The sequence below is a fragment of the Amphiura filiformis genome, chromosome 4, assembly GCF_039555335.1.
Source record: "Amphiura filiformis chromosome 4, Afil_fr2py, whole genome shotgun sequence".
NCBI classification, from domain to species: domain Eukaryota; kingdom Metazoa; phylum Echinodermata; class Ophiuroidea; order Amphilepidida; family Amphiuridae; genus Amphiura; species Amphiura filiformis.
Window position 1 is genome coordinate 21898773 of NC_092631.1, and position 288358 is coordinate 22187130.

The 288358-nt window shown below is 35.3% G+C and overlaps 4 protein-coding genes across 4 annotated transcripts; all 4 read left to right on the forward strand.

The window, feature by feature from the left end:
* The first annotated feature begins 275 nt into the window (after positions 1–275).
* On the forward strand, positions 276–70708 carry LOC140150696 (E3 ubiquitin-protein ligase RNF213-like). The gene is made up of 72 exons (XM_072172779.1): positions 276–375; positions 672–811; positions 2165–2268; positions 2502–2687; positions 2847–3610; positions 3768–3901; positions 4017–4466; positions 4927–5043; positions 5396–5493; positions 5794–5932; positions 6267–6465; positions 6625–6930; positions 13788–14028; positions 14495–14626; positions 16023–16137; positions 16812–16992; positions 17344–17521; positions 17959–18245; positions 19215–19442; positions 20777–20923; positions 21302–21485; positions 21639–21874; positions 22277–22359; positions 23090–23223; positions 23325–23417; positions 23551–23655; positions 23925–24023; positions 24352–24462; positions 25552–25671; positions 31083–31255; positions 32070–32292; positions 32917–33087; positions 34189–34352; positions 35349–35477; positions 35576–35741; positions 36706–36779; positions 39204–39354; positions 40041–40234; positions 40677–40862; positions 41549–41663; positions 42155–42361; positions 42739–42875; positions 43318–43520; positions 44046–44312; positions 44454–44586; positions 44814–45229; positions 45461–45645; positions 45828–46040; positions 47085–47290; positions 47665–47776; positions 47884–47984; positions 48421–48600; positions 49061–49306; positions 49423–49537; positions 50132–50359; positions 50882–51055; positions 51189–51305; positions 52511–52615; positions 53437–53493; positions 53969–54169; positions 54789–54926; positions 55097–55271; positions 55543–55613; positions 55800–56054; positions 56643–56757; positions 59661–59807; positions 60528–60690; positions 63645–63918; positions 64389–64592; positions 64853–64942; positions 65250–65428; positions 66558–70708. Exons 1-72 carry the CDS (start codon positions 365–367, stop codon positions 66733–66735), a joined length of 12660 nt encoding a protein of 4219 aa, XP_072028880.1. The 5' UTR covers positions 276–364; the 3' UTR covers positions 66736–70708.
* Positions 70709–78042: 7334 nt separating this feature from the next.
* On the forward strand, positions 78043–90960 carry LOC140150058 (uncharacterized). Its single transcript, XM_072172062.1, has 9 exons — positions 78043–78371; positions 85717–85848; positions 86468–86638; positions 86850–87034; positions 87309–87640; positions 87961–88199; positions 88690–88887; positions 89962–90099; positions 90882–90960. Exons 2-9 carry the CDS (start codon positions 85751–85753, stop codon positions 90958–90960), a joined length of 1440 nt encoding a protein of 479 aa, XP_072028163.1. The 5' UTR covers positions 78043–78371; positions 85717–85750.
* Positions 90961–91456: 496 nt separating this feature from the next.
* LOC140150059 (E3 ubiquitin-protein ligase rnf213-alpha-like) lies at positions 91457–123702 on the forward strand. The gene is made up of 28 exons (XM_072172063.1): positions 91457–92352; positions 93461–93698; positions 94867–94910; positions 95200–95485; positions 96229–96330; positions 96508–96633; positions 100519–100666; positions 103086–103382; positions 103631–104052; positions 105271–105444; positions 107839–108007; positions 109033–109241; positions 111019–111150; positions 111615–111788; positions 111966–112720; positions 112873–113006; positions 114479–114553; positions 114644–114747; positions 116410–116548; positions 116701–116893; positions 117121–117367; positions 118224–118370; positions 118710–118893; positions 120106–120280; positions 120490–120673; positions 121549–121910; positions 122919–123119; positions 123558–123702. Exons 1-28 carry the CDS (start codon positions 91457–91459, stop codon positions 123700–123702), a joined length of 6462 nt encoding a protein of 2153 aa, XP_072028164.1.
* A 564-nt stretch (positions 123703–124266) lies between these two features.
* LOC140150698 (E3 ubiquitin-protein ligase rnf213-alpha-like) lies at positions 124267–223847 on the forward strand. The gene is made up of 46 exons (XM_072172780.1): positions 124267–124449; positions 124784–125108; positions 125277–125410; positions 126063–126155; positions 129679–129780; positions 130543–130713; positions 135040–135255; positions 135431–135588; positions 136303–136525; positions 136732–136902; positions 137556–137725; positions 138864–138995; positions 139366–139549; positions 190039–190115; positions 190232–190385; positions 190626–190819; positions 191425–191631; positions 192074–192197; positions 193370–193570; positions 193808–193944; positions 194991–195208; positions 196873–197142; positions 198002–198178; positions 200581–200997; positions 201573–201729; positions 201900–202279; positions 202521–202708; positions 204460–204678; positions 205324–205529; positions 206345–206441; positions 206968–207068; positions 208520–208717; positions 209076–209318; positions 210199–210316; positions 212079–212309; positions 214473–214646; positions 217359–217484; positions 217731–217841; positions 218268–218318; positions 218799–218996; positions 219212–219322; positions 219826–220015; positions 221526–221629; positions 222317–222574; positions 223112–223226; positions 223758–223847. Exons 1-45 carry the CDS (start codon positions 124336–124338, stop codon positions 223205–223207), a joined length of 7926 nt encoding a protein of 2641 aa, XP_072028881.1. The 5' UTR covers positions 124267–124335; the 3' UTR covers positions 223208–223226; positions 223758–223847.
* The last annotated feature ends 64511 nt before the right edge of the window (positions 223848–288358 follow it).

A 288358-nucleotide genomic window follows, 5' to 3' on the forward strand; every position in this document is an offset into this window, starting at 1 on the left:
TCTCTATTGTCCTGCACCAGACGTACGCTGTAACTCTGTATCACATCATTGAATTGACTATCAAAGAATAGACACACATTCTAGGGAAATTTCACATTATGCAGAGCTGAGTCCATGTAAATGTCGGCGTTTTCACTTTTTGAGATATTGAACAGGCACAGTTTTGTCAAAGGCGTTAATGCCTAAGCATTTTAGAGATTGTGATAGTGAAAAAGAATGTGTCTGAAATGTACCATTTTATTGTCTTATAGAGAAGTAGGTTGAATTTTTCCGAAGGCGAAATAAAGAAACTTATAGAGTTTGTCGCACATCATACCACTCAACTTTTTGGATCCAGAGAAAGACAGTCGAAAAGAGAAACAAGATGAGAGAAAGGTTTGAACCATCTTATGATTTCTGTTTTTTTAATGATATAGGCCTATCATGTTTTTTATGATTTCAATACAGATTATAAACAGATTATAATGTGTTTATCTTGAGCATTGCCCATGTTTATTTTTCAACCATATTTATTGTATGTATGTTATCATTGGCTGAAAAGGCTACGGAACGTCGGTTTGAAAACTGAAGTAACGGAGGTTCTATCATGAAATGAAAGGACACATTATGCCTCTTTTATTTTATTAAGTATTCATATAGTTAACCTTAAGTTAATTTATTATTTTTGATAGAATAACAAAACGACGAGAGTGGAGGAAGGCAGCAGCAGTTTTGCATTTAGCTGGTGGACCGGAAAGAGAGTGGCTGATAGTTGAGAAAAAGTGGAGGGATTTGTGTTCGAAGGCAAAAGATTACAAGAACCAAAAGAATGGTAGTAGCCACCATATTTTCTTTTCAGACTATTTTACACAGTTTATCATCAGCGTGGGTTTTGTAAAGGTTTTGGGGTAATGTTAAGTCCATCCCAGGCGCTCATTTTAGCGAGAACAGAAATATACCTAACCACCTAACGTCAAAGATAGGGGATTGTCGAGGCCCGGTGATTTGCATTTTTGTTCTTACAAACACATTGTTAGTGAAACTTGATATATAGATTAGAATAGTATTTTCCCTTCATATTTATCCAAATATCCAGTCGAAATCGGATGAATTTTACAATATAGTGATGTCATGTGGAGAATGGTATTAAATAATCCAGTCATACCAAACATTTTTGGTATGACCATGATGACTAGATAGTGGAGGCAATAGCTATGAACAGTATATGGCGTAGGTATAGAAATAAATGCCCCCCTAGTAAAATGTGTCACAAAATCCGTTTACAAACTGTAACAAATATTCTTCTCAATCATCCAAGTAGATAAACATATGTGACCATCCACCACAACTGAGCCCGGATGTCTCCAGTGCCACTATTGAGATATGCTCCATTGAACTTAACAATAAACATTAGGAAACAAAGGATTTATTAACTGTTTTATTGATTTTTCACTACTTAAATGTCAAGTACTATAGACATGATTATTGATTTTTCACTACTTAAATGTCAAGTACTATAGACATGATATACATCATTTTAAAGCTAATTTCAAGCAGAATATTTTGGTTGAATATCTCAAAAATGATGATTGGCGACTTCAGGGCTCAGTTGCGCTGGATGGTCACATATAATAAAATGAATTTTTAAATCTGTTCATCTGCACTTCCTATTTTTGATAGATAGGGTACCACGTCTCATCCAAGACGCATCATCAGGTTGACCTGTGACACGGTTCGTATGACGTCACAAGAGAGTCGTCGAGGTATTTTTATGATTGATGCGTCGTTGGGCTTTGAAAGATTATGGCATAGTCCCACTCGATTGAGCGAAGATTCCACCCGCCGAAAATGTATGGCCTCCTTGACCCCTATTTCAAACCAATTATGTTCTCTATCGAGAACATCCACAATCGAGGAGGGGGACTACGACACAACTTGGCAAGGACCTACGACGCAGCAATCAGATAAAATCGACGACTCTCCTATGACGTCATAACAACTGTGTCGCAGCTCAATAGACCCGTGATATTGTAGAAATAAAAAATAGTAAGTCCAGATGAACAGATTTAAACATTCATTTTATTATGTAACAAATTAATATTACGGTCAGTAAGAATGGACAGGTATGCATGGTAATGGGAAAAGAAAGTGTGCGATTGTAGTTGTTCCTGTTTTTTTTTTTTAGACACAGATAATCAACAACCTGTGACTGTGAACCCAGTGTACGAACAGGTGTTGCAGATAATTACAGATGTAGAGGTGGATGGTGATGGATCGTACGAAAACATGGTAAGCTAGTACCATGTCCACGGCTTAGTATTTCTACCTGTAAGAGCTACGTAGCTCTTACAGGTAGTATTTCTATACCTGTAAGAGCTACGTACACCATAACTTCCGAGTTAGTTACTAAAACAGTTTCATTGTGAGCAAAACTGGGAGTAAGTGGCAAGTAAAATGACATACCTGATATACAATTTTACGCAATATTTTGTATAAAAGTATTTTTCCATTGATTTTCATAGAAACCTCAAATTAAGATAGAACCCTCACCATCCTTGATCCTAGAGGTAAACATTGACGGAACAAATAAGGTTTATACCAAAGACGATTTGCAGGATCTACTAAGCAAGTTGTCCCTGGTAGTAGGCAAAGCTCAACAAGAGAGTAAAGATGGCGATGGTAAAAAGCAGATGGAATACTTTGTAGAGGTAAATATAAAAATCCCACTATTTAGACAATTGCATTGAATTTTATCTTAGTTGAATAATTTAATTTATCGATAGTTTAAATGACACAGTTATGCACGGTTATAGGTGACAATAAACGATTATATTCCAAACAAATGTTAATTTCAACCATTTACACAGGTATTCAATGCCATGCAACAGCTTGCAACGACTTATACCAACCTATGCTCTGCCGGAAATACACTGTTTCTGGAGTGGAAGGCAACATTCCGATGTGACTTCAAAAGAGATATACAAGACTTGAATCAAACGGTTTGTATGGACTTCGGGGTAGAAGAAAAACTATATGGCACAAGATCTTTACGGAAAGAACTTCCTGACTTACTGGATTTCATGGACAAGTGTCTGAAAAGATGGAAGAATCATGTCGACGAAAAAAGAAATAAGTACTACTATTTGAACTACTTCACGACAGAGCAGCTGCTTCGACTATGTCATGATCTAGCTTGTCAAAGTCGGTATCCAGATAAAATTCACGACTACACGCAAGTATTCACACTTCTGTCTTCTGTAACACATGAATCCAGCTGGAAGGTCATCCAGGCATCCTTGAAGGCAGCAATGTCGGCAGCTACGAAGGACATCCTGCAGGAGTCGCAGGTCACAGATGACACAGATGAAACTAAGAAAGATAAACAGGCAGCAAGAAGACAACAGGAGCAGGAATTGGCTACTAGGCTAGCGTTTGAAAACTTGATGGAAGACGACACGTTAGTTCTGGCTGCCATCCACGCGCTTGGTACTGATAAAGAAGATGAAGAATACATTACGTGGTGCTATGTAAACCCTGCCGGAAGTAAAGGGGAAAAACCAATCCATAGCCTGACGAAAAGTTGGAAAGAAATTGTCTCAGAGTTACTCTCAAAATTAACAACGAGAGAAAGGTAACCTTTAAAGTGTAACTTAAGTCATCCACGATAGTCACTAGGAGACGAGAATAATGAATTGATCTTAAGTGACATGTTACATTAATGATAGCCTATTAATATAATTTCTAACAATCATTCTTATACAAATTGTCTCCCGAAATTGATCAAGTAGTTCCTTGGATGTCTTGCTTTCTGAACTGTGGGACAACTACCTGCAGAGTGTCAAGTGCGTAGATTCAGAAGAGTACCTAAGTCTGGACTATGTCGGTCTCATCTTGAAGCATTTAGCTGTTAATGCAAGGAAAGGTAAATTTGATTTTGCTTACTTCGTGACAAATAATACTTAACATGAAACAGTGGTCTTTTGATGTCTCTATGTTGCCTAAAAGTACTTTAATATGTTCATGGTTTCTTTTTAAAGCAACTTCTTCCGTAATCGGGTGGGCCATACGTAATCGCAGTGATACTGACACCGATGGCATGACAATGGTTTCACCAGAGCAGAAATTCCTCTGCCAAGGCCAAATAACATCATGGCGATACCAGTGCAATGCTTCTCATTCATTCTGTGCCATTGTTTGGAGACAGGTCACGGGCTCTGAAACAAAATTCAAAGTGGTAGGGATAAACGACATACCAGCAGCTGATGTGGGTGTACCGGTCACATACCAAGTACCAGAAGATGAGCGTATATCAGTACAGCCCGGGGACGTGATTGGCTGGTCTTCTGGGGCACCCGTATTAGCATGCAACACAGGAGGTGGTTATTTAGTTCGTTGGCTTAGTGGAGGTCTCCACAGCGGTTCAACTCACGACATCAACTCTGGTTGTCAGGAACGTGAATACTCTATTCAAGCTACCATTGAGAGGGGTAAGAGGTGTAAGGAGTGGGATGAAGGGAACATCATAAACATGCTGTGGCGCCACGGGAGGGTGGCTGAAAATCCCAAAAAGTTGAGATTTGCTTCAACCTTCTGTCAATATTTTGGCAATTTTCAAACATTCTTAAACAAATCAATGCGTATTTATAAATAACGTATTCATAAATATAGTCGAAGCATGAAGATTCACTGGAAATTATGCGCGAACATCGCGATTGGCCCTATTTAGTCCGTATTACTTTGTAAAATGGAATAATCGCATGTGAAGAAAGGTGTCTCAATAAAAACACTATCCAACCCAGTATCCAACTGAGCATTTCTTCTCAGGTCAAAATTGTTACATATTGTATTATGTGCGCCCGATCCTGACTGATATTGACAAATGTTCTACATGGAAGTGCCCAGAATTTAGTTTCCGTCACATGTGAAAATTACCGTCATATTTTGCAGATGAGAACTGGGTAGATAGCAATGTGTTCGTGTATCTCAAAAACCGTCACCGGTTGGCTAGTGAATTCCACACCTATTTCAAGGAAAACCAACCAAACCTAGTCATTTGCAAAGAACGTAAGCGTATTTTATTGGTTTCAAATCACAACATTATGCCTTTGTGTTAGGAAAAATAATTATCAAGTACGAATCACAAACAACTCATATTGAGCATAAACAATAACAAAAACAACCGTCTCTCAAGACGCGATATTCAGAATTCTCGGGTGCCGAAATTGTTTAGCGCAATGACGTCATGGTTAATTGTGCTCAATTGTCGTCAACCTTCATTGTATTACTAGGACGTCAATGACTGCTCTCGTTCGTATGCTAACTATGTTTTCCGAATTGTAAAGCCTCAATTGCACTAGAATAGTGGCAGATAAATAATACTCTCAAACCTTACCATATCATCTCTGGCCATTATTAGGGGATGTTTACACAACTGTTTTGTCATTGTACCGTGGAAGTGTTCTACCAACCCAAGAAGAAATTCTAGTATGTTCAAAGGACACGACATTTGAAGAGGTAGGCTAAAGCACTACTTATCTGATGATTTATAATAGATAGATTGCTTGATTAATGTATTGGATTCGGTACTCGCGAACAAAATATACTTATATAAGAGACTTTTGAATGTACAATTTAATGGAATTACAATTTTAAAATAAAACATAAAAATCGTGAAATATAACCTATATCGTTTAGCAAAAGAACACAGCAAAAGCCTTTAATAGATAATACTACAAAGTTCTAAATGTTATACAATCAATTGTTTGCTTGGAATTAAATAAATGTTTTGCTTTGCTATACTTAATTAATACGCAGGTTTCACTTTTATGGCGACGTTCTATTGCTGATAGCAGTAGCCAGCGGATATTTTGGCTTGTGCATGCAGAACGTTTAGAATATAACGTTAGTGTTGAGTGTGCAAATCTTTTGCATGAACTAACACAGAAACCAACAGGTACGTATACAAATAGTCTGAAAAAAACCCGATAGGATTTTTTTTTATTCTCTTCAGTCGTAATGCCGGGCATTACGACAAAATATTATATAGCATGATTAGACCTGCCTATATCCTCTATGATACGTTAAATGTAGAGGAGAGTAAAAGTAAAAATATTTCTGTAATTTATTATCATTTTCAGTAATACTGAACTACTGCACCAAATTACAAATTATTTTACTATAATATGAGGGTAACAACAGAGGCTGACTGATATATGCGTCATTAAAATTCTCCTCATATTATCTGCCACGCATTCTGATAAAATAGTGAAGCTTTATCTTTCTAAAAGGTTGTCGTTTAGTGGTAGTATGCAGCCTAGAGGAAGAGCATCGTGCTCACATGGTTACCATACTCGACCAGTTTCGCGTTGAGCTGCCGTTAAACATTCTGAGCACCAAAGGCATCATGCAATACCTGCAGAAACAGTTTCAACAAAGAGCTACTATTGCAGAGACACTGGAGCAACATGTTCCAGAAATGGATTTCACGTGAGTATCAGAGTTAACCTTTTGGCTGAATGCTAAAAAAACCCCAAAACACACCCACCCCCACCCCCACACACCCCAACCCCACACACACACATTCGTAAGGGGTCTATGCATACAGTTATTTTAGTATAATACATTAATACACTTCGTTTTTAATAGAGCACCTGCGTTGCAAGAGCTTTCAAGTTTGACACAGACACAGCCAGAGGTCAAAGGAGAGAATGATCAAAGGAAAACCGTATGGTATGAGGAAGAAGTACATGTGTCATCATTAGAAACCGATCACAAGCCTCTATCCGGGTCATCATCTGTGTTATCTTTTCAAAGCTATGCTGAGTCATCGATTTTAACAGTGCCTTTTAGACATCATCAACAGACATCAAGAGAAGATATACCGATATCCACATCTCCGAATCATGACAGTGTAGCTACTGGAGAATCGCAACAAGTGCGGCCGATTCAAAGGTACGAATGGAAATTTGAATGACATTGTATATGGTACTTTGATACTAAAATAGTTGCAATAAATAGACTTACAGGTAACAGTTAATCATCCAATTAAACGACCATGTCAGACAATTTGTCGGCTTTGTGCCGTATTGGCGTATTGACTTTTCCCCTCTATCCCACAATGCAATATTCCAGGGGGTATGACGTAGTCAATTAAACTCATAGATCGTGTGCATCCGATGGTCTTTGCAATTATTTTGTCTTAATATGGGCATACTGATTCCATATATGCGGATTATCGTAAAGGCCATCGATGTTACTAATTATGCAATTATTGAATACACAAGTGATGCAGAACATCTGTGTAAGAGATTATTGTTTACGTTTTATTTTCATCTCCGAAAAAAAGTGAAACGGACGCCGACCATATATCACTGCGTGTCCCGTCAAGGTATTGTATGTATGTATGTTTGTATGTATAAAGGTATTTATAAAGCGCCTTTAAAATTGATCAAAGCGCTGAACAAGGAGAGGTAGGATGGGGAAAAAAAAAAGAAACACAGCGGAACAAGAAAGAAGCTAACTGAAAAGGTGAGTTTTCAGTTTCTTCCTGAAAACTGGAATTGATGGAGACTCCCTGATGGCTTTAGGGAGTTTGTTCCATTCCCTTGGGCCAGAGATAGAGAAGGTATTTAAACCAGATCCTCTATGTGCCCTAGGCTGACTAAGCAGAGTCTTATCGGAAGAAGATCTCAATTCTCTTCCGGGAGCATAGGCTGAAAGAAGCTCACAAAGATAATTGGGGGCACGGCCCTGAGAGCACTTGAAAACATAAAGCAGTTTAAAAAGATGTTTAAAACCCAATGCAAGGGACAGAGAAAATCAAACGCACAGCACGATTTTGCAGCTTCTGCAGTCTTTCACCTTGAGTGATACCATAGAGGATTGCATTGCCATAATCAAGTCGGGACAGTATGAGAGAGCGAACAGCATGGTGACAGGTATCCTGGTCAATGAATTTACGGATGCGGTAAAGATTACGAAGATGGAAATTGACAGACTTTGTGAGGGTGGTAATGTGGTCACGCATAGACAACATGGTGGGATCAAATATGATTCCCAGATTCCGGATGGAATTGGAGGGCTCGATGATGACTGAGCTGCTCAAATGAAGCGTAACATTGGAAATGGAGTTAATGGCACGAGGGGATGCAGCAGCAAAGAATTCGGTTTTTTGATCATTCAACTTGAGTTTATTGATTGTCATCCACTTCTTGATATCTGAGATACATGCAGACAATCTGGATAAAGCTAGATCAGAACTCCCAGGATCAAAGGCAGTATAAAGCTGTGTATCATCTGCATATACGTGGTATCTCAAATGATGATGAGTTATGATATCAGCGACAGGTTTAGTGTAAAAAGTAAATATGAGAGGACCCACAACTGAGCCCTGAGGAACCCCAAAATCCACAGATTGCTCATCCGAAAGGGTGCCAGAGATACTGACACGATTTGTGCGGCTCTTGAGGTAGCTATCAAACCAGTTCAACACGAGACCACGCAGCTCATAAGATGTAGCAAGGCGAGAGGTTAATAATTCATGGTAAATCATGTCGAACGCCGCCAACAAATCCAACAAGACAAGATAAACAGCCCTGTTATTGTCAATATCATGTATAATGTCATTTTTGACACGTAGAATGGCAATTTCAGTGCTATGGTTGCCTCTATAAGCTGACTGAATAGGTTGTTCCAGAGAAGTTTCCATGATATATGAATCAAGACGACGAGAAACAACCTTTTCAATGACTTTGGATAGGAAGGGGATATTGGAGACAGGCATATAGTTACTCAAGTTATTTTGATCCAAATTTGATTTCTTAAGGATCGGAGTAACTATGGCCCGACGTAAGGAGTCTGGGAAAACACCAGTACTGATGGAAGTATTCACAATATGTGAGACAAACTGAACCATATCATGGACATAGGTCTTAAGAAGCCATGTAGGCATGGAATCCAGAGAAGAAGTCTTTTTTGGTGCACGAACAATAATTTCAGAGATTTCATCATGATCAGCCGAAGCAAATGAAGATAACTCACATTTACAGGAACATCATGAAACCCGAAAGCAGTCAAGTCACCAATTCCAGATGTTGCATCGAGTTCATTTCTTATATTAACAATTTTACCTTTGAATGAAAGAGCAAACTTGTCACCCAGTGGTTTACCAGATTCACCAACAGGAAGATTGTTGCGGGTTGTGTTGAGAAGAGTATTAATGGTTTTGAAAGTACCTTTAACATTGCCGCTAGATAACTTATCAGTAAAATAAGATGCATTGGCACTGTGGATAAGTTCAGAAAGCACACCCAACTGAACAACATATGCTTCGCGGTCAGCATCCAATTTGCTCTTACGCCAGCAACGTTCAAGTCTACGCTTAACCCTTCTAGCAAGATGAATATCATCATTATACCAAGGCACTCTTGGGCGAATAGTTCTTTTGCGAGATTGTATAGGGCAATACCTATCGAGAACATCACAAACAGTGGCATCATAGAATTGCACCTGCTCATCGACATTCATGATGCTCATTAAAGGAGCTAACTCAGTTGTCAAATCCATCATGTGTTGATCAATGTCAACAGTCCTAAAATCACGGCAACTAGTATATGTTCTAGGCATATCTGTTTTTTTACGATTTAGTTTGAAAAACACAGAATAGTGATCATCAGACATTAGATTTTGATGGGTTTTGCAATTCATCACAAGATTATCATCAACATTACCAATGACTAAGTCTAACTGGTTTCCAGATTTATGAGTAGGACCAGTCACATAGTTTTGTAAGTTATTGCAGGAGAGAATGTTAATAAATTTGGCAACATGAGATTTTGTGGGCTCATTCATATGAATATTGAAATCCCCCAGGTAAATATGTTTACCCGGTAACTGGGCTGTTTCCCCTATAAAGCTGTCGATTTCAACAAGATAGTCACTTAGTTTGAGTTTGTTAACTTTTGATGGTGGGGGCCTGTATATGACAATGAAAAGGATTGATCTAAATTGATCAGTTACTACAATATGCTCAAATGTCGTTGTTACAATACCACTACTAATTGACACCAAATTCAATTCGGTTTTATATAAAACACCAATACCACCTCCTCGTGTACCACTTCTTCCATCGTGTGGAGGGTGGTTTAGGAACAGATAACCTGGAGGTTTGAATTCCCCAATAATGACATTTTCGTCGTCATACAGCCATGTCTCTGTCAGAAAAAAGACGTCAATGTCATTTTCAGTTGTGTAATCAGATAGAAGAGCCGTCTTGTTCTTGACAGACCAGGCGTTCCACAAACATATATCAAGAGTAGTTTCATTGAAATTTGAGACACACTTAATTGTACGCAAGTTATTAAAGTTAGGTTTAGAGTTAATCTGCAGTGATAGTTTAGAATTGTTCCTCCTAGGCCGGAAGATGACAGGTATAGGTTGTATTACTTCAGTCCCATTATTGCGTACTACACCCATATATTGGTTTGATTGGTCTAAAAAAATATTTTTTCATTTATAGCGAGGCGATATATGCACGGATCATGTGAAATTAAAAAAAAAAAAAAAAAAAATAAAAAAGGTGCTTTTAAACCATTGTATAGTAAGTCATTTTAGCCCTATATATTTTTTGTTTACCGTATCCTGGTAACTCAGATGCGTGTTTCATAACAAACCATAATTTATTCTTTTCAACATGTTCAAGTAGGGTACATGAATAGAATACATTAAATCCTTTGTTATACTCTCTATAGAAAATCTAGTGGTGCTTGCAAAATATATAACACTGAATAAATTAAATAAACACTTACACAATAGATGCATAGTCATTAGTCAATTTGATATTGATGTTGTTATTGATGTGTTGTTAGGAGAAGAAAAGGCTATTAGGTCACCGTATGTCAGGTTATAGGTCAATTGGTTCAGGTCAAATTTAAGCATCAATTTTGAATACACATGTGAGAGTCTGTGATACATAAAATGTATCATAATGAGGAATAATTTTGATATTCTGTCTTTAACTGGATATATATCGAGAAGTGCAAGGTGGATATACTAATATACCTTGGGATGTAAATGGTGAGTACAATTAAGAATGCCTAGTTGAGATGGATTTCACAAATAAATATAGAATAGTTACCAAAATCACAAAAGTTAAGCTTTACGGAAAACTACCCAATATGGTGGTATAGGTGACAAGAAATACAATTTTTTCAACATTGCTGTAGTATGGTTGTGGTAACCTGTTACCTATGGCTTAATTAAGTGTAAGTGAAATAATGTCGCAAGTTAAAAATACAAAATATAGCTCAACATTGAAAATAGAAGCATTTTAACCAGTTCCTTTTTTGATAGTTGTGGAGCACCAAGTTCATGAAGTCATAAAATAAATCAGGAACCACTTATTCCCATTTTACATATCAACTTTATTTTCCTAACGTGTTAGCAACACATATCCAAAATTGTAACGAAATCCGTTGATATTAAGCTTTCCAAAATGAAGTGAATTTAAATCATCAGTGATGTACCACCTTTTGGCTTCTACTTTTAAAAGCATGTAAGCTACGTTGATACCGATGCCACCAATAAAACGAGAAGATTTGCCCATTCAATTTGCATACCACTTTGTCCAATTTTTTTTTTTTTGTAATTTCTTCACAAAATGCAAAAAATGCAAAAAAACAATGGGTGTAGTACCCCCTTAAAGAACCCAATATGATGTTGGTTGGCTATCTGCAATCGTCCACGTTGTTTCTTCACGCCGGCTCTACATCCACGATGGGTAGACGGTTTCCGATTTATGTTCAGAGTCTTTATGGTATTCCAAACAGAAACAGGCAGGGAAAGGTTCTGATGGTTCATGTCCAGCAGTTGCTCATTGGTATAACATATCTTACTGGGATCATATGGGGAAGCAGTGTCTCTATGTTTGCTAGGATTTACTGAGATTTCATTTGTAGGGCCAGGGTTCGGGTTAATATCGCCTGAGCGAAGCAGTTCGGCTTGAAACGTTGATGATGAGTTACTGTACAAGGGGATCATACGTGCAAGGTATCGGCAATGCACAAGTCCATATCTCCCATTACAAGGTGTTGAGGATTCAATAGAACAAATATAACCTTCCTGGTCACTAACGCATGGGCCTAGGCCCAACAACCAAATGAGGCAAGCAGATAGAATCAATGATACCATTTTGCAGCACTATTGTGGTGTAACTAGACGTTCGCCTTTCGTATCTCTTTCCTTGTTGGAAAGGTATAACGTTGAGGAGATAGGAACATGTACCGTCATCCGGGACCTACTCTGCCATGTTTGGCTGAGTAACGGTACATGAACACGGTCTTTTGTGCCTATGTAAATTAGTCATTGTGTAAGGCTGTGTTTATACCCATGGGTTGCTCATCATCAGACTGAATCCTTGACCAACAGAGGGTGTCAATATAGGCCTACGTGTCGCTTTTGAAAAACAGCGATTCATGCGCATGCTCAGCAGGCAAATACGACGGCGATTTAGTACACTGATCATGCGTGCGATTCAGATTTCTGCAAAAGCGATTGAGTATAAATGAGTCTTTAGAAATGACTGGCGATTGTGTGTTCTCAAGTGGGTTTTATCATGTTAATTAGTGACCTGACACACATTTGTATTGGTTCGATCAAGCATTGATTTTTTGTACTGGATCGTTCAAGCATCTCCAACAAATTTTTCAATGTAAGTGCCTCTGGCCCTAGTGGAAGTAAAAACGGATACTATGGCCAGAGTTCTAGGGCTAGGTGTAACTATCATTGATCCAATAGTCCATTTAAGCTGTGTAATTATCAATAGGGATGATGGTAGCTGGTGATGTAATCCACTATAATCCATTGTAATCCACTGTCCATACTTGTTGAGTATAGTGAACAAGAGTGTAGTGAACAAGATTGGCCTTCCGGCAAAATTCTGCAGTTTTGCACTATAGGCATACAAAAGCTTAAGTGCACAAAATATTTTTTCAATCAAAATGTCATAAAATGGGTGAAAATAGATCCAATCCAGATTCAGGAAGGTGTTCCAAAACAGATATAGAAATAGTCTTTAGTCCACGGCAGCCATAAAATAGGCGCACAAGGTAAAAAGACAGCACAGCTAGGAGTACAGCTGAAGCACAGCTCACTCAGCTAGCAGCCTGATTAGTGATCGTGCGCCATTATCATGATTATCGGTGATTCATTTCTTGTGATGAAGGCACCAGGTGATATGTCCGTATTCCAGAATGTAATGAACATAACTCTGTACTCCCCCGGGGAGGTGATGTATTTTGCAACACTCATACCCCCCTGGCATAGTGCGTGATGGGAAGAAGGGAAAAAGGTCTATAGGGGCACCGCGAATAAAAACTTTTCGAGAAAATCGGGTTTGAAGAAATACCAATTTAAAATCGGGTTGTGTAAATCAGACAGTCAGAATATTTTAGTGCAATATTTTGCCGATATCTCTTAGTTTGTTTACAATGTACTGCTATAAAATGTGTATAGAAAGTGGCCTAAGGTGGATACGCTACTATGGAAAACACAACATTTCACTAGTGTAACTAAACGCCAAATTTAATCAATTAATTATTTATTAATTAGTTAAGATAAAATCGTTGAAATACATGTGCAAATTAAAAACACTTTAAACGACACTAATCCGACGAAATATATGATGTAGAAAATGCGTGATAACGTCACTCACTAAAATTTGCATGAGCAGAATTGGTTTTATTAGGCTTACGTATCATACTGTTATTGTTTAACCGAAATAATGAGACAAATTGACATGCCAAATCTTTTAGATGCACAGTTCAAGCTGTAATATCTCGACGTTCAGGAGTTGGCAAGTCAACCGTCGTGGAAGGCTATGTCAGACATTTAAGGGCGAAACATCGTGTAGACCCTGACGTTGAAATGTGTGTCACTGTACCTCTACATGATAAACAGGTCAACAATGACGCAGTTGTTGACATGCTGTTACCATATCTGAAAGTGGACAACTCTTCTATTCCACGTGTTCTTCATTTCGACGTTGCTCCCGTGGTAAGATACTGTTCACTGTTTATTACTAATATGTACTAATTACGCACATTAAGCCAACAAATTATCCCATTTGCAACCATTCAGATGTGGCAACGGGTTAGCGTAGCGGATCTGTCATCGCTTACACCACTGAGGTCCCAGATTCGAGCTCCGGTCGTTCCCGACAGCTTTATGCGCATTTGGTTTTCAGTCCATGCTCGCTGCCGCAGGTTTCTCTAGGCCTTCCGTTTCCGCCTGTTTCGAAACCTGGTACAGAGAATGTCGCAAATAGCCAATAGTAGTTGAAAACGCCAACAAAATCTTAAAAACAATTGCACAAACCCTCTCAAAGAAGTGTTTGCTGCCACATTATTTGAATACTTTTAACCTGTTATACAATTTCATCGTTTTTACTTTATTATTCATTTAAATGACCTAGTTTCCTTCACATTAAATGTATATATATTATAATTATTCATTTTGGCAGGTTCAAGATGGATTGGATGATCTTTTATTCAATATCTTAATTCTTGGAGGGCTTGTTAACAAGCATGGCTACGCCTGGAAATGTCGACCAACCGACCTTTTCATAATCGAAATCACCGAGCTATCATCAGGGGTAAGGATTTTACCCGGGCTTTACCATCGTGCTGATATTTCGTGGAGACCCTTTGCTAGAAAGTGACAACTATGGCTAAAACATATCTATTTATATCTCATAATGGCAAAGAGAAACCTTTCTCGAGTGTGAATTCACCAGGCATAACTCCTGCAAAATAAAATTAAGATTTTTGTATACAGCAATCGCGTAATAACATCCCGGAGTGACATTTATATAAAACCCAAAGATATTAAAAATTAAATTAATGGTAACAATTTTTGGAAACATTTACGAGCATTCACCCAGCAAACACTTTAAATAAGTTATATTCTGGGTTTTGGTTTAGGTAAAAACGTTTTAGTAACATTAAAATGTCGGGTTATATAAAGGTCATGAAATCGTTTTAAAAACGTTTTGTATGAAAACACACTATAACAATATTGTTAGAATGTTTTCGAAATGTCATTGTAAACTGTTTTTGCAAACATTTTTGGCCAAATATTTTGTCAACACTTAAATAACATTATGTTAAAATATTTGCACCCAGCAAACACAGAAACGTTCTTAAAATGTTTTTTACAAAACGTTTTAATAACATTTAAATGTCGGGTTATATAAAGGTCGTGAAAACATTTTAAAAACGTTATTGTAAATATTTTGGGCAAACCTTTTTTTCAAAATATTTTTTCAACCCCAAAATAACATTCTGTTTAGAATGATTTGTACCAAGTTTTCAAAAATGTTTTTGGAATGTTATTAAAGCGTTTTTATAATCTTTATATAACCCGGCATTTAAATGTTTTCTGTAAAACATTTGTGTTTGCTGTGCAGTAAATTACCAACAAATGTTATTTAATGTTATGAAAACGTTTTATACCATTAATGTACCCTTTATATAACCCGACATTTAAACGTTTTCTGACAACCTTTTATAACCATGTGCGAATGATGTCGAAAACGTTTTGTGTTTGCTGGGTAATTTGATCACATCCACATCCATGTTGCCCAAATTCAGAAATGTTACTTCCCACAAAACTAAATCTCCTTAAATCCCCCATTTTAGGCTAGTTCACTACATTATGAACACCATAATGTAAACTCATGAAAAGCATATTTTCTATCAAAAATTATTTGACACCATCTCCCGATACACCCCAATAAATATTTTGCCCGTGTGGTTTATGCAGGCCCCTTTCAGACTAGTCTTGGTACTTCGTAAAGATAATTATATTCCATATTTAATAAAAAGTCTGTATATATACTAATGTATTTACTTTTGAGCCCCTCCGTTGATCATAATGTTTCTTAGCAATATTAGTATATGAACTATTGAATGAAAAATACTATATTAAATACAAGGTAATTGCATTTCTCATTAAATTTATTTTATTAAGTTATGTACTTTTCTTTCTAGAATGATAATGGGCCGTGGCTTCATACGCTACTACCAAGTGTAGAATGCTTTGGTCCGAAAGATGTTTTGAATACTCTACAGATGCATCGAAGTCAATCAGGTGATTCCGCATCAGGTATGTTTACATTATTTTACCAAATATAAAAACCTCGGCTCTTTGGTTTAAGGGGGTACTACACCCCTCGATAAATTTGTGTATATTTTTGCATTTTTCTCAAAAACTAAAAACACAGTGGTAATAAAAGTTATGTATAAGGGGCAAGGAATCCAATTACTTCACTGGAATTTCAGTGACCCAAGACAAGCGGTTCGTTATTTATGATAAGAAATAAGGTACCGCTAGGATGTACCTCATTTCCTATCATACATACTGAACCGCTTGTCTTGAGTCACTGAAATTTCAGTGTAGTAATTGGATTCCTTTCCCCAATAATATACATAACTTTTGTTACCAGTGTGTTATTGTTTTTTGAGAAAAATGCAAAAATAGTCACAAATTTACCACAAGGGTGCAGTACCCCCTTAACATCATAAACTACTGTTAGAAATAAACACTGTATCTTACAAACATACACCAATTTGTTCTCTAAAGGTACATGAGCCTACCGTGATTATTCGCACCGGGTGCGGAAAATGAAATTCTGATTCTTACTCGCACTGCCGCTACTATCTTTATTATACGCATCGCGCCAATTAAAGCTTTTTGCCGACATGACAGTGTTTTTGACAACTGTTACTTTGAGCTACGATGCGTATAACCTCTTCCATTTTTTATTGTTTACCTTCTAGTCTCAGAGCTTGACCTGTATGGCGAAACACTGAATGTAGATCCAAAATTGTTTGAGCGTACAATACAATGTGCTTACCAATACCTGGACCGATACTCAACGAAACAAGATATTGGCAAATTTAACTACAATGAAGATCAGCCAGAATGCTCTAATCTGAAAATTCTGAGCACACTACTTCAGTACGTATGGTATAGCTGTAATGAGAAAATATACAAAACATTGATAATTAATATATTAATAAATAATATAAATTATATTATATTACTTCTTGAATATTCCTTGTCCATGGGAATTTCAAGACTTTTTAATTAATTGACAATCTAATTAAAAGCATGCAAACTGATGTCGAAACTTATATGGGTATCCATTCGATGCAGTGTGATTTATTTTTAAATCTAAACTGCAGGCATTGGGAATTTCAAGACTTTTTAATTAATTGACAATCTAATTAAAAGCATGCAAACTGATGTCGAAACTTATATGGGTATCCATTCGATGCAGTGTGATTTATTTTTAAATCTAAACTGCAGGCATTGTGGCGTATCGGACCCATCTTGGGCAGAGTTACAGAACTTTGCATATTTCTTGAGTGCACAACTGTTAGACTGTGAACGCAGTGCATTTTGTCAACCGTATATGTTGGATGTCGATAGAAGATTGTCTGTTTTCAAGAGCTTTGTTGTTGAGCTAATGATGATGATGGCTAGGGTAAGTTTGAAAATGAAAATGTGATCATTTGCTTACATCTTCATAATTGTGTTTATTCTTATATTTTTTGTACTATTATTATTAGTAGTAGTAGTAATATTAGTATTATTATTATTATTATTATCATCAATATCATTATTATTATCAATATCATTATTATTATTATTAGTGTTATTATTATTATTATTATTATTATCATTATTATTATTATTAGTAGTAGTAGTAGTAGTAGTAGTAGTAGTAGTAGTAGTAGTAGTAGTAGTAGTAGTAGTAGTAGTTGTAGTAGTAGTAGTAGTAGTAGTAGTAGTAGTAGTAGTAGTAGTAGTAGTAGTAGTAGAAGTTCTGATTATTATATTATGTACAAGGTGGTAATTATGAGTAAATATGAATACTAATTTATACTTGTTAGATAAAAATGTACATTTATTTTTATGTAGGATTTTTCTACCCCATCTTTGACGATATCTGATATCAATCCATTATCAAAATCTGAACGGAGAAAGAAGTTGAGTTCAAGTAGTCATGGTAGTGTAGACTCAAAAGCTGCGTCGAGTTTACCATCTTTGAGCTCCTATGTGGCAAATATGGAAAACAGTCCATCAAATGAGAATTTTGGTGACATATCTTTGACAACAAAACGTGATGCCGAGATAGATACAGATTCCGAAGATTCTCTCGATAAAGAGCTTGAACACTTTCAGCTAAAACGTCGATGGGAAAAAAGGTATTTGTCACCCATTTGTCTAATTTTGTTTCATTTCATACTGGAGTTTTACCAGTGCTTACAACTAGTATTTATAACAACACTTAGCAAGTCTATACATGTGTTGAATAAAACTTGCATTTTGCATCATCTATCTTTATACCCTCTATTATGTGGTGCACCGCTCAGTCCATCTATATCATGATATGGGTAGTTGTACTACTCTCTGCAGGTGTTTTCCGCCATTTCTATTGTCTTGTTGGAAAAGCATTGTTGTGTTTTTGGCATCGCATTTCATTGGTTTTGCTTTGTTTTATTTTTTTTATTGTTTTATTCAATTCAATTTTATTTGTTTTCATCTCATATAACAAGGTATTAATACAAAGTTAAGCAAGTACATTTTAAAATACATAAGATTTGGATGTCATCAAAACGTTAAGCGTGTGGCTGATGGCACCCATTGAATTATGAGGGTCATTATCCTCTCTACGACTACAACGAACTACAACTACGAACTGCTGATACTACTCCACTTCTTGATCAACCACACTGTCATACATTCAAAACTTTAAAAAATGTAGTACATTGATGCGTGCCTAAAATAAGATCGCGGCCTGTGCCACTTTGAAATTTCCATCATCTAGAAAACGAGCTGAGGATAGACCTTTCTCCAATGCTGCTGCACAATTACGGAATAAGCTTCTTGCCACAATCAGAAATGCTCCAAACATAAAGAGTATTAAAACTGAGGACAAATCGCACCTTTATCCGTAGTAAATTTTGATTTTGTTTTTCATAACACTTTATACTTCACATGTTATGTCACCATTGTATATATGCCGTATTTTTTTTTATCATAGCCTGTTAATATTTTTTTAATCTTTTAGCTTTTTTAGCTTACGGACCCTTTTGTGTGTTAGTGGTGTGGGGTGTGCTATGTATGTATGTAAACCACAATCGCTCCGTATTGTTGGAATGAATTTCTTTCAGCTTGCACCCATATTTGTTTTTCAACGACGACCACGATTCATTTACCTTCATGGGATTCATATTGGATGAATCTGGTACGCTAATACCTACAAGACACGCACAGCAAGACCCAAATATTGAGTATCAAGACTTGTTTGCCACATGTTATGGGGGATCACTACAGTACTTGTTGCAAGCCCTGGAGGATAACCTGGTGAATCTCTCGATAGATTTTGATGAGTTGGAAAGGTACATAATATATCTCTACACTTGTTAGCGACCCTTGATTAGCATAGATAAGTTGACATCAATGTTTATCAACATAGGCAAGGGTCTGGCCTATCGATATGCTTGAGCGATTTGCTACACTGTTCAATGACCTTATTCGTCGTAGAGCATGTAGAAGTAGTGATTTTACAGGATTAATTTACATGACGATAGCTTTAGATTATTTTTGAATTTAGTCCTCTGCACTAGATTGTTAAGGACTCGGTGACCCACCTTTGCACTGCATTTTCGTGGGACCTTAGAGCACATAAGACACACCATTATATTCTAAATTCGAGGTCCTTCTGATATCAAATACAATTTTTAAAATCCGCAAATACAAATTTTATGTCAAAATATTAAAAAATTGACATTTTTGATATTTAACAGTCCTCGAAATAAACTTTATAAATTTAATGATATGTACTTTGGGAGGAAAAGCCGACCATGAAAATTTTGATATTTCGTATTGAAGATATACATGAATTTGGTCATGTATATCTTCAATAGAAAAGGTAAAGACTTACAGCTACATACACATTGCATTACGTGTATAATTATATCGTGAATTTCAAACAAATCCAAATTATTTGATATCGGAAGGACATTCCTTGTATTCAGAAGAAGCAACCGGATGTGTCTAATGTGCTCTCATGTTTCACAAGAAGAACTGTGCAAAGATGGATCACGAGCCCTTTTAACTGTTTACCTGCATTGCACCACAGAGTATTAATGAAGAAGGATAGAGACCTGGATTGTAATTCTATAGAAATTTCACATTATGTTGAGTCCACTCGTTCACTTGTCCATGTAAGGAAAATGTCTTCGAAAAGAGCGGTAGGATTGCAAACATACACAGAACAAAATGGTAAAAAACAAAACCTTAACCATTGATTCAATGGATCCCTACTTGACTATCTACTTTATATAATTAAACATTTTGCTAGGCAAATCCAATAAAAAGTAACTCACTACTTGTTTTTGTTTTGAGCAGTGGATCGTAAACAAAGCAATCAACCGCGACGAAGGTGTCGTCTCTCTCGATCACGTATACGATCCACTGCTCAAAACAAAAACAACATCACTTCCGGGAAATGTCAACAAGCCGTTTCGCGGGAAAAGCAGTGGACCAAGACACTTGTGATCAAGCCATCAGCCCAGATGGCGAAAGCTAAAGTAGTGAGTTACTTTTTATTGGATTTGCCTAGCAAAATGTTTAATTATTTAATCTACAATCCTACAAAATGCATCTATTTACTGATCTACTTTATAACATTTCATTTTCAGTAAACAATTATATTTATTTTCTTGTACAGAAACCAAAAGTTACTAGCACTATATCGGGTGCTAGGAATTGCTGTACCACCTGAAGGTCTAGCTAGCGCCATAGCAGATCCCGATACAACGTACAAATTAACTGCAGACAATGTTATGAAAATGTTGGCCATCTACATGAGATTTCGGTAAGAATGTTGTATAAGACCAGCATCATACCATATAAACCAGCATTGAGAGAAACGTCATATTTTGATATTTTCTAAGCAAAAAAAGTTCAATTATATCATTGTGATTTCCGCATACCGACTAATCGCAGCTTACTATAAACTATCCCCTATAACATTTAGCAAACATGACAAAAACGGCTTAACGCCGCAAAGAAGTCGATAACGTCACCATCAATAATCATTATGATTTAGTTATCTGAAATTTGTCAGTATGTACTGACGTGTGTAAGTGTGTTTCAATCTAGCGCCACCATTGCGCCCTCCCCCCAAATGATTACCGGTGGGTATATCGGAAGAGTAAAGAAACACTTGGATAAAATTGTTCTCATATTCCAGATGCAAAATACCGGTTGTCATCATGGGAGAGACAGGTTGCGGTAAAACAAGGTTGATACAATACTTGTGCCAACTACTTGCAAAGAAAGGCTCAATGGAAACCCCAGCTTCGAGGTTAGAAAACCCATCGATGAATGTGCAAAGAACGTCAGTGACAAAGGTTGAAAATCTCGTCATGATGAAGGTTCGTGTAATACTAAAGGACGTTTATTACTTCAGTCCAATCTGTAGAACCTTGATTGACAATGTAGTTGTTTTTGAAATACAACTTACATATCTTATCAGGATTTATTATGAGAGCGTATTTGAAACAAGATATTTGCTTACCTTAATACAGATACATGGAGGTACAACCATGGATGACATCATCAAGGAAGTCGAAAAAGCTGAAGAAATTGCATTGTCAAATCAGGAGAAGAAAATTAACACAGTGTTATTTTTAGACGAAGCCAATACGACTGAAGCTGTCGGCTTGATCAAAGAGATCATGTGTGATGAAAGAATCCAAGGTAGACCAATCGAAACTGCTGGTGGTTACCTGAATATTATAGCGGCATGTAATCCCTACAGAAGGTACATGTTATACCCTAATTTACTGAATAATAACGAATCAACCCTGTATTACATGTAAGTTTATTCTGATACACCTTTAGACGTCAGTGCAATATCAGCACAACTTCAAGGGCGTAGCCAGGGGAAGCTAGGTGGTGGGGAACTTCCCCCAGAACATTTTCCGGAAAACAAATGGTGACGGCAAAGAGTAACTGTCCTTAAAATGACTAAAATGTGACGAAAATTGACAAATTGCATAAAAAATCCGGAATATAAATCACTGATGTAATATTTTGCTTCTCAAAGATAGTATTTGATATGAAAGTTTATTGCAATTACTCGAAGAAGAATTAAGACAATTAGGGGTTATGTTTTCATGTCTTTTTAAATATTTTTACTATTGTCCTCTTGATATTTCTATAGGCATCCGCAAGCAATGATCGATAAAATGAAACAGAGTGGTCTAGGATATCGTGTTGCTGCTGACAAAACGAAAGAACGCTTTGGTAGGAATATAGGCTATATCTTCTTGTTGTTGCTTTTCTTGCATAATTTTATTAGTTATAACTAAATTATATACAGGGTGATCCAAATAAATTCACCCTTTGGATCATCCTCCGCGCAAGCATGTTAAGGGAGAGTCGCAGCCCATACGCCACTGGGTGAATTGTTGTCAGCCTCTTGTTATCGGCCTCTCCATGTGAATATACCTTCGAGATCATCGAAATTTGTACATAACATTCTATGGTGTGTTTGGGTCAAATTATGACGGTCACTTTTTGACCATATGTGGCACTATTACTCTAACGCCCCGATTCGCCCTACGGGTTGACTGTTTTTGCTATCTGAAGGGATCGAGACAGGTTTTGTAGGATTCAGTGATTTAGTGTAACATTAAGTCATTGAAAGTTTATTCAAAAGCATGATTGCATCCATCCCCACAGCATACTGAGGTGGTCTGAATAGCACAATGTTTTAAGTGTTTCAGTGGTTCACCTCAATTTCAACTTCTTCAAGATACTAGTGATGGTTTTCTTCTTGGAAGGATTTCTAGATTTATAATAAGTATGACAGAGATTCATCGATGTTGCTGAATATCTCTGGAAATCACGCTGAACCATACCGTGGCATCTGCAATAAAGTGGTGCAATCACGTAAAGAGGAGTTGGTTGTGAGGAGGCCATATCTAACTTCTTTGTCTTCTCTTTCGTGTGTTGGTGTGTTATTTTATTTCAGGCTCCATCCCACTTCGGGAATTAGTGTATCGTGTGCAGCCGATACCACCAAGTATCCGGCCACTTGTCTGGGATTTTGGCACTCTCACTGCGGTTGTCGAAAAGGAGTATATCAAGCAACTTGTGGATGATTACGTAAGTGAATAAAGAAAAACAATTATCTTTGTATTCTGCATGGATACTTTAGGAAATAAATTCCTGTGAAATTATTTTTTGTCTTGTTCCTTTTATTATAGAATGCTTCCGGTAGAATCCCAACCACTCCGTCCGAACGACGTGTCATGGTATCCATATTGGCGAATGCGCAGGAATTCATGAAAAATGAGAAGGTTTGGTTTCATTTTAGTATAACGTTGGAAATGTACTTTTAAAATGAAGTTTTGAAACGTGGTCACTTAAAGTAATTGTGTTTCATCGTGTCACTAGCATCACAGGCAATTTTCTTTCTTTCTTATATTGCAGTTGCAGAGCGAATGCAGCTTTGTTAGTTTGCGAGATGTGACCCGTTGCATGGACATTATGGAGTGGTTTCTCAACCATGATAATCTTATTTCGACAATGGGAGAAGTGAGTAACCTATTATTCGCACACATTTTTGGTATGTCGGAAGAGTACTATAAGGGACATGCAACATGTTTTTTTTTACTTGGTAAGGTAAAATTTTAACGTAATGCTCTATTGGGAACTCAACATCTTTATAAATGTCTTTAATTTACGACTTTATTGCTTGTTGTGTAGCATTTATCTACATGGATGTGTTAGCAAAACCGTCAGACAGTGTGTTACCCATAGCAAATGACATGTAAGGCATGTAAGCAAATGTTGATACCTTTCAGGAAATGGAACATCATCAAAGAGGCCGCTTGGGAAGTGAAGCACAAAGATTGCATGATGTCGCGAATGACCTTTCTGATGACCGGCGCTCTTCAAAACATGTGAGTTGTTAATTAAACAAAGGTCTAAACAAGTTGATTTGTCATGCAGACATTAAGGTATCTAATAATCAATTAATATTAAAAATAGATAGATAAATCCATAAATAAATAATAATAATAATAATAATAACACTAATAATAATAATAATAATAATAATAATAATAATAATAATAATAATAATAAATAATAATAATAATAATATAATATTTTATTGTGTTTTTATTGCTATTATTAATGATACGAAGCAAGAGGGATGTACTATAAAAAACCGTAACAATAATGATATCGGAGAAATTGATCGACGTATTCATTATTCTGTAATTACAGGATACTTTAGTTGAGCCAATGGGAGTTTTTGTAAGTTCGCTACATACCAACCCAACCTCCAATGATGAGACGGTTACCATGGTTACCGACCCATTGCAATTTGACTTCGATGTATGTTTATATCAAAATTGTATATAAAACTTATAAACTTAACAGAAAGATTAAAGTTAACTTGCTTACTGTTTCAATACAGCCATAATACAGGGATGCCAGATTTCAGGTAATTGCATGATTTCAGGCTTTTTGTTCCCACAAAGTAGCCCAATTTGTTAAGCTTAATTTGTTAAGCAAATTTGTATTTTCAATCGATATTCCTTGCCAAAATTATGTAATAATATTAGTAAAAAATATTATAAATGGTTTCTGGTCACTATTAGCCGAAATATAATCAGGTTTAAATGAAAGAACCCCGCGTACTATATTGGCCATCTAACTGTGAGCTATGTGGAGAATTTAATGCCTTTATAAGGTAGCAGGAAGAGTCACTCTAATGGAAATGTTGGACATCGTATTTGAGAGAAGTACCAAATTTGATTTTCCATGCCAATTTTATTTTTCGTCCACCATAACTTGATAATACCTTAAATTTCCGAATCGATAAAACGGCATATGTTGGTTCTAAAAACACAAAACTAGTTACTACTTGCTCACATTTGTGAATTAGGATCTTCTATTTATTGTTATACCTTAAAATATCCAAAATTTGGTCAAATTGAACATTTTTTAAAGTCATATTTTGATCCTTTTTGACCCATATTTATAAAAGGAAGAAATATTCTAAAATTTAAAAAAAAGGAATAAGTTTTGTGTCTTTATAACATGAATATGCCGTGTTTGTTGATTTGGAATTTTAGGGTAAGTTTGTTATTGTGGACCAAAAATTGGTATGAAAAATCAAACTTCAAATCGCTTTTCTCAAAAATTACTTGTTTTGTAAGGACTCTGCTATGCTAGTTGGATTTCTTGCTACAATTCCTTTCTGAAAATGTATACTATGACTTTTATGTACTTATTATCATGACGTTGCAATAAAAACAATGTCCACATTAAAGACATTAACCAAACATTAGGTTGGGGCAAGTGTAAACTAAAATATGTCAAACAATCAGGGTTTGGAAAATATTAACCAAATTCATTTAAAAACATCGTATATCAATGATTTTATTGATAAGTACAACAAACGTTTCTTCATTTTTGTAGCACTTCTCCACAGAGTCACCACAAAGTTTTGACTCATCTTCCACGCTGATGTCTAGCAGTGATACTTTGCTTGAGAGCTCAGACAATACGTCTGTCAGTGCAACTAGCGACAATACATCCGTAAGATAACTCACAAAATCTATAATTTTTACGAGGTTACGAAAGCATGGAGAAAGTTGTGGCAACTAGTATCTCAAATTAACCATTAATATTGGTTCTAGAGCCGCAACCTTATGAGTTGCCACTTTTCAAAATCGAATGTGCTGCCCTATAGCGATATTTACTGCATATTTCTTTATTCGGTATATTGCGTCTGACGTCACTGCCAATCAAACTTTTTACGGCCCGATTAGCGAGGTAACGTAACGAGGTACTCACCTGGTGCCTTCACTCGGAGAAAAGTTATCGCCGTACAAGTTAAAAAGCAACTTTTCTAAGCATTGTTGACATGATGTCTTCAGAAAAGCTTTTCTATTATTTTGATCCCTAAAACAACGAAGGGAGGGGTTGCACCATCCCATGATTTTTTATCCGTCGTAAAAAAACTTTTACGCCCAAACGATCTAAGCAAATTGTAGATCCATCCTTTGCGCTCATTTTAGTGATACATTTTTTACCCCAGCACCTTACCCGGGGTAGGACCGGCCATCAAAGATGACCATGGAGGGGGTTGGTGAGGCGCTAATGATTTTCATTTCACTTTTGTGAAATAATTCCAAGAGCTACTGACTTTTTACTTGTTATTTAGGTGAAAGTAGTCATTTCCTTTCATATTTAGGAGAACATTTGGTGAAAATAGCATTATTGTAGAATTTTTAGCCGAAAATTAATTTTGCCTATACTTTTTTTTACATAGCCAGAATTTCTCAATTTTCATGGGCGCCCTCACATTATGACGTCATAGCGATATTATGTGTGGAATGTTTGTACTTATTTTGGTATCACTGGATAGGAGAGACCCATAGCCATACATTGGTATCAAATATTTTGGTAAATGACGTTTATAATTGAAAATTTAGGGGGAGGGTCGCAACAACCCTCCCCTCTTCGTAGTCCGTGTTACAAAATATGGCTCAGTAGTTCTAGGGTTAAGACGGTTTGTATGTATCAATAACTAACCGTAGGGCATGCTGGTTTTCACTGCATTCTGAAATTTCAATTATTGCAAGAAATCGTAAATAACCCGTCTCTGAAAGAAGTGACGTCAGATACAAGAGTTTTACTTGCACACATAGGGCCTGCACTTTGGCTCGACATTTGAAAGGGGCGTGAATTCATTTTTGGATACGCCCCTATTATAATTAGGTAATACTCGACTCACACACATTCCCTATATGTATATACATGTACCACATGTAGTAAATCTGCCTGCTTTATCTGTATTGTGCCGTTCTTAAGAAAATACGGTAGTTAAACACGATTTCATCAAACATTATAACAATAGCTCTTTTACAGTGTGCAATCATCCCGGGAAATAATTGGGCAATAATAGAGGATGTGCGTGAAATTATTGATTGGCTCCATACAAAGGAATTGAACCGGTGTCCTTCACCGTAATCATGGCGCAATGCAGTGCATTCAATCAAACGTTGTCGTCAACCTATTTGATCGTATAGTGCATTTGTTATGTGTGTGAGACGAGCTGTCGCGGTAGATTGCAATAGCTTGTAATCATGCTTTTGTTGAATGAATTTGAGTATTCCGCCATATTTACGGTATGATACGTCAATAGCCTAATCTAGGTGATTATTTGCATTGGATGTCTTGAATACGCTGGCGAGGTTGTGTAATAATCGGATTAATGCTATAACAGTAGGTGAATACAAGTTTTGAATATATCGCGTTGCAAAGCCCCATTCAGTGATCCCAGCGAAAGTGAAAAAAAATCAAATTGTTACTTTTATAAAAAAATTTTAATGAAAACAATTGGCAAAAAACCCAAGAAAACGGCAGTATTGACGAAGTTGAAGCCCCATTCAAATACATGTAGCTAATTTATATATACTGTCAGTATATAAATTACAGATTCACGTAAATGCATTATTTTTGTCTTAAATAGGCCTACACGGCTTAGGGCTGAACCACTAGCAGAAGACACCAAGTTGATGTTTTATGACCTTTGACATTCTTTTGTGGCGAGTGACATGGTCAGTTCAATTCACGCCGAGTGTCCTTGACAGGTTTAACTCTGCTTCAGTGGTCATGAAAGAATTCAAAAGATAACCACTGCCCCAACAATCCCAAGCAATTGTCTGAAACTGCTCTTCGGATGATGTATCATAAGAACTCAGTCGTCAAATGATGATAGTCATATAATGACCAAAAGATTATTACTGACTATATCATTGAAGACTGAGTTCCGCAGTCTTGTACAAAATCTGAATTTTGATGATTTTTACGATCGTCCGGATGAAAAAAAATCACTGAATAGGTCGTTAGTTCCTTCATGTCCTTACACTGGCAATATGAATCAAAGAAAAAAAAAGAAAAAAATAAATAAAACAAGAAAAAAAAAAAAGACAAAGAAAAGAAACAATAAAAGAAAAACAAATATGAAAAGTTCGAACAATATTTGATTTATAAAATTAATGTGACCGTGATGAGGCTCGAACTCACCACCTTCCGATTTAAAGTTCGAAGCGCTAGTGTACCAAATTCTGATGCCTTACCAAGTGAGCTGTGCTCCTGAGATACGAAATAAAAATAAAATAATACACTGTATACCTGCTTGTGTCGGTAATTGATTTACTCAAATTCCATAATGGTACAGTGCAACAGAGCAAAAATGCCCAAAATTTAAAAGCTAGGCCTATATAATTTATGACCACTATACACTACACATAAAAATACTAATACAAGGGAATTTCAACGTAAGAATCCAAACAATTAAGTACCAACATGCACAGCATTGTCCTTATATTACATTTGGGTTTTTAACAAAATGTTATCAAACCTCTACTGTGATTGGCAGCTGCACAAGGCATCTCTTTGATAGTTGATAATGGCCATCCATTCAGCAAGTGGCTACTAACTGACCTTGACAGGCTTGAATGAGCACTGTCATCTGCTACAAAACCATCACACTCTAGGACCTGATCACTCCATAATGCTACAGGGAGCACAGTACTTTGACAATGGAGTGAAAGACTATTATTATTGATTAGGCGCGGATTTTAAAAGTACAGCTCTTATGCGTGTATAGCAAAAATCATGTAACTAAAGTACTAAATGCATTCTGCAAAATGCGCTCTGACCAATTTATAAAGCATTTCATTAGCTTTCATTTGACATATTGTTTGACATATTTGGAATTATGGTAAATCATTAAATAAAATATTTATTAATTAATCAATTATGTCAATTAATTAAAAATTTAATGCAAATATGCATATTTCTCTGACAGAATTGTAGGATTTGACAAGAGCCATCTTTCTTGTAAGTTTGATTCTTATAACATACCGGTATCGTATTGCGTCCCGTTATAGTTGCAGAAAAAAAATACGTGTGCAGGACACACACACACACACCCCCACACCCCCACCCACACCCAGAGGATCGTACCGTTTTACAATCGTATAACATTCATTGGCGCTAGTAGTAGTAAATTCCAATTTTCTTTGCTTTACCTCACTTGTTCTGCTCAAAATTAAAAGGGGACATATCTGACAGTAAAAGCTTACATTTTATGGAAATTATGTTTAACTATTTGCTTAAACAGCACAAAACAGATAAATCAGACAAATTTACTATACATAGGCCTATACATGTATGGTATGCCAAGGACTGTTTAAGAATATAACATTAGATTTATGATATTTACTTCGAGGACTGTTATATATCAAAAATGTGAAAAATATCAAATTTTAATAATTTGTCATAAAATTTGTATTATATCGTGAATTTCAAACAATGAAATTTATTTGATATCAGAAAGACATTCTTCGTATTCAGAATGCAATTCGATATGTCTGATGTGCTCTCATGTCCCACAGAACATACTATCGAGATCCCTTAATTTGGTTAATTTTCTTTGTCTTTTTTTTTCTTTTCTTGTTTTATTTATTTTTTTCTTTATTTTTCTTTGATTTATATTGCCAGGGTAAGGAGAGGAGGGATTAAAGGCCCATTCAGTGATTTTTTGATTTTTTTCATCCCGGCGATCGTAAAAATCATCAAAATTCAGATTTTGGATACTAGATTGCGGAACTCAGTCTTCAATGATAGTCAGTAATTTTTATATTTTGGACATTATTATGACTATCATTTGAGGACTGAGTTCTTATGATCCGAGGAGCAGTTTCAGACAATTGCTTGGGATTATTGGGGCAGAGGTTATCTTTTGAATTCTTTCATGACCACTGAAGCATAGTCAAACCTGTCAAGGACACTTGGCGTGAATTGAAAGACCATGTCACTCGCCACAAAAGAATGTCAAAGGTCATAAAACACCACTTTGGTGTCTTCTGCTATCTAAAGGCCTATGGCTGATTTTGTACCTTTCGTCATTGTCATAGATGTGCTAACATAGCTTGCTAGTGCAGTGGTTCAGCCGAAAGCCGTGTGTCTAAGACAAAAAATAATGCATTTACGTGAGTCTGTAATTTATATACCGGTACTGACAGTATATAAATTAGCTACATGTATTTGAATGGGGCTACAACTTCGTCAATACTGTCGTTTTCCTGTTTTGTTTTTTTGCCATTTGTTTTTCATTAAAAAATTTATATAAACGTAACAATTTGATTTTTTTTCACTTTCGCTGGGATCACTGAATGGGACTTTATAGCGCGGATTATTCAAAACTAGTTTTTACCTACTGCTATATAGTATTAATCCGATTATTACATAACTTTGCCAGCGTATTCAAGACATAGGTTATGTAGGGATAAACTGTACATGGGTATTCAGTATCGAAGTTACGTAATGTTACTATGCCAACGGGATCACGCGCCAGAGTAATGAACTACGATCGAAACAATCACCACACAAAGTATATGGTACTCGAAGGATATAAAAATAGCGTGATCCGGTAACCAAGAGAATTACGTAACCACTTCGATGCTGAATAGAGGCCCTGCATGCTTTTATCGATTGGCTCCAAACAAAGGATTTGAACCGGTGTCCTTCACCGTAATCACGGCCATCAATTATTCCATGTCACGGCGCAGTAGCCTACAGTCCATTCAATCAAATGTTGTCAGTGTGCGAGACGAACGATGTATAAATCTGGAGGTCACATCATCACTTATCATGCTTATTGTAAAAAGTTTGTCCAATGCATATACTGTGTGTATTGTTCCCGGGTATTGTCAATGCAGTCAAGCAAACAGGTATTATATTTTGAAAAGGCCGCTATAGTATATTCACAGGGTGTCTTGAATGGCCAATCATATGGGACATAATCAAATTGCAGTGACTGCTTCCTTTGTTACCACATGTCAGTCATTATGTGATTATTGGACCATGTAAACCTGCAAAAAAACGAGCCAAAGTGCAGGCCCTATGATCCTAATTGTGTTTTCTCCATTCAGGAAGCATTGGTGATGACAAAGCTAACACGGGCATTAGTGTTGGCTCTTGGAGTATGTTATCATGCACGCCTGCAAAAAGGAAGAGCACAATTTCGTAAACACATTGCAGCCATGTTCAAACCACCTTGCGTTCTCTTGGGCGGTCCAGATCAAATTATTGATGTGATCTGCAGGTGAGTCATGGGTTTTTCTATTCTTGTGTTGTATCGTTATGATACTGCAACAGTTTAAAAGCATTTTGACCGTAACCATGGTGACAGCAACAATTTGCTTTATAAATAGTACGGAGCAGAACTAAAGATTGTAAAATATCTCAAGTTCATGGGTTTGAAACGTGCAATGACATTGTTTTGGAGCTAATAAACCACCTACCAGGGGCGTAACCAGACCTGACCTTCCGGGGGGGGGGGCAAGATCGAAAAATTTCCCAATTTTTGACCAAAAGTTGTATTATTTATGTGCGCATCGCGAGCGGCTTGCCGCGAAGTGATAAACGGGTGGGGTCCAGGGGCCCGCCATAGGGCCACTGGTGGGGTCCAGGGGCCCTATGGTTTTTGGCATATTAGAAGCTAAAAATCCAGTGTTCAGAGTACAAAATTTCACAATGAAAGTAGTATAGATCTTCTTCCCTCTTTCTTTCCCTTTCTCTTCTCCTTCCCTTTTCTCTTCTCCTTCCCTTTTTCTTCCCTCTTTTTCTTTTCTTCTTCCCTTTCTCTTCTTCCTCTTTTCCCCTTTTTCTCTTCTCCTTCCCTTTTTTCTTTCCTCTTTTCTCTCCTTCCCCTTTTCCCCTTCCCAATGTTTTGCTCTTCTTCCCAGTTTTTTTGTGTCCGGAGGGCAGCTTGCCCCCCCCCACCCCCCACTGGTTACGCCACTGCCACCTACACTGAACATTAATTTCGAGCATAGTTTCGAGTACCAAGAGAACAAAGAGCAAGACAGGCAATTTTAAAATGTCTTATACTTCCAAGTTTTATCGACTTATTTCAGCTGCCAAGATGAATTTCTCAAAGATGTAGACTTGGGACCAAATATTGCACCAAATGCTGCTCTGAAGGAGAACGTTTTCTTGATGGTGATATGTATTGAATTACGCATACCATTGTTCCTCGTGGGAAAACCAGGAAGTTCAAAGTCGTTAGCAAAGTCGATTGTATCAAAGGCAATGCAGGGAGCCCATTCAAAGTCGCCTCTGTACAGGTCACTAAAACAGGTACGTTCAGTGTTTTTTTGTTCAATTTTGTACGCAGCAAAGCTTACAACTAGAAGATATTTTTTTAGTCTATCTTCATCAAAATCATGTACAACTGAGATGTTCATCCAACACGGTTGCTTGATGCCATGTAAAACTGTGGTCATTTTTAAGTAAAGTTGAACACTAATGGCGCTATTTACCTTAAATTTTCTTTCATCTTTACAAGGGATAGACGTGTGTATAATGGCATTAAAACATAAAAATGTGTAACATATGGCAAGGAAATTTTCAAACTACTTTTTATCATGAAATGAAAGGAATAACTCATATTATTGGGCTTAATTAGATTTAAAATATATGTAAATAGCGCCCTCAATTTGCACATAAATATACAGTTTACCACAAAGGCAGAAAAAGATGAAAAATTTGTTATAGCTAAAATATATGTGTATGTGGGATAGTTGTTGGTATTGTTAATGGTCTAGAATTGGAAATTATATAATGATTTGTTAGAAACGTTAATAAATGATCAAATCAAATAACAGTGCCAATTGATTGGTTGCTCCTTTTTTATTGATAAATGAAATGTTGTTTCTTTACTCAACCAATTTAATACGTATAAATTGTACTGCATTAAAACAGGTTCATATGCTAGCATGCCAGTGCAGCCCATTGACAACTTCTGCTGATATTCTTCACGCATTTGAACGTTGCACTAAATTCCAAAAGAAGAAAATCACCCAGAACTTCGTGTCCGTAGTTGTCCTTGATGAAGTTGGATTAGCTGAAGATTCTCCAAAATTGCCCCTAAAGGTAGTAAAGTTCATATCAATCAATATATACAAGGCTTTCCCTACTCCCTATTCCTGAAAAATAGCGCACTAATTTTTTAGCATTAATATTGTCCCGTTTTTTTCAAATGACACATAGCTAAATCCTAATCCTTTAGTTAGTTCTAACTAATCATGACAGTCAAATGTTACTATTTGGGCAATTTTGCATGTTTTCTTACAATTGTAGTCTCAGAATTCTAAGACTTGGCACAAGTATTTGAACTTTTAATTTTAAGCTAAAAGTGAGATCAAATCTTTATTCTTTTACGTTATTCTCGATAATTGGTTATGAAAAATATTAGAAAATGAGTATCATAAAAGTTAGAATGCATAACTTGAAATAAGTCTTTGTACGAGTCTTTGGGCTTGATTGTCACAGCATACGCAAAACACCCTAAAAACGCATGTTTTTTGGCCCTTATTTCCAAAAATTGACCAAATATTAAAATTTCATTTCATGACTTTCATTACCAGTTAGACCTAAAGGATTAGGATTTAGCTGTCTCATTTGGCAAAACTTGATACTAGTTTTTAATATAAAAAACAAAACAAAAAACAACAACAAATTAGTGCTGTATTTTTCTGGAATTAGGATTAGGTAAACATACACAAGGCGTACAAGTCCACACCACCCCCGGTATACGCCCTCAACACATCCTTTCATATAAACGCACTCCAGCTCGTATGTTTATTGCAAAGAACTTACACGCTTTCGTTTGGTTAGTCTTTGCCATTTAAAAAAATAATGTTATTATCATTTCTGATCATTTTAAGCCAAACTAATTAGGTAACATGAAAAAAAAACCACTTCTTTTTTTTACCGCTTACCGTGGTGCTATGGGGATTTTTAAGTCATAATAAGTATGACTTCAATTCACACTTGATCTATTGTCCTATTAATATACAACGAATTTGTCTGAATCCAATTAGGTGTAAGTTGGGACGTGTGTAAACATTACAAATATGCCAAAAATCAGGTTTGAACAAAATTGACCAAACTCATTTTAAAAGATCGAACATGAGAAGCATGACATTGCGCGTCTCGACTATTTTTATTGGTCTATTTGAATTTCTGTATCAGACTCTACATCCTCTACTTGAGCCAGTTGTCGATGAAGAAAATAGATTCAAGAGAGTCGGTTTCATTGGATTATCCAACTGGGCGCTTGATCCTGCAAAGATGAATCGCGGTATTATGGTATCGAGAGAGGATGCGACTGAGGAAGAGCTCATAGTAACGGCAAGGTAACGGCTATTATAGATATATACACCAGGCACAAAAGGAAACTCGTCAGATATAGTCATCCTTGCTATTCAACAAATTTTTGATTTAGGGGTTTGACGGTTTGGAGGCGCATATCTTGGTCAATTCTTGTTCGATTTTCACGAACAGGGTGTCAAATGAAAAAGCAAAGTCCAATTAACAAAATGTATATTTCCGAATAATCCAAAATTATCAGGTGGTTGAACAGTAAGGATTATTTCACTGTGAACTATTTTGCTGCGTATGCAATGCAGCAATTTGTGATCCTCAAAGGAAAAGCCGAACGATTTTTTAAAAGGACATATTGTAGTACTTGCCTTTTGAGTTACATTGACGGTATTGTTAGAATCAAACACTTTGGCTAATTAGTGTAATGAATTAATTAAAGTCATCAGTGGAAGTCGCTATGTTTTGATACTTGGGCTGTAGTGACGTCATATTGCACACGATGGGCGGGCCCTTAGGTCGTATGATAAGCGATATTGACAAATCAGCGAAACAACATGCATGTGCAACCATGACTGTTTCAAAATAGCCCGCCAAAGTCATGCAGGTAACTCCGAGGTCATGCATTGAATTGGTTTGAATGACGAATACTACGGGAAACAGCTCCTTTTGTTAGAAGTCACACATGAGTGAAGAAGTGGATAACCTCCATAGGAAAAACTAGCATTGCCCACTCGGCTGTATCGATACTTAGGCTCCCTGGGCTGTAGTGACGTTAAGAAATGATCAAAAATGGCCGCCCCTGATACCGGGAAATGTAAAGATATTTTAATTTTATTTCATTAAGAGGTTTTTGTACTTTAAACGAACCAGGTATATTTATTAATTCATAAACAATGATAACAGGGCAAAACATAACATGACCGTCACTGATATATGATTTAGGAGATTTGGTTAAACATTTAAAAAAAAAGCATTCAGTGACATGAACACAATATTATGACAATACAATATTTGATATAATTTTATAGGGGAATTTGCAGCACTGATCAAGATGTTTTGATGAAAATACAAGATCTCATTCCACCTTTGGCCCAAGGCTACCAGATAGTCTGTGAGAAGCAGTCTAGAGAATTCTTTGGACTCCGTGATTACTACAGGTACTTTTGAAGTAAATGTTGTTTTAGGCATAATTCGAAAAAATGCTTTCTCTTTTGTTCTATATTGTTAACTGCTATTGACATTTTTTCTTTAAAAGTTTGATTAAAATGGTCTACGGGTTTGCAAAACTGTCCAAGACCAGTCCAACTTCCCAAGAAATGGAACATTGCATTAAGCGCAACTTTGATGGTTTCAACGAAAAGATCAAACCATATGAGATATTCCAACAATGCTTAAAGGACCACAATGTAGAGCTGAAACATGTAAGTATTAAATTTAGGGGTGGTGCAATAATTATGTGTACCCCCGGGTGGTGAATTCTCAAAATGGTCTGCCAAAAATCGCTTGCCCCCCTTGGGCGTGCCAAAAATCTTCCCCCCCTTTCGACGTGCCAAAAACCTTTTCCCCCTTTTGACGTGCCAAAAAATCTTTGCCCACCCCCTAACACATGCAAGATTTTGGGGAACCCGAATTTAAAACCTTAAATTGTCTTATCATATAATGCGAGCGCAGCGAGCAGGACATTTTGCATATTTGAACGTTTTCGTACAAAAATCTTTGCCCCCCTAACACATGCAAGATTTTGGGGAACCCGAATTTAAAACCTTAAATTGTCTTATCATATAATGCGAGCGCAGCGAGCAGGAAATTTTGCATATTTGAACGTGTTCCTAACGTTTTCCTACGCCTTTTTAAGGCGTAATATAGAAACGGTACCCAAAATACCTGTGCCAAAATTGCTTGCCCCCCCTTTCGACCTGCCAAAAATCGCTTGACCCCCCTTTCGACGTGCCAAAACATCCTTGCCCCCCCCTTTGGCCTGCCAACAAATCTATGCCCCCCCTATAATTCACCATCCTGGGGTACACATAATTATTGCACCACCCCTTAGTAAGTTTTAAATTTAACATGACCGATCTTTGATTTAACTTAAAAAGACCGATCTTTGATTTAACTTAAAAACGCATGATAAAACCTGAAAATCCTTAGTGCCAGGCTGAAATGGGCAATCTGAACAAAAACGGCGGGAACAAATGAGCGGTGATAGCGTGCTTACTAAAACGGAATTGTACATATAATAGGGTACATCAAAGCACCAAATGTATTCAGAGAAGTTCAAATTTCTTACACTACAATATATTAACTTGCTTCACCTTACAAAGTCAAAATAGTTGAGTGTACTCTTGAAAAATAATAAATCATATTTTTTTGGTTACTTTACAACAGGCGGAAGACCATCCCGATTGTAGCCAGGGTGGCTTGTTGAATGCAAGTATGGAAGGAATTCCACAGGTGTCTGAGTAAGGCTGTTTTGCTTATTTTAATAATAATATACTTTCTCATCGTCAACGCTTGGTGCTCCTAGAGCACAGCAACGATAGTACTCCTGGAGCACTATAACACACTGTGCTCCTGCAAGGATCACAAGAACAACTAGAGGGCCTTATATTTGTGCACACATACGGCTATACCCGCATGTTGTCGGTGTACCCAAACTTACAGTTCTTATTTGCTGAGGACTTAAACTAAAGAAATTGTAAAAAGTCGCCCAATTGGGCGAAAAATGTGTAAAAAGTGAAAGTCTAAGTCACAAGCTTTAATTTAATGTAGGTTGCACTCTCGTAGCATTTAAAATAAAGAAATTGTAAGAAGTCCCCTCACAGGGGAGTCGTCTATCTTACTCTCCATAGGTTTCTGTTGTCAGTCTCTCTTATTCACAGAGAGGCTATGTAATATGATTAGGGGAAAACTATTCCAGAGGGCGTATGTAAATTAAATGGAGCAGCCATTTCAGATGGAGTATGTAAATTAAACGGAACAGCCAATTTTGGGGTCATTTCAGAGGGAGTATGTAAATTAAATGGAACAGCCAATGGGTATGTAATTTAACTGGAACAGCCTTAACGCTTCACGCTGGTATTTCCAATTATTATATTATAATACGGATCTGTCTGTTTAGTCCTACGTGTGTGGGGTGTGTGGGTGTTAGTAACAATATAATTCTCAGGTGCTATCTGTGTACAAAATCTGAGCCCGGAAGCTGCTTTATTTGATGAGAAACGGCCGGTCTTTTGTTTTAACATTTGGGGCCCTGGGGCCCATAATATATGACTTATGAGGCCATGTACATATGTTGAAGTATAATTCTCTAGTGCTATCAGTAGACTTAAGCTGGGCACTGTAGCTTCTTTATTTACTGAGTAACGGCCGGCCCGTGGTATTTTTTAGCGTTTGGGCCCCAGGGGCCATATTATGTGACATATGGGGCTCATTTGTACATATACCAATGTAATTCTCAGGTGCAATCTGTGTACAAACTCTGAGCCCTAAAGCTGCTTTATTTGATGAGAAACGGCCGGCCCTTTGTTTTACCATTTGGGGCCTCGGGGCCCATAATATTTGTCTTATGAGGCTCATGTACGTATGTTGAAGTATAATTCTCTAGTTCTATCAGTTGACTTAAGCTGGGCATTGCAGCTGCTTTATTTACTGAGTAACGGCCCTATGTTTTAGCGTTTGGGGCCTTGGGCCCATATTGTGTGACAAATGGGGCTCATATAAATATATAACAATATAATGCTGAAGACCTATTAGTGTACCAAATCTGAACTCTGTAGCTACTTTATTTGCTGAGAAACGGCAGGCCCTTTGTTTTAACATTTGGGCCTCTGGGGCCCCTAGCCTTGAACATCTAGGGCCAAAATGGGAAAAAGGCACATCTACAATGTAGGGCTCATACATGTGCCACATATGAGCCCTAGTGCCCTTGTAGCCGGCCCGTGGTATTTTTTAGCGTTTGGGCCCTGGGGCCCATAATATATAACATATGGGGCTCATATATACTTGTATTTATAGAGTACCCATGGGGCTATCAGTGTTCCAACTCAGGGCCCTGAGGCTGCTTCATCTGATGAGAAACGGCATGATTTGTGTTTTTACCTTTCGACCCCTGGGGCTCGTGACCTTTGACCTCTGGGGCCGAGATGGGCAAAAGGCACATCTACGGGGTAGGGCCCATAAGTGTACCACATATGGGCCCTATGGCCCTTGTAGTTTTAGCGCTAGCCTTGGCAGAATGATGTGTTTGATGGAAGGAAAACGAGGAGGAGGAGAAGGAAGAGGAGGAGAAGAAACCACAGGATGGGAATATACCCTGCATGCTCTGCATGCGGGTATAACACAAGAGTTATGTTTAGTGCTCTAGGAGCACAAAGGTTAAGGTTAGTGCTCCAGGAGCTTTATGATTAACCGAGTTTTCTGTTAATGCTTCTTCCACACATTAAACAGTACAATGACGTGACTTGCACATACAATACAGGTTGAACATAGAATGTATTTTATTTTTATTTTTTCCGTATGTGACCAAATACCTTGTCCAATTCTTCTAGTTTTGTCCAAATGTTTGTTGCAGATGTAGAGTTATATAGGCAAAATCGAAATCAGTCGGTAATGTAAAGTTAGACAGTTGTCACAACTTGATACAGTTAAGCAAATACCAAGGATGCATAAGGCTCATTAATTTTGCCAATGATTATAGATGAGTAACAGCTTTAACTAATAGATGCTAATGGCAATGACTATTAAAGTTTAAGCACAAAATTAGCTTTAGTTCTGGTTCATTTTAACCAGAGTTGCAATGGTCGCAACTATATCATTACCCATGGCCATGATAATAATAATGATTATGCTATAACTACATACATGTAAATTATTCTAATTAACAGCGATACACGTGGTGGTCTCAACGTTAGTCGCTACTTGTTGGTTTTGACCGAAAACTTTGCGGCTCTGCCGATTGTGGAAAAACAGTTTGCAGAGAAACGGCCTGAAGTTATTTTCGGCAGCAGCTTCCCAAATGACCAGGAGTACACACAAGTAAGTTCTAGAAATGATGTGTGTATCTGCGTCTTTGCTTGTATGTCTATTTAATGTACGATCTTTATTCAGAATATACCTTCATTTTTTTCAAAACCGATTTTTTTTTGGGCATATTTGTAATACCTACACATGTTGCAACTTAAATCTATGAGCAAACTGTCAAATTCGCCCTATTTGTAGTAAAACGGGATGATTTTCTGTTGGTCCAACATATTATCATATATATGTTTGAACGATCGTAAATCGTAGTCTCCTACGAATCCAATTTGGTTACGCTCCCTCCACATGTGGCCAACCAAACTGGCTGCGTAGGAGACTAACTCTGAGGCCGCACTCGCCGTCCTCATCCAGAAAGTGCGAGATATTTCGAGTGATAGCGGTTTATGATGTTGTTTCTTTGCAAATTCACAATGTTTTTCGCGTCCAAATGTATTGGGAACTTTCATAATGATTGAATATTATCATTTTGGAAGAAAAAAAGAAAAATCTAAAAATTTAAAAAGATCGTACATTAAGGCTTTAAAGTGGGACCAATTTTCTCAAATTTTTTTCTATTTTATGTTGTGTTTTATGACACGCAATTTACGAAAATCAATCACGGTGGTAGGCCTTGATCCCCGTTCTTCGTTTGTGTAAAGGTACAGCTGAAAGAACATTGTTTCTGTTAAAATTGAATAATATAGGTGTGCAGAGATATCAACAGTATCAAGATCTGCATGGAAGCAGGAAGAACAGTTATTTTGCTGAACTTTGACCAGCTTTACGAGAGTTTGTACGACGCCTTGAACCAGTACTATGCCCATTACAAGGAAAACTGTTTTGTTGCCCTCGGACTTGGTACACACCGGGTGAAATGCAAGGTGGATCCCAAATTCAGGTATTATTGTTTAATAGTTAATAATTAGTATGTAAGTGACCGCACACGTACGAGGCAATTTCTTGAAATAAGGAAATAGTCTGAAAAGCTTTTAGATAATTAGATAAATTAGATAATTTGTTAGTAATACGTCAATACAGTTAATGAGCAATTGAATGTTGAACGTGCAAAAATAAGTGTATCATTTTTAAACGTGAACAATTGTTGATTATTCACATAAGGGTGACAGCACAATATTACGTGGCTTACTAGAATTGTGTAAAACACGAGAAAATGACACATCTTTGAGTTCTTTTACTCAAGCGAATTTAATTAATGATAATAACAATGGAATACAATGAAACTATGAATCAAAATATCTTAGAAATCGACTTTTGATGATTTGACTCGAATTTCAAATAATTTGTTCAACATTCTTCCCAATTTATTTGTATTTTATTAGATTAATTGTGATTGCGGACAAAACAGACGTTTATGACCACTTTCCAACGCCATTGATAAACCGATTAGAAAAGCATTTCTTGTCATCAGCAACCATGTTGACTCCAACACAACTCAATCTGGTAGCCGAGCTCAATCAATGGGTTCAGGAGTTCTCTTCTATAACCCTCCCAAAAGATGTAGAGCAGTAAGTTTGAGCTTATATTATATAGAGGGCTTTGTCTTGAGTATTGTGCACAAGGCTTAGGCTACCCTATGCATGGTATGTGACCCCAATCAATATCTTCAGTCTTAAGTATTAATTTCCAATAGCTCCTCACTTAGCCAATTAGCGCCCACCCTCACTAAATTTACAATTTGAATTCTTTCAAACCGATGAGAATTGGACAATACTATGAGAATTTAAATTTATTTCATTGCTACCCAATTTTCTCATCCGAATGAATGAGAAATACTAATTAACATACCAACAACCTGTCACATTGTTTTAAATTAGAAAATTGAACACGATAATACAATACGTTAACACATTAATTAGTATTTCTCATTCATTTGGATGAGAAAGTTTCATAGAAATGAGACAATTTTCAATTCTCTTAGTTTTAATAATGTATTATGCAAATCAGTAAGTTTCTCAAGAAGTTTAATAATGATTGGCGTAACTTTGAAATCAATGTGCTAATTAAGAGTATATAAAGGGTCATCATAAAACTCGATAATTCTGTAATGATGTTTATTTTGCTGTTCATTCAGTAGAGCGGTTCATGTATGAAGAGCATGTTTCCGCGCAATTGGCTACATACATTATTTGCTACAGTTAAGGAGACTAACCATATGAGTTGCTATAGAGCGATTTTCTTTTTCTCAAACAAGGTGCATATTCGACGTTGAGGACGCATTTGTTGGTTTTCACAAAGATTTAATTGCCAAACTAGTATTCCGAGCTCTTGATCAGAAAACCAAAGGGGATCAACCGACGGAGAATGAGGTAACTATCGTAGTATATTAGTGGTAAAATACTAGTAGGCATATGTTGTAATTGCTGGCGGTGATGCTGGCGGTGATATTGGTGATGATGGCGTTAGCGCTGGTGGTGGTGGTGGATCTAGTGGTAGTGTACAGTTGATGGCGATATCTATATTGCTTACCGTGATGTTAGAAAAACGTGATAGAAGCGAATCATGTGGGTGAGGTGCATATTTAAAAATGGGTCTTTGCAAGAATTGGCTTCGAGTTTACTAAATATTTTTGGTTTAATTCGCTGACTTTGTGCACGTTAGTAACCATTGGTTACTGGTTTAAGCCTGGGCTCATACACCTGTTGCGAATTATGATATGCTATATGATTTGTGCTGTGATCATTTCGTTCAGTGGTTCGTATCAAAGAAAGCGTGAGCCAGTTGTCCTAACAGTGGTAATATTCTAACGTGCACTACGCCAGCAAATACAACCTACAAATTCACGATTATAATATTACAGACCATGATTCGTAGAAAAGTCAAGATATCACTTCTTCAGTGTGCTACACCAGAAGCGATTATGCGACTCCCGTATTCGAAACTGAAAGATGAGTTTGGGGACCTTTTTGAGATCTACTTTTCAAATCAGAAGCATAGCAGTCTTAAGGAGTATCTGTGTCATCATCTAAAGGACAAAATCAGGCGATCACAGGGGCTTATGCTGCAGGTAGAACCACCTTTAAAATTAATTGTAAAGTATGATCAAGTTAAGTTATTCAATTCTTAAGAAGTTCCCAGAAACACAAAAATGTTTATAAAACGTTATAGACTGAACATTTTACGTAAAACAATGGAACACCAATGTTCTTGCATGCTAGTGATTCTAACATATCAAAAAAGCGGATATAAGGTAAAAATGCTAATTTGCATAAAATGAAATGGCCGTTAATGCTCACGTTGCATTCCTCACCTTGACTTATTTTACGATGTTACCCAGGTAACAAAACACCCTAGATATGGCATACTATTCTTTGTTTAAAACGTTGTTCCAAGCGGAACAATTTGAGACCAGTTTGATAATGTTGTTTGCATTTATCCTGCAAGGTAACAACACATTCCCGGTTGCTGGTAAGCCAAGATCTTGAACAACTCGAACGTGACCTGAAATTGGAGCAGAAGTGTTTGAAACCCCTTTACCTGCATAGTTTTCAAACACAACAGCAATTTCGACAGGAAGTAAGGTAAGTATTATATAAATTGAAAATGAAATAATGTATTTATGTTAAGTAGTTATTGGCCATTATTATTTCATTGCATACCTATGATCACATAAATGCGCGGGCGCGCACCATGTGTACACAATTAGTTATGGTTTTGGAAGAATAGCGATTGTCTCGCATCAATTGTTATAAATTAAAGAGTATGGATCAGACAGGACAACGCCTGTTACTGGGTCAAATTTAATACACGCTGATGGAAACTATATATAACAAATTAAACGAAGGAGCAAAGAATACGAACTGAAGCGAAATCACATGCGCAACATAATTTCAACAAACAGAGGAATCGCTCTTCGGTATTTTGACAAACCATAACGATATCATAACTTTTATTGTGATCTCTTTATTTTCTCACATATGATTGATCATTATCTTGTAATAATTTATGTGTGTGTCTTCTTAGGCATTTTGTAACCACCAATGTAGACTGTGAGCGCATTCTAGTCGTCCAGTGTGAAGACGGGCACAGAAATGGTCAACTGATAGCATGTGCTTCTTACTGCATTGTTGACGAAATAATGCGAAGTGATATACATACGAAGCCGGTACATGTAGTTCTCGTCATCAATCTAGCCCGAATGACGAAGGGATTTGTGAGCTATCATGGTATATATTTAGCAATTTTACAATGCAATATATAATAAAATACGTATAAATATTCAACTTATCCAAAACACCACTAAATAACACATATAATATACACCATTTACCTCAATATAACTGAGATGTGATGATAGAGGTAGAACTGTTTGAATGAGCCTCATATTACCCCGGAGGTTTATAAAATAGGGTTGATGTCACCAAAATGTTCTTCATAGAGGAAAAAAGTTTTCACTGAGATTACGGCGACCAAAGCTCTGGAATCGCCATATAATATACACCATTTACCTCGTATCTTCATCCCTGTGATTGGCTGTGATTTCCCAACAAATCCATGGAAACGGTCCTCATCCAAGAATCCCCATGAATCCAGCTATTTGGCATCTGGTACTGACATGCATGTAGGTGCATGCATGTAGGTACATGCATGGTTCATCATTATACAAGAATGCTGCCCTGATTTTTTAGAAGAGAAATAAATGCAACAATTCCATGTATCAAAACGGTAATTGGCTTGTTTTTTTTGTGAAGGTGGGCCATGGGAAATGGTACACATAGATGATACGAGACCACCTCACGCAAACCGTCCTGAAATTTCCAGCTTGATGAAACTGAAGGGTAACATTCGTTCGGTTTTTGAAGACCAAGGGGAAGTCAGCGCAGAAGGACTTTTGATGGATAGTGTGCACCGTGCTATTGCTAGAATTGACGTTCAGTCGACAGATGAAAGCGACTTGCGGAAACAGATTTCTAGACGCATTTCCACTATTCGAGATCTTTTAGATGATGGCAAGAGCGGTACGTTATAATTATTATCTTGCTTACTCTGAAATTCTTTCTTATAGTACAGGTAGATAATAAATTGAGAGAATTTTAGGAACTAGCCACAATGTTGTGTAAAGTAACGTGGCAGAATATTATCGTAAATGTTTATTTTAGGACCAGTTACTACAAGGATTGCTGATCTTCTAAAGCAACGAGATGAGGAAACTGGACAAAAAGATGTCGGAATGGAATGGCTGATGAAGAAGGCTTTGGAGATATCGAGCATCCACGAAAGTGGGACGTTTAGGTAATAACACAATTTACAGTTATTTGCCGTTCACTCTTCAAGTGGTTTTGCCTTAGGATTAGCATTAGTATTTTAGTCGGTAAATAGTGACAAGCATTAATCATCACCAAAGTAAATGGTTTCATAAGGCTGATAAAATCAATTTACTTTTACACATTTTATAAATTACTACTTTATCTCAACAATAATTCCATTTGACAATGATGCAACCACCCATTTATACGTAGGAGAGCACTGTGGCAGCAGCTTATCAACATTGTATACCCAATCCTAGCTGAAGTGATAGCCTTCTGCGACTACAACGACAATCTACAACTACTTGAGGATACCAAAGAAAATTGGATTCGCAATTTGTGGCTTGCGATTTTGGGTGATTTTGAGCTGGCACCGCTACACTACAAAGATATGATATCACCATCGGATTCACTTTCGCCTCCAGAAAGTCCCACAGCTGCTGATTCCATTTCGTCTCTGGAAACTGCATTTTCTCCAGGTGGCCACCAACAGGAGCAACCATTACGAGAGACAGTTCCTGTAAAAATCTTCAGCAATAGCGGAAAACCGTTCACTGCTAGTTTTCCCTTCTCGTGGCTCATTAAGGAATTCATTGACCAAAGATATGAAATAGCAGGAGAGAAAAACGGTAACAACTTCTTGTATTGTGAGGAACTCACTGTAATAACTCAAAATTAAAATTTTTATGCTGAAATCATTTTATGAAATAATAATTATATTTTAAGGTTTGAGACTTGGGTTTCCAAAAGAATACCGATTTTCGGCTAGCCTTTCGACCATAATATAATTTGCACACAGCCATAAAATGTTAGTTGTAATATTTAATTAATATCCAAGCACCGCATTTTGTCATATATAGCCATTCAGAAAGGACATATATTAGAAAACGTGGTAGTAGCAGTGAAGCAAAACTTGGGCGTACTCTTGGATGCTAACGTCCCTCCCAGTGCATACCAACAATGTGTTGATGCTTATATGAAAGACTTTATACACATGACGTACACTTGTGGACCTAAGAAAGATCTCCAAAATAAGGAATTTGAGGTAAATAGTGCAAATTTTACTACATAGCATAAACACATAAATTTAGTTTTTGAGAAAATTAATTGGAGAATTAAAGAAGATTAGTGTGAATGGGATAAATAGAGGCTGATAGATATTTACTGTGTACATGGTGTAGTAAACACGATAATATTTGTTTTTATTTATTCAATTTCATTTTGAAGTGTGTGACGTGTGCTATGACGGCAGCCATGATTGAGACCAGCGGCAGACTCAAATTTGATGACGAACGAAGCTCATCAAAAGGACTTGTGCTTCTCCACCAGACCTACAGGGAAATTGCTGACCGTCTCAAGCAGTTCTCGAAACTCATCCATGCCTGCCCAGATTTACTGGAGAAACACTTCGATCAACTTGTGAATCAAGAGAGTGAAATGGTATATGAAGATCGGCGATGTAACAGCTATGCTTAGTTCTTAAAAGCTTTCGACATTTATTAGATCTTCATCAGTACTACAATAAAATCATCAAAAGCGATAAAACGAAAGATTTAGAGCCTAAAATGTTTTTGGTATCAAATTTATTAAAAGTGTAATTATGTACCATTCATATCATGATGCGATATATTGTCGACCAAATCACATAGTGACGTATGACAAATCACATAGTGTCGACCAAATCACATAGTCACGTATTTGACATTGATGATATTTTCATTAATTTTGGCAATATGAAGTAGGTAGACAACACTCATCAAAATAACATAATCCTGACTATGGATGTTGCTTAATTAGTGGGGTAATTACTTGACATGGTCTTATAAGCTTCATTTCAAATTTTCCGTTTCACATAACGGCGTATTTGCTAAAACTGTCATTTACATTCATATTTCAAAGTGTTGTATCTTGCCGTTCGTAAGAAATCACCTTTTCACATAGTGACGTATTTGCCGTCTAGTGCCGACTTGTTTGTGTATTTCTGGAACAAAATCGCCCCTTCGCATAACGATATTAATTGTCGCATTGAAATACAACGGTGTTATTTGCAGCGTATTTCACAGCGTGCAATTATTGCCGTTTCTCGTAGCAATGTATTTGTTGCTGTAGTGAATACTAGAATAGAGCAAAGCGTTTGTGACTAAAATATCTTATATTAACTTTATAAATGTCTTCTCCAGACTGGAACGGTTTTCATTGAACTAGATGGTATTTTAAAGAAAATAGAAACAATACATTTCGACAAAAAATTCAATGTCGTTTTCTCAAAATACGCATTTTGCAGATATGTCACTATGTGATACGGTCGACGATTTGGAAGGAGATTAATACATTATTTTGGTATTTTCCTTGTCTTCCAATTTTCACATACCATGTCATTTCCATGAATAAATCACATCATTTGACTACCTCTTGTATACACATATAAGATCGATTTATTAATTTCATTATTTATGTCATCTATATGCATGTATTGCATCCTAGATTCTTGATGTCAGAGCTGTTGAAATCCTTGTGAGCGATTTTCTTGTACCGACAAAAGAAGAGTGTACACAACCTGCGTTACAGAAAGCATGGCTCAATAAGGTGCAGAGAGTGAAGTTGTTGGTTGAAAATGTCATATTCTCAGTCATTCAGGATAGGGCATGCGTATATGGGCCAAATTCAAAAAGGATTATCCAAGACTTAAGGTAGGTATTCTTCACTTTCAGTACGATGTGCAGTGGCGGCGCTACGAGTGGGTGGCATTTGCACCCCAAATATTTTTCTTGCCCCCCCCCCACTTTTGAGGCAACCCCCACCCCCAAATTACATTAATTTCCACTTTTTGCCCCCCTCCCCCCCCCCAAAAAAAAACAAATTCTGGTGCCTCCACTGACGATAGACTGATCAAGTAGGTTACACTGTTGTTACTTTGGGTATGGAATTTTAAAGAAACGCTGCGAGATTACGTTAATTTTTTCATTTATGACATTAATCAGCGTTCAACATATTCAAATTAGCCTACTTTTAAGAACTCAAGGTATCTTTTATTAATGTTGTTCTATTGTTGCATATTTTACAGACCAAAGTGGCATAGAATTCGTATTCTAGAGATATTCTTCATTAACATGTTTACCAATCCTCGATACGAAGTGGACCAAACAGTTTTTCAGATGGGACTACCAGTATGGAATGCAAGTATTGATAATGTTGCGTTTTTAAAATTTCAGTATCGGGTTTGAAACCAATTTTAATCAAAATCTTGTTTTTATTTATTTTATTCTATTTTATTTTCTTCCAGGCGTTTTCAGGAGGAACAGACATGAAGACTATTGATACTATCAAGCGAGTGAAAAAATTGCTTGAAAATATTACAAAACGAGCAGCCAAGATAGACTTCAGGTAAGTTAATCAGAAAGCGTAGGCACAAGCAGGTATCCCACGTGATGCTATTGCATCATCATGCGAACAGTCATATGGCGACGGAAAGCTTGGCCGGGCAAGATACACCCCCGTGGCAAGGTAGGCCCTTGCACGGGCGTGGCACCCGAAGGGTCGGGGGCTCAAAACCGCACCGAGAAAAATAGTCTTCTTCTTCTTTCTTTCTTTCCTTCCCTCTCGCCAAAAAACAACTGGGGCGTTAGGGTTAACATAATAATATAAATTTAATTTTCCTGTGTGCGTGTCCCGGGTGCAATGTTTATGGTAATACGTGGTGCAAATGTTTAAAGCGCACTATTTTTGTTCGGTTTAATAAGTTATATAATAACATATGGAAACATCAAACATGAACCAATATTTTATCCAATATCTATCTTTGTTTTGTTTTCTCATTCAGATATGGCCTGATGTGTGCGATTTGTCTCAACGACGTTACTAACCCTGTGTTTTTGGAATGCCAACATGTATTCTGTGAACATTGCGTCAGTCATTTGCTCGCTGGAGGACAAAATAGGTGTCCTTCTTGTAATAAACTGATACCGCAAACATTCAAACCGGAATTTACAGCGGCCAACATGTTCGTAAACAACGTTTTTAATTCATATCATCGTTACCTTTACAATTTATAAGCGTGTGTTACTTTTTTAAACCTTCCTTTCCACTGTGTTACATTTTGACATCTTATCAAACATTCTCATCAAATTCTGCTGTTAAGAACTTTGTCTTTGACCACAGATCATGGTTTTGTCCATCCCAATATCTGATCTTTTCAAATAAAAACACTGCAATCGATTGGAGAAATCGACATATAATTCACGTGTAAATTGGAGCGATCACTGAAACAGGCAGAATCACTGAATAGGTGACACATAGACTATGCCAAATTGCTATTTAATCGTCATACCCCTCCCCCACACATAATAATATAACATGGATCTTGACCACCAACCACACCGAACTCTTCATCTACAGTGATATACATTTGAATTATTTACTTTTATTTAAAACGATTTTGGTTAAATTCATTTCACACACAGGAATGCCTTCCAGAAATTCCAAGACTTCAAAGAACGTAGAAACGCTTTCTTCTTTGAAATTGTCTCACAACTTTGCTTTGCTGATAACTCACCTCCGGACGAAAAAGTTGTGGAAGGACTGCTGAAGCTTGTGGTTGGTCGGTCGTCAGATGCACCACAAGAAGAAGGCGTTACGTTCAATACTGATTGCCTTGATCACATTCCAGCCATCAGGGTAGTGATACTCAGATTGTTGTTGCAATCAAGGTAAATGTCAAAATGATCATGAAAGCATTTCTGACCTTGAAGGATTCTTTTAAGTTAGAAAGTGTGCCTTCTGGGTTTCACTACCATGACTAACGTATTTTTGTTGTCCTTTGCAGCGCGGACGTCACTACAAAGTATATAGACCGGTACTTGAAAGACATAAAGCCAGCAACAGGAGAAGATTTGGAATTGGCAACTCAAGTTTGCTTGATGTTCTTATATTGTTATGAGGTACGTCTTATGCCAATGAACTGATGTGTCCTGCAATGAGTTATCATATATTTACATTTTACATCGAATTTTGATCAAATGAGTTTATGTTTGTGTATTGTATCCCTACAGTTTATATGCAACTTTACTTGGTTTCTTTTAGGGCCTTTTCCTCCGTCATCAAACACATCATTCTGTCAAGGCTAGCGCTAACACTACAAAGGCCCCAGAGCCCATATGTGGTACACTAACGGGCCCTACCCCGTAGATTTATCCTTTGCCCATCATGGCCCGATATATTAAAGGTCACGGGCCCCAGATTTCGGAATGGAGAACCCTTTTGCCATATTCGGAATAGAGAACCTTTTTCATTTTCGGAGTAGAGAACACGGTGGCTTATATCGGAATAAAGAACCTTCGTTTTCGGAATAGGGAACCCATTTTTTCATATTCGGAATAGAGAAACCTTCTTCATATTCGGAATAGAGAACCTTTTCTGTTTTCGTAATACAGAACCTTCGTAATAGAGAACCTTTTTAATTTTCGGAATAGTGAACCTTCGGAAGTTCGCCCATACTAAGTATACCTTAACAAGGCGTTATTATTTTCTTACAGGATTTCTGGTTTCGTGAAGCCACTCTTGCTTTAGACCCAAAATTGACCCTCATCGAGGAAGCTACAAAGCGTCTGACAAGCGCAAAGGATGGGCTCTTGAATCAGCCGGAGGTTCCAAGTGTCAAAGCGCTGGAATCAATAGCAGAGGCTCGATTTGGACTGGTAGTTACAGCACAGTTTGTGCACGAAATATCAGTCGATGAGGACATTCTAAAGAAGTACAAAAGTGTAAGTAATTACTTTAATTTTTCTTGCAATTTGCTGACATGAATACATTGAAACACTGAAATTATGTGAGTATTGCATGATCTCATTAGGGTAATTCGCATTAAAACGTCTATATATATTCTCATGGCTTGATTATTTCTATTACAATGGATTAAAAGTGAAACATCATGATGAAGATTTTGATGTTACTCTTAAAGATACATTATTTGAAATATCCGCATGTTAAGTAAGATATATTCACCCCGATATTCACTGTATTGGCATATTTTCCAGCACTGCTGGAACTGCTTTCTTATCAAAATATTGGCTGACAGATTTAATAGCTGACAATGGAATTAAACCACACATGCCCCCAGAGCGAAGCTGGGTTTGACTTTACACCCTGTTTATGTTAGTAAAAACGGTAATACGCCCAGGACATGAGGGTTGAAAATAATTGATCAAAATCTTTGAGCTATTCATTTGCGAACCTATTTTGTTTAAATGTTTAATACAATTCATTATAATATCCTTTCAACGTAGATCGAATACCTTTTCGAAGCAGCTCAGACTTTCTGTTTACACGCAGTTTGCAAACAAGAAGCACACATGTTTCTTTTGAAAAACCTTTGCAAGTCCTTCGGTACCGACGCTTTACAGCTTGTTTGCAAACACGATCTGTTGAAGTGGATATTGGATGAAACAATGAGAGAATGGGTAAGTTTCACCCAGTATCACCGTAAAATACACACACTCACCAACGTCGCTATTACCACAGACACCACCGCCACCACCGATAACTATTTAAACGCTTTCTCTTCTTATCTTCATTTCCCCGTGATGTATTTAGGTTTCCAAAAGCAAAGACGTGTTCGTTGTGCTTGGCGATGCATATGTGGAACTGAGAGAGGGATTATGCCAGTCCTTAACACATGGGTCTCTCGACACACTTGCACAGATTTGGCAGGTATTCTACCTTATATATGGAAGTCTAGTACTTACATGCTTATATCGACAACAATATTTTAAGTTTGATCGTAACAACATGACGCTGAAACCATGCGTTTTATCAAAATAATTTCACATCTTTAACGGCGTCATGTGTTTTCATCTTTAAAAAAGTTCCTTAAGGGTGGTCTGAACCCTGGAATTATGTAAACTTTTGGACCTCATAACTGCAAAATCATTGGTCTAAAGTATATATGTTTAGAATGGCAAAGACTTGATGAATTTATCTACAAAATGGGTTTTTGGCCCAAATTTTTTGAGTCAAACTATTTTTTATTAATTTTTAAAAACTAGATAATATCTAGGACCAGTTTTATTTTTTTAATTTTGATCATCTTCAAATATTCATCAAGTCTTTGCCATTCTAAATATGTATACCTTTATATACTTTAGACCAAACAATTTGGCAGTTATGAGGCCTAAAAGTTTCCGTAATTCCAGAATTAAGACCACCCAAATAAAAAGCAAGTACTAAATCTGTGATACATAGGAAACGGGGACTATAACCCTGCTTCTTAAGGTTGAATACAACTAATTATGTATTACACGGGTTTCAATGGGAAAATGGCTAATTTCGGGTAGAATTTTCTCATATTCAGAACTCTCACAGTTCAATGCTACTAATATCAGGTGAAACTATATGATTTAGATGCCAAATGATCAAAAATTCAACATAGGGTGACCTGAGACTTTTCTTGTTTTAACGCACTGAACCGTAAACACCTTAAAATGACAGTGCGCCCTCGAAGCTGAAAGTTACAATATGGTAGGGCGAATATTTACTAAAAACCGAAGCCGTGCGTATGAATTTTGGTACTATTACAACAAAACTGTCATATAATGAGAGAAAATGTACCATTTTGAAGCATCAACCCCTGAAAAGTACTTTTTTGGCTATATAACTTGATAAATTTCAGCAATTTTAATGCAGTCTTTTTCAGTCGCCCAGGCCTATTAGTGGTATTTAACCTTAAGCGTTCTTGCGTCGTCTTATTGTGTTGCATCAGTCGTCTTATTGTGCTTTTTTACCATAATTACGGTACACAATTACACCTTATAAGTATATGTTTCATGTTTGATACCTGTACTTATAAGGTGTAAATTTTGACTTTAGAATATTATCCAAAAGCAATCTGCTATTTTTCATTATTACTATTTCACCAGTCCGTGGTATGTTCATCAAGTGTAAGAGATACTGCGGTCCTCCTTGCAATATTTCGTCAAGTCACAATGGAATATGGATCAGATGCCCATCAAGCTTCGCTACAGGTATATTTAAATATGATATATACCCAGCAAACACAAAAACGTTTTTAAAACGTTTTAAATAAGTTATATTTTGGGTTTTGGTTTAGGTAAAAACGTTTTAATAACATTAAAATGTCGGGTTATATAAAGGTCATGAAATCGTTTTAAAACATTTTGTATGAAAACACACTACAACAATATTTTTAAAATGTTTTCGAAATGTCATTGTAAACTATTTTTGCAAACATTTTTGGCCAAATATTTTGTCAACATTTAAATAACATTATGTTAAAATATTTGCACCCAGCAAACACAGAAATGTTCTTAAAATGTTTTTTACAAAACGTTTTAATAACATTTAAATGTCGGGTTATATAAAGGTCGTGAAAACATTTTAAAAACGTTATTGTAAATATTTTGGGCAAACATTTTTTGCAAAATATTTTTCAACCCCAAAATAACATTCTGTTTAGAATGATTTGTTCCAAGTTTTCAAAAATGTTTTTGGAATGTTATTAAAACGTTTTTATACCCTTTATATAACCCGACATTTAAATGTTTTCTGTAAAACATTTGTGTTTGCTGTGCAATAGATTATGTTATGAAAACGTTTTATATCATTAATGTACCCTTTATATAACCCGACATTTAAACGTTTTCTGACAACCTTTTATAACCTTTTGTGAATGATGTCGAAAACGTTTTGTGTTTGCTGGGTACTAAAGGGAATAAAAGAATATTCTTGTTCATTACAAAGATATTAATGTAATGTAACATATTTTAACTCGTATTTGGGCCAAAGGAACACCATATCACTGCATATTTTTGTAATATTTTAACAGAATAAAGAAGATATGTTAGACTTCATTGGAGCTGAAACTGGAAATGTAAGACTGCAAGTAAGTAGATGTAAATAATGATCTTATAGATGGAACCAATGAAGAATTCTATAATATAGGGATGGCTCTAGGATGTTTTTAATGCAGGTCAAGAATTACCGAAGGCGATATACTAATGGTATATTAATTATTATTATTATTTACTATTTATTATTACTATTATTATTATTATTATTATTATTATTATTATTATTATTATTATTATTATTATTATTATTATTGTTATTATTGCTATTGCTATTATTATTGCTATTATTATCATTATTATTATTTTTGTTATTATTTTAATTATTTTTTTTATCATTATTATCATCATATTCGTTAGTTTTACTTTAATAAAAAAAAACAGTTATTAATTATGAATAATATAAAACCGATTCCGTGGATCATCTTTTTTTTCGCCAACTTTCAATATTTTCCCCAAGTAAAATCTTGATTTAAGCTAACACTTCCACTCACATAACCATAATTCCAGGATCTGATGCTGCGTCTTTTGGAAAATAACCTGTGTAGCCCCGGATGCAACCAGCTGGTTGTGAAACCCCAGGACAGTGAAGATGGTTTGCGAGTTGTAGCACTTGCAATTCACACCTTGGTAACAGTGATGTGCGCCGAAGATAGCAACCTGTGTTGCCCGTTGAAAATTCTAATCAAGGAGGGGAAGTTGACGTCAAAGGTGATATTTTTATGTTGGTTCTCAAAGTTATCTAATTGAAACCTTATGAAGTCGCTCTCTCTATCTCTCTCGTGCTCTACCTCCCTCGCCCATCTCTCCCCCCCCTCGCCCATCTCCCCCTCTCTCTCTCTCTCTCATCTCTGTCCCTCTCTTTTCTCGCCTATCTCATTCACTTTTTTAACATTACCATAGGTCATATTTTTATCAGCGTATCACCTCAGCAAACATAAAACGTATATAATTACATTAAATGTGGGGTTGTATGAAGGAAGATGTCATTAAAATGTTTTAAAACGTTTTATAGAAAAAAAGTAATACAACATTGTTAAAATGTGTCAAAATGTTATTGAAAAATATATTTTTGCAAACCTTTTTATATTGTCGACACTAAAATAACATGTTTGAATGTTTTGCAGCAACGTTTTAACAAATGTTTTTGAATGTTATTACAACTTTTTATGTTCTATATACCCTTCATATAATATTTGAACTATTCTGGCAACCTTTCGCGATTTTTTGGAAAATATTTTGTGTTTTCTGGACTATAATCACTAAATCAAGGCAGTCAGATGATGCAGCTGTTAAAGCATATCTACTGTATTGTCACTTTACACTTCAGGAGATGACATTTGTTACTGCGATCATAAAGAAACAAAAGCTACAACGAGATGCCAGCTCAGCGACAGAGCTACAGCCGCTGATATTCAATATCATCTTGGGTGTTTTGATGCTTGGAGTTGCTGTTCTCAATCCGAAAGTAATTTCTTTTATATTACATCACTTGCACGTTATGATTATTAGGGTATAAGAGAAAAATAAGAAGAATGAGAAACAAAAATGATGTTGATGATAATCAGTGATAATGAGGAAAAAGAATACTGTAATTTAACCAAAGTAACTACTGTTATAATGAATTTTATTTTGAAGATGGCACAGAAGATTACGAAGATCTCGCGCGAAGTAGGAGAACAGCTCATGAAAACCCTCGAAAAAGATATCAAGCAGCTTGAAATGGCTGCTAAGACAAGAGCCAGTTTCTATCTTATACATGCCGTTCTTGCTAGAGTTACTGCCTATCAACAAGCTGAAGGTGATATATTAGGTAAAGTATAAAATACTGATATTTACATAATGTTTAATGGCTTTGATATTAAACATTATAATTACACATGGATGTCCATAAAAATATTTCAGTGAAATATATGAAATATTCCTCAAGGTTCGAGTTTCTGTTGTAAAGTTCATGTATAATAGTTTGATGATCAAAATTGTTTTAAATCATTTTCAAGTAAAGCGCGATATGTAAAGGTGATGCGATAAAGCTAAATCAGTCATTTTCAAAATTCAGATTTAACGCTATTGTTTTTCTTCAGAAACTGTTGCTCAGAGTTACGAAGACTGGGAGTCTAGATTCATCGCTGAATTAATAGATCCCGTCGTACAGGTATGTAAAAATGAAAACGATGAAAACGCCATTTTGTATGTGATTTGAAGAAGAAGAATACGACGACGACGAAGAAGAAGAAGCGAATTATGAATAACAGAAAATTACGGAGGCAATAAACAAAAGTAAACATTTACTTCTAATGACAAAAGAATGACACATTTTAACCTTGTTTCTATTTTCCAGAATCAAGAAATTGAGATCAACTGTGTCAACGAAGCTGTCGAGAATGACAGAACCAACATTGTAATGAAACATCTTCAAACACCAGAACCGATGTTGTCCCTCGTCGATCACCGGCGTTTCAGTGAACGATTTGCATGTCTTTCTGAAGTGTGGCGGTACAAAATGCGTATATCTGTTGATAGTGTGACAACTTTCATTCAGAAAAGTGAAACAAGTCCAAACAAATACAGACTTCTCAAAGAATTCTTCAAAATGGTAAAGCCATTGAATTTTGTTCTTAAAACTACTTTTTAGTGTATCGAGAAGGGACGTTATCTTTTTTCAAGATCTATGAATCGTCTTCTTGATTAACAAACAACCCGCGAACTTGCTTACTATAATTTTAAGGCGGATGGTCCGACTTCATTACATGCATGATATGGGCTTTCCATTTTGATGGTCAAAATGTGAGTTGATGTGCGGATGAGACAGTGTCTTTCATGTAGGGTCAATATTTCGGGGATGGGGAATGGTTTCAAGGAAATGTATGACTAAATTAAATCATTTACATAACTGTTTTGCCTCAGGACTTAATATGGTAATATGTGATCACAAGAAGTAATTGGTATTTTTCTCCAATCCAAGGCCCAAGAGAACCATATCATAATCTGGAAAGAAGCCAAGATTATGTAGCTGTACAAGCACTCAAAAGATAACTGAAGAGTTGGGGGAGCAGATCAAATCGTGTGGTCAAGCCTTCGTCATGTCAAACAGTCGAAAACTAGAGGTGCGAGTAATTTGCTTCGTCACACCAAGTTTGCATATTTTGGTATTATGTTGCTAATGACTATGTTTAATTACCAGGAACCAGTATTGCGGGTAATGAAAGATGTCCCCAAGATATTGTTGCTACAGAGGCGTCTCATTGAGCGATTCCACCGATGTATCGATGCCAAAGAAGCCGAACTACTCAGACCTGGTAGGCAATTCAGCTTGAAATTGTAACGCTAGTCTATTGAAATGACTTTTTGATATTTGGTAACTTTTATTTCATTGACAATCATGATGAACTTATTTGTGGGTATCCTCCCAGCTAACACACTACGTATTCACGACATTCGCTGACGTAACACTTAGGTCGTCATCTACGTTGTAAATACGTAAATCTGTGAACTCGTATTCGTGTTGTGACTACGTAATTTTCGACGTTGATTTTTGGCCGTTGATATAACGTAATTATGACGTTGTAATGACGTTGTTTCGACGTGAAGTTGCGAACGTATTATTCAAACGTCCCTTTTAAGTCCGGTCGAACGTTGTAACAACGTATAATAAAACGTTCACGTGAGGAGATAAGGTCTTTTTCCAGATGTTAATGTTTAATCAGACCGGGTAACAACGTTTTAATGGTACGTTCAGAAAACGTGACACAAATACGTTTCTGAAGCGTTTTCTTCACGTGAGTAGATGATGTTTTAATCCAGATGTTGATTCAATGTTTGACCAGACTTGGTAACAACGTTTGAATAATACGTTGTAAATACGTAAATCTGTGAACTCGTATTCGTGTTTTGAATACGTTATTTTCGACGTTGATTTTTGTGTGTTAATATTACGTCATTATGACGTTGTAATGACGTTGTTTCGATGTGAAGTTGGGAACGTATTATTCAAACGCCCCTATAAATTCCGTTAGAACGTTGTAATACCGTATAATTATAGGTTCACGTGAGGAGATAAGGTTTTATACCAGACGTTGATGCAATGTTTCACCATACCGGATAACAACGTTTGAATAATACGTTGTAAATACGTAAATCTGTGAACTCGTATTCGTGTTTTGAATACGTTATTTTCGACGTTGATTTTTGTGTGTTAATATTACGTCATTATGACGTTGTAATGACGTTGTTTCGATGTGAAGTTGGGAACGTATTATTCAAACGCCCCTATAAATTCCGTTAGAACGTTGTAATACCGTATAATTATAGGTTCACGTGAGGAGATAAGGTTTTATTCCAGACGTTGATGCAATGTTTCACCATACCGGATAACAACGTTTGAATAATACGTTGTAAATACGTAAGTCTGTGAACTCGTATTCTTGTTGTGACTACGTTATTTTCGACGTTGATTTTGGACGTTGATATAACGTCATTATGACGTTGTAATGACGTTGTTTCGACGTTGATGTGTTTGACCAGACCTGGTGACAACGTTTGAATAATACGTTCAGAAAAACGTTAACAGTACACAGTAAAACGTTACACAAATACGTATCTGAAACGACATGGAATAGTTTGGATGTTGACACCATGGAATGTAAATTCTTCCATTCCAAGGGATGGTTGTCCAGCCAAAATGTCTCCATCGTGTCGTCTGACGATCGCCTTTAGGTGTGAAACTCAGAGTAAATACTTCTATTCCTGAAGTTCTAAACCAGAGCCCTGACACTGAAAAATTTGCATGGCAAAATGACCCGTCTCCTCCACAGCCAATTTGGTTTCGCTCCATCGAAATCAAGCTGGTCACGGAGGAGACTACCCTCCTTGTGTTTGTTCATTTGTGTATGGAGAGCCCTTTTGGAGTCTATAATGACTTAGGCTACGCTCTCAGCTAGAGTCCGACGCTGCATTGTACTAGAAATACCTTTTTTGTGAAATCGCTATGAAGCCAATCGGGAACACGTATTCGTTTTGAAAATATAGCATTAAAATTAATATCACCCTTGTGGCCCCCGTGCAGTGGAAAACCTTAATTCTTTCATTAAAAGGAAATGAACATTTAAAAAAAACACGGATCTACCTGTGCACCAATAAATTGGCACAGCAATTTGTCTCAAATCTGAATGAATTTTAAGAAACATACGGGGTATGATGAACATTGACCTGACGCCATGATAGTAGGATCTATTAGTCGTTTTATATACAATGTATATACCGTATTGTCATAATACCAATATTTGTCATTATGTATAATGAGTAATATTTAGCAACGCAAACGTGCAGCAGTTCATATGCACAAACGAATACTGATCTTTATGATATTCAGGTTTTTGTACATCACATATAACATGTCACATAGGAGGTCATACGTGTTGACCTTCATCTATTGTATTTGTTCATCTGTGTATGGAGAGGATTAGCGCCATTAAACGCCATTAAAACTCCATCAGTATTAGGGCGTATAGTTCAGTGAACTCACCGGATTGCTATTCCAAGTACTTTGATAATACAGATAATATGTATTAATGGGTCGAGGCGATTGCATTGAAAAACCTAATAAATTATTCATAACAGTTACGTAATCAATCGATAGTGCGGACACTTTTCATTTGCAAACCACCAAAATTCGTGATCTTTTAGCGTTGGAAAAGAAACCACGTGAATAGAGTGCCCTCTCAAGAATATCAACTCTCTGTTCTAAACTTTGAATTTTCATACGCTCTCCCTTTTTGGGATTGAGCATCATTGTTGCCGGATGTTAATATAATGTCGTAATCAAGTTGTCTCGACGTATAAAGCACGTTATTACAACGTCGTATAAATGGCATGGTATGACCTCAATACAACGCAATCTGCGGACGTTGCAGTAACGTAAATCTGTGAACTCGTATTAATGCAGTGACAACGTTATTCCCGGACGTAGATGTAACGTCGTAGTGACGTTGTTTCGAAGTTTACAACTTGACGTCGAAACAACGTCAAAATGACGTTACATTAACGTCCATGAATAACGTTGTCACTACATGCATACGAGTTCACAGATTTACGTACTTACAACGTCCATATGTTACGTTTATTCCACTTTATATAACTTTAAGACGACGTTTTAACAACGTAAAATTATTAGCTGGGCTATTGAATGTTTATTTATTCAAAGGTGACATAGCTAGAGGAGAAAACAGAGATGACGCAGCTCTTGACCACAGTGAAGGTGAAGCAGCCAACGGAGACCAAAAAGATGATAACGAAATGCATCAGCTGATGTTATGCTTTGTGTCTGCGTGGAATCAAGTATGGCCTAAAAGTAAGACATGTTATGTGATGTTCCGGTTTGGCCTTCATATAAGCATAATCACGAATTCTAAGATTTGGTATTAGGGTTAGGTTAGTGTAAGGATTAGGGTTACGGATATAAACATTTCGTGATCCTTACATGAAGGTGAGACCAATGTTCCCTAGTACATAAGATCGCAGTTGCATCAGATCGATGTCTTAGACAGAGTATTGACCTTTCGGTAAATCCCATAAGCCTTTGCAGGTAGACATGTCATGTCATCACGCCAATGCACACATCGTTACTGCGAACTTCTCGGCTTTGAAATGTGCATTCGCGATGTTCGCTAAACAATGTGTGAACATCGACGTGACGTCAAATGACGACATCTCAGGTATACCCGCATAGGATATGAGTATGGGATTTACCAAAAAAGGCAATTCCAGACTTAAGTAAGTCTGACCTAAGTCAGACCCAAAACTACATCTGCACTAATATCACCGTACTCTAGGAATTGCCATGTTTGCGCACACCAAAGTATGAGTTGAAACAAGTCCGTAAGAATATAACGCAGAAAATAGTATTTCACCCACCAATTATTGGATCGATTCGCGTTCAGGGATTATTTGTACTTTTCTCCTATGAGTGTTGAGGATAGCAATGCCGTTTTCGTTAGATCTGACTCATCCTCCATATAAGGTATTCTTAAAATCATTGCGTCTGTTCCCAATGTTTCCTTAATTATTTCAGTGACATTAGCGGAGCATCAACAACCCCTTGATATTGACTGTTGCAACCTGGCAACGTTTCTTCCAACGGCCTCGGGTATTTCAACACAGTTGGTTGACTTCCTGATTCAAACACACAACAAATTTGTTGCCACCTACTGTAAAATTAGAAACCTGGAAAATGAGTGAGTTTTGTATAATATTTGAAGTTGATAAATAACTTCCAAGACTATACTAAAAGATAATAATTATTGACAATTGAAATTTACGAACAATTACAATGTAGAAAACGCTTTTAAAAGTAACACCTTTATACAAGGTGTCCTATAAAAAGATTACATGTAGAAAATGAATCGCATTTTGTGATGGTACAACGAAACAATGTCATTTTAAAGATATTATTTATTCATCATTCTTGTAACTAATTTTGAAGTTTCAATTCCGTATCTTAAAAGCAACTTAACTTGTGAGCGCAAGATGACAGGGGAGTCAAGAGTAGGTAACCATCAAAATATCGCACAACGAAAGTTGAACATAAGCACACCTTTATTTTGAGATTTTTTGTTATTACTTTTTATGCATCTCTTTTTTTTCATTGTTGAACTTATTGCACAAAAGAAACATATTGAAAAATTAAATATTGTACACTGAAAATAAATCAGTTTTAGAGCTTCTTGACTCTTGGTGGTAACAAATAAAGGAAGATGGTCAATAGAGAAGAACAGGTTTTGGTGAAAGCAGTTCTGCACGCTGTATCTCGTGTCATCAACATAGTGAAATGAATAACACTCTGTTGCATTATTAGGCCTTGCTTGGATTTTGTTGACTTGAAATCGCCGCTGTTTGTTTTTACATTTCTGACTGAACTCTTGAAATAAAACTGAACAAGTTTCATTCTTTGTTTGTTTATCAGAATAAAATACATCTGCCATGCTATGGCTGGGCCTACTCAAGTGCCCCGCCAAATGCACGGTGGTTGTAACGGTGATATAATGAACCTCGTGTTGCATTATGTCACGTAAAGAGCTTGGTCAGAAATGCCTGGAATGCGGGTTTGTGAACTTGACATTCACAGAGGAACTAGTAGAGGGTACATAGATTATGTCATGATAAGGATATTTGTGACGTGTCATGTCAAAAGGAGACACGTTTGGGCAGGTTATCAATTTTGAGGTTTTTACATATCTTAAATTAACGGCTTTTTCCCCATTGAAATCGGGCATTCCTAAGCGAAAATATTGAGTTCGTAAGTTATGGTATTATAAAATTAGAAATTGAGATAGCGGCCTTTAAAAATATTATTGACAATGTTGAGGATAGGAATTACCTTGAAAAATGTCTTAAAACTACAAGATGCCAGTAATATTCCGGTTTGAAACTATCATACAATATTGTTAACATTAAGGGAACTGGAATGAGCGTTTTGAGCGTTTCGACAGCATTTTTTGTGGGACATGAGAGCACATCAGACCTATCGAATTGCATTCTGAATACGAAGAATGTCTTTCTGATATCAAATAATTTTCATTTTATGAAATTCACGATATAATACAAATTTTATGACAAATTATTAAAATTTAATATTTTTCACATTTTGGAGATATAAAAGTCCTCGAAGTAAATTTTATAAATATAATGACATAGTCTTAAAGTGTATGTAGCTGGGACGAAAAGCCGACGATCAATTGAAAATTTTGACCTTTCATATTGAAGATATGGATTTTTTTCCCCAAAAGACCTAATTTTTGTTGGTGTTTTGGGAAAAAAAATCCATATCTTCAATACGACAGGTCAAAATTTTCAATTGATCGTCGGCTTTTTATCCCACCTACATACACTTTAGGTAGAAATCATCAGATTTATAAAGTTTACTTCGAGTACTGTTAAATATCAAAATATCAATTTTTAATGATTTGCCATAAAATGTGTATTACATTGCGAATTTCAAAAAATCAAAATTATTTGATATCAGAAGGCCATTCTTCGTATTTAGAAAACAATTCGATATGTCTGATGTGCTCTAATGTCCCACAATAAATACTGTCCAAACGTTCATACCCCTTCCCTTAATAACATCACAAATTTGCAACAAACCCAAATTTTGAAAATATCAACCCCGGCCAGATTTTTGGCTATTTCTCCATTTATGATTCTGCCCAAAAGTGTCTCCATTTGACATGACACGTCACGTTTATATATGTTAACATTTACTTTTTTTTCAATTTTTAAAAAAATCTACATTGTTGGCTCATTTGCAGACAACAAACATATATAAATTAAGCATACTCATCAAATCTTGTTTGCACAACCCCAGACAACTCAAGCCACTTTGATTTTTTTTTGTTGCAATTTGACCACTACAAAAGCAGAATCAGCCTTGTAACTTTGATTTTTGTAATCACCAAAATATCATCTAAGAAACACTTTTGAATGACTTTTGTGAATGGCGTTATTTAGTTGTGTTAGCTTAAAATATTTAAATAAAATTGAGACAATTTTTTTTCATTCCAATTTATTGACATATAAATGTTCTTAAATATAACAATTGAAAAGGGAAAACTTCCACAGCCACAATTACATATAATAATCCTTAAATTTACCAAGTACGAAAATACATTATAAAGACATCTAAACCACAGAATAAATTAATATAAAATGTTTAAGTGAAAATTGAACCAGTATTGAAAACTAACACAAGAATACGCCCAGCCCCTAAAGGAGGATCACATGAAGCATCAAAATGTGAAAGAAGTTAAGCTATCATGATTGTATCATGAAGTAAAAAATAGACTATGAACAAACTATTGCACGTTGACTAACAGATTAAATGAACTTTTTGAATACCTGCTTCATAGGTTATTTTTGTTTGAAATCTGGTTTATTTCACCTCGAAGGCATCAATAGTTTTGCAAATATGGGCCATAAATATCATCAATTACGTCATGCATTAGTAGGACTACATCTGGTACCTACTGTATGGCCAGTTTATGCTCTCATTTCCACATTTTTCTAAATGTCGCGTTAAGTAAGTTCAGCAAAGTGGTATTGTGAATGCACCTTGTAAATGCGAACTATATTTCTGTGTTCACAGATTATACTGATGTTCTTTCTTTTTATCATAATATTATTCGGACAATAGGGATAGCATATTCCCGAGTTCCGTGACCCTTACACACCTTATGGCGTACGATCTTGATAAAGATCTTATTCCATTGATAGAAGCACATTGTCATCACATATTTGACGAAGAGGTTACATCCGCCACATTCAATTTAGATAGCCTGGAGAGAGCTTGTGAGGAGATATTTATCAGAGGACGTCCACGTATTGAAGGAACCTTACCAAAATTGATGTTTCGGGAAGGTTCTCGCAGTTTGAGGGTTTTCGAGGAGATCAGGGCTAAAGTGAAGCAGGTAAAGGACAGGGTGGTGTATTTATAAGTAAATATTTATCTATTTGATAACTTAAACGTATTTGCAACATTTCCATAAAATATGTACAATTATTTTTTCTACAAAATGTTAGTTTTCCCTGTCAGATATGCGTCCCTTTTAATTTTGAACCGAACAAAATGGTAGAACAAGGACAATTGCTATCTAATTATAGCGCCTATGTCGCCGATGTGTGTTTCTCCGTCGGTCATGACGGAGGTTGGTAATTTTGATGTATTTTAGCTATCCCGTAAGCCATCAACGTCTTTTTAAGATGTATTATTGTTAATTTACATTATTGTTAATGTACATTACAATCGTATAGAAATAAGAATTTTGAGCAACACTAATGGCATCATCCTTAGCCAATGTTACAATATTGCTTTAATGTGCATAACTGGATTGATAAAGAAAAAATAAACGCATATATTTTATCATGTTTATTTAAAAAGGAACGACTATCGCGTCCCTTCAAGCTAGATATCTTAGTCGATCTCAAATCCATTACTGATCTTTGTGACTGCCTAGCCGTGGTAGACATTGCTATTGGATTCCTGATTTCAACTGGAGGTGACCCGGACACGAACATAATCGAATATCTGGCGGATTCTGGCATCAATTTACCCAAGGAACAAAGATCTCTAATTACTGCAAAGGTATAGTCAATTATACACTTTGCAAATTTCCAAAATAAAAAGATAAAGTTCTTATTTATCCCCGATTTCCTATACGTATTACTATTAACGAATTAGTCGATGTAGTTATAGCATCAATTTGAACAAATACGGTTTAGAGGCATTTAATGCGGACGCTTTACCAAAAATAAAGCTAAAACACAGAGTAGCTTGCGCTTTCAGAAATTTTTATAACGAACTGTACTGTTAATTAAGTATATGTGTTTATCTGATACAATCAGGCTAGACATCGCAGTTTGAAGCACATTTTGGATTTATGGCAATTACTTGGAGTGGAAAGAGCAAAACGAAGACTGGCTTCAGAAAAACAAGTAATTTATATTTTCACAGTTTTACCTCCCCTACTCGCCCCCCCGTCTCTTTGTCTCTCTCTGTCTGTCTGTCTCTCTATTTCTCACCATGAGCCTTTTCCTTTTACTTACTCAAATATGGCCTTAAACATACCAAAATAACAATTGGTAAAGCTCAAACGAATTGATGTTGAAACCAACGATATATTCTCTCTTTTGGATCTGATGAATAGCTCATCAAGGTTATTCTTACAAACAGAAATATGTAGTTTACTATTTTAACCCCGTTAAGCAAAATCACTGATATATTATTCAAATTTCTTTTTAGGATCCGTTTGAAGGTGTTCCAGAAATATTTCAAGCCAACGTAACTGAACAAGAGAGTCGGGTGTTATCCCGAGCTCTGCGGCACGTGGATGTTGAAGAATTTATCTCTGAACTTTACGAGTATATCGAGATTAACTTAAAGACATACAATCCAGATGTTGAAAGCTACGATCCACAAAGGTTAGTAAACATTAGCTTGTGCGTCGTGTTTAGAAAATTATGGATGGTCGACAGCATCAAAAGACGCGCAAGATTATACGCTTAACCTTAAGGTTAAGGTACGAGCTTTAGTAAAGCTAGTGCGGTGTGGGTGCACTATATGTATGTCAGTTATCATGATCTTATACAAGAACTAATTACTCTCTGCGCACGTCATACGTAATAGTGCATCCACCGCGTGCCTTAACCCTTAGTGCACCTACCCCGCACCTTAAAACAGCTAAATCTCGTTGATACATCATAATCATAATCATTTATTTTTCCACCATAAAAACACAACAATATAACAAATAAACACAGCAAAAAACAGATGGGGAAGGCGATTGAAAGCAAACAATCTGCGTGTTTACACTGAGCACTCTGTATTTTTACCCGGTATTACCTGGTAACCCACAACCCGATTCAAGCAACAACCACCACGGTGCTACAGGTGCTTAAGATAAGGGTTGTGGTGTGTACCGGAAGTACTGAAAGTATTTTCCTGACCCCAAGCTGCTTTTAAGGTCACGATGTGATACAGAAAATTGACATAAAAGAAGTTCAACACCCAGCAACCGTTAACCGTTGTGTTTCCACTGGCAGAAATACCGGGTGTCACACCACATGGTCTACCTCATGAGGTGGATCACGGTTGCCGGGTGTCCACACCGCATCACTCTAAACCGATCTGTTTCCACTGGGCACATTAACCGGTAACACTCTAAACTAAACCACATTACCCGCCAACCGTTCCCCAGTAGAAACACGCAGAATGACTGAAAATTGCTGCATCTCCTATACATATACTAAGTTACAAATAAACACAGAGAATAAATAATTCTGTCATGTTGAGAAAAATAACATACCCACAAGCTGAAAGCTACGATCCACAAAGGGCTATTAACAGTATCGATTGTGTCGTGTTGAGAAAATACGACCATATAAATACATTTTACCCGGGCCAAACTTGATATTGAATACCCCCACAAAACAAAATCTTTTACGCCAACGTATTTTGACATCTTTTGCAAATTCACATTTGCTGACATCTGCATCATTCGATCCCGTTGCTTCACTTATTCGATAAACTTGTGTGTATATTTTTACACAGCCTGCTTTTTGAAGAGCTGATGAGATACATGGAGCAGAAGCAGCACCATATTCGTCGACTACAGGAGGCAATAGAGACTATGAAGAAAAAAGACGTTGAACTTGAAGTAAGAAAAGCTGTAGGAGCTTGGAAAGTTGCTGTGAAATACCAGGCCGGAATAGAGCAAGAATCAACTTAGTGGTAGTTTTCTGCCTTTTTGTTTAGTCTAGACAAGAATGCAGTATTCGACTAAACACTGATTTAGACATAAGTGGCCCAATATGTCAGTCTTTTAATAACCCATTTAAGACGAGGCCATACATGTACATATTGCTTGTATAATAAATCCATTGAGGGATTTGTTTTTCAAGTTTACCTTATTTAATCTTAACTTGATTGTTACTTGATTTTTGGCAGTTCAGTTGCAGAACGAAACAAGAAATCTGTGTCACTGCTCATCGCTATATATTATATTAATCTTATAAGCATCATAATATACAGGTTGTAACAAAAAAAATTATACTATTTAGAAAATAGTATTAGGCAAACATGTCACTAAAATATTGTATTTCGTTTTATTTGGTCGTCAAGGTCATTTCTTACGCTAATACATAAGCTTTGTTTCAATGAAATCGGTGTCTACAAGAAAAGATATGACCAATTGTGTAAAGTATAATAGTACTCAAACAGCTTGGGCCACTTTCGTGTCTTTGTGTAGCAAAAGTGACTGAATTGGGTTGAATCATGAACCATCTGGTTGGTGCTCTTAAAATGGGTAATTTTAAACAATAGGGCATTTGAAGCGTATTTTAATTTATAATTTTGAAATAAATATCATATTAAAAGTGAAAGAAAAAACATAAAAATCTTAGCTTTTGTTTTGAGATCTTTGACGATAAGCATGAGAGTCAATTTTACGCGGTACAAACTTGATTATGTGTATAAATGGCAAAAAATGGCACAATTCGGCAATTAAGTAAAATCGGACATAGCGTGTGAACCTGATTTGGGAAACAAACCGAGTAAAGTTTTTATGTTAGCCAAGATGATATTACTACATGTAATTCTACTGCATATTCATATTTACACCATGGCCTATGGCCCATTTTTTTTCTGAAAAGCAATATTGCATTTGCTTACCATGAAGGTCGAAAATGCCAAAAGTGACCCAACTCGTTTAATACGATCTAGTTAATTATCGTGATTATACATAGCGTTTGAGCTCAAACTAGTAAAGAAACCAACTAAAGTTTTTCTGTTAGTCAAGATGTTACTTATTCCACTTCATGTAACATTATTGCCATGATCTCTTTTATTTTTTATTTTTTCTAAAAAGCAAAATTGCAATTGTATATTGATTTCTTCCTCGTATTACATTGTCAATAGGCCTGCTTTTGTAATTTTAGAAACAGCTCGTCTTTTTCAGTTACTTAGCTTCCCTTATGCAGAGAATGAAAATCAGTTGATCTGATATTGCGAAGGCCGACATTTGGAAAGCAACTTCTATAAACATTGTAGATGGCGACTCTAAGGTAATATAATCCATCACAAAAACGGCGAGTACGCACATCGAAGTGCAATGATTGTGCTCGTATAGTAGAGTTTCTTTTCAAAACAGATTTCACTCGTATCGAACGTTGTGCTTATATCACATTTCTTGACATTATAATGCGTCTTTCAGTGATGGTGCCTATTATTATCAACATATATATGACATTGTATTGAGAGTCGTCTTGAGTTTATAAATTAAATTTGGGATACAAACTTATTCAAATATAGTATATAATTATGTCATTTCTTGATAGTTTAATATTTCACTCAATGTTTTTCTCGTAAGTAGAATTTAAAACAAATAAATAACAGGTGTTTTGAAAAATATTATTATTGAGTATATATTTTTTTGACAAACTTAGTCGAATATATTGTACCATATTGTATAATGATTGTATCACATCTGTTTACATTTTAATGTTTCTTTCAATGTCTGTGCCCGTAAGTAGAATTTGTTGCCAATAAAATAGATTTTATGTGTACTTGTTGAAGTATAAATTACATTTTGAAACAAACGAATCATATAATTATGCTTATATTACATTTCGTCATATTTCATTGGGTTTTTTCCAGTTGTTGTTCCTGTAAGCCGAAATTATTATCAAAATTAATTTGATGTTTTGAAAGTTGTCTTTGAATTTACAAATTAAATTTTGATACAAACTTAATCGGATATGTTGTGAAAATTTTATATATGTTTATATCATATTTCGTGACATTTTACTGTTTCTCTTAATGCTTCCGACTGTATTATTACAAGTTTATAAATAAAAGTTTCGACATGTATGTCGAATGATATAAAGGTCACGAGTTTTATATGAAAAACACTACAACAACAGTTTAAAAGTCACGATTTATTGTAAAATATTTTAAGCAAAAATATGTCAACGCTTGAATATCGTTATGTAAGAACGTTTTTTAGTAAATGTTTTTGAATTTGAATGCTTTTAAAACGTTTTATACCCTTTACCCTTTTGACATAACCCGACATTTAAACGTTTCTGTAAAGCGTTTTGTAATTGCTGGGATCATATTTCATACCATTTTGTTGTTTATTTTAATGACTGCAAGTAGAATTTATCGGAAAAATAAATTTAACATGTATTGAATATTATGTCGAAACATAGTGTGCCATTTTATAGATTAGGTCACCTTAATTCAATCCTGAGTCTCAAAGCTTGTAAGAAATTGAAAACCTAATGCGGAATGCGTTTATTATTATTATTATTATTATTATTATTATTATTATCATCATCATCATCATCATCATCATCATCATCATCATCATCATCATCATCATCATCATCATCATTATCATCATTATCATTATTATTATTATTATTATTATTAATATTATTTATGTGTCAGTACAGGCTTTGGTACAAGGATTTTATGCAGAAAGTATCAAATTTCTGCAGTTGCAAATGTTGGAATAGTAGACAAATATAGTCACTGCTACAAAACAATTCTTCTCTGTATTGAAAACTTCAAGGCTTGTTAAAAACTTGATAACAAATAGTAATTTTGAGTTTTATTTTCACTTTTTGTTTTAAGAAAACATCAAAAATAGTTTCTTCAAAGGTTATTTTTCAAAGAGGACTACGCACACGAATTTACTAACGCGCTATATATCGCATTCTTGACAACGTATTGATTTTGTCAATGCTTGTGACTGGAAGTAGAAATTATTAAATAGATTTGAAATGTTTTGAAAGTTGAATTTTGTTCATGAAAATTTGGTCACCAAATTAAATATAGGTCTACTAACGAAAGAGTAAATTGAGGGGAGGGACTAATATGTGCGGGACACTTAATTTCTTTCTGCAACCATGATTGACCGCAACATATCACTAACCGCATAGTCCGAGGGTTAGGGTTAGGGTTAGGGTTTAGGATTATGCTTAGGGTTAGGGTTAGAGTTATGGTTTAGGGTTAAGGTTAGGTTTAATTATATACGTATTCATTTGTTATTATACTAGTCATAGTATATCATATGTATGCACTTTATTCCGTAATCAATACGTATGATAAAGAAACGCCTCTCTGGCAGAATGACTCGTAGCATGGTGGTATAGACCTATGTTATATCAAGCCCCATGTACTTATGTACTATGTTTCATCGTTTCATAATACATCAAACACTGAATTTTGCTACTGTATTACTTTTATTTTATTTTATTTGGCATAGTAATTATCATAAAAAATACGGTATTACATTTTTCGTCTTGTAATTTGCATAATGTCCTGGTTGCTATGCAATAACATTGCTCGAATACATTGCGTATTATTATCTATAAGAGGATCTGAAGAACGTTCCTGTAATAGAGACGAATATGATGTAAATATATCTTGTGGGATAAACAAAGACTTAAAAAGTTCTGTTTGCTTAACCTAGATTACCGTCTTAAAAACTGGATTAACCGTTAAACGTAGCACGAGGTTGACATAAATGAGACAAAAACCAAACGCTCTGTGTTTATTAGTTATTATTTCTCATAAAAATAACCATCATGTTATCGTATCTCTGTATCAAATTACGATATGTTATAGCTGATTCATTGAATTGTTTGAGCATGAGAGCATAGTATAACACTAAGCTGTAGACTATATTATAGACGTCTTTGAATGCAGGTTTTGTTTTCAATAAAATTGTTTTGTAAAAGAGATTTGTCATTTGTCCTAAAAGATAAAACACTTACGGAAACAATTGAAGAACTATAAAAGGCATTGTAAACAGGGTTTCCAAAACCTCTTCATTATCAGTGGACTTCGGTTGTATATATCGTTATGAATACGGCAGAGTGACGAATCCGCAAAATCGCTGTTCTGAGTAAATGGCGTTTGAAAATATTGGTACCATTCCATCGGCCCTTCTAAAAATTGAGAATATTCGTGAGCACTCATTTGAAATGTATATTATAGAAGTCAATGTACACCAATTATTTGCAACACTTGCATGTTCTGAAACAATCGACATATCCCTCAAATTAGGTATTTACAGCTATTCGGCTTTATGCTAAATCCAAAAAGTGTCAACCGCTGCGCAAAGAGTTAGATACGGGGACGAATCCGCATTCAACTACGTGTAAACTATAGCACTCATCCTTGATTTGGGGCTTTTATGTAAAACTTAATGGTTGTCCTAATTTTAAACTTGGCATAAGTTATAATTAGTCATCCCCGTAATATTTAGTGAAAACTCCGGTTGAAATCAAGGACTTTAGAGAAGATATAACAATATTGGCCTATATTTTGTGTATAATTTTCTGTGATTTCCCAATTTTGCGACGTCGCTCTGACATAATTACGCCATAGCGATATCGTATGGGGAATGTTTGTACTTATTTTGGCATCACTGGATAGAAGATACCTATAACTACCAATTGGTATAAAAAATAACAGTATATGACATGTAATATAGACAATTCGGAGTTTCCAGCTATACTACACAATAGATCAACTTGATTTGTACAGCTAAGTATACGATTCGTCTTTTGGTCAAATTCATTAATCGCACTTAGGCGCGATTCGTCCAAATCACAATTTCAATATTTACGTCAGGAAGTAAGATTTATCATTAATTTTTGGTGGAAATGAAAGACCACCTGAAACATAATCACAAGCATACAGTAACTCAATTTGCTCAAAATGCTCGATTCGTCACTCTGCCGAATTCATAACGAAATGCGCATATATAAATGCGCACGTGACCAGATGGCCAGTGCCATGTTCGTGTTACCTCACTGTCAATCACTGAAATTGCGACCACAGTTCCAGGTGGTGGCCGCATTGCATTCTCTAAATTCAGTAAATTTTCATCGTCAACCGTGTAATTGAATGGGATTATTTTGATATTTTAAAACGCTTGAAATATCACAAACAAATAGGCCTATGTTGATAAATAATATAAATACAAGCTAAAACCGTTGGGGTTCGATAATGAACCCCACAAAATTAACCGACTATATTGGACAATGCCATACGGCCGGCCGGTTTCACAAGTTGCCGGCTCGATCATGTCATCCGCCGCCTGCACAGTTCTGACCTTAAAGCCAATCATGTCCCCTTTCATACTTTCATGCCGTTGCGACAAGAGGCATGACTTATCAGCCATTCACACGTCTTGATTGTGTCTGTTTGTCTACAATGCGCGTGTGTCACGCCGCTCGGCGGCAAGCAGCATGATAGTATGAAACCAACACTACGTCATAGATATGGCCAATTGGCACGCCCATTTAGCACGGAAATTATGAAATATAAGTTTGTAAATCAGCTATATCTAGCTTTTCCGTAGTTAATTTTTTTTCCGTGATGGAAAACGTTAATAAAGAGTTTATCTTTCGGGTCAAGTTATTTTAGCCTTTGCAATCAATGCCACTATTTTGCAAAAGCAATTTTCCTTGCGACCTGTCATTTTCCCCTATACTTTTGCACGGGGAGTTTGTGTACATCCGGGTACCTTATATCGTTTAATACGGTATGGCGACTTGTAGATGTCACGTGCGCATTTATATATGCGCATTTATATATACAACCGAAGTCCACTGATTATTAGCCCTAGGGCCTTTTAAACACACTATACCCCGAGAACCGCTAAAAGCGTTTTTTTGCATGTTTCTTTCTTTTTCGTGAAGTATCTAAATGAGTATTTTGTTAAAGACCCGCAATCAATCTTATTCTTTGAGAATATACACAAATATTATACCAACAGAAAACAAACAAAATCCACGGATTTATAGCGCACACCCTTCCAAACCCATCCCACATCCCAGCCCAAGAAAGACATACGCCTCCAACCCACAGTTCATGATAGTAATAGCATGTTAATGTTCATATTATGCTGCACCCCTCCAACATTAAAATTAACATGATTAGGGGCTGGCAGACCCACCTATGCACAGACTTTGGAGGGGTGGGGTGGGAGTCTGAGAGCACACCAGAATACGAGGAAAATCCTTCTGATATTAAATGATTTTGATTTTTCTTTTTTAAATGCTTCATTATTTTATACAAATTTTATGGCAAAATATTAAAAATTTAACATTATTGACATTTAACAGCCCTCGTGTTAAACATCATTGGCAGGCAGTTTAGAATTTCTGTTTGGGCTTTGCTTAAAATTACGACTGCTGTCAGTAAATGTGAATACTTTTATCCGCTTTTAGGAAATTTTTCATCCCAGATAATATACACTGTGAGTACTTATCATTAGCTTTATGAAGACTTTCCTAGTTTTGGTACAATCTGCATTTTCCCAATCACACTAGTGATTTCATCAGACTTCAAGACTATATATATTTCACCATAGTGAATAACTACTCTACTCAATAGGACATTCAATGATTGAAACACTGCGACATACATGTAAATGACTCACATGGAAAGACTCACACGGGAGAGCGAGTTGGCGCAGCGGTAGTTCCCTCGCCTTGCACCACTGAGGTTCCGGGTTCAAGCCCCAGCCGTGCCCATGGACTCTATGCGCATTTGGTTTATCCCTATTCCATGCTCGCTCTCGAAGGTTTTCTCCGGGATCTCCGATGATTAGTTGCTTGGTTATCAAAAACTTCCTTCGCCCAATGGAGTTTGGGGAGCTGCACAGATAATTGGTGGATGTTACAATTTAAGTTCGGCTGCAATAATGGCAGCGACATTACAGCACTTTGAATCCTTCAAGATCTAGCTGGAAAAGGGCGCTATATAAATCTGAAATTTTTTAAACCATATTATAACATTTCCATAAAAACAGATTAGTATTTCTTTTCCATAAAATGTTATCTTTTACTGTCAAATATGCCCCCTTTTTGATTTTGAGTCGAACAACTGAGGTAAAGCAAAGAAAATTGGAAAAGCTAAAAAACTACAGCATCTAAAGTCTTGATTTTTGCAGGGTATCTTAGTTTACTAAAGTACATTACAATCGTGTAAAAACAGAATTAAAAATATATATTGAAGGCGTCCTCCCCAGCAAATATTACAATATGGCTTTAACGTCTCTTCCGAAAGACAGGAGTGCTATGATGGTTTTTACCCAGTGCTAAATGAACAGGTGGTAGGGTAGAAGTGTGAATTTGATCTGCAAATATTGCCGATTAATTTAGATTAAAATCAGCTTTAAACAAACGTGGTTTGGTTTCATCACTTGCTGTAGACCAAACATTGTGATAAACAATTATATCAAACATAAGACTTTTGAAAGGTTCGCCTTCATTGGCTACCGTATTGATTTACTCTACAACCCGTTGTAGATTATAGCAGTATAGCTAGCAACGCGTTATAGTCCTCAAACATCTTGCGTGTCGCGTTATCTTGTAGTTTCAGCAACTTGTTCCGTCTCCAAATACTTCCCATATATCCGCGCTGCCACGCAGCCCTCAGTACAGTGTGCTCAGTACACTGACTATAGCAACAGTTTATAGCCCTCAAACATCTTAGTAGGGCAGCTGAATTGAAAAAGGGCTCTAGTTAAGGTACAGGTATACACGCGTGGTAGAAAAAGGCGACTACCACCAGGTGATAGGACGATTAGAAATGGACGGCAATGTTGTAAACCCTCATTTTGGGCCATTTTAGTCACTAAAATGACCATAAAAAATAATAGCACTTAGTTCTGATGTAAAATTCACACACAATGCTACCTGAGTGAGTACAAACATAATTAAATACATAAATCGGGGCTATAGCACAAACAAAAAAATGTTGTATACCTTAATGGTTATGTAACAAAGGTGTTCTAAGAGTGGACAGCAAGATGACTGATGCCTTGTTTCGATAGATGTCAGGACCTTAAAACCCCAGAAGGTATGAGGCACATCAGTGGACTTGAGTCTTGATGTAGAGACTTGTGTTTAACTGGATGGACGGTCCCTAATACTTCACATGTTGGCAGCAAAGGGCAACAACAACCCTCCCACCTAGTACCTGAGGATCATTGATCACCAGGACTGCAGACTCCTACCGATTGCTCCACACTGGCCAAAGCATAGAGCAGATGTGGCACGCTTTTCTGGTGTGTGTGTGTGTGTGTGTGGGTGGGGGGGGGGGGGTGAGCGGTCCGCCTTCCATGCAAGAAAAACGTTCTCTGGAACCCATATATATCAGCAGTGCCTCTGAAGACTCTCCATCTGACTGCCTGCACTCAGAGAAATATTTACAAAACATTATGTAAGTATAGAACCTCATAATAATTAAGTAAAATTTACCTCAGAACTATGCAATATTTACCGAATTATGTAAAATTTTAATTAATTTGGGTAAAATTAATTAAAATTTTACATAATTTTGGTAATTATTACATTGTTCTGAGGTAAATTTTACTTAATTATTATGAGGTTCTATACTTACATAATGTTTTGTAAATATTTCTCTGAGTGTGGCACCTTTTGTCAGGTAGCAGGATTATACTCAACAGGTGTCAGGGCGCCAGGTCGCCAGATCAACCCATATTCGGCTTCGCTAGCCGTCATCGCAGAGTTCCTTACACCGTTTTGTTTGTCAGCCAGGACTCTTGCACAGCTGTTAGAGCGAATATGGGCTGATCTGATGCCGCTGATACCAGTTAAAGTTCCTCTTGAGTATGTGGTTAAGGGACGCTCTGCCTTTCCATCCAGGGAGACCAGTGGCGTCAAAAGTAGTAATAGAAAGGAATCGAGCATATTTTGTGCCTGTTTTACATTTGCACGGAAAGCCCTCAAATTTTTTTTTTTAAATTCAGGCTATTTTAGCCCGAAAATGAAGGTAAATTTTGGTATTTGATGGATGAGTTCATTCGAATCGCGCAAAATTGGGCAATTTTACCCCCATTTGCGCCCAAAATACAGTGTTTTAGGGCTAAAAGGAAAGATGCACAATTATTTGCTTAAATCTTTCTTCTATTAGGATTCATAGGTGGGACGTCCCCTTTGGACAAATTTGGAGGACACGTCCCCCCCCCCTTCCATGGCCTATGAGGGTGTTTGTTACCAAAGTTACGTGAATTTTTACACATTTTACACTGTGAAAAATATGCACTACCTTACCAAACAAGTGAACAGATAGATATTTAAATCGAATTCATACAACAAATAGTTGTTTAATCCTAAATCCTAACATTGCATAGTATTTTCATTTTTCTGAATATATTCAAAAATTTACGCAAATCAGGCAACATTTAATTTAATCCATAAAACTAATAATTTTGTGAAAATAATATAATATTGCCATCCATTTTCTGACAAATTTACAATTTAGGCCACATTTGGCAATATTTTACACATTTTAGAGTGTAAAAAAATGCAACACTTTGGAATTCTACATCCAGCCTGATGATAATACCTATCATACCTAATACCTATCCATATGGGGTCTTGGCTACCCTACTATCTTGCGTGTTGCGAAACTTATTGTTTCAGCAACTTATTATGTCTCCAAAGGCTTCCCATTATATCCGCGTAGCCACACAGTGCTCAATACACTGACTACTAAATTTATAGTAAGCAGGTGGTATTGCGTCAATAGGGAAAAATCCCAGGGTACCGCAATCGTTCTGCTTTTTATGTACAGTATTGCCAGATATGCGGCAGCATTATTATAAAATAGGCACACCCTGTTTTGTTGTTTGTTTTTAAGGTCGCTCCGTGTGGAGACACAATTGGGACATGATGGGACCAGGCTTAAGGAATCGGATAGCAACGTTTGCACCGTATTTTTGTGGGACCTGGAAGCACATCAGACATTATCGTATTGCATTTTGAATACGATGAAATGTCATTCTGATATAAATTTAATGTCAAATTATTCAACTTTAACATCTTTTTTAATTTTGATATATAACAGTCCTCGAAGTAAACTTTATATATAAATCTAATGATATGTACTTAAAGTGTGTGTAGCTGTGATGAAAAGCCGACCATCATTTGAAAATTTTGACCTTTCGTTTTGAAGATACACATTTTCTCCCAAAAATATCTACATGATTTGCTGTTTTCTATTATCTTCAATACGAAAGGTCAAAATTGTTATATAATGATCAGCTACATAGACTTTAAGTACATATCATTAGATTTATAATTATTTACTTCTAGGAATGTGAAATTTCAAAAATATCAATTTTAAATCATTTGCCTATATATATTGCGAATTATATTTTTTTTTAATTCAATGCAAAATGCAATTCGATATGTATGATGTGCTCTCAGGTCCAACAAAAAATACGTGAAAACATCTCTATCCGAGCCCTTAAGCAACTGAACTAACGCTCAAGTCGGGATAGAAATCCTATATAATTTAGAAGAAAACATGCTGGCATATAAGTGGAAAGAGAAGAAAAGAAAAACAAAAGATAAAAGACTGAAGAGGACTAGCCTATTTCTAACAAATCAAGTGAACAATTGTACTGCTAGCTTTTGGGTCACGACAACTGCCACAGAGGCTTGTGTTTTTCAGGCCGTATGGAATTTCAAAAATCAAACTATATTCCCAAATACATTTCCCTGAAAAGTGGACCGATTGTCAGTTTATTGATAAATAATCCCCCTTTTCATAAAAGTTTGTGTCTTTTGACAAGTTACATGGGTACTAAAAAATTTAATTTCAGATAGTCGGAAACAGTTTACTCAGCAAAGACACAACATTTTAAATAAATCAAATGGTTTAAATGTCGGGTAATATAAAGGGTGTAACAAAAACAATTTACAATAACGTTTTAAAAACGTAAGCATGATCTTTATATAACCTGACATTTAAATGTTATTAAAACGTTGTGAATAAATTAACGTTTTAAAAACATTTTTATGTTTGCTGGGTAAGCCGATAAATGTATTCTGCATGTTCATGTATTGTTACCCCGGGATTGTTGCAGTGTCATGTTGCTACGTGCATGCATTAATTGGGCGACATTCTGTTACTCCAGCAATCTTGGTAAAAGGAAACAATAGAAATACCGATAATATCTGATGTACTGTGTATGTACAATTGTACATGTATCGTGTACTAAAAGTATAACATACTAGAAAAATTGCATGTAGCGGACGAAAATGGACAGTTGCTTCTGCCGTGTTTGAATATGTTCAGGCCCTAGGTTTAGGCCAACTTTGCGTTAATATAGGACACACATCGTGCCTAAAACGATAATATATTATATAATAGTTGCAAAAACACGGTCAAAAATCATGATGGATTGTCGTAAACGAACATGGCGTCCCCTTGAACCTTGGTCACGCAAGCTACTGGTGGTACGGATGTACTGTGACTTTGAATAAGCTGTAGTACACCACCTTTTCTGAACGTTAGACGATCAAAGCTAAGGTGAGCATAGAAGTAAACCGCATTATTTTGGTATGAGCATAAAATCTGTATTTTGTTGTGTATTAATAGATTCCATCGTCGAGAGTTTTGTCATGTTTGTAGGGCGAATTGTGGGGCGAGTTAAAGGCAATATAATATGTAATTTTTGTTTCTGAGTCTTCTGATTGTTCCTTCTGACCATGTCCGTAACTGTCACATGACCCTCAATGGGTTTCAAATGCGGTTCAAATTAACATTCCCTCATTTCAAATATTTAGTTTTGGTTTCTCTTTTGTTCAGAAACCAAAAATCAAGGGATTAAAAAGTAGAGCTGATCTGGTCTGCAATCATAACACTATTATGCTGGGAGGACATAGTATAGGGTATATAACCAGAAGTATACAATAGCCTATTGTGCTAACATAATTATTATCATGATTGATATCGGAAATCTATCCCCCGGACGACAGTTGATGCTCTCTGTCGAAGGTAGGTGGCATATATTTACACTCACGAGTTCTAGGCCTTGAAATCATATACATGCGCGTATGGGGCGGGGTGGGGGATTTGTTTGTTTGTATGAAACATAAACGATGCATGGATATGATTTGATTATTAATTAGTTTATTATCCCCGGGAAGCACAACCAATACCTCTTTAAGAGGGGGCTCCCCTCCCTATATAACCAACTCTTCCCTAAATTACCCCTTTCCCCCTCCTCCTCCCCTACATTCGATATCTTCATCTCGAGCTCTTCTCCCCCTTCTCTTTCACTTCCAATGCTCTCTCTCATCTGTTTCTCTCTCTCCCGGCCCATATCCCGGGCCCCCTTGTCCTCCAACCACCCCACACACACACACACACACCACAATCTCTTCTCCCCTCTATCTTCTACTTTTGCAGTAAAAATTGCTTCAGTAAAAGTCATTAGGTTATTAGAGGTCATATAATGGCCTTCCATCTATTCTGGTACATGGGATTAAGGACATGAATCGATTTTGTTTATAGCACCTATACAATTTAATAGTGGCCCCTTTTGTAATGTCGAATGCAAATATTTCGATGGTCTATATTTTTTCACAGGTGAATTAGCCTAGGCTTATTCGGTTTTGTAAACCACGTCTTTCAATGTAGATTACCATGCTCGATTTCTCTCCTCGCGAATATTGCACTGCGAAATTTAAACATTTCTTTTGTATACATAGAGTAGGTAACTTCAAATCAAATAATTGTACGATTCACACCACTTATAAGAAACTGAAACCAAAACCGAAACTGACTGACACAAATGTTCGGTTTTAAACAAAAGGTAGAAACAATGATTTCGATATCTTATGATTCAAGTGGTTAGGCAGGACAATAGGAAACCACGTGACCAAAACCAAAACTAAAACTAAATATTTGAAATGAGGCATTGAATAAACCGCGCATTGTACCGGCAGGGGCTGTGCAATGATTATGAGCCCCCCGGGGGGGGGGGGTCACATTTCCAAACGGCCCGCCAAAAATCGCTTGCCCCCCTCCCTCTCTGCCTGCCAAAAATCGCTTAGCAATTTCGGTCGCGTACATCGTTTTGATCCCGGGTTTTGATTTGCAACTTTTGAAAATGCACCAACTTTCATATACTGGTATCAATCTTTCTCAATTTTGAGCGTTTGGTAGCAAATTTGGTGTGAAATTGGAGCTAACAAGATTCTGCACACGATCTTATCAATCAAATTGTCATAACAACATCAGGTTTTGGTGTAGGACATAACTGGGGCAAAAATTACATATCAATGAGCTCTCCAGTCATTTTAGCTCTTTAACTTGATTGATTATTGATAAAAACAATAAGATACAAAGAAAATATATATATATTGATATATTTTGAGAACCGTGTGTTCGATTTGCTTCAAACAAAAGGTATATTGATAAGTGTGCTTCAGTACATAGTGCACTTACGTCCACGGCGAATTCACCGTGACCTTTCCAGCCATAAACCCGCTTATTGAAGATTAAACCGATATATGCAGTACTAAACCATAATAGTAATCTATTGTCCAATGCAAATTTATTACCACCTGATAATATTGATCCAATGAGCGACCGAATTGTCCGCTACGGACGAGTATTGACATGTACGAACGCAGCCCCACTGACTGAGTTTTGGGATATTTTTCACTGGTTTGCAGCTGTTTGCTGTCATTTACTCATCAAGGCTAAGTACCGTTATTATAAGGACTATGCCAATTATTTAAAGATTGACATGTAGAGAATAAGCCATAATTGATTGACAGAAAGTACTAAATTTGTACCTATGACGGTTTTATGACGCCAATCTTCAAAATACGATCAACAATGGATGCCCGGGGAAGTAAAATGTGCATTGGAATAACACGGCGAGTTTGGATAGATGAAGGATTTCTTTTTAATAAAAATGTATGTTCCCCCATTATTAAAGCTTGTACCGGGTTGAAGATTCAGATATTTGGAAAAGAATAAGTAATTGAAACAGAGAGAAAGTACTAAAATCATAGCTTTTATACTTTTTGATATATGATACTAACTAGTTCATCCCCAATAGCTACGATACAGCGCTACCAGTAGGGTTCAATTACCTATTGCTATTGTGAGTGCCCCTGTGTTGTGTGCATACATGTAGTTAACAATAACTGCATGATGACAGGGATCTATACGATGATTTTTATTTTTGGGTGGATCATCGCATAGGCAAATGACGTAGAAAATTCATGTCACCCAATGCACCACGCAATTGGATAGCAGACCGGCACTGCACAGTAACGGCTTTGGCTGGTTACCAGTTGTACTCGTCTATGTAATCGGCAATCAGAGGAAACAAAACGTGGCGCATACATCAGGAATTGACGCAAATTTTACGGTACAATCGGTCATACCTAGAAAGGATAAAATTCAAATTGAGAAAATATTATAGGTATGACTTGTACTTGCACAATTAATCTGTTTAAAACATGCTTCGAGCACTTTTATAATGCCACCATACATCATGGGTGTGATATAGGCATAGAATGTCTCAATAGAGACATGTACTGACTTCTGCACACTATGAATAAAGTTCAGTACAAGGCTAAAAATTGTTCCCTGTAGGTAGCTTAAAAACCTAAATGCAAAATGAGGTATTGCAAAATGAGGTATATCTTTGCAAATTATTTTCCAGCGTCAGGATCATTATGCCCCCTAATATCACTTATTTATTGTCAAGTCAGTGCACAGTTAATTAAAACATGAAAGTTGCAACAAATTACTATACACCTGATCCGTGAACTTTGTATTTTTAAAGACTATTCTTGCTTATTCATCGCTACCTATTCCAGCATGTGCACGTTGAATGGAGACATTTTGTGTTTTTGAGGAGAGGGTCATATACACGTTACTTAAATGGTTTGTTCTGTGACAGCCTTTTTTTCTATGTCACAATAATTATTGGTTTTGTATAAATGTGTGTAGGGGTGGAAAAATCAAAATTGGGACAAAAAGGGAAAACGTTCTTCTTTCTCATGAAAATATATTTTGATGAAATTGCGACAAGGGAAATGTTAAAAAAGTGACTTTTTTGACCTCCATCCAACTTCGATAAATTATTCCAAAAGAAGCTCGGATTTAGTGTTTTGTTATGCCAAATTTCGTATGGCAATATCTTAAACCAAAGGTATCGTTGCTAAGGTGACTAGGTATTTACATGTATTTTAGGTGTGCTAAAAGGACTCAAAGTACTCTATAGACTCTGAGCCTATCCCACCTAAAATGTGAAATGATACGGCCTCGGCGGGATTTTTAAACTGCATTCCATCACCCGTGTTACAAGTAGACAAACGAATGATGACAGTTTACAACACAATACAATAATAACATCGATTTTAAGCGGCTTTAATTCACCCAATTGGGCAGTCACAACACCAGTTGGCGCAGGGGGACCCAGTAATGCCGACTGAATTCTGACCATCACTTGGCTCGTTGGATTCGTCTATAAAGGCCTGCATGCTTTTATCGATTGGCTCCAAACAAAGGATTTGAACCGGTGTCCTTCACCGTAATCATGGCGCAGTGCAGGGCTTTTAATCAAATGTTGTCATCAACCTATTTGATGGTAGTGCATCTGTCATGTCTGTGAGACGAACTGTCGCGGTAGATTGCAATCATGCTATTGTTGAATGCATTTGAGAATTTTTTACGGTATGATGCAATATGATGCATATGCACAACCTCTATAACTTGATTTTCTCCATTTCTTTCTGTTTAATGTACCGGTGTTCAAATTGTTACTTGTAACCAAAGGTTGTATTGATTATGTGGAGCTGTGAATATACGCTAAAACTGAAAATTTAAGAATCCCAAAATTATAGTAGAAAAACTTTGGCCATTTTCAAACCAGACATAAACCAGCCATTATGTATGTGTGCGATGGGATGCATATCAGTCAAAATCTGCCGTATTTGAGCTTGAGGTTGAAATTAGCCAATCTAATAACAAGTGTTGCAATAAATTTAATAATTACTACTTTTTACTGACGCAGGTTTAACAAAATGTTTGTTAACCTGCTGGTTACCCGCCATTATGGTTAGATGCACATATCCAGGGCTTCAGGGAGGTATATACGTTGGTTAAAAATAATATTCCGTCAATACCAAAATTGTATCAAACAAAATGTTGTCAGTTTTTGTCACCACAATTCGCTATTTATGGTTTACACAAGACTACCTCCCAGCTAGTTTGTACATTGTGTCTGCTTAATTACACATGAACATATAGTTTGAACATGTAATCATGCATTGACTTTCAACCGTATCAATAATAGATTGCTTCATATTGTCCTTTTGTTAGGGCCAGACAGAGAATTTTCCCATGACTCGTAGTTTACAGTAAACTTGTGACTATTTGTAACAATTAAATACAAATTTGTACTTGCGATGAATTAAGCGGTGTTTTCTTGGAGAGAACGCATTTTGAAATCTCAATTTTGTTTTGTTGTTCTTTCAGTAATGACTGAAAATGATGAAAACCGGTCACCCTTTTATGACTTTTAATCCCCCAGGCCTCACTTGTGAGCATACAGAAGAAACTAGCAATACAACTGTACTAATTTCATTAAGGTCACGCTTTGGTGCATGTATAAGTAAAGCAATTTTTAAAGTTAACAACAACAATGTAAATATACAGGGTGTAACTGTAACATAAAATAATCACAAACATACGGGGTGTTCAGAACGACATTATTTGGCCATTTTCATGTCCCAAATACGCAATGTTTTACAGCTTCTTTTAAAATGAAACAAGTCAGGCCTTATTACAGGTTTAACAGATATTTCAAAGATAAAACAATATAAAAGATCTATCCATATAAAAACTTATATTGCTGCTTCCTGAATCCCCAAACAATTTTATTTGCATGCATAACTGGAAGAATTCACTCTCATGGTAATTAGTTTAGTTTAGTTTAGTTTAGTTTTATTTCACCATTAAATAACTTTTACATAAGAGTAGCAAAATCATATGGTAGGAGACCAAACAGAGCAGGGCTCGAACAATTCTGGCCACCCTTTACAATAAATAATTTAAAATTAGAATTAAAATACACGGTAATTAAAATAGTGAATAAATGATTTTATTATGTAAAAGAAAACATATTTACAATAAATCACATGTATGCAGTTTATTACATTACAGTCTTAGAGTTCTCCTCTTTCCATTCCTCTTTTAAAGATTTAAATCCCATGGATTGCATGACACACATATTCTGCATTCATTGAAACCTTGTAAAATCATGAATTACTAAAGAGTTTTATTAAGATTAACTATTAAGCAATTAAAAAAAAGATTAACACTATTAATGCATTTTTACTTCTACTAGGTACCAAATTGCATAAATGTCAACAAATGCACATCAACTTCCCATTGGAATTAGGGACGCACCATTAGACTTCAGGGGGGGGGGGGGCTAGGAAGTTTTGAAAAAAAATTTCCCCACTACGTGGGTAAAAAAAAAAAAAATTCCCCACCAACACTAAAAAAACTTCCCCCACCTAACTGTGTATAAATACATGAAATAAAAACGAAAAAAGAAAACTTCGCCGCCTTTGGCAAAAAAACAAACATTTCCCCGACCCCAACTTCCTAACCCCCCCAACCCCACCCCTTGATGTCTAATGGTGCGTCCCTTACACAGAGCTATTCCGCTTCCGGTTCCTCCGCTTCCAGCCCCACCCTTGACTAATTAACTTAATTAAGCTGTTGTAATTAGTTAATACATTTGTTCGACTTTATTTGTTATTAATTCATTAAACTATAAATAATTTCTCTTCAAAATATGAAGGATTAGCTAACATAGCAAATGCACTACAAGCAGATTGCACTCATCACCTGTGTATGTCTGCAATCATTGATTGAATACAATACCGCTCTTTTCAAAGATACTAATCTAATACTGGTGCGAGTGATCTATAGAATTACGACCCAGGTCTTTATCCATGCTCTCTGACATCTATGCATCAATGCAGAGGTACCGCGTGAACGTACTAGTGTAGCGCGATATATTAAATAATTGTTTTGACTTAATGCTATGGTTGTTAATCCTGTTACATCATCACTTCCACGGCGAATATTGACGTCTGGGTTGACTATGACCTCGAATGGTCACGTCTCGTGGATATAAAAGCATTGAGTGCTACATAGAGAGCCACAACACAGCTTTGAGAGTTGTTTTTTGTTGGGGGGGGGGGACTGATTCCAAATCTTTCATGTGTACTTTCATAAAAGTTGTCGAAAGTAAATATGATATTATTGCGTTTGGTACAAAAGTATTCCTCTTATCCTAAGAATTTAGAAAACGTATAGTTCTACCTACTTGCGACGTACCTTTCTCAAGTTATAACTTATAAGCAAAACATTTTAACATCAAATCATTCTAGGGTCTGCAGGGGTCGGCAACTGTTTGCACTGCCTAGAATGTTGCGTTACTCATGTGTTACTGTTCAATGTAATATTTCAGGACTTTTATGAAAGTACGTATGAAGGATTCGGAATCAGCACCCCCCAAATTGATCAAAAACCATGCTCAAACCTTTTTGGGCTTTTAGTGAGTGTGCCACCCTTGGGCTCTATCTTGATTGGATCATTGTTTCAAGGCGCAATTGATTACATCGTAGGAAAGATTTTAGTCAATCAAAAGGTGCTCATGAACGTATGATGTCTTGCAAACGGTGAGCAGAATCACTAAACCGGAAATATAGTGTTGATGGGGAAACAAGTGCTATGGGTAAGTGGGATATTTTTCACATGTTAAAGCCATTGCACACTTCTGACATTAAAAGAATGCAATATCCAAGTAAATTGAGTATTTATTTAACAGGATATACGTGACGCCAGAAGGGACAGCAGACATCATGGAGTCTTATCCAGGAGGTGCGAACTTTCACTTATTTGGAAACACGTCCAATGTGAATGCAATGGACTCAATTGAGCCACTTACGGGCCAGCAGGGGTAAATATGATATTTGATACCAAATGATTACTAAATGCTAGAATTAGTTCGGTTAATTATGCTATTCTAACTATTGAAAAAATGCCATTTGCTAGACTATGCGTGATCAGAAAAGATCAAGGAAATAACACATAAACAACAACAAACAAGCATAAAAAATAGACAAGCAAAAAGCCCCCCCCCCCCTCATAAAACCCCAAAAACGCATAAACGTACTTATTTGACCTGCAATGTTGAAAGCTAGAGGTGAAAACCTTTGAAATACACTTTAAACGTTCACATTCTTAAAACTATTGGTAGTTTCTGAGGAGCCCGCACTTCACGCTTTAAAATGCGTGAAAAGACTGCATGTCGGTTATGTTTGCGAGGTGTGCGTGCAATAAAAAATTAAAAAACTTGCGTGCGATACCCTCACGCCCATAGTGAATTTGCACGCATGTACGTGGTAATATTGCAGTCTTTGTTTGCTTCCAGCACGCATTGAACAGCGTACTGCACACTCTTGTAGACATTTTGTGGTGTTTTCATTTCCATAAGGGTTGCATATATTTATGTTACAGATGTCAATGACATTGGCCTGTAATTGGCTTGAACACTACCCATTTTTATTACTTGACAGGGCTCCACATGTGACGCAACCACAACCAATACAGACTGTCACAATTGAGTTCAACGCAATTCTATCATCGAGGTACCAGGAGGCTGAACCAAGGTTTTTGGAAAGCAAACCATCAATATTCGTGCATCTAAAGCTGCATGACAGAAAATTGGACAACATTCTGACAATCCGGTAACCACTGCACCAAATCCATGTAAAACTCTATAGTTCTATGATATAAATGCAATGCTTATTAAGATATAATCATGTGACTAACACTATACCTTAGCGGCTTGTGTAATGATATTTTACTGTTTATAGCATAAACCTTACCAGCTTAATTATATTTAATAATTAATTTTTATGTTTTTAATCCTAACGTATTTGTCAAAAATACATGTAGCCCAATCGAAAGTAAGTATGTACTTCTTAGTGCATACTGTCGTTTGCCAAAAGATTATCTGGACTCCAATGATTACATTTCCTATTCATACCGAGTAGGTGACAACCGAGAGGCAATGCCAAATAGCACCAAAGAAGATCGACAGTTAGATATTCAAAATTGGGAAAGAAAACTGGACAATCACGGTACGTGTCAAAATGGCAACAAAATCGGACATAAACAAAATATCAGTTTTAAAATGAAAGAACACAAATCCCGGTGTAATTGAATAAAGTTATGCCCTACCAGTTAGTAAGCATAACGTTTCTCTTAAAAGTCTTGAACTACAGAATGAGTATCATGTTGTGGGTCTCACATGCTCATATCTCAAACTTTCACCTGTTTGGCAAAGATCTTGTTTGAACAAAAATGACCAGAATATTTCGATTGTCTTCATCACAGATTACCTTTCCTTTGCAGGAATTTTACGACAGTATGATTTTGTCATACACAAAGACAAGGACGAGTACAGCGACGATTTGACGGTGAAGTCCCGGATTAGTAATGACATTATCCCGAAGGTAGTCGTGGATGCTCAATTTGTAATGCTATACTTCTTGCCGCCATGGGAAGGTTTTTCCATATTTCGTGAGGAAGATATGAGCCCCAAAGAAGCTTTACGCAAAGTTCGGTCTATCTGGAGATGTCTGGCTACCGCAAGAACATTTTACCCCAGTAAGATAAACACGATAGGCGTTTCTCAATTCAATAAAACACGTTTCTTGAAGCCAAACGGATTCGAATTACAAGAGGTTTGTATCATTATGTGATTCATCATAGTCTATGTCGTATATTTTTGGTATTAAAGGGGACATCAAAGAATGTGAGAGAAGTTGCCTGTTCTCAGACAGTCCTTCTAGTGTTACAGGGGAGGTATATGAATCTTTTAAGTATTGCATTATTTTGTACTTTCACGTTTACATCTATTTTCCCATTATAAATGGTTTGTCAGAATTTAAACTGAAAAATCTCCAAAAGAAATGGTCAATGCCCATATTCTTGGCAATAAAATCTACATGAAATATTGATTCTGGTAACTGCTGAAAAATCAATTTTGTTTTTAAATTAACAGGTACTTGTGTTCTACCTTTCGGAGAAGATAAACTCCTACAGAAATCCAGATGACATGGATTTGAAAGAAAGTGAAAAGCAGCTGATATCAGCCTTGGCCATAACACAGCTTGTGAATGAATGTAATCTGAAACTATCGACAGCGTTGCAACGTAAACTTTGCTTAGGATTGAAATTTCCAGTGACTAGCCCACAGAGAAGTCTAGAATTGCTACAAATGCTGCGAAATCACATCAACGAGTAATTTAATCTAAATATATTTGTTTTGGTAACCTTATGACAAATGTATCGTAGCCCGTTTTTCATATTTCAGGCAAAGTTTCGTTAATACGTAAAAGATGACGTGATTTGCAGAGGGATTTTCACAAACAAAAACTCACAAAATTCTGAGCAGCTATTTTGCCCAGATTTGGCTTAAAACCGTACCTATATACCTTTGTTCAGCAATAATTCAGCAAAGTGTAGTTTGTCATAATTGCTGCCAGAAAGCATCTCACCTGATTTATGTCGCCTATATCTGCCTCAATATAAATAAATTACTCAAAGATCTTATTGTTACGTTGTAATTATAAATTATATATAATTTCAGGTGTATGCTTGCTATGTTGAAGATCCGAAAGATCACTACATGTCGTACTCTTATAGTTCGATACCAGAGAGTTCGCTAGGTCTAATATGTACAATAATGGCAGTGCTTTTAATATTAATATTGTTTTGATATTGTTTCTAGAAATGTTGGGAATTCCCTTGCTGAACTAATAGGATCTATACCATCGAATATGTATGATTGGATGCTGGTTTTGCCACTCTTCCACTTTTTAAGTGGAATTACTGAACCGTACAAACCTCTTCAGGTATCTGAAAATTCGTCAAGTGCAGAAGCATGGTGGGGTGTACAAACCTTGAAAAGACAAAAAATAGAAACAAGGCAAGTTGAATATTATTATGAATCATCTGTAGAATAATTCAGTAGCAATTCAGTCAAATAATAAGATGTGAATAAAATATAATATTACTTCTTGACTTTAATAAATATCTTTGGTGCGAGTGGGGCCTGGGTTCAACATCTCCGCAGGACCATCAGCTACAAAGAATCAACTATATCAGCAAGAGAATAAGAATAGATACCTTTCATGGCAATCCCCGGCTCCCTTACAGACCATCTGGAAAAGGCAAAGAAGCGTGATAAGCATTTTGTTATTGGTGACTTCAATGCCAGGACAAGTCAGGACAGTCACATATCTCAACCAGTGCGGGATTGGACCCCATTGTTACTATGGTGAAACAAATGAGAATGGGAAGCGTATGGTAAATCTTTGCCAAGGACTTAAGTTTTGATCAGCGCAAACAGGATTTGCACAGCCTAGAAATCGCCTTTGGAACAGGAGGTTCCACACACCACTTAGATCATATTATCAGCGGTAAGTAATTGTAGGCCCTACTCATTACAGAATTGTAGAGCCTACAACTCTGTGGAGCTGGATTCTGATAATCACATACTCGGTGTATTACTTCTCACCAGTCCAAAGGGAGACCATGCAAAAGGCCAAAGTACAACTAGAAGCAGGGCCGGATTTACCTTTTGGGGGGCACTGGGCCAGGCCAAAATTTGGAGGCCCCAAACGCACCATGAGGAAGGCATGTGCACTCAAGTGGCCATGTTTTTAGATTTAGCGGGCATAAAATTACAATTATAGACTATTTTAGCCCAAATTAAAGCTGAATTTTGCTATATAGCAGGCCAGTGCGCGCGAAGCGCACAAATTTGTGCATTTTTTGTAGGCTATTTTGGCCTAAAAAATAGCGTTTTTCGGCTAAAATGGAAGATGCTCATTGCACAGGGCAATTTTGGGGGCCCAAAACATTTGGGGCCCATCTGGCCCTGAGTAGAAGTTTAGTAGAAGTTTCAACATGCTTACAGTAAGACAAACTTTCAGATTGAGCTTTCAAACCGTTTCAAAGCACTCCAGTGCGACAATACCTCAACAACAATCACTGACAGGTATGGTCTGTTTGAGAAGGCTGTCATAGATATGGCATGCAGAGAAGGTGCTTGGGAAGCTAATCCCTGTGGAATGGCCAGTTTGGTGTCAGGCAAGACTCAGAAACTGAGAGGGAACAGAAATATAGTAAAGATGAGGTATATGCTTGTAAGAACCCGGCAATCAAGAGAAACTTGAATTAGTTTTACAGATCTGACGAACTTGCTTCGCTGCAAAAGTAGAAATACCATCTGCAGGAAGTTGATAAAGAGAATGAATATAACACCACCTGGACCATCCATAACATGATGCAAACAGAAGAACTAATCAAATGGTGATAAAGTGTGGTGGATCAGCCCCTTCCAGTGACAAGGAGCTACTTACTGAGCGGAGAGAGTACTTTTCCATCTTACTCAACAATGACTATGGGTCACTAACATTGACATCAGAACCTGCTGATCAGGACATATCCGTTTGTCTATTTGTGATCAACCACCCACCCTTGAGAAAACGAGAGATGCTATTCAGAGCATAAAGAAGAACAAAGCTGCTGGACCGGATTGTGTAATTACCTCTGAAGCACTCCAAGGTGGCGGTGAAGTTTAGCCAACCCGAATGGCCGACAACATCATACACAAATTCTGTGTTGATCCAAAAGAATAACCAGACCGGATTTCGCCCAGGCATAAGTTGCTCACACCAATCCATATTCTTAGAATCATTGAATCCTTCCAGATGAAAAACATCACATTTATCGATTTAAGATTCGATTTTAATAATTCTCCGCCACTACGGCATTCCAGAGCCCTTAGTAAATGCGATATGTGTACTTATAACAACTCCAAGAGTGCTGTTATGATGGATGGAAACATCTTCTGGTGTCCACCGGGGTAAGTGCAAGGGAATGTTCTGGCTCCATTGTTGTTCATTGTTCTCATAGACTACCTGATGAAGAATGCAACCGAGGCTACCGGTGTAGTAGCACACCTTTGTTAGTCAAGTCGATATATCTGGCCTAGATTATAAATGATCTGGATTTTGCAGACGACATTGCTGTGCTTGAATCTTCCATGTTAAGAGCACAGACACAGTTGACAGTTGGCAAAGGACAAGCTATCTTACTTATATATACAGAAAGTTTTGGGGATATCGATATACAACCACAATCTATTCCATTACTAGCTATGGACTGTGGTGCTTTAAGAAAAGGTGTAGTCGCCTACTCCGCAGTTGAATAAAATGAAATCCCTTACCTATAACATAAGCCCTAACCATTGGTCTAAACATAACACTGACTCCAAATGCTAACCATAATCTAACCTATTTCTAACCCTAGCCTAGCCTAAAATGGCCTAACTTTAACCCTTTTTGGACAAATGACCCTTCGTATTAATGGACTTTTCCCTTATCTGGATCAACAATCTGTGCAAGGAGGTAGATCATTGCCACCAAGCTTCTAAAACTAAACAGGTCTACCAAACCATCAAAACCCTAACAGGGAAACAAACTCTCCGGATGAAAAGTGTAAAAGATAAAGCAGGAAATATTCTCACTGACGAGGAAAAAATCAAGGATAGATGGAGAGAAAATTATTCGGACTTATATAACATGCCAGGTCCAACTGACTCAACCATACTACAGACATTATCCAGTACTCAATCCAGTGATCCTGAACCAGGAATACTCAGAGAGGAAGTGGAACTAGCCTTGAAACACCTTAAGGAAGGGGAAGCAGCTGGACATGATGGTATCACAGAAGAGGAATTAAAAGCTGCTGGTGATACAGGAATAGACATGATTCATAAATTATGCCGAAGGATCTGGGAATCCGAATGTGTACCAGAGGACTGGGGCAAAGCAATCATTGTCCCCATTTTCAAAAAGAAGGACAAATTAGACTGTGCCAACTATAGAGGCATAAGCCTACTAAATCTCACAGAGAAAGTCTTCTGCAGCATACTTCACAGCCGGATGAAAAAGCAAACCGAGGAGATACTCTCCGAATCACAAGCATGGTTTAGACCAGTCCGTAGCACTGTTGACCAGCTTTTTACACTAAGACAAATAACAGAAAAATACACTGAAATAGACAAGGCGCTGTATCTCTGCTACATATATTACCACAAGGCCTTTGACACCGTGTGGCAAGATGGACTATGGGCAGCAATGAAGCACCTAGGTTACCCGGACAAGATAGTTCGACTCTTACAGGCTTTGTATGACACATCGAAAAGTGCAGTGAGGGTAGACAAAGATATCACAGAGTGGTTCAGGACTGCCACAGGAGTAAGGCAAGGTTGCATCCTATCGCCACAGTTATTCAACATACTACTGGAATTAGTCATCAGTTTAGCAATCCAGGACCTGGACACTGGCATCAAAATCCAAGGCAAAACCCTCAACAACCTGCGGTTTGCCGATGACATTGTTTTAATGGCAGATTCAGAGGAAGATCTTCAATCACTTGTAACTCTAGTACACACTCAAAGCAAGAAATTTGGCCTCACTATAAACAAGGGAAAACTGAAGTTCAGATCATCAACAAAGTCAGCCACCCAATAACCATCTTCATAGAAAGTGACCAACTGAAGCAAGTCCAAACCTTCACCTACCTGGGAGGAGTTATCACAGAGAATTCAACCAGTACGGAAGACATCAAACGGAGGATTGGACTGGCAATGTGAAGCATGCGGAAGTTAACCACAATATGGAAGTCAAAAGAAATTAGTATCAGCACAAAAATGAAACTCTACCAGGTGCTAATCTTGTCAATAGCAACATATGGGGCAGAAGCTTGGACGCTCAAGAAAAGAGACGAGAAGAGATTGTTGGTGTTCTTGGTGTCTTGTTTAAGGTGGATAATGGGAGTCTCCAGAAGAGATACTAGACAAAATCAAAGTCAAACAACTCTTCTACTTTGGACACATCGTACGGATGCCAAAGGACAGATACCCTAAACATGCCCTTGAAGGTAGAATACCTGGACACAGGCCTAGAGGTAGACCCCCAAAGCGCTGGCTTGACAACATAAAAAGCAGCTGCCAAGAACTTGGGATTACATCAATCTACAATGCAAGGAGTATGGTCACAAACAGAGGCATATGGACTTCCATGGTGAAACGGCTGCTAGCTCCATGGTTCCCAGGATCCGAGGGAGGAAAGCAATAAGTCCAAGTAAGTCCAAGTCCCTTATCTGCGGGGACTCCCTTCACCACTTGGCCTGACTGAAGTTTTGTCACCGGTATCTCCTCGATTTCAGCTGTTTTAACAAGAAATGAAGTTAAATGATCTGGCTGTTTGGACAGTTTAGTAATAGTGTGCAAATAACACATCCCATAGATGGCAAACCGGTATTTTTTAGAAAGTTATCTATTTTTCACATTAAAATAGTGTTGATATAATTTTGAAATTACGATTAAAACAAATTGTAGAAATTAACTTTTCTGTTGTGTACATAATAATTGTTGTCAAACTATCATGTACACTAATCTCTGTTTAATATATACGTTGATATTTCAGCCAAGGTGATGAGAATCGTGAAGGCATCATGAACATCATTGAACAACTCTCATCCCTACTGGAAGCCGATTCAATGCTAACACGAAGTGTGATCTGGATGTTCACCCGAACACCGTGTGATTTCCTGCATGTCTTGAATACAGAGCGCCTCTACCAGCATACTAGCGTGTCGCTACTCTGCCATGGATTGACAGGCTCTATCAGACATATGGATATACAGAACAAAACTCAGATAAAGGTTTGTAGACTAAACAAGAAACTGGAGTATTTTTACTTTATTATAAATTTACTTCATATCCATGTGAATAAAATGTATACTGCGCCCAAAATGTATTCGGACCCTTAAAACAAAAGCTACATCTTACAGACACTAAATCGAAATTGTAGAATAAAGTAGGCGATAGATGGCGAATTTTATTCTGCGTACTTTGATACCTTAATTGGCACGATGCAATTTTATTCCACTAATCTATACTCATTTCAATGACAAATGGTAAAGTTTCAAAAGTGACAAATTTAGATATTTCTTCCTTCAAGGCTATTTCTGATACCTTGTTACATGTTCAATAAAGCCTAAAGGACGAACGATCATTTCGCTGTGATCAATATCTGCGTGCTTTGAAGGAAAAGTCAATGCAATTTTGTCACTTTTGAAAGGTCCCTTTATAAATTCAAATTGCTATTACAAAATCAAGGTGTATTGTACCAAATGAGGTATCAGGATACGCAGAACAAAATGATCTATCCATCGACTTCTTTGTTTTGTCAATTAGTTGTAGTGTCTTCAGGTAATGGCTTTTGAATTACCGGTAATTGTTCGGATAATTTGGGCTCAGTATATAAGCAACGTTAGGTAGAACACGGTACATTTGGGTTTGATGTCGCGGGCCCGTTTCACAAAGACTTACGCAAAGAGCAAAGACTTGCGACTTATATAATTTATTTACGTGTGGTAAATCAATTGTATATCGATCGTAAGGGTATGTTGAACGAGGCTCTGGTATGATTAATATTTTGTTTGAAGTTGACATCTGTTGAAAAGAATAAGCATTTACGAGTATTCAATGCTCACAAATTGGTTAATATTCACACCGAAATAATTATAAAATATTATTAAAGATTCACACTATGTATCGTTTGACCTACACGCGACGTACCGTTGTGTAATTGGACGCAAAAACAAATTGAAAAAAGGGTTCCAAAGACAAGAAAATAATTATTTTTTATCCAATGATGATGAAATAGCATAGAAATGTTGATCTTTTTCTCACAAAAATAACATACAGCGAAGGGCATTGTTTGCATGATTGTATTGAGACCAAAACAATGAACATGAATGTCTTATTTCTTTTAATGTCGCTCTATTATGCCACTTTATACTTATGTTTTTATGGTTCTCCTTCCAGAGTTTGAAAGAAGCCATCGGAGTTTTTACAAGAAAAACACAAGGGTAAGGGTCTGAGAGATCTACACATGTTCCGGTTTTTCGCTCTTTTGTCATGTTAGTCCCGTAAATTTAATTAAACTTCCCTGATCATGCTGATTCCCCCCCCCCCCCCAAATCGTTTACCTCCTTTAAGAATTGTAACTGGGGGGACGGACGTGGGGATAGCTACCTATCACAATTTTGTGGACTTATTTGGATAGTTCTCCCTGATAATTCTTTGGAATGGAAATAATAGTATCAAGCTAACTGGATCATACTATTCTCGTAATGTGCGAATTATCTTATGCTTCAGTACTGATGAATCCGACCTTCTACCTTACAACGGGTTCCTGGAGATGATGAAAGAGAAAATGCAACTTGACCACCATGATATATTTCATGACGGATGCATTTTGTTTGCAAATGCCACCACTGCCTGTCAGGGAAATGTCGACGCTGAGCATGTGTCGTTTAACGCCGGCCAATTCACGGTTGCATGTGATGTCGTGAACTGCTGGTTACAGAAGAATTTGCCCTCGAATATGATAGAAGCAGCTAAAAATGGAGGAATCTATCTAACAGAACCTAAGGAACTAGAGGTAATACAACTTGCACATTGGGTTACATACCACTAATAGGCATGGCCGATACATGGAAATTCGTCGAGTAATTATTTGTTTGCATGGCATCTGAATAGACTGCATTAAATTCGTTGAAATTGATCAAGTTGTATAGCCAAAAAAATACTTTTTATGGTTTGATGCTTCAAAATGTTATATTTTCTCTCATTATATGACATTTTTGTTGAAATATTAACTCTCAGGTCAACCTATGTTGAGTTTTTGATCATTTGGCATCTAAACCATATAGTTTCACCTGATATTAGTGGAATTTAATTGTGAGAGTTCTGAATATGAGAAAATTCCACCCGAAATGAGCCATTTTCCCATTGAAACCCGTGTAATACATAATTAATGGTATCTAAACATTAGTTAAGCTACTTTCACCGTTCATCAAAGTACTTTAAATGAGCTTGGTAAGTAGCTAATTTAAAAAATGAATAGGTCCAGCGATATTACAAGTGCAGAGAACAGAACTGGGTATGTTTCTGACTTTATGCCATAATGGTATTTGGACAATTCAATGGAAAATATACTTTAGTATTATAGTCGTCTCTGATCTAAACAAAAGGTATTCCGTGCATTGAGTTATCCTGGTGGGTCGGGAGGATTATTTGAGTATAGACAAAAAAAATTCCTATCACCAAAAATATGTAGGCCTATAGGCCGGTTTGGTTACACAAACATAATGTTTTTGCCTTATTGTAATTTTGTTCGTACAGATAATGTCAGCGTTGCTCTCCGTGGGGCACTTTCTTCCAAAGCTAAACAGGATAGATTGGGAGAAAAACATACTGAAGTTCTTGGGTGACCGATTCGAACAGGTGGTTGTAAACTTTAACATCATGCAATGATTGAATAGGCATTTTGATATCCAATAGTTTTACAAAATCAATTCAAAAGATCAGTGATGGATTTATAAATATTGAATAAAACATATTATTAGATGTGACCCATATATCGTGTGTATATTATTTATACATTGTATATTTCTATACCAGCTTACAAATGAAGAGAGGGTGTTATTATACTGTAATATAACCATGCCACTACCTGATGTTCAAGCTGAAATACACCAGAAACTGTATGATGAATCGGTGACAGCTATTGACAGCATACTACGCTATGTAAGTACGCTCGTATATTCATAGATATGACCCGCTTGCCTTGTTTTAATATTACAACTTATTCAAATAGGACCACTGAAAAACCCCTCTAATTGACATTACTCGTCTTGTCAAGTATTAAGAATAGTATTCTTATAGTATTAAAAATAGTTGATGAAACTCGAACATCTAAGAATTTTATGTGTTGGCTCGCCTTGACACGATTAAGTCAATTTTAGTCAAAGCAACTCAGTTTTTCTTTTGTAGACATTTAATACCAATATATTATATATATTGTCTTAGTTACAACGAATCTAAGTATTTCCCGCTCCAAAAAATTGGTATTAAAGTTAACAATATAAATTAATGTCTTGAATTTGTCAACATTTGACCACTTTTTCCACAAAATTCAGCTTAATTATTTTTATTTTCCTAATTTTATTTATAGTAATTTAAGGCCACCGACACACATCACATACAAACTATATTAATATATAGACAACATACAGTAGAGACAGTGCAAAATGTGTGCTTTTGATTTTTGTTAGGACTACTTAGTACATATTTTTGCCACACTCAATATTGTGTAAATTTAAAATTTCAAGTAAACAATATAGTTATAATAACCCATTCAATTAAGTACTGCTATCCAATGATCTTGAATGATCTTGAGTCAGCAGTACTTAAAACTATAGTCGTTGGTATAATTTGCAGTTGAAGCAACAGGTAACCTTCTAAGTAAACCCAACAAATAATATCTATAATAATATCATATATATGTCTAGTATAACCTATATCATGTATATGGAAAATGAAAGTAATGTATGCATTACACTCGGGAAGGTAGAAATTATGTTCCAACTCTGCAGGACAGAGCACAAGTATAGCACGACTTCTTTTTCGCTTGAAGAATAATAGATAATGCATTTGCCCGGTGCATTTGTCATTAGACAGTGTACAGCTCGGTATAATGTAGTTGGCAATTACATGTGCTGCAACAAAACGTAAGCAAACATGGAAATACGTCAATCCGAGAATGTCTGTGAAGTCACATACCCCATGTGATTTCACATACTCTTCCACTTGTTCAATTTAGGCAACAAGTGAATATATTCGTGGAGCACGTGTGGCCGAGTGGATAAGGCGCCCGACTCATAATCCATAGGTTGAGAGTTCGAGCCCCGCTAGTGCCAACGTGTTGTATCCTTGGGCAAGGCACTTAATCCTCATTAGTCCTGGCCCTGTCCTACAGACCCGTATACAATTTTTCAGGAAGAAAGTTTGAATGTTGATTCGAGTAGGGTATGCATAGTTCTTTCAAATTCTACTAGGTGGAAAATTCCAAACCCGGGCAAACTCTGTATATGGCCGTTTTTCAAAATGGCCGCCAAAATGTACTTATGAACCAGGTATAATGACAATAACTCTGAAACTATTTGACCTAGAGGGGTGATTGAGGTGTCTATCCCCACTAAATCAAGGCTGTCTGATTGAATGAAGGGGGTTTCATGGTTGTCCGAGGTCTAGGACACCTGAAATCCAAGATGGCCGCCCGTAGTAACCATAATCATCATATTCGCCAGATGAAATGACAATAATTCGGAATCTGCTTGACCTACAAGGGTCATTAAGGTGTCTATCCCCACTAAATCAAGGCTTTCTGATTGAATAAAGGGGGTTTCATGGTTGTCCGAGGTCTTGGACACCTAAAATTCAAGATGGCCGCCCATAGCAACCAGATAATCATCATATTAGCCAGATGAAATGACAATAATTCGGAATCTGCTTGACCTGCAAGGGCCATTTAGGTCTCTATCCCTATGAAATCAAGACTGTCTAATTGAATGAAGAGGGTGTCATGGTTGTCTGAAGTCTAGGACCCCGGGTCTAGGACAACCACAATCTAAGATGGCCGCCCATAGCAACCATATAAATATTCACATTAACCAGGTGAGATGACAATATCTCAATAATTATTTGATCCAGAAGAGCAATTAAGGCGTGTAACTTCGCTAAATCAAGGCTGTTTGATTAAATGATGTGATATCATGGTTGTCTGAAGTCGAAGTCACACCAAACCAGATGGCAGCCATAGCAACCACTATTAACCAAGTAAAATGTCATCAATTAGAACCTCTGTAACATAGAGGCTGGATTAATGCCGCCAAAATACGTTTTTTTCACTATAAAAATGGGTTAGAGTGTCATTGAAACAGCATTATAAGCATTAAATATTCAAAATAATCGATGAAAAATGGCTTTGAGGGTTATAGCAGAAACATTTCTCCCTAAATTATGTTGCTAATATGTTTTTAATCTAAAATGGCGCCGATTATGAGGTCCAAAATGGCCTTCAAAATACATTTTTTTCACTCAAAAAATGGGTTAGAGTGGCATTAAAACAGCATTTAACACATTAAATATTCAAACTTATCAATGGTAAATGGCTTTGAGGGTTACAGCAGAAACATTTCTCCCCAAATTGTGTTGTTAACATGTTTCAAATCCAAAACTCAGCTTTTAAGTTATTGTCATTATACCTGGTTCATAAGTATATTTTGGCGGCCATTTTGAAAAACGGCCATATACAGAGTTTGCCCGGGTTTGGAATTTTCCACCTAGTAGAATTTGAAAGACCTATGCATACCCTACTCGAATCAACATTCAAACTTTCTTCCTGAAAAATTGTATACGGGTCTGTAGGACAGGGCCAGGACTACATTGCCTACTGGGGGTGGGTGGGGGTTGGATTGGATGTTTGTATAGTTGTTTGTTTCAATGTTGCAATATTGGCGCTGATTAAGCTGCTGCCTGCAAATTGCATTGTGTCTGTTTTGGGTGTGTTTAATGTACAATTCTAGCCATTGAGACCTGCGGGTCACCGTTTGAGTTTGAAATAAACCTTCCTTTTATATTCGGCATACATGCAAGTACATTCATTAGGTACGTATGCAGTTTTCAACTGTACAAAATGAACAAATTGAGATTCTATCTGCGCCATTTTTAGCCCAACAAAATAACGCAATTTAGCAGAATTGTTGTTGTAGCAATTTATCAGTTTCTCGGCCGATACAATAACGTTTTAAAACCTAAACCATGATTCTCGGCTGAGAAAAATAAAATATGTGCCATATGAGTTTGTGAATTTACAGTGCCCCCGAACTGACATTATATATTATAAGGATCCTTTCAATACTTTAATCACATCGTCGGCTGTATTCCATAGTGGCGTATAGTGATTTTTGGTCATTTTTTTGAAAATTGGAACATATGTTTTTAATGATGTTCTTTTTCATTTTTCTAAGTCTCATCAGTCAAAACTAGCTAATTAATAAGTAATTAATTAATTAAATGTGTCGTATAGCTACAAAGTGAAATTTTGTGTTTTGCATAGTGGCGTATCGACCATACACATTTTTTATACACATTTTATAATTATGAAATATCGGCAAAAATGAAAAACATTGTATGTCATAGTGGCGTACACGTATCGGACCTATACGCCACTATGGAATACAAACGACGAAAAGTAACGGCATAGGGATTACACGGCAACCGAGGTGGCATAAGGTTAACGTTAGGTTAGGGTATTGCGTTTTGTTTGTTTTCCATAGTGACGTATAGTTTTGTGCTTTTTATTTTCAGTTTGCCAGCAATAGTATGTATTTATTTCTTTTGAAAAATATATAACAATAAAATCTATTTAGTTTACTACAAAAATTTCACATCATTTACAAAATATAATGAATGTCTGATTTACACAACTCGATTTTAAATTGGCATTTCTTCAAACCCGATTTTGTTGAAAAGTTGTTTATTCGCGGCGCCCCACTATACGCCACTATGGAATACAGACGACGACATGAAATGATTTTGTCTCTTTAAACATTTTAAACAATCTCACAGGTTCCATCAGAAGACAGCAGGTCATTACGCAGTTTTCAAACCAGACTGTCCAAGCTCCTGACGACGAAACTGTTTTACAGACAAAAAATGTGGACGATAGCGGACATTTTGAAGACGCAGCTATTTTCGATCTTATTCCGAGTATCACGTAATGTTTACAATAGCTAGCTTATTTATTATCAGTTTTATCTAGTACTTGTTACTGCTGCAAAACTCTCATAACAATTTCAGTTTTAGTATATATACATATTTATTTCAATTCAAAATGGTAAACTGTTAACAAATTTCATATATGAGATCAATGTGTCATTCCTTTTGTATTAAAACATTCTCAATTGGTAAAGCCAACGTAAACGAGCGTCACGCTTCATGAGATGCGTCATAAAAACATAAAATGGACCATTTTGTCATTATGGTAAACTGTTACACTTTGCCGTTTCCACTATACAAGTTTACACTTTCCCCGATACCTGACTTGTTAATTCGATTGCGAAATGGCAGCGTGGCGTAACGGATTAGTCCTCCGACTGATAAACCAATGGTGGTCTATTTTTTTCTTTTAGTGTATTCAATTATTTTTGTTTTGTTTTTCTTCTTCTTCATTTCTTTTCTTTTTTTTCTTTCTCATCGCAAAGCGTATTTTATTATAAATAATATTCAGAAATGAGTTGTTTCAAATTGTTACATAATCTTTCCGATTCGCTCGGATATGCCTATACTCAGCAAACACAAGTTTTACAGAAAAGATTAACATGTTGGGTTATATTAAAAAGGGTACAAAACGTTTGAATAACATTCAAAAACATTATGGAAAACATGCTACAAAACATTGTAATATAACAAAAATTGTATTTGTAGTGTTTTTGAGTTATGAGACAAAAACGAAATTGGACTCAGTATCATACATTAGAGGGCCATAATTACGAAACGTGTGTAATAATAGGGAGTGTTTTCACCGACCACTCCCTAAATAACCCAACATCTTTATCAACAATTTTAGTATGATTCTAAAGAATATTATCTACTCCCAAATTGTATTCAATATGAAGCTCATACAACATTCTGTTTTTTGAGTTTTGGACGAAGTCATTTTAGAGCAGTTTTGAGCCATAATTACGAAACGTGTGTAGTTTAGCATAGGGGTGTGACCACTGCCTAAATAACCAATTTCTTTTACATTATTTTTTATGATTGCAAAGCATATAATGCACTCTCAAATCCTGTGCAATGTGAAGCTCATACGACATACCGTTTTTGAGTTATGAGACAAAAACGAAATTTAGATGAAATATTTTGCATTCGGTAGAGACAATCATCGAAATAAGTCTTGGAACGCTTGCTTGTAAATAACGGAAAACTGTCACCCCTTCTCCCCCGTGCAATGTTGAGAAATGCCAATGTCTTCAGCGGTTTCCCAATGTATTCCAATATTAATTGATGGGGAGAGGGGAAGGGTAAATCATTGGATTCATTGTTGTAGATGTCATGTGTGTTCCTAAGCACAATATACGACAGAGTGTGTCAAGCGTTCCAAGTACTATTTTTGATGATTGTAGGTAACGCAACAAAATAGGTTAACATAATTATGTCAAACAACATGTATACATTTTCTGAATCCTTATGACTACAGATATACGTTGGTATACCAGGGATATATATACTGAACATGATTAAAGCAAGTTTGTGGGTTGACCCCTGTGCATAGTTCATTGACCTCTAGCAGAGTTATTGCCGGGTTACACAAAATTAAACCTCCCTTTTTGGTAAGGTCTCATCGTCTACTCAACGACTGTGAAGTGTATTAAGGGGCATTTCATGCACACGGGATCAGCCTCGGGTAATGGACTAATTAGCGTTATTGTGCTTTTTGGAAGCTGGAATGTCTGCGGAGAAGTTCTCTATGGATCATGGGTGTTGTCCTGCTTCAGTATTATGCTATATATTAAAAGGAAAGATCGGATCTCAAATGTCAGCATATACCGTAGAGTTCCGTCTGCAAGCATATATGCCTCTAAACAAAGTTTTTTTAACGAAAGAGACGAAAGCCAAATACCCTCTCCCAAAACATTACAATAGATTGGTCTTACAATAATACATGTTTGTACAGCCGCCTATAAATAAATATAATAAAATAAACATTCGGATTTATATAGCGTCTTTTTTTCAGATTTTGGAGGATTCAAAGCGCTTTAATTTCGCTGTCATGGTGAATCATCACAATCAGATTGTATTCAACTAGGTAGCGGCCGAACCTGGCGCAAACCTATTCGCACCTAGATTGTAACATCCACCAATTATCTGTGCAGCTCCCAAATTCCATTGGGTGAAGGAAATTTTGATAACCAAACAACTAATCACCGTTTTTTTCATTGTATCAGTAAAATAGTTGTTCAAACTCCAAATAATGTTCAATGCGCCCCTTAAAACATGCTATAATTTAAGATATTGTTAGAATAATTTTATGTATGACTTACTGCTACAATGATGAAAGTCTCAATATCTTTTAACGTCTATGAGAGGCAGTGTATAGTAACATAATGTTGATGTGGATGATGTTCTTTTGATAGGAATTGCATCGTCAAACCTACATCTAGACGAAGGCGTTGATCGTGGTCTTACATCTGCTTTTCAATGCTTCAAAGACATCTGTACAGATTGTTCCACCGGCGCCATAGATATGGATTCTTTGAAGATTATCTTGAAGTACGACAACAATTTCCTCACCTTGTTTGATATAGTCAACCCAGGAATGCATGACAAAATGAGGAAATTACTCGCAAGACGTCAACTTGAGGTGAACACGTATTATACAGAAAATCAAATCAACAAGAATCTGATTATAACATGCAAGTTCTTAAAAAACAGTAAGCTAATTTTTGATATTTCAATTTTTTATTAATATTTCTGATTTCTCTAAGTTGCTACGTAATAATTGGTTAAATTGGTACTTTTTTAATTGATTTATTATTGTATTACGTTTGATAATTGGAGGGCAGCATCATTACGCACGTATTAGAAAAATGCAAATGCGATTATTTTAGGGAATAACGAAATGATAAAACAGCAAAGCGGCGATATAGTCAAAAATGTTTAGCCAACTACATTGATTTAGTTTCAGTGACAGAAATTGAGAAGAAATTTGAACGCCTTTTAAGGGATATTAAACTGAAAGATGTATGCGAGCCTGCCACGTTGGAAACCTACAACAGGCAAGATGCAAAAAAGGTACAATGTACCTACTTCCAGCATCCGGAAGAAGTTCAAGATATGCTGCAACCACTTCACATTGTATTTCGGACGTCGTTGTATCGCCATCATTTGCAAAAACGAGTACGTGCAGTAAGAGCCGAGTGCGGGAAAGATACTCTATCATTGACAGATCTGGCTACATTGGTTTGGAAACCTGTTCATGGGGACTTGTGTCAGCTTGTTGAAGGCATTGTACACGGCAATGTTAGCCTCAGGAAACTTGAAGACTATCTGGGCCACACTAGCGAAAATACATATGATAAGTGTAGGGGTGATATAGCACAGGTAAATATGATGTTATCAAGTGGCTGAAAAACTAATCAACTAACCCTAACCTTTTTAAAACTTAGGCTCTTACACATACACATACACTGATATTTCAGCACAATCAATAGTACGATCTACCCAAGTAAATTCTCTGAAAGTTCCAAGTTGATCCGAAAAAAAAAATCTTTTTCGCCACACCCTAATCGACATCCACGTCGCACTCTGTACAGTACCTCATAACTAAAGGGTTAAAAAGAATTCCCCCCTAAAATTACAAAACATTTCTTTGCATAACTTGACATACATTTCTTTGATTTGAATAATTTAAAAACCTGTGAATAAAGAAATCGTTTTCCTACCCTCCCAAATCTTTTTGTTTTAGCCAAAAATAATCACATTATCTTAAAATGATGCTTTCAGACAAAGATGCACTTTTCAACATCCTATACATGTACAAAAACATTCTCGATATCAATGATTGCTTTGATGGTGTTCCTGTTTGCTTTAAATTTTATGCATTCATTGACATGTACGGGTTTTTTTTTTCTAGAAGGTTTTATTGAGCAGGCGTTTCAAAAATGGTAAAATCAATTTAAGAGTTACAAAACATTTCTTTGCATAACTTGACATTCATTTTGTTGATTTGAAAAAATTAAAAACCTGTGAATAGCATCATTTTTGGAAAATGTAAATATTTTAGACCAAACAAAATGTTTTTTGAAATGGGATAACTTTGGTGGGAGGGTAGCAAAATGATTCTTCTATTCACAGTTCTTTGAATTTTTTAAATCAACAAAATGTACGTCAAGTTATGCAAAGAAATGTTTTGTAATTTAGGGGGATATTTCTTTTCAACCCCTAGTAACCTATACCAAGGGATTCGGGCAGAAAAAGAAGCAGACTATATTAAACATTAGAAGTTTGGAGTTGATATTGTAAAGCTGGTTTCATACTACCCTGCCGCTTGTCACTGAGCGGCGTGGCGCACGCGCATTGCAGACAAACGGACACAATCAAGGCTTGTCATTGGTTGAAACTCCCTGCCGCTTGCCGCAGCGGCAAGCGGCAGGAAAGTATGCTGGGGCATAATACCATATAAATAAACTCTTTATATCAAGTTGATACATAAAAGTGATATTGAAAGTTACGTTTATGACTGTGTTGAAAGAGATTCTGTAGTGGTGAATACATAATGGATAATCTAAATCTTTATCGTTTTTATGCCATCTTTTTCAGCTGTTTAAGTTATACGCCATACCAACAGAAAATCTTGTAAAAGAAAGAACCCAACAAATCATGCGATTTTTTTCGCTAACGCAAATCTCGAAAACGGCGCAGAAGATTCTAGATCTGAAGGAGACTTTCAAACTCACTGGATTTTTCTCACTGCTTGACCGACTGCTTAATCTGGTAATGTAATTAAGAAAACAAAATACTTTCAGTAAATTGATGGCACATTTTATATTCAGGGCGATTCCTGTCGGCTTTTTGTAACGGCTCAATGCAGCGTGACAGAACAACAATCGCTCACTGAGGTCATAAATAGCGTGTTTTGAGAGAAAAGTCTATATAAACTTTGTCACTTTTGAAATGCGCTCTTTTTTTATTCAAATTATCTGAATGAGGTATCGAAATACAAACTTATTCTATTGACTAATTAATTGGGCAATTTAGGTTTAGTGTCTTTGAGACATTGCTTTTTTACTTACAGTGGGACACTTTGTTTTAGAATACCATCATTTTGATAACGTGTTAATCCAACGGCAATGTCAAAAAGTTCGCACCCGACTCCCTGGATCCGACCCCTTCCTTCCGATGTATGTCCCCATAATACGATAATATTCATTGAAATATATACAGAGGTGCATGCAATATCCCAATAACAACAACAAACTAGACATGACAATGTGGTCCTGTGACCACGAAGACAGTCGTTTGAAGTCAACTGGTAGCGACCCTTAATGACCTTTGACCCCAAGTCTGTAAACATCATATAAACACTGGCTAATGTCAATTCACATGTGCAATTAGCGTCACTCTGCTATGTTGTTTGTGGAAGAAGAAGTATTTTGAAGTCTTTTTTGTCTCGGACCGGAAGTGACCCCAAATTTGTTAACTTATCATATTCATTTACTAAATAACAATGCTTATGTACAAGTGGGGTTACTGTACTGTGTACTTTTTTTAAAATTTGAAGTAGTGACCTGTTTTAAAAGGCAATTAAAATTGCCTTTGACCACATATCTTTGAACACCCCAAAGGCACACCGTAACAACAATGCATGTGTACATGTGGCGTCACTGTACGATTGCTTGTGGGAGAAAAAGCAGATTTACAGAAGAATGAAGAAGAACTAGACTTAGCTGTGGTCTAAGACCACGAACACAGCCGTGTTGTGACCCCTTAATGACCTTTGACCCCAAAATATATGAAACCCCATAGACATTGGCTAATGTCAATGCACATTAGCACGTGGCATCACTATGCCATGTTATTTGTGGCAGAAGGGACATTTTGAAGGGTTTTCGTCTCAGACCGGAAGTGACCCCTTAATGACGTTTGACCCAAAATAAAAAAATACCACATATACACTGAGTAACCACAATTCATATATGAACATACCGTCACTGTCCTTCGTTTTTCTTAGCTAATACATTTTTTGAAGGTATTTCGTTTTATACCAGAAGTGACCCCTTAATGACCTTTGACCCCAAATCTGTGTACACCCCATATACACTGGGTAACACCAATGCATGTGTGCAAGTGGCGTCACTGTCCTACGTAATTTGTGGAAGAAGATGCATTTTATAAGTATAATCTATTTATACCGGAAGTGACCCCTTAATGACCTTTGACCCCAAATTAAAAAATACCACATATACACTGGGTAACCACAATTTATGTGTGCATATACCGTTACTGTTCTACGTTTTCTTAGCTAATAACATTTTTGAAGATATTTTGTTTTATACCGGAAGTGACCCCTTAATGACCTTTGACCCCAAATATGTGTACACCCCATAGACACTAGGTAATTATAATACATGTGTGCAAGTGGCGTCACTGTCCTACGTAATTTGTGGGAGAAGATGCATTTTAAAGGTATTTCGTTTTTATACCGGAAGTGACCCCTTAATGACCTTTGACTCCATATAAAAAATATCACATATACACTGGGTTACTACAACTCATATGTCAACATACCGTTACTGGCCTATGTTTTATTAACTAATAAAAATGTTTGAAGGTATTTCATTTTATACCGGAAGTGACCCCTTAATGACCTTTGACCCCAAATCTGTGTACACCACATAGACACTGGGTAATATCAATGCATGTGTGCTAGTGGCGTCGCTGTCCTACGTAAGTTGTGGGAGAAGATGCATTTTTAGTTGAAATCACGTTTTTGACACCTATGACCTCTGCGTGACCTTTGACCCCATGAGTTTCATGTAACTTGTAGGTGCACGGTGAATGATCATTGTGACCAAGTTAGGTCAAAATCGATGTAAGCATGTGAGTGCTAGAGCAATGTAAAAATTGACAGAAGAAAGAAGAAGAAGAAGATCCTGTAAGAAAAAAGACACAGCCGTGACTAACATCACGGCTGTGTAACTATAGTTCAAAAACGTCAACGACTGTCTTAAAATGGGCATATTTCTGTATCATAGTCTTTAATAGCACACTTACAAGTTGTATATACGATCACCCCTACATGCGTGTATACCTTTTTTAAATCATCTAGTTATGTCCATTGTAATAATTTCTGGTCATTATCAATATACTTATTTCTCACCATATTAGAGCCCTGGCGGTGCGGGGAACGAAACACTTGCGTCAATTGATGAAGACATTATCAATTTGGCACAAATACTTGACAATATTACAAGAGAAGGACAGTTGGACGGGTTGGAAGAATTTTGTGAAGAAGATTCTTTGGAACTCGCCACGTGGATTCGTCAAGAAATAGGAGGTAAACTGACCCCTGAAACTATTGGGTGAATGTAAATATTATGTTTTTGAAATAATTATGAAATATGTTTCATTCCGCAATACAGGATAATTTTTTTATAATCTTGAAAAAAATAGTGCAGTATTTTTCTGTAACTGGGGTAATAGGCTTCATTTTTAAATTAGCACAATCAGCACTGATAGTACTGCAGATTGGCGTATCAATTGAGCCCAATGTGAAACAAACAACAGAATTGGCATAACACTCTCCTAGTGGGTTACTTATTAGGAAAAAAAGCGTTGGCCAACGTTAGCAATTTATGTAATCCCATAATTCTAATCTGCAGTACTATCAGGCGTAAAAAATTTTGATTGGCGTATCCCGACCGACCCTATTACACTGCCGACTTTGAATATTTTTTTTTAAATTTTGAAAGACAAACAAAAAATTATATAAGTTAAATTTTAACAAAAAAGAAAAAAGTATATTTTTTTGCCTAATTCCTATCGCTTTTTACTATTTTTATTTTCCAAAGAAGTGATATATTGTCAAACAAAACAATACATAATGATAATACTTAAACATGCATTGTACAAATTACACTAGGCCTATTATGCTATCGCAACATTCACCTGGCCATGTTTAAATATTTAGATATGGGTAATAACGAATATATCCTACCTACCCTATTTTTTTATGTTACGCCAATCAAACAGTGTTTTAGGCTTCGACGGTGCTGATTAGGCCTATATAAAATTGAAACCAATTACTCCTGATTCCATAAAAAATACTCCGCTATTTTTGGGGGATTGGAGCAATTTTGAAATCTGACCTTTGTTTAAACTTTGGCCTCGGAATTCTGGGATTGCACAAAGGGCTAACGTTGGCTAACGTATTTTTCTAGGACGCACAAGGAGAGTATGCCAATCCTATTGCTTGTATCACCTTGAGCTCAATTGTGACATTAACATGGATTAATCTGCAGTACTATGAGTTTTCTATATTGATTTAATATTCTTTTTTCGTCTTTAAATGTTCCTCTTTAGACATTTTTGAACTAGAGGTATTTGTAGACCTATGCGCTGAAGATACCAGCCCTGAGTTTGAAACTGTTCTGAAATTTCACCACGCGGTTAGAGGACACGCCTCATATATTTGGGATCTTCATAAAGACCAGAGTCTGAAAAACTTTATTACGGTTATCGGAAAGATGTCTGAAGCTAATCGGAAGGATCGACACTTACTGGCTCAATGGGTAAGTTTTAACTTTTATACCTGTGCAGTGGCTTTAAATTTGATGATTATTTTTCTCGTTGGTTTTATTTACAGGCTTGCCGTTATTTTACAAGCTTTAGCTACGCGGTTTATTTTCTTTTTAGGTCCAAGGGAAGGTAAATTACCTGATAGGATTGTTATGCATTGAAATCGTTTCGTTTTCGCATTCCTGATGATGATGATGGTTGAATATGATCCATAGTACAGTCTGTCTACTGTGAAGTACAAAGTACCGACGCGGACGCACACATTGTGCCGACTTTGAAGGTACGCATACCTGCAGCAGAGACGCGCTGTATACGCGCGCGTTGTCACTTTGTACTTCAGAGTGGACAAACTGTAGTTGTCTTATTGTAACTACACAAACCACCAAAAGTATTGGGCACATCTAGAAATGGTGTCAACATCATCCTAGATATCAAAAATATTACTTATATTTAACTGTGCTTTATGTATGTGTATTCAAAACAGACCTTTCTTGTTAATAAATTTACGTTTCTAGCCCTATTTTCTTACCGATAGTAGATGGAAATATGCACCCATCTCAAATTCCTATACAAATTTGTCATGGGGAAAGTTTCACGAATGATTAATTAACGTAGTATACCTAGAACTACGGAGACTTTTTATCCGTCACAACAAAAACCCGCACGCGTTTACGCCCAAACAACCTAAGCTGGATCCATCCATCCATCGTAGATCCATTGCGCTCTTTTTAGTGACAAAATTACCCCCAGAACCTTACCCGGGGTAGGACCGGCCGTCAAAGATAACCATAGAGGGGGCGTTGGTGATGTCCAACATTGGTTTGCTACAGTAAAATCAATGATTTCATTTATTCCAAGAGCTACTGACTTTTTACTTGTTAGGTTGAATTAGTCGTTTACTTTTTATATTGAGGAAAACATTCGGTGAAAATCGCATTTTTGTAGATTTTTTGCCGAAAATCAATTTTGTCTATACTTTTGTACATAGCCAGAATTTCCCAAATGTGCATGGGCGCCATCACATTATGACGTCATAGCGGCATTATGTGGGGCATTTTTGTACTTATTTTGGTATCACTGGATTGAGGAGACCATGACGCAGTAGTTCTAGGGTTATAACCAGCGTAACTGAATGGTTACTTCTTCGCACACAACACTAAAAGTATGAAATCTGGAAATATATACTAAAGTATTCAGTGAAAATGATTCAATTATTTCTTGTGAAATTAGAAGATTTTGACACTATGAAAAACACAGCACTAACGTCTACTTGTATATCTCTGCATGATGGACATTATACTAATCTGAAAGTGTGTGAAAATCGTAAAATTGTGGTCAAATAATAAACACTAATGATATCACACACCATTACCGACTGAGAAAGGAACAAAATATCTGGTAAAAATATCCCGGTGAGTGCAATTTAATGGTTTAATCTTCTTCTTGTTTGTTACCTGCACACATGAACTTACACAAAGTATTCCTTTTTTATATAAATAATCCCACAGAAAACTCCATTAATCCTTTTAAATTGAAGATTTCAGCAAACTTAGACATTAGTTCAGTAAATGCCAAGTAGCTTTTCTTATTTGCTTTTACACAAGTTGTCCCAATACTTCTGGTGGTTAACATGGTTAATGTATTAAAACCACACCCTAGATACTGCAGTTCACTTTGCAATTGTCTAAATAGTGCCTACTTCATTAGTTTTACGTTTCTCCGACACCATATTGTACATTGTTTCGTCATATTCATTTTATATTCAAACAGCAAGAAACCAAGAAGAGTCTTTCCACTTTGAAACAAGTTAAGGAAGCTATGGACAGCTCTCCATTACAACAAGCTGAAATGATCAACCGATGTGGAGTGTATTCCATCGGAAAATTAAACAACATAGAAGAGGTAGTGCAACTTCAAATGGTTTATGAATGAAAACTTATATTTTAAAAATACATTGGATAGGTTTAAATATATGATATGGTTATGTTTTTTAATTGTAAACTAATTAATATCTTTGTTATTCCATTAAAATTGCATGCAAATTAGTATGCCCGTTAAGGCTTCATTACAATGTTACCTTTTCAGGTATATCCACTATCTTAACAATTTACTGATCTATATAAAAGTATACCAACCTACTAAACAATTTGCTTTGGAAAATATTTACATAAACTCTTTAGTTTTGTGGTAACTGTGCTTAAAATATGCGGAGAGCATCACAAAAGAGGAGGTATATCACTGATCCTCTTGTGCTTACTTAAAAGGATACTTATAAACTTTCCACCGCCACCAGCAATCAACGTCATCGATCGTCGTGTTTTGGTATATTGTTTAGAATGTTTACTACATTATATCATTTAATATAGATTCAACATGAAGAAAGTGCAACGCTTGTCCTTCAGATTGAAGACCCTGACTATGGTGATAAGATGTACACATTGCAGGATCTGAAGGATCTGCAGAGCAAATTGTCTCTTGTCGTTGGCAAAACTCAACAGGACGCCAAAGGTGGTAGAGTCCAACTGGAGTATTTTACTCAGGTACAAATCTGCCAATATGACCAATAAAATTAGCAAAATTATGGAAACTTTTCGGTCTCGAGTGATATTCTTCTTATTCTTTTTCACACAACTGTGCGTGCCGTTAAATTCTATTCGTCATAAACATCCACAAAGCGTTATGAAACACGATATCATTGTTACTAACCATATGTTTAGGTTTTCAGTGCGATGCAGATACTAGCAGAAATGTACACTCAACTTTGTGCAGCAGGTAATACCTTGTTCTTGAATTGGAAAGCTACGTTTGTATGTGGTACTCGTGAAGACGTTCAATACACAGTTTGTATGGATTTCGGAGTTGGCGATGAGTGCAACATGTATGGAACAAGGCCACTGAAAGATGAACTTCCTTGTTTGCTTGAATTTATGGAGAAATGTCTTGCAAGATGGCATGACCGTGTAACTGAAAAACGAGGAGAGCATTATTACCTCAACTATTTCACTACAGAGCAGCTTCTTCGTCTATGTCGTGACTTAGCAGGTAGAGGAAATCAAGGGTCAAACCAAACATCAGACCAGCTAGTGCAGCTGTATGCTCTTCTGTCTCATCTATGCCCATCAACTGGCTGGGACAGCATGCAGCAATCTTTACATGCGTCGATGGAATCCGCGACACAGGAAATTCTCGAGTCTCAGATGACTGACAGCTCACAGAATCCAGATATCCAAGCAGCCGAAAAACAGAAATGTTCAATGCTGGCTTCAAGGATTGCAATCGACAATGGACTGAGTGAAGCACTGGTGTTAGCAGCAATACGTGAACTTGGTACAGAAACTGATGATGATGAGTACGTTACATGGTGTATGGATAACCCAGCTGGAGGAAAGAATGAAGCTCCAATCCACAGTGTGACCAAGAGTTGGAAACAGATTGTCACAGATCTATTGAAAGAGATTGTCACAGAAGCCAGGTAAGTAAACTGTTCTCTCAATAACTAAGTGGCTTTCGTGCAAATCCATAAACAATTTTGCATTTGAAAGTCGTTTTTATTTTACGGCATCCCACTCCCGTATAGAAACGTTACGAAAGTAGAGGCATAAATAAGATATTATCCTTTGTTAGTCCACTAGATGTACGGCTGAATATCCTTTGGGAAAAATATCTGGAAAGTACTAAATGCGTTGACTCTGAAGAGTACTTAAGCTTGGATTATCTTGGACGAATACTGAAACATCTGGCTCTCAACGAAGACATCGGTAAGAGATGTTTCTTGTTTTATTAACACTGTTTGAAACACCGGTTTGAATCACGATTAACGAAAACAATCAAACTGAGCAGAGGTTATAAACCACATCATATACCGTTTTTTCTTTTAATTTACAAATATCTGTGTTACAGATATTGTTAATTAAAAAATGAACACGTTTCACAAACTACGGTACCTTAAAAATGCCTGTGCTTATTATCGAATTTTTACGGTAGTACAAAAAGACTACCCAGGAATATGTGGTGTGATCAAGCAAAATCAGTGTGAAGTTGGGAATATTTAATATATTAATCATTTTTTATATGATTGCACCAATCATATGTAAAGCTAAATTTTGCAGAAAACTCCATTGAAATTGATTTCCAAAACAATAGGCAACAAAATTAATTATTTTCTTTGTTTGGCTATACCCGAAAATTATTATTTCCGACTTCCAACTGATTTTGCTTGATCACATTACAAATGATGCAGTATGAGAAATGTCATGATACAATGGCTCTAGTTTGGGTAATATCGGTAATATCATAAAAAGTAGGTAATGGTGAATCCAATGGACGAGGACACAAAACACATCAAGGATCAATAAATGATACAAGAGGATACCTTGAATATATGAACAACTGGAAAGAAAAAAAGCAAGGTACACCAACTTGACGTGGGGAACAATTAAAATACAGACTAGACAGTACGAAGGGGGGACAAAATAGGCATTAGAAGAAAAAGTGTACTAGAACAAGCGATGAAAAAAAATTTCATCGCTTGTTCTACAGTACACTTTTTCTTCTAATGCCTATTTTGTCCCCCCTTCGTACTGTCTAGTCTGTATATTACTTGTTCCCCACGTCAAGTTGGTGTACCTTGTTTTTTTTCTTTCCGGTAATATCATAGTTTTATTCGGCGTATTATTAGAATGGAATCTCCTTCTGCATTAAGGAAAGCTGTTTTGATAATTAAAAAAAAACATCTTATGCAAAGTTACTATTAATACTTATTCTATCTGATTTATATGACCACATTGGATATTTATATTTTTATATTACTTATTTGTATTAGGAATTCCTTATTTACTATTGTTTACTGTTATTTTTTGTATGTATTTAGGTTAATCCATATCAAGATATGACAGCTTACTGTTACTTCTTCATTGAAATGACAATCTGCTGCCATGTCACATGATGAATTAACCAATCAAGGGATCACAGACTTTCAGACCTCGTCTTTGCCTTTTCTATGATTCCTTCACTCTCACTTGTATTTTGATTTAGTTTTTTGCTATTTGATGAGTGAAAAAACAAATGAATGAATGAATGAATGAATGAATGAATGAATGAATGAATGAATGAATGAATGAATGAATGTTATGCTGCCACGCTGCGTAAAATATCGAGCATCAATCCCAAACTTGTGGTAAAAATTAGTTATAGTAGTAACTATTCCTGCAATTCCTGTTTTCTCTGATAGATTCTGTTACTGCTGAGAGAAAGTTACCAACATACCTGAAGGAAAGTCAGCCTAACCTAGTTGTGAGCTCTGCGCGTAAGTATTTGACAATTCTTTATCAGGCTTTAAATTGTTGCTATCACTTTCTTGTATAAATGTAATTGATATTTTTTGAACATTTTGCAGGTGACGTGTTACGTACCGTTTTGGCGATATACATGAATGAGAATCGCCCATTGCCGACACATGAGGAAGTGTTGGTGTGTACAAAAAGCACATCACTTGAAGAGGTAAAATACAAACATTTGTTTTATCCCACTACCAGTCACTGGTTGAACTACTTGTATTAAACTATACGGTTGGGTAATCAGTCGTAAAAGTAATAAAATGCAAAATATTCAGCTAGCTTTCATTCCCTCTAGAGCGATTATTGATTAAATACCACCAAGTCTCTACAGCTGCCAAGTTTAGGGTAATAAGACTATTAAACTGCGAAGTTGTTGGATTAATACATACTCATGATTCAACTACGTGTAACTCGTATTACCACTATACTAAAAATTTTTGATACTTGATCAGACTGTATGGACTTGGGGAGCCCCACAGATGTGAAGAACTTGCTTAAAGCTTTCACTATAGTTACTGCTTGAATGTTCTCAAGGGTATGGCTTTAGGAAAGCGTGTTGACGTGCACATAATAATATTGTCAGAAGGTATTGCTTACCTGACTTAGTTTTTGGTCGGAGGCCTACACAAGCAATAATAACCCTGCTAAATGGTTCATCAAAGGGTGGAATTCGCTTTAATATTGTGGAGCAGGGGGTATTTTCTGATTTGGCTTCCCTACTACTTAGCATGTGTGACACGTTTTGTAACATTCAGAAATATCTTTTCAGAGAGTGACCCACCAGAAATGTCTCAGAATTCTCTCATGAGTTTTCTTAACTCTCAAATTCCCTGCCGTGTGATATATTAATAACAAAAACCCAAATCTATTTATAGACCAGTCCACTAAGATCGAGTAATATGGGAATTCCCCGTGACATTAATAACTCTGAATCTGATTGAGTTTGTTTACTGTAATCAAATATATAGGCTTCCCTACTTTGTCATAACACAAAACCATTGCATGATCACTTAATTACATGAACAGGGAATTTTCAACCTTGAAACCTTATTGATTTCCCTGGACCTTTGCATGCTTTGAAATAGGAATTATTATCTGTTCCAATTCCAATGACACCTCGTGCATATTTTCCTAAGTAGGGAACATTTTCAAAGCAAAATGCTAATACCTATTATCTATTCCAGCGACCGTGACAGCTCATTAATGTCCCTGGACGCATTGAAATATGTAGTTTTCTTTGAAAAACCAATATAGCAGTGCTAGCTGTTATGGCCCGTCAGTGAACTGAACATAGGCCTAATCTTGCCCATGAAAATATGCATGAAGCGTCACTGGAATTGGAACAGATAATAGAATATAGCCAAAGGTCCAGAGAAATTAATGAGGTATCACTGAAACTGGATTAGGTAATAGCATTTTACTTTGAAATATTAATGTACACGTAACAGGGTTATTATGGTCACAGTGCTTTGTATGTTTCCATGCCCCTCTAGTAAACTTAAGCAAAAGAACATATTACCCAGGTCAATATATATGATGTGTCAATGGAGTTGGAAACAATCAGAACCAAATGGGTCATCTAGGGTTTCCGGTCTTTGAGATTTAACCACTTGCCATTTCATTGATTTAGGCAGATAATGATTAGCTTTCCTTCGAATATCTTGGCGTCCATGTTTATATAAATTATTAGAAGTGAGATGGCCTATATGCTTAACTCTGGCAGGGTGTAAGACAATGCTAGACACAATAGCATGGGAGGGTCACAATAAAAATGGGAACCCAATAAAGTGGTTAATACATTTGTGATTAATGTTCTTGGGTATAGGTGTGTTTGTTATGGCGGCGAGCAATTGGAGATAGAGGCAGAAAACGAATATTCTGTCTAGTGAACGCAGAACGTCTAGAGTACCATATCAGCGAGAAAGCTGGTAATCTGCTTCAAGATATATTGCAAAGATGCACAGGTAATTAGAAACTCATTTCGGTGTAATTAAGTAGCCTTGCTCTATATTGATTTGTTCTGTTTAAATTTGGACGTCTTCCTTTTTGTTATCATCATCTTTATCGTCATCATCGTGGTTGCCATCCTCATCAAATCAATTTTCTTTCTTACCAGGTGGCTGTCGATTAGTAGTCATCTGCAGCCGGGAAGAAGAGCACAATTCCCACATGGTTACTAAGCTAGACCAATGCCGAACAGATTTACCTACTGATATTATCAACCAACTCGATGTTCCGAAGTATCTTTTCGAAGAGTTGAAACGAAGAGCTAGTGGTGACAGACCAGCTGCACACGTCACAGATCTAAGGTCGGATTTTATAAATGCTTTATCTCAAGAAAATGGCAGCCTGCAATATTAGCTTTTTAATATGTTAGGCCTATAATGTAATATTTAAATATCCATCTAAGACAAGAAACAAACATAATCCCAACCTGCCCATAACCCAACTGAAATAAGCAAGGGAATGTTCCAGCGTGGGCTATATTTTACTTCATATGTCAATAATCACATTTACTATTACATTGATATCACAGAAGTACCGCAGTTGCAGTTATATCTAAAGGAGCAGGTTCGGGAAAAACAACACTGGTGAGACAGTACTCTGAGGATTTGGGGAGGCAAATTCAAATTGATGATAACATGTCGGCATCATTGTGCATCACAATACCATTACATGATGTATTTGTCAGCAATGAAGAGGTCGTCAAAACTCTCCTGCCTTACTTGACAGGGCCAAGTGACACAGTGCCTCGCATATATCACATAGATGTGGCACCGATGGTATGTGACTAATAAATTTATTCAACAATATTGAACAAGTAGGATAATTAAATCTTTGCAAACATAAAATGTATTCAGTGCTGCTGGACATTAGCCCAGAAGAAGGAGAAGGTTATTACTTTATAAAAGTTGTAAGCATTCGTATCAAACACTACTCGTAGCTAGGATTTTCAGAAGAACGAAAAAGTTACCCTTTTAAAGGTCACTTTGATTTTGCTTGGTAAATCGAACACATAGCAGGGATATTCTGGAAATATATAGGTTGTGTGTGTGTTGGTGTGCATTCGTCTGAGCAAATGAACAGGGATACGCATATACTTTGATCAACTCGTAATCGGCGGGAATTGTTAGGCTTTTGCCACTACGCCGAAAAAGTAGATCCACGTTAAGAGTTATATTTGTTCATCTGGAAGATCTAAAATGTGCATGTTAATGAAAGTAGACAAGTATAGGACTTGAATTAATAATTTGTGATTTTTCTGGCGAGGTGTCACAAGACAATTCTCAAAATAAAATATATTGATATTAATCCGCGATGTTAAAATTCCCGCCGATTACGAGCTGATCAAAGTATACGTATGAAATCAAAGGATTGGGAGGACACACAATATATATATTCTCTTTTCCAGTAGTATAGAGTGGGAGAAACAACACCTAAGGACGGCGCGAAAGCTATTATTATATAGCCTAATGAAATAGAAATAAGATAGCGGGACCACATACACACTGATGTTAAACTGAATCGATTAAGCAGGGAGACCTCTCAGGTCAAGTCACCTTCCTGATTGAAAAGATATACTATTAGTATCATCAACTTTCATACCTTGTGGTAACATTGCTTTACAAACCGTTTTAGGTTCAATATGGATTGGATGACTTGCTTTTTAATCTTTTGGTACTGGGTGGCCTGCAAAACAAACATGGCTATGTTTGGAAATCACGATCGCAAGACTTGTATATCGTTGAAATCACCGACCTGAATCTTGAATATCGCCAAAACAAGGTAACGTTGTTAGTACGCAATTAGCTGGGACTCTCAGTTTGTTGATCAAGACATCAAGTATAAGTTTTTCTTTTTCTTGGAATAGATTCATCAGGCGAGTAGAAAATTAGATTTGTCTACATAATTAACGAACTTTATTAAGTATAAGTTAAATGAATGAAAAAAACTAATCAAGACAAGTCCCCTGTTTATTCCGGATGTCTTCAAACATCAATAATTTAGAAAGTTTAGTAATATAATGGCAATAGCAAATTCTAATTGAATACATCTCTCTCTAAAATGTTCCGATTACTTTATTAGTATAAAGCCATTAAATACCATTAATCATGTTAATCACAGCTTCAAACTACATCCGAAAGTCCCTGGTTCCATACTCTTCTACCACATATTATATGTCGCTCACCGAAGGAAGTTTTGAGAAAGTTACAACCTGATCTTCTGAGTGGATCCGAGTCACTAGACCAAGCGACGCAACAACCAAGTGGCATTGTGCCGCAAAGTCTGGCATCACTAGAGTTGGCTGGTAATTGTAACCTTGTACTTAAAATTTTATCTTTATTATAATCATTGATATCAAATAGCGAAGTTTAAGATTTAGCCCCTAGATGACCGCTGTTTTCCTAATATCAAAGATTCCTCCCAAAAAGTAAAGTATAAGCCTAATCGGGCGAAGTCAAAATTTAGCCTTTAGATGACATGACATTTGATCTCGAATGACCTCAATTATTTGCATGTTCATCTCATATCATGGATTTCACTCACCACGCGCCAATCAAACGAGGATTAAAATTGGACTCAATAATGACCTCGGATATTATTCTATACATGTTCCCCTCATATATCAAGGATTCTACCCACCACATTTAAGCCGAAGCACACATTTAACATTCGAACCCTCCATGACCATTGGCCTCCGGACAGATAGAACTAAGCTGCCATATATAGTGAGTTTACATATAAAAAAGTAGGGCTTTATTTCAAACTCTAATGGTTACATTAAACTCACCTAAACAGAAAAATGCAATTTGAAGGCAGCAGCTAAATCAGCGCCAATATTGCAACATCGAAACAAGCAACTATACAAACATCCATCCCAACCGTACCCCACCCCGGTAGGCAATGAGGATAAAGTGCTTTACCCAAGGACACAACACGTTGACACGGGGGGGGGGGGGGGCGAACTCGCAACCTATTGATTATGAGCCGAGCGGCTATTCCACTCGGCCACACGTGCTCCTCAAACATATGGCTCTAAACAGACTATAGAGCAGTTTAGGATACTTACGCCCTCTGTTGGTCAACGTTACATTAAGGTTACTCTTGTTTTCTTGCCATGCCATTATAATATTGGAACGCCGTTAGTTGCGAGTCCTATGGGCGTTTCCGGGCTTGCGGCCTTGATGTTTTAAAGCACTGACGGTCTGGGACCAGTCTCAGCAAAAAGCATTAAGGCCTCAAGCCCAGGCCCTGCCCTCTTATATCGGAGGCTAATTTATAGTAAGCTTGAACGCTATTATTTTTGAGCGTTAATTGTTTCTCAGTAGCCTTGCAGGTCAACCTTGAACAATTTTTTGAGCGCTATTGTTGTTTAGTGAGATAATATATCTACATTATTAGTATTATAATATTGCTGTTGTTTATTTACATCAATTTATATATATTTACACCATTTATATACATCAATCACTCTTCCCTCCTCTCATTCCCTCATCTTTAACTTTCACTGTCTACCTAGATTATTGGCAGGACTGGGATCCAAGAATCAACGGGATCATGTTCTCTAAACCAGCTATACAACGTGCATTTAGATACCTACATCACTTCAAGGAAAACCACGATCTAAACCGATACAACTTTCGAGACGATAACGAAGTTTACGATAACGTGCAAATTCTGCAAGCGTTACTGAAGTAAGTAAAAAATCCCGTACAATCGTTAATACCCAATCGCATCTTACGTTCTTTAAACTTACAGTTAGTGTCATATATTTGACTGTGAGCATTTCAATACAAATGAAAAGGAAACCATTGACAGATAAACGCTCCGTTTGAATTACTATATTCTTTCAATTAAATTCTGGAGTAAATCTCACTCGATTTGTATGTTTTATTCTAAATAGGAGTTGTGGAGTAGAAAATCAGGATCCGTCTTGGTCAGAGTTGTGTCATTTTGCCAGCTTTTTAAGTGCTCAATTACTTGATTGTGAGAGATCTGACTTCACCAGCCCAGCGACAGTTCAGGCAAATAGTCGACTTTCCTCTTTCAAGAAATTCGTCGTTAGATTCATGATGGTAATGGCAAAGGTAAGACTGAGACTATCAAGCACTAGTCTTGTGAGTCCTATTTTAAACCTACCTATCATGCCTATGATTGGTTGGCGGAGCCCTGGTTGTAAGTAGCTTTGTGTAGCGTTAAAGTTGGTTTTAGGGTCACTCGGTAAAACCTACTGTTCATAATGTCCAGAGGTCTCTCCAATTGTCAATTGACATGCATCCACCCCAAATGTCAACGTCTAGGTCTTTGATCCGTAAATAAATTCATCAGGATTGTTCATAATTCATATTTCGGTGTAAAGATCTTAAACATACCTCAATGACGTTTCGTACTACACCGTAGTACTTTCTCAAATTGACTGATCAACTCTCACACTCCTCGTCCAGCAGGAAACAGACGAGGAGTGTGAGAGTTGATCAGTCAATTTGAGAAAGTACTACGGTGTAGTACGAAACGTCATTGAGGTATGTTTAAGATAATTATACCGAAATACATTTGGATTTGTACATAAGAACATTTGCAAAATATGTCTAGGTCTTTGGCTCAACGAATCGGGATGTTTTGATGCCGTTTCTAGAAACTAGGGTATTTCGGGGGATGATGCTTAAAGCATGAGGTCTGTCGAGGGCATATGAATTGATGAATTTGCATTGCCTTATTAATATTCTATGACTATTGCCATCCCACAAAATCATGACGAAGTACACAATGTTTGGTATCGCGGATTTTTGCGGAAACCTTGGGGAGTTTCTTGGTAGTATTTTGTGTGTGTTATCGTTTGATGTACATTTTCTTTCATAAGGTTATGTTAATAAATCGTTAGGATATGTCTGCTTTGTAAAATCCACGGAAGAGCATTGACAACTTACAAAATGAATATTCATAACTTTTCATTGGTGAATAGGATTTTTCTACGCCTTCTTTGGTTGTGTCAGAGACAAGACCAGCGCGGCGACTGACAAAGGCGAATAGGCGGTATGCTCTAGGATCAACTCGAGACAAAAATAGTCCACCAGAAACTCAATACGCCAAACGTAGCACAACTCCACAAGCCGCCACTCAACCACAAGAACCAACGGAAGACTTTGGTCCGTTATCATTACAAAGCATGCTACAACAAGCAGGTGACGCCTCTTATCAAATACCTCAAGCAAGGCCACATATCTTAGAAGTTTTCCGCAATGACGACGAAAGACCCCAACATAGACGCATACCACATGTCGAGGAACTGTCACCGTTTACATTGAAACGACGATGGGAAGAAAGGTAAAACAACCTGACGAAATAATAATAATAATAATAATAATAATAATAATAATAATAATAATAATAATAATAATAATAATAATAATAATAATAATAAAACATTTTAATACAATAATGTCCTTTATTCGGTTGATATCCTCGTGACTTCGTGTATTTACCTTTGAAATGGATACAGGTGTAAATGTGATGATACCGTGAGGGTAGATAAAAGTATACCCACGAGTATTTGTGCAAATTTGTTGAAATATTGTGAAATTCGAATTTTGTTGGATAATTATCCAGAAGTGTGAGTAGGAGGGCACTGTTCTTGCAATGCATTTCACTTTAGAACGCCTCGTAAATATCACAAATCCATCTTTTACGACATTTCACTTAAGAAAGTTACGATTTAAACACTTCGGAAGGTACGATACGATGAAAAAAACGCATTATTGATTCCAGTAACCCCTTGCGAGGCGCTGTCGGTGGGCTCCAGGGTAGGCAATGGTAGGGATAGATGACGTGCAGATTTGTTAAATGTTCAATTTCCCGACATTGCAACCTGGGAGCTTGATTGGTAGTCTACCAACGGGAAAGTGGTGTGTTGTAATTCCTACAGGGATTAGGGGATTATACTTAATTAGATTTGAAATGCTTGCTAATTAGTACAGAAACTGCAAACTCCGCTCAATGACGATCAGTGAGCTGATACTCATTTGCTCAAACAAATTCACAGGGAACATATTAGATAGTGCAAACTACCATTTTGTGGAAAGCAAACTACACAACTATTTTTAATGGAGTGGCACATTATTGCTTTAACTATTGAAAACTAAAACTATAGCCTACCTCATGTCGCTCCAAGCTTGATAGTGACATCAAAATACGTCTCTGTATGTGAGAGAACATTCTGATTGTGCCGCCTTTATATGTGGCCGTATTGTGCTGTATTTCTGAGAATGGCTTGAAGACAACCCAACCTAAAACACCATTTTTAAATTAAAATTTAAAATCATGTTATTTTAACAGCCTGCATCCATATCTGTTTTTCAACGATGATCGACATACATTTACCTTCATTGGTTTTGTCATTGATTCGAAACTTCGTTTGAAAGACCACATAACAGAAACGTATCATCCCACTCCAATTATGGATTTTCGTCTCAAAGTTGGCTTGGAACACCAAGGAGTTAGATTTGATCAAACATTTGAAGATAAGTACCCAGATAGGTATGTAGACGTAGATGTGTTCTCTCCCCGAGTCCTCTCGCCTCTATCTCTCCCCTTTGTTTTTCTTATATTTTTAACCTTATAAAGCTAAAATGATTCTTGTAATAACAAAATAGAATACAAGTGATCAGTTGTAATATACCACTCGTAATGGGATTTTTTATTGTGTCAATTAAAAACACTAACATGTTAACCAAATACCACAAATGAATGGCCAAAGCAAGTGTGTGTCCCCTTAATTTGTTATGTTTATGAATTCATGTAAAATTATTGTACTTATTGTAATTATTGACTTATTATTAATAATATTCAAAGATAGTGTTATTGTTGAATCTTACAATTTGTGGGTAAAACTGCGATTATTTTGATCTGTGTTTTGATTTTGGGTTGCATAGTTTACAACTTTGATAACTATAGTTCAATACTGTTTTTCATTAGAATGGGTCGATTACAGGCAATAGCTGATGTTCTCGGAATACCTAATGTCCAGGATCCAGACGACTCCTACAAGTTAACCGCGGATAATGTCATGAAAATCCTCGCTATCACAATGAGATTCAGGCAAGTGTTCGATTTCACATAGCTTTATTATTGGCTAATTAGTGAGCATGCGCTTTTGCGACGGAGCGGGGTGTCTAAGGGGATATGTGCCCCACGAGAAGTTGGATATTTGTCAAAACGAAGCACCAAAACATGTTTACCCCATTATTGAATAACCATAGACCTCTAAAGCATTCTAATATAGACTGTAATTGTGTGCTTACTTTAATCAAACAACATATTTTTGTGACTTAATGATTAAAGTTGCCAAAATGTGGTTACCCAATTTAATATTGTGTCCCCCAGCTAAAAAACATGTCTCCAATTGACGCACATGCCTACATGTAGTATTGTATATTACATGTTATATTCGTGTTTTCGTCGTTTTTTAGCATTTTTGTGTTTCTTGAAATATGCAATATTGACCACAACTACGGCCAACATATGTTGTACGAATCTTGATGATGGCTTTTCGGTCCCAAGTCAAGGTGTCTTCTTGTTTGATAGAATACGGGTATGTTCCACGGATTGGGGTGCATACGCCGTAATTGGCAGGTATAACATACCCGTTTTCAGTGGGAAAACTGCATTTCGGACTTTGTGATATCATACTTTAATTAAAAGCTATTATAATTACGCATTTCCAATTGACAGGTGTCATATACCAGTAGTGATAATGGGAGAAACAGGCTGCGGCAAAACTCGTTTAATCAGATTTATGTGTCAGCTTCTTGCTTCAAAGAAACCCAAGGATACTGAGGAAGAAATAAAGAATATGATTCTCATGAAGGTATTTCATGACAAATATTAGTGGTGGTGGTAGTAGTAGTAGTAGTAGTAGCAGTAGCAGTAGCAGTAGTATTGATTGATCAAGGCATTTTGTGGACATATCAAGACATTTTTGAACAGAAATATTGACTTTCTGGAAGTTTATGGATATATTAGGCAAAATACTGGTGGCAATATTGATAACATAATTATATATTGCACTGAGAATGATAACCTATAATGCCTACCCCATGTGTGTCAAAGTTGCAGGTATTTTTTTTTCTTAATTGTGAAGACCAAACTTCAACATATTAAACAAAAATGGTAACACTTGGTATATTGATTGTATTGTAAAGATCCATGGCGGAACAACGGCGACAGATATAGCAGACAAAGTAAGAGAGGCCGAAGTTATAGCACGACGATACAAAAAACAGTACGATGTCGACACTGTCCTGTTCTTTGACGAGGCTAATACAACAGAGGCGATTGGCCTTATTAAGGAGATCATGTGTGATGGAAGAATTCAAGGACGTCCAATGAGTATGCTTGGTAGTGGTGCGTTGAAATTAATCGCGTCGTGCAACCCATACAGGAGACATTCACAGCAAATGCTGCAACGCATGCAATCTACGGGTCTTGGGTATCATGTACAGTCGAATGAAGTCAAAGAACGACTTGGTAATTATCAAATTATGAATTTATTATACATGATATATTCAGAAGTGGCCATATTTTACCTTGAATGTTGGACCAGACTCCTCACTACAAATGTTGGAGAAGTCACTAGATGCACCTTTCTTATTCTTCCATAACATGATGCATATTCGTTTCTTTAAAAAATCTTAGGATCAATACCGTTGCGAGAATTAGTCTATAGAGTCCATCCGCTTCCACCCAGTATGAGGCCATTGATTTGGGATTTCGGGCATCTCAACGCATCAGTAGAGAAGAAGTACATAAAACAAATAGTAGATGAATATGTGAGTATATCTGCGGATACAAAAATATCAATACTCATATCTCTGGAGGTTACAGAAGACCTAAACCTTGAAATCGGCTTAAAATTTAACAGTTCGATATCACGAAATATGTAGGTTACATTGTCAACATTGCGTTGTCAGCATTCAAATTGTTTAGAAATGAATGTATGAAGATATTAAAAGTTACAGCTCAAATTAAAATGTGTCCTCATTTAATACAGTGAAAGCAGCAGAAAGTAAAAGATTATTGTTGCTTTCATATAGAAAATTTTATTTGGTAGTCTGTACATTTGATTAACCATTTTAGAAATTCCTGAAAGTTTTGATAAATGAAAAGCTAAATACGCAATGCGCGCAGATGCGCACGTCGTTACTTGGTGGTTATTGAGCAGTTCATCGATGTACTGGAATTGGAATTTCCCAGTAAACATGGTAAAATGGCCAGACAGTAGGTTTATATCTTGAAGGTATGGACAGTATATGGACTTACTTTCCCCTAGGCCGTTCAATATGGCATGCATTATAGTTGGACTCCAACTGGTACTGAACGGTTTATACGTTCGACATTCATTTCTTTTTCTGTTTGTTTTGTTTTTTCAAATAAAACGAAATATCAATTGGTTGAAGTTTCGCGGTTGTTTACAATCCATAGATGGAGTCGGAAATTTTTCGAGCGGATAAAAGAAAACGACCAATGATAACAACAGTTCTATGCAGTGCGCAGGAATTTATGAGACAACAAAAGGTAAATCATTATGTTCAATTATGTTGTGACGTGTACCTGAAGGTTGTAAAGTCCCTACCCATGCTACTATACCATAATGACAAATAGTAATACATTTAATGCCCGGGATTTACAGGCTGTTTCAAAGTTATTGTTACCCATCAATTTTGATGTTTATTGAAAAGCCTGCCTCTTCCAATACAACATTGGATACTCTTGTAATGTCCCGAATGTATAGCTCAGAACTGTTTATACAATTTATCTACAAATTGGATCTTATGTTGAACTTTGATGCATCAAACTCACCCATTATCAATGAAAACTGATGGGTACCATTCGTTTTAATGTGTTATGTAAAAGAACATTTATGTTTTAAAGAAAATGTTGATATTCATGATGATGAGGTAGAGGCAATTTTTATTGAAATCAACTTACCTAACACCAAACCTGTCGCTGTAGGTACTATTTATCGACAACCCGATTCGACTTTTGATTATATTGATAACATGAATGTTTTGTTTCAAAAGTGCAATGATATTTATGAAGATGTGTATATATTAGGTGATTTTAATTTGGATGTTGCAACAAAATGTGATTCTAAAAAGTATCCAATCTTGCAATAAGTTCCCAAATGTGTCAGCTCATTAATGATTACACTAGAATTACTGATAAAAGTAGAACTATAATTGATTTGATCTTTGTGTCTCGTCCAGAATTGGTCATTTCGTCAGGTGTACCTAGTCTAGGACTTAGTGATCATTCATTAATATATGTTGTTCGTAAACACAAACAAATTAAATTGCCTCCAAGAACTGTCACATGAAGAAACTTCAAAAGTTTTGATGGAATACACTTTGTGAACACAATTCAGAATATTGATTGGGAACAAGTAAACTGTATTGATGATGTTGATGATGCTTTATCTAAGTGGCAATCATTGTTTAATGAAGCATGTGATAAACATGCACCTTTTAAAACTAAGCGTATAAAGGGACATCTCCCTGAATGGGTAGACAGTAATTTTCTTAAATTGTGTAAGGATAGAGATTATTTGTATCCCAAGGCTCATACAACCAATGACCCTGATGATTGGGAAAAGGCTACGTCAGTTAGAAATAGAGTTAATACGCACTTTGAAAGGGCAATTAATGATAATGTACATGATAGTAAAAAGTTATGGAAAACACTTAAAAAAGTAATTCCAAGTAATAATAATAAGCCAACTGTGCCTAACATTATAAGCCAAAATGGTCATGGTAATATTGCCACAAAGACGCTGCCGACTCATTTAATCAATTCTTCACCTCAGTAGGTGAAGAACTTAGCAGACAATTTGATAATGTTGATATCACCTGCCCATGTAATGATGGGATAAGTAGTATATTTCGATGTAACCATAGTGAGAGTTTTAGATTCTCTTCTGTATCTTATGATTTTGTATATAATCAAATATGTAATATGGATAATAATAAGTCACCAGGTTTAGATAAATTCAATGTAAAACTACTCAAATTGGCCGCACCTTATGTGTCAAAAGCACTTGCTCATATTTGTAATATTTCTTTAAACAGTTCCAAATTTCCTAATGAATGGAAGAAAACCAAAGTTACTCCAATTTTTAAATCTGGTGATAAGAATAATGTAAACAATTACAGGCCAATATCTGTCTTACCAATTATTGCGAAGATTATAAAGAACTGTTCATAACCAATTATATGATTATCTTTGTAGTAGAAATATTCTTTCGGACTCTCAATCTGGTTTTAGATCCAATCATTCTACAACAACAACTTTACTAGATGTTCAAGATTATATTCTTAATAATATGGACAATGGTTTTGGAACAGGAGTTATATTTTTGGATTTAAAAAGGCTTTTGATACAGTGAATCATGAAATTTTAATTAATGAACTTGCTGAATATGGTATTAAGGGTAAAGAAATTGGTTGGTTTAAATCATACCTAAGTAATAGGGCTCAAGCTGTGCATGTTAATTCTTTTCTGTCGGATTTCAAAACTTATAATACTGGAATTCCGCAAGGCTCAATCTTAGGTCCTCTGCTATTTATAATTGTTGTCAATTGTTTACCTGATGTTGTAACTTGTAAGACAGTAATGTATGCAGATGACACTTCTCTTATGTGTAAAGCAAAAAATGCTGATGACTTAAAAATGCAACTTGAATCTAACCTTGCTAACTGATTTAAAGCTAATAAGCTCACATTAAATACTGACAAAACTAAGTTTATGATTTTTGGAACTAATCATACGCTTAATCATTACAATGACATAACTCTCACATTTGATGACAAAATTATTGAAAGAGTTGATGTTTTCAAATATCTTGGTATTAAGTTTGATAGTAATATGTCTTGGTCATCACACATTGATTATGTATCTGGAAATGTTTCCAAGAGAATTGGTGTTGTAAAACGTGCAAAGTATTTCCTACCTCATAAAACCTTAGTTATGCTCTCTAACGCTCTTGTAATTCCACATTTCGACTATGCCAGCAGTGTTTGGTCTAATTTTTCTGCAACCAATCAATATCAGCTTCAAGTACTTCACAACAGATTAGCTAGAACAATTCTCTTCGCTGATATTAGAGCACTAGTAGATGAAATGTTAAATTCTTTAAATTGGATTAGACTTTCTGATAGATGGTCTAATCACATGATTTTTCTTACCTTTAAATGTATCAAAAATATGTGTCCTGAATATTTATGTAATCAATTTGACTTTCTTCATAATGCTCATGATCACATTACAAGGAGTCATTCTTCAAACACATTGATTGTGCCTAAATATAATTCCAATAGTGGTAAACGTACATTTATTGTAAGAGCTGCAAACTTATTGAACAATTTGCCACCATCATTTCGTGTAAACCTTGAAACTATGTCTTTGCATCAATTCAAGACAAGTATCATTACTACTGCTGAATTATAATCATTTATATTGTATGTATTTTTAGATTTATATCGTTCATGTACTTGAGATACATTTATTTTCACACTTATTATTGATGTTTTTGTATAAATTACTAAATATCATGTTATTTTGTAAATAATCTGTAAAAATGTTGTAAATATCAATTCATGAGGGCCTGCTTGGAAAGCAGTGCTTGCCACTGAAGTAGTTTAAATCCCTCAATAAAGATTTCACAAATCAAAATTTTGATACAGCTGTTATCACGTGTAGGCTGACCGTGTAAAGCTACTGAAGATCACTGAAAAAACGCATTTATTTAATATAAAGCAAAACGGTCTTATGAAATTGTTTTCAACAGTAAGTTTTAGGCCTATTTGAAATGTTTACCCATGTTCCAACTTACACCTACATGGAATAAGCCACACCCGTACTAATTATATTGCAATATGCAGACCTTTAATCTAGGAAATCCTCAAATTGATTGAGCTATTTCCACCTTGAATGACCTTGAGTTTGGAGTGTTAAATATTATGTGAGTGCATGTAAATGTATTTGGATATTTTATCGCTAGAATCTTGTAATATTTTGTTTCCCTATTATTATTTCTTACCAGAACGAATGCAGTTTTGTTAGCCTTCGAGATGTAAAACGAGCATTAGATGTTCTAGTTTGGTTTCTTCAACATCAAGATATTTTAGGAATCACCGTTCCTGAGGTAGGCCTAGCAAACACATAGAGTTTTTAAATTAATTTTAACTGTGATATCAAGAAAAAGAATGGTGATATCTTAATGGTGATATCAAGGAAAGGAATATTGGAATTACTAGAACACGTTAGTAATTTTGATAGAATCTTGAAGATTGTTTAAATTAAGACAAATGTATCAATATTGCCCATGTCGTTATTCCAAATAATGAAACAGTCATCCAGGTATCTAAGCCAGTTATTCTAGCTAGTACGGACTAGTAGTTGGACTCGTAGCTGTTTGAACAGTTTCATATGTTTTTTGATAATTCCCATACAAACATCGGCGTAACTGGGAGCAGTTCCTCTTAGTTGCTTATAGTAAACACCGTTGAAGATGAAGAATTGTTTTCAAGAATTAATTTAATAGCTTCGGAGAGGAACTCTACTTAGAAAGACTTGGGTCACACTGTTTACTTCGAATGTAACCGAAAACTGTTAGGTTCAATGGACGTGGGAAGTTTACGCAGGAAATCAATGTCGTCTTTAACTAGGAATAACTTCGGTAAATGATTTTAACAAAATCTTCAAGGTGGCTGAGTCTGTAGGTTGCACAAGAAGTGCTAGCAGCAGCTATAGGTCGGAATTGAGAGTTTTTTGGGGAGAGGTACATTCAATATTACTGCACTCTGTTCATTGACTGCTATTTTTGACTTCGTCACAAGATTGCTGTTACTGGATTCTATATATCACACATTTTAAGAGTTGAACACACGTCACATTTTTTTATCAGAGCAACGAGGACTCGTTCGAGGAACCAGTAGAAGGAATTACCAGTGAGCATGTAGAGCTTACCGAAGAGCATACTGGACATGCTGCTAAGCATACGGAATATGCTGATGAGCATACTGAAACTTCCGACGCTTCTCCAGAAATGTTTCTATCGCCAGGTCATGATTTCTTGGTAAGTAGACTAATCAACATAATTATCCGCACAGTTTAGGGTAGTAGTAGCAGTAGCAGTAGCAGTAGCAGCAGCAGCAGCAGCAATGTTTATCATTGCAGTAGTAAAATATCGAAAGGAAGTGTGTGGAAATTGAAAGATGTAAGGGTGACTTAAAGATAGCTTTTAGTATTGCCAAAGAACTTACTAAGAAGAGGACCCCCAGGATGGATGTTATAAATGATGAGAAAGGTAACACTCTTACCGAAAGTGAAGACATCAAGAGGCGATGGGTTCAGTATTTCCCAGCTGTTTGAAGCACAAAATGACAGGTGTATGTGCAGTGTGAAACGAGTGAGGAAGAACCGCCACCATTGAGATCTGAAGTTGAGCTTGCCATGGAACAAATGAAAAATGCTAAGTCACCTGGCATTTATAATGTAGCTTCTGAGTTGTGGAAGGCAACTGGGAAAGAAGGGATAGACCTAATTTGGCGTCTATGTGGTATCATCTGGAAAAGGAAGAAATGGCCGAGAGACTGGTGCAGGGCAGTATTTATTCCACTGCCAAAGAAGGGAAATTTGAAAGAGTGTGCCAATCACTGGACCGTCAGCCTGATTTGTCATGCAAGTAAAGTGCTTCTGAAGATCATCAAGAGAATGAAGAACAAAATGGAGCAAGAAATATCTGATCAGCAGGCAGGATTTCGTGAAGGAAGGGGGACTAGGGACAAAATTGTCAATATCAGGAAGGTGATTGAGAAATAGACTTCCTCTTTACATGTGCTTCATAGATTACAGTAAAGCTTTTGACTGTGTTAGCCACCCTCAGATGTGGGTAACTATGAAAAAGATCGGTTTCCCAAGTCATCTTGTGGATCTGATCAGCTGTTTATATGAAGACCAAGAATCGGCAGTCAGAACAAGTAGTGGGGACACAGATTGAAAGAGGCTTACGACAGTGCTGTGTGCTATCACCAAACCTTTTCAACATCTACTCTGAAGACATAATGAGAACAGCTTTGGAGGAGTGGAGTGAAGTTTGGCGGTACAAGAATTACTAACCTGAGGTACGCCGATGATACCACTCTTATTTGTAGCAGCAGATCTTTTGAAGCGCATCAAAGAGGCCAGCGAAAAAAATACCTTCTCCTAAACACAAAGAAGACAAAAATAATGGTTGTAGACAGAGAGCGGAAAAGTGATGAGTTTGTGATAGATGGACCGCAGATTGAAGAGGTGAAACAATTTGAATATCTGGGTTCAATGATTAACAACAGTGGTGACAGCACAACTGAAATTAAGAGAAGACTGGCTATTGCAAGGACAACTGTGCAGGGCATGTCAAGCATTATGGAAAAGCAGAGGCCTATCCATTGACCTCAAGGTACGCCTACTTCGTCCAACTGTTTTCCATTGCCACTTACGGATGCGAGTCTTGGGCTATGACCAAGAATGATAGGAAAAGAGTAGATGCTTTTGAGATGTAGTGTTACAGGAGGCTTCTACAAGTGACAGGGAAAGACAGGAGAACACATTCCTGGATTCCCGACAAGATTGGTACAAGTTTAACCATCAGAATCGGCATAATGGAGAGAAAGCTGAAGTACTTTGGCCATATTGTCAGGAAACATGGACAGTGGACTTCGGTTATATATATAAATGCGCTTTTATAAATGCGCATGTGACCAGATGGCCAGCGCCATATTTGCATTACATCACTGTCAGTCACTGAAATGGCGACCATTTAGGGAGTGGGCTAACAGTTGTGACCTTGTTTCGTGGCTAGCATTGGCAAGAAACATTGGCTGGAGGTTTGATGGTAATTTGCAAGGACAAATCATGGTTATCGTAAGATAAACAATATTTTTACTTTTTTACTTATTATTTTATAAATGTTATTTTTCCCCTCTTTCGGCTAGACAAAACCCACCCTCCTCCCTCCCCTTTACACTCATAAATTAATTGTTTTTGCAAGGCCCCCCTTCCGTGTAAAGTAAAACTTAATAAGCCGTTTGAACCAAACTGAACAAAATTGACGTATACAATACAATACAATATATAATACCACGACAATAATACTAGCGTGATGTATAGTATACATCTTCCTCAACATCTTCCAGCCGGGATGATGATTAGATCATGTACATTCATCTACGTGTTTATACTCTAAAGTTGTACGTCAAAGGGTGTATAGATGACCGATTTAGCATGGGGCGACACAAAAAGGTGCTTAAAAACACATTTTGAATTTATTTTTGTCCATTTTGATACTGAATGTGAGCGAGCGAATGAGTAAGTTAGGGTTGAGGAGGTCGGGCAGGGACATCTAGCCAATTAGTTCGAGAGGGTCATTATTCCGAAAAGGGCTAGTTGTTATAGTTTCGTCAATTTACGTTAAAATTAGAGTTAAAATTAGGATCAGGGTTATATTCAGTGGCGGCACTGGGGGGGGGGGGATATTTCTCTCGACTCCCAAGTAAATAAATTCATGACCCATTACTTCCGAAGAAAATGACAGCGCCCCTAAAGTTCCCTATCATCACGTGCAAAAATTATCAAATAACATCATCGGCAGCTACGCAGTTCTGACCTTAATGCCCGTAAGAATCCCATTTCGTCATCAATATGGCCAATTGCCACGCCCATTTAGCACGGAAATAATGTGATATAAGTTTTTAAATCAGCTATATCTAGCTTTTCCGTCGTTATTTTTTTTCCGTAATGGAAAACCCAAATAAAGAGTTTATGTTTCGGGTCAAATTATTTTGCCCTTTGCAATCAATGCCACTATTTTGCAGGAATAATTTTCCTTGCAACCTGTCATTTTTGCCTATACTTTGCGTGTGGAGTTTGTGTACATCCGGGTATCTTACATCACCTTGTCACGTGCGCATTTATGAAAGCACATACCCGAAGTCCACTGATGGAGGTGTAGAAAAACAGATGTTGCAAGGGGCTATGGAAGGCAGACGAGGAAGAGGAATTTTTATGCGTATTTCTCCTGAAAAAAGAGAGATAGTGTTGGTAAAGTTTGAGCTAGTACGAGTCCTTCCCCCGTTCGACATGTTCGAAGCGAAATTAATTTTCAAAGCAGCGGGCTGATAACGTAAGTAAATGAAGCGGACACTATATAGCTATGACCACGATAAAACAGAGTTGTTTTTATGTTTATTCATGCATAGATCATCTAGATGATCTATGATTCATGTATAAATGCGCGTTAGCTACCGTCTCATTAAAATTGTTTATTTGCAAAATAAATACAATATTGATCACTGAGAGATAGTATACCTGAATATACTAGTCTCAGATTGATCACGCTGAAATTCTAAGCTCAAAATATTTTTTCATTTTTTAGTCCAAATATTTCTCATGTTGTTGATACATGTACATTGTACATTGTACATTGTAATATCACAATTTACTAATACTAATATATAAAAAAAGAAGCGGCTGATTGCATCCATATGTTTAAAACCATTAAATTTGTAATACTTGATTCAGATTTTTTTCTGAGAACAACAACAATATACATTCTGTACATTGAGAGCGTTTACAGTCCCTTCTCTCAAAGCAGGCACATCTCATTTATTGACGTCAACTTTTTTCTAGGTCAAATCTGTCTCGTTCGAAGGAACTCACCGCTTTAAGTTGGTTTTTGGGGAATATCAATTTTAAACGTCTTATTTTCTCAAAAAAGGAGTCATTTTCATTGTCCTCATAATATTAGCTTGCCAATGATATGATGTTGTCCGAGCAATATATATGACCTTTAATGAGGCCTTCACCCTGCAGTGGGTCGGCAATGGCTTGATGGTGATGATGATCCTAATTCATACACACATGTTGTGATTAGATAATATTCCCTTGGAAAGTATTACGGCTATTGATCTCTATAAATCGATCGCGATCGGCGTTGGTTTTGATTGTTCTCCACATCGATCCGGTCCCCAGGCCATTATTAACATAAACTTCATTTTCATTGCTGTTTTGAAGTAAAACATATTGTTATTTAAATGTTTATATTCATGTCAAAAAAAACACGGTACGTATAAATTGCGCGTCGTGTCACGGGGTCATTAAATATGCGATTAAAGAAAAAAATTATAAACTGGCAAGTTTTGCTCCTGAATTCACATTTCTTCAGGTGGGAGCCCTCCTTGATTTGGTATGGATTGACCCTATAATCATGCAAATTGTCTTATGTAAATACGTATTGATGTTTGTACTTGCAAATCCGGCATACTCTCAATTTTAAAAGACAAGTTTAGCTAGCATAAAAACTACTCCAGTATAAAATTATTTATCCAAGAGCTTTAAATAAATCTATTTGTCTTTTTAAAAGGAAACATTTAGAAGCATGCGTCTATTTGCTGCTACGCTGGCTGCAAGATCACCTCCTGCGACGCACCAGGATGTCCCAGGCTTGTCCTTCATTCCATCCGAACCACACAGCAGAGGTAGCATTCCTAGTGACGAACCAGAGACACCTAGAGCATTGGCAACGGATGAAGAGTCGGTATCGGCAAGGTCTATAGATGTGGAATCGATGTTGGAGCAAGTAAGATAAATACCGCAATAACTACCATAGACAACATTCCTGTAAACATGTAATGTAATGTTACTAGTAAATGTTTTTGGACATGAATGGACCTTATATATTGATTTCATCATCAACTCGAACATTTTATATTTAGGCAAACTTAATTAAACTTTATCTTATTTTTGTACACCAGACAACCCCAATGACTACGCTGACCAAAGCTCTGCTTCTCGCATTGGGAGTTTGTTACCATGCTCGTTTACAAGAAGGACGGGAGCGATTTCGTGAACTCATTGCAGGTATATTAAAGCTACCAGAAGGAGGTGACATGATGCTGGACGAAATTACAAGGTGTGATGACATTTCGAGTTTTCTCGTTAATGTTACTTACAAAAGCCTTACAATGGCGTACAGTTTCCAAATACGTGCGTTATATACTCCCGGGGGGGGGGGGCACTTCAATTTGAAATGAATATAGGTGTAGGACTGGCACTTTCGCACTAAGGGGCATTCGGTGAGAGCAAAATGTAAAAAATATGGGGTCATTGGGTGAGAGCATGATTTTGGCATTCGGTGAGAGCAAAATGTAAAAAATATGGGGTCATTGGGTGAGAACATGACCTTTTTTAAATGGAGTCTTTGGGTGAGAGCCAAAACAGCGCCACAGAAACCTCGAAAATCGGATTTCTAGTTCTAAATAGTAACAAAATCAGTGATAAATGAAAGTTGCTGTTCATATTGAACTTGTAATGGTCTTTGGGTGACAGATCAAATGGAAAAAATAGGGGGTCTTTGGGTGACAGAGCATGTGTTCGTAAACAAATATGGGGTCTTTGGGTGACAGCGATGCTGAAAAAGGGGGTCTTAACAGCCCTACATACGCGTCACCTCCAAAGTTGGGTCGACAATTAATATGAAGGACATCAAAGGTAGACACAATAGCAAACTCCATCACTTCATAATTGGAGACCTGAAAGAAAATCACAATATGTGTTGAATAACTCCCACCAGTAAGCCAAGTGATGGATCAAAGAACTATTTTTATTAATATTTTGTTTTGAACAGATGTCAAGATGCATTTCTCGAAGACTTGGATCTAGGTCCTAATATCGCTCGAAATGCTGCACTAAAAGAGAATGTCTTCATGATGGTTCTATGCATTGAGCTGCGGATACCATTGTTTCTTGTTGGGAAACCTGGCAGCTCAAAATCGCTAGCTAAGTCCATAGTTGCCAAAGCAATGCAAGGAGGCTACGCTACATCTGCACTATACAAGAACTTGAAACAGGTAAACTGAAAGCTGAAGTATTTTATTATTTTACAACATTTTGACGAAGTAACGTGCCGCGCAAATGAAGAAAATAATTTTGACTAAATTGACATTGTTAAATCGGGTAGAACATTCTCTCTGTCTACATCTGCATCTACAGTTACAAAGGTGACAGTTATATGTTAAGTTATACTTGATATTATTCTTTTTTCATTTTCATGAAGGTACATATGAGATCCTGCCAGTGCAGTCCTCTATCAACATCCTCGGATATCAAGGCGGTGTTTGATCTCTGCGTGAAGTTCCAGAAAGACAAAGATATTAATCGTTTTGTATCTGTAGCCGTTCTTGACGAAGTTGGTCTCGCTGAAGACTCACCAAAAATGCCCCTGAAGGTAAAACTCTCAATGCCTGTGACCAAATTGTTTTTGTTTTGTTTTGTTTTTTTGGTAATATTCCATTTTGTCTTGATTATCATATGTTTGTAATCTTTGTCATTCATGTTGTTTGCCTACATCAGAATTGATCTTATACTGAACCTTTTTCATACACTCCTAGATAGTGAGAACCAATCAAAGCAAGCGTTAGTAAATTACTAGCCGTGCATAAATATTGTATAATTGCACGTGCGAGCACTTCGCGTAGTACGCGCTGTGCTTTCGGACGCGTTCATTTTTCTTACAGGTGGATGCATTTATATTTGTTTGTATTTTACAACATATTTAGTGACAATTTTGGTATCAAAATTGCAAAAATCACGGGATATTTTATGAAATAGGTTAATAAACGCGTATCACTTGTTGGGAGTGAAATTGTACAAAATAATGAACTTGTACTGAGATGTTGATGCGTCTAATGCACTCCCCCTCCGGAGCTCATGCATTAGACGTATCAACATATCAGTACGTGTGCATTATTTTGTACAATTTCACTCCCAACAAGTGATACGCGTTTATTAACCTATAATTAATTTGATTTCAATTCGTATAATTTGTATCACTTGTCTGCTACAATAATTCTTACATTATTTTCCGGCCACTTTAAAAAGACATTGCACCCATTACTAGAGACCAGTTCACTAGATGACGACGAAGACAAGTCAAAGAAAATAGCATTTATCGGCCTATCCAATTGGTCCCTGGATCCTGCCAAGATGAATCGTGGTATTATGTTGTCGAGGGAAGATCTTACAGAGGCAGATCTCATTGAGACAGCAAGGTATGTTACTCTTTGAGGCATATTTCTTGAATTAATACTCTTATGTGTTGGTAGTATTCATGTGTGAAAGTTTAAAACAAGTCTTCAACACTCACAGTTTTTGATACGTATATTTCGAAGAAACCCTTCTCCGACATCAACGGGTGACTAGTTGATCCTCTACCAGCATTGTGGGTATGAGGATTGGAGGATTCTCACACACAAGAACCAAGAGACAACATGTAGCTATGCAAGAAAGTACTCCTTCCTCTACAGCAAAAAGAATCTTTTGTCGTTGTCCCCTATGTCCAAGGAGTTTCAGAAAGAATTAATGCGAGTTTTCGGCAGTTACGGAATCTCCGCCGTGTTCAGACCCCACCGGACCTTGCGTCAATTTTTAGTTGCACCAAAAGATAAGACTTTCACAGAAGATCGGTCTGGTGTAATTTATCGCATCCCTTGCAGTGAGTGTGATGAAGTCTACGTGGGAGAAACCAAAAGGACATTGGGTGAGAGACTCAAAGAGCATACTGCAAAAATAGCGAGTAACACTTCAGCTGTTGCATAACACAACATATGTACAGGACACAGTCCAGACTTGGGAGGTGTCACTGTCATCTGTAGAGAAGACAAGTTTGTTTGCGCAAAGTGATGGAGGCTATTTGCAAGAAGGAGACCAACCGCACCCTAAACATGGACGGGCCATGAACTCTCAAGACATTATGATTCTCTGTTGGAAATACCTAGGATACCACCAACGTCCAGATTTGGAGGAGGATCAAGTAGTCAACATTCAGCTACCACCCGCTGATGACGGAGAAGAGTTTCTCCGAAATATACGGATCAAAAATGTAAGTGTTGAAGACTTGTTCTAAACTTTCACACATACTATTTCTTATTTTAACATTGTTAAGTACATTATATATGCTAAATGAACAACCCCGAATAAAAATGTTAAAAGGACGGCATTTTATTAAAATATCTCCCGGAACCTATTTCTAACCCAAGTAACACAGACACTGCATTTTCATCCGAGTGAATACACAACACGATATAGTGAGGCATGTGAAGAGATGCACTAGTGTGTATGTAATTTGGGTGAGGTAATAGGTCCTGTTGTAGGCTTTTCTCATACTGCATACTATTTTTAATTTTGTAGGGGTATCTGTTCAGATGAAGAAGTTTTGAAGCAAATAGACCCTATAATACCATATCTAGCTAGAGCATATCAAGAGATATGCAATAGTCAGAATCGGAAGAAGGATTTCTTTGGCTTACGAGACTATTACAGGTGAGAATTCGTATAATGATGGTGATAATAATAATTATTATAATGAAAAAACAACATGATGATGGTGGTGGTAATTCTTGTTTAAACCCTTAAAAATAATACCAACCGAACGGAAAATTTTTCTACCACTTAGGCAAAAAAAATTGTTTGATTGGAGTAACATAAAAAAATATGGTTTTAAGCGGTAAATTGCGTATGATAAAGGCCTTGGAACTTTTTTTGTTTTGTTTTGTTATTTTTGAAAAAAAAATAAGAAAAATGTCTTGGGTCGGGGCTGTTTTTAGGGTCGGGTTACGCCAATCAAACAATTTGTTTATGCCTTAGTGTGGTGGTAGAGAAATGTAATTGATTTTCTTTTCAATCATTTTAGTCTCGTCAAGATGCTCTGCACATTTTCGAAGAAAACTGGAAAATGCCCAAGCGTAAAGGAGTTGGAACACAGTGTAAAAAGGAACTTTGGTGGTCTCGTGAAGGCTGATGATTCAGATGAAATTGACCCTATTGACCCAATGTATGTGTTTGAGCACCATATTAGACGTACAGGACGGGAAGAGGTACTGTTGAAACCTTGTATATGTTTTTTTTTTGTTTTTTTAATTTTATTTTAAAGCTAATTAATGACTTAGAGCAAGTCTACAATCAAGTGCAAATTTGCTGGGACACTTTCATAGTTCAATGACCCTCCCCGCACCCCTTATTCAATGTTGTATACCAAACGCCTCATTTTGTAAATGGCCTATATTTTTGCTCCAACATTGGTTGGTGGGAGAGGGAGGGGATTCGAAATAGGTTGGAAACTATACAAATAAAATATCACATGGTGAACTTCATATGACCGGTTTTATTGAACAGAGGGCGCGAAATATGAACAAGTGTCCCAGGGAAATTTGCACTTGATTGTATAAAAGAAAAAAAAAAATAATCTATTACTTTCAGTAAAATTACCATAACTCGCAAACGCGTTGCTCGATTGACATGATTTTTCACTAATTTCAAACAAATAACATTGCGCATTTTTTTGGTTACTTTAATTGTCATTTTTGTCAAACTTAATATTTTTAGGTATCAAAACGCTGTAATATATGCATTATTTAAGGCATATTTGACACATGATTGCTATTATAAGCGCATTATCTCAAAATTCACTTTTAAAACTATTTAAAACTAATCAAAATTAAATCATATTGGAAATATAGAGTACAATCGGTTAAAAATACCTACTGAAATAACAAAAAACATCATAAAACAAAACAATTGTTTCCCTTTAGTCCATTGGTAAATGTAAATGTAAATTGGCAACATAAAGGTAAAAAGAAAAAAAGAAAAAAAAGAAAGAAAGAAAGAAAGAAAAAGAAAGAAAAAGGAAAGAAAGAAAGAAAGAAAGAAAGGCAAAAAGAATAAAAAAAGAAAGAAAGAAAAACAGCATTACATGGATTCGAACTCGCGACATCGGGGGCGAGAAGCAAGGCCAGTAACTATATGCCACCGGGAGACTGATGACAATTGCACTCGATTTCAGCGTATTTAATCCTATCATTGCAATGCTACTGTATTGTGTTATTGAGCTTCGATCTAATGAATTCATTCATTAAAACTCATGTTTTGGTCGTATTCAGCATTTGTCTAACGTATAATTTTGAATATACACGGTCACATTATACATACCTTCCTAACTTTGACATGCTTATTGGTAATTATTCCTCCATTTAAGCCAAATGAGCACGGTCTACCATAATGTTAAATAAATATATATTAACTTTTAAGTTATATTATTCTGGTAGACCGTTATTGCGTCATTAATTCTTGTTATCCTTGTTAAAAATAAATTCGCATGAATAACAACAGCTCAACCATGGTGTAGTGGTTTGCGTACTGCCTTATGATCATGAGGGCTACGGTTCGAAGCTCATTGTCGCCGATATGTTTCCTTTTAAATCCTGCTCTTTATCTCTTTTTATTTTTGAATACCAATAATAAGCACATTTAAAATGTGTAATTGTATATAATTGTATATACACTTTTTGGCATGGCATTGTTACGTTGAATTAGCGTGTCTGTGATGGGTAGTTGAACTGAGGCCTATATTAAAGAGTTTAACGTGCATTCCGGTAATAGCATTTGAAATAGGGTAATGAGTTTGAAAGATCAATGATGAGACAAACATCATGATTCTGTTTTATTTATTTCTATATTTTCTTAATTTCTTATTTGGTTTGCTTTTATTATGTTTGTAAATTCTTCCAAAGGAGAATTTATATGTCCACTCTAATATAAGCAATCAATGTGTCAAATATTCCTTGAAAAATGCATGCATTGCAGGGTTTGATATTCAAAAAATGTTTATTTTAATAATATTGTTAACAATTGGCTAATCATGTAATGCATAATGAAATTATCTTGACATCACTGAAAAATTATGAAAATCGAGCAACGCGTTCGAGAGTTATGGCGATTTTATTGATATTAATAGATTATTTTTCGCATCCCCTATACAATCAAGTGCAAATTTGCTGGGACACTTGCTTAGTTCAATGACCCTCCCGCACCCCTTATTCAATGTTGTATACCAAACGCCTCATTTTGTAAATGGCCTATATTTTTGCTCCAACATTGGTTGGTGGGAGAGGAGGGATTCGAAATAGGTTGGAAACTATACAAATAAAATATCACATGGTGAACTTCATATTATCGGTTTTATTGAACAGAGGGAGCGAAATATGAACAAGTGTCCCAGGGAAATTTGCACTTGATTGTAAAAAAAAAAAAAAAAAATAATCTATTACTTTCAGTAAAATTACCATAACTCGCAAACGCGTTGCTCGATTGACATGATTTTTCACTAATTTCAAACAAATAACATTGCGCATTTTTTGGTTACTTTAATTGTAATTTTTGTCAAACTTAATATTTTAGGTATCAAAACGCTGTAATATATGCATTATTTAAGGCATATTTGACACATGATTGCTATTATAAGCGCATTATCTCAAAATTCACTTTTAAAACTATTTAAAACTAATCAAAATTAAATTATATTGGAAATATAGAGTACAATCGGTTAAAAATACCTACTGAAATAACAAAAAACATCATAAAACAAAACAATTGTTTCCTTTAGTCCATTGGTAAATGTAAATGTAAATTGGCAACATAAAGGAAAAAGAAAAAAAAAAAAAAAAAAGAAAGAAAGAAAGAAAAAAAGAAAGAAAGAAAGAAAGAAAGAAAGAAAGAAAGAAAGAAAGAAAGAAAGAAAAACAGCATTACATGGATTCGAACTCGCGACATCGGGGGCGAGAAGCAAGGCCAGTAACTATATGCCACCGGGAGACTGATGACAATTGCACTCGATTTCAGCGTATTTAATCCTATCATTGCAATGCTACTGTATTGTGTTATTGAGCTTCGATCTAATGAATTCATTCATTAAAACTCATGTTTTGGTCGTATTCAGCATTTGTCTAACGTATAATTTTGAATATACACGGTCACATTATACATACCTTCCTAACTTTGACATGCTTATTGGTAATTATTCCTCCATTTAAGCCAAATGAGCACGGTCTACCATAATGTTAAATAAATATATATTAACTTTTAAGTTATATTATTCTGGTAGACCGTTATTGCGTCATTAATTCTTGTTATCCTTGTTAAAAATAAATTCGCATGAATAACAACAGCTCAACCATGGTGTAGTGGTTTGCGTACTGCCTTATGATCATGAGGGCTACGGTTCGAAGCTCATTGTCGCCGATATGTTTCCTTTTAAATCCTGCTCTTTATCTCTTTTTTTTTTTTTAATACCAATAATAAGCACATTTAAAATGTGTAATTGTATATAATTGTATATACGCTTTTGGCATGGCATTGTTACGTTGAATTAGCGTGTCTGTGATGGGTAGTTGAACTGAGGCCTATATTAAAGAGTTTAACGTGCATTCCGGTAATAGCATTTGAAATAGGGTAATGAGTTTGAAAGATCAATGATGAGACAAACATCATGATTCTGTTTTATTTATTTCTATATTTTCTTAATTTCTTATTTGGTTTGCTTTTATTATGTTTGTAAATTCTTCCAAAGGAGAATTTATATGTCCACTCTAATATAAGCAATCAATGTGTCAAATATTCCTTGAAAAATGCATGCATTGCAGGGTTTGATATTCAAAAAAATGTTTATTTTAATAATATTTTTAAAAATTGGCTAATCATGTAATGCATAATGAAATTATCTTGACATCACTGAAAAATTATGAAAATCGAGCAACGCGTTCGAGAGTTATGGCGATTTTATTGATATTAATAGATTATTTTTCGCATCCCCTATACAATCAAGTGCAAATTTGCTGGGACACTTTCATAGTTCAATGACCTCCCTGCACCCCTTATTCAATGTTGTATACCAAACGCCTCATTTTTTAAATGGCCTATATTTTTGCTCCAACATTGGTTGGTGGGAGAGGGAGGATTCGAAATAGGTTGGAAACTATACAAATAAAATATCACATGGTGAACTTCATATGACCGGTTTTATGGAACAAAGGGCGACAAATATGAACAAGTGTCCCAGGGAAATTTGCACTTGATTGTATAAAAAAAAAAAAAAAATAATCTATTACTTTCAGTAAAATTACCATAACTCGCAAACGCGTTGCTCGATTGACATGATTTTTTTTTTAATTTCAAACAAATAACATTGCGCATTTTTTTGTTACTTTAATTGTAATTTTTTGTCAAACTTAATATTTTTAGGTATCAAAACGCTGTAATATATGCATTATTTAAGGCATATTTGACACATGATTGCTATTATAAGCGCATTATCTCAAAATTCACTTTTAAAACTATTTAAAACTAATCAAAATTAAATTATATTGGAAATATAGAGTACAATCGGTTAAAAATACCTACTGAAATAACAAAAAACATCATAAAACAAAACAATTGTTTCCCTTTAGTCCATTGGTAAATGTAAATGTAAATTGGCAACATAAAGGTAAAAAGAAAAAAAAAAAAAAAAAAGAAAGAAAGAAAGAAAAAAAAGAAAGAAAGAAAGAAAGAAAGAAAGAAAGAAAGAAAGAAAAAGAATAAAAAAGAAAGAAAGAAAAACAGCATTACATGGATTCGAACTCGCGACATCGGGGGCGAGAAGCAAGGCCAGTAACTATATGCCACCGGGAGACTGATGACAATTGCACTCGATTTCAGCGTATTTAATCCTATCATTGCAATGCTACTGTATTGTGTTATTGAGCTTCGATCTAATGAATTCATTCATTAAAACTCATGTTTTGGTCGTATTCAGCATTTGTCTAACGTATAATTTTGAATATACACGGTCACATTATACATACCTTCCTAACTTTGACATGCTTATTGGTAATTATTCCTCCATTTAAGCCAAATGAGCACGGTCTACCATAATGTTAAATAAATATATATTAACTTTTAAGTTATATTATTCTGGTAGACCGTTATTGCGTCATTAATTCTTGTTATCCTTGTTATAAATAAATTCGCATGAATAACAACAGCTCAACCATGGTGTAGTGGTTTGCGTACTGCCTTATGATCATGAGGGCTACGGTTCGAAGCTCATTGTCGCCGATATGTTTCCTTTTAAATCCTGCTCTTTATCTCTTTTTATTTTTGAATACCAATAATAAGCACATTTAAAATGTGTAATTGTATATAATTGTATATACACTTTTTGGCATGGCATTGTTACGTTGAATTAGCGTGTCTGTGATGGGTAGTTGAACTGAGGCCTATATTAAAGAGTTTAACGTGCATTCCGGTAATAGCATTTGAAATAGGGTAATGAGTTTGAAAGATCAATGATGAGACAAACATCATGATTCTGTTTTATTTATTTCTATATTTTCTTAATTTCTTATTTGGTTTGCTTTTATTATGTTTGTAAATTCTTCCAAAGGAGAATTTATATGTCCACTCTAATATAAGCAATCAATGTGTCAAATATTCCTTGAAAAATGCATGCATTGCAGGGTTTAATAAAAAAAAAATGTTTATTTTAATAATATTTTTAAAAATTGGCTAATCATGTAATGCATAATGAAATTATCTTGACATCACTGAAAAAATTATGAAAATCGAGCAACGCGTTCGAGAGTTATGGCGATTTTATTGATATTAATAGATTATTTTTCGCATCCCCTATACATGTATTGAAGAAGACAAAAATAATCTATTACTTTCAGTAAAATTACCATAACTCGCAAACGCGTTGCTCGATTGACATGATTTTTTCACTAATTCAAACAAATAACATTGCGCATTTTTTGGTTACTTTAATTGTAATTTTTGTCAAACTTAATATTTTTAGGTATCAAAACGCTGTAATATATGCATTATTTAAGGCATATTTGACACATGATTGCTATTATAAGCGCATTATCTCAAAATTCACTTTTAAAACTATTTAAAACTAATCAAAATTAAATCATATTGGAAATATAGAGTACAATCGGTTAAAAATACCTACTGAAATAACAAAAACATCATAAAACAAAACAATTGTTTCCCTTTAGTCCATTGGAAAATGTAAATGTAAATTGGCAACATAAAGAAAAAAAAAAAAGAAAAAAAAGAAAGAAAGAAAGAAAGAAAAAAAGACAGAAAAAGGAAAGAAAGAAAGAAAGAAAGAAAGGCAAAAGAATAAAAAAGAAAGAAAGAAAAACAGCATTACATGGATTCGAACTCGCGACATCGGGGCGAGAAGCAAGGCCAGTAACTATATGCCACCGGGAGACTGATGACAATTGCACTCGATTTCAGCGTATTTAATCCTATCATTGCAATGCTACTGTATTGTGTTATTGAGCTTCGATCTAATGAATTCATTCATTAAAACTCATGTTTTGGTCGTATTCAGCATTTGTCTAACGTATAATTTTGAATATACACGGTCACATTATACATACCTTCCTAACTTTGACATGCTTATTGGTAATTATTCCTCCATTTAAGCCAAATGAGCACGGTCTACCATAATGTTAAATAAATATATATTAACTTTTAAGTTATATTATTCTGGTAGACCGTTATTGCGTCATTAATTCTTGTTATCCTTGTTAAAAATAAATTCGCATGAATAACAACAGCTCAACCATGGTGTAGTGGTTTGCGTACTGCCTTATGATCATGAGGGCTACGGTTCGAAGCTCATTGTCGCCGATATGTTTCCTTTTAAATCCTGCTCTTTATCTCTTTTTATTTTTGAATACCAATAATAAGCACATTTAAAATGTGTAATTGTATATAATTGTATATACACTTTTTGGCATGGCATTGTTACGTTGAATTAGCGTGTCTGTGATGGGTAGTTGAACTGAGGCCTATATTAAAGAGTTTAACGTGCATTCCGGTAATAGCATTTGAAATAGGGTAATGAGTTTGAAAGATCAATGATGAGACAAACATCATGATTCTGTTTTATTTCTTTCTATATTTTCTTAATTTCTTATTTGGTTTGCTTTTATTATGTTTGTAAATTCTTCCAAAGGAGAATTTATATGTCCACTCTAATATAAGCAATCAATGTGTCAAATATTCCTTGAAAAATGCATGCATTGCAGGGTTTGATATTCAAAAAATGTTTATTTTAATAATATTTTTAAAAATTGGCTAATCATGTAATGCATAATGAAATTATCTTGACATCACTGAAAAAATTATGAAAATCGAGCAACGCGTTCGAGAGTTATGGCGATTTTATTGATATTAATAGATTATTTTTCGCATCCCTATACAATCAAGTGCAAATTTGCTGGGACACTTTCATAGTTCAATGACCCTCCCCGCACCCCTTATTCAATGTTGTATACCAAACGCCTCATTTTGTAAATGGCCTATATTTTTGCTCCAACATTGGTTGGTGGGAGAGGAGGATTCGAAATAGGTTGGAAACTATACAAATAAAATATCACATGGTGAACTTCATATGACCGGTTTTATTGAACAGAGGGCGCGAAATATGAACAAGTGTCCCAGGAAATTTGCACTTGATTGTATTGAAGAAGACAAAAATAATCTATTACTTTCAGTAAAATTACCATAACTCGCAAACGCGTTGCTCGATTGATATGATTTTTCACTAATTTCAAACAAATAACATTGCGCATTTTTTGGTTACTTTAATTGTAATTTTTGTCAAACTTAATATTTTTAGGTATCAAAACGCTGTAATATATGCATTATTTAAGGCATATTTGACACATGATTGCTATTATAAGCGCATTATCTCAAAATTCACTTTTAAAACTATTTAAAACTAATCAAAATTAAATTATATTGGAAATATAGAGTACAATCGGTTAAAAATACCTACTGAAATAACAAAAAACATCATAAAACAAAACAATTGTTTCCCTTTAGTCCATTGGTAAATGTAAATGTAAATTGGCAACATAAAGGTAAAAAGAAAAAAAGAAAAAAAAAAAGAAAGAAAGAAAGAAAAAAAGAAAAAAAGAAAGAAAGAAAGAAAGAAAGAAAGAAAAAAAAAAGAAAGAAAGAAAAACAGCATTACATGGATTCGAACTCGCGACATCGGGGCGAGAAGCAAGGCCAGTAACTATATGCCACCGGGAGACTGATGACAATTGCACTCGATTTCAGCGTATTTAATCCTATCATTGCAATGCTACTGTATTGTGTTATTGAGCTTCGATCTAATGAATTCATTCATTAAAACTCATGTTTTGGTCGTATTCAGCATTTGTCTAACGTATAATTTTGAATATACACGGTCACATTATACATACCTTCCTAACTTTGACATGCTTATTGGTAATTATTCCTCCATTTAAGCCAAATGAGCACGGTCTACCATAATGTTAAATAAATATATATTAACTTTTAAGTTATATTATTCTGGTAGACCGTTATTGCGTCATTAATTCTTGTTATCCTTGTTAAAAATAAATTCGCATGAATAACAACAGCTCAACCATGGTGTAGTGGTTTGCGTACTGCCTTATGATCATGAGGGCTACGGTTCGAAGCTCATTGTCGCCGATATGTTTCCTTTTAAATCCTGCTCTTTATCTCTTTTTTATTTTTGAATTCCAATAATAAGAACATTTAAAATGTGTAATTGTATATAATTGTATATACACTTTTGGCATGGCATTGTTACGTTGAATTAGCGTGTCTGTGATTGGTAGTTGAACTGAGGCCTATATTAAAGAGTTTAACGTGCATTCCGGTAATAGCATTTGAAATAGGGTAATGAGTTTGAAAGATCAATGATGAGACAAACATCATGATTCTGTTTTATTTATTTCTATATTTTCTTAATTTCTTATTTGGTTTGCTTTTATTATGTTTGTAAATTCTTCCAAAGGAGAATTTATATGTCCACTCTAATATAAGCAACCAATGTGTCAAATATTCCTTGAAAAATGCATGCATTGCAGGGTTAAATAATAAAAAAATGTTTATTTTAATAATATTTTTAAAAATTGGCTAATCATGTAATGCATAATGAAATTATCTTGACATCACTGAAAAAATTATGAAAATCGAGCAACGCGTTCGAGAGTTATGGCGATTTTATTGATATTAATAGATTATTTTTTCGCATCCCCTATACATGTATTGAAGAAGACAAAAAATAATCTATTACTTTCAGTAAAATTACCATAACTCGCAAACGCGTTGCTCGATTGACATGATTTTTTCACTAATTTCAAACAAATAACATTGCGCATTTTTTGGTTACTTTAATTGTAATTTTTGTCAAACTTAATATTTTTAGGTATCAAAACGCTGTAATATATGCATTATTTAAGGCATATTTGACACATGATTGCTATTATAAGCGCATTATCTCAAAATTCACTTTTAAAACTATTTAAAACTAATCAAAATTAAATTATATTGGAAATATAGAGTACAATCGGTTAAAAATACCTACTGAAATAACAAAAACATCATAAAACAAAACAATTGTTTCCCTTTAGTCCATTGGTAAATGTAAATGTAAATTGGCAACATAAAGGTAAAAAGAAAAAAAAAAAAAAAAAAAAAGAAAGAAAGAAAGAAAAAAAAGAAAGAAAAAGGAAAGAAAGAAAGAAAGAAAGAAAGGCAAAAGAATAAAAAAGAAAGAAAGAAAAACAGCATTACATGGATTCGAACTCGCGACATCGGGGCGAGAAGCAAGGCCAGTAACTATATGCCACCGGGAGACTGATGACAATTGCACTCGATTTCAGCGTATTTAATCCTATCATTGCAATGCTACTGTATTGTGTTATTGAGCTTCGATCTAATGAATTCATTCATTAAAACTCATGTTTTGGTCGTATTCAGCATTTGTCTAACGTATAATTTTGAATATACACGGTCACATTATACATACCTTCCTAACTTTGACATGCTTATTGGTAATTATTCCTCCATTTAAGCCAAATGAGCACGGTCTACCATAATGTTAAATAAATATATATTAACTTTTAAGTTATATTATTCTGGTAGACCGTTATTGCGTCATTAATTCTTGTTATCCTTGTTAAAAATAAATTCGCATGAATAACAACAGCTCAACCATGGTGTAGTGGTTTGCGTACTGCCTTATGATCATGAGGGCTACGGTTCGAAGCTCATTGTCGCCGATATGTTTCCTTTTAAATCCTGCTCTTTATCTCTTTTTTATTTTTGAATACCAATAATAAGCACATTTAAAATGTGTAATTGTATATAATTGTATATACACTTTTGGCATGGCATTGTTACGTTGAATTAGCGTGTCTGTGATGGGTAGTTGAACTGAGGCCTATATTAAAGAGTTTAACGTGCATTCCGGTAATAGCATTTGAAATAGGGTAATGAGTTTGAAAGATCAATGATGAGACAAACATCATGATTCTGTTTTATTTCTTTCTATATTTTCTTAATTTCTTATTTGGTTTGCTTTTATTATGTTTGTAAATTCTTCCAAAGGAGAATTTATATGTCCACTCTAATATAAGCAATCAATGTGTCAAATATTCCTTGAAAAATGCATGCATTGCAGGGTTTGAAATTCAAAAAAATGTTTATTTTAATAATATTTTTAAAAATTGGCTAATCATGTAATGCATAATGAAATTATCTTGACATCACTGAAAAATTATGAAAATCGAGCAACGCGTTCGAGAGTTATGGCGATTTTATTGATATTAATAGATTATTTTTCGCATCCCCTATACAATCAAGTGCAAATTTGCTGGGACACTTTCATAGTTCAATGACCCTCCCTGCACCCTTATTCAATGTTGTATACCAAACGCCTCATTTTGTAAATGGCCTATATTTTTGCTCCAACATTGGTTGGTGGGAGAGGGAGGGGATTCGAAATAGGTTGGAAACTATACAAATAAAATATCACATGGTGAACTTCATATGACCGGTTTTATTGAACAGAGGGCGCGAAATATGAACAAGTGTCCCAGGGAAATTTGCACTGATTGTATTGAAGAAGACAAAAATAATCTATTACTTTCAGTAAAATTACCATAACTCGCAAACGCGTTGCTCGATTGACATGATTTTTTTACTAATTTAAAACAAATAACATTGCGCATTTTTTGGTTACTTTAATTGTAATTTTTGTCAAACTTAATATTTTAGGTATCAAAACGCTGTAATATATGCATTATTTAAGGCATATTTGACACATGATTGCTATTATAAGCGCATTATCTCAAAATTCACTTTTAAAACTATTTAAAACTAATCAAAATTAAATTATATTGGAAATATAGAGTACAATCGGTTAAAAATACCTACTGAAATAACAAAAAACATCATAAAACAAAACAATTGTTTCCCTTTAGTCCATTGGTAAATGTAAATGTAAATTGGCAACATAAAGGTAAAAAGAAAAAAAAAAAAAAAAAGAAAGAAAGAAAGAAAGAAAAAGACAGAAAAAGGAAAGAAAGAAAGAAAGAAAGAAAGGCAAAAAGAATAAAAAAGAAAGAAAGAAAAACAGCATTACATGGATTCGAACTCGCGACATCGGGGGCGAGAAGCAAGGCCAGTAACTATATGCCACCGGGAGACTGATGACAATTGCACTCGATTTCAGCGTATTTAATCCTATCATTGCAATGCTACTGTATTGTGTTATTGAGCTTCGATCTAATGAATTCATTCATTAAAACTCATGTTTTGGTCGTATTCAGCATTTGTCTAACGTATAATTTTGAATATACACGGTCACATTATACATACCTTCCTAACTTTGACATGCTTATTGGTAATTATTCCTCCATTTAAGCCAAATGAGCACGGTCTACCATAATGTTAAATAAATATATATTAACTTTTAAGTTATATTATTCTGGTAGACCGTTATTGCGTCATTAATTCTTGTTATCCTTGTTATAAATAAATTCGCATGAATAACAACAGCTCAACCATGGTGTAGTGGTTTGCGTACTGCCTTATGATCATGAGGGCTACGGTTCGAAGCTCATTGTCGCCGATATGTTTCCTTTTAAATCCTGCTCTTTATCTCTTTTTTTTTTTGAATACCAATAATAAGCACATTTAAAATGTGTAATTGTATATAATTGTATATACACTTTTTGGCATGGCATTGTTACGTTGAATTAGCGTGTCTGTGATGGGTAGTTGAACTGAGGCCTATATTAAAGAGTTTAACGTGCATTCCGGTAATAGCATTTGAAATAGGGTAATGAGTTTGAAAGATCAATGATGAGACAAACATCATGATTCTGTTTTATTTATTTCTATATTTTCTTAATTTCTTATTTGGTTTGCTTTTATTATGTTTGTAAATTCTTCCAAAGGAGAATTTATATGTCCACTCTAATATAAGCAATCAATGTGTCAAATATTCCTTGAAAAATGCATGCATTGCAGGGTTTGATATTCAAAAAATGTTTATTTTAATAATATTTTTAAAAATTGCTAATCATGTAATGCATAATGAAATTATCTTGACATCACTGAAAAATTATGAAAATCGAGCAACGCGTTCGAGAGTTATGGCGATTTTATTGATATTAATAGATTATTTTTCGCATCCCTATACATGTATTGAAGAAGACAAAAATAATCTATTACTTTCAGTAAAATTACCATAACTCGCAAACGCGTTGCTCGATTGACATGAATTGTTCACTAATTTAAAACAAATAACATTGCGCATTTGTTTGGTTACTTTAATTGTAATTTTTTGTCAAACTTAATATTTTTAGGTATCAAAACGCTGTAATATATGCATTATTTAAGGCATATTTGACACATGATTGCTATTATAAGCGCATTATCTCAAAATTCACTTTTAAAACTATTTAAAACTAATCAAAATTAAATTATATTGGAAATATAGAGTACAATCGGTTAAAAATACCTACTGAAATAACAAAAAACATCATAAAACAAAACAATTGTTTCCCTTTAGTCCATTGGTAAATGTAAATGTAAATTGGCAACATAAAGGTAAAAAGAAAAAAAAGAAAAAAAAAGAAAGAAAGAAAGAAAGAAAAAGACAGAAAAAGGAAAGAAAGAAAGAAAGGCAAAAAGAATAAAAAAGAAAGAAAGAAAAACAGCATTACATGGATTCGAACTCGCGACATCGGGGCGAGAAGCAAGGCCAGTAACTATATGCCACCGGGAGACTGATGACAATTGCACTCGATTTCAGCGTATTTAATCCTATCATTGCAATGCTACTGTATTGTGTTATTGAGCTTCGATCTAATGAATTCATTCATTAAAACTCATGTTTTGGTCGTATTCAGCATTTGTCTAACGTATAATTTTGAATATACACGGTCACATTATACATACCTTCCTAACTTTGACATGCTTATTGGTAATTATTCCTCCATTTAAGCCAAATGAGCACGGTCTACCATAATGTTAAATAAATATATATTAACTTTTAAGTTATATTATTCTGGTAGACCGTTATTGCGTCATTAATTCTTGTTATCCTTGTTATAAATAAATTCGCATGAATAACAACAGCTCAACCATGGTGTAGTGGTTTGCGTACTGCCTTATGATCATGAGGGCTACGGTTCGAAGCTCATTGTCGCCGATATGTTTCCTTTTAAATCCTGCTCTTTATCTCTTTTTTATTTTTGAATACCAATAATAAGCACATTTAAAATGTGTAATTGTATATAATTGTATATACACTTTTTGGCATGGCATTGTTACGTTGAATTAGCGTGTCTGTGATGGGTAGTTGAACTGAGGCCTATATTAAAGAGTTTAACGTGCATTCCGGTAATAGCATTTGAAATAGGGTAATGAGTTTGAAAGATCAATGATGAGACAAACATCATGATTCTGTTTTATTTCTTTCTATATTTTCTTAATTTCTTATTTGGTTTGCTTTTATTATGTTTGTAAATTCTTCCAAAGGAGAATTTATATGTCCACTCTAATATAAGCAATCAATGTGTCAAATATTCCTTGAAAAATGCATGCATTGCAGGGTTTGATATTCAAAAAAATGTTTATTTTAATAATATTTTTAAAAATCGGCTAATCATGTAATGCATAATGAAATTATCTTGACATCACTGAAAAAATTATGAAAATCGAGCAACGCGTTCGAGAGTTATGGCGATTTTATTGATATTAATAGATTATTTTTTCGCATCCCCTATACAATCAAGTGCAAATTTGCTGGGACACTTTCATAGTTCAATGACCCTCCCCGCACCCCTTATTCAATGTTGTATACCAAACGCCTCATTTTGTAAATGGCCTATATTTTTGCTCCAACATTGGTTGGTGGGAGAGGGAGGGGATTCGAAATAGGTTGGAAACTATACAAATAAAATATCACATGGTGAACTTCATATGACCGGTTTTATTGAACAGAGGGCGCGAAATATGAACAAGTGTCCCAGGAAATTTGCACTTGATTGTATTGAAGAAGACAAAAATAATCTATTACTTTCAGTAAAATTACCATAACTCGCAAACGCGTTGCTCGATTGACATGATTTTTTCACTAATTTCAAACAAATAACATTGCGCATTTCTTTGGTTACTTTAATTGTAATTTTTTGTCAAACTTAATATTTTTAGGTATCAAAACGCTGTAATATATGCATTATTTAAGGCATACCGTAAAACCCCGTCTACAAGGATATACCTAAGAAACGCCCTCAATAAAATTGGTTGCTTGTTGTATTTGGAGTTTGAGCAAATATATACTGGCACTGGGTGGCTATGCATTCCATCTAAGTATGTTGTAACACCAATCAATTGTATTGACATAATAACGACTGTTTCGTATATCAGGATCGTATAGCTCAATTGATAGAGCGTCAGACTTTGGAACTGAAGACATGCTGAAGAGAGCATGGTCCGGGCACCGGTTCAGTTTTTTTCATTCTCGTTTAATTTTAACTTTTGACATGTTCTTTTTATCTTTCTTCAAATCTACCTTCTACTTTTAATTTTAGGTGTGTTTTTTTTTTTTTTTTAGTTTTTTTATAGTTTTTTTAGTAATTTTGTGGTTTTATAGAAACTAGTAAAAGCATTTATTCTAAATAATAGCGAAACCCACGGTTAGACAGATGTGTTGTAACTACTTGTCTGTCCTCGTCTTTGCAATATATACCTATGTTGCTGCACCTTTGTGCCATCCCAATTCTTGAGGAATGGTAGGTAGGGTGCGTTTTTGGCTTAAGCAAGATTTTGTTTCTACTTGAAATGAAATCAAAATAAATATTGTTCTGTTGCCACAATTGCAGTTTTTTCAATTAAAAAAATAGATGAGGAATAATAATTATTCCATATTTGAATCTATTGTCCCATCAAGAATAGAGTGTCTTCAAAAAACTTCAATCAATTCATCTGACAAAGGAAACTATTCTGGTCATTCAATTTTGTTTCGCTTGCACCTGTTATATCACAGGCGTTGGTAGAGAAGGCACACTTCTCTTGTCTTCACCGAAGTAGTGATGTAAACACTAACATGATTAATTACCATAGCTAGCAATGGACATACACTATTTTTTGTTCCACTTGAACCCATACTATAGGCTATTCGCTGTCGATGTGACGTAATTAATCGGATTAACTACCATAGCAATTGATGAATACAATTTCGAATATATATCGTTCACGTGGCACCTATGCATTAAACCATAGTTGTCAAAGAAATGCTAATCACTCGCCATGTAAGATTAGTATTAATGAAAAGAGTAGTATTCAATCTATGTTTGGTGACATACGCGGGTGATTAGTGCAATCTGCTTGATGGTAGTTATTGCGATTATTACGTCACTTCGACAGCGAATTGTAGTATAGACGAATCCAACAAGCCAAGTGATGGTCAGAATTTATTCGGTTATTATACGCTGGTGAAGTTGCGTAATTAATCGGATTAATTACCATAGCAATAGGTGAAAACAATTTTGAACATATCGCGCTGCGCTACAAGCAGGTTACACTCATCACCTGTACTGTGTATGTCTGCAATCATAGATTGAATACAATACTGGTCTTTTTAAAGATCTTACAGGTGCAGCATGATATGGTTCAATGAAGAGGTACCGCCTGAACGTATCAGTGTATAACGCGGTATATTCAAAAATTGTTTTCACCTATTGCTATAGTTAATCCGATTATTACGTAACTTCGCCAGCGTATTGAATAAAACAGGAGGATGTGAGTTCATAAGGGCAATGTCGGGGATTATAGGTCACAATCGATGTGGAGAGATGAGAGGTCCGACCAACAGCCATAGCGAATGGTTCATGTTCAACTAATTCCAGCGGACGGTCTGTGGCTAGTAAGGAATCGTCTTTGACCACATGCGCAGATCTGTCTCGTCAGGAAGATATTTAATATCCCGAATTTATAATAGGCCTATGCCTACCAGTTCCATCGTATAACCGATCTGCTAGAGAATATTTGTTACCATGTTTAATAAATTCGTATTTATCGTCGATAATAAAATGTAGCCAAATGTATATTATGTGTCACACGGTTTTCTGCTGAACCACTAGCAGGCTATGTTACCACATCTATGACAATGACAAAGGTGAATTTTGATGATTTTTACGATCGTCCGGATGAGCAAATCACTGAATGGGTCTTTAGTTCCCTCCTCTCCTTATCCTGCCAATATTATATGAATCAAAGAAAAATAAAGAAAAAATTAAACTAAACAAGAAAAAAAGACAAAGAAAAGAAACAATAAAAGAAAAACAATAGAATAAATTAAACTAAATATGAAAAAAAAATGATCACGAAAGGAGTCTTTAGAAAATGCAAGAAAATATAAATGAAAAGTTTGAACAATATTTTGTTTATAAAAGTTTGTGTGACCGTGATGAGGCTCGAACTCACCATCTTCCGATCTAAAGAACCAAAGTCTTATGCCTTGCCAAGTGAGCTATGCTCGTGAGATGCGAAATAAAGATAAAATAATACATTGTATACCTGCTTGTGTCGGTAAATGATTTGCTCAAATTCCATAATGATATAATATTGTGGAGGGCGCTAGCGTGAAATATGCTATCATCACAGTCGCTTCTATTCCTTATAGACGGGTTTCTACGGTATTTGACACATGATTGCTATTATAAGCGCATTATCTCAAAATTCACTTTTAAAACTATTTAAAACTAATCAAAATTAAATTATATTGGAAATATAGAGTACAATCGGTTAAAAATACCTACTGAAATAACAAAAAACATCATAAAACAAAACAATTGTTTCCCTTTAGTCCATTGGTAAATGTAAAAGAAAAAAAAAAAGAGAAAAAAGAAAAAAAGAAAAAAAAAAGAAAGAAAGAAAGAAAGAAAAAGAAAAAAAGGAAAGAAAGAAAGAAAGAAAGGAAAAAAGAATAAAAAAGAAAGAAAGAAAAACAGCATTACATGGATTCGAACTCGCGACATCGGGGCGAGAAGCAAGGCCAGTAACTATATGCCACCGGGAGACTGATGACAATTGCACTCGATTTCAGCGTATTTAATCCTATCATTGCAATGCTACTGTATTGTGTTATTGAGCTTCGATCTAATGAATTCATTCATTAAAACTCATGTTTTGGTCGTATTCAGCATTTGTCTAACGTATAATTTTGAATATACACGGTCACATTATACATACCTTCCTAACTTTGACATGCTTATTGGTAATTATTCCTCCATTTAAGCCAAATGAGCACGGTCTACCATAATGTTAAATAAATATATATTAACTTTTAAGTTATATTATTCTGGTAGACCGTTATTGCGTCATTAATTCTTGTTATCCTTGTTATAAATAAATTCGCATGAATAACAACAGCTCAACCATGGTGTAGTGGTTTGCGTACTGCCTTATGATCATGAGGGCTACGGTTCGAAGCTCATTGTCGCCGATATGTTTCCTTGTAAGTCCTGCTCGTTGGCTGTTTTTTCATTTTGAATAACAATAATAAGCACATTTAAAATGTGTAATTGTATATAATTGTATAATACACTTTTTGGCATGGCATTGTTACGTTGAATTAGCGTGTCTGTGATGGGTAGTTGAACTGAGGCCTATATTAAAGAGTTTAACGTGCATTCCGGTAATAGCATTTGAAATAGGGTAATGAGTTTGAAAGATCAATGATGAGACAAACATCATGATTCTGTTTTATTTCTTTCTATATTTTCTTAATTTCTTATTTGGTTTGCTTTTATTATGTTTGTAAATTCTTCCAAAGGAGAATTTATATGTCCACTCTAATATAAGCAATCAATGTGTCAAATATTCCTTGAAAAATGCATGCATTGCAGGGTTTGATATTCAAAAAATGTTTATTTTAATAATATTTTTAAAATTGGCTAATCATGTAATGCATAATGAAATTATCTTGACATCACTGAAAAATTATGAAAATCGAGCAACGCGTTCGAGAGTTATGGCGATTTTATTGATATTAATAGATTATTTTTCGCATCCCCTATACAATCAAGTGCAAATTTGCTGGGACACTTTCATAGTTCAATGACCCTCCCGCACCCCTTATTCAATGTTGTATACCAAACGCCTCATTTTGTAAATGGCCTATATTTTTGCTCCAACATTGGTTGGTGGGAGAGGAGGATTCGAAATAGGTTGGAAACTATACAAATAAAATATCACATGGTGAACTTCATATGACCGGTTTTATTGAACAGAGGGCGCGAAATATGAACAAGTGTCCCAGGGAAATTTGCACTTGATTGTATTGAAGAAGACAAAAATAATCTATTACTTTCAGTAAAATTACCATAACTCGCAAACGCGTTGCTCGATTGACATGATTTTTCACTAATTTCAAACAAATAACATTGCGCATTTTTTGGTTACTTTTATTGTCATTTATTGTCAAACTTAATATTTTTAGGTATCAAAACGCTGTAATATATGCATTATTTAAGGCATACCGTAAAACCCCGTCTACAAGGATATACCTAAGAAACGCCCTCAATAAAATTGGTTGCTTGTTGTATTTGGAGTTTGAGCAAATATATACTGGCACTGGGTGGCTATGCATTCCATCTAAGTATGTTGTAACACCAATCAATTGTATTGACATAATAACGACTGTTTCGTATATCAGGATCGTATAGCTCAATTGATAGAGCGTCAGACTTTGGAACTGAAGACATGCTGAAGAGAGCATGGTCCGGGCACCGGTTCAGTTTTTTCATTCTCGTTTAATTTTAACTTTTGACATGTTCTTTTTATCTTTCTTCAAATCTACCTTTCTACTTTTAATTTTAGGTGTGTTTTTTTTTTTTTAGTTTTTTTATAGTTTTTTTAGTAATTTTGTGGTTTTATAGAAACTAGTAAAAGCATTTATTCTAAATAATAGCGAAACCCACGGTTAGACAGTTGTGTTGTATCTACTTGTCTGTCCTCGTCTTTGCAATAAAAACTTATGTTGCTGCACCTTTGTGCCATCCCAATTCTTGAGGAATGGTAGGTAGGGTGCGTTTTGGCTTAAGCACGATTTTGTTTCTACTTGAAATGAAATCAAAATAAATATTGTTCTGTTGCCACAATTGCAGTTTTTTCTATAATAAAAAATAGATGAGGAATAATAATTATTCCATATTTGAATCTATTGTCCCATCAAGAATAGAGTGTCTTCAAAAACTTCAATCAATTCATCTGACAAAGGAAACTATTCTGGTCATTCAATTTTGTTTCGCTTGCACCTGTTATATCACAGGCGTTGGTAGAGAAGGCACACTTCTCTTGTCTTCACCGAAGTAGTGATGTAAACACTAACATGATTAATTACCATAGCTAGCAATGGACATACACTATTTTTTGTTCCACTTGAACCCATACTATAGGCTATTCGCTGTCGATGTGACGTAATTAATCGGATTAACTACCATAGCAATTGATGAATACAATTTCGAATATATATCGTTCACGTGGCACCTATGCATTAAACCATAGTTGTCAAAAAATGCTAATCACTCGCCATGTAAGATTAGTATTAATGAAAAGAGTAGTATTCAATCTATGTTTGGTGACATACGCGGGTGATTAGTGCAATCTGCTTGATGGTAGTTATTGCGATTATTACGTCACTTCGACAGCGAATTGTAGTATAGACGAATCCAACAAGCCAAGTGATGGTCAGAATTTATTCGGCCATTATACGCTGGTGAAGTTGCGTAATTAATCGGATTAATTACCATAGCAATAGGTGAAAACAATTTTGAACATATCGCGCTGCGCTACAAGCAGGTTACACTCATCACCTGTACTGTGTATGTCTGCAATCATAGATTGAATACAATACTGGTCTTTTCAAAGATCTTACAGGTGCAGCATGATATGGTTCAATGAAGAGGTACCGCCTGAACGTATCAGTGTATAACGCGGTATATTCAAAAATTGTTTTCACCTATTGCTATAGTTAATCCGATTATTACGTAACTTCGCCAGCGTATTGAATAAAACAGGAGGATGTGAGTTCATAAGGGCAATGTCGGGGATTATAGGTCACAATCGATGTGGAGAGATGAGAGGTCCGACCAACAGCCATAGCGAATGGTTCATGTTCAACTAATTCCAGCGGACGGTCTGTGGCTAGTAAGGAATCGTCTTTGACCACATGCGCAGATCTGTCTCGTCAGGAAGATATTTAATATCCCGAATTTATAATAGGCCTATGCCTACCAGTTCCATCGTATAACCGATCTGCTAGAGAATATTTGTTACCATGTTTAATAAATTCGTATTTATCGTATAATAAAATGTAGCCAAATGTATATTATGTGTCACACGGTTTTCTGCTGAACCACTAGCAGGCTATGTTACCACATCTATGACAATGACAAAGGTGAATTTTGATGATTTTTACGATCGTCCGGATGAGCAAATCACTGAATGGGTCTTTAGTTCCCTCCTCTCCTTATCCTGCCAATATTATATGAATCAAAGAAAAATAAAGAAAAATAAAATTAAACAAGAAAAAAAAAGACAAAGAAAAGAAACAATAAAAGAAAAACAATAGAATAAATTAAACTAAATATGAAAAAAAATGATCACGAAAGGAGTCTTTAGAAAATGCAAGAAAATATAAATGAAAAGTTTGAACAATATTTTGTTTATAAAAGTTTGTGTGACCGTGATGAGGCTCGAACTCACCATCTTCCGATCTAAAGAACCAAAGTCTTATGCCTTGCCAAGTGAGCTATGCTCGTGAGATGCGAAATAAAGATAAAATAATACATTGTATACCTGCTTGTGTCGGTAAATGATTTGCTCAAATTCCATAATGATATAATATTGTGGAGGGCGCTAGCGTGAAATATGCTATCATCACAGTCGCTTCTATTCCTTATAGACGGGTTTCTACGGTATTTGACACATGATTGCTATTATAAGCGCATTATCTCAAAATTCACTTTTAAAACAATTTAAAACTAATCAAAATTAAATCATATTGGAAATATAGAGTACAATCGGTTAAAAATACCTACTGAAATAACAAAAACATCATAAAACAAAACAATTGTTTCCCTTTAGTCCATTGGTAAATGTAAATGTAAATTGGCAACATAAAGGTAAAAAAAAAAAAGAAAAAAAAAAAAAAAAGAAAGAAAGAAAGAAAAAAAGAAAAAGAAAAAGGAAAGAAAGAAAGAAAGAAAGAAAGGCAAAAGAATAAAAAAGAAAGAAAGAAAAACAGCATTACATGGATTCGAACTCGCGACATCGGGGGCGAGAAGCAAGGCCAGTAACTATATGCCACCGGGAGACTGATGACAATTGCACTCGATTTCAGCGTATTTAATCCTATCATTGCAATGCTACTGTATTGTGTTATTGAGCTTCGATCTAATGAATTCATTCATTAAAACTCATGTTTTGGTCGTATTCAGCATTTATCTAACGTATAATTTTGAATATACACGGTCACATTATACATACCTTCCTAACTTTGACATGCTTATTGGTAATTATTCCTCCATTTAAGCCAAATGAGCACGGTCTACCATAATGTTAAATAAATATATATTAACTTTTAAGTTATATTATTCTGGTAGACCGTTATTGCGTCATTAATTCTTGTTATCCTTGTTAAAAATAAATTCGCATGAATAACAACAGCTCAACCATGGTGTAGTGGTTTGCGTACTGCCTTATGATCATGAGGGCTACGGTTCGAAGCTCATTGTCGCCGATATGTTTCCTTTTAAATCCTGCTCTTTATCTCTTTTTTATTTTTGAATACCAATAATAAGCACATTTAAAATGTGTAATTGTATATAATTGTATAATACACTTTTTTTTATTTTATTGTTACGTTGAATTAGCGTGTCTGTGATGGGTAGTTGAACTGAGGCCTATATTAAAGAGTTTAACGTGCATTCCGGTAATAGCATTTGAAATAGGGTAATGAGTTTGAAAGATCAATGATGAGACAAACATCATGATTCTGTTTTATTTCTTTCTATATTTTCTTAATTTCTTATTTGGTTTGCTTTTATTATGTTTGTAAATTCTTCCAAAGGAGAATTTATATGTCCACTCTAATATAAGCAATCAATGTGTCAAATATTCCTTGAAAAATGCATGCATTGCAGGGTTTGATATTCAAAAAATGTTTATTTTAATAATATTTTTAAAATTGGCTAATCATGTAATGCATAATGAAATTATCTTGACATCACTGAAAAATTATGAAAATCGAGCAACGCGTTCGAGAGTTATGGCGATTTTATTGATATTAATAGATTATTTTTTCGCATCCCCTATAAAAACAAATACAAATATGATAAAAAACTTTCATAGTTCAATGACCCTCCCTGCACCCCTTATTCAATGTTGTATACCAAACGCCTCATTTTGTAAATGGCCTATATTTTGCTCCAACATTGGTTGGTGGGGGTGGGAGGGGGTTCGAAATCAGTTGGAAACTATACAAATAAAATATCACATGGTGAACTTCATATGACCGGTTTTATTGAACAGAGGGCGCGAAATATGAACAAGTGTCCCAGGGAAATTTGCACTTGATTGTATTGAAGAAGACAAAAATAATCTATTACTTTCAGTAAAATTACCATAACTCGCAAACGCGTTGCTCGATTGACATGATTTTTTCACTAATTTCAAACAAATAACATTGCGCATTTTTTTGGTTACTTTAATTGTAATTTTTTGTCAAACTTAATATTTTTAGGTATCAAAACGCTGTAATATATGCATTATTTAAGGCATACCGTAAAACCCCGTCTACAAGGATATACCTAAGAAACGCCCTCAATAAAATTGGTTGCTTGTTGTATTTGGAGTTTGAGCAAATATATACTGGCACTGGGTGGCTATGCATTCCATCTAAGTATGTTGTAACACCAATCAATTGTATTGACATAATAACGACTGTTTCGTATATCAGGATCGTATAGCTCAATTGATAGAGCGTCAGACTTTGGAACTGAAGACATGCTGAAGAGAGCATGGTCCGGGCACCGGTTCAGTTTTTCATTCTCGTTTAATTTTAACTTTTGACATGTTCTTTTTATCTTTCTTCAAATCTACCTTTCTACTTTTAATTTTAGGTGTGTTTTTTTTTTTTTTTTAGTTTTTTTTTTTGTTTTTTTTAGTAATTTTGTGGTTTTATAGAAACTAGTAAAAGCATTTATTCTAAATAATAGCGAAACCCACGGTTAGACAGATGTGTTGTAACTACTTGTCTGTCCTCGTCTTTGCAATAAAAACCTATGTTGCTGCACCTTTGTGCCATCCCAATTCTTGAGGAATGGTAGGTAGGGTGCGTTTTTGGCTTAAGCACGATTTTGTTTCTACTTGAAATGAAATCAAAATAAATATTGTTCTGTTGCCACAATTGCAGTTTTTTCAATTAAAAAAATAGATGAGGAATAATAATTATTCCATATTTGAATCTATTGTCCCATCAAGAATAGAGTGTCTTCAATTTCTTCAATCAATTCATCTGACAAAGGAAACTATTCTGGTCATTCAATTTTGTTTCGCTTGCACCTGTTATATCACAGGCGTTGGTAGAGAAGGCACACTTCTCTTGTCTTCACCGAAGTAGTGATGTAAACACTAACATGATTAATTACCATAGCTAGCAATGGACATACACTATTTTTTGTTCCACTTGAACCCATACTATAGGCTATTCGCTGTCGATGTGACGTAATTAATCGGATTAACTACCATAGCAATTGATGAATACAATTTCGAATATATATCGTTCACGTGGCACCTATGCATTAAACCATAGTTGTCAAAGAAATGCTAATCACTCGCCATGTAAGATTAGTATTAATGAAAAGAGTAGTATTCAATCTATGTTTGGTGACATACGCGGGTGATTAGTGCAATCTGCTTGATGGTAGTTATTGCGATTATTACGTCACTTCGACAGCGAATTGTAGTATAGACGAATCCAACAAGCCAAGTGATGGTCAGAATTTATTCGGCCATTATACGCTGGTGAAGTTGCGTAATTAATCGGATTAATTACCATAGCAATAGGTGAAAACAATTTTGAACATATCGCGCTGCGCTACAAGCAGGTTACACTCATCACCTGTACTGTGTATGTCTGCAATCATAGATTGAATACAATACTGGTCTTTTCAAAGATCTTACAGGTGCAGCATGATATGGTTCAATGAAGAGGTACCGCCTGAACGTATCAGTGTATAACGCGGTATATTCAAAAATTGTTTTCACCTATTGCTATAGTTAATCCGATTATTACGTAACTTCGCCAGCGTATTGAATAAAACAGGAGGATGTGAGTTCATAAGGGCAATGTCGGGGATTATAGGTCACAATCGATGTGGAGAGATGAGAGGTCCGACCAACAGCCATAGCGAATGGTTCATGTTCAACTAATTCCAGCGGACGGTCTGTGGCTAGTAAGGAATCGTCTTTGACCACATGCGCAGATCTGTCTCGTCAGGAAGATATTTAATATCCCGAATTTATAATAGGCCTATGCCTACCAGTTCCATCGTATAACCGATCTGCTAGAGAATATTTGTTACCATGTTTAATAAATTCGTATTTATCGTATAATAAAATGTAGCCAAATGTATATTATGTGTCACACGGTTTTCTGCTGAACCACTAGCAGGCTATGTTACCACATCTATGACAATGACAAAGGTGAATTTTGATGATTTTTACGATCGTCCGGATGAGCAAATCACTGAATGGGTCTTTAGTTCCTCCTCTCCTTATCCTGCCAATATTATATGAATCAAAGAAAAATAAAGAAAAAATAAAATTAAACAAGAAAAAAAAGACAAAGAAAAGAAACAATAAAAGAAAAACAATAGAATAAATTAAACTAAATATGAAAAAAAAAAAATGATCACGAAAGGAGTCTTTAGAAAATGCAAGAAAATATAAATGAAAAGTTTGAACAATATTTTGTTTATAAAAGTTTGTGTGACCGTGATGAGGCTCGAACTCACCATCTTCCGATCTAAAGAACCAAAGTCTTATGCCTTGCCAAGTGAGCTATGCTCGTGAGATGCGAAATAAAGATAAAATAATACATTGTATACCTGCTTGTGTCGGTAAATGATTTGCTCAAATTCCATAATGATATAATATTGTGGAGGGCGCTAGCGTGAAATATGCTATCATCACAGTCGCTTCTATTCCTTATAGACGGGTTTCTACGGTATTTGACACATGATTGCTATTATAAGCGCATTATCTCAAAATTCACTTTTAAAACTATTTAAAACTAATCAAAATTAAATTATATTGGAAATATAGAGTACAATCGGTTAAAAATACCTACTGAAATAACAAAAAAATCATAAAACAAAACAATTGTTTCCCTTTAGTCCATTGGTAAATGTAAATGTAAATTGGCAACATAAAGGTAAAAAGAAAAAAAAAAAAAAAAAGAAAGAAAGAAAGAAAGAAAGGAAGGAAAGAAAGAAAGAAAGAAAGAAAGGCAAAAGAATAAAAGAAAGAAAGAAAAACAGCATTACATGGATTCGAACTCGCGACATCGGGGCGAGAAGCAAGGCCAGTAACTATATGCCACCGGGAGACTGATGACAATTGCACTCGATTTCAGCGTATTTAATCCTATCATTGCAATGCTACTGTATTGTGTTATTGAGCTTCGATCTAATGAATTCATTCATTAAAACTCATGTTTTGGTCGTATTCAGCATTTGTCTAACGTATAATTTTGAATATACACGGTCACATTATACATACCTTCCTAACTTTGACATGCTTATTGGTAATTATTCCTCCATTTAAGCCAAATGAGCACGGTCTACCATAATGTTAAATAAATATATATTAACTTTTAAGTTATATTATTCTGGTAGACCGTTATTGCGTCATTAATTCTTGTTATCCTTGTTAAAAATAAATTCGCATGAATAACAACAGCTCAACCATGGTGTAGTGGTTTGCGTACTGCCTTATGATCATGAGGGCTACGGTTCGAAGCTCATTGTCGCCGATATGTTTCCTTTTAAATCCTGCTCTTTATCTCTTTTTTATTTTTGAATACCAATAATAAGCACATTTAAAATGTGTAATTGTATATAATTGTATAATACACTTTTTGGCATGGCATTGTTACGTTGAATTAGCGTGTCTGTGATGGGTAGTTGAACTGAGGCCTATATTAAAGAGTTTAACGTGCATTCCGGTAATAGCATTTGAAATAGGGTAATGAGTTTGAAAGATCAATGATGAGACAAACATCATGATTCTGTTTTATTTCTTTCTATATTTTCTTAATTTCTTATTTGGTTTGCTTTTATTATGTTTGTAAATTCTTCCAAAGGAGAATTTATATGTCCACTCTAATATAAGCAATCAATGTGTCAAATATTCCTTGAAAAATGCATGCATTGCAGGGTTTGATATTCAAAAAATGTTTATTTTAATAATATTTTTAAAAATTGGCTAATCATGTAATGCATAATGAAATTATCTTGACATCACTGAATAAATTATGAAAATCGAGCAACGCGTTCGAGAGTTATGGCGATTTTATTGATATTAATAGATTATTTTTTCGCATCCCCTATACAATCAAGTGCAAATTTGCTGGGACACTTTCATAGTTCAATGACCCTCCCTGCACCCCTTATTCAATGTTGTATACCAAACGCCTCATTTTGTAAATGGCCTATATTTTTGCTCCAACATTGGTTGGTGGGAGAGGAGGATTCGAAATAGGTTGGAAACTATACAAATAAAATATCACATGGTGAACTTCATATGACCGGTTTTATTGAACAGAGGGCGCGAAATATGAACAAGTGTCCCAGGGAAATTTGCACTTGATTGTATTGAAGAAGACAAAAATAATCTATTACTTTCAGTAAAATTACCATAACTCGCAAACGCGTTGCTCGATTGACATGATTTTTTCACTAATTTCAAACAAATAACATTGCGCATTTTTTGGTTACTTTAATTGTAATTTTTGTCAAACTTAATATTTTTAGGTATCAAAACGCTGTAATATATGCATTATTTAAGGCATATTTGACACATGATTGCTATTATAAGCGCATTATCTCAAAATTCACTTTTAAAACTATTTAAAACTAATCAAAATTAAATTATATTGGAAATATAGAGTACAATCGGTTAAAAATACCTACTGAAATAGCAAAAAACATCATAAAACAAAACAATTGTTTCCTTTAGTCCATTGGTAAATGTAAATGTAAATTGGCAACATAAAAAGGTAAAAAGAAAAAAAAAAAAAAAAAAAGAAAGAAAGAAAAAAAAAACAGAAAAAGGAAAGAAAGAAAGAAAAGGAAAGAATAGAAAGAAAGAAAGAAAAACAGCATTACATGGATTCGAACTCGCGACATCGGGGGCGAGAAGCAAGGCCAGTAACTATATGCCACCGGGAGACTGATGACAATTGCACTCGATTTCAGCGTATTTAATCCTATCATTGCAATGCTACTGTATTGTGTTATTGAGCTTCGATCTAATGAATTCATTCATTAAAACTCATGTTTTGGTCGTATTCAGCATTTGTCTAACGTATAATTTTGAATATACACGGTCACATTATACATACCTTCCTAACTTTGACATGCTTATTGGTAATTATTCCTCCATTTAAGCCAAATGAGCACGGTCTACCATAATGTTAAATAAATATATATTAACTTTTAAGTTATATTATTCTGGTAGACCGTTATTGCGTCATTAATTCTTGTTATCCTTGTTAAAAATAAATTCGCATGAATAACAACAGCTCAACCATGGTGTAGTGGTTTGCGTACTGCCTTATGATCATGAGGGCTACGGTTCGAAGCTCATTGTCGCCGATATGTTTCCTTTTAAATCCTGCTCTTTATCTCTTTTTTATTTTTGAATACCAATAATAAGCACATTTAAAATGTGTAATTGTATATAATTGTATATACACTTTTTTTTTGGCATTGTTACGTTGAATTAGCGTGTCTGTGATGGGTAGTTGAACTGAGGCCTATATTAAAGAGTTTAACGTGCATTCCGGTAATAGCATTTGAAATAGGGTAATGAGTTTGAAAGATCAATGATGAGACAAACATCATGATTCTGTTTTATTTCTTTCTATATTTTCTTAATTTCTTATTTGGTTTGCTTTTATTATGTTTGTAAATTCTTCCAAAGGAGAATTTATATGTCCACTCTAATATAAGCAATCAATGTGTCAAATATTCCTTGAAAAATGCATGCATTGCAGGGTTTGATATTCAAAAAATGTTTATTTTAATAATATTTTTAAAAATTGGCTAATCATGTAATGCATAATGAAATTATCTTGACATCACTGAAAAATTATGAAAATCGAGCAACGCGTTCGAGAGTTATGGCGATTTTATTGATATTAATAGATTATTTTTCGCATCCCTATACAATCAAGTGCAAATTTGCTGGGACACTTTCATAGTTCAATGACCCTCCCTGCACCCCTTATTCAATGTTGTATACCAAACGCCTCATTTTGTAAATGGCCTATATTTTTGCTCCAACATTGGTTGGTGGGAGAGGAGGGATTCGAAATAGGTTGGAAACTATACAAATAAAATATCACATGGTGAACTTCATATGACCGGTTTTATTGAACAGAGGGCGCGAAATATGAACAAGTGTCCCAGGGAAATTTGCACTTGATTGTATTGAAGAAGACAAAAATAATCTATTACTTTCAGTAAAATTACCATAACTCGCAAACGCGTTGCTCGATTGACATGATTTTTTCACTAATTTCAAACAAATAACATTGCACATTTTTTGGTTACTTTAATTGTAATTTTTTGTCAAACTTAATATTTTAGGTATCAAAACGCTGTAATATATGCATTATTTAAGGCATACCGTAAAACCCCGTCTACAAGGATATACCTAAGAAACGCCCTCAATAAAATTGGTTGCTTGTTGTATTTGGAGTTTGAGCAAATATATACTGGCACTGGGTGGCTATGCATTCCATCTAAGTATGTTGTAACACCAATCAATTGTATTGACATAATAACGACTGTTTCGTATATCAGGATCGTATAGCTCAATTGATAGAGCGTCAGACTTTGGAACTGAAGACATGCTGAAGAGAGCATGGTCCGGGCACCGGTTCAGTTTTTTCATTCTCGTTTAATTTTAACTTTTTGACATGTTCTTTTTATCTTTCTTCAAATCTACCTTTCTACTTTTAATTTTAGGTGTGTTTTTTTTTTTTTTTAGTTTTTTTTATAGTTTTTTTTAGTAATTTTGTGGTTTTATAGAAACTAGTAAAAGCATTTATTCTAAATAATAGCGAAACCCACGGTTAGACAGATGTGTTGTAACTACTTGTCTGTCCTCGTCTTTGCAATAAAAACCTATGTTGCTGCACCTTTGTGCCATCCCAATTCTTGAGGAATGGTAGGTAGGGTGCGTTTTTGGCTTAAGCACGATTTTGTTTCTACTTGAAATGAAATCAAAATAAATATTGTTCTGTTGCCACAATTGCAGTTTTTTCAATTAAAAAAATAGATGAGGAATAATAATTATTCCATATTTGAATCTATTGTCCCATCAAGAATAGAGTGTCTTCAAAAACTTCAATCAATTCATCTGACAAAGGAAACTATTCTGGTCATTCAATTTTGTTTCGCTTGCACCTGTTATATCACAGGCGTTGGTAGAGAAGGCACACTTCTCTTGTCTTCACCGAAGTAGTGATGTAAACACTAACATGATTAATTACCATAGCTAGCAATGGACATACACTATTTTTGTTCCACTTGAACCCATACTATAGGCTATTCGCTGTCGATGTGACGTAATTAATCGGATTAACTACCATAGCAATTGATGAATACAATTTCGAATATATATCGTTCACGTGGCACCTATGCATTAAACCATAGTTGTCAAAGAAATGCTAATCACTCGCCATGTAAGATTAGTATTAATGAAAAGAGTAGTATTCAATCTATGTTTGGTGACATACGCGGGTGATTAGTGCAATCTGCTTGATGGTAGTTATTGCGATTATTACGTCACTTCGACAGCGAATTGTAGTATAGACGAATCCAACAAGCCAAGTGATGGTCAGAATTTATTCGGCCATTATACGCTGGTGAAGTTGCGTAATTAATCGGATTAATTACCATAGCAATAGGTGAAAACAATTTTGAACATATCGCGCTGCGCTACAAGCAGGTTACACTCATCACCTGTACTGTGTATGTCTGCAATCATAGATTGAATACAATACTGGTCTTTTCAAAGATCTTACAGGTGCAGCATGATATGGTTCAATGAAGAGGTACCGCCTGAACGTATCAGTGTATAACGCGGTATATTCAAAAATTGTTTTCACCTATTGCTATAGTTAATCCGATTATTACGTAACTTCGCCAGCGTATTGGAATAAAACAGGAGGATGTGAGTTCATAAGGGCAATGTCGGGGATTATAGGTCACAATCGATGTGGAGAGATGAGAGGTCCGACCAACAGCCATAGCGAATGGTTCATGTTCAACTAATTCCAGCGGACGGTCTGTGGCTAGTAAGGAATCGTCTTTGACCACATGCGCAGATCTGTCTCGTCAGGAAGATATTTAATATCCCGAATTTATAATAGGCCTATGCCTACCAGTTCCATCGTATAACCGATCTGCTAGAGAATATTTGTTACCATGTTTAATAAATTCGTATTTATCGTATAATAAAATGTAGCCAAATGTATATTATGTGTCACACGGTTTTCTGCTGAACCACTAGCAGGCTATGTTACCACATCTATGACAATGACAAAGGTGAATTTTGATGATTTTTACGATCGTCCGGATGAGCAAATCACTGAATGGGTCTTTAGTTCCCTCCTCTCCTTATCCTGCCAATATTATATGAATCAAAGAAAAATAAAGAAAAATAAAATTAAACAAGAAAAAAAAGACAAAGAAAAGAAACAATAAAAGAAAACAATAGAATAAATTAAACTAAATATGAAAAAAAAATGATCACGAAAGGAGTCTTTAGAAAATGCAAGAAAATATAAATGAAAAGTTTGAACAATATTTTGTTTATAAAAGTTTGTGTGACCGTGATGAGGCTCGAACTCACCATCTTCCGATCTAAAGAACCAAAGTCTTATGCCTTGCCAAGTGAGCTATGCTCGTGAGATGCGAAATAAAGATAAAATAATACATTGTATACCTGCTTGTGTCGGTAAATGATTTGCTCAAATTCCATAATGATATAATATTGTGGAGGGCGCTAGCGTGAAATATGCTATCATCACAGTCGCTTCTATTCCTTATAGACGGGTTTCTACGGTATTTGACACATGATTGCTATTATAAGCGCATTATCTCAAAATTCACTTTTAAAACTATTTAAAACTAATCAAAATTAAATTATATTGGAAATATAGAGTACAATCGGTTAAAAATACCTACTGAAATAACAAAAAACATCATAAAACAAAACAATTGTTTCCCTTTAGTCCATTGGTAAATGTAAATGTAAATTGGCAACATAAAGGTAAAAAGAAAAAAAAGAAAAAAAAAAGAAAGAAAGAAAGAAAGAAAAAGACAGAAAAAAAGAAAGAAAGAAAGAAAGGCAAAAAGAATAAAAAAGAAAGAAAGAAAACAGCATTACATGGATTCGAACTCGCGACATCGGGGGCGAGACGCAAGGCCAGTAACTATATGCCACCGGGAGACTGATGACAATTGCACTCGATTTCAGCGTATTTAATCCTATCATTGCAATGCTACTGTATTGTGTTATTGAGCTTCGATCTAATGAATTCATTCATTAAAACTCATGTTTTGGTCGTATTCAGCATTTGTCTAACGTATAATTTTGAATATACACGGTCACATTATACATACCTTCCTAACTTTGACATGCTTATTGGTAATTATTCCTCCATTTAAGCCAAATGAGCACGGTCTACCATAATGTTAAATAAATATATATTAACTTTTAAGTTATATTATTCTGGTAGACCGTTATTGCGTCATTAATTCTTGTTATCCTTGTTAAAAATAAATTCGCATGAATAACAACAGCTCAACCATGGTGTAGTGGTTTGCGTACTGCCTTATGATCATGAGGGCTACGGTTCGAAGCTCATTGTCGCCGATATGTTTCCTTTTGAATCCTGCTCTTTATCTCTTTTTTATTTTTGAATACCAATAATAAGCACATTTAAAATGTGTAATTGTATATAATTGTATAATACACTTTTTGGCATGGCATTGTTACGTTGAATTAGCGTGTCTGTGATGGGTAGTTGAACTGAGGCCTATATTAAAGAGTTTAACGTGCATTCCGGTAATAGCATTTGAAATAGGGTAATGAGTTTGAAAGATCAATGATGAGACAAACATCATGATTCTGTTTTATTTCTTTCTATATTTTCTTAATTTCTTATTTGGTTTGCTTTTATTATGTTTGTAAATTCTTCCAAAGGAGAATTTATATGTCCACTCTAATATAAGCAATCAATGTGTCAAATATTCCTTGAAAAATGCATGCATTGCAGGGTTTGATAAAAAAAAAAATGTTTATTTTAATAATATTTTTAAAAATTGGCTAATCATGTAATGCATAATGAAATTATCTTGACATCACTGAAAAATTATGAAAATCGAGCAACGCGTTCGAGAGTTATGGCGATTTTATTGATATTAATAGATTATTTTTCGCATCCCTATACAATCAAGTGCAAATTTGCTGGGACACTTTCATAGTTCAATGACCCTCCCTGCACCCCTTATTCAATGTTGTATACCAAACGCCTCATTTTGTAAATGGCCTATATTTTGCTCCAACATTGGTTGGTGGGAGAGGGAGGATTCGAAATAGGTTGGAAACTATACAAATAAAATATCACATGGTGAACTTCATATGACCGGTTTTATTGAACAGAGGGCGCGAAATATGAACAAGTGTCCCAGGGAAATTTGCACTTGATTGTATTGAAGAAGACAAAAAATAATCTATTACTTTCAGTAAAATTACCATAACTCGCAAACGCGTTGCTCGATTGACATGATTTTTCACTAATTTCAAACAAATAACATTGCGCATTTTTTGGTTACTTTAATTGTAATTTTTGTCAAACTTAATATTTTTAGGTATCAAAACGCTGTAATATATGCATTATTTAAGGCATATTTGACACATGATTGCTATTATAAGCGCATTATCTCAAAATTCACTTTTAAAACAATTTAAAACTAATCAAAATTAAATTATATTGGAAATATAGAGTACAATCGGTTAAAAATACCTACTGAAATAACAAAAACATCATAAAACAAAACAATTGTTTCCCTTTAGTCCATTGGTAAATGTAAATGTAAATTGGCAACAAAAAAAAAAAAAGAAAAAAAAGAAAGAAAGAAAAAAGACAGAAAAGGAAAGAAAGAAAGAAAGAAAGGCAAAAAGAATAAAAAAGAAAGAAAGAAAAACAGCATTACATGGATTCGAACTCGCGACATCGGGGGCGAGAAGCAAGGCCAGTAACTATATGCCACCGGGAGACTGATGACAATTGCACTCGATTTCAGCGTATTTAATCCTATCATTGCAATGCTACTGTATTGTGTTATTGAGCTTCGATCTAATGAATTCATTCATTAAAACTCATGTTTTGGTCGTATTCAGCATTTGTCTAACGTATAATTTTGAATATACACGGTCACATTATACATACCTTCCTAACTTTGACATGCTTATTGGTAATTATTCCTCCATTTAAGCCAAATGAGCACGGTCTACCATAATGTTAAATAAATATATATTAACTTTTAAGTTATATTATTCTGGTAGACCGTTATTGCGTCATTAATTCTTGTTATCCTTGTTAAAAATAAATTCGCATGAATAACAACAGCTCAACCATGGTGTAGTGGTTTGCGTACTGCCTTATGATCATGAGGGCTACGGTTCGAAGCTCATTGTCGCCGATATGTTTCCTTTTAAATCCTGCTCTTTATCTCTTTTTTATTTTTGAATACCAATAATAAGCACATTTAAAATGTGTAATTGTATATAATTGTATATACACTTTTTGGCATGGCATTGTTACGTTGAATTAGCGTGTCTGTGATGGGTAGTTGAACTGAGGCCTATATTAAAGAGTTTAACGTGCATTCCGGTAATAGCATTTGAAATAGGGTAATGAGTTTGAAAGATCAATGATGAGACAAACATCATGATTCTGTTTTATTTCTTTCTATATTTTCTTAATTTCTTATTTGGTTTGCTTTTATTATGTTTGTAAATTCTTCCAAAGGAGAATTTATATGTCCACTCTAATATAAGCAATCAATGTGTCAAATATTCCTTGAAAAATGCATGCATTGCAGGGTTTGATATTCAAAAAATGTTTATTTTAATAATATTTTTAAAATTGGCTAATCATGTAATGCATAATGAAATTATCTTGACATCACTGAAAAAATTATGAAAATCGAGCAACGCGTTCGAGAGTTATGGCGATTTTATTGATATTAATAGATTATTTTTCGCATCCCTATACAATCAAGTGCAAATTTGCTGGGACACTTTCATAGTTCAATGACCCTCCCTGCACCCCTTATTCAATGTTGTATACCAAACGCCTCATTTTGTAAATGGCCTATATTTTTGCTCCAACATTGGTTGGTGGGAGAGGAGGATTCGAAATAGGTTGGAAACTATACAAATAAAATATCACATGGTGAACTTCATATGACCGGTTTTATTGAACAGAGGGCGCGAAATATGAACAAGTGACCCAGGGAAATTTGCACTTGATTGTATAAAAAAAAAAAAAAAATAATCTATTACTTTCAGTAAAATTACCATAACTCGCAAACGCGTTGCTCGATTGATATGATTTTTTCACTAAGTTAATGTATATATCATTGCGCATTTTTTTGGTTACTTTAATTGTAATTTTTGTCAAACTTAATATTTTTAGGTATCAAAACGCTGTAATATATGCATTATTTAAGGCATATTTGACACATGATTGCTATTATAAGCGCATTATCTCAAAATTCACTTTTAAAACTATTTAAAACTAATCAAAATTAAATTATATTGGAAATATAGAGTACAATCGGTTAAAAATACCTACTGAAATAACAAAAAACATCATAAAACAAAACAATTGTTTCCCTTTAGTCCATTGGTAAATGTAAATGTAAATTGGCAACATAAAGGTAAAAAGAAAAAAAAAAAAAAAAAGAAAGAAAGAAAGAAAGAAAAAGGAAAGAAAGAAAAAGGAAAGAAAGAAAGAAAGGCAAAAAGAATAAAAAGAAAGAAAGAAAAACAGCATTACATGGATTCGAACTCGCGACATCGGGGGCGAGAAGCAAGGCCAGTAACTATATGCCACCGGGAGACTGATGACAATTGCACTCGATTTCAGCGTATTTAATCCTATCATTGCAATGCTACTGTATTGTGTTATTGAGCTTCGATCTAATGAATTCATTCATTAAAACTCATGTTTTGGTCGTATTCAGCATTTATCTAACGTATAATTTTGAATATACACGGTCACATTATACATACCTTCCTAACTTTGACATGCTTATTGGTAATTATTCCTCCATTTAAGCCAAATGAGCACGGTCTACCATAATGTTAAATAAATATATATTAACTTTTAAGTTATATTATTCTGGTAGACCGTTATTGCGTCATTAATTCTTGTTATCCTTGTTATAAATAAATTCGCATGAATAACAACAGCTCAACCATGGTGTAGTGGTTTGCGTACTGCCTTATGATCATGAGGGCTACGGTTCGAAGCTCATTGTCGCCGATATGTTTCCTTTTAAATCCTGCTCTTTATTTCTTTTTTATTTTTGAATACCAATAATAAGCACATTTAAAATGTGTAATTGTATATAATTGTATATACACTTTTTGGCATGGCATTGTTACGTTGAATTAGCGTGTCTGTGATGGGTAGTTGAACTGAGGCCTATATTAAAGAGTTTAACGTGCATTCCGGTAATAGCATTTGAAATAGGGTAATGAGTTTGAAAGATCAATGATGAGACAAACATCATGATTCTGTTTTATTTCTTTCTATATTTTCTTAATTTCTTATTTGGTTTGCTTTTATTATGTTTGTAAATTCTTCCAAAGGAGAATTTATATGTCCACTCTAATATAAGCAATCAATGTGTCAAATATTCCTTGAAAAATGCATGCATTGCAGGGTTTGAAATTCAAAAAATGTTTATTTTAATAATATTTTTAAAAATTGGCTGATCAGGTAATGCATAATGAAATTATCTTGACATCACTGAAAAATTATGAAAATCGAGCAACGCGTTCGAGAGTTATGGCGATTTTATTGATATTAATAGATTATTTTTTCGCATCCCTATACAATCAAGTGCAAATTTGCTGGGACACTTTCATAGTTCAATGACCCTCCCTGCACCCCTTATTCAATGTTGTATACCAAACGCCTCATTTTGTAAATGGCCTATATTTTTGCTCCAACATTGGTTGGTGGGGGAGGAAGGGGATTCGAAATAGGTTGGAAACTATACAAATAAAATATCACATGGTGAACTTCATATGACCGGTTTTATTGAACAGAGTGCGCGAAATATGAACAAGTGTCCCAGGAAATTTGCACTTGATTGTATTGAAGAAGACAAAAATAATCTATTACTTTCAGTAAAATTACCATAACTCGCAAACGCGTTGCTCGATTGACATGATTTTTTCACTAATTTCAAACAAATAACATTGCGCATTTTTTGGTTACTTTAATTGTAATTTTTGTCAAACTTAATATTTTTAGGTATCAAAACGCTGTAATATATGCATTATTTAAGGCATATTTGACACATGATGCTATTATAAGCGCATTATCTCAAAATTCACTTTTAAAACTATTTAAAACTAATCAAAATTAAATTATATTGGAAATATAGAGTACAATCGGTTAAAAATACCTACTGAAATAACAAAAAACATCATAAAACAAAACAATTGTTTACCTTTAGTCCATTGGTAAATGTAAATGTAAATTGGCAACATAAAGGTAAAAAGAAAAAAAGAAAAAAAAGAAAGAAAGAAAGAAAGAAAAGACAGAAAAGGAAAGAAAGAAAGAAAGGCAAAAAGAATAAAAAAGAAAGAAAGAAAAACAGCATTACATGGATTCGAACTCGCGACATCGGGGGCGAGAAGCAAGGCCAGTAACTATATGCCACCGGGAGACTGATGACAATTGCACTCGATTTCAGCGTATTTAATCCTATCATTGCAATGCTACTGTATTGTGTTATTGAGCTTCGATCTAATGAATTCATTCATTAAAACTCATGTTTTGGTCGTATTCAGCATTTGTCTAACGTATAATTTTGAATATACACGGTCACATTATACATACCTTCCTAACTTTGACATGCTTATTGGTAATTATTCCTCCATTTAAGCCAAATGAGCACGGTCTACCATAATGTTAAATAAATATATATTAACTTTTAAGTTATATTATTCTGGTAGACCGTTATTGCGTCATTAATTCTTGTTATCCTTGTTAAAAATAAATTCGCATGAATAACAACAGCTCAACCATGGTGTAGTGGTTTGCGTACTGCCTTATGATCATGAGGGCTACGGTTCGAAGCTCATTGTCGCCGATATGTTTCCTTTTAAATCCTGCTCTTTATCTCTTTTTTTTTTTTGAATACCAATAATAAGCACATTTAAAATGTGTAATTGTATATAATTGTATATACACTTTTGGCATGGCATTGTTACGTTGAATTAGCGTGTCTGTGATGGGTAGTTGAACTGAGGCCTATATTAAAGAGTTTAACGTGCATTCCGGTAATAGCATTTGAAATAGGGTAATGAGTTTGAAAGATCAATGATGAGACAAACATCATGATTCTGTTTTATTTCTTTCTATATTTTCTTAATTTCTTATTTGGTTTGCTTTTATTATGTTTGTAAATTCTTCCAAAGGAGAATTTATATGTCCACTCTAATATAAGCAATCAATGTGTCAAATATTCCTTGAAAAATGCATGCATTGCAGGGTTTGATATTCAAAAAATGTTTATTTTAATAATATTTTTAAAATTACTAATCATGTAATGCATAATGAAATTATCTTGACATCACTGAAAAAATTATGAAAATCGAGCAACGCGTTCGAGAGTTATGGCGATTTTATTGATATTAATAGATTATTTTTTCGCATCCCTATACAATCAAGTGCAAATTTGCTGGGACACTTTCATAGTTCAATGACCCTCCCGCACCCCTTATTCAATGTTGTATACCAAACGACTCATTTTGTAAATGGCCTATATTTTTGCTCCAACATTGGTTGGTGGGAGAGGGAGGATTCGAAATAGGTTGGAAACTATACAAATAAAATATCACATGGTGAACTTCATATGACCGGTTTTATTGAACAGAGGGCGCGAAATATGAACAAGTGTCCCAGGGAAATTTGCACTTGATTGTATAAAAAAAAAAAAAAAATAATCTATTACTTTCAGTAAAATTACCATAACTCGCAAACGCGTTGCTCGATTGACATGATTTTTTCACTAATTTAAAACAAATAACATTGCGCATTTTTTGGTTACTTTAATTGTACATTTTTGTCAAACTTAATATTTTTAGGTATCAAAACGCTGTAATATATGCATTATTTAAGGCATATTTGACACATGATTGCTATTATAAGCGCATTATCTCAAAATTCACTTTTAAAACAATTTAAAACTAATCAAAATTAAATTATATTGGAAATATAGAGTACAATCGGTTAAAAATACCTACTGAAATAACAAAAAAAATCATAAAACAAAACAATTGTTTCCCTTTAGTCCATTGGTAAATGTAAATGTAAATTGGCAACATAAAGGTAAAAAGAAAAAAAGAAAAAAAAAAGAAAGAAAGAAAGAAAGAAAAAAAAAGAAAAAGAAAGAAAGAAAGAAAGAAAGAAAAAAAAGAAAGAAAGAAAAACAGCATTACATGGATTCGAACTCGCGACATCGGGGCGAGAAGCAAGGCCAGTAACTATATGCCACCGGGAGACTGATGACAATTGCACTCGATTTCAGCGTATTTAATCCTATCATTGCAATGCTACTGTATTGTGTTATTGAGCTTCGATCTAATGAATTCATTCATTAAAACTCATGTTTTGGTCGTATTCAGCATTTGTCTAACGTATAATTTTGAATATACACGGTCACATTATACATACCTTCCTAACTTTGACATGCTTATTGGTAATTATTCCTCCATTTAAGCCAAATGAGCACGGTCTACCATAATGTTAAATAAATATATATTAACTTTTAAGTTATATTATTCTGGTAGACCGTTATTGCGTCATTAATTCTTGTTATCCTTGTTAAAAATAAATTCGCATGAATAACAACAGCTCAACCATGGTGTAGTGGTTTGCGTACTGCCTTATGATCATGAGGGCTACGGTTCGAAGCTCATTGTCGCCGATATGTTTCCTTTTAAATCCTGCTCTTTATCTCTTTTTTTATTTTTGAATACCAATAATAAGCACATTTAAAATGTGTAATTGTATATAATTGTATATACACTTTTTGGCATGGCATTGTTACGTTGAATTAGCGTGTCTGTGATGGGTAGTTGAACTGAGGCCTATATTAAAGAGTTTAACGTGCATTCCGGTAATAGCATTTGAAATAGGGTAATGAGTTTGAAAGATCAATGATGAGACAAACATCATGATTCTGTTTTATTTCTTTCTATATTTTCTTAATTTCTTATTTGGTTTGCTTTTATTATGTTTGTAAATTCTTCCAAAGGAGAATTTATATGTCCACTCTAATATAAGCAATCAATGTGTCAAATATTCCTTGAAAAATGCATGCATTGCAGGGTTTGATATTCAAAAAAATGTTTATTTTAATAATATTTTTAAAAATTGGCTAATCATGTAATGCATAATGAAATTATCTTGACATCACTGAAAAATTATGAAAATCGAGCAACGCGTTCGAGAGTTATGGCGATTTTATTGATATTAATAGATTATTTTTCGCATCCCCTATACAATCAAGTGCAAATTTGCTGGGACACTTTCATAGTTCAATGACCTCCCTGCACCCCTTATTCAATGTTGTATACCAAACGCCTCATTTTGTAAATGGCCTATATTTTTGCTCCAACATTGGTTGGTGGGAGAGGAGGATTCGAAATAGGTTGGAAACTATACAAATAAAATAACACATGGAGAACATAAAATGACAGGAAATAATGAACAGAGGGCGCGAAATATGAACAAGTGTCCCAGGGAAATTTGCACTTGATTGTATTGAAGAAGACAAAAAATAATCTATTACTTTCAGTAAAATTACCATAACTCGCAAACGCGTTGCTCGATTGACATGATTTTTTCACTAATTTCAAACAAATAACATTGCACATTTTTTGGTTACTTTAATTGTCATTTTTTTTCAAACTTAATATTTTTAGGTATCAAAACGCTGTAATATATGCATTATTTAAGGCATATTTGACACATGATTGCTATTATAAGCGCATTATCTCAAAATTCACTTTTAAAACTATTTAAAACTAATCAAAATTAAATTATATTGGAAATATAGAGTACAATCGGTTAAAAATACCTACTGAAATAACAAAAAACATCATAAAACAAAACAATTGTTTCCCTTTAGTCCATTGGTAAATGTAAATGTAAATTGGCAACATAAAGGTAAAAAGAAAAAAAAGAAAAAAAAAAGAAAGAAAGAAAGAAAGAAAAAAGACAGAAAAGGAAAGAAAGAAAGAAAGGCAAAAGAATAAAAAAGAAAGAAAGAAAAACAGCATTACATGGATTCGAACTCGCGACATCGGGGCGAGAAGCAAGGCCAGTAACTATATGCCACCGGGAGACTGATGACAATTGCACTCGATTTCAGCGTATTTAATCCTATCATTGCAATGCTACTGTATTGTGTTATTGAGCTTCGATCTAATGAATTCATTCATTAAAACTCATGTTTTGGTCGTATTCAGCATTTGTCTAACGTATAATTTTGAATATACACGGTCACATTATACATACCTTCCTAACTTTGACATGCTTATTGGTAATTATTCCTCCATTTAAGCCAAATGAGCACGGTCTACCATAATGTTAAATAAATATATATTAACTTTTAAGTTATATTATTCTGGTAGACCGTTATTGCGTCATTAATTCTTGTTATCCTTGTTAAAAATAAATTCGCATGAATAACAACAGCTCAACCATGGTGTAGTGGTTTGCGTACTGCCTTATGATCATGAGGGCTACGGTTCGAAGCTCATTGTCGCCGATATGTTTCCTTTTAAATCCTGCTCTTTATCTCTTTTTTATTTTTGAATACCAATAATAAGCACATTTAAAATGTGTAATTGTATATAATTGTATATACACTTTTTGGCATGGCATTGTTACGTTGAATTAGCGTGTCTGTGATGGGTAGTTGAACTGAGGCCTATATTAAAGAGTTTAACGTGCATTCCGGTAATAGCATTTGAAATAGGGTAATGAGTTTGAAAGATCAATGATGAGACAAACATCATGATTCTGTTTTATTTCTTTCTATATTTTCTTAATTTCTTATTTGGTTTGCTTTTATTATGTTTGTAAATTCTTCCAAAGGAGAATTTATATGTCCACTCTAATATAAGCAATCAATGTGTCAAATATTCCTTGAAAAATGCATGCATTGCAGGGTTTGATATTCAAAAAATGTTTATTTTAATAATATTTTTAAAATTGGCTAATCATGTAATGCATAATGAAATTATCTTGACATCACTGAAAAATTATGAAAATCGAGCAACGCGTTCGAGAGTTATGGCGATTTTATTGATATTAATAGATTATTTTTCGCATCCCCTATACAATCAAGTGCAAATTTGCTGGGACACTTTCATAGTTCAATGACCTCCCCGCACCCCTTATTCAATGTTGTATACCAAACGCCTCATTTTGTAAATGGCCTATATTTTTGCTCCAACATTGGTTGGTGGGAGAGGAGGGATTCGAAATAGGTTGGAAACTATACAAATAAAATATCACATGGTGAACTTCATATGACCGGTTTTATTGAACAGAGGGCGCGAAATATGAACAAGTGTCCCAGGAAATTTGCACTTGATTGTATTGAAGAAGACAAAAATAATCTATTACTTTCAGTAAAATTACCATAACTCGCAAACGCGTTGCTCGATTGACATGATTTTTTCACTAATTTCAAACAAATAACATTGCGCATTTTTTTGGTTACTTTAATTGTAATTTTTTGTCAAACTTAATATTTTTAGGTATCAAAACGCTGTAATATATGCATTATTTAAGGCATATTTGACACATGATTGCTATTATAAGCGCATTATCTCAAAATTCACTTTTAAAACTATTTAAAACTAATCAAAATTAAATTATATTGGAAATATAGAGTACAATCGGTTAAAAATACCTACTGAAATAAAAAAAAACATCATAAAAAAAAACAATTGTTTCCATTTAGTCCATTGGTAAATGTAAATGTAAATTGGCAACATAAAGGTAAAAGAAAAAAAAAAAAAAAAAGAAAGAAAGAAAAAAGAAAAAGAAAGCAAGGAAAGAAAGAAAGAAATAGTGAATAAAAAAGAAAGAAAGAAAAACAGCATTACATGGATTCGAACTCGCGACATCGGGGGCGAGAAGCAAGGCCAGTAACTATATGCCACCGGGAGACTGATGACAATTGCACTCGATTTCAGCGTATTTAATCCTATCATTGCAATGCTACTGTATTGTGTTATTGAGCTTCGATCTAATGAATTCATTCATTAAAACTCATGTTTTGGTCGTATTCAGCATTTGTCTAACGTATAATTTTGAATATACACGGTCACATTATACATACCTTCCTAACTTTGACATGCTTATTGGTAATTATTCCTCCATTTAAGCCAAATGAGCACGGTCTACCATAATGTTAAATAAATATATATTAACTTTTAAGTTATATTATTCTGGTAGACCGTTATTGCGTCATTAATTCTTGTTATCCTTGTTAAAAATAAATTCGCATGAATAACAACAGCTCAACCATGGTGTAGTGGTTTGCGTACTGCCTTATGATCATGAGGGCTACGGTTCGAAGCTCCGCATTGTCGCCGATATGTTTCCTTTTAAATCCTGCTCTTTATCTCTTTTTTATTTTTGAATACCAATAATAAGCACATTTAAAATGTGTAATTGTATATAATTGTATATACACTTTTTGGCATGGCATTGTTACGTTGAATTAGCGTGTCTGTGATGGGTAGTTGAACTGAGGCCTATATTAAAGAGTTTAACGTGCATTCCGGTAATAGCATTTGAAATAGGGTAATGAGTTTGAAAGATCAATGATGAGACAAACATCATGATTCTGTTTTATTTCTTTCTATATTTTCTTAATTTCTTATTTGGTTTGCTTTTATTATGTTTGTAAATTCTTCCAAAGGAGAATTTATATGTCCACTCTAATATAAGCAATCAATGTGTCAAATATTCCTTGAAAAATGCATGCATTGCAGGGTTTGATATTCAAAAAATGTTTATTTTAATAATATTTTTAAAATTGGCTAATCATGTAATGCATAATGAAATTATCTTGACATCACTGAAAAAATTATGAAAATCGAGCAACGCGTTCGAGAGTTATGGCGATTTTATTGATATTAATAGATTATTTTTTCGCATCCTCTATACAATCAAGTGCAAATTTGCTGGGACACTTTCATAGTTCAATGACCCTCCCTGCACCCCTTATTCAATGTTGTATACCAAACGCCTCATTTTGTAAATGGCCTATATTTTTGCTCCAACATTGGTTGGTGGGAGAGGAGGATTCGAAATAGGTTGGAAACTATACAAATAAAATATCACATGGTGAACTTCATATGACCGGTTTTATTGAACAGAGGGCGCGAAATATGAACAAGTGTCCCAGGGAAATTTGCACTTGATTGTATTAAAAAAAAAAAAAAATAATCTATTACTTTCAGTAAAATTACCATAACTCGCAAACGCGTTGCTCGATTGACATGATTTTTTAACTAATTTCAAACAAATAACATTGCGCATTTTTTGGTTACTTTAATTGTAATTTTTTGTCAAACTTAATATTTTTAGGTATCAAAACGCTGTAATATATGCATTATTTAAGGCATATTTGACACATGATTGCTATTATAAGCGCATTATCTCAAAATTCACTTTTAAAACTATTTAAAACTAATCAAAATTAAATTATATTGGAAATATAGAGTACAATCGGTTAAAAATACCTACTGAAATAACAAAAAACATCATAAAACAAAACAATTGTTTCCCTTTAGTCCATTGGTAAATGTAAATGTAAATTGGCAACATAAAGGTAAAAAGAAAAAAAAGAAAAAAAAAGAAAGAAAGAAAGAAAGAAAAAGACAGAAAAAGGAAAGAAAGAAAGAAAGGCAAAAAGAATAAAAAGAAAGAAAGAAAAAACAGCATTACATGGATTCGAACTCGCGACATCGGGGCGAGAAGCAAGGCCAGTAACTATATGCCACCGGGAGACTGATGACAATTGCACTCGATTTCAGCGTATTTAATCCTATCATTGCAATGCTACTGTATTGTGTTATTGAGCTTCGATCTAATGAATTCATTCATTAAAACTCATGTTTTGGTCGTATTCAGCATTTGTCTAACGTATAATTTTGAATATACACGGTCACATTATACATACCTTCCTAACTTTGATATGTTTATTGGTAATTATTCCTCCATTTAAGCCAAATGAGCACGGTCTACCATAATGTTAAATAAATATATATTAACTTTTAAGTTATATTATTCTGGTAGACCGTTATTGCGTCATTAATTCTTGTTATCCTTGTTATAAATAAATTCGCATGAATAACAACAGCTCAACCATGGTGTAGTGGTTTGCGTACTGCCTTATGATCATGAGGGCTACGGTTCGAAGCTCATTGTCGCCGATATGTTTCCTTTTAAATCCTGCTCTTTATCTCTTTTTTATTTTTGAATACCAATAATAAGCACATTTAAAATGTGTAATTGTATATAATTGTATATACACTTTTTGGCATGGCATTGTTACGTTGAATTAGCGTGTCTGTGATGGGTAGTTGAACTGAGGCCTATATTAAAGAGTTTAACGTGCATTCCGGTAATAGCATTTGAAATAGGGTAATGAGTTTGAAAGATCAATGATGAGACAAACATCATGATTCTGTTTTATTTCTTTCTATATTTTCTTAATTTCTTATTTGGTTTGCTTTTATTATGTTTGTAAATTCTTCCAAAGGAGAATTTATATGTCCACTCTAATATAAGCAATCAATGTGTCAAATATTCCTTGAAAAATGCATGCATTGCAGGGTTTGATATTCAAAAAATGTTTATTTTAATAATATTTTAAAATTGGCTAATCATGTAATGCATAATGAAATTATCTTGACATTACTGAAAAATTATGAAAATCGAGCAACGCGTTCGAGAGTTATGGCGATTTTATTGATATTAATAGATTATTTTTCGCATCCCCTATACAATCAAGTGCAAATTTGCTTTGTCTTTTTCTTAGTTCAATGACCCTCCCTGCACCCCCTTATTCAATGTTGTATACCAAACGCCTCATTTTGTAAATGGCCTATATTTTTGCTCCAACATTGGTTGGTGGGGGAGGGAGGGGATTCGAAATAGGTTGGAAACTATACAAATAAAATATCACATGGTGAACTTCATATGACCGGTTTTATTGAACAGAGGGCGCGAAATATGAACAAGTGTCCCAGGGAAATTTGCACTTGATAGTATTGAGGAAGACAAAAAAGAAGCTATTACTTTCAGTAAAATCACCATAACTAGCAAACGCGTTGCTCGATTGACATGATTTTTCACTAATTTCAAACAAATAACATTGCGCATTTTTTGGTTACTTTAATTGTAATTTTTGTCAAACTTAATATTTTTAGGTATCAAAACGCTGTAATATATGCATTATTTAAGGCATATTTGACACATGATTGCTATTATAAGCGCATTATCTCAAAATTCACTTTTAAAACTATTTAAAACTAATCAAAATTAAATTATATTGGAAATATAGAGTACAATCGGTTAAAAATACCTACTGAAATAAAAAAAAACATCATAAAACAAAACAATTGTTTCCCTTTAGTCCATTGGTAAATGTAAATGTAAATTGGCAACATAAAGGTAAAAAGAAAAAAAAAAAAAAAGAAAGAAAGAAAGAAAGAAAAAAAAGAAAGAAAAAGGAAAGAAAGAAAGAAAGGCAAAAAGAATAAAAAAGAAAGAAAGAAAAACAGCATTACATGGATTCGAACTCGCGACATCGGGGGCGAGAAGCAAGGCCAGTAACTATATGCCACCGGGAGACTGATGACAATTGCACTCGATTTCAGCGTATTTAATCCTATCATTGCAATGCTACTGTATTGTGTTATTGAGCTTCGATCTAATGAATTCATTCATTAAAACTCATGTTTTGGTCGTATTCAGCATTTGTCTAACGTATAATTTTGAATATACACGGTCACATTATACATACCTTCCTAACTTTGACATGCTTATTGGTAATTATTCCTCCATTTAAGCCAAATGAGCACGGTCTACCATAATGTTAAATAAATATATATTAACTTTTAAGTTATATTATTCTGGTAGACCGTTATTGCGTCATTAATTCTTGTTATCCTTGTTAAAAATAAATTCGCATGAATAACAACAGCTCAACCATGGTGTAGTGGTTTGCGTACTGCCTTATGATCATGAGGGCTACGGTTCGAAGCTCATTGTCGCCGATATGTTTCCTTTTAAATCCTGCTCTTTATCTCTTTTTATTTTTGAATACCAATAATAAGCACATTTAAAATGTGTAATTGTATATAATTGTATATACACTTTTGGCATGGCATTGTTACGTTGAATTAGCGTGTCTGTGATGGGTAGTTGGAGGCCTATATTAAAGAGTTTAACGTGCATTCCGGTAATAGCATTTGAAATAGGGTAATGAGTTTGAAAGATCAATGATGAGACAAACATCATGATTCTGTTTTATTTCTTTCTATATTTTCTTAATTTCTTATTTGGTTTGCTTTTATTATGTTTGTAAATTCTTCCAAAGGAGAATTTATATGTCCACTCTAATATAAGCAATCAATGTGTCAAATATTCCTTGAAAAATGCATGCATTGCAGGGTTTGATATTCAAAAAAATGTTTATTTTAATAATATTTTTAAAAATTGGCTAATCATGTAATGCATAATGAAATTATCTTGACATTACTGAAAAAATTATGAAAATCGAGCAACGCGTTCGAGAGTTATGGCGATTTTATTGATATTAATAGATTATTTTTTCGCATCCCCTATACAATCAAGTGCAAATTTGCTGGGACACTTTCATAGTTCAATGACCCTCCCTGCACCCCTTATTCAATGTTGTATACCAAACGCCTCATTTTGTAAATGGCCTATATTTTGCTCCAACATTGGTTGGTGGGAGAGGGAGGATTCGAAATAGGTTGGAAACTATACAAATAAAATATCACATGGTGAACTTCATATGACCGGTTTTATTGAACAGTGGTCGTTTTTTATGTAACAAGTGTCCCAGGGAAATTTGCACTTGATTGTATTGAAGAAGACAAAAAATAATCTATTACTTTCAGTAAAATTACCATAACTCGCAAACGCGTTGCTCGATTGACATGATTTTTTCACTAATTTCAAACAAATAACATTGCGCATTTTTTTGGTTACTTTAATTGTAATTTTTGTCAAACTTAATATTTTAGGTATCAAAACGCTGTAATATATGCATTATTTAAGGCATATTTGACACATGATTGCTATTATAAGCGCATTATCTCAAAATTCACTTTTAAAACTATTTAAAACTAATCAAAATTAAATTATATTGGAAATATAGAGTACAATCGGTTAAAAATACCTAATGAAATACAAAAACATCATAAAACAAAACAATTGTTTCCCTTTAGTCCATTGGTAAATGTAAATGTAAATTGGCAACATAAAGGTAAAAAGAAAAAAAAGAAGAAAAAAAAGAAAGAAAGAAAGAAAGAAAAAGACAGAAAAGGAAAGAAAGAAAGAAAGGCAAAAGAATAAAAAAGAAAGAAAGAAAAACAGCATTACATGGATTCGAACTCGCGACATCGGGGCGAGAAGCAAGGCCAGTAACTATATGCCACCGGGAGACTGATGACAATTGCACTCGATTTCAGCGTATTTAATCCTATCATTGCAATGCTACTGTATTGTGTTATTGAGCTTCGATCTAATGAATTCATTCATTAAAACTCATGTTTTGGTCGTATTCAGCATTTGTCTAACGTATAATTTTGAATATACACGGTCACATTATACATACCTTCCTAACTTTGACATGCTTATTGGTAATTATTCCTCCATTTAAGCCAAATGAGCACGGTCTACCATAATGTTAAATAAATATATATTAACTTTTAAGTTATATTATTCTGGTAGACCGTTATTGCGTCATTAATTCTTGTTATCCTTGTTAAAAATAAATTCGCATGAATAACAACAGCTCAACCATGGTGTAGTGGTTTGCGTACTGCCTTATGATCATGAGGGCTACGGTTCGAAGCTCATTGTCGCCGATATGTTTCCTTTTAAATCCTGCTCTTTATCTCTTTTTTTACTTTTGCATGCCAATAAATAATAAGCACATTTAAAATGTGTAATTGTATATAATTGTATATACACTTTTTGGCATGGCATTGTTACGTTGAATTAGCGTGTCTGTGATGGGTAGTTGAACTGAGGCCTATATTAAAGAGTTTAACGTGCATTCCGGTAATAGCATTTGAAATAGGGTAATGAGTTTGAAAGATCAATGATGAGACAAACATCATGATTCTGTTTTATTTCTTTCTATATTTTCTTAATTTCTTATTTGGTTTGCTTTTATTATGTTTGTAAATTCTTCCAAAGGAGAATTTATATGTCCACTCTAATATAAGCAATCAATGTGTCAAATATTCCTTGAAAAATGCATGCATTGCAGGGTTTGATATTCAAAAAAATGTTTATTTTAATAATATTTTTAAAAATTGGCTAATCATGTAATGCATAATGAAATTATCTTGACATCACTGAAAAAATTATGAAAATCGAGCAACGCGTTCGAGAGTTATGGCGATTTTATTGATATTAATAGATTATTTTTTCGCATCCCTATACAATCAAGTGCAAATTTGCTGGGACACTTTCATAGTTCAATGACCTCCCGCACCCCTTATTCAATGTTGTATACCAAACGCCTCATTTTGTAAATGGCCTATATTTTTGCTCCAACATTGGTTGGTGGGAGAGGGAGGGATTCGAAATAGGTTGGAAACTATACAAATAAAATATCACATGGTGAACTTCATATGACCGGTTTTATTGAACAGAGGGCGCGAAATATGAACAAGTGTCCCAGGAAATTTGCACTTGATTGTAGTCTGAACCCTGTAAGTACCAAATCCCGGTAGCCATTCAAATCATGCTTCTATGCTGATTTTGCCACCCGTTAAAAAGCAACATTTACAGATTCCAATCCTATATAGTAATGTTTTTATTTAATTTTTACTAAGTTAGAACACATTAAAATACGGTATGCTATTTTGCACATAAGTTAAACTGCGTGGCGCTCGAAGGGGATTTTTTGATTTGCATATCGATATATAATATGCCATTATCCATGGTACCGTGCAGGCCTATTTATAGACCTACTGCGCGAGAAGATCAAATAATGATGCAGTACTAGCAGTCGATGCACTCGCCGCTCATTATCACTGAATTTTACCCATAGATGATTTACATTATGTACAAATGTCAGGTCATATAACACAGTAACTGTTGCTCTTAGCATTTAAAGTCAATTGATTCATAGTATTTTGTTTTTATGTTTCATTGCATTGTAAGCATATGTTTGTTTTCGTCATTGTTTTGTGATGTATTTAGAGGGAGGACGACTTCCCAGACTGTTCAGTAACCGGACTTTTAGAAGCGAGTATGCATGGAGAACCTAAACTTGCAGGGTATGTATAAGACTTGCGTTCACAAGATACTTTCCTGAAAATTAATTTAAATTTATATATGTTCGAGTTGAGACAGTGTTTAACCAGTAATAGTATAATTCATTTTTGTTTTTCAGAGCTAATCGTGACACATGTAGTGATAGCCGCTATCTGTTGATATTGACCGAGAATTACTCTGCACTACCATTGTTGCAGCAAGACCTGCTCAAACCAGATAACACGGTTGTCATCTTTGGTAGTAGTTTTCCCAATGACCAGGAGTACGCCCAGGCAAGTTGCCACCGTTGGATACTCATATAGTAGAACTTTGAAACACTCTCCCACCTGATCGTGTTTTCAAGACATTCTCAATCATTCAATCATTCTCTTCCCCTCAATCTCTCTTTCTCTTTCTCTCTTATTACCCTCTCCCGCCCTTCTACTGCATGTAATTTGTATTTATTTCTCATACATAAAACTTGCTATATTTTAACAGAATTTTAACTCAAATGTTAATGACGGATTTTGCAGATTTGTCGAGATATCAACCGGATCAAGATTTGTATGGAAACGGGACACACAGTTGTACTGTTGAATTTAGAAAACTTGTACGGTAGTCTTTACGATGCACTGAATCAGTACTACGCATACTTCAAGGATAAACGATACGTAGCATTGGGTCTTGGAACGCACAAAGTCAAATGCCAAGTCCATAAAGAATTCAGGTATTCTACTTTTGGGTTTTGAAATCACCTTGCATCTTTTTGGGCCTGAGGGTATTTTGTTTGTTTGTTTGCTTACTCCTTTTGGTAGGCACCTGTCATATCGCGCAGTTTGAATTTCATGTTTTATAATTTAAATTTATAGTAACTTCTTAATACAGGATACACAACCCCTATATGGTAACTCTGACCTTACGATAAATCTATACGTTCTGATGCAAAAAATAATCAACACTGTTTTTAATTAAGTCATTTACACAATTTCTTGTACCATTAATTTGAAAAAGGTGGCATTTCTGCAAACAATGCGTAAAGTTTCTTAATTTTATAATGTCGTAATGGACCTGCCCATAGTTATAAATGTATTATATTACCATTATAAAATATAACCATATAATAGTAAGTGAGATTTCAAAAATACACAAAACAACCTTATCCACCCCTGGTTTTTAATGAGCGATATTTTCTTCAAGAACAGCATCTTTCTAAAGTGCTATGATACAGTTTAGTTGTATGCAGCATGCGATTTTTTTCTTCAGATATCTTGGCAATTCATATTAAAAATGGTTGAAACTTTCATGCATATATTTTCTTTTATATCAATACAGGTTGATTGTTATTGCTGACAAAAAGGTGGTTTATGACCGATTCCCGACCCCACTGATCAATCGGCTTGAGAAGCACTTTCTAGCTACCAGTACATTGCTCTCGGCAGCTGAACAAGAAATTGTACAAGATCTTCATACCAATTTTATTCAGAGGTTTTCCAAGATAACGTCAGGCTCTGTGATCACGCTACCCCTTGAAGATGACGGGTTTGTTTTGTATACTATTCTGATTATTATTCTGATTATTATTATTATTATTATTATTATTATTATTATTATTATTATTATTATTATTATTATTATTATTATCATTATTATTATTATTATTATTATTATTAGGCCTATTATTATTAGGCCTATTATTATTATTATTATTATTAGGCCTATTATTATTAGGCCTATTATTATTATTATTAGTAGTAGTAGTAGTAGTAGTAGTAGTAGTAGTAGTAGTAGTAGTAGTAGTAGTAGAAGTAGTATTCATAATTCTTATTAGTGTTATTGTTATTATATTTATCATTATTTATTTATTTATCACAATTATCATCATTATAGTCTTTACGTTTTATAACAATAATATTCTTAACAAATATCGTGGCTACAAGTCACTTAATGTCCCCTTTAACAATTATAAATTTGCATAATGTAGCAACAACAAGTATGACGTCACAGATGCGTTTGTTGGGTATCATAACGACGTGGTGGCATCACTAGTGTTTCACTCCCGAAGAAGTCTACGAAAGAAGGAAGGCGATCATGGCTGGGAAGATGAGGTACGTGTTATGTCACAACAGTAGGATGCCTTCAACCTGTTGTCTTTCATATAGTACTAGAAAGTACAAATAAAGGATATTGCAGTGTACAGAGCTTGGGTTTTTTTAAAAACAAGAATTGATATTAATGGCCATGAAAAAAGTATTTGTTTCATGCCGTGCGGTATACGGCGTTTTTGGTTAGACTACTATATATAATCCCCTTTTGAGTATTTAATAATTATATATATCTTATTAGATAGTAAAGGGCATTTACAACGCTGCATTTAGCAGAAAACCCCGTTGAAATTGAACAACCAGTTCCAAAGATATAAGCAATTAAAGAGTTTCCAAAACAAAAGGAAACGTTTCCTGTGTTAGGCTATATCTCACATCAATATTTCCGAGTTCCGACTGATTTTGCTTGATCGCATCACATAATAGCCCTATCTGTAATCGCCATCTCTATAGACTTATAACAACAAATAGAACTCAATTTTGAAATACTGCTCGCACTCAATGATATAAGCCCAATCGGCATTGTAACTCCCGGTTTTTGAGAGCAGTTTTTTGGACACTTTGACCTCTGACATATCGGGGAAAACTGCTGTAATTATTATTCATTCATTTATTATTGTAATAATGTTATTATTAACAATATTTTGAGTAACCAATTTGAAATTTTTTTGATTCTACTTAAACATTTTAAACAATATTTTGCACGCACAAAAAAAACCTGATAGGTTAGAGGGCAAAGTGTCCCAAAACTGCCCATTATGCATTGCAAGCTTCAATGTCGTTTGACTATTTGAGGAAGTATACGGTATGTGTATGTACTACTTTATGAGAGGGGCTGTACGAATGAATTGTGTGTGTATTGTATGTGTGGTCCCTTCACATTATAAAATAACAGATATTTTCTTCATCTAATCGTGGGAATCGGAAGCAAAATACAAACACTTCAATCACCTGCAATTGGGAAAGGCCGATTTTATAGGGGACAGGGTGTTGTTTTTATTTGTGGCCTTCAAAATATCAAAGGAATATTAGACTCCAACTTGGCATTATAAAAATAGTAATTTCATTTAAAAAAATGGGGGAATCGATTGTTTGTAGTACTCGTTTTGTAGAGAGAGAAAAAAATTGATTTATACTCGATGTATTTTGTTACGTACGTATTGTGCATTGTTCAGGTAAAAACACGGGTAAAAGAGATGCTACTTCAGTGTGCTACGCCAGAGGGTATACTGAGATTGCCTCACTCAGAATTAGCGGCGGAATATAAACATTTGCACGACACATACTTCAAAGGACAGAAGCACGAGAGCCTTCTTCAGTACCTTCGTTTCGAGCTACGAAAGGCCAGGGATATAAAGGAAGAACTTCTTGTTCAGGTATGTCGCTGTAACCAATTTGTCGACACTTTTGAATGACCGCGTCCACGTTGGAAGAGAGAAAATGAAACCTTTATGTAATGGTGATGTCAAAGGTTACATTCTGAGGTCAACGGTTATTTCTGGACACTTAGTAAATTTGGACTGAAAGTTACAAATGGTCTCCATCAAATGCTTCCAAAAAATACTGTAAAATGTTTCCCGTTTGATTCTGTTTATTTGTTATCTTTTATGAAGGTTACAACTCACTCGACATTGTTGATTCGGGAAGACCAACCAAAACTTGCAGAACGGTTGGGCATTCAAACAGATTGTTTGCGATACATGTACTTGAAGAACTTTCAGACACAGCAGCAATGCCGTGAAGAAATCAGGTATTATTTTTATCACCAGATCACTTGAATCAACTGTGAACTACAATGGAACAAATTATACTGGCTATGACAGTGTGAACTCTTTGGAACAAGCCAATGTCACATTGGACATGTATTAACCGATGTCCAGCATACATCCCGGTGCTAGCTTGCCATCCTGGAGAAAGTGATCTGATGCTGATATCCATATAAACAAACAGCTGCGCTTGGTGCTTTCACTACAGGTAAATTAAGTAATTCTTGGCTAAGCTCGAACGTACCTGTTGCGTCCATGTAGCGTACTAAGGCGTGTGCATGCTTTCTTCTGTACCACGCAATGTGCGTGTGTGTTTATCGCGGAGCCACTAGCGTTCCGAGTGTTCGAGCTTGGCCAAGAATTACTTAATTTACCTGCAGGAGACAATTGTCCATGTAAATCTCTGACCGGTTGAAAAATCCGTGCAAAATCAGTAAAATCACGGATTTTCAACCAATCACGGTGTTTGTAAAGTGCAATATAAATGCTTGTATCATGCGTGTTTTTTTTTTTTGGGGGGGGGCCCCCGGGTAAAAGTAGGGGCGGCAAAAAAGAAGGGGCGGCGGAAGATAAAGGGGCGGCAAAAAGAGTAACAAAAGAAAAATGGGCGGTACTTAAGGAAAAATTATTAAGAAAAAATTATTGAAAATTAATGAAATGTATACCTTTTGACTGTCAACAGGGCGACAGCTCTAAGCTGTGCGGGTATTAGGGCGATGTAACACCTGTAAAATGTAACTTGAAAAAAAAATGCTGGACAAAATTTGGGTCAACCTTTTCGGGCTGATGCTGCAAGGGGCGGCAAAAATTTACATTTTCTTAGCCCCCCGGGGTAGGAGCGGCCACGGTACGCCACTGTGTATAATAATAATAATTATGAAAAATTAGAGAGATGGGGAAAAGTGGAGAGAGAGGGGGGAGAGAGAGAGAGAGGCAAGTGCATTGCAATAAACCATACAAATAATATGATTTCCACAGCGCCATTTGGAAGAATAAGTTAACATGATTTGCGGCCAATTTATATTTTCAGACGTTTCTTCAACGAACACCAAGATAAAGAACGACTGTTGCTAGTCCAATGCGAAGATGGAAATCGAAACGGCCAGTTGATTGCCTGCGCGTCATACTGCATTCTTGATGAGAAACAACAAATTGAGCCCGTGGCAGCATGTGCACCACAGAAACCTGCACATGTTGTCTTCATCATTAATTTGGCACGCATGAGTAGTGGCTTCGCAACATTTCCAGGTATCAAGTTATGGGATGGGGTATGAGCGTTTGGACAGTATTTATCATTTTATTGTGGGACATTAGAGCACATCAGACATATCGAATTGCATTCTGAATACGAAGAATGTCCTTCTGATATCAAATAATTTTGATTTTTTGAAATTCGCAATGTAATACACATTTTATGGCAAATTATTAAAAATTGATATTTTTGATATTTAACAGTACTCGAAGTAAACTTTATAAATCTGATGATATGTACTTAAAGTGTATGTATGTGGGATGAAAAGCTGACGATCAATTGAAAATTTTGACCTTTCGTATCGAAAATATGGATTTTTTCCCAAAACACCCAAAAAAAAAGGTCTTTTTGGGGAAAAATCCATATCTTCAATATGAAAGGTCAAAATTTTCAATTGATCGTTGGCTTTTCCTCCCAGCTACATACACTTTAAGAATATATCGTGAGATTTATAAAATTTACTTCGAGGACTGTTATATATCAAAAATGTAAAAAATATCAAATTTTATTAATTTGTCATAAAATTTGTATTATATCGTGATTTTCAAAAAATTAAAATTATTTGATATGAGAAAGACATTCTTTTTATTCAGAATGCAATTCGATATGTCTGATGTGCTCTCATGTCCCACAAAAAATACTGTCGAAACGCTCAAAACGCTCATTCCAGATCCCTTAAAGTTGGGTAAAAAGGAATTTCATAATACTAGGAAACAGGTATAGACCATTGTGGAAGTTTTACACACCATGTGGATCAGTGGATTAATGTTTAATCATCAAATTGGTCATTTTGGTATTGTAATTTTTTCTAATAAGTTCTAAACTAATGTACAAATTGAAATGGGGTGAACGAACTTTGACCTACACGAAAGTCATTATTTTCGGGGGTACGTAATTCGACCAAAAAATGAATCGTACATATTTAAAAAAAAAACCGCAGTGATTTATAGTGAGCTACGCATAGGCACAACGCCTAGACGTTGATCCACAAGCCTCAGCACACTTAACAATGATATTTTATGGGTTGTGTAACATTTATGTGTATTCCTAGGAGGTGAATATCGTTGCCACCTCTTTTTGACTTTTGACGTCCCAGATAATAGAAGGTTTGCATAATTATTTGAACGTTCTTCTATGTATTTGTATAAAGGCCTAATTTTGAAAAGGTGTCCAAAACAATATGTGCCAAAAATACCCCCCCCGCCTTTCAACAACATATGCTTTCACGAAATAATCGATGGTTGAAAAAGTGATTGAAATTATTGAAGATTGAAGATAATTATCAGCAGAATAAAACGGAAATAATGTACTCTATTGGCAATTTTTTCCATATCACCAGATCACATGTTTTTACTTGATTTACTTGAAGCTGACCTACCGTAAAGTACATAAAATACTATTTGGACGAGTCTACGTTATATAGCATAACTCACGATTAATGAGATGAAACAAAGTATTGAAAAGATAAAAAATTGCATAAATCAAAACCTTTTGGAGCTGCTTGGTTGCATGCAGTATTCTTTTGGGGACAGACTGTCTTTGGGCACGCACTCAGTAAATGTTTACTTTATCTTTCCATGTGTCTTGTAGAAAAAGTGCCCTTTTATCACATCACACTTAAATAATTTATATATACCATTTTAACCGCATTTACCACAAGGTGGACAGTGGAAATGGGTGCACATTGATGATGTTCGACCTCCCGGATCAAATCGACCAGAGATTTGTAGTCTTATAGGGCTAGATATGCCATCACTGTTTAGTACAACAAAGGAAGATGTTGAGATCAGTGCCGACCAATTGATGTTGGACAGTCTTCATCCTGCTGCATCAAGGATAGAAGATTGTGATCCGTCATCCAACCGGACAATCGACCGGATCGCAGTTCTGCATTCCGTAGTTAATCCACGCACGAGGCGAGGAAATCAAGGTGCGAAATATGATAAAATACTTAACGTGGAAGTAAAGTGGGTAATGGGGACACGCATCCTGCACAAGAACAAATAAACACAACGGGGAACGGTTGCTCGCTACAAGAGGAAACTGAATATATTTAATAAGAAAGAATTAACAGTTTACCAACCCAAAGTGTTACAATTAAACATGACAACAAATAAACACAAATCCCGACCGGCACACAACCCAACTTGAAAAAAAGCAAGGGAATGTGCCGCCATGGGAATCGAACCCACGACCTTCCGATCAACGGAAGGTCGTGGGAAGGTCGTGGTTTCGATTCCCATGCCGGCACATTCCCTTAATTTTTGTTTCAAGTTGGGTTATGTGCCGTTCGGGATTTGTGTTTATTTGTTGTCATGTTTAATTGTAACACTTTGGGTTGGTAAAGTGTTAATTCTTTCTTAACGTGGAAGTTAAAACAATGACCTGTTTTAGTATTTTATTCTAGTAGTTCTATGAATTGTGCTATAGGTTACAAGCATTCTTGAATTTAACACAATTTTCAAACTTTTTCCACAGGCCATAGGCCATTAAAAAATGGCCTTCAATTTCTTAGAACTACATTTTGGCACTTTAGATATGTCTTCCATTATCTTCAATAACTAATAATAGGTAGACGCGTGGTAACGGACCGAGTTCTCTGTTTGTCATATCAAATCATTAATATACTGCATCAACAATTTCATATTGAGTCCACCATCCCCACTAAATTCCTGAATGACCCTTTAAGTCTAAAAAGAAGACCAGCCACAATACACCATTCATCATTTCCAAGTGTCGTATTACAGAAAAAAAATAATTAATAATCTTTTGTTATAATCCCTGCAAAGTTGCACACATGGACAGCACTGAGGCAGACGAATCACCTATGGAACTTGTTTCACCCGACGACCAGGCCATTGACTTGCCCAGAAACGCACCAATATATCGGTTATCAGGCGACAACAATATTAATATTATTCAAGGAACCGGCAGTGCCATCAACTTTAACTTGGATAACAGATTTGGTATGAGTACAATCACTCTGTCATAACACGTATTGAATGATTAATTTTATACTTATTAGCCATCAATATATCCTTTGCTCTCATTATAGTGTTACGGGTCGCAACGACCTTAAGTCGAAAACACCTTTTACCCAACATGCCCAAGATCGCTTCAGATTGCACACCAAAACACAGTCTTTGTATAAGTAAACAAAACTCTTTATTTTAAAGTATGGTATGCATGTTGTTGCGCTTAATATTCCGAACGACTGACGTGTATCCAGTTTCAAACTAGTCCAGCAAAGACTACTGTAGACTTGTGTAATATATATCCTTTGCGTAAAGAATCCTTGCACAGATGACAATTTCCAAACCGGTGCTGTTTTCACCATTCACTCACTTTCTTCAGGAATACGAGATTCATGCACTTTATTCCCCTTACATTGACAGATATGTGTCCTTCCATAAACCAGACGTCAGGATGATAAAAATTCCTTTTTTGGGAAAGATGCACCTTTTAGCATACTCCAAATCTCCTTCGTTCGGGTTGGAGTAGTAGCTCTTTCGCTGTGCAAATAATTGTCTGGTTTTAAAGTGCTCTTGTTTGAGAACACTTAATATGTAGCTATACAATCCTATAGCTCACACTTGGAACACTCTCATAAATCTGCCCCGGACTCATCTTTACATTTTGTTACAGAGTAAACAAACTTTTCAGTCCCAATTATATTAAACTCATTCATTCACATTTAGCAATAGATGATGCAATGCAATCATAACATTGAGTCATCTGAGAAATTCCCAAGAAAATAATAGATCATACTAACTTTATTATTTTGAAATTGTAATTTAGCTGGTGATCGAACTTCCTAGAAGTAACATAGAGTGATCAATCTGATCTTCCCCCTCTAGCATCAAAACCATCTACAATCTATGTCACTAGCATCAACAGAGAACTGTTTCTGAAAATCAAGCACAGTTAGCACTAGTGAACTCATGAGTATCGATTTGACCTTGAGAAAAGCTTTTTTACATTGCTCTGACCAAATCAATTTTGCATTCTTTTCAGCAGATCAGTGCTAGAACGTGCTATATCTGAAAGGTTTGGACATAACTTTCTGTGATCCCCGGGGGTATTGCTCAATTTCTTCAACTTTAGGTTTTCTTTTGATAGGTTTCACCTGATCTTAACCTAGATCATATCCTAGTATGTGACTATGGCTTGTCAAAACTCACTATCTATGTTGGACTCTCAAGCAATCAAGTCATCCACATACGCTTCACAATCCCCTATTTATAGTAAACAAACTCAGAGTTATCAACGGTGTTGAGAAATCCCCACTATTCAACAATGTTCAGTGTGTTGCCTAATGTTATTTTGGGGAAAAAAGTGAATGTGACAGAATGGTGTATTAATAGATTGTGGGTTTTGGGAGTATAAAAAGGTGAAAGCAATTTAGTTTGCTCTTTATAGAATATGAAGAGAGTTTGTAGGCTCTCTATGTGTTGGTCGTCGTTGTGCTTCAAAATGAGGTACATTTGAACCAGTTAATGTGCTATTAAAACAGCAACGAAGGAGATTTTGAGTACACGAATGTGCTCCTCCCTCAAAGGATTGAGATTTTTCTGATGACTTGCTTGAGTCTGGCTTATAAAACAACACATATGTCAATCAAGTGGATCAAGGCAGTAAGAAGCCTGTTTCCTGGAGAGAGTGATTGGTGAAAGAAGCATCATTTTTGGAGATTGTCATCTGTACGAGGATTTGAGTGTTTGGAGAAAGCAGCACAATGTCTGTGCGAACATTATAACGTACAGAACAAAAAGAAGAATGTCTGTTAAGTAGTGATTATTTAAAAGTGTGATTATATTGTATGCTCATTTATTGTTCATGTAACGATCATAATTTGCTTTTAATTACAGATTTTGATTTTGTTAACTTAATCCAGTGTATTATTGTTGTGCATTCGTTATGATTTGGATAAAAGGTGAATTTTGCCTTGAGTTAATACGGCTCGTAACACCGTTGTGTAAATTTTGCATTTTCTATAGCGATATCAGTTACTCTGTTAAGCCTATACTTAAAATTTAAGACATAATACAATATATTCATATTTGATTTCTCATTTAGACACTTTTCTTTCAACAATTTAAAGGGTCCGCATAAATTTCGGATTTCGCATACTGTGTGTTAAAAATACCAACTCCTTAAGTTTTCTGAACAGCTTCTCTAACGGCAAACAATAACAGGTGTACGCCATCATTGGGAAAACCCATCTCTCATAAAATAGTTTAAACAAAGTAAATGATCATATTTAATTATTCAGGGTACATCACAATAGTTGTTCAGTAGTTAAATTAAATCAACGGCTAATATCTCCAGTCTCCGAAGAGGAATCATTTCTAGACCTTTTTACTTGCAGATGTTCCTGCGGTTGTTGACATCGTCAAACAAGCCACTAAAGAAGTGATGCCCGATGTTGCTGAGATGGTGTTTGGAAGGTTAAAACAAGAAATAGACACACATCTTCTGAACCAGAATTTACAACTTCAGCAACAAAACCAAGCTTTGCTTGAACAGAATGAGATGTTACGACGCATTATCGGACGTTTCGGTGGGGAGCTCGGCGGTTACATGAATGGATCAATCAAACTCGTGGTCTATTTTTACTCCGTGGACAACTTAGAAATGTTCTGGAAGGCCTCAAGGACAGGCGATCTGGAAACAGAATTGGCCAAGTGCTTTTGTACAGATGAACTAGAGGAACAAGTTGGAGAGAAACTTGGCGTGCAGTGTACCATTCAAGAATCGGATTACTTGGAAGGGCTGAATACTATCGGTAAATATCTATGTTCATATTTTCGACATATCATTATTATTATTTGTTAGTAGTAGTAGTAGTAGTAGTAGTAGTAGTAGTAGTAGTAGTAGTAGTAGTAGTAGTAGTAGTAGTAGTAGTAGTAGTAGTGTTATTATTATTATTATTATTATTATTACGCAATATTTATAGGCCGCTATACGAAGCATACTGAAAAGAAAGATCAACGAATAACAACTTGATGTGAGGAAACAAGTTCAGATGGTTTTTAGAATAGTGTGGCAAGTTGGTTTAGTTTGTCTGCTTATGTAAAAAAAAGTTGGCATTTATACAGCGCCTTTTACCCCTTTCACCCATCTCCACTCAGGTGTATAAATGGGTACTGGCATTCTTAAATGCTGGGAAGGTAACATACTCGCTGTGGAGGAAGTGTGGCGATCCCCCACAGCAACATTTCACGGTGGAGTCTGCCCTAATCGCTAACGAAAGACAGATGGGCATTCCGTCCTGTAAACATGCAGGTTCGACTCCTTTAGTTACTTTTTTTTACTGTGTACTAAATACTTCAAGCGCATGAAATATACTTCTTTCATTAGATACATTTCACTCGGTAACGAAACGGCATATATCGCAACTACTGAAGGAACAAGAGGAGCATATACCGACGATTAAGAGTATGGCACGCACACATGACCAGTGGCTCAGCGAAAAAGCCCTCGCCGTTTCAAATATTCAGGAAAGTGGAACATTCAGGTATGATGAGGATAATTATGATGATGTTGTTATGATGTTGTGAGGATGACAAAAGATACACTGATAAAACGTTTCAAAGTTTAATGTATGAACTGAACAACAGTTGCAAAAAATAATTAAACCGGTTGTTTAAAATTCGTTTTTGCCATTGCAATATATTGCTGTTCCAGGAGATCACTGTGGCAACAACTTGTCGCAACAGTTACCCCAATCTTGGCCGAGATTTTTGCCTACTTTGATTACAACTGCAACTTGGATTTATTGAAGACAAATCGACCGGGCTCATGGAAGTATAGATTGTGGCTAGCTATGGCAAATCCCAAGATATCCCGGCTACATTTCACATCATTTTTGCCAGGAAATGGAAGTAGACACAAGCAAGAGTTTGAACTTCGCACAAGTTCATCGCAGCAGAAACAACGAGTCCGTGAAATGGCTCCTGTGAGAGTATTTGGAAGTAGAGGGATGTCATTTGTTGCCAAGATACCATTTTCTTGGCTGATTAAAGAGCATCTCGACAGGTGGTGCACAGCTGCCTCCGAACAAGCAGGTATTAGTGACATTTGAATCTTTAAATACTATAATGCGGGCTCGCTGTGCAGATGTTGATTATAATGATGGTGGTGGTGATGATGAAGATTGTTGATGAAAATAATGATAATATTATTATTTTTATGAATATTATTTTACGTATTTTCTTATTCTTATTTATGTGTTTATGTATATACATGTATATAGTATTCGTTGTAGTCAGCTTTAAATGCTTTTTTATTGTATTATGATTATACTAGCTAAAAGAAAACAACCAATGCAAGATATAGTCAAAGAATTGGTCACAAAATCTGACATGGGCAAGGCATTGCGGCATTTTGTACCGAAGGAGAAGTACGCAGAATTCATGGCAGATTACATTCACGACTTCACCAGAATGTCTTATAACACTGCATCGGACTCGGAGAAAACCCCATTTGAATTCGAGGTACTTTTTTAGTTTGTAACTTTAACATAATTTTAGAAGAAAAGATGTGTTATGTCCTGTTATCTTTGTTGAAATACCTTGCAAATATCAGTTATTCATGTACACATACAGAAATATAAACTACAAGGCGTACCAGGGTCTAAAGTTGCGCCCCAAAAAGAAAACAATACTGGCTACGACCTTGTAACAGTGTCATATAAAACGTTACGAGTCGTGAAAGTATGTGTATGCGATCGCGGTACAGTCTAAATATCTGAACAATAATATTATAGTCATCAAAACCAAAGAATATTATAAATAGCAATTGAAGGTTATGTTTTCAGTTACAGCCCGCTAATTCGAAGGACCCGTTAGAAGTTTCGCTAGTCCGAAGCTTCGCTACTTCGAAGGTCCGATAGTCCGAAGGTTCTCTAGTCTGAATTTGAAATGAGGTTCGCTAGTCAGAATCTAAAGAATAAATTAATTTTAGATAAGGTCCACTAGTTCGAATTTTAAATAAGCGCCGCTAGTTCGAATTTTTAATAAGGTTCGCTAGTCCGTATTTTAGATAAGGCTAGCCGACTAGCGAACCTACTGACTAGCGAACCTTCGGACTAGCAACCCCTTTTTTTCGGATTAGCGAACTTTTTGCAAATTCGGACTAGCGACCGTCATGTCCCCTATTGAAAAACGTATACCTTCGCACTAGCGAACCTTCGGACTATAAGCGAGTACTCACCAGGTCCAGTGGCGTGCGCATGTTTTCAAAAGTCGGGGGAGTGGGGCAGCCTCTTGTCACACTTACACGATAAGCGATAAGGTACAAGCACTACGAAGCGTGCCTCTCCACACCTATCGAAATGCTTACTAGCGTTGCGTTTCAGATACTATTATTTCCTCTTACTTAAAGCCTTAATGTACGATCTTATAATATGAAATTGGTTAATTTTTTTCAAACCTGATTTTTTTGCATATTTGTAATGTTTACACATGCCCCAACTTGCACCTAAATGGAATCGGCCAAATTTGTTGTCTTCGTAGGTCAACAGAGCAAAGTTCGACATATTCTCCTAATTCAAAAATTATGATAATATGTCCTCCCATAGAACTGCATGTTAAATGGCCAAAATAATCAGTGGGGTTTCTGTCAATTTACCTTGTTATTTCGACTTAAAATAGACAGCACATCTTCCCGGCAGTTATTACTAAATATTATTTCAACATCTTGAATAAAGAATAACAAAATTAAAATTTGACAGAAATCGTACATTAAGGCTTTAACAAAGAGAAAAAAAACCATGATAGATTTAAAAACCAAGTATCGATCAAGTATGGATCCATAGTCGAGACGCTATACCACTATGCTACGAGTATAAGAAGCCGTCTATTTATCATACTTATTGTTTACGGAATAAAGCGCATACAAAAGATATACTATTACTAGTATATTACCAATGAATACGTATAATCTACGATTATCAATAATGAACCCTATCCCTTAACCAGTAACCCTAATTAGTAGGCTAATCATCGCTAGTTAGCTGTACAGCGCAGAAACACGCTGCGCATATTTCATTAGGCAAAATGGGTACTTAATCGACGCTACGAAGCGAATCCCAAAACACCTATTGATCGCTATGAAGCGTTCTAAAGTGTGACAGCGGGGTGAGGGTACGGGTAACGATTTACCCGACTGTTCTAAACTCATACCGACAGAGTCTTTTTGATTGTTTTTTCTCTCACTATTAATGTTATTAACGTTTTTATGGCAGTGTGTTGAAGAATCGCTGAGAGCGTGTGTTGAAGCAGAATTCCGAATGAAGCTACGATCTACAGGCGACGATCCTAGTCAAGGATTGGCGTTTCTTCATAGCCGATATCGTGAAGATGTGGCGAAACGCTTGGGAGATTTCTCAGAACTTGTGCAAGCTGCCCCAGAATTACTACAGGAAGAGTACCGTGACCAATTGACGACACAGGACAATGAAATGGTACAAAAAATAATAATGCATAAAAGCTTTTTTCCAACTGGTTTTTCAATTTTATTTATCAATGCTTTTAATTCTTTGGTTCGGCTGGACACAAAAACTCCGTCAAGCCAAGCTACGTGTTTTCTTTGAATCCTAAAAGTCCTTTGTTCTTATTTAGCATTCCAAATGGGTTTTTATTAATGCCGTAGCTATGTTGCAGGTTGGTAGATTTGCATTAACATTTATGTGGCTTGCATCCAATACATTGTTATATTATATTAAATTATATTCATACATATTATTTAAGAATTAGAATTTTATATTACATGTATCATGCATTATATTATTCTACTTATTGGTGTAGGTCAAATTCCACTGAAAAGCTATAGAGTTATCTCCAAAGAAAAATTTAAATGCATACGTTGTAAAACTAAGTGCAAATTAAGGATAAAAATTCCATTAACTTTTTGGTCATTAGTGGAAGGAAGCCTCGTTATATTAGGTGTCTTCATAAGCTGTCGGTCTGGAATTTTCTGATTGAAAAGTATCACGAAGTTTTGAAAATGTAAATTATGTTTATATCATGAACGTAATGTTTTTACATGTTTTAAGTCATTCCATTTAGGGAATAAACATGCTTGATGTTATATAATTACATTTTTTCAGATCCTGGATGTCAAGGCTATCGAAGTACTTGTCGGAAAACATCTAGTTCCGTCAGATGAGGAAAAGTCGAAACATAGAGCGCAACGAGATTGGCTTTGTAAACTACAGAGTGTCAAAGTATTGGTGGAAAACATCATCTCGTCAGTGACTATGAACACCGATAAGGCATATGGTGACGAGTCGATGGCTACCATCAAAAGAATAAGGTACTGACTGGTGCCTCGCAACAAAATTGACATAAGAAATAGATTTTTTTTCACAAAATATTAGTTTTCACTGTCAGATATGTCCTCTTTTAGTTTTGGCCCAAACAGATGAGGCAATACAAAGACAATCTCGCTATTTAATACTAGCGCATCAAATTAACGCCAATGCGAGCTACTCCGTCGAACGTGACTCGGGTCGGTTCTCTTGATATGTCATTACCACACGCATGATGTACGTACTGACGGTGTTATGAACATCGTGTTCGTCATGTTCGTTCGAATACTATTTCCATCGTTATACTTAAACGTTGTTTCATACGTTTTATTCAAAATATCGGATTTTGTCACAACTACAATACATAAAGGGTTGATCTTTGCAGGTTATATTAGTTTAGTAAAATACATTACAATCGTGTAAAAAAATGAAAAGCATTCAGCTGCCTCAGCAAATATTACAATATGGCTTTAAGTTGTTTTTAACATGATGATGTGAACTTTCATTGCTTTTTCAACAAAACATACTTTCCAATTCTACACTGGACAATACTAACAGCTTACACACTAATATGCACAGTAATTTAGCTATATTTAGCATTGATTTTCCTTAAAACTATTCATTTTTTCCCGCTTTTTTATGGTAACTTTTCTATAAACTTTTGCAGATCTTTTATTCTATAAACTGTACACGTGATTAAAAATTGAGGACGCTATTTATTAACATACTATGTTAAACACATTGAACACATTAAACTTGTGGCATATTTTAATGTATGTTTGCTTATTAAAATAAGGTGTTTTTTTTTTTATACTTATAGACCTGCGTGGCAGCGACTTCGAGTTTTGGAGCTGTTTTATGAACATGTGTGTGTTGCTGATGAGCGTCTTTCACCACAAGGTCGTATGGTATGGAATGTAAGTAGATACTAATTGTTGGTAACTTGAACATGTTCTTTGAAAAGAAACCATTGTTTACCGAGTGACAATTCATTCATTCATTCATTCACTCATTTATTCATTTCAGATTTAGTTGCTTGATATATTTGCTGAAGAAAATAGTGTTTATTTAGTAAACCAATATATTTACTAAGAATCGTTGTGGATAAGATTGGATTACGGCTGTGTCACAATCCACTACTCAAAATATTTTCTATCACGCCATAGAGGATAGCAAAAACAACAATTCTTTGTTTATTCTCTAAATAAATTTCAGTTTGTGTCCGGGCTAATCTCATATAAAAGCCGTACCTTTGTAGTAATTGTAGACTCTATATACACGACTGTGCTATATCATAAACTACTGTGGCTATATCATGCATATAAGGACTGGTTATAGTAATCTGCTATGCGAAAGTATGCGAGATCACAACGATGTCATGTTTAACCACCATCTGTGACTGTTTAACAATTATAGTCTGATCATAACGTGTTTGTTTTGCAGTCGTTTGCAGGTGGTGCTGATTTGAAGAACATAGATAAACTCAAACGGCTGAAAAATGTTTTGAAGTTATCAACCGAAAATGCTGGGAAGCTAGACTTTAAGTAAGTTTAGCCGAATCTTGTTTTGTTCTTTCTCCAGTGCTTTACCCGCGTGGCATAACCAAAAGAAGGGTACACTTACCATTATTTTCCATCGCTTTTGTTCCAATTTACGTGATTTTGTAGCAAGTTCTGGCACGTCCTTGTCCTTCGTTTTGCTTACGACTCTGACACCCTGTTCTAAGACTTAATAAACAATTAACAACTATTTTGTGGTCCTTACAACAATGAACAAACCACCCTGTCCTCGTGTATTTTATTAAGATTGTCAAGAGTAAATACCCCAACTCTTTTTTATATAAAATGCAAGGTGAACAATAACCCAATAGGAATGACCATGTCAAGCACTTATAGGCAACAGGGCACTATATTAGGCACCACATTCAATTCGGTCCTATAGAACTCTCGGTGCCCGGTTAGGTACCGAAGACTCTTAACATCGCTCCCGGGAGATATAATAAATTATATCAAGCATAATAATAAGGAATTGCATAGTGTTATTGTTTTTCATTTAAAGGAGTATTTCGTGATCCTAGGATCCTCATTTTATGACATTTTTCAGTACATATCCACGAAAAAAGCATATTGCCAAAATTTCAGTTGATTCCGATTTTGCGTTTGCGAGTTATGCATGATTATGTGTATTACACTGCTCCATAGACAATACGTTGTAATTTCGTTCTGGTGCACCAGAACGAAATTCAAATTCACGATATCTTTGCTAAACGAATTAATCTGCAAGAAATATTTTGTACATAAACATTATTTAGCCAGAGTATTCCAGTGATATAAAAATCTCAACTTTTTTTTAGAAAAGGGGGGGGGGATGAGGCTGTGGATCACTAAATGCCCTTTTAAATAAAAATAAAAAACGCACTATATAAATATTCAGGGTACGATAAAAAGTGTCATCGGTACCTCATCGGGCACCGGTAGCGCTATAGGACCAAAATAAATGTGGTGCCTTAACAATCCGTATGAGCTAATCAATGGTTCACAGCAGGAGAGTGACAAGAACCCTCTGCTAAATCTCAAAAGATGTTGACGTACACGGGTCTTGAAGAATTGAGCCCCATAATCGTGGATCTCTCCAACTACACAGTCCGGGATTCCATTCCAAACATGTACTGCAACATGGACAAAAGTTCTGCCTGTTGACAAGGTTCTTGAGACTGGCTCAGTCAGTGCATGACTTGGCATAGACAGACTAGTGCGGGTGGCTCGTCTGATCACGTAAGGCTTGGGCAGCAATGCTTTCAAGACTGGCGGGCACAAGCTGATGTGCATCTTGTAAAGCACCCGTGTGCTGCGCGGATAAAAACTTTAGGGAACAAATTAGACCACTACTTATACTGCTGCTTATGATGACTATGAAAGGAAGAAGAAAAAGACGAACAGTTGACTTGATCTGTTTTATAGACTTTAAATCCAATTGACTTCCTCTGTTATTATAGACTAGGAATCCATGAATCTTGCGGGATATGCAACCCAAACACCAGCATTGATATCGTCGATCCGGTCGTCCTTCCATGTGAACACGTGTGGTGTGAAAAATGCATTCGAAAATCGATAGACGAAGGCCGCCGGACGTGTCCAAAATGTTCTCAAATAGTACCAGAAGAATTCCAACCGAATTCGACACCTGCGAATAAGTTAGTATGATATTTATTTATGTAACCCATCCATTTGTTAATTTTATTTATTTAGTATTTAGTATTATTTTTATTCTATATATTTGTTTACAATTTTCAATGATTTTAAAGAAATGACTTCTTGAAAGTTTTACCGACTATATATTTTTGTATCTTAAGTCCGATGTTTTTGGACACAACGTAGCAAAGTGAGTTGCACAGTTTTAGTTCCAGTTAAATTAGATTTAATTTACAAAATATATATTTTTGTAATATACATGTATTGTCTTTTATGGATATGATCCAATATAATCTGATTGGTCACTGCTTAAAATCATGACAACCTTCTTGATTACTAATTTATTTGCTTCTTGTTTAGTGCGGCTCAGAAAAAGTTCAAAGTTTTCAAACGAAATCGCAACACGTTCTTTTTCGAGATCGTCTCCCAGTTGTGCTTTGCTGACAGTAAACCTCCAGATGACAAAGTGGTACGTGGACTACTAAAATATGTCACTGGACAAGTGGTGTCAACCAATCATCAGGAAGTCTTGTTTGATGTAGATGCAATAGACCAGGACTTCACAACGCGATCTGTGATACTACAGCTTATGCTACAGTCATGGTAAGCAAACAAATGTGTTTATGATTCAATATTATATGGAGTCACTGATCTGGCGCTCACAGCTGTTGATCTTTGGCAAGGTGGATGACCCACAATCATCCGAAGTTGTAAAGATACTTCACACAAAACTATAGCCTACTGCATTGTTGATGATGATGTCATTCGTTTTCGTATTTTTTGGCAAGATTAGAATTATTGAGACGTACCAGTTCTCTATTGTGTTTGATAATGAGGCATAACTTGTATTACCAACCGCTGTAGTCTGTTAAGGCATCATGCCAGTCAGAGTATTAGGCAGGCAGGCGGATGGGCTGTAGAGTACGCGATACTGTTTTTATCCGGCGACCTGCCCAGCTTGCTCTACCATGTGCAGCTTGCTCTACCATGTACTAGAAGAAATTGGAATTATCATTTCAAGTGTGACAGTGCATTCAAGGCTATGTATGTGAGGTGAACAACATTTTTATTGCAGCAAAGTAAGTTTAAACAGTCATTCAACACAACAATTATCGAGACTAACCTCAATATTCGACATGTAACACGTGTCTTCATCAGGAGAACTCCAAGGATGTTGTGAAGGAGTTGACTTCACGATTGACCTGAGATGACCTTAGAGATCCCGACACTGTACACTTCGAGATCCCGACACTGTACACTTCATTGTTTAGACCTAAGGTCATCTCAGGTCAATCGTAAAGTCAACTCCTTCACAACATACTTGGAGTTCTCCAGATGAAGACATGTGTTACATGTCGAATATTGAGGTTAGTCTCGATAATTGTTGTGTTGAATGACTGTTTAAACTTACTTTGCTGTTTGAATAACCAACACGTATGAACATTCACTCGAACATTTTTATTGTTTATTCCTTTTAAAACAGTGGCGACAAGGTAGACAGTTTCATCGATAACTTCTTAAAAGAATACCAACACGGCAGATCCTTTTATTCAGGAGAAGAAGCAATGACTGTATGCCTCATGTATCTGTATACAATTGAGGTACGCACCTTTGTTTTGTTTATTGCCCCCCTCTTCAGAAGTATTTAAGTTTATTCCTACTTGCTCAAAGCATTCATTGCCAATTTAATTACACAATTGGATGGGGTTCTTTTTTATGGGCCCTTAAGCGCCCTTTCCAGCCTTCTCTGATTTTCATCTCCACAGACTTTACATGTAAAATGAAAAGGTGCATGAAAAGAACCACATTCAAGTTTGTAATAAAATTTTGCAGGAAAAAATGCTTCTTGAGTAAGTACATTAGGGTGATTCACAAAAAATGAAATTGGTATTTTTCAACGGGACACCCCCTCATTTTGTTCATTTTGGTAATAAAATCATACCTGCAAAATATGAAAAAAAAAAAGAATTCAAAAAGTTTAGGGGTGCTACCGGTCAATGAACTTTTGTACACAAAGTCAATGGGATTTATGAGCCATTTTCTTTACAACACAAAAGAGCCATGTTAATTTTCCCTGATTGTGCCAAAAATATTTGATCATAGTGTGAGTTATGTCCTTAAAATAAATGCTAAAGAAAATTGTAAAAATATTAACCCGCTTTCCAGATAATTGCATTTTTGTGAAAACTGTTACATTTGGGGCAAGGCAGTTGCTGGAACAGCCAAAATATTATGGTACTTGGCTAATATAAAGTTGTGTTTATGGGGCTCTAGTTCTTTTTTTATTCTTTAAATGTATGTAGGTTTGTAACTGTAAATTATGTTATTCAAGTGTTGAATGTGTGTAGGTTTGTAATTTTATGTAAGTGTAGTGTAATGTTTAATGTGTAATCCAGTAGTAAATGTGTCTTAGCCACTCTAGCTCTTGTCACAAGTACCTTGCACAAGGTGTAGTTTTGAACTGGCCACTATCCAATGTTGTGACCCCAATTTATATACATTTCTTTTCAGCCATGGTGAATCTAATCCTTCCTGTGGTCATTCAATTCAAACAATACAAATCTTCATCAGGTATGGCCATAATGAGCACCCCTGATACAGATGTATGGATTTTGATAGTTACTATTACATAAGATTTCAAAAGCTGGTGTCACCATTGGGGTAAACTAATATGTGAAGAATTTTAATCTTAATCAACAGTTCAGTTCAATAAGGTATAAATTTGGGGTGCCTGGTGGGATTCGAGGGGATATCCCAGGGTATTCTTTTCTTGAGCTACACTCCCTCTGTCACTTTTGAAACATTTTTTATTATTACAGTCAACTATGAACTTTAATTTGGTAAAAACCCATGTTTTCACAAAGTTAGGTATATCATTGAACATTTACTTCAGTTTTGCAAGCCTGGTAGACTTTTTAGGCCCTGAAATAAGCGTTTGAAATTTTTGTCAAAAATCCCATTGACTTTGTGTACAAAAGTTCATTGACCGGTAGCACCCCTAAACTTTTTGAATTTTTTCATATTTTGCAGGTATAATTTTATTACCAAAATGAACAAAATGAGGGGGTGTCCCGTTGAAAAATACCAATTTCATTTTTTGTGAATCACCCTAAAGTACATGGGCATTGTATGTTACTGGTGACTAGTATGTATGATATTTCAAAAATGTCCATCTGAAACATAGGTCTATGTATATTATAGGAGTTCTTATATTTCTAATACCAAGAACTCGTAAAAAAGTATTTTACCTTTTCTTTTGGCCTTTAATATCGTATTAATTTGGTACATTATAACAATCGTCATCAGCATCAGTAAAAGTATTCGTCATATTAATAAAATATTACAAAACCATCTTTTAAACAGAATTCCTTGCTCTCTGAAGATGCCAAGATGATATCTGCAAAGGATGACCTGATTGGTGCCATTGCTTACCTGAGAAGTGCGAAGAAGTTTTTGACCATCTATGCTGAACAGATGCCTGTCATCAGCATTGCATTGCTAAGAGCAATAGCGCAGGCACGATATGGCCTCATCGTGACATCTCAATATATCTACGACATGGCACAATACAAACCCAAACTTCAGGATGAAAGGGTGAATTAAAGAATTGACAATTAATACCCTAGCATAACAGTAATATTTTGTTTGAATAAACATGATAGTACGTCATTTTATATTTGATTATAAATTCACGAACAATGCATTCAGTATTCAGAGGCACCACCCCGGCTGAAATACCGGGACAAACGTTATAATGTGCCTGTTCTTTATGGTTCGGTTTTAGGCAACAATTGTCCTAATATTGACCCATGTTTTCCATCGTTGTGATTTGCGCATTGCCGAATAATGTGTTGCAAAACAGCTTGTCTGGGCAATGTATACATTCTAATTTCAAGGAGCTTCGCAAGGCACTGACCCCTCTACCCCATTACTTAATCTAGCGGTGGCTTTAATAGGAAAGATACACAGTTTTCCAAAGTATTACAATGATATAATAACATCCATTCTCAAAGGTACTATCACCCCAGTGGCCCATCTCCTTGCAATAGAAACTGCGCAACATAACGTTGCGCAAGCCAGTGCTCTTCTTGCAATGTAAACCGTGTAAAATAGCATCGCACAAGCCAGTGACCTCCGTGCAATACAAACCGCGCAAAATAGCTTACGACACGTTAGGCGATCTGCTTGTTTCTACTGATTGTGCGTATTTCGTATTTAAAATTAAAAAGAAAATTGGTCAAGTTTAGGTATCAAAAAAATTCAACAACCTTTGTCTTTACAATGAATGATGAATTCATACTGCGTGCAAATTAGTTTATGGGTAAGATATTTCATATTAAAGTTGTAAAGAGATTTTCTACAATGCAAAGCCGTTTTCGTCATGGTCGCTAGCAATTCATTATAGGTTATATACCACTAATAGGCCTGGGCGATCTTAAACGACTGCTTTAAAATCACCGAAATTGGCCATGCTTTATGGCCAAAAAAGTACATTTTGGGTTTTGATGCTTCGAGGTATATCGTCGGCAGAGTGCTACACTATCGTAAGTGCAGTTTGGACAGTTTTGCAGGAGGAGCATTTTTGTGTTTAGGGTAGCCGTTTGTTTCCAAATAGCCATAAAAGGACATGGGAATGTAAAGCAATTTAATTTTAATAATATAAACTATATAAATGGTGTTAAAGTTAATAAATCGATGAATTATTTACTGATTTAGATGTCGTAAGTGCCACATACGATAGTGTTACACTCAAATAGAAATGAGTGTGGGGTAGAGATAGTGTTGCACTCAAATAGAAATAAGGGTAGAGTGCAACACTATCGTATGTGCCACATACGATAGTGTAGCATGCATTGCTTAATTAAGATATGCATAATATCGGCTTTAATATCCAATATTTTGTCATTTTATGTTTGTTAACAAGTGTTAATTTATTTTGGCACATAATATTTACAATAGCAAGACACCTTTTGCCGTAATGTTATCTCTCAAGATTTATTACTGAATCTAAGACTAAAAACACCAGATTTTTCGTCTCTATTACCAGTCATGGGAGCTATGAACTTAGTCAGCATGGCGACAACGCATACAGCCGTCAGCGTCACAGCTAGTGATGTGTTAGAGACTGTTTTGCACTTACGATGGTGTAGCATTCCGTGATTTTGTTGTTTAGGCCCAATAAAGTAGCGTATGTGGCACATACGATGGTCTTGCAGCAAATGAAAAACAAAATTAGCGTGCAAGACTATCGTAAGTGGCACATACGATAGTGTTGCATGCATTAATTAAAATTGCATTGCACTTACGATATTTGTTTTTGTTAATTAAAAAATAATTAAGCAATTTTGAAACTTAAAACCTGGTTTAAAATGTGCGTTTTTATATAGCCTTCCATAATTCGTCAAAATCTCATTTTGGCCAAAAATGTCACTTACGATAGTGTAGCACTCTGGCGACGATATTTGTTCTCAATATATTTTGTTGTTGTTGTAATATTACCAAAATTCATCAATGGCATCGGTTTCTAGTAGATATTCGCCCTACCTAACTGTAACTTTCAGCTTCGGGGGCGCATTGCCATTTTAAGGTGTTTACGGTTCAGTGCGTTAAAACAAGAAAAGTCTCACGTCAACCTATGTTGAGTTCTTGATCATTTGGTATCTAAATCATCTATTTTCTCCTGATATTGGCGGCGTTTAACTGCGTTTAACAACCCGCACCATACCTTTTACTCTCTTTTTTTTTCAATTTGAATAGATCAATCGCTTGATCGAAGAAGCTCAGACTTTCTGCATGGAATCGATATGTCAGCAAGAAGCGCATCTGTTTTTGCTGAAGCAGTTATGTCATACATATAGCACCAACACATTGAGTGATCTTAGTTGGCATCCGAGCCTCAGTTGGGTTCTAAACGCAGACCTCAAAGGACGGGTAAGTCAGGGTAGGGACCGAGGAAAAAGCATGGTCATCAGACATATTTCCTGGTTGGCATAGGAACACAACCCAAAACGCTGGTATAACTTTAATGTACATTTCCGTTTCGATATCAACCAAACTATTTTTGCCTCCATTGTATCAATCACAACTGCACCTGTACAAAACTAATTCAAGTGGCTTTATCTGCAATAACTCGGATAGTTGCCTGAGTTTGTAAAAACAAGTTGTAATAATTGATGTATTCCACATTCCAGAAAAATACAGCACTAATTTTTTGAAATTAAAAAATATATCGTCGGTCGCAACACATAGTGGCGTAGAGTGATTTTCAAAATTTTCCGTTTCACATAGTGGCGTATAGGTTAAGAGCTAGCTATTATCCTATACTATTTATTCCTTGTTAAATATTAAAGATACAGTTTAATAGTGTGAACCTTAATCTTCAATTACAAATGGAATCGGGCCACTGGCAGATAACAGTGGAGGAATATCGACTCCGTTACTAGTAGCATATCCTTCAAAATCTTTTTAATCGGAAACGTATTTTGTCCTTCACGTACGCCACTATGTGTTGCGACCGACGATATTATCCTGTTTTGCCAAATGAAACATAGCTAAATCCTAATCCATTAGTTAGTCCTAACTGGCAATAAAAGTCAAATTTTAATATTTTTTGCAATTTGAGGTAAAATGGTACAAAAACATGCAATTTTGCATGTTTTCTTACTATTGCAGTGACAAAATTGTAGGACTTGGCACAAGTCTAAGCATTCAAAATCTTGAGTATAGGCCACGAGTTAGCTCATAATTTTAATATTTTATGTTATTTTTGCTAATTGGTTATGAAAAAGATTGGAAAATGTGTTTTCCAAAAATTAGAATGCATAACTTGAAATTACTCTTTGTTCAAGTCTTCGGGCCTGATTGTCACAGAATTCAAAAAGGTCGAAAAACACCCTAAAAATATTTTTGGCCCTTATTTCCCAAAATTGACCAAATGTTTAAATTTGACTTTTATTGCCAGTTAGGACTACCTAAAGGATTAGGATTAAGCTATGTTTTATTTGGCAAAAACCGGATAATTTTTTTAATCCAAAAAAATTAGTTCTGTATTTTTCTGGAATGGGGAGTAATTATTGCTTTTTGGGTGGGTGCGGCGTGCCGCACCCACCCTGTATTCTCTGACTATTGACCTACTTTTTCACATACCGCAGTGTTGAGAAAATATTCGTGCCGGTTATATCCCAAACACCCACAGAGGTGATAGTTTACGGCGAGTTTTGTAATTATTACTTGATTTTGATATGTAATTAATACGATAAAGTCGTCATAGGCAGTAATGTGTTTGTATTAAAAGAAATAACAAAATAATTATTTAAGTAATAGAAATACTATTTGGAAATTGCAGCAAGATTTGCAGATGTTTTTATTTGAACAGTACCAGTTCACCAGTTTTGCTAGTTTTCCTAATCTTTGGGCTAAATTAATAGCATCGTGAAGGTCATATATATCATTTTATACTGACAGCTTCGGCATGTACTTAAATACAGCTTGTATGTGCATTGTGTTCAGTGTGTACATAGGCTATTTACTTTTCAAATCTTGTGACAAATAGTGCTTGGTGATGCTTGTATAAGGTATTATAGACAAATTATTAGAATGCATGTGCACCAGTAGAAATGGCCCAGGTTGAATAAAATAAATAAACATATGAAGGAATATTTTATTCCCTGGATTATTTTTGTTGGGACAAAATAATGATATAGTTTGACGCTTTGAAATACAGTTATGTTAATCATAATAAAGTTACAAAGTTAAAAAATAATATCGAAATATTGTAAAATCAAACATTTCCCCTCATAAGTTGCAATACAACATATTGAGGAAATTGATATGACAGATTTTTAAACTTTGATATGGAAAGATACCTCAGCCCTGTTGTCTCACCAGAGAAGATGAGCAGAAGTCTTTCTATCTGATGATAAAAAAAAAACTCTAGGTATATGATTACGAAAATGTTTTAAATAACTATTATCTACAAAAGTTTTATAACCATGTTTTATATAAAATGTTAACATAAAACGTCTTGTGTTATGATGTGAAGGGTTAATATAAAAACAGGGAAAATCTGTTCCAACTGACCAGCAGAGAACAAAGGATAAACAATAGATAAAAATCAGGGAAAATATGACACAACCTCCAATGGGAGAATAACAAACGTATACACGTATAAAGTTAAAAACTCTTTTAACTTTGTTTATACGTTTTGTGTTATTCCCCTATTGGAAATCGATGTCGTGTCATATTTTCCCTGTTTTTAATTGTGAATTTGACTTACTCATTCTTTCATTTCTCTTGGCAATTTTTCGTTTGCCCACCCTATTCCTTTTAAAGGAATTTTTATTAGGTTTAATAACTTATTTAAGTTGTAATTACTCAATGCAATAATTGAGGCAACATGTTATTGAGTGATATGGTAACTTCAACGTGTCACTAAATCTAGTTTCATTGCGAAGAGTGATTTAGAAAATGGGATTTGCGCTCAATCGGTAATGTGTGTCTTGGTCCATTGTCCATGGTGAGCAGCGATTTGTAGTAAGGTACGATGACACCCGTGGGTTTGGCTATTACCATTCCACTTAAATCACTTGTTAATTTTCTTTCTTATTGTAAAAACTACTATTATCTTTATGTCCTTTCTAACAGATGCAACGAGTATTCGATGGATTCGTTGTTACTGGTGAAACGTACACGAACATGCGAGACGCTCTTTACCAGTCTGTGTCAAATGTGAACGTGGTGCAAATTCAGCCATTTATTGATGCAGCCCAGGTTTGAACATCAATGGGTCTTTATAATTATTTTAAAGTGAACGTTAATTATTGGTCAAACGAAATCAATAAAGAATGTGCAGATAATCACTATTTGGGCTTGAAGGTTAAAAATCAGGATTTAATTTGGGTGAACTGTTCATTCAATAACGTTGACTTCGTCGAATTATGTAAAGTAATTACGTTAAAGTAATTTAACAACCTTTTTTCTTTTCATAAAGATATGTTTACTCTTAATTGTTTGTAGGCTTTGGTGTGCTCAGACAACCAAAAGGAAGCAGTAGTGTTACTAGCAATATTTAGAGAGGTTACCCTGTCCAATGCTTCGTTAGACACAGAAATGCGAACAACAGAAAAGGTAAAATTTTCGTAATTTGTGTTGTATTATATTAGTATAATTCATCCAATATAGGTATTGGTACTTTTGCGAACACATTTGGTGCCTGTTGTTTCCAATGAGAATTATATGAGTGAAAGAGGTTGCAAAGATTGGGTTGTAGATAATTATCTTTATTTAGTTGCTTAACAAGCATTCGGACATTGTCCTTCATCAGATGAAACCAACGCATATACAAAAACAGCAACAGTATACATATCCTGATAAAGGTCAACGACGGAAAGTTTGTGAAATATCTAAATAAAAGACTGCGATTACCTGCAACCATGTTTTGTTGCTTCTCAACATCTACTTTCATTTGGTATGGTTTTATACCATTTCATTGGTTTGGTCTACTGCCTATTTAGTATTATTGGTTATTGTCCTTCTGTTTCTGTTATTTTTCAGATGAAGGAAACCCTAACGAGGGTCATCCGTGGTGGACCATACGAAAACAAGGTCAGTATGATTATTGGTATGATGATAATTATTGCCATAATAATTTGGATTAACATCACTCCCGTCGATCATCACCATAATCAACATCGTCATCATTATCATCATCTTTGAAGTCGGAAAAGATAGTGTACATGCCGACATTTTCATGTAACCATTTTACGCTTCACATTAGTGATTTTAATCTAAAATATTAATAAAATATACGGGTATATTACTTAAACCGTAAGTGGTCCTAACAGAAAAATGACCAACCAAACTTTGATCTCAAATCGGCCAATACAATAAATATAGGACTTTCCACATTGATTTAAAATGCACATGTTGTCGTGGAAAGTACACGCGCTATTTATTTTGAAAGCCTTTCTTTGTGGAGATCAGCACATTTGACGCGGCGAGCCACGGCACTGGTTAAAAGTAATGAGCTTAAATTTATGGAATTGGGAATATTAAACATATACTCTTTACATTTTTAATCTATAGGAATTTGGTTATCGGTTAGTTCGAAACCTGCTTCACGTAGAAGGGAATTACAACCTTGTCGTGGCACCCAAGCAGTCATACGACCATCAGATGATCATTGCAGTAGTGGTTCATTCATTGATGTCCATTCAGTGTAGCCCAAAGGATTACCTACGACAGCCACTACAGAAGTTGCTACTGGAGCCACGAGAGATGAGAGTAAGAGTATTTCTTTAAACTTTACTTAAGAGACATGTAAAACAAAGAGCCATTATTAAACAAGTTTTATTAAATGAATTCACAATTTAAAACAATTATTATGACGATTGAAATTTACTGATACGTGCCGTGTTAATACCAGGAGTCCTCTTTTTATATAGCAAATTGCATCTTAACTCAATTATTCTAATTTACATTTTTTTATCTGCTCTTAGCGGTCAAAGCTGCTTACCAGTATTCCTGAAACTGATGAAGATCCTCAGAATTCTTTATTGCAATTGATAGTGTACGCAATTGCACTCGGCTCTTCTGTCGACAACCCGAGAGTAAGTGGAATTTGTATTATTTATATAGACAAAAATACTGGTAATTCGTCACAAATGTCAGCATTTATTATCTTCTCTTTGTTCTGAATTTTTACACATTTGCAAAATAAGCGTTCATAAAACATAAGCTTGAATAAATTGCGGGGAATATGAATATACTAGTATCAATAAACCACCACTCTGTGATTGATAAGCTAGAATAAATTGCGGGGAATATGAATATATCAATTTGATCACGACAACGCTAATATTTTCCATAACATCTCTTATCTCATATCCCATCAAACCCATGTTGTATTACTTAATGTCGGTGGCTCCCGCGTCGACTGCGAGTTTTTAAACACATTGGTCATTTGATAATATACAAACACACGTGGTTGTTCAAAATGTGCACAAGGAAGTCTGATTCATATCATATTATCTATAGCATGTTCTGTATCTGGTTGTGAAAATCGCTGCTTTACATATTCAATCGAAAAAAATGAACTTATGTTTATCTTCAGGCGGTGCAAAACATTCTTCCACGAAGACAATCTGAAGATGTTGACCTTGGCGATTATCTATGGAAAGCCATACTTTCAAAAGTGAGACGTCTGAAAACTGCATTCCGTATGTCCGACAAGAAATGCGTCTTGTTGGTCCATTTAGTGTTGAACAAGATATTGATAACTGAGCCAATGAAGAGCACGGAAGGTAGGATACATTTCGTGGCTGAACATGGTGAAAGCCAATTGTAGATAGCGTAACCCGACCGACCCTTAAAGGCCGTCGAACCAAATCTTTAGTTTCATTTTCAGACAGAAACTCATAATAATTGTCCTCGACCAGACTTTATTTTTCAATCATAACAGGATTAAAATATTTTATTTTAGAATTGTTTTTGAAAATTCAGTTCTGATAATGCATACTTTGTGTGTGTGTTTCTTTGTTCATTTCTAATTTGACTGCTTGCATTTCCGTATTGTGTGTATTTTAAGAAAAGAATCTGAAACATCTGAACCACATATCTTGCTATTGACAACCATTATATAGCACTTTCTTTTGTTGATACATGGTTTCAATGAGCTTGTCTACTATTAGGCGACAAAAACAGTTCAACGTGCCCGACCAACCCAGAATTTGCGTTTGGGAGATTTTCTTTGTTTTAATGTTTTAATGTTGCCAAAAGTTATGCCAAATCAGCCGTTCTCGGCCCCAAATTTATTAATTTTGGATTAAAATGTTTAGAAAACATGTTTGCAAAATTGCCTGACCGACCGACCCTACTTGTAAGGTCCGTCCGCCCATAGAACAGGCGTTTCTCGTCGCCTAATATAATAGTATTTCCCTTATGGCCACCAAGAGCCTCCAATGTTGGCAATGTATATGTCGTTATGAATTCTGCAGACCTTCGAATCCGGATTCGGCTTTTGGATTAGAGAATAAGGGATCAATGCTTTATAATAGAGCGCAGCATATCAATTTAAACTGTTATCATCATCGACCGTAATGCGATGCACTGTTAGCTTACCCTGTATGCCGCCCTCTTTTGATTACTTATTACGCTGTTATCATCTGATCTCCAATAAAAAAAATTGATATGCTGCCCTCTTTTATGTAAAACATTGATCCCTTGTTCTCTAATTAAAAAATAATGCACACGTAACATGAATTTTCCAAAAGCCGCATCCGGATTCGGATTGAAAGATACATCATTAAATCGTTCGGGTATATTTAACGTCAAAAATCATCTCCAATGCAAATAGTTGTACCGAGCACTATTATCATAAGAAAATAGGCTAATAACCGTTGGAGCATGTGTGATGAAAATAAAGTAAAAATATCGTGCATTTTTATCTGCAGTTTAGAACTTCCCAGCAAACACAAACAGTTTGTCACCTTATTCGCAAAAGGTTACAGGAAAACGTATAAATGTCGCGTTATGTAAAGGTTATAAAACGTTTTCATACCATTCAAAACACTTTCTCCAAAATATAACAATGTTATTTAAATGTTGACCAAATAATAATTTGGTAAACAGTGTTTCCAATGACCTTTATAAACACGCTTTTAAAAACGTTTTGTGTTTGCTGGGCTAGAACTAATACCGGTGTGTGATTCTCTTATCGACATTATCATATGATTAATAACAATACACGAAAAACATACGAGTTTGAATTTGCACTTTTTAAACTTCCATTTCTTCTACTTATCTTCATCAAAGGAGCTTCGTTGGACACACAGCAGGAAGCAGTGTTGGACTCACATTACCACTACAAGACATGGAAGCAGAACTTCATCGCAACCTTTATCAGCCCTTTTGCAAAAGTATGTACTATACAATTCATATAAACAATGGAGTGTAGAAAGTAAATTAATGTGTTGCAAGTATCTTTAATCTTTAATCAGCCATTGTTAAAGCATTTAATTAAATTAAGTTAAAATTCACACGCCCTCGCCCGTCAAATGACGAATTCTCAGGTGTACTCGCAAAGGCTTATGGGATTTACCGAAATAGTGAATACATATATCGAGGGCTGAGAACCAAGAAGAACCCACGAATGGTTACGGCTTTCTGTTTCTCAACCCTCGATACATAAAAAAAACACCTCAGGAATCCACGTTGTAAAATGTACTCTATACCTATACAAAGTGTTTAGCTGTGTTTCTAAACCATAAAAGTGTGTACATTTAACCCAAGAATGTATTATTTGTTTGTACGTTTGGAGGGGAACGGTACTCGTATAATAATAATAATAGTGCCAGATTTATGCCACTTGCATGTTGCATTTATTTTTTCTTCATTCAAAACCCCTGCTCATTCAGCCCACATCTTGCAATCTGCCAAGTCCCATTATGCGATAAACAGTTTGCTTTCAGTAGTACAATTTTTGGAAATAATAAACCATACCACACTCGCATATTTATTCTGGTGACTTCAAAATTTGTATACCACTTCTGAGAGTACTCTAATTAATTAATAAGAATGCACGTTCCTTTTATTTCCAAATACAGGATCATGTATCTGAACATTGCTTGAAAGCCGAGCGGGACCTGCAAGCTGACGAAAAAGACGTAGTTTTACAAGTTCTTCACAAACCTGAATCACTGGAGGCCGCCACAGTGGGAGATGTACAACGACTCGCAACGTTGCCAGTAGCTTGGCAATACCAACCACGAATAAGTGTTGCCACATTGCACCAATACATGGATAGCGAACGGCAGAAAAGTGGACTGAAACAATACCAACTATTGAAGGCATTCATTCAACAGGTATACATGAAATTAAGGATTTGCATTCAAATCGCCGTTTTTATAAAGTTAATGATTTTTTATGCCAGTTTTGTCGGGAGGTTAGCTGCTCGGGTTTTCACTGATTTTACACACTCGGTCTGCTGTCATATCCGTGAATTGAAACTAAATAGTCTACCTCTCATTTCAAAATGTATTAGAAGTTGTCTCTTTGGGGTTTTAGTTGTTGAGAAAACACCATCAACACGCATGTCACAAGAAACGGCACTTTTATATTGCATTCAGATCAACGGTATGGTGTTTAGCATTAAACACTTTCCTCCTCCGTCAGGGCCGGGCACATTTGATTTTAGTGACGTGTTTTTTCCAATCCCTCATTATACCCCTCATGCAAATAAGCCATATTTTCTAAAGTGAACATGGGGTGGACATTTTTCAGTATTTTAAAATTTAGTAAGCAGCATTTGAAAAAATAGAGCATGAAATAAAATAAAAATGAAGCCTAGCAATGATTTCTGAACTGCTAAAGGTGATTATTTGCATGATTTATAACTTTAGGAGCCAATACTGAGAGCAATGATCTACTTGCCGGATATCATTCGCTTGCAACGCCTTCTAATTGAACGGTATCATAGATGTGTCGACTTATTATAAGCCAGAAAACTTTCCCCAAGTAAGTTTATATACGATTTCAATGCATACCCTGAATGCATACTGCTGAGGAGGACGCCCTCAATATTTTTTCAATAGTAAACACGATAGTAATGCATTAAAACTAACATATCCTGCAAAAATCAAGGCTTTAGTTGCTGTACTTTTTACCAGTCGTTTTATTAATACCTTGGAAATATTAGGCGTACGCCAATGTTCATAACAATGAGCATATATGCCGTGTGGGAAGGTCAAATCTAAAGGAGCGACATCAGTCACGTTCGAAGGAGTGACACGTATTGGCGACATTTTGCCTCATTTGTTGGGGTCAAAATTAAAAGATAACATGTCTTATATCATTAGTGAAGCGGGTTCTATGGTCAATGACAGTGAATGTGATAAGGAACAAGGAATATTCAATTGTAATAAATAAAGAGCTACTTACTAATGCCAGTGATGTAGGGATATACATTCTTCAGTATGTCTTAAAGCCGCCATGTAAATTTTATAGTTTAAACCAGAACATCGTTGTTGTTTTTAATTTGACATTTAGCGTATGATGCTGACGAAAAGACCCAACGACTCATGGAAAGGTTTCTAACAGCATGGAACCAAGTGATCGAAATAGAAGGAAATGAGCTAGGTAAGTTTCTTGTATTTTTCATTATATTACTTGCAAGTGTTGAAGTTTACGATTATCATGCTTGATACTTGTTTTACTAACTAAACTGTTTTGCTATCTAAACATACATAATCTAAACACAAGATAAACGCTAAACATGGTGTTTAGGATAAGTGTTTAGTATGCGTTTGATACATATTCAAAGTGTATTAACTTGTAAACCAAAGATACGGTGCTGATTTTATTTTGGATTTGTGATGTGTAACATGAAACATTTTTTTTTCCTCAAAAGGTACATGTAGATAATAATAACAGTTTGGCTAAACGCCTAACGTGTTTAAAAAGTGTTACAGCTGGCCCGGTTTACAGTGTAGGCAATTCGTTAGATCCAAATAATATGAATATATGGTAAACTTCTTCAAAATTTTAATTTTTTTTTTCTGAAAAGGTACATGTAGATAATAATTTAAATTTGGCTAAACGCCTAACGTGTTTAAAACGTACCACAGCGAGGGATTTACAGTGTAGGCAATTCTTTTACATGGTAAACTTCTAGTCGAAAAAGAAAAATTTTAAGATTCTGTTGGAGGGAAACGATTTCATCGTGCCATGCGTGTAATCGGTGAAAAATGGAGGGTTGCTTGAGTTATTGTCAATATTTTCATAAGATGCCGCCGACAATTAATTGTTCATGCTGCCTTCCTCCTGTAAATTAGGTATGTATGATACTGTGTCATCCTTGATGCCAGTGTAAAGAATTGATGTGCACACATTTTACATAAGGATGAATAGCTAAATCGTCTGTATGCAGATAGATATACCACACATTACTGGGATCAATGTTTTTATGTCATCACACACACAGCCGCTTCAGCAAGCATACCGAATGAATACAAAGGCAAGTTGGACTTCAAGAATTGCAATCTTGCCGTGTTTCTTCCTACTTCAACCGGTGATGGTCTGTGCTCTACCGAATTGGTGAATTTCCTTATTGAACGTCACAATGCATTCATCCAGTTTTACCAGGATTTGAGACAATTCCAAGGAAGGCTAGTATATTTATAATTTTATTTATTTATTTATTTATTTATTTATTTATTTATTTATTTGTTTGTTTGTTTGTTTGTTTGTTTGTTTGTTTGTTTGTTTGTTTGTTTGTTTACCCCAACTCCTGAATGCAACCCCGAAAATGATATTCAAGCGTTTATTTGTGTTAGAACCATTTTCTTTAGAATTAATGTAAATGTACATTTAACTTTAAATTAGGAGAATCATACCTCCCGGAAGTGTAACAAATTCACATCTTGTGGCTTACGATTTGAATAAGGAACTTCTACCACTTATCCATGCACATTGCTGCCATGCGCTAGAAGAAAGCTCATTGACATTTAACCTGGATAATTTAGAGCGGGCAATAGAAGACCATTACGTCAGAGGAAGACCGCTGATTACAAAGAGAGTAGAGGAGTTGATTTTCCGAGAAGGGGCTCTTAGCAATAGGGTATTCCAAGGAATCAGAAAGAGCGTAAAACCTCAGGTAAATATAGTTTTTGTAATTATATATGTTAAGTTTTGAGGATTACACATAATTGGTTTTCAATAACATAAGTTACATAAACTCGAAAGGCTCGTTAAAATGATAATTGTGGTACACGGGAGTGTTGGATAGTTATCATTTGGCTATTCAAATCAACAACTCTAGAGGGTGTCCTTTTTCGACTGGTTAAAAGTTTCAATGTCATATCAGTAAAATCAGGAGGGGTTAAGCCGATTATAAGCTTCAGGCCATCTATGTGTCGATATAAGCCATGCAGCTGAAATTTTATAATCGTGATAGTTAGAAGTTTCAGTCAGTCGGACTTCAATCTTCTTGTTCTCATGAATTGAAAGCAATTGAAGCAGCTAAAGGTGGTCAAACCTTATTTGGCAATTTGTATATTCAAGCTTGAAACGATCTCGACATTGAATTTTAACTGACCTTTATACTGGCACTAATATATTATGCTTGCCTTTGAAGCTATTAACATGCTGCAACTGGATTTTTTACTAGCCTGATTGGGTACTTTTTACCTTTAACTACTCGTATTGTACTCGCCAATCTCCTTAACAGATAAAACTAATTTTTTAACAGGAGGCATTGTCCATCGCTCTACGCAAGGATATTTTGTCCGAACTTACTTCCATCACGGCTCTTCGTGACTGCCTTACTGTGTCAGAGACTGTTATTGGATTCCTCGCCTCGACAGGTGGAGACCCAGAGATGTACATTAAGGATTATCTGGAAAATGTGTTGAATCTGCCTAAAGAACAACAATTGCAACTCAATCCCAAGGTATGTAGTATGCACGTGACAAGCTAATATCGTAATTTAAATGCTGGCTTCACATGTACGCTGGGAATGTACGTCGCTTTTTTGTTTCCTAATACCTGATACCAAATTACGGTTGATTTATGCGGTAAGATTTTGGTTGCGTCTTCCATAGGTTATGGACTGATTTTCCCTAAAAAGGTGTCGTGGTTATAAATGTAACTTCTGGACATAAAAGTGCTAACGCCTGTTGAAAATTGCAATTGTCTCGTAGATGAAAGTTAACTTCCATTTAAGATATAAAAATGTCAAAGCCATTTGAATCTTGTAAAAAATTAAGTTGTAAATTGTAAATCAAAGTCGGGTTGACGCTTATGGAATTTATCTTGCATCACTGACACTGCCTTTGAATCCAGTTAAATGGGATTGGACCACACATATCAAAAAAGTCCCTCAGCTAGCATCGATTTAATCACCCCTCGGGTTCCAAAATTCTGACTGAGTCAATCTTATTCAGAATTTTCCACAGAATTCAAAAATCAATTTCTTACTCGCCAAAGCGCTGGCCATGGGGGTGAAAATTTCACTTTTTTACCAAAAACCTCCATTTTAATAGGAAAATCCTCAAAATCAGTATTTTAATTATTTCATTAGTATTTGGTAAGCTTTTGATGTCTTTTTGGTGTCAAATTAAAGCTACGCAATTGTTCCGGACAATCAATTTGAAATCTTTTTCATATAAGGTAATATTAATGTTGAAAAAAGACAAAATTTGGGCAAAAATCATGTTTTTTAATCATTTTTAATACTTTTTCGTTTTGAAATCTCTAATGTGACTTAAAATACAACTTTGTGTGTTTAGCCTAAGAGACAATATTCTTCTGATTACAAAAATGTATATTTTTCAAAAAAATAGTGAATTTAAAGGTAAGAAATGCATTTTTTACCAAAAACCTCCATTTTAAAGTAAAATTCTAAAAATCAGTATTTTGACCATTTGCTCAGTATTTGATGAGCTATTGATGTCTTTTTGGTGTCAAATTAAAGCTACGCAATATTTCTTGACAATTATTTGTAATATTTTTCACATAAAGTCATTTAATGTTGAAAAAAGACAAAATTTATGAAAAATCATGTTTTTTATAATTTTTATCAATTTTTGTTTTTTCAAATGTTTTCAAATATTTATGTCACTTAAAACACAATTCTGTATAATAAGCCTGCAAGACAATATTGTTTTGATTACAAAATGGGTTTTTTCCCCAAAAATAGTGAATTTAAAGGTAAGAAATGCATTTTTTACCAAAAACCTCCATTTTAAAGTAAAAATTCTAAAAATCAGTATTTTGACCATTTGCTCAGTATTTGGTGTGCTATTGATGACTTTTTGGTGTCAAATTAAAGCTACGCAACATTTCTTGACAATTATTGGTAATCTTTTTCACATAAAGTCATTTAATGTTTAAAAAAGACAAAATTTGGGCAAAAATCATGTTTTTTATAATATTTTTGAATTTTTGGTTTTTCAAATGTTTTGAAATATTTATGTCACTTAAAACACAATTCTGTATAATAAGACTAAAAGACAAGCCTAATATTCTGCAGATTACAAAAATATGTCTTTTTTCATGAAAATAGTAAATATAAATGTGCGAATTGGATTTTTACCAAAAACCCCATTAAAAAATTCTAAAATCGGTATTGTGACCATTTTATCAATATTTGGTGAGCTATTGATGTGTTTTTGGTGTCAAGTTAAAGCCATGTAACTGCTCATGACAATCAAATGTAATCTCTTTCACACGAAGTACTACTTATGTTCAAAAATACCAAAGTTGGGCAAAATCATGGTTAATAACTTTTGTTTCTTTTAATGTTTTTGAAACATTTAATGTGATTTGAAGCATAATTTTGTATGTTTACCCTAAGAGGCATTATTCTTTTGATTGCAAACATATCTTTTTCATGAAAATAGTGATGCAAAGGTGAGAAATGCATTGTTTTAAACCAAACACCCTCATTTAAAAGGAAAATGCCCAATATTGTTATTTTGACCATTTTTAGGCTGAAAGATTCGAGCCAGGTATACCAACTTGGTGTGGGGAACAAAGACAAAGACAAGATAAAAAAACTAATGCAGTAGGTAAACCAGAATGGTGTACATGCACTGTTACGTCTGCATTAGAAAAAATCCAAAACCACAGGGATGGTAGACAAAGTTAACAAAAACTTTTAGGCTATTAAGTAAGCTATTGATGTCTCTTGGAAGCACATGATGTCACATGAAAGCCATATAGTTGTTCCTGGCAATACATTTGTAATATTTTGGATTATGAAGTACTTAATCTAACTACCAAGTTAAAAGTCCATTATACTTTAGAATAATTTGACAAGGGCAAAATAAAAATCATGGAGTTTACTGCAGAAACCAATTGCGAGTTGCACCAACACCAACCCCATAGGTCAACATTGTTGGTGGCCATGATGGGTTATCATTTTAAGTATGGATCTACGTTTAGCTTTGGTCATTCAGTTAGTATGTCTGAGATGAAACCATAAGGGGGTTCTACTAGTTCAGGACCCTATGACGTGTCAGTGGAACCCTGGTACAACATCGTGACAGATAGTAAGCGTCACTTATCTGCCTTCTAATATCTTCATGACATTGTCATCTACATGTACACTCTCTACCAGCAAGGGAAGATCCGCCAAATGAGCTGCGCTAATACGTGCAGGGATTGACAGAACACTGGTGCATCAAATGTCATGAACTGGGTGCTGGTCTATGCAAGGAGAAGTCTAAACACATTCACAGGACCCCCCCCCCCCAGTGTAAAAACTAGTCATCACGACTGTAGTATGCTCCAAGGAATAGGAGTACTAGACCAAGTAAAAACCACAATATCAATCTCATTCTTGAATCGGTGATTATAAGACGCAACCACTTCCATAGAAACACCGACAATGTTGACCAACTGGTCAACATGTGCCAGGAATACAACCTTAGACCTGCCAATATGAGATTTCTCCAGCCCAGAAACTGTCTTTGGGCTTGGTGTCATCCAGCTGGATGGATGCACATGGGACCACATTCTATTTTACAGCAAGTTATAGTGTGAGTAATGTTCCTACAATACAGTAGAATTGGATTCCGACCAATGTATCATCAGTATCCTATACTTCTTACCAGTCTGCGAACTAGCAAAAGGAAGCCTGCCAAAAGACACAAGTTCAACTGAATGGAGCTGCAAGAATCTGCTCTGAGGCTTCAAGTTGGGGCTGCCAAACTAATTCTAAGCCCTGGATTTGGATGACACATCATCAACAATCTGTGGCAGGTGTGATATCTTTGAAAACGCAATCCGACAAGTGGCAGAGAGAATAGTTGTCAAGCATTCATTTAAGCAGGGTTTCAGACAAGACAATCAAACTGAAATAGAAAGGGATGAGGACAAGAAGAATGAAAAGAACTTGAACAACTTCCTGAATGATTCCTACAAAGTGGATGAACTTGATACAATCATCAAACAGATGAAACTGGTAATTTATACACAGCCACCTGTAAAATCAACCAGGCTTTTCATTTCTTGCCGGTATTCACTTTCATGGGTATAAATTTAAATTTGGTGTAGAGTCAACATGTGATTTTAAAGTTTAAACTGGTTACGGTATTTGAATGTTCCAAACTGTTCCCAGGGGGGCACTCATGTATAAAAGTTGTAAGCATCCGCGTAAATTGACTTTAAAAAATGACCCTAAGCTAGGATATTGAAAATGTGTCAAACTAACCCTAAACGAGGATTTTACTCAAATAAAAACACCCTAAGCGAGGAATTAGTTTGAAATTTAACAAGGATAGACATTATTATAAAACCCTAAGCGAGGAATTGGTTTGAAATGTGCCACACTAAAACAGGATAGACATTGCGTGTGTCGGTATGAGTGTCATTCATCGGCAGGCTTAAAATTAAAATGAACCCCGTTATGTTTTCATCTCAGGCATACTAACTGAATGACCAAAGCTAAACGTAGAACCATACTTAAAATGATAACCCATCATGGCCACCCTCAATGTTGACCAAATAGGGGTTGGTGTAGGTGAAGCTCGCAATTGGTTTCTACAGTAAACTCCGTGATTTTTATTTTGCCCTTGTCAAACTATTCTAAAGTATAATGGACTTTTAACTTGGTAGTTAGATTAAGTACTACATAATCCAAAATATTACGAATGTATTGCCAGGAACAACTATATGGCTTTCATCTGACATCAAGAGACATCAATAGCTTACTTCATAGCCTAAAATGGTCAAAATAACAATATTGGGCATTTTCCTTTTAAATGAGAGTGTTTGGTTTAAAACAATGCATTTCTCACCTTTGCACTCACTATTTTCATGAAAAAATATATGTTTGCAATCAAAAGTATAATGCCTCTTACGGTAAACATACAAAATTATGTTTCAAATCACATTAAATGTTTCAAAAACATTTTAATGTTTTTGAAACATTTTATGTGATTTAAAAAAGAAACAAAAGTTATTATTCATGATTTTGCCCAACTTTGGTATTTTTGAACATAAGAAGTACTTCGTGTGAAAGAGATTACATTTGATTGTCATTAGCAGTTACATGCCTTTAACTTGACACCAAAAACACATCAATAGCTCACCAAATATTGATAAAATGGTCACAATACCGATTTTTTTTTAAATGGGGGTTTTTGGTAAAAAATCCAATTCGCACATTTATATTTACTATATTCATGAAAAAAAACATATTTTTGTAATCAGCAGAATATTGTCTTTTAGGCTTATTATACAGAATTGTGTTTTAAGTGACATAAATATTTCAAAACATTTGAAAAACCAAAAATTAATAAAAATTATAAAAAACATGATTTTTGCCCAAATTTTGTCTTTTTTCAACATTAAATAACTTTATGTGAAAAAGATTACAAATAATTGTCAAAAAATGTCGCGTAGCTTTAATTTGACATCAAAAAGACATCAATAGCTTACCAAATACTGAGCAAATGGTCAAAATACTGATTTTTAGAATTTTTACTTTAAAATGGAGGTTTTTGGTAAAAAATGCATTTCTTACCTTTAAATTCACTATTTTTTGCAGAAAATGTTTTTTTGTAATCAGAACAATATTGTCTTTTAGGATGATTATACAGAATTGTGTTTTAAGTGACATGAATATTTCAAAACATTTGAAAAACCAAAAATTAATAAAAATTATAAAAAACATGATTTTTTGCCCAAATTTTGTCTTTTTTCAACATTTAATGACTTTATGTGAAAAAGATTGCAAACAATTGTCAAGAAATGTTGCGTAGCTTTAATTTGACACCAAAAAGACACCAATAGCTCACCAAATACTGAGCAAATGGTCAAAATACTGATTTTTAGAATTTTACTTTAAAATGGAGGTTTTTGGTAAAAATTGCATTTCTTACCTTTAAATTCACTATTTTTTTGAAAAAATTACATTTTTGTAATCAGAAGAATATTGTCTCTTAGGCTAAACATACAGAGTTGTATTTTAAGTCATATTAGAGATTTCAAAACATTTGAAAAGCCAAAAAGTATTAAAAATGATTAAAAAACATGATTTTTGCCCAAATTTGGTCTTTTTTCAACATTAATATAACCTTATATGAAAAAGATTTCAAATTGATTGTCAGGAACAGTTGTGTAGCTTTAATTTGACACCAAAAAGACATCAAAAGCTTACCAAATACTGATGAAATAATCAAAATACTGATTTTGAGGATTTTCCTATTAAAATTGAGGTTTTTGGTAAAAAAGTGAAATTTTCACCCCCATGGCCAGCGCTTTGGCGAGTAAGAAATTGATTTTTGAATTCTGTGGAAAATTCTGAATAAGATAGACTCAGTCAGAATTTTGGAACCCGAGGGGTGAATAAATCGATGCTAGCTGAGGGACTATTGTGTCTTCCATTGAGATGACACCATAAGCAGTGTCTTTCCTCAGTTTAGATCAGGGATTGTATTTTTCAATAATGTGTTACTCATAAAATCGTCATACATATTGTAATGTGTTCTAAACATTTGTCGAAAGTTTAGCGAAGTGTACTTTTGGGATAAGAGTTGGATTCATTTTCATATTCTTCGTAAGGAAAACATACTGGAAACATATCGGTATCCAGGGCAGGGAGTCGTCACTCATTGCTTTTATTCAAGTGAAGAACACATGACATAGTGTAGGACCTACACTGTAGGTATCGTTTTCTGGTTTCGTACATCGAACGCTAAAGTTCATATTTCCGTCAATGAAATGATGCAATTTGGGTTAGAATGATGAGCGTACTTTTATATTGTCCATTGCCTCCCAAAACTCTCAGAGCATATCCTCTGGTGTCCCCCTCTCCCTCTTGTGACGCCCATATGATACAATAAAATAGTTTACGATGTTAAGAATCGATAATCGATTAAAAGTTACCATTGCTGTTCCTTCCTTTTTACGAGGAGCCTTACATACAAAACAGTAACACATCAGACAGAGAAGTATCTCACAAACTAAATACTTAAAAAATTAGTTTAACATAAGTTAATAATAAGTGTTCATCCTTTTCTTCTTCTTCATCTTCTTTCAGGCTCATCATTGTAGGCTTCGGCATACATTGTCTCTGTGGCAAGTACTGTCGGTAGAAAGAGCTAAACGAAGGCTGGCTTCAAAGAAACAGGTACAATCACGGTAGCTGGGGAATAACATGATTACAAGTACACGTTTATATAGTACAAAGCAGTCGTTTCAAGCGTAGCGTTTTTAGTGACGTATTTCACATCTACATCCGTTCGTTCTATCGAAAAAATAACTGGCCCTTACAAAACGACTATTGGCTTCCTTGACATATTTCCGAAAAGATTAATGTATAGTACATGGCGCTATTTGGTGATTTTTGAGTTAGCATCTAGTTTCCATATATTAGTGGAACCAATAAAACTAGAATTGGTTCCATTTTTTCTATGCCCCCTATACTTCCCACGAGTGGTCGAAGATCATACTGGGGCCAAAAGTTAATATATGTTCTATTATGCTGTAATTTACCTCAAATTGTTCCTCTCAATGATAGGAATACAAAAAATAAGTCACTTGTCATATTGCACTAGGGTGCTTAGTTCTGGAGTAAATGTGACCGTACACCACAAATGAGCCGTAAATGTCCAAAATTGTATTCTGAGTTACAGCGTAAAATGTGCACGAAGGTCGTATTCATAGGTACCTCAACTTGGTGCAACATGTATCTCATTTTGATAGCACTAGTCAAACACCTTTTAAACCAATCAATAATCATATTGTTGAAGAGGATAATAAGTCTATAGAATTCTTAAATTCTCTAGTCTTTGTTTGCTTTAGCTCAATCCTGTTCAAGTGGTGGGTTACAAAGCATTGTATTTTGTCTATGTATATATGTATATCCAACAATTAACAATGAGAGGACATTCCTGAACCTCGTTGACTCGGGTATGATTTGAAATGACCGCAAATAATGACTGTTTGATATTTATTACCAGCAATGTGGGAAAAGAGACACATAATTATAGAACTGAAAAAGGTATACCATTTTGTTGAAGGAGCAAAGTTCAACAAACCATAACCCCGCTTCTGTATATCGTATAAAGTCAATTGATATAACATTTTAAAGCTTATGATATATATTTTCTAAACACGAAATAAAACAAAATTGACCGGGCCGACTTTACGGCTCATACGTGATGTACGGTCACAAATAAGGTCAAATGTCAAATATCTCATACATAGAAGCCAACATTTCAAAATGCGCCGATTCAATCGAAATTTGACTTAAAATACTCTCGGCAAACCTAATAGGACAACATTTTTTTTGAGAAATTTATAACCTCAGATCAGATGAAATTATGTTATGTATCGAATGTTATGTTTGTACATATTTCTATTGGACTTTGGCTGCATGAACTCTGAAGGTGACATGACAATACAAAAATGCACTAGTGAATAAAGTATATGCTTGAGATTTTTTATGTTTAGGGGAGTAATTTTAGACAAGTTTCGATGAAATCGAACCATTTTTTAATTTTGACCTTGTGTATGAAATTTTAGACATTTGACCTTATAACTCCTGAACTAAGCACCGTAGAAAAATATGTCAATTGCATTTTTTATTCCGCGTGATAAGAGGAAAATATGTGATACATTACAACATGATGGGACTATTTTTAAGTTTTTCCCCCACTGTGACCTTGAGGCATAGAAAAAATTGAACCAATCAAATTTTTATAATTTCAGGTTTAAGGATGCCAATTAGATTGGTTCCACTGATGTAGGAATATAAAATCCCAAAGCCATAGCGCCCTGTACTAGTACTAATATTATATGCCCCCTATTTCTCGCTGTGAAAAAAGTTTTAAAAAGGCTACCTACATAGATAGTGATAGTCATTATGCAAAATATGAAGAGTTGTTTTCAAAAGGCACACATTTTACCACAAAATATTCATTTTTAGGTGCACCTGAAAGACAATGTCAAATCACAACTGAAAAACACATTTAAACGCCTCTTTTTTTTAAAACTAATTTATGTATATTTTGTTTTGTGAGAAACCTGACACCTTTGCATATTTCTTCGAAACAAATCAATTTCGTTCGTATAAATTTTTTTTAAAAATCCCATGCATTTTACGGGGTGTTTTTTTATTTGATTAAAAGCATTCCTATTAATGTTTTATCACTAGAATTCCACCATTTTGGCATATAAATAGGCATTCTATTCAAATTTACGAAAATTTCCGGAAAATGCTTAGTACCTGAACATGCTCACGTTAAAATGTGTACGCATGTAACTCTTTTATAAATATTACTAAATTTCGACGAAAAGTGGACTGAAAGGAAACTTGCTTACTTGCTTAAGTCGAGTGTTGTCCTCGAACTGTGATGGCCCTCCATATCTTCTTGTCTTGCATTGCTGTTACCATGTCAGTAGATTCAAGTCCTGTGTCTTGTCTTAGGATGTCGACAAATGTTAGGGCGGTTCTGTCTTACTTCTGTGGCAGTGGCCAGCAAACCGTGTCCTTCTTTCCCTGATCTTGTCTGATAACTTTGGGAGGTCACCATACAGCTCTTTGTTTGTCATATGCTGCTTCCAGTGGACATTACGCATTGCGCTCAACAGTCTGGTGTAACAGCCATCCAGCTCCTTTGCCAGTTTGGAAGTGACTGTCCATGCCTCACACCCATAGAGCAGTACTGATTCAACTGTTGCTGTAAATAGGCGTTGCTTGAACCTTGTTGAGAGAGATGACTTCCAGATCTTAGCCATCCCATTACAAGCTCTCCAGGCTGCTGCTTTTCGGATTTTAACATCCTTTTCTGAACTTGAAATTTGTGACCTCCTCAATCTGTGTTCCACTGTTTGTCTTGATTGTGAGACCTTTGCTGTGGTTAAATGCCATGAACTTCGTTTTGCCAGCATTCATTCTCAGTCCGACCTTTCCTACTGATGTTTCTACCTGGCTAAGCAGCTTGCTAGCTTGATCTATTTCCTCTGACAATAATGCTATGTCATCGGCAAAATCGAAGTCAGTGACAACCTCTGGACCAACACGCCTACTTTTTCTTCTTTCTAGTTGATATCGAGGTTCCTCTTCCTTACCCTCTATTGCTGTTCTCAGGGCATAATCCAGTACCACTACAAGCAGATATGGAGCAAGAGTGTCACCCTGGCTAGTATTTCGAAGAGGTTTGTTTCCCAATCAGGTGAAATTTGCTTTTGTCTTTGCATACATGTTGCCAATGGCTTTAACAAGCTTCTCAGGAATCCCGTAGGCTTTCAGGATTTTCAACATTTTGCCTCTGTGGATGGTATCAAAAGCCTTTCGGAAGTCAATAAAGGTAATTATTGCTGGAAGGTTGTTAGATTTGATCCCTTCGATGAGTCTCCGTAAGTCGAGAATATGCCCGACTGTGGTCCTACCAACTCGGAATCCATTTTGGTTGTTTCTCAGGTGTTCATCAAGTTCAGGCCTGATTCTGTTGAGGATCATCCTGTTGAATGTTTTTGCCACTATCGAACTTAAGCTGATCCCCCTGTAGTTTCCAGCTTGGCTCAGATCTCCAGACTTGGGTATAGGCACTATGTTTAGGATAGACCACTGTTCTGGTATTTCCCCTTCGCTCAATGCGTGGTTACAGAATCCTAGGATGATGTCATCTATGTCACATCGCTTTAGAACTTCTGGTGGTATGCCATCTTCACCACTGCATTTACCTTCTACTAATGCCATTTTCGCTTTTTCGTACTCCTCTTGTTCAAAAGGCCCTGTTTTGATGTTCAGTTCATCCAAGACAGCTGGAATATCTTCGTCCTCGTCATCAATGTCAGGTGGGCTTCCTAGCAGGTTCTTGAAATGGTTATACCAGTTAGTAACTCTTTCCTTCTGGGTATTGCCTTCCAGTTGTCCTTTCCTAGATGCCAATCTACCTGTGATGTCATTTATAAGTCTCCAACTCTGGACATGCTTACTGTTGGCATGGGCTGTTTCCACCTCTATTAGCTTGGAGCTAAGATCTTCTTCCTCCACCTGGTTGCATACATCAGTAAGCCTCTTCTTTGCCTGTTTATATACGAGTCTATGATCTTCAGTTGTATTTTCCTGATACACCTCATACGCCTTCTTGATCTTGTCTCTTGCTTCATTCACTCTTGGATCGTTTGAGAAGCGTACCCTATGTACTTTCGTCCTCACTGGCACAGTTTTATCTGTAGCCTCCATGTAGGCTGTTATTAGCCTTTCATACTTTTCTGTAGTAACAGGAAACAGGTCTACATATTATGTGGTTTCTATCATTTCTCTCATTTCATATTATTCTTGTTCCAAATTACACAAATGTGACACGATCTGGTTCATGGGGGCCAAAGCAAGCATTGTTTTTAAATTGAGTTACTGTGATTATTACAGTATGCTATCATTTACTGAAAGGTCTAGCATACTTGGTTCTTAAGTTGTGATGTTTTTTGATGTCTATTTTCTTATGTATTTTATTGTTTTTTGCTCCATATTTTTACCTTTATCTCAGTTTCAAATCTGCCGCCTTTGGCCCCAATGGTCCAGATCGTGTCGCAAATCCTAATTTGTATGCATTTGTATTGGATTTTGGCAAATCTATTGAAAGTGACTTTAAATCGTGATCATGAGAAAAGTAGATAATTACACCACTCCAATCTTACTGTAAACATGTCTAGTACTTACATTTTACTTGGTTCTGCAGGATCCATTTGAAGAAGTTGGAAAACGCTTCAGAGAACCCTTAACAAAAGAAGAGAAAGAAGGTGTGCTGAATGGATTGAGACAGGTCAATGTTGAAGACTTCCTAGCCGAGTTGTATGAGTTTACGGTGCTCCAACTGAAAACAATAAGCTTGGAAATGCAGGACACACCAGAAGAGCGTCCAAAACTGTAAGCATTGCAATTCTTACATTTTAGGTATGCGTCGCTAATAACAGGAGATTGCCAAATATTAAAAAAAAATTATTAACAGCAACAACAATAATAATTGTAATAATAATAATAATAATCTGCGTCTGTTATAATGGAAAATGTGGCCAAGCGGTTACGGTCTTTGACTCTGGTGGAGGCAAAATATTTTCTTAAATCGCTCTGACGAAGATCTCACAGCCAGTTCTGACCAGGTAATGTGTGGCTCTTTGTACACGCTACCTGGGCATCATGGAAGAACATTAACAGTATCTCAAATTTAATGATTCACCCAGGTTACATAAGAAATACAAAATAAACTAAACAATCCGGGAAAACGACGGAGTATGATCTCGGCTTCTCAGTATGCCCATATTGAGATTATATTGAGAGCATATTTCAAGCAGCTGCGACTCATTAAGGGACTAGGGACAGGTTTTTTCCATATTTTTCTCACGTGAACACAGCTTTTATAGGGGCACACTGCATAAAACAAACATTCTACAAACTAAGCGATTTTTTTATCCTTTACAGGTTGATGGTTGAATTCAATTCATTCTTAGTGAAAAAGGGACGTAGATTACACGGATTTGACAGGATGGCCAAGCGTAATCACAAACTTGTAGTTTCAAAAGCAGTGGATGTTTGGCGTATCGCTGCACAAAACAAATCCACCAGGTTAACTGTTTAAGATAACGTCAGTAGGAAGGTTCCAAATACTAGTACCGTGCAAATTACCTTACTATAAAGTCAGAAGTGTAACATTAATATTAATTGTTCCGGGAATTTCAAGGCAAATTCTGAAGAATAATTTGAATTTGAACATGTTTATTATTTTATGTAGAATATTGTTTTATAGAGATGATGTAACCATGGTAACTGGTAGCACGTACAAAGTCTTCAATGACATGATAAAAACTATTCAATATTTACTACTTGTTTACTTACTACTCAGGTGAGATAAATGTGTAGTATTAGACTTAAGTTATACATTCCGATTCGTAACTTTGTGAATAGGTATGTCAAAGTGTATTGTTATGCATCGGAGTAATATACCCATTATGTAAAGTATGCGTGAAACCAATGGTCACAAATAAGCTAAACTTTATGTTATATTTATATATGATATATGTACAGTAATAATAAACAGTCCTAAAAAACTGCTGTCAGAGTGCTCGATGGTTTTATATACCTAGAGCTATTAGGTTAAAACAAAGATCTACCAGTTTTGGTTATACATTACTAACTAGGTTCGTACAGCACATCCGTGCTATTATACATGTATATATATATGCTGTGTGGTGTGTTCGTGTATATTATTGTCAATTTAATGTAGCTCAGTTGTTCCTTAAAAGGTATACCAAGTATATCATAAGATTATTGTTTCATAAACAGTGGATGTCTGGCGTATCGCTGCACAAAACAAATCCACCAGATGGTCAACTGTTTAAGATGACGTCAATAGGAAGATGTCCAATAGACGTGCAAGTAATCTTATTGTATATTCAGAGAAGTGCGAAAGATTAACATGACATTTAATTGAATATATGAATACAAAACCCACCCAAGTCCATACGTTGGCTAAATTGAGTTAAGCATGGGAAATTGTTGCTATACATAGGCCTGTCTATTGAGCATGTGAAAAATAGCATGTATGAAAGAACCACCCAATTCCATGATTTGAGTCTTGTAACACATTGATTGAAATCCAGTATGTATAAAAGTCCACTTGTAACACATTCATTGCTAGAGAGTGACTTTTGGAAAAAAAATGGGTTCAATAAAGGAAAGTGTGTGGTTTATATTTCAACATTATACATACCTGTGTGCTTTATTTTGTATTATCTTACTAGTGGTAATCTCATTCTAACATTGTTGTCTTTGTATATGATTCAAAAAACCACCCAAGTCCAAAATTTAAAATGAACCCCACGAAATCCCTGAAATGCTAATCGTCATACCTAATACAGGTTAGTCCACTCATTTGCACGTAAAACTTACCATATTGACCAGGTAAATCTAAATGAAGGAATTAAAATGATACACAGGTTTTTCTCTCAAAATCACTTCCCATGGACTTGGGTGGGTTTTGTATTCATGTATTCAATTGTTAAGAGGTTCCAGGGATTTCAAGGCTATCGAAAGACCTTTTGGACTAAATTCTGCAAACGTAGTCTGAAGAATAATCATGCTCATTATTTTATGTAGAGTGTTGTATTAGATGATGTAACTGGTAGCATGCACAAAGTCTTGAATGACATGATAAAAGCTTTAGGGACCATTCACAAACACTTGTAAGGGGGGGGGGCCGTTTACAGACCTCAAAAATTTCAGGCCCACCCCCCCCCCCTTTTTTTGGACATGAAAATTTTGGGTCAACTCCATAGAAAAGCATATAAACTCAATTTCCCCAGGAAAATTTGTGGTCATTTTTTCTACCCCCCCTTAAGAGGGTCAAAAATATTCAGGGCCCCCTTTTGCATCAGCCCCCCCCTTACAAGTGTTTGTGAACGGTCCCTTAGAACTACATATACTTAACACACTAAGGTGAGATAGATGTGTAGTATTATAACTTAAGTTATATAAGAAGTAGAAAGGTTTTAACATTCAACTGCACTCACCAGGTTATTTTCCCAAATATTTCGGAACCAACTGGTTCCTTCCTCAGTGGGTGATGGTGTGTGAGATGTTGCTGAGATCAGTGTTTCTAGAAGGTCTTCTACTAGAGTTGCCAGTTGGTTTCACTGATTTCAGCAAACTGTTGTACACTGGAGAAAGTTCATACCCCTGCGAGGTGTTGATTTTGGGCTGCGGGTCTCTCTGCGAGGTGTTGATTTGGGGCTGCGGGTCTCTCTGAATGTTTTAATCTTTCTAATTCTTGTTTATTACCTGCACGTATGAACTTACATAACTGTTTAAGTTATATACATTCCGATTCGTAACTTTGCTAATTAGGTTAAGTGTTATGCATCGGAGTAATATACCCATACATGTATCATTTAAAGTATGGGTGAAACCAATGGTAGCAAAACAAACTAAACTTAATGTTATATTTATATATATGGTCGTGTGTCTTGAGCTCGCCACCAAAAAAAGGTGGCAACGTTACATTTTGCCAAAGTCGACTCAAAACAAATGATGATATCTCTGTCAAGCAAGAAGGTATTTTCATGCTTGTAGTCTCATTTTATTGCTAAATAAAATACACTTTCAACCCTGTAAAAAGAAATACTTGAACTTTTTTAATACTGACACTGTGCTTCATAGAATTCAGAATGGGCAGGGTGGCGGTGGTAGGGGATGTGGTAGTGGGGATGTGGTACACACAAACTCTATGGGATTGGTATTTTTAGTGCGTAATCTGCTTCTGTAAAGGCTGTAAATTGGATTTGGATTCTATTTAGCATCTAAAACACTCATGGCCTGTCAGCTAAACAATTCTACTAATTGTTTTTAATAATTTATGATTGGTTTATTCAGAAAATACAAACTTTTCCATACAAAACTACCCGTTGTCATATTAAACACTGTAGTAAATAATGCAGAGGTCTTCAAAATCTAAATGTTACTGTAAAATTTTAATTACTTACCCTATCATAGTCAAAGTATAGACTTTCTGAAGGGAAATTTGACGAGGAATCTAAATATGGACATAGGTTAGGGGGAAATGGTTAGGTTCAAAATATGTTGAATTGTAAAAAAATCTAACATACTTTGGGACACCCTATATTCCTAGATTACCAAACAGCTGTGATTTTGGTTTCTTCTAAAGTCAGTTGGCTCTCCATATCCTCTAACCAAATGAATATTGTTTACTTGCAGTTTATTACTGTTAGTTGGTAATAAGCAATGCATTGAGTGACCCATTTTTTATCAAAATCTTTTTTATTCCACCCTGTATAACTTGCAGGTCACCCTGTATAATGAGTTGAAATGTATATATTTGAATTGCTTATGCCTTCAGCTTTCCAAAAATGTATACTTTTGCTAGTTTAGGGTTGATGATTGTCGAGATAATCTAATTAGAAACCCGGTTGGTGTAAAAATTAATAATATTTGTCATGTAACTCTAAGGGTGGCGAGTTCAGGACACACGGCCATATATATATTATATTTACAGTAAGAATAAACAGTCCTCTAAAAACTGCTGTCAGAGAACTCGGTGGTTTTACCTAAGAGTGCGCGTATTAGGTTAAAATCTACCAGTTTTGATTATACATTACTAACTAGTTTCGTAGAGCACATCCGTGCTATTGTATATGTATATATGTTGTGTGTAGTGGAGTATGGGAGTGTGGAGGTGTATTAGTGTCAATTTAATGTAGCTCAGTAGTTTCTAAAAAGGTTTACCAAGTGTATTAAATCACAAACTTTTTAAGGTGACGTCAACAGGATGGTGTCCAATTCAGAGAAGCGGGAAGGACTAACATAAAATTTTTGGTTAAGAGGTTTCTTGGATTTCAAGGCTATTGAAAGACCCTTAAGACAAAATTCTGTAGACAAAGTCTGCAGAATGATTTGACCATCCTTATTATTCAATGTAGAATATTGTATTATAGAGATGATGAAACTGGTAGCACGTACAAAGTCTTGAATGACATAATAAAAGCTATTCAATGCTTACTACTTATTTACTCGCTACTCAGGTGAGATAAATGTGTAGTATTAGGCTAAAGTTATATACATTCCGATTCGTTACTTTGCGAATAGGTATGTCGAAGTGTAGTGTTATGCATCGGATTATTAAATATACCCATATCATGTAAAGTATGTGTGAAACCAATGGTAGCAACATACACTAAACGTTATGTTATATTTATATATACAGCATGTCTCAAAAAAAATTGTGCAAGTGAAAAGCGCCTTCTATAGCAATTGGAAACTATCGTTGTGACATAATGCTTACATCAACGTCAAGGGTGTAGTCTTAGCCCCGAAAGGGGGACACACTCAGAATAACATGAGATGATTGAGTGAAGTGTGCAGAATTTGACAGCCATTCCACTCCCGATTTCACTAGACCAGTAGATCGTAAATTACCTTTTAATTCATTGTTTATGGAGAGCTGCAAGGATGTGTACATAATTATTTAAGGTACTTTTCCTCATATTTGGCAATTTTATTCCCAAAAGAGATCTCAAAATCATTTATTTCTAGCTAAATCATGTAAATGTTCACCAGCTGGCCCGCGGTCGGCAGGCAGGCACTCGGCAGTGATGCAATGTTTATAAACAGTCAACCAGTGTTGCCACTCTAAAAGGAGCCCAAAATCCCGCCCAAAGTTCACTTTACATTGTGTTTTTATGGGGAAGAAATTAATGGAAAATTCCCTTTGAAGTTTTTGGGCTCGCAAAAGTAGCTTTTGGGTCTGCTTTTGGGCTTGAAATAGTAGGACAGAAAACACGCCTCTCAAGATGCCGAGGAGAGTGGAAATCGATGATCTGAGGGTCTATGGAACGGCTAGAAAAATTTTGGGGCTTCAGAGCGGGCAAACAATGAATTCAGAGGGTCTAAGGAACGGCCAGCGGCTCTGAAAAAGGGGGTCGTCGCCGCGACACATACCCGTATAGCTGGGAAATGTGAGTGCCCCCCCCCCCGGGTCTTAGCTCGCAAATGTTGTTTGGACGGTCTGTTCAATTTGCTTGTTTTAATCTATATATATTTGCTTGTTTTAATCTATATAATTTATATATATCTGATGGTGTGTCTGTATGCGTGTATTTTATTGTAAATTTGATGTGTGTATATTATTGTAAATTTGATGTAGCTCAGTAGTTTCTAAAAAGCTATACCAAGTATAATCACAAGCTTGTTGTTTCATAAGCAGTGGATGTCTGGCGTATCGCTGCACAAAACAAACCCATCAGATGGGTAATTGTTTAAGGTGGCGTCAATATTGATGTGTGTAGGATTAACATAAAATGTAACTGTTAAGAGGTTCCATCGATTTCAAGGCCATAGAAGGATCCTTAATTTGGACATAATTCTTCAGACATTATTTTTTTTATTATTATTCGTCGTATATTGTATCATACAGATGATGTAAATGGGTAATGTGTACAAGTTGTCAATGACATGATAAATACTACTTGCAATACTTGCAACAAAGGTGAAATATTTGGCATGTGCAAAAGGTGAAAATACTTTTTGGCAAACCAAGAGGTTGGCAACCAATTTTTGGCCGATGGAGAGGCGGGCTCATATTATTCCACAGCCCAGGCCCATTATAATACATTCCAATTCGTTAGTTTTCGGATAGTTATATCGAAATGTAGTGCTAGATGATGTATCGGATACCTATTTTGATTCCAATTTAATGTAGTCAGGTAGTTTAGAATGTTTTGGTTTTAGAATCTGAACGACGTCAGGATTTACGTGTTTTTTTAAAGACATGCCTTGACGTATTTCATTACATGTACCACTTTTAATACTCAAAGACGTGTACAGTAAACGTTAGTAGCTTTTGTCGCATGTTGTTGTTATTTTTGTTTGGTTTTTTGTTTTGTTTGCTGGGATGTTGTTGTTGTACATATATATGATTCGAAATAATACGCAGACTTCTTGTAATTTTTTTGGCCTTGATGAATTTATACTTTGGAGGCATGTTTTCCAACAATATTGTGTACACGTTAAATCGAAATCCAGTTTCGCTCTTTGGCGTCGACATTCGCTTTTATGATATATTGCATGTATATGAGTCATGGATATGAATAGGGTAAAATAAAGGGTCTTGCAGAGCATAGGCCTATGTCGTAGGCAGTAAATGGCTTCAAGCTGATATAAATATTAAAAAAACTGACATTGATGAATTTATTAATGTTTACTGCAACTATTGCAGTATTATAAAATATTGCATATAGCTAAATCATTATGTATACTAGTACATAAATGCATGACTTTTTGCACATTATTCCTGTACATATTAAGAACATTAATGTCACACGTCAATCAATCAATCAGATTTCAATCAGATTTATTTTATTTCCATCAAAAATTACAACAAAATACAATAATTATAAAAAGTACAACACGATGGAGGAGGTACAACGATAAGCGAAGCCTGTAAATGCTGCACCCCTGTATAATTAAATTACACAAATTAAAACAGAACAAAAAACAAAACGAGGATCTGTAGCCAAACAATTTAAAGACAAATATAATGAATCAATCAATTTAAATATAATATTGTACTATAATCATGAGTATTTAACATTTACATATAGCAAATTACAAACGCTGATATAAAGCATAAAAGCAATGATAAACAACTTTGAGATGACATATTAAGTGGAGGCAATGATTTAACAGAATGATTAACAGAAATATTACACTATAATAATGAAGCAAAACATACTTGGATCTACTTGTCATTCAGGAAGGCATGTACTCCTCTCATAAAGAGAGAAATGTTGGTAGCCTGTCTAATCTCATAAGGTATTTGATTCCAAATTTTTGGACCATTTGAGACAACAGTACTTGTTTTGTGCAGTTGGTAATTATGCTTATTTCTAGTATTATAACTGTGAATATCCTTAAGACTCTTAAACATAGCATCAAATGATTTTGGTAACATACCTTGGGTATACTTATACATAAAATAGACAACTCTTTCTTGTACATATCAAATATATCAAGAACATTGTATTTATCAAAAAGTGGTCTTGAATGGCTTAAATACGGACTATGAGATATTATTCTTAAAGCTCTTTTTTGTAGCCTAAATAATTTGTTCAGATATGCCTTGTTTGCATTTCCCCAAAGTAAAATACCGTAATTAAAATAGGGTACAACTAGTGAACAGTAAAGGTTGTACAAAGTTTGTTCGGGTAAATAATGCTTCACCTTGTTCAAAACGCCAATATTTCGAGAAGACACATTACAAATATTAACAATCTGTTTCTTCCAAGAAAGATTTTCATCAATAGTTAGACCCAGGAATTTGGCTTCTTTAACACGAGTCAGTTTACAACCATCTAAAGATATTACAATATTATTGTCATTGATTTCCTTGGTTTTGGACACAGTACCTAAAAACATGAGATTTGTCTTTTTTTTTTTTTTGAAAGTTTGTTAGCTTTGAACCAGTTAATTACCTCCCTCAGCTCATTATTAATTACATTACAGAGTTCATTAATATTTTCATGTGAGTAGAAAACAGTGGTATCATCAGCGAATAAAATAAATGATAGTAATTCAGATGTGTGAGCGATGTCATTCATATAGATGATGAAAAGCAGAGGACCCAATATTGATCCTTGTGGAACGCCACATAAAATCGGTTCATAAGATGAGACTTCTGAATTGTATGACACATATTGTTTTCTCTCAGAAAGATAATTTGAAAACCATTGAGATGTTACTCCTCTAAAACCATAGTGTTCCAGTTTGCTTATCAAAATATTATGATTTATGGTGTCAAATGCTTTTGACAGGTCCATAAAAATACCAGCTGTGTGTTTCTTTTCACTACTTGCATTTTCAATGTCACATACAAAATCCAAAACTGCCATATATGTGGAATGGTTGCTTCTAAAGCCATACTGCTTATCATACAAAACATTGAACTTATTTAAAAAATCAATACATCTATTATACACAATCCGTTCAAGCAATTTAGAAAAACATGGTAACACTGAAACTGGTCTGTAGTTACCAAACATTTCAGGGTTGTCTTTTTTGTATATTGGAACTACCTTTGCCATTTTTAAATCATCTGGCACAACACCTGTGTTTAAAGAGATATTTAAAATCCTTTGCAGTGGATATGCAATTTCATTCGCAACTCTTTTAACAATATCAGATCCTATACCATCGTGACCTGGACTTTTCTACTACCCAAAGTTGCAATAATTTTCAGAATTTCTTCTTCAGTGGTTGGTTTGAAGAAACATGTAGAACTATTTGGATATTTTAGATAATCACAGAAATCTTTACCAATATGGCTTATACTTTGTGCTAGATTGGAAAAAAAAAAAAAAAAATACTCATTGAACTTATCAGCAATTATCTTAGGATTTGTTATTGTTTCCCCATTACTTACAAATTTTTGAGACATGTTACGCCTTTTACTTCTCAGTATATTGTTGAGAATCTTCCAAGTATTTCTCATACTGTACCTTTCTCTTTCAAGCAATGAAGAAAAATAATGACGTTTTGCCAGTCGGAGTAAAGATGTTAGCTTACTACGATATGATTTATATTTAGAAATGTTTTCCTCTGTTGGTTTTGATTGATTTCTTGTACAATATATTCTTTCTACGAATCGATTTTACCAACCCTTTAGTTATCCAAGGACATCTAGGGTCATGTTTCTTGGCCCTCTTGTTGGGTTTACATTTTGGAATACACTCATCATAAAGTAGCATAAATTTTTCAATGAACTTATTATATGACATATTTACATCATCAGATGAACAAATTAAATCCCAGTCTACGTTTTTCAGCTCATTTTGAAATGTTTGTACATTTTGCTCAGTTTTATACCGTGTGTTAAAATTACAGGTACCTTGAAGATTATCAATCTTTCTGTACAAATTTAAATTTGTAGATAGAAAGATTGGAAAGTGATCGGTTATATCTGTTACCATGATTCCAGATGTTTGACATGTATAACAATTGGTAAAAATGTTACCAATAAGAGTAGCTGTTTTTGTGGTAATTCTTGTAGGCTTTGTAATACATGGATATAAGGAATAAGATGACATAGTATTTAGAAATTCAGCAGTAGGTACATGAACATCTTCATTTAACAAATTAATGTTAAAATCACCCATCAAGTATACAAGTTTATTTTCTTTATTAATAATCGACAGAACTCCATCTATATACTTATTGAATTCATGTATCCCTTGATCAGGAGGTTTATATACAACACCAATAACAATGTTTTGCAATCCTGTTCTTTCTATTTCTAGAAAGAGACTTTCAACATATTCAGGATGTTCAATACCATCCAAGTCATCACGGAGTTTATAATGTATGTTGTTCTTCATATAGAGGCAAACGCCACCACCGCCTTTATTCTTTCTGTTTGCAAATTCAAGATTATAACCGCTAACATTAAAATAATCATGTGGCTTTTCTTTTAACCATGTTTCCACCAATCCTATAACATGAAAGTCAATATCAATAGTACACATGTAATCTCTAAACGAATCAAAGTTCTTATCCAGACTCCTAATGTTAAAATTAAGGAGTGACAAATTTTCATAAGATTCGTTAGTAACATCTCTTAACTTAGTATCAGTATAATAATTAGTGTGACTGTTAAATTGCCCTGTATTCATATCATCCTGGTATTTTGTTGGATCAATAGCCAAGTGTTCATATTTATCAACATTAAATTCACGTGGAGTATCATCAATATCAAAATACTTGTACAATTCTAATAAGAAATTTTCATCATCAATGAAGTGGTTAAATGGTAAATTCATTGTATCATTGCATTTTACACAAAACCAATAATGATTGTCATTTTTCATGAATTCTTTTCTGCTCAGATTGCTACATGATTTATGCACAAAACATTTACAAGTGCTACATTTCAGTTTTCTGTGATTTTTCTTAACACGCTTTTGGCATACAGAACAAGGGCTACATTCAGACATCAAAACACAAAATAATATATATATATAAAATTACAATTTAAAACAAACACACAAATTTTTTGCACTCAAATAAATTTGAGGTCAACATTAAGTATGGCCCACATGCCACAAACAATATTTGGGTGAAAAGTACTGTACAACAATGAAACGTCAGTCAGGCATTATCAGAATTACATGTATTACTAGGTACATGTATATCACAGATTACTAGAAAAAAGAAAGATACACCCAGTATAATAGTACCTGTCAATAATTTTCGCAAACAAAACAACAACAAAAGATTTTCCCTTTAACCATTTTCAGGCTTAAAACATAACCAAGCTGTTGAATAGGGAAAACTGTTAACATGGTAAAAATGGTACTGGTTGGGGGTGTACATATTGTAAGTAAACCATTATTCTTGATCAGTTAATAACATAAGGTGTCAAAAACCAACATCTTCTATAGTTAATGAGAGCCACAAACTGTAGTAACATTCTATTGACACAGTTTCGGAATTACATCATCATCATCAACATCTTGTTCAACACCACCAGGGTCTTTAATACCTTTTACTAGAGTTGTTACCAACAAATGTTTAACATCACACAATAATTTCTGTAGACACTCTTTTGTCATCAACATCAGCCTCAAAAACTATACCATTTTCACTAGTCAACATTAGGCATTGGCAACACAAATGGTTTTTGATATTACAACTACTAATATTTCATAGTACCAATTCTATTAGAGTCAATAACAACATGATTTTCATGTTAAACAACACCACTTTGCAACAATTTTATTGCAGCTAGTACAGCATAGAAATCATTACCAGCAATTGGTTTGTGTTTAAAACCACAAGATATTATAAAGAACATTTTTAATATAAAGTCATTACCAACAATAATGTTTTGTGTTGAATACCACCAGTATTACTAACACTATTTTGTATTAGTAAATACCAACATCAGTATCATATTATAGCATCACCAGTAAATTCACAACACTTTACATTCAGTACCAGCATCAAGTTCAAAACCACCTAAATTTTTATTATAACATTTCATTCAAGTCATTACTAACTGATTCGTGTTGTATACCACTAGTATTACTAACACAATTTTTTAAAACACCAACATGTTTCATGTCATTATCAACAGCATATCAACAACATATTTTCGTTCAGTACCATCGTTAAGTTTCATGTTCAGTAGAACATTTTTAATTCTAGTCATTACCAACAATTGTTTTGTATTTAATACCATCATTATACTAGAGTCAATACCAGCATCAAATACATGTTAACATCACCAGTACATCTGCAACATTTTTCATTTATTTTATTATTTCAGTCATTATCAATATCCAGTTCAAAAACCACTAGTTTTTCATTCAACTAATCTATAATATTTACCAACAAGGGTGTCATGATCAACATCATCAAACTTTATTTGCATCAAATCATAGACCCTGTTGTCTATGATCAAAATAATACACACATAAAAACATTGTATCACATAGGTAGTTTAGTAGGACTACTGTCCCGTAACTACATGATAAAGACAATAATCACAATAATATAGTATAATTATTTCACATGTTTTACAATATCAAGTGCAATGTCACTGTTACTGACGCGATTGATCAGTGGACTCCGAGTACCACTTTATTTTACATTAAAAGTCTGTAACTTCACTTTAGCCTTTACCGTAGGCTCCGTGCAGTAGTTCCTGATGATATTACACTGTTACAGTGACAGTAAAGAATTATAATTATATAGTACAAAATGTTTGTAAAATGTTCACATACAAATCGCTAGCCTTTACCGTAGGCTTCCGGCCTTTGTTCGGGTTAGCATCTTGTGTTGAGTAAGTTCAGCATTTACATTCTGATTGGCTTTTGCTCTTACCGCTCTTTGTTTCTCGAACTCTTCGAAGACTTCCTTGTCAGGAAGTTTCTGCCAATCGCTGGTATTTCTTATTTGAATTATTACAGTTTTACCTGGGGTACTTGTTGGTGCTGCTACAAGGATGCGGCCATCGTGACTCCATGTATTCTTAACACCAGTTCTCTTTGCTGTATTGGTAAGCAAGTCTTGGTTAATCCTGGTCAAGTCCTCCTTTATTGTGATGTTGCTACCTTTTAATTTCTTTCTGTCTTTCATCACATCATTTCTGGCTTTGTAGTTGGTAAACTTCATCAGAATTGGTCTTGGTTCTGGTCTTGGTTTACCCACTCGATGACTGCGATCTATGTCTCGATCGTCTATTGTCACGCCCAACCTCTCCTTAGCCATAGTTTTGATGAGTTCATTTGTATCTTCTTTAGGATTCTCTGTTATTCCATTTATCCGAAGACTATTTCTACGGCTATATTGTTCAAGATCATCGAGCTCATTTTGGACATTAGATAGTTTTTCAGAAAAATCATCATCTACTTTCTTTCTCTGGTTCTTGTCCTCCTTCAATGTGTCAATCTCTAGTCTTATCTCATGTATTTCACTTTCACATATTTCGAGTCTTTTTCCAATCTTTTCATCAACTACTTCAGCTAATAGCTGTTTCATGTAGGCTCTATATTCGAGCTTGCCATTAACTGGTCAGTAATACCCTGAGATGGAGGTGTACTATGGTCTGTATTGGTAGATGTCTCCATATTAATCACTACATATAGTTCATCACTACATCAGTCAGTGTTGTACAGGTAGCTATAGTAGAACAGTGATAGGCATGTAGGCTCAATACTTATCACTGATTATCCCATTGATTTGTGTGTAATTGGGAGAGAGAGTGTGAAACACGTCTTCACTCCTCAAAATCAGTCATCAATTATCATGTCGTGTAAATACAAGGTCGAAATAGCTGGTCCATATCCATTGCAGTTCTTTAAAATCGAAGAATCATTTCTGGCATATTATGTTAGTAAAAGAAAAAAAAATATTGTAGGGCATATTATGTACAATGTACTTATTATGATTCTTGATAAGACAGGGACGTAAATTGCATTACAAAACTTCGTGATAACAACCTTGTTATTTCAAAAGCAGTGTGTCACCGGCGTATCGTTGCACAAAACAAATCCACCAAATGAGTAACTGTTTATAGTGGCGTCGGTATTTAGTGTTTCAATATTTAAATGCAACAGGGATCTTCTTATAACTTAATTCAGAGAAAAACAGTGGCATGATCGACGGGAATTAAACCTGAGGTCCTGGGTTCGATTCCCAGGCGAAATCACTTTTTCTACTTGTCTCCTTTATTATTTGCGACGGTAAACCTGGTGAAAAATTATTTAATTCAGAGAAAGTGTGAAGCATTAACATTAAAATGAAGCTGCTAAGAGGTTACAAAGATATCAAGGCCATAGAAGGATCCTTGGGACACAATTCTATACAATTCTGTATTATTCGATGTAGAATTTTATGTGATAGATACAACGTGGCAATTTATACCACGTTTCACATGATAATTATAAGGGCTATTCAATACTACTTGCAATGAAGGCGAAATAAATCTGTAGAAACTTTAGTTAATTATAAACTCTGATTCGTCACTTTGCGGATAGATCTGAACGTCAGAATGTAGGTTTCTAAAACGATATATGCCTTTCACTATATCATATACCACACTATTATTCTATACCATATACATGTATCATTTTAGTACTAGTAATATATATTCAAAGAGGTATATAATATACCGTTAATGGCTTTCATTATAAAATATGTATTTGCATGGGTTTTTTTCCCGGAATAAATTATACGCAGACCTGTTTTATTATGTATGGCCATGTTTAATTACGAGGGCTTGTGAATACGGCACGGTAAATCAAGACCGATATCCAATATAGCTCTTTGATGTCGACTTTTCGTATGTCTGGTATGAGTAGGATAAACTAAAGGTTATTGCAGTGCTTATAGACTTATGTTGTAGGCATTAGATCTTGCAGAAGCTGATGTAAATTAAATTATTTGACATTCAAATTAATTACTACGTCTAAAATAGAGGAAAATATTGTTTACAATAAATTGTGATTTACATTGTATATAGATAAATCATGATGTGATTCAAGCTTGTTTTGCACATATATCTAGAATATCAATGTTACATTTAGTCACATATCTTTGTTACACACAAGATCAAAATACCCGGTCGAAATCCATTACAGTTCTCATTACCAGGAACTGTGCGTCAAAATTTTTTACTAATTATGTATACCTTTGAGGCCAATAATTATGAACTATTCTATACTCAGAACGAAATGGCAGAACCCTAGTGAGGAAACTAAAACGTCAAAAATTGGTTATAATGAATACAAGTCAGCATGTTGGTTATGTTAACATGTTGTTTATGTTAAATTAGTTTTGTATAAATTATAACTTTATCAAATTGAATGTATTTGCAGAAGTACTTAACAAGCTCAAGTGTAAACATTTATTTCTTTGAAAATATCGTATGCATTTTTAAGGTCCTATTTCCGGAAACTCATTTTATAGGAATAAATTTCAGTCTTCATAATACTTTACTCTATCCCTATGTTAGTTTGATTTGTTAATGGAAAGCTACTGAAATATTTTTAAGAAATGAAACCATTTTATGTTAGAACTATTGTTGGTACTTAATTTCTTCTTCCAGGGCGCACACCACTAAATAATCTTCCCATTGAAACACGTGTAAAAACACCGGTTTTCTTTGTTTATTTTGAGGCCTTTTGGGCTCGTTTAAAAAAATTTCATGATGACCAGTCGATTGTAAATCGATGAAAGTTTAACATATGTTTCAATGTACTTAAATAATGCGTGGTTTGGTGGATAAAGGGGGATGGTCCGATTTCATAACATGTTAATTTTTTCACATTGCTTGAAATGTGTCATCCCACTTGAGACAAATTATGGCTTACAATATCTGCACAAAACATCTTTCGGCCATATTTTGTCAGGGGGTCAATGACAATAATGTATGTTTTTCATTTATATCAAACTCTTTTTTTTTTTATCTAGAAAAAAATGGGGAAGATGTGGGGATGAGGTTGTTGATAGGACCATCCGCCTCTAATAATAAATTAGACAAAGTTTGCAATGAACCGTGTAAAACGTGTAAAGCAAATACAAAAAGATATGGAAGTGTTATTACTCATTCTTGAAATAGGAAAATTTCGAAAACTCGAAAAACGAAGAGGTTGTGCAAATTCCCAAAGCTGTCTTTTTGTATTATGTTAACGTATAATTTGATCAATCTTAAGCATATCTAAGACCAATTTGACAGCTGTTTGAACTACTCAGAAAACAATACAACTGTTTTAGATATAATTCAGGAAACGTAGGTTTGAATACTTTTAAAGGAAAGTGATGAGTCAGAATGAATTGTATGCTTTAAGGGGGTACTACACGCCTTGGTAAATTTGTGACTATTTTTGCATTTTTTTCTCAAAAAATAATAACACACTGGTAACAAAAGTTATGTCTATTATAGGGGCAAGAAATCCAGTTACTACACTGGAATTTCAGTGCCTCGAGACAAGCGGTACGTTATTTATGATAAGAAAAGAGGTACAGCTAGAATGTACCTCATTTCTTAACATATATAATGAACCACATGTTTTGAATCATTTAGTCACATATCTTTGTTACACACAAGATCAAAATACCCGGTCGAAATCCATTACAGTTCTCATTACCAGGAACTGTGCGTCAAAATTTTTTACTAATTATGTATACCTTTGAGGCCAATAATTATGAACTATTCTATACTCAGAACGAAATGGCAGAACCCTAGTGAGGAAACTAAAACGTCAAAAATTGGTTATAATGAATACAAGTCAGCATGTTGGTTATGTTAACATGTTGTTTATGTTAAATTAGTTTTGTATAAATTATAACTTTATCAAATTGAATGTATTTGCAGAAGTACTTAACAAGCTCAAGTGTAAACATTTATTTCTTTGAAAATATCGTATGCATTTTTAAGGTCCTATTTCCGGAAACTCATTTTATAGGAATAAATTTCAGTCTTCATAATACTTTACTCTATGCCTATGTTAGTTTGATTTGTTAATGGAAAGCTACTGAAATATTTTTAAGAAATGAAACCATTTTATGTTAGAACTATTGTTGGTACTTAATTTCTTCTTCCAGGGCGCACACCACTAAATAATCTTCCCATTGAAACACGTGTAAAAACACCGGTTTTCTTTGTTTATTTTGAGGCCTTTTGGGCTCGTTTAAAAAATTTTCATGATGACCAGTCGATTGTAAATCGATGAAAGTTTAACATATGTTTCAATGTACTTAAATAATGCGTGGTTTGGTGGATAAAGGGGGATGGTCCGATTTCATAACATGTTAATTTTTTCACATTGCTTGAAATGTGTCATCCCACTTGAGACAAATTATGGCTTACAATATCTGCACAAAACATCTTTCGGCCATATTTTGTCAGGGGGTCAATGACAATAATGTATGTTTTTCATTTATATCAAACTCTTTTTTTTTTTTTTTCTAGAAAAAAATGGGGAAGATGTGGGGATGAGGTTGTTGATAGGACCATCCGCCTCTAATAATAAATTAGAGAAAGTTTGCAATGAACCGTGTAAAACGTGTAAAGCAAATACAAAAAGATATGGAAGTGTTATTACTCATTCTTGAAATAGGAAAATTTCGAAAACTCGAAAAACGAAGAGGTTGTGCAAATTCCCAAAGCTGTCTTTTGTATTATGTTAACGTATAATTTGATCAATCTTAAGCATATCTAAGACCAATTTGACAGCTGTTTGAACTACTCAGAAAACAATACAACTGTTTTAGATATAATTCAGGAAACGTAGGTTTGAATACTTTTAAAGGAAAGTGATGAGTCAGAATGAATTGTATGCTTTAAGGGGGTACTACACGCCTTGGTAAATTTGTGACTATTTTTGCATTTTTTCTCAAAAATAATAACACACTGGTAACAAAAGTTATGTATATTATAGGGCAAGAAATCCAGTTACTACACTGGAATTTCAGTGCCTCGAGACAAGCGGTACGTTATTTATGATAAGAAAAGAGGTACAGCTAGAATGTACCTCATTTCTTAACATATGTAATGAACCACATGTTTTGAATCACTGAAATTTCAGTGAAGTAATTGGATTCCTTGCCCCTATAATGTACATATCTTTTGTTACCAGTGTGTTATTATTTTTTGAGAAAAAATGCAAAAATAGTGATTCGATTGTCAAAAAACATACCTAAAATGTATGTTTTGGCTCTTTTTTTCAAGAAATTCGTAAAATATTGAACTTTTTCTTTTATCTCCAGTTAGGACTAAATGAATGATTAGGATTGAGCTATGTTTTATTTGGCAGAACTTGATAATATTTTTTTAATCCCAAAAAATTAGTGCTGTATTTTTCTGTAATGGGGAGTGGTCACCAAAATACTGTAAACATTACGTAAATGTTACGGATAATCCACTTAAATCATATTTTAATTTGATCCATTTAGGACTATGACATTATCTTAAGCAGACCGGTTTATATTCAACATTAATTTTGCTGGGTGAGCCTAAATACAAGTTGATATAATATGGTAAATCTACAATTTTACGGGAAATTCCCGTAATAACTAATCATTGTGTACTTTAAAATGGCAACCCAGCTAACTGGCAGACATTTTACCGTAAATTTAATATCAGTGCCGTTACAATCTGTTGTAAAAGATATTCAGATGAGAGGTATATTTATACTGTTAATTTACAATATATTTTTGCCAACATTTTCACCGTAAATATTATGATATATCCTTTTGAGTTGACAAGATTGAATATTATTTATAATAGACCTAACAGTGTCACTTTTCTTAAAAACGCACTTGCGTATTATCTGCTTTATACTATCTTGTATATTGATGATGTGAGAAGGGCATTCTCAATATTGCAGACAATTAAATTTATTGCTGAAAATGTATTAAAAAAATATTGTCAATTATTACTGAATTAAGTTGTGATATATTTACAATATTGCTAAATTGTTATGATATATTCACAAGTTCGAAGATGAGACTGGGCTGTGCATATATTTGCTTCAACTGTGTATTGCGCCGCGCCGCCAATATCCCTACTCTATGAAAAGAGAATTCATATCTGACACGAATTTAACAAAGTGCCAATAGATATTTGGAATGTTGCCAAACTCATAACGATATGCAACAAATTACACTTTAACAAATATGTAAATGTAAACTGATACCACAGCCGGTATCTAAAGTTTTCTTTAAAATCCCCATACAGATAAACTTCTAAATCTACTAGTACAGTATAGTTCATAACATCCTCAAGAGTTCATTTGAACGAATCTTACTCAGCATATTTTAGAATGAACAAGTCCTTTAATACAATGTAGTTTGAAGAAATATAATAGCAAAATATATTTCGTAAATATGTTTACATCATCTTACAAGGAAGGTCTCAAAAACATCCTTTTTTCTGAGGAAAAGGTGTTCATTGTTAGAAAAAACACCATGACTTGACTGGTAAAAGCAGCAAATCTAAAACACAGCAGCTGCTCTTTACTGTACTGTAAATTTTTTGGGGAAAATTATGCATTTGAATATGAAGTTCATAACACAAAATATAAACACCTGAAATGTTCATATTTTATAACGTGTATCTTCGTCAGCATTGATTGATTACTAATTTTACGATCATTTATTAGCACTGCAATTTAAAAAATAAGGCAAGTTTTCACAACTTCCACTAATGTAGTTGCAATATAGAAGAGTCCTCATGACAGTAAATAAAACAGCACTTGGCTGCATTCAATAGAGGTTACAATACCAATTTGTGATATCCGTAAATAAATTCATCAGGATTGTTCATAATTCATATTTTGCAAATGTTCTTTTGTACAAATCCAAATGTATTTCGGTATAAAGATCTTAAACATACCTCAATAACGTTTCGTACTACATCGTAGTACTTTCTCAAATTGACTGATCAACTCTCGCACTCCTCGTCTGTTTCCTGCTAGAACTCGACGTTGGTGGCGTTTTGGAGTGGAGTAATTGGAACATAAGACTGAAGTTGACAAAGCCTCTAATAAGGCATACACAAGATCCCAGAGAAAGGCCTCGGTCACAGGAGAGGTAAACAAATCGGCCATAACAGACCATGTAGCGGAGGAAAACCACGTAATTGGTTGGGAAGACGCAAAAATCAGAGACAAAGAACAAAACCGAAAACGAAAACGAAGACACATCAAGGAAGCCATCTTGATCCGGCAAAAGGGGGCCAACACTTTCAAACGAGACGAAGGCAACCACTTCCTACCCCACATCTATGACCAATTACTCCACTCCAAAACGCCACCAACGTCGAGTTCCAGCAGGACACAGACGATGAGTGTGAGAGTTGATCAGTCAATTTGAGAAAGTACTACGATGTAGTACGAAACGTCATTGAGGTATGTTTAAGATCTTTATACCGAAATACATATGGATTTGTACAAAAGAACATTTGCGAAATATAATTTGTGATATATTTACAATATTGGTGAATTGTTATGATATATTCACAAGGAGGTGATATTGGGCTGTACATATATTTGCTTCAACTGTGTATTGCTTCAACTGTGTGATTGTCCTAATCCGACGAGTAGGACCTTTTTTTTCTAAGTTACCAGACTATACTGATACTCGGCTCAGACTATGATCATTATCTCACATGGCGCAAGAAAGACGAATCGCGGAAGTCCAGTGACCGCGCCGCCCGAGGGGCGGTTAGTGGATTTTTGTGGTTAATCTTTCTTGAGCGATCAGAGTCAGAGTTCAGAGTATAGTTGGTGCCTAAGAAAAAACAGGTCCTACTCGTCGGATTAAATTGTCCCATAATACAATGTACACGTACTTTTTCTTCAAATATTTTAAACAACTATAGATATTTTATACTTATATACTATACGACATCACAGCAAAGTAACAGATACCACCTTAACGTAAACACATCCTAGCAATAAAGCAACATTTTACTTAAAAAAAGTAAACTATACACCTTTTGCATTTCACAACATTAAAGTTTTCTTAGAATCCTCATACTAGTAAATATTCTTAGATCCAAATTATTTAGCGCAATATGTGAGTGGACGCGGCGAATCAGCCGTAAACTCGGCAAATTGTATTCTGAGTTAAAGTGTAAAAAGTATGTGAAGGTCATATTCATAGGTGTATCAATTCGTTGCGACAAGTATCTTATCAAACGCTGTTTAAATCAATCAATAACTGCTGAAGAGGATAATAAGCTTCTACCTATTTCTATAGAATAGTTCTTGCCTTTGTTTGCTTTGGCTAAATCCTGTTCAAGTGGTAGATAACAAAGCATTGTATTTTGTCTAGGTATGTATAATCAACAATGAACAATGAGAGGATATTTATGAACCTCGTTGACTTGGGGATGATTTGAAATGACCGCCAATTATGACTGTTGGATATTTATTACCAGAAATGTAGAAAAAAGAGACACATGTGAAACCGATTAAAAATACAATTTTGTCGAAGGAACAGAGTTCAACAAATCATAACCCCTCTTTTGGATATCGTTTGAAGTCAAATGAAATACCATTTTAAAGCTTATGGTATATATTTTCTAAACACGAAATAAAACAGAATTGACAGGGCCAACTTTAAAAATAAATCCATGACCCATTCCTTCCCTATCATCGCGTGCAAAAATGATCAAATAACATCATCGGCAGCTACTCAGTTCTGACCTTAATGCCAGTAAGAATCACATTTCGTCATCAATATGGCCAATTGCCACGCCCATTTAGCACGGAAATAATGAAATATAAGTTTTAAATCAGCTATATCTAGCTTTTCCGTCATTAATTTTTTTCTAAATAAAGAGTTTATGTTTCGGGTCAAATTATTTTGCCCTTTGCAATCAATGCCACTATTTTGCAAAAGCAATTTTCCTTGTAACCTGTCATTTTCGCCTATACTTTTGCGTGTGGAATTTGTGTACATCCGGGTACCTCGTTGAACACGGTATGGCGACTAGTAGGTGTCACGTGCGCATTTATAAAAGCGCATTTATATATATATACCCGAAGTCCACTGTATTAAAATGGTTCCACTGAGATGAAAGAGATTACGAGAAATCAAGGACACGTTTAAATCAGTCTTCAAAAGTTTAATATACATCAAAGTCATACCGTCAGTTTTTCTATCAAGGATTGTGGCTTATCGTACTAATCGGTACGTTATTGGTGCTGTATTTTGAACGGTTATGTTGATCTCCGACCACCCTACGGCAACAAAATCCGAGTAATACGCTAGCAAATGCACGGCGATAACGTTGATTAGTGACGCAATAAATCACAGGATTGATGATACTGTTTATGGTTACAAGACATACCACTAGCCAATCAACGGCTCCCGTTTGACTGGTGGTTAGTTTGAATCCATACTTGCGCTGCGTGAGTGCCAATAACGCTCTATTAAACCGAACTATGTAGAAGGGAGTGTTTAGGAAGAAAAACGCAACTCCGTTGATGATTAGAAGTCGTGCGACTTGATTACGAGCACGCCGGTTTCTTTCTTGCATCTTGTTGGTAAACCGAAAAACTCGTTTGTGAAGTTTCTTAATAATGAGCAGGTACATGACTGTATTGCAGATAAATACCAGAATAAACGGTATGGCTTGCAGAATATGTGGAATAGTCTGATAGAATGGGTGAATTGGCGTGCCAACCTTAAGCACATTCGGTAAACCTTCATACTGTTCATCATCTGGCCACATTACACACGTTTTAGCCAAGACCCACCATATGGGAGTAATGAATGCACATGAATAGACACAGCCAAAAACCCAGGCAGATATGATCAATGTTAAAGTGCGTCCCTTCCCGATAACCATACGATGTGAAAATGGCCTACAAATACATAAATAACGTTCTATCGTCACCAGAAACAGCAGTGCGATCGACGTAATATGACAAGTGTATTGAATCGTCACATTAACACCGTACCCTACAGAAGATTTGTATCCCAAATTTTTTACTCTTGGCGATAAAAAAAAAAGCCTAGAAATTGATAGTCCACGCTACTTATCAATATGAGGTCGGCTACTGCCAGATTACAGAGATACGCATTTATCACGCTCCTCATTTCGGAGATTTGAAACAAAACCAAGAGAAACAATCCATTTGCTAAGACGCCAAACAGATATGTGATAGGATAAAAGCTCAAGACGACGGAAGTTTCTTCCGTGCTCCAAAAGTAAGGAGCTAATTCTTCTTCATCAAAAGTGCGCAAATCCAGAGTAGAATTGACATCGCAATAACTTGGGAGATCCGGTGAAATCGTTTCAACTTCAGCCATGACTATCAGCTACAAATTTTGTGTCAGTAATTGGCTTCCCACTTATTTTCTGTGACTACTGATGGAAGTGGCGTTATAATGACTATGGGCAAGGATGCAAAACAAGTACACGTGATATTTTGTTCCTTCACTCAGAGCGCATGCGTAAGCAAGGCAGAATTTGTAATAAATGCTACAATCCAGGAAAAAATAGTTGGCACACTTGCACTAATGGAAGTACATACCACCTTGGTCTGGGCGGACATTTTAAAAATGAATTTAGAAGAGCAGCAACGACACCACTTGCATTACATTCCAGATGTTAAATCTACATCATATGCAAAATTTGAGGAAAAATGAACGAGGCCGTTTTATTTTAGGGCCATTTGTCTATAACTGGTCTTTACATGTAGCCCCATTTTAGGAACAAAAATGTGATTTAAAAAAACGGCCTCGTGCAAATTTTCTAAAAAGTATGTAGTATGAACATGTAGAAATATAATCAAGTAGTTACCCTACCTGCTCTTCTCGGAAAAAATAAAAAGTCCTATTAGATACGGCACGATTTAGGGTGTAAAGAAATCGGATCTTTTTTTTTTCTACAGCCTCACATTTCTATAGAACTAAAAGACTGTTGCCTCACAAAACAATCAATAAAAAAGCAGAAAATATAATAAATACATGAATGAAATTATGCAGCATTGGAAATGTTTGCGACATTGTAACCAGTATTATAAATCATAACAAAGACTGGAGGAAATATAGTCCAGTTTCGATATAAAAAATATAACACAAAAGAAATCCAATCACAAAATAATACAAAACATAACATAGTGGTTTTTTTACCTCTCCTGCAAATGATCGCCTCACAAAACAATATAAAACAAAAGAAATCCAATCACAAAATAATACAAAACATAACATAGTGGGTTTTTTTTTATCTCTCCTGCAAATGATCGCCTCACAAAACAATATAAAACAAAAGAAACCCAATCACAAAATAATACAAAACATAACATAGTGTTTTTTTGTATCTCTCCTGCAAATGATCGCCTCACAAAACAATATAAAACAAAAGAAATCCAATCACAAAATAATACAAAACATAACATAGTGGTTTTTTTTATCTCTCCTGCAAATGATCGCCTCACAAAACAATATAAAACAAAAGAAATCCAATCACAAAATAATACAAAACATAACATAGTGGTTTTTTATCTCTCCTGCAAATGATCGCCTCACAAAACAATATAAAACAAAAGAAATCCAATCACAAAATAATACAAAACATAACATAGTGGTTTTTTTATCTCTCCTGCAAATGATCGCCTCACAAAACAATATAAAACAAAAGAAATCCAATCACAAAATAATACAAAACATAACATAGTGGTTTTTTTAATCTCTCCTGCAAATGATCGCCTCACAAAACAATATAAAACAAAAGAAATCCAATCACAAAATAATACAAAACATAACATAGTGGGTTTTTTACCTCTCCTGCAAATGATCGCCTCACAAAACGATATAAAACAAAAGAAATCCAATCACAAAATAATACAAAACATAACATAGTGGTTTTTTTTACCTCTCCTGCAAATCATCGCCTCACAAAACAATATAAAACAAAAGAAATCCAATCACAAAATAATACAAAACATAACATAGTGTTTTTTATCTCTCCTGCAAATGATCGCCTCACAAAACAATATAAAACAAAAGAAATCCAATCACAAAATAATACAAAACATAACATAGTGGTTTTTTTTTATCTCTCCTGCAAATGATCGCCTAACAATACAATATAAAACAAAAGAAATCCAATCACAAAATAATACAAAACATAACATAGTGGGTTTTTTTACCTCTCCTGCAAATGATCGCCTCACAAAACAATATAAAACAAAAGAAATCCAATCACAAAATAATACAAAGCATAACATAGTGGGTTTTTTTTATCTCTCCTTCAAATGATCGCCTCACAAAACAATATAAAACAAAAGAAATCCAATCACAAAATAATACAAAACATAACATAGTGGGTTTTTTACCTCTCCTGCAAATGATCGCCTCACAAAACAATATAAAACAAAAAAGAAATCCAATCACAAAATAATACAAAACATAACATAGTGCTTTTTTTTTATCTCTCCTGCAAATGATCGCCTCACAAAACAATATAAAACAAAAGAAATCCAATCACAAAATAATACAAAACATAACAAAGTGGGTTTTTTACCTCTCCTGCAAATGATCGCCTCACAAAACAATATAAAACAAAAGAAATCCAATCACAAAATAATACAAAACATAACATAGTGTGTTTTTTATCTCTCCTGCAAATGATCGCCTCACAAAACAATATAAAACAAAAGAAATCCAATCACAAAATAATACAAAACATAACATAGTGTTTTGTTTTATCTCTCCTGCAAATGATCGCCTCACAAAACTATATAAAACAAAAGAAATCCAATCACAAAATAATACAAAACATGACATAGTGGTTTTTTTTAATCTCTCCTGCAAATGATCGCCTCACAAAACAATATAAAACAAAAGAAATCCAATCACAAAATAATACAAAACATAACATAGTGGGTTTTTACCTCTCCTGCAAATGATCGCCTCACAAAACAATATAAAACAAAAGAAATCCAATCACAAAATAATACAAAACATAACATAGTGGTTTTTTTTTTATCTCTCCTGCAAATGATCGTCTCACAAAACAATATAAAACAAAAGAAATCCAATCACAAAATAATACAAAACATAACATAGTGGGTTTTTTTCTATCTCTCCTGCAAATGATCGCCTCACAAAACAATATAAAACAAAAGAAATCCAATCACAAAATAATACAAAACATAACACAGTGGTTTTTTTTTATCTCTCCTGCAAATGATCGCCTCACAAAACAATATAAAACAAAAGAAATCCAATCACAAAATAATACAAAACATAACATAGTGTTTTTTTTATCTCTCCTGCAAATGATCGCCTCACAAAACAATATAAAACAAAAGAAATCCAATCACAAAATAATACAAAACATAACATAGTGGGTTTTTTTTTATCTCTCCTACAAATGATCGCCTCACAAAACAATATAAAACAAAAGAAATCCAATCACAAAATAATACAAAACATAACATAGTGGTTTTTTTACCTCTCCTGCAAATGATCGCCTCACAAAACAATATAAAACAAAAGAAATCCAATCACAAAATAATACAAAACATAACATAGTGGGTTTTTTAATCTCTCCTGCAAATGATCGCCTCACAAAACAATATAAAACAAAAGAAATCCAATCACAAAATAATACAAAACATAATATAGTGGGTTTTTTTTGTCTCTCCTGCAAATGATCGCCTCACAAAACAATATAAAACAAAAGAAATCCAATCACAAAATAATACAAAACATAACATAGTGGTTTTTTACCTCTCCTGCAAATGATCGCCTCACAAAACAATATAAAACAAAAGAAATCCATTCACAAAATAATACAAAACATAACATAGTGGGTTTTTTTAATCTCTCCTGCAAATGATCGCCTCACAAAACAATATAAAACAAAAGAAATCCAATCACAAAATAATACAAAACATAATATAGTGGGTTTTTATCTCTCCTGCAAATGATCGCCTCACAAAACAATATAAAACAAAAGAAATCCAATCACAAAATAATACAAAACATAACATAGTGGTTTTTTTACCTCTCCTGCAAATGATCGCCTCACAAAACAATATAAAACAAAAGAAATCCAATCACAAAATAATACAAAACATAACATAGTGGTTTTTTTTATATCTCCTGCAAATCATCGCCTCACAAAACAATATAAAACAAAAGAAATCCAATCACAAAATAATACAAAACATAACATAGTGGGTTTTTTATCTCTCCTGCAAATGATCGCCTCACAAAACAAAATAAAACAAAAGAAATCCAATCACAAAATAATACAAAACATAACATAGTGGGGTTTTTTTATCTCTCCTGCAAATGATCGCCTCACAAAACAATATAAAACAAAAGAAATGCAATCACAAAATAATACAAAACATAACATAGTGGGTTTTTTTATCTCTCCTGCAAATGATCGCCTCACAAAACAATATAAAACAAAAGAAATCCAATCACAAAATAATACAAAACATAACATAGTGGGTTTTTTACCTCTCCTGCAAACGATCGCCTCACAAAACAATATAAAACAAAAGAAATCCAATCACAAAATAATACAAAACATAACATAGTGTTGTTGTTTTTTTTATCTCTCCTGCAAATGATCGCCTCACAAAACAATATAAAACAAAAGAAATCCAATCACAAAATAATACAAAACATAACAGTGGTTTTTTTTATCTCTCCTGCAAATGATCGCATCACAAAACAATATAAAACAAAAGAAATCCAATCACAAAATAATACAAAACATAACATAGTGGTTTTTTTACCTCTCCTGCAAATGATCGCCTCACAAAACAATATAAAACAAAAGAAATCCAATCACAAAATAATACAAAACATAACATAGTGGGTTTTTTTACCTCTCCTGCAAATCATCGCCTCACAAAACACTATAAAACAAAAGAAATCCAATCACAAAATAATACAAAACATAGCATAGTGGTTTTTTTTATCTCTCCTGCAAATGATCGCCTCACAAAACAATATAAAACAAAAGAAATCCAATCACAAAATAATACAAAACATAACATAGTGGGTTTTTTATCTCTCCTGCAAATGATCGCCTCACAAAACAATATAAAATAAAAGAAATCCAATCACAAAATAATACAAAACATAGCATAGTGGTTTTTTTATCTCTCCTGCAAATGATCGCCTCACAAAACAATATAAAACAAAAGAAATCCAATCACAAAATAATACAAAACATAACATAGTGGGTTTTTTTTACCTCTCCTGCAAACGATCGCCTCACAAAACAATATAAAACAAAAGAAATCCAATCACAAAATAATACAAAACATAACATAGTGGTTTTTTATCTCTCCTGCAAATGATCGCCTCACAAAACAATACAAAACAAAATAAATCCAATCACAAAATATTACAAAACATAACATAGTGGTTTTTTTATCTCTCCTGCAAATGATCGCATCACAAAACAATATAAAACAAAAGAAATCCAATCACAAAATAATACAAAACATAACATAGCGGTTTTTTTTTATCTCTCTTGCAAATGATCGCATCACAAAACAATATAACACAAAAGAAATCCAATCACAAAATAATACAAAACATAACATAGTGGGTTTTTTTACCTCTTCTGCAAATGATCGCCTCACAAAACAATATAAAACAAAAGAAGTTTTTATACAGTAACCTTGCAGAATATGTATGCTATGTATTTTAGATGTAGACTTTCTTGAATACATTGGTTCATTGTAAAAGGAGCCACATTTCTTGAAAATACACATAGACTGTATTCGGTTACACAATTGGATCCAAAAAAAACGTGACCACAAACGCTGCAGTATGGTACACTGTAGATTTCAAACATTAAAGGTGGGCTTGTTTATTAATTTGCACCTTTCTCAAAATTGTTGTTCATTTTAATTTAATGCATTCTTTAGGTGTAAATAATTTTCTCTAGACTTGAAATTAAAGGGCACACAATACTATTTGGTGGTGTGGAAAGTTCTCAGGGATTGTAAAGGACAATGTGCTCTTTTGCTCAAAACTTGTACCCATTAATGTAATCTTGAAAGTAGGTGAGATGCTGTGTCCATCTGACATTGTGAAGATCAAGATCAAGGATCAGCAGCTGATGAAAGTTTGTTTGTTGCAGTTAGAGTATTTGAAATAGCTGTTTACTTTGTGTTTGAAAATTACTAATTTAAATGCTGCAAATTTACTTTATAATATTTGTGTCTGATTCCTCTTCATTTCTGACAAAAACATGGGAAGATCACAATAATTCATCAGAATAAAGTAAGCGGGACGCTAAAATTAGTCGCTGTTGCTGGAGTTGTTAAGCTGTATACTGTCAGGTATTACCTTTTCAAAATTACTATTATCTCATTATTTAATGTTTTATGGTTCTACTTTTGGTATTACATTTCTATCACTTTTCATGCAGTGTAATATAAATACTTCACAAAAATACAAATATGTTTATAGCTTCAGAACTATTGAGAGTATTCATAGTAAAAAAACAAAGATGTTTTTTTTTTTTATACCATACATTTTTTTGATACCGCACATATTGATACCGTATTTGCTGAATTTTGTTCAATATTATTTAACGCAAAAAACAGAATTTAAAAGTTGCACTGACAGCAATCAATGGTATTGTGATGTACAGTGAGTAATTTAATTTGATCATTTAACTTACTATGTACTCATCAATCAGTAATAACCTGCACTTATGGCAAGTAGTTGGGGCCATGACATGTTAGTTCAACATGTTGTGGGATTGTCATAATGCATTGTTTAATTTCCACAACAGGTTCAGCTAACAACCAATAGAAATTGTATTTTTGACCATGAGGTATGATCTTATAGCACGTTGACAAAGGTTTTGAGGTTACTCCTTATGAACTTCCACAATGCATCGCATTGCCGATTCACATTGCGTTGCAATACCCCAAAAATGTGACGAATATAACCAATCATGGTGATACTTATCAAGGCCTTTGGTTGCTAGTTAACTGCTACATAATAATGATTCAAATGCTGTTTATAAGTGTAGATACTTTCTGCAATGGAATTAAACTTTCTTCGGAAGGCTTTTTGGGCTATCCTTGGTACTCATTGGTATTTATTCCATTGTCACCTCATGCAATAGTTTATTCTGGTACCCTGAATTACATACATGTACAATATATTTTAAAGTATTTTATCCATAATGTGCAATCTATTGTATTTTCTTTTTGTTTGCAATTTTTGATGTATATTGAGTGCTAAATAAAATGAAATGAAATGAAATGAAGTACCTAATAGCTATATTTACCTATCTATCCCCAATAATCGACTTGTTTTTTGATTTCAAACTGTGTACCTCTGTTCGACTGATTTTAGGGCCTTACTATATTAATCATGTGTTTTATATAGGTAATTAAACCATTTGCCTATATAATTTAAAGTTTATAAAACCGTGTTTTTACCACACTTTTTCTATATTGGTTTGTTTGGTGTTGCCCCAAATAGTCACTGGTCTTAATGAAATCCATAATAAATACAAAATTTAATTGATACATAGTCTCTACATCTCTCTTATACTGACACTTGTCATGACGTATTATAAGAACAGATGATCCTGTCTAATTGTAATATTAATATATTTAATGGAGGAGATTCACATAACTTCAATAATAAACCATGATTATGTGACGTGTTAATATGAATTAAGAAAAATTATCCAATGAAATGCATAAATCTGTGATTCGCTGCAAGAAGCTATCCTGATGTGATTATTGTATCATTTATATCTGTGATGCTGCTATATGTGACCGTCCACGGCGAATGAGCCGTAAATTCCTCCCCGGTCAATTTTGTTTTATTTCGTGTTTAAAAATAAACATCATAAACTTAAAAATGGTATATCATTTGACTTCAAACGATATCCAGAAGCGGAGTTATGGTTAGTTAAACTTTGCTCCTTCAACAAAATTATATCTTTTTTCATTTCTATGTGTGTCTCTTTTGCCACATTGCTGGCAATAAATATCAAATAGTCATAATTGGCGGTCATTTCAAATCATCCCCAAGTCAACGAGGTTTAAGAAGGTTCTCTTATTGTTAATCGTTGGTTATGCATACCTATCCTATACAAAATAAAATGCCTGGTAACCCACCACTTGAAAAGGATTTAGCAAAAGCAAACAAAGACCAGACCTATTAAAAGTTCTATAGCCATCTAAGGTAGAAGCTTATTATCCACTTCAATAATAGGATTATTGATTGGTGTTGTGACTATCAAAATAAGACTGATGTCGCGGCAGCTTAAGTGACCGATGAATACGATCTTCGTACACATTTTACACAATAACTCAGAATACAATTTAGGGAATTTACGGCTCGTTTGTGCTGCCGGGTCACATAATTGGTAACTACTATGACCAACATCATCAACCAGGTAATTACATCATTAAACCCCCTCTCACCATCACATCCCCTCATACAGGTGAAATTTTCATCTTAATACTGTAATACTTTAGTTTCCTTTTATAAGTGGGTACTACACCCCTGTGGTAAATTTGTGACTATTTTTGCTTTTTTTCAAAACTTATAACACACTGGTAAAAAAAGTTATGTATAATATAGGGGCAATGAATCCAGTTCCTACACTGGAATTTCAGTGACTCAAGACAAGCAGTTCGATATTTAGGATAAGAAATGAGGTACCGCTAGGATGTACCTCGTATCCGATCATATATACTGAACCGCTTGTCTTGAGTCAATTAAATTTCAGTGTAGTAATTGGATTCCTTGCCCCAATAATATACATAACTTTTGTTACCAGTGTGTTATTATTTTTGAGAAAAATGCAAAATGGTCACAAATTTACCACAGGGGTGTAGTACCCCCTTAATGCAATACTTTCATGTGAAAGTCTGCAATCAATCGATGCTCATGCACCATCTTGTTTTGCCCTTCTTCCTTTTAAATCTCTTAACTTCCTGACAAAATGAAATTAACAGCTCCCAATGTTTTTAACCAATGGGTCCTTAAGCCATCATTTATTCTTATTAAAATTGTTTTTAGAGAATGAAAATTAAAATCAAATATGCTATAATAATATAGCACCTTTAATCGAAACCCTGCCGTATACTGCCTGATGTTAAACTAAATACTTGGACAAATAAATTATGACAACATATAACATAAAATATTGTCATTTCAAACTTAACAATGTTTTGTTGTTTCTTTATTCCATACTCAACTGATGTGGCTATTACATGTAGTCTCGAATACTGATGCTTATTGCTTCACACATAGCTCTTGCCAATATCATACTAAAAAGATAAATTCTTATAATAAATATTTAAACAACAAACTTAATGTTCACAATAATCTATGTTTCTAGACCGGTCTATCTATACTTACAGTATCTCAATCTTTTCCAATGTCAAATTATAGATTTGTAGATGCTAAATGAGCCCAGCATCTTTCATAATTCTCTGAGAATCACCTAATAGGCCTAAATCTAAATATGAAACAAATTATTTATAAGTTCATGATTTACCCAACAGATTATTTACCTCCCGGGGGTCTTCGAAAAATTTTGTACGGGGGTGTGCCACGCAGACTTTCGGATGCTGACTTTCTCTATACCTACTTTTTGCTGTTTTTGCTACCCATCAGTATACCAATTTTCAAGAAAAAGCGCCCAAAAAGCACCCAAATTTGCCATAATTGGGCGCTTTAAGGGCACTTTTGCCAAAATGCGCCCAATTGGGCGCATTGGTCTCCACTGAAAACCCACCCATCAATATACCAAAATCGCTGAAAAGGTACCCCAAAACCGTGGCACATCCCCGTATACCTTCAACAAGGAAGAACCCCCCCCCCCCGGGATTTACCTGTACTTCTACTATTTGATCTCCTTAAAATTTCTATTCCATGGTAGAATATCGTCACTCCAATAACAAAATAAATTAGTTTCCATCAACTTCCAACAAAGAAATTTTTCCAGGCAGTGTAGGCCTACAGTAGTTAACAATTTGGAACACTAGTCACATATGACTTCACTCATCAACAGCACACATAAGAATGATTTGAAAACCCATTCAAACCAATTCAATCAATCAATCAATCAATAATGCCATTGGAAAATAACAGGCACTTAAACCAGTCAATTGATTACATGTACCAAGAAAGTTTTATCGCCTTGCCAATCTTAATCTGTGATTAAATGTTTCTATTGTTCGATGTTATTTTTCGCTGGGTACAAAATGTATCTAAAACCATGGTAAATGTTATTTACAGTCCCAGGTGTAATATCTTGACAACTCATTAATTCCAAAAGGGCCACCAATCCTACAGTCAATCATTGTTCGTAATAAACAAATATTTTTGCTTCCATTTCACGCGGTATTTCATAGCGAAAATTAGTTGCAAATCAAACTGATCCAGAATTTTTGGACACTGCTACAGGTCTACCTGGTTCTCACTTTCACACTACTTTTTCAGATTCACTTCCAAATATACCCTAGCAGTTTCTGAGATACCCTACATACAAATTCTGAGCCCCATTCGCCAAAAAATCAAATTTTTCACAATTCTTTTGTTCTTATCGGACGACGCATCCATTTATATAATAAATGCTGTATTTCGACACAGCAATTTTCAGCAGAGGCCCATGGCCTAATGGTTAGGGCGTTTGACTCCAGATACGCTATCCCGAGTTCGAAACCCGGTGACCAACTGATTTTTTTTTTCAATATTTTATTAAACAATTTATTGTCATTAATCAAGGATAACATAATTTTAAACATCCAGTGCTATTGTGATATTATTTTTTTATTAAAGCAATTTAAAAACACAGCATAGTGTGATACAACACCATCAAGGATCAAAAGAAATCTGAATAACACAAGAAACTAGATCAGGTATTTATAGGGGCTATGCTTACAGCAGCGCAAGGAGTTAAATTTGGAGAACTGCGCAAGGAGTTTAGCATAGGAGAACGGCGCAAGGAGTTTAGCATAGGAGGACGGCGCAAGGAGTTTAGTATAGGAGAATTGCTGTAAACGTGTTTGGAGAACACCATTTTCGTGTAAGGATTTTATACGCAAGGAGTTATCAATGCAAGTGTACAAAGGACTTCGCTGATTGTCGCAGGACAAGTGAATAGGGATATATTACATCAGTCATCCAGAACATTACAAGAACTTTATGATCACCAAGAAGAAGAATGCTGGCTAAGTACAAAATAGATAAAGAGTGATTATATTTGATTAATGTATATGTGCATTTGTAGTCATTATATTGTACCAAACGAAACTTGCTTTCAATTAAAGACTTTGATTTTGTTAGCTTAAACGAACAGTGTATTTGTGTTGTGCATTCGTGTGAGTTCGGGTAAAAGGTGATTTTGGCCTTGAGTCAAGTACGACTCGTAACATAATCAATTAGGCTTCATCGTGTTTTATTTTGCACGACAATCGCACTGTATGAACATCTTAACTGGGACGAACTTGAACTTTTTACAGTTGATGTTTTCTGATTTTCAGTTACTGACCTTTAATTTACTGTGACAGAGTATAAGGTCAAGTTCACCGATTTGCAATTTCGTTAGGTCAAATGCATTTAGGCTATATCATTTATGAATAAAAATGTTTTCGTGCAAACGAGCCATAATCTTATAAAACTAACTATATATTAATATTCTATAACCCAGTTTGAGTTATACTTTATAATTGAAAAGATAGTTACTTTATCATGTAGGGCCTACGATGATGTAGTCAGGACATGCAGATTGTTTATATTCACATAATGCTTTGTTTGGCCCTTTACACTAATCTATAGTATATTACAATTGTTAGCAAAATACTATTTATATATTGTATTTGATATATATATAAGAATAACATAATGGTAAAAAAATAAATGAATGAATGAATGATTGGAGGAATATATGAATGATTGAATGAATATATGAATGAATGAATGGATGAATGAATGAATGGATAAATGAATGAATGATTAGATGGATATCATCAAAAGTATGGATCTACACATACTACTTTAACATCAACACATACTACTTAACATCAACACTAAAGGTCCGGTCAAATAAATACATGAAATATTGAGGGAATATATGAATTTATTAGTGAATACAATTGTCCAAGTTCTATACATTGACAACATCGACATAAAAGTTAACAATAAGCTTACAATACGAACAATAATATCAACATAAACAAATTGGCATACCTGCATAAATCAATATTGACGTTAAAAAACTTGCTTACCTAAACAGACAACCTTGTTACATATATCGAGGGGATGAAAGCTTGTAGAATACCATGCATGCGAAAAATGTGGAGAGATTGTAGATTACCTAAACGGACATCCTTGTGACATATATCGAAGGGATGAAAGCTTCAAGATTATCATGCATAGGAAAATGTGCATAGACTGTAGAGGGCGGTAATGTGAGTGCGGTGCAAAATCCTCACATTGATATTACTCCCTAAATCATGCCATAGCTGAGTCCTATACCTCAATGATAATGAAACCTAGGTGTCCCCCCCCCCCCCTATATCATTTCATTTCATTTCATTTCATTTCATTTTATTCGCCAGAAAAACATTATAAAATACATATATTGCACATTTATAAGTACTACATCAAAAACAATTAGATATTTAAAACGATTAAATATGAGCCCTTGAATAAGTTCATCAGGACTGTTAGACGACATACCAATGGTAAACCGCTTCACAAGTACAACAATTCACTCCCTCTCCAGACGTCCCACCCCCCGATCGGAGGACCCCCTCAGCAACACGACGAACCAGCAACACCCCCACCCCCATCTCCTGAGCGCACAGCTCCCCACAGCAGCCAGCCACACACATGACCTAGTGGTCATGTCCCCTCATAAACAAGTCCGCCATGACAGATCACGCGTCACATCAAAACCAAAGCAACGAATGGATGCTAACGCCAATAACGGTGATGAAGGGACACACTCACCAAATCCTGCATGTGACCAACCACCGCAAAGTCCGCACACTCCGGAACGAGAGTAGGACTGCCGCCAGCCCAGCATCACCAATGACGTCCCCCGCCCGGAAGATGAGACGTCCAAAACGCGAGCAAACTACCGAACCCCCAAAACAAAATTCACCAATAGAACTACATGTATATAAGCACTACATATGTGTACATCCACACCAAAACGATGCACCCGTCGGCCGCCACACACGCTCCATTCCACATAAACAGCCAGGGACGAATACCAGACCCGTCCCAAGCCTAAGCCTGATTCAGGAATACAGAAACGTATTCCCAAACCATGCGACCCATGGACGACCCGAAGCGACCCCCACCCGAGACAAGCCCGGCACCCACCCCCAGCTATCATGCGAAACGAGACACATGCAGCAACCGACAAGCGCACCGCCCCGATATGGATGTACACATATGGGAATTGAGCAACATGGCCTGCTGGGCAGATAGCACCAACCCCCGGGAGGGTGGGTCGGAGCAACAAATTAACAAAACAGGACAGAAAACAAGAGAACCCTGGCAGGGAAAGCCAAACAGTGACAAAAAGTCAACTTTCAAAGTGGCTAACCGTATGGCTCTCTACAAACACAAAACAACAAAAAGGGCTGAGAGACCCCCCCCCCCCAGGATGAAGAGCAAAAACTCCCATCAGGCCAGGCAGCTCATATGAACATCTAAAAATGTAACTGAAATATTATGTAAAATTATAAAAAGAACAAAAATACAAAAGCACAGAAAGGAAAATTACAGTTATTGCACCCAAAAAGGTAAAAAAGAAATCAGGATTAGTTCTGGACCTGCCAGCTGATTTCATTTAAATGTTTTTTTGTACCTTGTAAAAAACTAGGAAGACTCATCAAGAGTTGGTCCTTGACATAAGAGGGTAAATTGTCAAAATAAACAGGAAATACTGTGAATTTAAAACCCAAACTGTCAGTTCTGGCATATGAATGATGAAACTTGAGAGTGTCTGCATGACGCAAATTAATCTTGATATATTTGAAGGGATCAACATCGTACACACCACAGAGACACTTGGTTACATAGGCAATGGCAAGATATGTATATCTGTTCTCCAGTGAGGTGAGACTAAGTCTTTGGAGGCGCTCATTATAAGACAACTCGCCCCTAGGTGCAGGGATACAAGAGCGTGCTAACCGCTTCTGAATATTTTCAAGTTTTTAAGATGACCAGACTGATGTGGAATCCAAGCTGGGGCCCCGTATTCAAGAATGGGGCGGCATAATGTATTGTAAAGCCTAACAAGGATATCAGCATCATTACAGCGAACAAGACGTCTGATGAAACCAAGGAGCCTTGAAGCCCTGGAAGTAATATGCTTAATGTGATCCCCATTTCAGATTAGAAGAAATGATAATACCCAAATATTTGTAGCTTTGCACAACACCCAAAGGCGAGTTGAGAATATTATAAGAGGGACTGCGATGCGCAACACCAACTCTCCTACTTAGACGCATAACTTTGCATTTATCAGGATTTAAAGACATTTTATTGATTTGACACCAATAAGTAATATTATCAAGATCACCTTGTATGATGTTGATGTCATTTTCAGAACGGATAGGCCTGTAAAGAAGTGTGTCATCCGCATATTGCGGAAGAGAAGATTGCACATAGTTTGGTAAATCCAAAACAAACAAATTAAATAAAAGAGGACCCAAGACCGAGCATTGGGGGACCCCTGATTGAACAGGGATCCATCCGGATGAAGCCCCCCTGAATTGGACACACTGAGAACGATTCATAAGAAAGGATGAAATCCAATGCCACAAAGGGCCACAAATGCCATAATGGTGCAGCTTTTTTAAAAGAATTTGATGACTCACTTTATCAAAAGCTTTGCTCCAATCAAGAAAAATGACATCTACATCAGGAGGTGATCTTTCATCAAGAATCTGAGCCCAATGATAGCAAACAGAACTGAGAAGAGTGGTACATGACCGACCAGAAACAAAACCATGTTGCTGATGAGAAATCAGGCCAACATTACGCATGTACTTGACCATACGGCCAGTAACCACCCTCTCCAGCAGTTTGCCAACCACAGAACACAATGAGATAGGCCTATAATTGTTAATACTTGAAATATCACCAGCTTTGTGAATTGGCACTACGTTGGCTCTCCTCCAGTCATCAGGAATTCTACCTTCGCTAAGAGATAAATTGAAAAGCAGGGTAAGTGGCATCGCAACTTGACCAGCAGTAATTATTAACATGGTAGATGTAATACCATCAGGCCCGGGGGCCTTACCTGACTTTAAACGATTGATAAGCTGAAATATCTCATTAGCGTTAGTACCGATGGCCACTAGAGGTGAGCCAACGTGTCCATCACAGGTGGTATCAACATCGGAGTCTACATCTGTAAAATTTGAACTAAAAAAGTTGTTAAAGTTAGTAGCAATAATTGTGGGGTCAGTAATAAAAATATCTCCATCTTTAAAAGATGTGGCACATTGTTTGGCCTTGGATGCACGTACAAAGGACCAAAATTTTGCGCCATAGTTCGAGATGTCAGCAGAAATATCTTTGAGATAATTGTAATAATCCTTTCTAACCTGAGACTTGAGTTTATTACGACACTTCTTATATTGGTTCCATTTATTATAGTTATCAGGATCTTTACGGCTAGCTCTATACAGTCGGCGCTTCCTCCTAGCAAGATTTATAGTCTCAACTGTAATCCAAGGCTTCTTGGGCTTCTTTTTAGCTTTCCGGGACGGCACATACTTGTGGATACATACCATAAATCTATCCCGAAAAGCGCACCAGGCATCATTAATTGATTTGCCACCGATGACTTTGTGCCAATCAATATTACCAAGCTCATTTTGAAGCCCGTCAACATCCGCCTTTGAGTACTGAAGAAAAGATCCAGGAGGAAGCGTCGGTCTGGGTAGAGCAACACTGAGTGTAAATTGAATACCAGCATGGTCACCACCTGTGATGCCATAATGTGGCATTACCTTACTAATAATATTAGAGTTATTTGAATAAAGATGATCGATGAGGGTACCATCAAGATCATTTTCTGAATATCTCCTAGTAACAAAATTAACAAGTTGAGTCATGTTAAGGGATCTAAAATGAGCGTTTATTGCGTTTCGACAGTATTTTTTGTGGGACATGAGAGCATCTCAGACCTATCGAATTGCATTCTGAATACGAAGCATGTCTTTCTGATATCAAATAATTTTCATTTTTGAAAATCACAATATAATACAAATTTTATGACAAATTATAAAAATTTGATATTTTTCAAATTTTGATATATAACAGTCCTCGAAGTAAATTATATAAATCTAATGATATATTCTTAAAGTGTATGTAGCAGGGAGGAAAAGCCGACGGTAAATTGAAAATTTTGACCTTTCATATTGAAGATATGGATTTTTTTCCCAAAAAGACCTAATTTTTGTTGGTGTTTTGGGAACAAAATCCATATCTTCAATACGAAAGGTCAAGATTTTCAATTGATCGTCGGCTTTTCATCCCACCTACATACACTTTAAGTATAAATCATCAGATTTATAAAGTTTACTTCAAGTACTGCTAAATATCAAAAATATCAATTTTAATGATTTGCCATAAAATGTGTATTAAATTGCGAATTTCAAAAATCTAAATTATTTGATATCAGAATGACATTCTTCGTATTCAGAATGCAATTCGATATGTCTGCTGTGCTCTAATGTCCCACAATAAATACTGTCCAAACGTTCATACCCCAGCCCTTAAGGGGGTCTAATGTCTGAGAAAGTAAACCGTATAATCTTGTGTCGCCCTCGGAGAACTTTTGAGAAGGTTGAATATGTGGAGCATCGATGTTGAAATCTCCAACAAGAACAACAGCTAAATATGAATTAACATGTTGGAGAATTCTTTCAATGCAGTCATCTAAATCAGTAAAAAAAGATAATATCTCACCCTTCCCCACTCCCCCATCTTTCAATGTTGGAAGGTCTCACGGATCTGTTGACAACATGGCTTGGTCCAACATTGAATTGGGGGAGCGGGGGAAGAGATATACCAAAAGACAGGCAAAGTGTGCCAAACCTTTCCTGGATTGTAGCTGTCTGTGATGTTGATTTTGGATGACTCCACACCGTTAGTGTAATGGTGATGTGTTCGTGCTCATATTTACACCTCCGCATTTCTCCACATTTATCAGTTTTCCCCCCAATGAGTATAATATAATTTATATCGAACACAACACTAAAAGTCTTCATTTATGTAATCACAAATCTTAACCTGCTTATGTTTTGACAATTTGATTGATACGGTCGTGTACAGAATCTCTTAAAGCTCCAATTTCATACCACATTTGTGACGTGTAATGTCAAAAGGACACACTTTTGGGCAGGATCGTAAGTGGAAAAATAGCCAAAAATCTGCCCGTGGGTGATTTTTTCACAATTTGGGTTTGTTGCGAATTTGTGATGTTATTAATTTTTAAAATATTGACTGATACTTTCATATTTTTTGAGACATTTTTCAAGGTAATTCCTACTCTCAACATTGTCAATAATATCTTTAAAGGCCGATATCTCAATTTCCAATTTTACAATACCATATCTTACGAACTCAATATATTCGCTTAGGAATGTCCGATTTCATTGGGGAAAACGGCTTTGTGGAGCAAAATATCTCTTTATTTAAGATATGTAAAAAGCTCAAAATTGAAAACCTGCCCAAAGGTGTCTACTTTTGACATGACACGTCACATTTGCTGAAGATTTGACAAAGATAGATACTAGTATATGAAGTTTGATGCATTTGTAAAAGTTGAAAATTAAAAAGGGAGCACGATTAGCTGTAGAGGCAACAGCAAATCATTATAACAATACATGCGTTTTAAATTAACAATTGAATACACCGGGTACTTGGGATATAGTCAACAGGGGCTCGTCGCGTGCAAGCGAGTTTTGCCATGCCTTGAATTGCATTATCGTTTTTTATTTGCAACATTTAAAAATCCACGAAATTTAGAGCTTTTAGCAGCAAATACGGTACAAAATTGGAGCTAACAAGATGCTACACACGACCAATATGAAAAGGTTTAGATTGATTACGGATTGTGTAAGTGAGGACTTTCTTTTTGTGATGTTTTGTGATTCGTCACCAGCAGCAATGACCCTAGCTAGGGGTTGTGGCCCTCAGGTCAAGGATACAAAAAGACCCTCCCCCTTCCTAAAACAATTGCTCGCGGAACACGCGGAACAGGCGAAATATTTCATAAATACCACTAATTTGGTTGTAATCAAGTTGAATTGTGATCTTAAAATGGTTGTTCAAGTGACCATTTACTCAACATTGAGCTCATGTTGAGTAATTGTTTACTCATAAGTTGAGTTGTGACGTATATGAGCTCAATGTTAAGTAATTATTTACTCAACTGTTGACTCCCGGAACCAAGAGGGCGCCACAACATCTTGTTTGACGTTATCAACATCTATGACGTCATCGGAGGTGCATGGGCTATTTTAACGTGCCTCCTGGCACGTTCGTGCAGTGAGATTAAAAATCCGTACAGTGAGAATTAAAAATCCGTGTTTAAAATATTTCTTTTCCATTCAAATTTCAACTCGTCAAAAGACCATGAAATTAATTTCTTCCGCGAAGTAAGGTCGAGTCCCAAATCCTATGTTCAAATAATATTTAGTAGTTTTCCTCTCAGCAGTAAAAAGTACTTTTCTTATTCGACCAAAAATTGCCTTACAACGCTTCTGGTAAAGTCAAAATTTTCCGGCGACGCCGGCGGTTCCTCTGCTTCTCCCTACGTTTTTGGTTATGGTATGCCTTACCGATCGGGGGCAGGAGGTGCAAGTTTCCCTGGCTCGAAACCCCAGGACAAAATTTACCAACAGTTGATGTGCATCATAGGCGGTGGAAGCGAGTGGGTGGTACTGGGAGACACGTCCCCTAAATTTTTCATGGGGGACAGTACCCTCCTAAAAATCCTAATTGAAGTAAAATTCAACCAATAATTGCTCCGAAATAATTAATCCGAAAACAACGTGAGCTGGTAGTAAATTCCAATTTTTGCTTTGCCTTAGTTGTTCGGCTCAAAATTAAAAGAGTATATATCTGACAGTAAAAGCTAACATTTTTAGGGGCAAAGAAAGAAATATTAATCTATTTTATATGAAAATAGATTATAATATGGCTTTAAGTAATTTTAGTACATAATATAGAAGAACTGTATTCACAAGTGTAGGCCTGATAATGAGGCAACTTGGTAACCCCTGTGGCTCAATATCGGGTGAAAATCTACAAAAAATATAACGCAGTGTATCGTCCGGATGAGCAAATCACTGAACGGGCCTTTAAAATCTAGTAGTGATCTCAAGAATCCTACTCAATGAATCTCCTTGCAGTATATAATTTGCTTCTATTGTTTTTATTTGAGCCAATTATTAACCTCTTGTAGTTTAAATGAGATTAGAGTAATATCGGCATGTGAATAGATAATAGTAGTGTCGTCTGCAAACAAAACAAATTCTAGAATAGACTTAGTATTTATGATATCATTGACATACCTTTTCAGCAAAAAGGTTCTAAATATCTTTGAAAAAGTTTTTTTGTCCTCTATATGGCACCAGGGTCACTCCATATCAAATCAAGGAGGCGCCCCACCTGACCCCCTCAGATTTGCTTTATATTTTAGTCATATGTTGTACCTGTAAAAATATTAAAACCTGCAAATTTGAGGTCTGTAGCTCTTACGAATTTTCTGTGGCAGCCATTTAAAGTTGGAGTAGGGTGGTCTAAATTTGGACCCAAAAGTTGCCCTTTAAATAAATTTCATCTTTGGGCGTGAGGGCGCTGTTCGAAATGTAAATGAGTTGTGACCTTAATTTTTTGGGTATGCATTGTATTTATCCTATATATAGCATCGGTGACAACAAAAAATAATTAATCCGACAAAAAATGTGAATTTAGGGGGGGGGCTTAACTTGCCAGTTTACAAAACATCTTTGTGAGGGCGCTGCACTCCAACTTTAAATGGCTACCATAGAAAATCTGTATATATTGAAAATGAAATGGAAATACAAGTAAATAGGGCCAATAACTACTCATCTAATCATTTATTTTTAATATTTTGACTTTCAAGCCTTCCGAATTCGGCACATTTGCACTACATGCAATCATAAGAAAATGGTCAACTTTGGGCTTGTCATTTTATATGAAGTCAACCTATACAATTACTGGGACTTAGCAAAGTTGTAATTTAAGACTAGTAGTTATATAAAAGTGATGTTTTATAAATTTTGAAGGTGGACCACATCGAATTTGGGCCCCGTGAAAATGTTGAATTTGCAATAAATTTCATCTTCGTGAGGGCGCTGTTCGAAATGTAAATGAGTTGTGACCCCAATTTTTTGGGTATGCATTGTATTTATCCTATATATAGCATCGGTGACAACAAAAATAATTAATCTGACAAAAATGTGAATTTAGGGGGCTAAACTTGCCAGTTTACAAAACATTACATTTTTTCTTGCATATTTAATGACCCCGTGACACAACGCGCAATTACAGAATTTTTTTATTTTTTTTTTTTTGACAAATTGGGCATGCAGTTAGTGTGTATGCAAAGTTTCAGACCTCTCTTTCTTTTTATAAAGAAGGCACAGACTCCCAAAGATGAAATTTATTTAAGGGGTAACTTTTGGGTCCAAATTTAGACCTCCCTACTCCAACTTTAAATGCCTGCCACAGAAAATCCGTAAGAGCTACAGACCTCAAATTTGCAGGTTTTAATATTTTTACAGGTACAACATATGACTAAAATATAAAGCAAATCTGAGGGGGTCAGGTGGGGCGCCTCCTTGATTTGATATGGAGTGACCCACCAACCGTTGAAGGTTCATTAAAGGGTTCTTTGGCCTTTTGTAGAACCATTTTGGCCCATTTTTTGAACATTTATAAAACCTTGCTGGTTTGTTACAGAACCATTGAGGGTTCCATAGATGACACATTTTACGATATGAATGATAATGGGCCTAAAATCGACCTCTGAGGTACACCACGTGAAATGTTCATACAACTAGATTTACATTAATTTTAACATAATACAGTTTCCTATTGGGTAGATAGTCTATAAACCAGTTTAATTCAGTTTTAAGGCATATGTTAGCCCTGGTTTATAGTCAACATCAATATATTGCTTACTTAAAGTAAACATAAAATTTGTTAGTCGCCCTCATGTGACCACATGCTGCACAGTGTCCTGACCTGAGATGTACAGCATTACCATGCGGTATGAACGCACGAATAAAGGAATAAATGAACGAGCGCAAGGGGCGAGGCGTATGTGACATTGCAACCTCTCTATTGAGATAGAGAGAGAGAGTGTCCGGTGAGATTGCTTTGAAATCAGTTTAATACCTGTATACAGGTATTACAGTAGACTTCGGTTATATATATAAATGCGCTTTTATAAATGCGCACGTGACCAGATGGCTAGCGCCATATTTGCATTACATCACTGTCAATCACTGAAATGGCGACCATTGAGGGAGTGGCTATAGTTGTGACCTTGTTTCGTGGCTAGCACTGGCAAGGCACATTGGCTGGAGGTTCGATGCTATAAATTTGCAAGGATAAATCATGGATATCGAAGGATCATGATTTTGTACAGCACCCCCCATGTACAAACATAACTAATTTTTATTTTTTTTTTTTTTATTTTTTTATTTTTTCACTCATTTTATTTATTTATTTATTTATTTATTTATTTATTTATTTATTTATTTATTTATTTATTTATTATTACTTATTTATTTATTATTACTTATGTACTATACTTATAATTGTATAAATATTATTTGTTCCCCCTTTCAGCTAGGCAAAACCCACCCTCCCACTTTTACACTCATAAATTAATTGTTTTTGCTAAGTTTCCGTGTAAAGTAAAACTTTATAAGCCATTTGAACCAAACTGAACAAAATTGACGTATACAATTACAATATATAATACCATGACAATAATGTGTATGACGATCTAAGGGTGAATAAACCATCCATCACATACGTGATTGTACGTCAAATTGTCATATAACGTATGAGTGTATACGAGTCTTCCTCAACATCTTCCAGCCGGGATGATTAGATCATGTACAGTCATCTACGTGTTTATACTCCAAATTGTACGTCAAAGGGTGTACAGATTACCGATTTAGCATGGGGACACAAAAAGGTGCTTAAAAACACATTTTGAATTAGTTTTTGTCCATTTTGATACTTAATTGAATGTGAACGAGCGAATGAGTGTAAGTTAGGATTGAGGAGGTCTGGCGGGACATCTATCTAGCTTATTTAGTTCGAGAGGGTCATTATTCCGAAAAGGGCTAAAGTTATACAGTTTCGTCAATTTACGTTAAAATTAGAGTTAAAATTAGGGTCAGGGTTATGTTCAGTGGCGGCACTACGGCGAGGGGGAATACTTATCTTGACTCCCAAATAAATAAATCCATGACCCATTCCTTCCCTATCATCGCGTGCATAAATGATCAAATAACATCATCGGCAGCTACTCAGTTCTGGCCTTAATGCCAGTAAGAATCACATTTCGTCATCAATATGGCCAATTGCCACGCCCATTTAGCACGGAAATAATGAAATATAAGTTTTTAAATCAGCTATATCTAGCTTTTCCGTCATTAATGTTTTTCTAAATAAAGAGTTTATGTTTCGGGTCAGATTATTTTGCCCTTTGCAATCAATGCCACTATTTTGCAAAAGCAATTTTCCTTGTAACCTGTCATTTTCGCCTATACTTTTGCGTGTGGAATTTGTGTACATCCGGGTACCTCGTTGAACACGGTATGGCGACTAGTAGGTGTCACGTGCGCATTTATAAAAGCGCATTTATATATATATATATATACCCGAAGTCCACTGTATTAAAATGGTTCCACTGAGATGAAAGAGATTACGAGAAATCAAGGACACGTTTAAATCAGTCTTCAAAAGTTTAATATACATCAAAGTCATACCGTCAGTTTTTCTATCAAGGATTGTGGCTTATCATACTAATCGGTACGTTATTGGTGCTGTATTTTGAACGGTTATGTTGATCTCCGACCACCCTACGGCAACAAAATCCGAGTAATACGCTAGCAAATGCACGGCGATAACGTTGATTAGTGACGCAATAAATCACAGGATTGATGATACTGTTTATGGTTACAAGACATACCACTAGCCAATCAACGGCTCCCGTTTGACTGGTGGTTAGTTTGAATCCATACTTGCGCTGCGTGAGTGCCAATAACGCTCTATTAAACCGAACTATGTAGAAGGGAGTGTTTAAGAAGAAAACGCAACTCCGTTGATGATTAGAAGTCGTGCGACTTGATTACGAGCACGCCGGTTTCTTTCTTGCATCTTGTTGGTAAACCGAAAAACTCGTTTGTGAAGTTTCTTAATAATGAGCCCGTACATGACTGTATTGCAGATAAATACCAGAATAAACGGTATGGCTTGCAGAATATGTGGAATAGTCTGATAGAATGGGTGAATTGGCGTGCCAACCTTAAGCACATTCGGTAAACCTTCATACTGTTCATCATCTGGCCACATTACACACGTTTTAGCCAAGACCCACCATATGGGAGTAATGAATGCACATGAATAGACACAGCCAAAAACCCAGGCAGATATGATCAATGTTAAAGTGCGTCCTTCCCGATAACCATACGATGTGAAAATGGCCTACAAATACATAAATAACGTTCTATCGTCACCAGAAACAGCAGTGCGATCGACGTAATATGACAAGTGTATTGAATCGTCACATTAACACCGTACCCTACAGAAGATTTGTATCCCAAATTTTTTACTCTTGGCGATAAAAAATAAAAGCCTAGAAATTGATAGTCCACGCTACTTATCAATATGAGGTCGGCTACTGCCAGATTACAGAGATACGCATTTATCACGCTCCTCATTTCGGAGATTTGAAACAAAACCAAGAGAAACAATCCATTTGCTAAGACGCCAAACAGATATGTGATAGGATAAAAGCTCAAGACGACGGAAGTTTCTTCCGTGCTCCAAAAGTAAGGAGCTAATTCTTCTTCATCAAAAGTGCGCAAATCCAGAGTAGAATTGACATCGCAATAACTTGGGAGATCCGGTGAAATCGTTTCAACTTCAGCCATGACTATCAGCTACAAATTTTGTGTCAGTAATTGTCTTCCCACTTATTTGCATTTTTTTCTGTGACTACTGATGGAAGTGGCGTTATAATGACCCGGGTATAATGACTATGGGCAAGGATGCGAAACAAGTACACGTGATATGTGACCGTACAGCACGAATGAGCCGTAAATGTCCTCAATTGTATTCTGAGTTACAGTGTAAATTGGGCATGAAGGTCGTATTCATAGGTACCTCAATTGGGTGCTACGTGTACCTCATTTAATGAGATACACGTAGCACCAAATTGAAATACCTATGAATATGACCTTCATGCCCATTTTACACTGTAACTCAGAATACAATTGAGGACATTTACGGCTCATTCGTGCTGTACGGTCACATATTTTGTTCCTTCACTCAGAGCGCATGCGTAAGCAAGGCAGAATTTGTAATAAATGCTACAATCCAGGAAAAAAATAGTTGGCACACTTGCACTAATGGAAATGCGTGCCCTATTAAAACTGGAGAGGCGAGTGAAACATGCATGCAATATATGTGAAGTACAGACTCCCCACCTTGGTCTGGGGCGGACATTTTAAAAATGAATTTAGAAGAGCAGCAACGACACCACTTGCATTACATTCCAGATGTTAAATCTACATCATATGCAAAATTTGAGGAAAAATGAACGAGGCCGTTTTATTTTAGGGCCATTTGTCTATAACTGGTCTTTACATGTAGCCCCATTTTAGGAACAAAAATGTGATTTAAAAAAACGGCCTCGTGCAAATTTTCTAAAAAGTATGTAGTATGAACATGTAGAAATATAATCAAGTAGTTACCCTACCTGCTCTTCTCGGAAAAAATAAAAAGTCCTATACCTCAATGATAATGAAACCTAGGTGTCCCCCCCCCCTATATCTCACCCTTCCCCACTCCCCCATCTTTCAATGTTGGAGGGTCTCACGGATCTGTTGACAACATGGCTTGGTCCAACATTGAATTGGGGGAGCGGGGGAAGAGATATACCAAAAGATTTTGGATGACTCCACACCGTTAGTGTAATGGTGATGTGTTCGTGCTCATATTTACACCTCCGCATTTCTCCACATTTATCAGTTTTCCCCCCAATGAGTATAATATAATTTATATCGAACACAACACAAAAAGTCTTCATTTATGTAATCACAAATCTTAACCTGCTTATGTTTTGACAATTTGATTGATACGGTCGTGTACAGAATCTCTTAAAGCTCCAATTTCATACCACATTTGTGACGTGTAATGTCAAAAGGACACACTTTTGGGCAGGATCGTAAGTGGAGAAATAGCCAAAAATCTGCCCGTGGGTGATTTTTTCACAATTTGGGTTTGTTGCGAATTTGTGATGTTATTAATTTTTAAAATATTGACTGATACTTTCATATTTTTTGATACATTTTTCAAGGTAATTCCTACTCTCAACATTGTCAATAATATCTTTAAAGGCCGATATCTCAATTTCCAATTTTACAATACCATATCTTACGAACTCAATATATTCGCTTAGGAATGTCCGATTTCATTGGGGAAAACGGCGTTGTGGAACAAAATATCTCTTTATTTAAGATATGTAAAAAGCTCAAAATTGAAAACCTGCCCAAAGGTGTCTACTTTTGACATGACACGTCACATTTGCTGAAGATTTGACAAAGATAGATACTAGTATATGAAGTTTGATGCATTTGTAAAAGTTGGAAATTAAAAAGGGAGCACGATTAGCTGTAGAGGCAACAGCAAATCATTATAACAATACATGCGTTTTAAATTAACAAATGAATACACCGGGTACTTGGGATATAGTCAACAGGGGCTCGTCGCGTGCAAGCGAGTTTTGCCATGCCTTGAATTGCATTATCGTTTTTTATTTGCAACATTTAAAAATGCACGAAATTTTTGATATATTGTTTCAATCTTTGTCAATTTATAGCTTTTAGCAGCAAATACGGTACAAAATTGGAGCTAACAAGATGCTACACACGACCATTATGAAAAGGTTTAGATTGATTACGGATTGTGTAAGTGAGGACTTTCTTTTTGTGTTGTTTTGTGATTCGTCACCAGCAGCAATGACCCTAGCTAGGGGTTGTGGCCCTCAGGTCAAGGATACAAAAAGACCCTCCCCCTCCTAAAACAATTGCTCGCGGAACACGCGGAACAGGCGAAAAGTTTCATAAATACCACTAATTTGGTTGTAATCAAGTTGAATTGTGATCTTAAAATGGTTGTTCAAGTGACAATTTACTCAACATTGAGCTCATGTTGAGTAATTGTTTACTCATAAGTTGAGTTGTGACTTATATGAGCTCAATGTTAAGTAATTTTTTACTCAACTGTTGAGTTGTGACCTTTTTACTTAATGTTGAGTAAAATACTTTTGCAGTGTATTTGGGACAACTTCCTGACCCCCGGAACCAAGAGGGCGCCACAACATATTGTTTGACGTTATCAACATCTATGACGTCATCGGAGGTGCATGGGCTATTTTAACGTGCCTCCTGGCACGTTCGTGCAGTGAGATTAAAAATCCGTGCAGTGAGAATTAAAAATCCGTGTTTAAAATATTTCTTTTCCAATCAAATTTCAACTCGTCAAAAGACCATGAAATTAATTTCTTCCGCGAAGTAAGGTCGAGTCCCAAATCCTATGTTCAAATAATATTTAGTAGTTTTCATCACAGCAGTAAAAAGTACTTTTCTTATTCGACCAAAAATTGCCTTACAACGCTTCGGGTAAAGTCAAAATTTTCCGGCGACGCCGGCGGTTCCTCTGCTTCTCCCTACGTTTTTGGTTATGGTATGCCTTACCGATCGGGGGCAGGAGGTGCAAGTTTCCCTGGCTCGAAACCCCAGGACAAAATTTACCAACAGTTGATGTGCATCATAGGCGGTGGAAGCGAGTGGGGTGGTACTGGGAGACACGTCCCCTAAATTTTTCATGGGGGACAGTACCCTCCTAAAAATCCTAATTGAAGTAAAATTCAACCAATAATTGCTCCGAAATAATTAATCCGAAAACAACGTGAGCTGGTAGTAAATTCCAATTTTTGCTTTGCCTTAGTTGTTCGGCTCAAAATTAAAAGAGTATATATCTGACAGTAAAAGCTAACATTTTTAGGGCAAAGAAAGAAATATTAATCTATTTTATATGAAAATAGATTATAATATGGCTTTAAGTAATTTTAGTACATAATATAGAAGAACTGCATGAATGAAAGAAAAGTTTAACCAATTTCTCACGACTTACTTGTTTAGCTGTGGTGGCCTGCGGCCGACATCCATCGACCTTCGGTGCCAACTGATGTTACTGGGAAGTTGGAGGAACTGAATTCACAAGTGTAGGCCTGATAATGAGGCAACTTGGTAATCCCTGTGGCTCAATATCGGGTGAAAATCTACAAAAAATATAACGCAGTGTATCGTCCAGATGAGCAAATCACTGAACGGGCCTTTAAAATCTAGTAACGGATTAGCCAAATAGTCGACATGAGGTAACAAATGTGTCACCAAAATGGGTGAATTCAATATAATAATACAGGGTGTCCCAGAATGATCTATACCGGGAAATTTGAACTTTTAAAGTATGAAGAGCATTACTATTGGTGGTATTGTTTTAAATCCTAAGATCTACATATATTTAGCTTTCTTAAGAATTTTAGATTTTAGAAATTGGACGTTTGTAATATATAGAAGTTACAGGCTATTGCGTAAAATGGTGAATTCTAAGTTTTGACAAAACAAACCTATTTTGAAACCCTGCAAAATTACTTACCGTTCAGGACAAAGTTATTTGGAATATGTTATGCAGGTGCATTAATTTTGTTGTGTCCCGCTCTTCTACTAAATAGTCGATATCTATCGATTATTTATGATGTTACGAAGCAATCCTT

Bases quoted from the DNA above. Each gene is read 5' to 3' on its own strand.
- LOC140150696 (XM_072172779.1), top strand. The intron at 39,355-40,040 runs GTAAGTTCTAGA...TGAATAATATAG, and splicing joins ATGACCAGGAGTACACACAA to GTGTGCAGAGATATCAACAG. The intron at 54,170-54,788 runs GTGATATTTTTA...TTTACACTTCAG, and splicing joins AGGGGAAGTTGACGTCAAAG to GAGATGACATTTGTTACTGC.
- LOC140150058 (XM_072172062.1), top strand. From the start codon at position 85,751: ATGGAGTCTTATCCAGGAGGTGCGAACTTTCACTTATTTGGAAACACG. The intron at 88,200-88,689 runs GTAATTTAATCT...TATTGTTTCTAG, and splicing joins CTGCGAAATCACATCAACGA to AAATGTTGGGAATTCCCTTG. The intron at 88,888-89,961 runs GCAAGTTGAATA...AATCACTGACAG, and splicing joins AGACAAAAAATAGAAACAAG to GTATGGTCTGTTTGAGAAGG.
- LOC140150059 (XM_072172063.1), top strand. From the start codon at position 91,457: ATGAAAAGTGTAAAAGATAAAGCAGGAAATATTCTCACTGACGAGGAA. The intron at 96,331-96,507 runs GTGGTTGTAAAC...TTTCTATACCAG, and splicing joins TGGGTGACCGATTCGAACAG to CTTACAAATGAAGAGAGGGT. The intron at 114,748-116,409 runs GTAAAATACAAA...TCTTGGGTATAG, and splicing joins AAAGCACATCACTTGAAGAG to GTGTGTTTGTTATGGCGGCG.
- LOC140150698 (XM_072172780.1), top strand. From the start codon at position 124,336: ATGGGAGAAACAGGCTGCGGCAAAACTCGTTTAATCAGATTTATGTGT. The intron at 138,996-139,365 runs GTGAGAATTCGT...CAATCATTTTAG, and splicing joins GGCTTACGAGACTATTACAG to TCTCGTCAAGATGCTCTGCA. The intron at 197,143-198,001 runs GTGCGAAATATG...ATCCCTGCAAAG, and splicing joins CACGAGGCGAGGAAATCAAG to TTGCACACATGGACAGCACT.